Source organism: Bufo bufo, chromosome 6, assembly GCF_905171765.1.
Source record: "Bufo bufo chromosome 6, aBufBuf1.1, whole genome shotgun sequence".
In the NCBI taxonomy this organism is placed as follows: domain Eukaryota; kingdom Metazoa; phylum Chordata; class Amphibia; order Anura; family Bufonidae; genus Bufo; species Bufo bufo.
The window spans coordinates 118,144,807-118,433,164 of NC_053394.1; the positions used below are offsets into that span (position 1 = coordinate 118,144,807).

Sequence of the window (288,358 nt, forward strand, 5' to 3'; positions counted from 1 at the left end):
ATCTGATATTGATGGCCTATCCTGAGGACAGGCAATCAATAAAAGTATTATATAAAGATTTTTAGGGCATTTGGGACATTTTTAAATGAAAATGCATCAAAGTTTAGTTATTCTAAGGATTTTTTTTTCTTAGGGTGGATTGCGTCGCTCATGTCAATTACATATTGCTTACTCCAGATTTTGTTCATTATGTAGGAAAAGCTAACAATTTTACAAAGGGAGGATGACCATTAGACACAGATTTAGTTTATAGTGGGTTGGTATTAACTATTATGATTAAACATAAAAAAGGGGAGATAAAACAAATGAACACAATTCCAAAAGCAGTGGTGACAGGCACCTACAAAAACTGTGTGAGCATAAAGCAGCGTATCAAATCTGTCACCCTGAAGGTTATGTGGTCCAGAAGGCCCTCAACTAAGGGCTGTAGTCAGAGAACCGAGGATCTTCCAGATGGATTTTTGAAGAACAAACCTTATCCTTCCCCAGACATAGGCGGTACCAGGGGCTGATTGTAATTATCCAGGAGGAGAATAATGACCTCAATAAGCTGTGAAAGAAAAAACAAAAAACAAACCTAGACCTTTACATTTTTACACCTTTTCTCCTTCCAAAAAAAATAAATTAAAAAAAAATGTGACCACATTGCTGAGAAAAATGAAGTTTTAATATATGTAAATGAGGCCCTAGGAGCAACAGGGGAGTTGCCATTACACCAAAAGGCTCTGCTTTCTCTGCAACTGCTGCGCCCTCTGCGCTTTGACAGGACCAGGCAGTGATCACACCTGGTCCTGTCAATCATGGTGCACAGAGCGCAGCAGTTGGAGAAAGCAGAGCCTTATCTAAGGTGTCTGTCACTAATACTGATCATGCCGACAAATCAAGGTCAGACAAGACAAACCCACTGTGTTCAATGGAGGCAGCCTGACCGCTCCAAGAAGAAAGGAGGAGCATCTCCAACCCAAAAAGTGTGCAAATACCTTCAATCAGGACGACGGCCATCTTTCTAGCCAGTCTATGACTGCGGACAGGAGACTTGCAGTAACAGAAGCAGCTCCTCCTGTCGTCACATGTAAACCCTTTAGGCTAGCTCAGGGATGCTCAACCTGCGGCCCTCCAGTGGTTGTAAAACTCCAACTCCAACAATGCCCTGCTGTAGGCTGTCCGAAAATGCTGGGAGTTGTAGTTTTGCAACAGCTAGAGAGCCGCAGGTTGAGCATGCCTGGGCTAGCTATTAGATTGGTGATCTTTCTCCCTCCTTCAAGGGTAATCAGGCTGTCCCCATACGCACTAGACTGGTGCCCGACCTTGACCATTATCATTGTGGTACTTTAGGGTTCCACAATACACCAAACCTTGTGCTTTTGAGACTAAATAATAGTAGCCGTGTATGTAAACCGCTTTCAAGACCCTAATCTGAAGTATGGCGGTGGAGTAGCCAATAACATCCTGCAATGTATTTAAAAGGATAAAAGCACTAGTAGTTATTTGTAGCAAAATTTGGTTTATGTAGAAACAAGCCAGGTTTTTGCACTTGGATAGATGTGTAAATGAGATCAAGCTAAAAGCACGATGAAGCCAAAGTGGGTCAAATCATGAAGACCTGCTTTAAAAGTGGTTAAATTTGCAACATTTGTACAATTTTTTGTAATTTTTTTTTTTTTTTACTCAACAGCTTTTTGCTTTTTTCTGTAAACCAGGAAGAAAAATAAAATAAAAAATACTAGTACTACAGATAAATTTGCCCCATGTTGAGCGAACGTAGGAAGGTAAACAAGGAGAGGGGGGCAAAGGTGACATTGCTATACAGAGTCATTTGACATACTTACATCTTAGCTCATTGTACAGGGCACAGCCAAAATCAAGGCACAAAGCTCTTCTACAAGTTATTTTTTTTTTTTCAATAAAGTTGTACAAAATAATACATTTTACATTCTGTACAAAGAATAATCCAGCAGTAAAAGAAAAAAAGAAAAAAAAAAAAAAGAAAGTGAGGGGGTGTTGTACAGAAGGAAAGGGAGTGATCATGTTTGTGAGGACAGAGGTCTAACATTCTGCTCAGGATTGAAGATATAAAGATCACACAAGGTTGTTTAAAGGACAAAGTGGGAAGAGAGGGAAAAAAAAATAATAAAGCGTGGCTAACACAAATGTCCAGGATTATTTTTTTTTGGGAAATAAATACATTGATATGTTGAAATTCATATCCAAGTATTTATTGTTTTGTTTTTTTCTAAAAAAGAAAAAAAAAGAAAAAAAGAAAAAATGGCACCCTTGTTAAAGGCATAAAATCTCTTGCCACTGCCCTCCCAGTGATGGCAGGGAGCCTCCCAGCTCCGTAATATCAAGACACAATATTACAGTCAAGAGTCGAGTGTCCTTCTTCAGTCGGCGGTCAGCAATGCAGTGAAGGAATACAAAGTTGATATAATGGGTGACTTGTCAAGGAGGAAAGAATTAGGCCCCGCATTGAGGGATGGAAATAATCAGTACAGTCTCCAGCCCACTGCACAGACCTCTTCCAGACACACGTGTACACATTATATGAAGTCAAAATCCTCCACACGCACTGCATTTAACATTGGCATTTTAAAAAGGGGTGGGGCAATCAGGTGAAGGATGAGAGTCCATAAGTGAAGGGTACATTTGGCGCCAGCCCGTGCTGTCTCAGGGCAGAGGGGGAATGAGGGGGCAAGCAAGCTAACAGTTCCACAAATTTCCCGACAGCAAGGAAACAGGAGCAAAAAAAAAAAAAAAAGGAAAACCAAAAACAAAAAATAGGTGCAAGCTGGAGAGGGAGATTGCACACAGTTTTTCCATCCCTTCGTGGGTGGATTGTTTCCCCATCCCCTTTGTTTTTACGCTTGTGTGGGGATCTTTGTGGTTTCATTTTTTTTATTGAATTAAGAGTCCAGGGAATAATAAAAAAAAAAAAAAAAAAAAAAAAAGGGGGGGGGCGGATTTTTTTTCTTTTAGAATTTCTCCATCACAACAGTTCGTATTGACGGAGGTGCATCCTTTGGATAATGTCCCGACAATCATTAAAAACCCTTCGAATATTTTCTGTATCAACTGCACACGTGAAGTGAGGGTAACAGTAGTGCCGCCCATCCCCGCTTGCTGTACTGATTCTCTGTAAAAAAAAAAAAATATATATATAAATTACATTTTTTATATGATATAATCAATATAAATACAATTCATGTCTTCATGTTTAAAAGGTATTCTGTCACCAGGTTTATAGTGCCCTATATGAGGGTAGAAGAAACTGGGGACAGAGAGCCCAGCGACCATGGGTCAATTACTTTTCTTGGCCAGTCATTTTCTTAATCCCCCCCATTGAGCAGCTCCACCAAGGGTGCACGGGTCCGCTCAATACATATATATGAGCTCCTGGTTGCCCAGCTGATTGACAACTCTCTGCCTATATGGTTTAAAGTAAGGCTGCGCTCATATCTGCGGTAAAGGTATCCAGCAGTCTGTTCAGGCCTAGTCAGATACTTCCATTCATGGCCGGACCCCACTGACTATGCAGCTGTTTTTCTCTGGCAAAACCCAGCATGTCGCTGGAAAAAAGGCAGGAATGTGGTCCAGCGGTGAACATCAATATCCAGCTAGGCTAATCTGGTGAACCCTGGCAGGGTTTCTCTGCCGGAAAAGACTGCTGGATATGTTTTTTTCAAAAATTTGAATGTAACCTAAGAACACTGTCAATCATCCAGGGCAGGTGCAGCACTCTAGTGCTTGGGTCCAACTGGAGACTGCCACCAGTATAGAAAAAAAAAAAAAAAAAAAAAAATAAAATACACAGCTGAATTCTTATCAAACTGACTGGCTAAAGTAGTGTTTACGAGCAGTCATGAGTTCAGACATAAGGGCTACACAATGAGTGACTGAGTCACTATAATACAGGAAGAAATGGTCTGCAATTACACTGCAGGTGAAGGCTGTAGAACAAAAACAGCTTAAATATTTTTTAGAGACCAACTGAAAAATAAATAATGTGATTAAGATTCAAAAATAAATCCCAATAAGCTGTCCCCAGCCTTTAATTCTAGGGGGTTTTACAATACGATTGCCTGATTATGTATTGCTTAATATTTTACTCAAATATGCCAAAGCATTATTGTCTGGCAGTAATAAAAGGACAACCTACCTAAAAGGGCATACTGCCATGGCATGCCTAGGGGCTTTGTTAGGCCCCAAGCTATCATAGCCCCCCCTGTCTAACCATATGGATGAAGTGGTTGCTACTGACTGCAGCATCTTAGTGGTTTAAAAGGGGTTTTCCCATCTCGGGGTGCACCCTTTGGCACTTTGTGGGCTCCGTTCCAATTATATGGGTCCCTGAGGTAGGACCTGCACCTATCCTAGTGATATGCCCCCAATGTCTGAGTTGGGAATACCCCTTTAACTCTATTCAGTAGGAGCAAGGATGTCGGTCACCAATGGGTTCCTGCAGTAATCAGCATCAGTGCCAATGCCATCACCATGTGGTACTCTTACATCGTTCTGTGCTTAGGGATTGTGATATTGTACTCAGTTTTTTTTTTATTACGTAGGGTTGATAAAATATTCTATAGCAGAGCATGGATCTACCTGAAATTAAGAAGTAAAACACTTACAAGAAATTCATCTCTAATAAAATACTTGGCCCTTGTGACTCTCGGGTCCTCCCCGGGTTCTGGAATTGCTGAAATGACAGAACACAAACAATCTGATTACCAAAGTGCATTCAGTAAGTGATGGGGTAACACCTGGGCAGTGCCAGGTACTGAAATGTTGATGCCAATTAAAAATTTATTAGAAGAAAACCCCATTACCATCATCTGGGGTTGTGTAACGACCAAAATCTGGAAAGTAGTCCTCAATTTTCGATTTGCCAGCCAAAACCTTCTCTGCAAGTAAGTCTTGTTTATTCAAGAAGAGAATGACTGAAATGGTCCGTAGCCACCTGTTGAGAGGAGGAAATAAAGGGTGACATCAGTGTTGGATCTACAAATCATGTCCAGCTTTGTACAAGTGATAAGGACGTACAACGTGCCGTTTGTAACAATTAAAGGAGTTGACCCAGAAAGACAACAGCACACGGCTAATTCTCTCCATCAGTCCAATAAAGCTTGACCCAAGCATCTGCACACATGCTCGACCACCACTCCATTAAAATGGCCGACTGAGTAATGCATGGATCGACTGGATCCACCGGCTCTGCTCTTTATTAGTGCCTCCCAACTCTAAGCTAATGGAACAGGGTCAGGGAGGACCTCCTGTCTGAAGATACGTATATGGAATATATCATGGGCGGACTGGGAACTTAAATTGGCCCAGGAGAGAAAAATAAAAAATTGGCTTCACATTGTAAGGGGATCCAAATTGACAGGAGGGGCAAAACAAGTAGGCGGTGTCAGCAAAACCATAACGCAAAATACAGTCCCAGCAAAATATTGCCCCAAAAGCTGTCCCTCTGGGATTGCCCATTAATAGCTGACATTTTCGGTCCTTCTCCAATTGCATCTGATTAAGATATGGAGCAAAGGGCTTATGAGGCAAGTTTCTCAGAGAGTTAATTACCACTGAGAGCTCATTATGTACCCAGTCCGTGGCAGAGAGGAGGGCTTGGGTAACCCCCTGGGCCTTGGCCCACCGGGAAATTACCCTCTAAAGGTGTATGGCCAATCCACCCCTGGAATATAGGGCTAAATTATATTCCACTATATAGAAATTGGCCGTCTTACTTGAGACATGTACACCTAGATGACATCTAGAAAGCGACTTCCATCTAATTCACACAGTACCTATTGTTCCAGATGCTCTTAAAGAGGTTTAGCGCTTCCTGGAGTCTGTTGGTCTGATTGTCCTCCCGGATCACCATATTATAGCTGCTGCTGGCAACCACAAATATAATCGCAGTCACATCTGAAACAAGACAACGGGTTTGTTAGCACAGGGACCAACGTCAGAGGCCAACACATTCGGAAGACTCCGCTAGTGCCCTCTCAAGCTGCCTCGTTCCTCCTCGGATGACTGTCAATTCTGCCTTGTCCACAGTAATCCGAGATTGACTAAGTGAACTCTGATCATTCTCCACCTCGCTAGAGGCTTCACCGAAAAGTTTTATTCCTTGAATAAAGTTGCATCATGCTGAACTGTACAAGCATTTTTTTATTTTTTTTAAGTCCATTTCAAATCTTACCATTAAAGCACTGGATCCATTTTCTGCGTTCATCGCGTTGGCCGCCGACATCAAACATGCTAAGAGAGACATACAAATTATTCGCAGAAAACGGTGCTCGACAAAACGACACTATTTAGGAATCTAGTTACTGATCTTAAAAGGGTTTGTCCCATTAAAAAAAATCTATTTCAAATCAGCACCTGGATCTGAACACTTTTCACACAATTCCATGTAATTAAAAGTTTTATAGTCGCTGTGTAATTCAATAAAAGGTATCTGTATAGCGCCACCTGCTGTTTGTCCTTTCTTATTTCTCTGTCCACCTTGCTGAAGTGGGCACACATGCTCAGTTCCATCCTTCAACTGCCTCCTGAGCTGTGATAGCAAGAGCGCTCCAGCAGAATTGGACACGCCCCCTGAGCTGTGATAGGGAGAGCGCTCCAGCAGAATTGGACACGCCCCCTGAGCTGTGATAGGGAGAGCGCTCCAGGAGAATTGGACACGCCCCCTGAGCTGTGAGAACGCTCCAGCAGAAAGGACACTCCCCTGTGATAGAGAGCTGCAGCAGAAAAGCTGCCAGCTTTATATAACTTACAGAGAAATTAATGGGGAGATCACTGGATCCATGTGAGGTACACAGCTGGTTCTAGCTTTGATGTGTACTATATGATGTAAGATTCTCATTTTTTACATTAATAATGACAGATCCGAATTTACTAATCCTAAAGATGATATACTTAGACGGGCTCTCAAAATCTTCGCCAGATCTAACACAGGGGCTGAGGCTGGATGATACATCTGGTGTAGGGACAGACACTTTCCTCTGACTCTATACCAGCTATTAGTTGGCTTACTTTGTGACAGATTTTACAGGAAACTTTGCACCATTTTGCGCCAATCTTAGACCCCCCCCCCTTCCACATGAAGCTCCACCTCTTTTCAAGCATGATGAAAAAAAAACACTATAGATACCCTGAATGCGCCAAACCACTACTCTAGACAGATTTTTGGCACAGACACATTAGTAAATCTGGGCCATGGTGGATACTGCCTCAATTGTCTCATATGGAGCCATAAGTCTGTTGTTCTGTATGGACAGAATGCAGATGTCGGGGCCTGTGGACCTTGCACATTCTTCCTCCGCACATCACAATTGCTGCACATGCAGTCACAGTGGTCCCAAAAAAATTAAAATTCTACATTTTTCAAACCAGCACCTTTAGCTGAGTACTTTTATAAGTACATCCAATTAAAAATTGACTACAGCCACTGAGCTATTCCATAAAATGTATGTGTATAGTGCCACCTGCTTTTACTTCTTTTGCCTATTTCTTGTCTCTCTCACTTAGGTGGTTGCACATTCTCAGTTTAAATATTCAACTGTCACCAGCCATATCTACGGTTAAAAGCTGTTAGAGGAGGAGAGCTGCAGCAGAAGTGACACACCCCCTGACAAAGGACACGCCCCCTGAGCTGCCAACCTGAAATAAATCTAGTACACCAGTTGGAGAAATTAATGGGAGATCTCTGGATTCATGTGAGATATAAGGCTGGTTTTAGGTTTGACATAGAGAGCTTGCCCATATGAGGAGTTAGAATCTGATTTTCGTTTTTTACATCAATCATGACATGACCCCTTTAAAAGTCCTGTACTTACTGAAAGTTCACTTTGTCAACCTGAAACTTGGTTTCAAATATTCCTGATGTCAGAACTCTGCATCGTAGTAAATCCTAGGGGGAAGCACAAGGTACAGATTACGGATTTGTAGTAGTGAGAGCCAACAGAACCGCCACCAATAAAGGGGATTCTCCAAAAGAATTAAAAGTCTCAGACACGCACCCCGCAGCAGTGGCGCACAGGTATATGGCACATTACAGCTGCAGCGGTATACTGCCGAGGACGGCACTTAAAGGGAACCTGTCACTGGGATTTTGTGTCTAGAGCTGAGGACATGGGTGGCTAGATGGCCACTAGCTCATCTGCAATACCCAGTCCCCATAGCTCTGTGTGCTTTTATTGTGTCAAAAAAACAAACAAAAAACGATTTGATACATATGCAAATTATCCTGAGAGGAGTCCTGTACGTGAGATGAGTCCGGGACAGGACTTCTCAGGTTAATTAGCATATGTATCAAATTTTTTTTTTTTTTTACACAATAAAAGCACACAGAGCTATGGGGACTGGATATTGCGGATGCGCTAGCGGCCATCTAGCAACCCATGTCCTCAGCTCTATACACAAAATCCCGGTGACAAGTCCCTTTTAAACAGGACAGGTGACACCTGCATCCATAAGAAATCATTCTGGAACAGTTTCCTACATGTGTATCCTGTGCAGTTTCTCCATTATTCCTACTATAAATGTATGAATAAATTGCCAACAGGGTATTAACATTTCCCTTCTTGAAAGGGTATGCTCCGGCATTGTATGCCTGCCAGCACTGAATGGACAGTGTGGGTGTGCTGGAAACGCCAGTCTCAGGACACCACCCTCCTTGTAGTCAGTTTATGGTGAAACCCCTTTAGAAGCAGAGGTTCAGCTCTGTACACACGGAGCAGTTTCAGGCTAGATCTAATCTTCATAGAAAGTTGAGTAACCGGCAAACAGACCGGATGACGCCGAGCATCGCAGCTCATTCTCATATACAGCTGCACGGCTTAAAGGGGGCCTCTCCGTCCCTGACTGTTACAGCATATTGCCAGGATATCCCATAGTATTAAGATCGGTGGGGGTCCGAACCTACAAATTTTACCCAGCACTGAGTAAGGCTGGTGATGCACAGCAACACTAGACTGCAAGTCGTGCAGCGAAATCCAAACCCGATCGATTTCTGATTGCGCCTTGAAGTGACTTTCCCACCACCCAGGACAATGGTGGTCACAAGACATGCCAGCTTTTGAGTGTAGCGGGTGTGGCAAATGCAGAATAGAGCTCAAGACCAAACTGCAACTTCAATGCAATAGTAAGTGGCGGTCAAACTCCACACTTTTGGGGGAAGCAGGGTCATGTGTTGCGCCAGTTTTGCAACTTTTTCTGACACCCTTCCAAAAAGAAAACAGGGTATGGGCAGGGGGCAGCTCATTTACCAACGTGTGGGCCAGAAAACGGGAGCATATCATTAGAAAATACCTCCCGCTCCAGGTGCACAGACAAGCTGAAGATGCTACAAATTTATTAGGAAACGCACACCTCATTAAACCGGTCAGATCTTCCGCCAGTGGGGACTGAAATGCCAGTCCTTAGTAAATGACCCCTGTTGTTGCCATTTAGCCCTAGCCTAAATTTCACAGAATTTCCTGTGTCCATGAGCATCTACAGAAAGCTCGTCTCGCTGATTACACCCACTAGACTCTGCATGGAGAGCAAAGTTTATGGTTTTAAGTTCAGCTAAAAATATTACTTTTGTGCTTGATGACAATAACAAGCAGCAGAATAGTGAGTGCAGCTCTGGTGGTATGCAACTCTGGGTCAGTAGAAGCAATATAGGCACACCGTGAGTGCAGCTCTGGAGTATAATAAAGGCTGTAACTCCGGGTCAGTACAGGATATGTAACGTATGTATACAATGACTACCAGCAGAACAGTAAATGCAGCTCTGGGGTATAATAAATGATGTAATTCACAATCAGAATAAGTTAAGTAATGTAGATAGTGACCTCTCCAGTAGAATAGTGCGTGCAGCTGAAAAGTGTAACCGGATTCAACTGAGGACCAGCATAAGTAATGTACGCATGTATGCAGTGACTACTAGCAGAACTGTGAGTGCACCTCTGGAGTATAATAAAGGCTGTAACCCAGGATAAGTAACGTATGAATGTATACATCAGCAGAATGGTGAGTGCAGCTCTAGAGAATAAAAGTAATTTATGTACCATTCCCAATGGTGTATTAAAAGGAGATATAAATAAGAGGTACATCAATAAAAACCCTGCCACGGGACTTGAGCATCTTTCAACCTGAATGGCACAAGGGACAATAAAGATGGCGTTCTCATGGAGGCATGTGCTCTGCAGTATTGTATGTGGTCATACTGGTTCCATTACATGTAATGATCTATTAAGAGTCACATAAACTTCTGCCCCAGTCAACAGCAATCCCAGCATAATGTTGGCGCGCTCGTATCACAGACACTTACCTGATCAGTTGGTGTATAGTCATTCTGTTGCACAATGTCAATTTTGTCTAGAAAACTGAAAGGGAAGAAAAAAAAAAAAAAAAAAAAAAACCAAACATGTAATTTAGGAGGCACATCTGAAAGGGATTGCCACAGACTAAATAACAAATCTGATGGGCGCTGCGTTTTCATATATTCTGGATCAGACGTCATAGTAAGGCCTCATGCACACAACCGTTCCGTTTTTTTGCGGTCCGCAAAAACGGAAGCCATCCGTGAGCCTTCCGCAATTTGCAGAATGGAACTGGCAGCCCATTGTAGAAATGCCTATTCTTGTCTGCAAAACTGACAAGAATAGAACATGTTCTATTTTTTTTTGCGGGGCCACGGAACGGAGCAATGGATGCGGACAGCACACGGAGTGCTGTCCGCATCTTTTGCGGCCCCATTGAAGTGAATGGGTCCGCATCGGAGCCGCAAAAACGGCGGCTCGGATGCGGACCCAAACAGCGGCCGTGTGCATGAGGTCTAAAGCATATACCCCCAAGTGCAAAATAAGTTATAACCAGTTGGTGCTCAGAGCGGATATGTTCTCTGCTCCCGGTCTTGGGAATTTCCACATTATATATCCATTCTATTCCGCATTATCAGACCTAGTAGATTGGTGCATACCAAATAAACAGCATTTTATTGTATTAGTATATATATAGCCAAAGTGTTTTTTTTTCTTTTTTTCTCCCTCTCTCCCCTTAAGATTTAGGGGGGGTGGGTGCTAAGGAGGTACAGCTGAACAAGGTATATGCCCACTTTGAAGGGAAAATAACCTACTGTTAAAATCAAGGTTTGATGTTAAATATATTTATAATGAATTTTTGGTGATTAAAATTTTCCATGTCACTAATTTTTTTTTGCAGTTTTCACACAGGCCACTAATCCTAATAGACACCACTACTTGGCCTGTACAGATCTCTGTAATGATGAGCAGAAAACTGCATTAAAGAGATCACCTATAGAGATAACACAGGATCTACCATATCACAGGTCATCTCCCTCCTGACCTCTGCACACGTCACAGGCCTATAAAACACTCCTATAGAAGTCAATGAGTTCCCTCCAGTTTATCGTGTCTATGGCACATGACGACTGCTGTAACGCATCTCTTTAAATGCTGCTAACAGCTCAGCCGCCCTGATAATCATGTTCATGAAATAGAAGTAAAAAATAAAAATAAAAAAAATTCTACAATCAGAATAAAATAAAAAAATAAAAATAATAATGATGATGTTACTACCAGGTTTTAACCATCAAAAAAAAAATGATAGGAGACACATTCCCTTTAAGGATCAGTTTACATCTGTGTTGGGGCTTCAATAGTAAAGACTAAAACTGCAACGCGGTGCTGGATCCGTTGCACACGTATACAAATGGCGCCTGATGTGTGCCACTGACCAACAGGGGAACAAGTCAATCTTCTTTAAGTACCATAGCTTTTTCTTTTTTTGGGCACAATGCACTTTACAATAACTTGCAGGGGTCTGTTCTTCTGGCCAAGGGGGCCCTGTGGGCATGTTACCATCTAGGGTGGAGTTCTGCATAATCTCCAACTTTGTTAAGCAGCTTTGGGTGGAAGTTTCCTTTATCTAATGATCACTATTGACAGTTGATAATTGCGTGGTTAATAGCTTCCCACCCCGGCTACACAAACATGACTGTTCTGAATGGCAGGCTTCCTGCGGCCAGACACGAGAGAGGCAATCAACCAGGACAACACTTTTCAGGCGTGCCAAGCTTCATGGGGTGCCCCACAACGAGATTAGATGTCTCTGTTCAATCAGGCAAAAGGTAAAAAGAACCATTAAAAACACTCCTGTGTCTAGAGATATCGCCGTGACCCACTTGTTATGGCGCCCCCTGCTGATCTTTTCCCCCTCAGAACATCCACTGCCAAGGAGATGATGCTTATAGCGCCCCAATTTGCAGCTGGCCTGTACAGCAGCGGGGGGAGAAAAATAAAATAAAATCACTCTGGGAGAGGACAGCGAGCTAAAAGTCTGACCATCTGCACTAGGTGGACATTCTGAGTGAGAATCTAGAGAACAGCAGAGGGCGCCATAACAATTATGTAGCAGCAATACTTATTTCTTTATATAAAATTCCAGTTGAAAACTTGCGCCATTTGATCTGATACACCAATATATGTGGGACAACCCTATTAACAGGAGAAATACACCATAAATCTCACTGCAGAGCCCAGCATGACCCCCAAATCTACTATCAATGCACATCTAAAGTCTACCGCATGTTCCAATCACTGACATATAGCAATATGCAGTATATAGGACAAGCACCATGTTTGGTGGGAAGCATATTCCTAAGGGCCCATTCACACGACCTTATGAATGGGGTCACATCCGTTCCGCAATTTTGCAGAACAGGTGCGGGCCCATTTATTTTAATGGGGCCGCAAAAGATGCGGACAGCACACTGTATGCTGGCCGCATCCATAGTTCCGTTTCGTGGCCCCGGAAAAATATAAAGCATGTCCGATTCTGGTCTGCCATGGCATTTTCTATATAGTGAAACGTATAGAAAAATGAGGGGGCACACACACCAGGGAACACTGGGTGAATGAATAAATGGTGTTTATTATTCTAAAAACAAACCCCTAAAATATACATAAAACGTACATCAAGTACATATATGGTGTAACAGCCTGTTGATTCACTTACACATTATAGATATATATATATATATATATATATATATATATATATAGATAATCCCAATACTGATGGCAATATCAATTGTGCGCTGGCCTGCACACTACTATAGGTATAGTGTGGTCACACAAAGTTCATACAGACAATGTCCCAATTTAGGTTGTAATGAATGTGACAACCTATATAATCCTGTGTACGGGATGTGGCCACACAAAGTGTCCCAATGGTGGTAGTGGTATTGGATATCCGGAAAATAGCACCAATGAATGAACTGTGTCCAAATGTGATGGAACACTAATGGTGACTGAAAGCCAATGTCCAATGTTCAGAGATGCGTACAAGTAAAGCACATTTGGATTAGCTTCCAAGTACTTACAATGTCCAGCCGCTTGTGCTCACCCGGTCTCTCCCCTCCTTGCTGTCTGGCCGCAGCGCTGGTTTCCCAGGTGGCCGAACACGACCGACTGTGGCGTCCCACGTGACCTGGTGATCTGGGGTTCCGCTTGAATGACGTCACTGCTGTGCGGCAGTAATGTCAAATTTAGAAGTAGCTCTTTTGCGCTTACAGCTTGATATCCTGTTTCTTTAGTCTTTTCTTGAATCCACGCTCACTCTGTAATGCCAGACGCGTTTCAGGGTCACGTGGGACGCCACAGTCGGTCGTGTTCGGCCACCTGGGAAACCAGCGCTGCGGCCAGGCAGCAAGGAGGGGAGAGACCGGGTGAGCACAAGCGGCTGGATATTGTAAGTACTTGGAAGCTAATTCAAATGTGCTTTACTTGTACGCATCTCTGGACATTGGACATTGGCTTTCAGTCACCATTAGTGTTCCATCACATTTGGACACAGTTCATTCATTGGTGCTATTTTCCGGATATCCAATACCACTACCACCATTGGGACACTGTGTGGCCACATCCCGTACACAGGATTATATAGGTTGTCACATTCATTACAACCTAAATTGGGACATTGTCTGTATGAACTTTGTGTGACCACACTATACCTATAGTAGTGTGCAGGCCAGCGCACAATTGATATTGCCATCAGTATTGGGATAATCTATATATATATATGTGTAAGTGAATCAACAGGCTGTTACACCATATATGTACTTGATGTACGTTTTATGTATATTTTAGGGGTTTGTTTTTAGAATATTAAACACCATTTATTCATTCACCCAGTGTTCCCTGGTGTGTGTGCCCCCTCATTTTTTTATACGTTTCACAATCTTTCTAGGTCCTGAGGGTAGGACCGGAGGGTGAGCACCTATCCATACGTGATAGGGGTGAGCCGCTGTATTCTATTTACGATTTTCTATATAGTGCCAGCCCTGTGCGGTCCTCAAAATATTTTAATCATGTTTTGCGGATGGCAAAGCACTTATGGTCGTGTGAATGGACCCCAACTTGTAACGTTAGTTAGTTCCACACTTGCGGCAGGGAACTCCGGCAGGCTGTTTCAGTAGAGATCAGCCTCCTGGAGTTCACCAGATCTGGTGCTGCCAGATACTACACTATAATGGGGTGCGGCAGAGAGCCTGCCCCATCCTAGAATGTCCGATCGATCCCTGGCACTGTTTGCTGGACCTGCCCACAGGAACACCGGATGCAGGTGCAAAAGAAGCCCAAGTCTAGGCACTTAAAAATACATAGGGCCAGATTTATCATTAGCTCAAGTCAGAATAATGGAGTGAAAAAGTCGGGAAAAAAATGAGCAAACGCTAAAACTGCGCACAAATTTGCGACTTTTTTCTGCTCTGCACTATGCTCGCCAGTTTTCTGAAAGTGGGCGTGTTTTCTTATGTAAATGAATCTCTAGACAGATTTACTATTGGGACTATTTAAAAAGTCACAGAAAGTCGCAAAAAAAATGCGCAATTTCACTCCAGTGAGGACTATGCTTATCTTTTGAGACTTTTTAATAGAACATGCGACTTTTTCGTAAAGCTGCTTACCGACGAATAAATTGCTACCGTCAAACCACATTTATTACAGTCTTAAAGGGCCGATCAGAAATCTGACTTGGCTAAAACTGACTTTAGCCATATGTGAAAGTGGAGTGAGCGTCAGAGGAATGATAAATCTGGCCCATAGGGTCTACATAATATTCCGCACCGCATTACAGACAAGCAAACGTGGGGAGAATATACAGACTCCATGCAGATGGTGTCCTTGGTGGGATTTGAACCTAGGACCCCAGAGCCGCTGTGCTGCCCACTTGAAAAGCTATACGTTTGCACCTTAGGGTTATCTCCCATTTACCAGGACGGCCTTTACTCTGATATTACCGGGCTGTAGCCTAAGCGTTCAGATGACTAGAGTTCTGCACGCAGAAGACTGGCTGCAGCGCACATTCCTCCCACACTGAGGCAGAGGGGCAAAGCCATTTGTGGCCTGAGGCGCCGCAGCACCTAGCCGGGGGACACCCAACTGTGTGTGCATCACCTGCCCGAGCCGGAACTTCCAAAAAGTTCCTACTCAAGCTGCTAAAGGCACACGGTGAAGGGGAGAGGGATTTGTGTGAAGTTGGACTAGTTTGAGGGGATAATCTAACTTTCCCAGTGCTACATTACAAATGGTCCAGAAATAGCTGCCCGCGCCCTGGCCTCCAGCTCTGTTGTCATGACAATGGGGCCAGATTACTATAAATAGCTCGTCAGCACGAAACCTTGTGAGAGATCTCTGGAGCGGGGCCAGGCGGCAGAACAAAGACACTCCATTGAACTGCTCGCCCCCCTCACCAAAACCCACAATTCACTCTTTATACTGTGGAAACGCTGGCAGCAGCTTCCACATCGGCCATTAATGGGACAGGACCCCTCAACGAGGTTTCTGTGCACTCAGCAATTCTAAAGTGATATGACTCAACTTTTCACTTCGTTCAGATAAAGCCCCCACCACGACTACAGCCGGGTGCCTATAGCAGTCACTGCCAGGCACTGGTCACAACGTCACCAGACCCATTAGGACGTCCAGTTTTCTCACAAATTTCATAAAAACATTTTTTTATATGTGCAGGTAAATAGTCTATGAAACGATGCCTTGTAGGTTTGCAATAAGGTGAGGTCTGAGGCCTACTCAGGAGAGGGACCAGCGAGGGCGAAATCTGTACAGTGTCGTAGCACAAGTGAAACTGAACTGCATAGGCCTCACATGAGCCATACAAAACTCATCTGGTTTCCGGGAAAAATTGACGTTTTCCCTCAAATCTTTAAGGCAGAGTTCACACTTCAGTTATTTCCATCAGTTATTTTAAGCCCCCACAGAGAGGAGGTATAGTGGAAAGATTCCCTCCCGTTCTAGGTTTTTGGCGCCCCATAGAAATGAATGGAGGATGGCCGCACATGCCCGGTGCGCCCTCCGTGACTTTCAAGGCTCCGTTTAGGAGATAGGTGCGGGTCCCGGAGATGGGACCAGCACCTATCTGACATTGGTAATATATCCTAGCAATGGCGTTAAAAATTGAAACAGTTTCTTCTAGCAAACCACCAGTTAAATGGGTTGTCCGGGTTCAGAACAGAACCCGGACATACCCAGAATTTCACCCAGGCAGCCCACCTGATGTTCGCATTGGAGCATTTCATGCTCCGATGCTCTTCCTTGCCCTGCGTGATCCTGCAAGGGCAGTTCCCACACTGCTGGGCGGTCACCGGATCTCCCGAAAATGCTTTTGCCCTGTGCGGTTCAGTGCAGGGAAAAGAAGAGCTTCGGAGCATGAAATGCTCATCTTAGTGGGGCTGCCTGGGGATAAATATGGGTATGTCTGGGCTCAGCTCTGAACCCAGACAACCCCTTTAAACTTCAGTGTGGCTCAGTTTTTTTTCACTGACCCACTGTCTTAAAAAAAAGACCAGTCTTGCGCGAAAAATGGATGAATTCAGGACACGGTGCGATTTTTCCTGAACGGATAGATGGGCAGTTAATAATGCTCATGGGCACATACCCATAGAAATGAATGGGTCGGGTTTCAGTCCAAGTGCTGTCTGTTGTAAAAAGGTCTGCATCTGGACAGAAACATCACCCAAACAGACGCAAGAGGAACAGATTTCAGACTAGAATCAGTGTTTACTTCCAAAGGCCTCACACACGACTGGTCAATATAGGGCATATGATGGAGCAGCGCGGTGGACGGCTCCGCACACCACACTGACCTCTCTTCTACATACTATGGGCAAAGGTGGAAAAGGTAAAAATATTCCATCTAAGGCTACTTTCACACTGGAGTTCTGGCTTTCCATTTGAGAGATCCGTCATGGGCTCTCAGAAGCGGTCCAAAACGGATCAGTTTTGCCCTTAATGCATGCGGAATGGAAAAGGATCCGCTCAGAAAGCGTCAGTTTGCCTCCGATCAGTCTCCATTTCGCTTTGGAGGCGAACACCAAAATCCTGCTTGCAACGTTTTGGTGTCCGTCTGACGAAACTGAGCCAATAGTCCTGACACACAATGTAAGTCAATGTGGACGGATCAGTTTTCACTGACAATAGAAAACGGATTCGTCCCCCATTGACCTTCAATGGTGTTCAAGACTGAATCCGTTTTTGGCCATGTTAAAGATAATACAAACTGATCCGCTCTGAACAGATGCATGCGGTTGTATTTGAACAGATCCGTCTGTGCAGATCCATGACGGATCCGCACCAAACGCAAGTTAGAAGGTAGGCTTACTCCGCACTTCGACACTGCCATAGGGTCTGCACTAGGTAAGAGACGCTACAGCCTACAAACCCAGTGCCAGTTTCCATGGGGGAGAATTAGTCTAGCTTTACCATGTCAGATCCAGTGCATTCCTCGGAGAGGCCCCGCGTCCTTGCAGGCACATTCAGTAAACAGTTGTACGACTCCCGTGTACTATTAAACACTTGCACGCGGCTGAGAAACAGTGGTCAGACTCTGCAGCCCGTGATAACAGAGAGCAATAGACTGCGTACAGCCGTAGGACGTACTCTGTGCAAGTGGGGCAGGGAACGCAGGAGAGCAGCAGGCACACAGGAGGACGTTCTGCACAAGATTCAATGGCATGAAAGTCATTTTGCTGCCATTTCCCTTTTGCAGCACGTCCGTCAGACGAGGATCCACTCTTCCATGTGGCCTCCTCCCAGACCCGGCCTCCACCACTCCCCCCCCCACCGCTGCAGCCCGGCTATAAATAGCTCTGCTGCTCCTAGTTTACACAAGCAGTTTGGAAGGAGGGGCCCCCGTCTCAGCGGATGGGAAGCTCAGATTTGCCAGTCTCACAATCTATGAACCCGTGCTCGGCATGTCCCATAAACCCCACCGCTGCCCCCCACACCACTCCACATGCATCTGGAGGGCTGGGCTGCTGAGAAGGAGTGGGGGGTGCTCTGTAGTCAATGAAGTCTGGGGACCCCTGCTCTGCAGCTAGCAGGACAAAAGCACAAAACACACACAACCTGTAGTAAATCCCAACACCTAACAGTAAACTGAAATGCAATAAAAAGGAAAGGGACCGCACTATGAACAAGGCCTGAGAGAGGGCAGAACGGTCATCACTGGGCGACTATACAAAGTGTGGACACAGGACAAGGAGAAAACCAAGGCTGTATTCTTCCAAAAACAGCTCCACATCTGTCCACAGGTTGTGTGTGGTATTACAGCTCAACTCCACTCCCTTCAATAGAGTAGCACTGCAATACCAGTCACGACCAGCAGACTGATGTGGCGCTGTTTTTAGAAGCACGCAGCCATGTTTCATGCACACAAACCTATGTACATTAGGAATGACATCTGTATGGATAACGGATACAGCTGCAGGCGTCCACAGAACGCCATGATTTCAGCACCATACAGTCACCTCAATCAGGCCTCGTTCCCACAACTTAGTGCTAATTTGGACGCTGACTACAGAGGCCCCATTCACACTTGCTGTTCCAGCGGTTTATCACATGCAGGCAGAGGCGTTGAAATACAATGCAGTAGACAGTGCCCTCCGAGTGAGGGGCGCTCATCACACCGCACACCAGCTTCATGTAGATGTTTAATACAAGCGGGCACAGGGGATGAAGTCAGCACATCTCCCGCACACATCATAAAGTGCACAGTCTGCAGGGGTAGGAAGCCTCCCTAGCTGGGGCCCTGCTACAAGGAGGAAGCAAAGCAGAGACGTCCGAGGCCAATCGCTTTCCCCGACCGTGATCAGCTGTCATGACATCATGTGGGCCAGTCCAGCAAGAGATCCACCCGAATACCAACTGCAGCACTCCTTATACACAGATACACTGGATCCTGCACATAGCACAAGCCATGCTGCAGTACACCGAGACACTGGCATGGTCCCACACCCAAGGGCACCGCAGTGTCATTTCAGGGACATCACACATTGTGCTCGCTTCCTCCATACGTATAGCCCTCCAGGTTCCCAATAGTTAGAGTTTAGCTTAGGCACCTGGGGTCTCCTGAGTTATGCCTTGAGCTTATATTAGACACAGATAATTGTGCATTCATGTGAACGCTCATTACCGATGATCTGGCAGTGTAATACTGCCGCCGATTACCCGACTGTTGATTGGCATCTTTCAGCAGGTTTATCATAGTTTGCCGACAGCAGATATCGGTGTCTAATCAAAATCTGCTGCCGGCAAACAAAGATTCAGTATGGGGACGAGTGATGGCATAGCGATAGCTTCTCCCCATACTGTGGAGGAGATTGCCGGGAAGCAAAGGCTTCTCTCCCGTCAATCGCCTGTGTGATCTGCCCGTCTAATATAAACCTTATTCACACAGTACGTGATATTTACCTCATTACTAATGGAGCAATTCTAACCAAAACTCCCTGGCACCTAACTTAGGAGGCCATTACCTCTACTATATGGATGCCAATCTGGTCTCAGGCCGATAACATACCCTCATGATCGGGACAGGCAATGCTCAGCCACAATAAAAGACATCCCATGCATCTCCAGGGAGTCATGGAGAGGTGTGGAGGAGGTAACATGGCTCTCTTCATGGGACCCTTTAACCGCTCAAACGTTCCCCTGCCATTCGCACCTAATGATAGTGAATGCAGTGGTGTAGAAACCCATCAGATTTGCATTTCTGCAGTGGCATCAGGGCATTTACTATTAGGTGAGATGCAGTAGTGCGACATTGCATACTTAGGTGGCATCACTACAAGTCAAAGCCTTAGCCACTGTGACAGGCCATCAGTGTCAACCGAGTGGTTCCATTATAAAGGGTACGATGGCTGACCGTGGTACCTGACATTTCCCAACACATTGGAGACCTGAATACGACCACCTCAAATCCTTTGAAATAAGGACCCTCCCAAGGATGCCAATGACTTATCAAGGCAACATCATCTACCAAGACAGGTTACACAGCACAAAGCAGCAGGGTCCTGAGGGTCCTAGACTCAAACATGAAGCAGCACAAGTTCTAGATGTCAGAACATTTCAGTTCTGGATCGTGCTGGGTTACAGGGCAGTCACAGAGGGAGACAAGACGCGGCTGTTGTGACAAGTGGGACTGCTGGAATGTGTCAGCTATTTGCGGAGGCAGGAGGACTGCATTTGCAAGAAGACCAGGATCTCGAAACAATATGCACTATTGTGTTCTTAGTACTTGAGTTACCTCCCACCACAGCCCCCAACTTCATCTCGGCTGCCACGTTCTCAAAGAGTCACTTGTGTGCCATCCCAGGAAACCATGCAGCATAAAAAAGTTTTGCATTCATGTAAAATGGGAGTTAAGATGGCGACCCGTAATGCAGATTTATCCCTTACCTTTAGGCCTCATGCGCACAACCAATGTTTGGTGGTCCGCAAAACAGATACCAGCCTCGTGCACGCCACATTGTGGTGCTGAGCCATTGAGTTCAGTGGGTCTGTATGTTGCAGCGAAGTACATGACATGTCCTATCTTTTTGGGGCGCGGCCTCACAGATGCAGAAGCACATAGGATGTGGAAGCACATCCGAGTATGTGCCGCAAAAGTCACACAGTCGTGTGCATGAGGCCTCATGCAGGTATACCATGACGTAAGCTTGCCATCAGCCGGCTGAACCTTTGATTCGCTATAGCTTTATAATATGTACTAGCTGAAGGATGATTTGATTTAATGTTTGTGTGTGTCGTTAAAAGATATCAACACTATCCACTATAACAGTGACATCTACAGCCTCCTGCCCCCTTAAGTGACCTGCACAGCCCCCCACCCCTTAACACTGCCCCCCCCCCCACACACACACACACAGTGCCCCGTCCCTTAAAATTGGACCTCCACAGCAGTCCACCCCCTTAACTGTGGCCTTTACAGCAATCTGCCCCTTAACACTGACCTGCATAGCGGACCATCCCCTTAACTGTGACCTCCACAGCAGTCTGCCCCTAGGGTGGCCAGAGGTCCAGTTTTAGGCCGGACAGTCTGGCTTTCAGACTCCCTGTCCTCCGTCTGGCGCAGGGCCTGGACGGACACAAGGATGTCCTTTTGAACAGCTCACTCTCAGACAGCAGCACTGTGCTGTCTGAGCGTGAGCTGCAGGGAGAAAGTCACCGTCCCTCCCACCCCTGCAGCTGACAGAAATTGATTTTTAACTTTATTTTTTCAATCCCTGTCAGCTGAGTGGAAGCGGCATGGTTTAACCAGATCAGGGGTGTGGCTTAGTGATACCTGGGGGCAGGGTTTTAAGTTAGTCTTTTGAGGGTGGACACATTGTGGCAGGGGGCGTGCCTGGGCTCCTTCCTGCAAGAGTGACGCCCCTCTGGGCACCTTACTGGATCATTTGCATACCAAATAAACTGGATTTTCAGAGGATAAAAAAATCTATTGCTGGAACAAAGGCACATCTTGAAATAAGGTACTAAGTGCTATTAGGCCATGGCTTTCAAAAGCAATTATCCTTGTGACAGATTTCCTTTAAAGCTCTCCTACAGCAGTAAAGAAAAATGGCTGGGTTGTTATGGAAACCTGGAGTAAAACTGTATGTGGAGGCTAATAGCTTGCAAGCTTCTATTGGCTGATAAGGGTCATGTGACCAAGCTTCTATTGGCCAATGTATTTTTTGGAAATATATTAGGAACGGTAGGTCCTAGAGAGCTGAGATCCGGTCTAAAACCTTCCCTGACACCTGATGTTCCCGTGTGTCTCCTAAATTTCGTGATTGTAAATGCGACGGTGCGGATTCCTTTAGCGGACATACATACACACACACAGCTTTATATTTTACATGAGCGTACCAGCCGCCATGCAGTTCTGTCCAATTCATACCATGACCCTGGGGATCTGGAAACAGCAGTCAACGAGGCGGGGAAGGGAGAAAATGCTGGAGACTTAAAGGGCTGATATAGTTTTGAAAAACTCAACTTAGAAATTTTCACTGGTGGGGGTATGGCCATTGTGGAGGTCTCCACACCCCACAGACACAAACTCCTGACATGTTTGCAGAACTTGCGGTAACTGTCCACCTTAAGGTGACCGCCCCAATTCAGGGGATACTATATCTCCAGATGGAGAGCTCCTAAACTGTGTGAGGAGTCTTCTAGGCCAGGCAACGCTCCTCTGGCTTTCTGGTAAGATGGTATGCAAATTAGCTTGCTTAGAGCTCATTTGCATATAACTGTCACATTCATCTGAACAGGGTGGACGAAATCCACGTGCCTGCTGGAAAAACAGCCCCATTCAAATAGCTGGTACTAGCGTCAACATTTCTGCAACTTATCTGTCTAGTGTGAATATACCGTCGAAACTCAGCTTCTGACCTGGTCCATTAGGTACCACAACGACACAAATAGATGTATGAAGTGCTGGGGAGGGGGGAACACTTACTACTGCGCACAGTCGATTAGCTGATATTCATTCGATCTTTCGTAGCAGGCTTTCACCCCTTCGTCTTGCCAGAGAGCTTTTGTATGTTCATAGAATTCCTGCAATACAATTAGAAGACAATCAGGTACTACAACCTCACATCACAAAAAAGAAAGATCTGGACAATCTGGTTGGATGTACGTGGTCTCAAAGGGGGTTTTCTGGGCGTTTAATATTGAGGACCTACCCTCAGGCTGCAGCCTCCCCAAAACAGACGATTGTCAGGGGTGCACTGCGGCCTCCTCGCAGCTTACCAAGCACAGCGCCATCCACTGGTTTGAATGGGAATGCGCTGCGCCTAGGCCATGCGACTGATGAATTTGACCACACTGGCCTCAGACGAGGCCGCAGCACTTACTGAAGCACCACGGCCTCTTCAAACAGCTAACCGGCGGAGGTGCCAGGAGTCAGACCCCTGCTAATTTCATATTGATAACCTATCCGGAAGATAGGCCATCAATACCCGAATCTCGGACAACCCCTTTAAGCGTTCGTCTGACTTGTAAATTAAAGCTGGCGCAGTGATCAGGGGATATGGCTGTTTATTTTCCCTGCGGAGGCAATGCAGTATTACTTGCACGATATTTCGCTAACCATGTAAAGTATGGACAGATCAGTTCTCCTGACTCATAAGGGGAAAGGGGACTGTAGCAAGTGAGGGACTACTTTCTACGAGCGCCATATATCCCAACAGGACAGAAGCAAAAATTAAAACTCCATATAATGCAGATTAAAGAATAGCAAATTCTAAACATTCCCTTAATTACTCATGGGTGCAATATTACTACTCGGGCTGGTTCTGTACATAGACATTTCCTATATTCTGTACCATAATCCAGACTAAAGTGACCACAGATCCTTCAATTCATCTCAAGAGGACGATCGGATTATGGAACAAGGAAGATAGGAAACATTCACTAACATTTTCCTTCTCTTTTGTGCAGAGATCCCACTATTTAAAAGATGTACAAAATCAAGTCCTTAATAGGACAGACTCCTCTAAAAAAAGGCTCTTTACTTTAACTGAAGCAAAACTAAAATCACTTCTGCTCAATATTAATGGTAAAAAGCCCAATAAACATAATAACACTTAATAAAACCTGCAAAATATTCTGGGCCCTTAACCAACGGCAGGCAGCCTTCTGATACCAAGATAAGAATGTACTGTGTACTACAATGTAAAAGCCTCCCCTACCCAATCAGGGGTGACTGGAAGCACGTCTATGGTACCAAGGGTTGGCAGTCTGTTCGGGGGGGCGTTTATAGATCACACAGGGGTGTGCACAGACTTGGCACATGCCAACGGTAAAAGGTACTCTGCTGCACAGATTAGGATCGTAACCAATAAACTAGGAAGGCTGGAGCAGACTGCACTGTTCTAACACTACTGTAAAGTTCACAAGAGTGGGGAGAGGGGGAGGGGAGAGCGTGCCTATGATTAACGTGCAGGACAGTCCAGTCCACTCCAGATTAAAGCAAGAAAAAAAACCTGTGTGACGGGAGGGGAGAGAGGCTTCAGTAAAAGAATGCTTTCTTCAAAATGGTTCCCAGTTTGGCACCTTGCAGCACTGGTTAGACTGGTATGAGTGTTCTGAAAACGCGTAGGTGGAAAGCTTGCTCTCAACATTTCTATGTGAAGTTCTGCTTAGGAATGTAAGCGTGTGCTGAAGTAACAGCTTTCTGACAGGGTCATTCTTTAACACAGCCGTGTGCTACAGGTAGAGTCACACGGGGATGACCAGCCGTGGTGTCTTCTCTGGAGGCTTCAAGGCTCAAATCCCCAGAAATAACCATGTACGTAATCCCAATACATTAAACCATTACTTGCCCATTCCTCTAGAGCCTCTTCTGTTCTAAATGCTGCACTTCCACTTGCTGAACCTAAAAGTAAAGAAGGCCGCCAACATAACGAGCCATTGCTGGAAGATACTAATGGTCAACGTCAAGAGCCTAGGCTATGGCATTACAGGCCATTGGTAATGCACTGGAAGATGAAATTATAGGGTAGTATTAAAGACAGCCTGGCATTCTATTTCAGGCCGTTTCTGTAAAATCATACGTCAAGTTTCCGATGGAGTTGATCCTCTGTACAAATAGAAGATGTTTTCACAATGCTCTTCCCTTCCACCTCCATAAGACTGGCTGCTTGGAAGTACCAAAGGGTAGGTCTTCTCTGTGGAATGGAGGTGATATGCCGACACCAGATAACGCTTCTATCCTTGAATTCAAGGTGGCCACACACCTTCAATAGCCGTCAGCCAAATGAGACTTCATCCCGCCGCTCTCTCCAGACTTCTTCCCAAAGGGAGTCTGTGTGTTTTCAATCGAAAGAGAGGGGAGAAAACGGCTACCAGACACCTACGGTGGTGGCCTATTTTCACAGAGAATAGGATTGGGTGGTGAGACTGCAATTCATGAGATCCTTCTCTCCTCCCTGTCATAATCAGGGCAGAGTCAGGAAGATAGAGGGTCAAAGGGGACCATTTGGCAAGTGTCAGCTTGCCAACGTGTCTCCCATGGGCAAGAGTGCATGTGATATCCAAGGATGGTGTATGTTCAAAACCAAAACGTCTGATCCTTCTTTCTACTAACAAACGCAACTTGAGGAAGAGTCTGGAAACAACGTTTGATGGTTGGTCCAGCAGAAATCTTGGCCGAAATTCATCTAGTTTAAGGGTCTTTGCTTTGGGAACTTTCACATATATAATCCCTATTTGCCTAAATAGTTATGGCTGGGCATTACATAGACATGAACAGAAAATAAAAAAAAATACGAGTCCTCATTACTGTAGGTTGGCAAAGACATAGATACTGCCTTCAGTATTCTGTCCATCTCTGGTTCTTTCGTGTTATGCAACTTAGTACAACAAGCAATGAACCAATATCTGTTAGTTAATCAGATATTATCCAGCCCGTGCAAAAAAAACATTGTGGCCATCAGCTGACAGTCACCCAATCTGAGAGGAAAGTATCAAAATGCGTCAAACTTTATCCACATCCATCTGTACGAACACAACGTCAAGCACTGAACTGGTACCAGAAGATGCATAATTTACGCAGAGAGGCCTAACATTTGGAGGAGATTAGACTGATGCTACATTTCTGCTTGCCTTTAAAAAATCAGCAATACCCACAACAAACAGCAGCATTGACTATTAACTGCATATTCAGAAGGGTTGAGAACAGAGCCTATGTCCCATAAAGGCTGGAAGGAGGAAGAATAAACAACAAAAATAGGAATTGGTCTTACCGGTGATTTGGATTCTGGAAAGTCTCTATGATAGTACACCTGAGATTGTCCCCGTACCTGATTGGGACAGGAAAAATACAGGTTACAATGTCCCTTCCCAGATGATCCTCTGATTTATATATAAAAAAAAAAATAAAAAAAAAAGGAGGGCCAAGACAAAACAATGCTCAATTATTACTTTACTGAATATTTCAATATGAAGGGATGTAGTAGGAGTCTTCCAGTAAACCAAATCACCAGTAAGAATAATTCTAACTTTCCCCGTAATCTCCATGCAAGAATACTTTGGAGCTAATGAACTACTACAATTCTCCTGCCTGAAGTACTTTCCAGACTAGATGTGTTGGGCAAAAGTAACATAACGTTTGGACACTTCAGGACCAAAACTTTCTCCATGCTTCCTTAGATGCAGACGTTTAGCTGCTAGAGAAGAGTGTGGGTAACATTATCCCATCAGCCCTTTTTCTCCAGCTATGCCTCCTAAGCTCCAGACAAAGGCCGTGGCTGAAATTTGGCACAACATAAACCACCGCTTTTCTAATAGAGCATGATTTCAGCAGGCTGTAGGTTAGACTATTTTGTTCAAATCCAAAACTCATCCAGGCTATCGAAGACCAAATGCTATTTCCAGGTAAAATATTAGAGTTTGACTGTTCCGCACCTAGATGACCTTTAGGTAATAACTGGTTTAGTTGTCCACCTTAAAATGGTCACCACTATTAAGATGTGTGGTGCTGATGACAACTAAATAGAAGACACACAAACTGGAGGTACTGAATGCTGGATCTAGTCTGAACGGAAAATCTGATGATGTTCTGGATATGTTGGCAGGTGGTAATATGCATCTGTCAGATTCACAGTCACCACTAAATGTCCTCTCTTTACCACTTTAATGGCTGCTGCAATGGCAACAATTTTCTGTACTGTAGAAATTTGCAGAGAAACTTTCCCAAAATTTCCCACAGGGTTTCTTAACATGGATCTGCAATAATGACTTTTTCCTATTTCTTGTAGAATACAACAGATTGATTTGGGACCACACAAACCTTTCTGGTGATGTGCACAGAGTGACTTTATAACGTGCTCCCACTTTTCTATAGTAAAATCTTACCTGTGCTTCCGGTTAGGGGTGGGCGATATGGCCTAAAATCTATATTGCGATATAATTTTAAGTATGAGCGATATATATCGCAATATATTGTTTTCTATATTGGGGGGGGGGGGGGGGGGGGTTAAACTTTTTTTTTTTTTTTTAACTTTTTAAGAACTATTAGCCTCCTTAAGGGCTAGAACCCTTGGCATATTCACCCTAATAGAGCTCTATTAGGGTGAATAGGACTTAACACTCTCCCTGCTGCCCTGTGCACACAACAGCAGGGAGCTGACCATGTCAGCCAGCCTCTGATCCGCCCCCCAGCCTTTCCCTCTTATCAGCCCCCTCTGGTAACTCAAACCCACCCCCCTCCCTCCCCAGTATTAATCATTGGTGGCAGTGGGCAGTTCCGATCGGAGTCCCAGGCATTCATTGGCGGCGCAGTGGCCACAGTCCCTCCCCTCCTACTCTGTTCTTATTGGTGGCCAGCGGCAGCCGCACACAGTGGGGAGGGAGGGACTCCCTCCTTCTCCACTGTGCCCGCTCAGGAGAACATGGTGCGCGCCGAGAGCGCGATCATTCACTACCGCTCCGTGGTCATATCGCGGTACGGCGATATAGGAGATATGCACAAAATCCATATCGTGGCACAAATTTATATTGCATATCGCCCACCCCTACTTCCGGTGTCATTGCTTCATGACAAATCGTGGTTAAAGCCAAACAAGCCTTTCCTCTTCGCCCTTCTCTTATCGATCCTGTTCTGAACTTGGGCCTTTAGTCATGAAGGGACAAGCTGGTCTCTTTGTAGGTCTATCCTTAGAAAACCACTTCTTGGCAGATGCACAAACCTGATGACAACCCCTTTCAGAGGTCATTCCAGATAAAAGCATCCACCACAATGATAAATTATTGGGGTGCAACTGCTGGAACACCTACCAAATCGCTAATACCAGGTACCCAGTCCCCGGCCGAAGCATCGCAACTAGAAGTTTGAAAGGAGTGGCAGGGCACGTGCTTGACCACTGGTGTCTATAGCAGAGACAAACAAGCTGAGTGCTCCTTTTGACCCAGTCGAGATTTCCTCAAGTTCTCCATTTTCAAGTACTTGTTAGTTCAGTGGATCATATAGATCAACTGAGAGAATTTATTTATTTATAATTATCTACCTGATCAGATCATCTCAAATCCAAAATCCTCTACAGGTCTTTGTCCACTTTCATGCCCAAGAAAGGAGCTCAGGACAAGGAAATCTGACCAACCATGAAAAACAAATACTATGTGGTACCTATTAATTTTTATTTAACATTGTGGCCAACTGGATGAGGTACTGTCGAAACACATCAAGAAATAAGCCCAAAGCACATGTCTGATCAAAGGATCAGACGTGATGCCTAGAGGTGGCCATACACCTTACAAAGCAGTTGGGCAAAGGATTACTCGGCCTATGAAGGCAGCTTATCCTCCCAGGAGAACAAAGTTTGCAGCTATGGTTTTGGTCATAAAAACTGCAACGTGTGAATGTCGAGTTCACATGTAGTGGCGGTGTGCCATGTGGCAAAACCAAAAGGAGTTTACGGTCAAAACTTTTGCTGCACCCTCAAAAAAATGTTCTGTGGTAATAGGTGGCAGTTCTGCCGTGTGGTCATTGGCCACATAGCACACTACCATTACCCTGTGAATCCAGCCAAGGGTGAATTCACACGACTTATTAGTCATGTAGAAAAATTTGAGTCAGGGTCAGAGGCTGACCCTCAGATTTCTGCTCTGGGTCTGAAGCTTGAACTGACGCGGGTCCCGCATGTGGTAAACTTGTAACTCGACAGTTCTGTGGCCATGCAGGCGGCCAGTAAAGTCAATGGGCACAGATTTGACACAAATGTCAGTGGAGGATATGTGCAGAAATCCATGTGAACATACCCTATGGGTGGAACGTCAGTGACAATACTCTGGAATCTCAACACCTACAGCAGCAGAGGGTTTACATTGCAGCGTCGAGAGAGTTGCACAGGGACGGTCCACACTAATAAACCTGAGGCATTTACTGGTATTTCAGTCACTAAACAATTAAAAGGAACAATTACACACTAAAGAACAGGGAAGGATTAAACATATAATTACGGCTGCCTAAAAGTATTCTTTTAGATGCAGCAGTGGCATGTTAAGTGCAGTTCTCCAGCAGGATCCCTGATGGCAGGACAACTCATCAATCAGCTATGTCCGAACTCTAAACTGGATTTCGACCATTTCTTGTCGACCGGCCTTGTAGGGCTACAGACATATGCTGCACCGCGACTACACACAAGCCTGTGGATAGGTTTGGTGAAGGAGGTCTGCCATAGAGAAGTCAAATGAAAACCTATCCAAGCTCCAGAAAGACCATGTTTTATTGGAAGTTGTCATAATGTCCGCAGGGTACATGTTGGTGCTGCATGTAGCCATGAATCTGGTTGCATTGTGATGAGTGTAAGGGCAATGTAATGTGCGCCAGTTACACCGCAGATGCGTTTTGGAACAGAACAAAGAAAGAACCTCATTGGCTCCATCATTTCTACAACCACAAGGAGACCTGGTGGTGTTTGTGGAAGGCCAAACAAATCCGGTCAAAATGGACAGGCACAGGCATGAAGACCTCACATTTCTAGAGCGCATTGGCTCTGTGGATCAATCTAATCCAGGCATGCTCAACCTGCGGCCCTCCAGCTGTAGGCTGTTCGGGCATGCTGGGAGTTGTAGTTTTTCAACAGCTGGAGGGCCGCAGGTTGAGCATGCCTGATCTAATCCTTTTGCTGTGGTCAGCAGAAATCTGACAACAATGTAGACAAACCCATGGATTTGAGCGCCCCTTTGCTTCAGCAGAAAGGTTCCAAGGGTACCAAAGAGCTTTGAGCGCCACATGGACTTTGTATTCTGGAAATCAGTGGTGGTCAAATATCAGGGTCTGCACCAACAAGACTTTCTTGCGCACATTTAACCGGATTTTCCCTTTAGGGTATGTTCACACAGGGCAGATACGCTGTGGATTTACCATCGCAGGACAACAGAGTAGACAGATTTTGTGGAATTTGAATCCAGAGCATGTCTATTTAGGATGCAGCTTTTTACTGCAGATTTAACCCTTTGCAGTGCACCCCAAAATTTGAATGTAAGGCCTCTTTCACACTTGCGTTGTCCGGATCCGTCGTGTACTCCATTTGCCGGAGGTGCCCGCCGGATCCGTAACAACGCAAGTGAACTGAAAGCATTTGAAGACTGATCCGTCTTCAAAATGCGTTCAGTGTTACTATGGCAACCAGGACGCTATTAAAGTCCTGGTTGCCGTAGTAGTAGTGGGGAGCGGGGGAGCAGTATACTTACAGTCCGTGCGGCTCCCGTTGCGCTCCAGAATGACAGAGCGCCCCATGCGCATGGATGACGTGATCCATGCGATCACGTCATCCATGCGCGTGGGGCGCCCTGACGTCACTCAAGCGCACCGGGAGCCGCACGGACGGTAAGTATACTGCTCCCCCGCTCCCCACTACACTTTACCATGGCAAACAGGACTTTAGCTTTTTCTGAATGGTTACCATGGCTGCCAGGACGCTAAACGTCGGATCCGGTAATGCGCCGAAATGACGTTTAGCTTAAGGCCGGATCCGGATTAATGCCTTTCAATGGGCATTAATTCCGGATCCGGCCTTGCGGCAAGTGTTCAGGATTTTTGGCCAGAGCAAAAAGCGCAGCATGCTGCGGTATTTTCTCCGGCCAAAAAACGTTCCGGTCCGGAACTGAAGGCATCCTGATCCTGAACGGATTTCTCTCCATTCAGAATGCATGGGGATAATCCTGATAAGGATTCTTCCGGCATAGAACCCCGACGACTGAACTCTATGCCGGAACAGAACAACGCAAGTGTGAAAGAGCCCTATCGCATGCACAGTTTGCCGTGGCGGTAAGTCATCCCAGTGTGACCATACCCTTAAACGTACAAATGCTGAGCTGCAGGATAGGACAGTCAGATCAATTCATCTGCCTACACATGGCCATACATTAGAGTACCTGAAGGCCACGGTGATCTCCATGTTAGCCGGTGTTCATACACACCACTGTCCCTTCTTTGCTCAGTTAGCTAAACAGATGCTAAATCTATATAGATCCCCCTTTAAATGGCCCAGAAGGCACGTCAAGGTTCCTGCACACCAGTTACAGCCTATGCCATAAACCTTACTTCCAAGTCATAGCCACACAACTAGGTTTTCATTTTAACTTCTTTCCTGAAGGCCTTCTACATAGGACAGCAGGCAGTGTGGCTACGAGGAAATGTCCACGAGGTGAGTGCCGTAGCGGTGGATGGTGCAGGCTGAATGTTTTAAGGACAAGGCCGGTCTGCTGCCAGTCAAGTGACAAGGTGCAGCTTCTAAGATTAGAAAGATTTACTCTGGAATGTGCGATCATGGTGCTGTTTGTACACACCACACAGGTCCGTGCAAACAGGACAGGGGTCAATGACCTATGGAGGTGGATGAGACTTAAAGACCAGGACAGTACACGAGAAAAACCGTCCCCTACATATCCGTTCTCCTCTATGGACACAAGCTGGCACTCGTAGTAGACTGTGGTGAGAAGGCTACCATCCCTGACATATTTACAGGGTAAAGGCTCTCCCACATCACACCTCGGAGCAGGAATTGCATAATCCTGGACTTTCCTGATCACAAGGGTTTCGTTACCTCATCCAGGGGCTAATGGAGATAATAAACGGTCCATTTATAGGAAGTGTAAAAAATTAGACCCGCCTTGTATGCAGCTAAGAGATTTCACAGGGACAGGCAGAGGGCTTCACTTTTTTTTGGTATTCACACAATCTACTGATGGGGAGAAGGAGTTCAGCAGTTTTAAAAATAAAAAGGTGTTCCGGGTTCCTGTTGAAGAATGAAGGCTGAAACGCACTCCTACACCAGAGGAGAAGCTGCTAAGCCTTCATGAAGAATCCAGAGATTTCCTAGAAGCTACTCCTCCTGACAAAGTGACAGCGAAACATTTCAGGACCAGACACATTAGAACCAAAAAAGAAAAATTAAAAACCACCACACAGCAAGAGTGGACCTCCTCGGCGAGGTGAATTGCTTGGACCACCATCCAGATCACAGAAGGAATACGTAATAGCTTCAGTACTGTGGATGGCAGATTTATTCAATATAGCGTCAAATACCTTTAAGGGTATTCAAAATGTCTGAACTCTGGGACCCGCACCATTGATGGGACCACAGCACTGGTGCGCTACATCCCCTTCACAGTTTGCCTCTCACCACCCGCTGTACATGGGACTGCAGCCGGCCCAACTTACATGAACGTGCTGCAGTTCCCCTGCACAGCTGGGTGAGCAACATCAGAGGGGACGCAGAGCTAAACCAGCTCTACTGCCTCTTCTGGGGGGGATGGGGCGCGGGCAAAAAAGTCAGACCCCGACTGATCATAAAGATGGCATCTCCTAGCAGAATTAGCTCTGGCATGACAAAGCTGAGGGCGGAACCAGATACTCACCGATGGGAAGTCAAAATCCTTGTGACTCGGTAAGTTTGTAATGTAATCAATTCGAAACTGGTTGTCAGGCTTTGCTAGCTCCACTGGAGGCGACAGGAAGCACATTGCCGTTACTATGGTCTACAAGGAGAAGAAATTATAGTCATTAAATTGGGGGGGGGGGGAAAGTTCCGAAATAATTTTCCTCTTATTCGGTGATTACTTACTTCGATGGCCTCTTTAATGTTATTCTTAATATCTTGAATTTTTATCTTCTTCTCCCTGAAAGAAAACATTCAGATATTACAAACCTGTCCGACTTCTGTTCGTCCTTTGCATTTTAAAAGGGCAAGCTCTTAGGCACAGGTTACCAACTCAGCTGAAGTGTACACAGATCCTTTAATCAGAGTAATCAGAGAAAAAACCAGCACGGTTAGGCCACGCTCACATCTGCGTTCTCTGGCAGAGGAACAGACCGCCGGAGTTCACTGCATCTGGCATAGCCGGACACCACAGTGCACCGCCGGATCCGCATTCACCATAATGGGACCCGGAGAGGATCCAGCCACTTTCCGGCATATATGCCGGATACAGGGACTGGAACAGAGTGCCAGAGTTCACAAAAAATAAAAATAGGCAGTGTAAACTGCCTGGCAGTGCACAGCATGGCAATTTATTAGTGCCGGGACCCCAAGAACCACACACTGCTGAGCCTACAGCCCGCTACAATCCTATAAAGACGACAAGCATTAGAAATGGCACAGATTTTGCATAGGGGCCCAGGAGCTTCAAATTACACGAGATCCCAATGCTACACAATACTGCTAAGAACAATCCGAGCGCGGGACACGGAGTGCCATCATGGGGCGGCAACAAGGAAATGCAAATCGGGTTTCTTCTACATATAATGCCGCATGTAAGACATTTTTCACCAGGTTCTATTATACTGCAGTTGCTCCCCACTAAAAAGATATAAAGGGGGGGGAGGGACACCCCCACCTTAGAACATTTGGCGAGTTCGTCATGGTGCGGCTTCCTCTACAGCGGGCCATACACATTAGATCTAGGTTAGCTCTCAGCTGACTAAGGCCAGGTTCCAATCATGGTTTTGCCATTTGTTTAATGTATACATTGGAGGAAAGCAAAAGCCCAAAAAGATACAAAAGTGTAGCACACCACGCTTTTCTATCCTGCAGAGTAGAGTAAAAAATAATTTTAAAGGAAATATATATTTTTTTTACTACGGAACTTTATGGTGAATGGATGCCACTCTAAGGCATTCATTTAAGGGCCCATTCACATGACCGTATGTTTCTGTCTGCATTTGCTCCACAATTTTGCGGATCGGATGCAGACCCATTTTAATGTCTGTATGTCAGTTCCGTGGCCCCACAAAAAAGATAGAACATGTCCTATTCTTGCTCATATTTCCAGACAAAAATAGGCATTTTTATCATGGATAAGGATGTTCCACAAAAACTGATGCGGTCATGTGAATGAGCCCTTAAAATTCTTGTTCTTTGAGAGATTAGCTGCCAGAAGTGTCTGACAGGGGCCTTATCCCCTCCCCCCATTCACTACATACATGGCCAAGCTGAGCATGCATATGGGTGGATTGAGAGCGCTGTCCGCAGTTCTTACGTGTATGATGAGCTTAAAGGGACACTGACAGGCCGTTAGAGCATATAAAGTGACATATATTCTTCTATTGGTCTTAATATGCTTAAACTATATTTTAAAAAGTGTTTTTATCAATATGCAAATCACCTTACTTTGTGCCCAAGGGGTTGTCCCTCATTCAGTTCTGTGCCCAGCCGCACCCTAACTGCCGTCTCCTAGTACCACCCAGCTCATTACTATTCACTGCACTGGGCGGCTTTTTTTTCTCCCAACGCGGCGAAATCCCGCGCATACCCAGTATCATCTTCTACTGGAGCTGGAGGGTGCCGGGGACCTCATCCGGCACAGGCACGGAGAGACCAGATGAAGCTGATGCCAGGAAGATCGTACTGGGCATGAGCGGGATTTCGCCGCGTCGGGAGAAAAAAAAAAAAAAAAAGCCGCCCAGTGCAGTGAATAGTAATGAGCTGGGTGGTACTAGGAGACGGCAGTTAGGGTGCGGCTGGGCACAGAACTGAATGAAGGACAGCCCCTTAGGCACAAAGTAAGGTAATTTGCATATTGATAAAAACACTTTTTCTAAGTAACGGAAAGGCAGCGAGGGGCGATAACGGTATAGTTTAATTAAGCATATTAAGACCAATAGAAGAATATATGTCACTTTATATGCTCTAACGGCCTGTCAGTGTACCTTTAAAGGGGTTGGCTGGATTCCTACATTGACGACCTATGGGTGGGGGTCTGACAACCGGACCGCCGCCGATATAATACTGATGACTTATCCTGATAGGTCATCAATACAGGAAATCGGACAATCCCTTTAAGTGTTTGATCTCTGGGGGTCTGACCTCCAGAACCCCCAGCGACAACTAGAACAGGGGGGAAGGGGGGGGGGGGTCTGAAAGTACAGGCAAACCCCCCCATGAGAACAGCGCGGCAGTGCCCATTAGGGACTGCCACCTACAGAGCTCCAGCCTGTGTTACTAGCGGAACAACCCCTTTAAGAGAACAGGGGGCACCTGCTGGCACACTGAAAAAAACAGCAGTGAAACTACCGCACAATTAATGGGGTCAGCCTTCATAAAAAAAATAAAAAAAATAATGGACACTAGATTAAAACCCCTCAAATGCCCTATTGCAGATTTCCTTCAAATTTGCAATGAAATCCACGCGCTGCAACGCGTTACATGATTTTAAGGCCACTGTGGCAACAGAGATTTTCCGCTAGGTGTGAACGTGGCCAGAAAATGGGACTTGGCTGCAGAGGCGCACACAATGGCTGTTCTGCTGCCACCATCCTCATTAACCTTCCAGCAGCATGGTTACCAACACATGGGAGTAATCCCTGAATGACAACTACCACAATCATCCTCAGACATCCCACTGCAGCTCTGCTAGATCATGTAGTATAGTGACAGCCCTGCATTTCCTGTACTCATCTGCTCAGCGCGGTGCACAAGGCCGGTAAGACGCAAGGGTCAGTCACGTGATCCGATGACCTAATAAGGCAGTCATTTCCCCTGCACACAGTAACGCGCAGGCAATTAGTATGGTCAGGTTTAGAGACTTGCTGGAACAGAGGAAGAAACACACTGTAAGTGGGAGGACGCAGCCGGCACTGACATACAGAAACTTCTATCTTGGCAAATCTACTGGCAAAACGGTATCAATCTGTGCACTGGGGGAAAAGAACACGGTCGCTGCCAACATATTAACCCTATCCGGCCGAGACAAAACTACAAAGTGACGGCGTTCATGTGCACTGGCGAAGTTCACTAGCTCAAGGGGGCCATCTTCATTTGGCTTTAACTGCAAAAAACATGTACACTACACCGGCTACGTGAACGCCCCCATTAATCTGAACTCCTGCTACCCCCATACAAACCTGGGCCACTGACCAGTCTGACCACCCTTCAGTAAGGATACACAGTCCCGTGGCGAGCCCAGACCAGCACAGAGGTAAAATGATAACAGAACAGCCGTCAAGTAAAAAGGATCAACGCAGTCAGGAAGTGCAGTTTTATCATGTGAAAGGGTTCGTGACAAGTTTTAATTGGGTTTTCCAAGATTATAATATTTTTTTTTTTTAGCTGATTACCTATCTTCGGGATAGGTCATTAGTATCTGATCAGTGGTGGTCCGCCACTTAGGACCCTGCCGATGAGCTGTTTAAGGCGGCCGCAATGCTCCCAAGGGCGCCCGGCCTTCTTGCAGAATACCAAGCACAGCGCCGTACATTGTATAGTGGCTGTGCTTGGTATCGCAGCTCGGCCCCATTCACTTGAACGGGACTAAGCTGCACCTAAGCCAAGTGACCGATGAACGTGACATCACTTGGCCTAGGAAAAGCAGAGAGAGGAGCTCGGGTGCCTTCTCAAACTGCTGATCGGCAGGTGTCAGACCACCACCAAGCAGATAGGTCATCAGGATTAACATATTGGAAAACCCCTTTAAGTCCAGTGGAGGACAGACTGCCAGGATCCCCACTTATCACTAAAATGGGGGGTTCCTGTGTCTACATGTGACTGGAGATGGTGGAGCACACGCACTGCCACTCCATTCATCTCTGAACTGCCAGAGAAATCTGCACAAGCAATACGCATGGACCTCGCCGAGTAGCGCAGCCTGCCTGTTTCCACAGTTCTGACAATCTCTGGCCGCCGAATCCAAGCGGGAAGGAGTCGGGGGGGGAGATTGTTCTAGAAAATGGTGCTGGCACCCGCCATTTATGACATATGCTGTAGCTATACCATTAATGTTTGAAATGGGAACAGGGCAGAGATTGGGAATGAACCGTTTGTTTCCAAGCGCTGTTAGTCCAGTTGTAAACACCTACAGCAATCATCCCCACTGTATGGGGATGAAAGATCGCCACTGTGATCACTTGTTCCGTACACCTTCACTGTTTGTGGGCAGCACATTACACAGGACGACCTGCTGCGAACAAACAATATTAGGAGCCGCGTGAAAGAAGTGATCACCCAACAAACGAGGGCTTCCTGGCGGGAACATTCTCACAGGTGTTCGTATGAATGTTCTTCCCCAATAAGGGTCTCAAATCCTCAGTCTGTGTAAAGGAGCTCAAGTCCAGTTCAGAACCTGAGGGGAAGGGGTCAGGAGGTTTGGGAGAAACTAATATCCCAGCACCAATGAACAAGAAAATATATCAGGTACAGTACCACCGCCCTCCGGAAAAAATAAATAAAACCTACCACAGTATCAGTTTCCAATGGACATGCATCGAGTCCATAGTAAAAAATCTGTGAATGAAACCCCATAAAAGGCGACTACCAGCACAGACGACGTGCGACTGACTACAGGGTGGGTTTCTGAGCTGCACAGATTACATGCAAGTGGAGCGACCACATTTCGAGCTTAGGGATGCACAAGAAGTTTTAGAATCCAAGCCAGCGGCACCAGTATTAACTATACAGGAATCCCATCCTACCCGGGCCCCAACAACTGCTAGAAGGGGATTCAGCACACTGCCGAGCCCACGGCCTGCTACCAATAAGGAACACAGAAAGCCACAGGGTAGGGGATATATATATCCACTGCTGGGAACCCCATTCATCACTAGGAACTGGGATGCCATAATGGCACACTACATGAAGGGGCAGTCGAGGCCGCACACCGCCATTCTGTTCAAAGATAGCCAAGTGCTGCTGTCTCCGGCCGTCCACAGACAGGACACGTTCTCACCGCCGCACTGTTCACAGTGAGCAGTTTCTATGTAAAAATGGGAGACAAAATGTGTGTGTGTAGGGGCTCTTAGTCCAGGAACCAACGAGCATGGCACTTCCCTCCAGCAGCAAACAAGAAGATAGGCCAGAGCAGAAACGATCATGAAGAAGGGGTCAGCAGCAGCATTTTATTGGCCCTCATGAAGACTCTACAACAATTTACATCTTATGAAGGGGTTGTGCAGCCATGGAGCCGACAACCCCTGGGGTCCTACCCTGAACATAACTAACCTCACCCACCTGTCCATGGTCCTGCCGCTGCTCCGCGCAGGACCAGGAAACGGCTGCTGCCGCCAATCACAGGTTTTCAATGCTAATGGTTGCGCGGCCATTACCAATGCAGACCGACCAAACCGTGCATTCTTCATTAGTTAATAAGCGCCCGCTGTGGCCCGAAACAGACAGGTTTTTCGAATGTTATTCCATTTCAAAGTGCAGGAGCATTTACAACTTGAACCAGTGACCCCACGGCATCACAAAGCGGCATGCTCTCGTCTTTCATTACACTATTGTAATGAGTGGAAAGTATTCCCGCAGATCTGCCTCAGTGAAGCCTCATTCACCTGCGAGCACTGGAGCAACACGGAAACCAGTCCACCCTTCTGGAGGCACCAAAACTACTATTCCATAAAACCTCCAGTTAGGATAGGCATCTTATACACTCCCGATGCGTAGTCCTTGCATGCACAGCAGGGAACGCCCCATGTACAGACTGCACTACTGATCACTTATCAGCCTAGAGAGCGCGGACAGAATTTCTTAGATTACAGTCATGTCAGAAAACAAAGTCCAAGAGAAAGGCGACATCCTGCGTGACATGACCAGAAACGTGTGCACAATCGGCACTTCCCTGCAGATCCAATCTCAGCAGCCGGTCTGTCACTGGACTGGGGGGGGGAACGTTCCCTCCTCCGGGACACCAAACTAGGCTTGTTGCATCCCTTCATTGCTTCTATCATCTACACGCCACCAATTTTATTTTGTCCTGTTTTGCCAAATTGGAGTGCAGATAAGTAGCTGTAATACGCTGCACTAGGTGATATATGCTTTAAAGGGGTCGTCCATCTGAAGCCCCTTTCCTACCACTAAAAGATTGGTTGCTGAAAAACTTGGGCAGCGCTCACAGCATGAGATCTAAGTGAATGGCTATGCTCACATCAACATATGCCAGGGAAATCAGCAGAGGCTGTTATGGACATCATGGTGGCATCTACCACAAAATAGCAGATACATTTTATGCCAATACAAGGGTGACGGATGCCACTGTTAGACATTGGACACTACTAGCATGTGTGCCTTCATGGTGTACTCTCTAAAACCAAGGAGGAACCCAGCCTAACACACAGCTGCATCAAGTCCTATGGAGCAGGAGGCTGCCTTTAGAAAAGAGGGTTTGTCCCACCATGACAATCATAACCCTGGAAGGGTGAACATGGTCATGTCCCTCAGCCAGAGATGTGCAAGACCGATACCTCTGACCGCAAAGCATCGCAGGGGTAGGCAACCTCCGCCACTGCAGCTGTTGTAAAACTACAATTCCCAGCATTCAATTCTAAGAGAGTTCTGAGAAGAGTAGACAAGAGCATGCTGGGAGTTGTAGTTTCACAACAGCTGGAGTGCCAGAGGTTGCCTACCCCTGCTCTATCTGGTCCATTTCAGATCAACATCCACACTTGAAGATGTACTTACTCCGCATTAAATCCATTCACATGGAGAATTCTCATCTGCTTCACAATTGTGCTTTTCCCCGACTCCCCGGCACCTGGAAAGATGAAACCGGTATATTAATACTCAAACAATGCAACGTAAGAGGCACAAAGTTATGTCCCTAGGTCAAAAGATCTGAAAGCCTATTCCATGAATGAAAGGTGCGCTTCCAGCTCTGACAACTTTCTTCATACTATGTAACAGAAACCAGGCCAGGGATAAGAGCAGTAGTCAGAAGTCCTCATGACTGGGGCTCGGCATATCTGACCGGCTATGAACATGCTCTACAAAAGCTGGCATAGATCTGTAGAAACCAACATGCCCGGGCCCTTGTTTCCTGGCAGGCATCAGAAAACTACCTAAAAGTGCATGGGAACCCATCTTGAGGGTGTAAAGGAAAACTGGCTTAGTTGTCACCTTTTAAGGGCTCCTTTCAAAAAATCTAATTGGTTTTTGTGGGCAACAAAGCTAGTTTTCCATTACACCAGTCTTGATAAATCTTTTAGCTTTATCTATCTTGAGTGAATGCTCAGCTTGGAGAACAAGTACAGGATTTTTAGGTGACTTTCCAGGATAAGGGTACTTTCACACTAGTGTTCTGGTATTTAGTTTCGTCCTAGGGGCTCAATACCGGGGGGAAAAAAAAAGCAGTTTTCTCCTAATGCATTCTGAATGGAAAGCAATCCGTTCAGTATGCATCAGGATGTCTTCCGTTCCTTTTACGGTATTTGGCCGGAGAAAATACCGCAGCATGCTGCAGTATTTTCTCCGGCCAAAATTCCGGAACACTTGATCTGGTATTAATTTCTATTCAAATGTATTAATGCTGGATCCGGTACCAAGTGATCAAGAAATTGCCGCATTGACTGAGACGGTTTTTCGGTCTGCGCATGCGCAGACCTTTAAAGATTGGAAAAAAAAATAATCTGATCTGTTTTTCCTGATGACACCGGAGAGACCGATCCAGAATGTCAATGCATTTATCAGACGGATCCGCATCCGGAAACAAATGATCTCCGTTTGCATGCGGATTTCCGGCAACAGAGCAGCGGTCATGTGGGTACATGAGGAATAGGACAATTTCTCCCCGCAAGCTCCATCTCTGATTCTCAGTTGTCTGAGCTGATTGAGGTCTCCCATACACTGCACATGAAGATTTTACTCCCTATTACAGAGAAGTACTGAGCAGTATTGATGTGAATAAAGCACTTGGGGCGAGTTAGAAAACTCACCCCAAGTGCCGTAATCTGAGCCTGCAATCACCTGACATTTCATCTTGGGAGACCAAGGCTGATTTCAGAGTGAGGGAACACTTTAGTGAGGAGGAGGGGGGAGGAGAGCCTGATAAGTGGAGAACGAAGCACTGCTCTAACACAATACATCAAGTTTCATATTCATCTGTATACACACACAAAATTAAAGATGCCCCGTCACCTCTAAATGCAGTGCGATCTGCAGGCAGCATACTATACTGCAGGAAGAGCTGAGCAGATTGATATTTAGTCTTCTAGGAAAAGATTCAGTAAAACTTGTAATTTATTCATTTAAACCTCTGCTCGCCATGTCGCTGGTCCTACTAATTTACGGGTAAGTCTATGAATAGAGACACGGCCACATGACTCCTCAGCATAAAATGAGTAGAGGTTTAGGCCGTCTACACAAGACCATGTGTGTTTTGCGGTCAGCAAATCAGATACCAGCCATGTGCATGCTCCAGTTTTCTTTTTCCCTAGAAATGTCCTATCCATGTCGGACAAGACCTTTGCAGGACTGCAGCAGGTACTTACGGATGCGGACAGCACATGGTGCGAGGTCCACATTTTAGTGGCCCCATTGAAATGAGTGCGAAAATGTGGATCGGATACGGAACAAAAATATGATCGTGTACATGAGGCCATAAATTACTAAAATACTAAACCAGGGTTCCTTCACATCTAGAGGCTCCGTTTGGGGCTTCTACAGCAGATTCGGTCAAAGAGATGGGGCAAAAAAGTACTGCAGGACACTTGTTCAATAAAATAAAAACATAGGATCCATTGTAATCCATTTGTCTCCGTTATGTGCCGGATCCAGGACTTCTGGTCCTTTTGATGTATGGCTCCTCTAACGGAAATCAAGAACGGTGGTGAGACCATAGAGGTTTTACGGAATCTACATCAGTCTGCTCAGCTCCTCCGGCTCTATAACATGCTGCACTACATTTTCACAGTGACAGGTTTCCTTTAAAGGGGTTCTGCAGCTTGTTTAGTTTAAACTGATGATCTATCCTCTGGGCGACTAGTATCACTGGCCTGGGCGGTGCTAAGCTCTGTTCACTTGAATGGAGCTTAGCCGCGCCCAGTCCAGTTGATACTAGTCGCGACGTCACTGGGCCAGCGGTAAACAGTGATCAGGCCACGGCGCTCCTGGAGCGCTGCTGCCTTCTCAAACAGCTGATCAGCGGGGGTCCTGGGCGTCGGACCCCCGCCGATCAGATGCTGATGATCTAGCCAAAGAATAGATCATCAGTTTAAACAAACTGCAGAACCCCTTAAAATGTATAATTTACATACATAGGTCGCGTGCATCAAGACCAATAAAACTACTGCTAAAGGGGTTGTCCAGGGTCAGAGCTGAACCCGGACATAACCTCATCTTCACTAATTTAGCCTGGAGCATTTCATTGCGCAGGGCAAGGTCTGTTTTTGGATACATCCTCACTACTGTAGCCTAGGATGGCGCTATAAGGCCGCCCATTTGTGGTGGTGACATCACCGGCCTCCCTGCTAGTAAGCCTCCACCTAGCGTACCTATGTCAAGACGGGTACATCACCGGTAGTAAAGAAAAAGCCCTTGCCCTGCGCGATGCAGCACAAGGCGAGGGGGAGAATCGGAGCAAGGAACGCCCCAATGCTCCAGTCATACAGGCTGTATGAACGAGTCCGCAGCTATTCCGCAATGGGTGCAGACCCATACATTTCTATGGTGCTGCAAAAGATGCGGACAGCTCACGGTATGCTGGTTCCGTAGAAAAGATAGAGCATGTACTATTCTTGTCCACAAGAATAGGCATTTTCTATTATGGTTGCGGCCATGTGCAGTCTGCAAATTGCAGAAAGCACCCTGCCGGTATCCGTAAAACACTATGGACATCTGAATGCGCCCTAAAAGAGGGAAGGCGAGGTTATGTCCGGGTTCAGCTCTGAATCTGGACAACCCCTTTAAATTATCTATCCACTCCATCTCTAGCAGGCTGGAAATTTTAATTCTAGCATATTTTCTACTCCACATAGAATTCAAAGTTACATAGTTAATACGGTTAAAAAAAAAAAAAAACACACATCCGTTTAGCCAAGAAAACCCATCAGATCTAAAGCCATTACCACACTCCTCAGAACCATAAGACAAAGACAGAACTTAGAGATGACCTCTCACCACTCCTGACATGTCCGTTCTAGGAACTACTCGCATCTATTCTTACGAGTCCATGCTGTACCATTCCTCTATGATTCCTGCTAGAAGTTGTGAATGAATAGCCAGCAGTCTGCAATGAAGGTTCAGCCGAATGTTACCAGTTGGGAAGAGGGGGGGTGTACCTGCACAATGACACTATCCAGTGATTGCTGCCAATGTCAGTGTGTGTAAGGAGACACCCCCGGCTGGTGACATTCAGCTGGACTTTTATGGCAGACGCTTGGCAATTCATTTATAAAACTTCTAGTAGGAATAACAGAGCAAGGGAGTCATAAGAAATGGCGATCCAGAATGGTTATTACACAGGGAATGCAAGTGGTTACTTAGACATGTCAGGGGAGGCGACAGGTCCTCTTTAAGCAGCAATGTAGTCAAGACAAGTAAGTCTACTTTCACACTGGCGTTTTGGCTTTCCGTTTGAGATCTGTCATGGGCTCCAAAACGGATCAGTTTTGCCCTAATGCATTCTGAATGGAAAAGGATCCGCTCCGAAAGCATCAGTTTGCCTCCGATCTGTCTCCATTCCGCTCTGGAGGCGGACACACTGCCTGCAGCGTTTTGTTGTCCATCTGACGAAACTGGGCCAAACTGATCCGTCCTGACACACAATGTAAGTCAATGGGGACGGATCCGTTTTCACTGACAATTGAAAAACGGACCCGTCCTCCATTGACTTTCAATGGTGCTCAAGACGGATGCGTCTTGGCTATGTTACAGATAATACAAATGGATCCGTTCTGAACGAATGCAGACGGTTGTATTATCTGAACGGATCCGTCTGTGCAGATCCATAACAGATCCGCACAAAACACGAGTGTGAAAGTAGCCTAAGGCCTATTGCACACGACCGTATGGCTTTTTCAGTGTTTTGCGATCCGTTTTTTGTTTCCGTTGTGTTTCCGTTCCGTTTTTCCGTATGGCATATACAGTAATTACATAGATAAAATTGGGATGGGCATAACATTTTCAATAGATGGTTCCGCAAAAAACGGAACGGAAAAGGAAGACATACAGATGCATTTCCGTATGTGTTCCGTTTTTTTGCGGACCCATTGACTTGAATGGAGCCACGGACTGTGATTTGCGGGCAATAATAGGACATGTTCTATGTTAAAACGGAACGGAAAAACGGAAATACGGAAACGGAATACATACGGAGTACATTCCTTTTTTTTGCGGACCCATTGAAATGAATGGTTCCGTATACGGAACGCAAAAAACGTCCAGTAAACGGGAAAAAAAAACGTCCGTGTGCAATAGGCCTAAGTCGGCTTGTGGTCGCCCCCGCCGTCAGTCCAACATCACTTCTGACTTTCTTCATCTCGTCTTCTCTGAAGTACAGGAGAGAAGTTGTCACCCTAGAAGGGGTCACTGTCTTTACGGGAGTCTTCTATTCAATGGGTTCCTAGTGTATTCCCTAAATGTTTAAGGCCTCTTTCACACGGGCGTGTGCACCCCGTGGTTGTGCTGCGGCCCGCAAAATGTGAGCCGCAATGCACGAGCAGAGTCCGTGGGGCAGCCGCAGCGGATCGCGGACCCATTCACTTTAATGGGTCTGCGATCCGGCCGTTCCGCAAAAAGATAGAACATGTTCTATCTTTTTGCGGAACGTTAGTACGGGACGAAACCCCACGGAAGCACTCCTTAGTGCTTCCGTTCTGCACCATTCCGCATCTCCGGATCTGCTGACCCATTGAAGTGAATGGGTCCGCATCCGTGATGCAGAATGCCCACGGAACAGCACCCGTGTATTGCGGTTCCGCAAATGCGGTCCACAATACGGCAACGGGGCGCACACGCCTGTGTGAAAGAGGCCCAAGTCACATGTTTCCTTTAGGGCACGTTTACATGGGATGGGACACTGCCGAATCTCACCCATGTGCTGCAGAGGGGGAACCAGACAAAACTTGTGGTGTGGACTTTAAATCGGCAACATGGCAATTTATGCTGCAGATTTCCCCAATGCAATACAGAGGGCACAGGGAAAACCCGGAGATGAGCGAATCTACTTTGGATAAAACATCCGAAGTCGATTCGCATAAAACTTTGTTCCAATACTGTACGGAGCAGGAGCTCTGTACAGTATTAGAATGTATTGGCTCCGATGATTTCGGTTCCAAGGTACCACTAGTAACCGAACCAGAGTTCGGGAAATGTTTTCTTACAGTTCAAATTAATTTATGAAGTTATTATGCGAAATCCCGCAAGACTTCGCGAAGCAATAACTTCGGCTCATCGGAGCCAATACATTCTAATACTTTTACGGAGCGCCTGCTCCATACAGTATTGGAAAGAAGTTTGATGCAAATTGACTTTGGATGTTTCATCTGAAGTCGATTCGCTCCTCCCTATTTATGAACTCTGCAGCAAAACCCACACCTTTGGCGTGCGGAGTGACCTGCCGCATGTGACCACACTCTTAGGCCTCGTGCACATGACTGTATATGGTTTCTGCATCTGATCCACATTTTTTGTGGATAAGGTGCAGACCCATTCCTTTCAACCGTGTACTGTCTCTGCATCCGTATGTCCATCCAAAAAACAGAGCATGTCCTATTCTTCTCTGTTTTGCGGCCAAGAATAGGACGTTTCTACAGGAGTTTAGAAATGAAATGGCGGTGGGCACTGGGCCGGGATCCGTGTTTTGTGGATCTGAGTCTTTAGTCTGCTCTTAGAAAAAAAAAAAAATGAAAACAGACAACCATCTAAAAGAAGAACAAGCCGACCAGAAGCCTTCCATGGCCTTTCCCAAAGAGATATTCCCCACAATACAAATTTGCCAGTAGAAATTTGAAAACTGCGCCAAACTGCAGTAAAACCACAAGTCTAAATGGTTTTTGCTGCTCGAGTTCATACCCTAAGGGTCCATTCACGCAAGGTCATCATAAAATAGGGGGTGTACTCCGCCACCGCCAGCAGTCCAATAGCGAGGGACTGGAGCGACACAAAGCATGTGAGACCAACCACTCCATTCAATTCAGGGTCCTGTTCCCAGAACGGTTGGGGTCCTAGCGGTCACACCCACTATCCTGTGCGTAGGGGGATCACTTCCTATAACTGGAACACCCATTTAAGTGTTACACCTACAAAAACCGCAAACGAATCAAAAATCACGGCAAAAATGGGCATGCTTTTTACCGCGCCGTGTGTATAACTCCCAAAGGCTACTTTCACACTCGCGTATTGGGCGGATCCGTCTGTATTATCTGTAACATAGCCAAGACGGATCCGTCATGAACTCCACTGAAAGCCAATAGAGGACGGATCCGTTTTCTAATGTGCCAGATTGTGTGAAAGAAAACGGATCCGTCCTCTATTGGCTTACATCGTGTGTCAGAACGGATCCATTTGGCTCAGTTTTGTCAGACGGACACCAGAACGCTGCAGGCAGAGTTCTGGTGTCCGCCTCCAAAACGGAAAGGAGACGGAACGGAGGCAAACTGATGCATTCTCAGCGGATCCTTTTCCATTCAGAATGCATTAGGGCAAAACTGATCCGTTTTAGACTGCTTGTGAGAGCCCCGAACGGAAAGCCAAAACGCCAGTGTGAAAGCAGCCTTACAGTGCCCGCAGGGTTTGTTGAACAGCAAATCCAAGTTCTTGGAGGACAAGTCTGTACTTTAAATACGGTCATTTCTGGTGTCCTAAAGGTACACTACCAAATACTGTGTCAGAATGGTGTTCTTCAGGGGCATGGGGCCAGTGGCAGGTTTTCCACCCCGGCTGCACTCCTCGCCGATCCCGTCACAAGCCTGGAGTCTGCGCCGTCTGCCAGAACCTCCATTCACACACAGCAGATTTGTTACAGAAATCTGTTCTATATATCTCAATGAAGTGTGCAGAAACCCACGCTACAGAAAGAATCCCATTCACATCTACAGAACACACTTGATCGCAGAAATTTCTGCAACAAATCTGCCATGTGTGAATACAGTCCAAAATCTGCCAAATTCTACAGAAAGATGAGCAAATGCTGTTTTTTCCTGTGTTTTCGGCCTTGGCATCTTTTTGCTGCGGTGTTCCGATTGTGGTCGTGATGTGGCTTTTGCCCACCCACTACCAGCAAATATCGCTTCACTGCAAGACTAATGGTGGGTTTACATTGCCTGATCGTTGGGCCGATTATTGGGAATGAACGTTCGCACGGACGCTCGTTTCTAAAAATTTACCCCATGTAAAGGTGCCACAGATCACCCCTGATCGGGCGGATATGATCTCTGGTGCGGACACCTCAATCATAATTTCAGGGCGGCTGTGTGAACAGTGATCTACCGCACTTCCCAGAAACAATTAACCTGTATGATGAGCGCCTGCAGCAGAAGTCGCTCCTCCCCATACAATGGAGGCGATCGCTGCCTGTAAATGCAGCTCTTCACCGCCACTGACGAGCAGGCAATTATCGGGAAGGAACGCTTCCTTACCGATAACTAGTAATGTATATGCACCTTACAGGAATTGTCTCATCAGACCATTATGGGACTAAGGGCTCACACACCCATTGGCACACAGATAACGGGTCTGTGTGTTCCACATTTATTTCCGGTATGTCCTGCCCTCTATAGAACAGTCCTATCCTTGACCGTAAAAAACAGACAAGATTAGGACAGGTTTTTTTGCAGACTGGTTTGCCGTCCACATCTTTTCCAGATCGGATGCGGACCAAAAATATATGTTTGTGTGCATGAGCCCTAAACCTTGACGACCAGCTGGCCAGGAAACAATACGGCAGGCCGGCGCTGTATTGTTTCCGTAGCTCCCATTGCCGTCCATGGGAGATACAGGAACAGCACCGCAAATTACGGTACCTCCAAGTTAATGAAAAGGCATAGCTCGCTGTTCTGTTTCTGTAACTCCCATGGACGGCAATGGGAGCTGCTGAAACAATATGGCGCCTGCCCACTGCGCAGTTTCCCGGCCAGCTGGTGGTCCAGGTTTAGTCTCACCTTCCCTTAGCAAGGGCGAGATGAGAACCTTTTCAAGCAATTTCTCAGGATTCTGGAAAAGCCGACAATCCCAGTGGGATCCGACAAGATGGTCACAAGGCCGGGGCTACACAACAACGCAAGAGTCGGCGACATTGCAACTAAAAAGACTGTCAGTGGCGCCACAATGTGACCCGAGAGTTGCCGAAAATTACTGCAGGGTGTAGATGAGATAGTAAAACTCATCTCCTTTAGGCAGTACTGTATTACGCTGTGCATGCACTTTTTGGGGCTATTGCCAAAAACACCAAACCCCTTTTGTAAATGGAGTGAAAAAAAAAAAACACAAGTCATCACTGAGCCGAAAAACACTGCAATAATGAGAAACTACAAAAAAATAAAAGTGCAGAGTTACTAATACTGTCTAAAGGAGTATTTAGACGGACCAAGAATCAGGCAGTAATTTCCGACAATCTGCCACTGAGCACCCTCGGTGCAGGCACATTGGTCCTCGTTCCTGGGCAGCAGATCGTGTGGTCTAAACCGCAATCTGCACGAGGATGAAGGATAGCATCCTCATACTGTGGAGGGGATCGCTGCATGTAAACACAGCTTTCTTCTTCACTGAACGAGCAGACCGACAATCAGCTGCACAGTCGACCTGTCTAAATCCACCTCAAGACAGTGTGCACTTGGATAAGATGCACCAAATTTAAGTTTTTACCACTTCACAGAATTTTGAGGCACAATTGTAATGCATATTTAAAGTACGTCTCCTTTCTGCTAAGAAATGCCCCCTAGCTTGTCAGACGGGGTGAAAAAATAAGTGTCCAAAAGACAAAAAATGTGGTGCCAGTTTTATGGAGTATTTTGATTATTCCCCCCCCCCCCTATTTTTCAAGTTTATTTCATATTTCCCTGTTGAGTTGAAGAAAATGTAACCCGGCGGCGCAGCTTTTTCCTGTGGGAATACGAGCGGTTTTCTGGATTTCAGCAAGTTTCGCTGCAGATTCTCCTCTGTGGATCCGCCACGTGGGGATGGACCCCTAAAGCGTTGCCCTACAACAAAGGGTCTATTTAAAAAATAATAAACTGCACCATCCACATGTATGGGACCGAATAAAAAAAACAGATGCAGTCCATGGTGTGGGGGCCTTCTGCCAGACCCTTCGCTTCTCCTGACGTGTTTTAGTAACTACCGGCATTTCACATGAAGTATCTATTCTTAAGCCAATGTTGTGCCCTTCCGCTATTATTCCTGCTAGAAGTTTATCAATAAAATGTACAACTGGATGTCACCAGTTGGGGGGGGGGGGGGGGATGTGCCCCGGCACAATCTCACACTGGCAGCACCGATGGGTGGGTCAGTGTCGGACTGCTCCCGGACACACCTGCAACAGGCAACACCCAGTAGTACCTTCATCCCTAAACTTATAGTGGGAAAAATAGAAGAATGACTCAATAGAATAGATGCTCCAGAATAGTAATTTCATGTGGAATGCAATTTACTAAAAACAGACATATCCAAGGTTTATGGCGGACAGCACTGAAGTGTTAGGTATACGGCAGGGCTGGACAAGTCACTGGAGACGCCCGGAGCCAGTTTAATTTAAAGAGGACCTTTCACCAGAATAAAGCAACTAAACTAAGTATACAGACATGTAGAGCGGCGCCCAGGGATCTCCCTGCACTTACTGTTATACCTGGGCGCCGCTCCGTTCTCCCGGTATAGCCTCCGGTATCTTCACATATTAGGCTCCACCCAGGGGAACCTGCCGGGGTCTCCTTCTCCCATGCTGTAGTGCTGGCCAATCGCAGCGCTCAGCTCATAGCCTGAGAGGAAAAAAAAAAACTCAGGCAATGAGCTGAGCGCTGTGATTGGCCAGCGCTACAGCCTGGGAGAAAGAGACCCCGGCAGGTTCCCCTGGGTGGAGCCTAACTATGAAGATACCGGGAGAACGGAGCGGCGCCCAGGTATAACAGTAAGTGCAGGGAGATCCCTGGGCGCCGCTCTACATGTCTGTATACTTCGTTTAGATGCTTTATTCTGGTGAAAGGTCCTCTTTAAAAACGTTTTATGCTATGTTCACACATGGCTGAAACACTGCAGATTTGCCTTAGCAGATTTAGGTTTGGCATTATACAGTACCAGCTAAGGGGGTGAGGATTATCAGAATTGTCACCTACACCCTGCGCACAAAAAAGTGCAGGGTAAATGGACCCGTGGTGCGGATCGTCAAGTTGCAATCTCTAATGAGGCCACTTCCATGGCAAAAAGCCCAATTTTGACATGATTTTTTGGCTGTGGAACCATAGCAAAGACTGCAGTCTGCGTTTCCACTGAATTCTCAGGCATTAGGACAAGAGGCGGATTTGAATGCAGAAAATCCACATGAAAGCGGCATCAAAAACCACACATCAAGCCAAACTATCACTTGTGGCTGTTTTTTGGGGTGCATTTTCTATTCACGAACCAAAGTGAAGTCTTGGGGACCACCACTAAGGTGCAGAATCAAACAATTGACATGCTGCAGATTTTAAAATCCTCATAGCAGGCGAATTTCCGCATGTTAATTTGGTAAATCTCATTCACTTTGCTGGGACTTCAGCACGAAAATCTGCTTGGAATAAACGCATGTAATCTGCATTGTGTGCAGGTGGCCTTGGGCTACTTTCACATATGCGATTTTCTTTCCGGTTTTGAGATCCGGCAGAGGACAACACTTCAGTTTCATCTAATTAACACCAACTGCATCCAGTCTGTTCGGATGCAGTTATATTAAATTGAGAGTGAACAAACTAAGGCACTAGCACTATTTGTAAGTCAACGGGCGCCGGATCTTTTTTTTTTTCTGTCCGAGAAAAAAACCCAGATCCCGCACCATTGACTTTACATTGCTTTTAGTGCCGGATCCAGCTAGTTCCATTCGGGTTTGTTGTATTCTGTGACCAAACACACAACTGCTGCAAACTGTGGTTTTGTGTCCGGTCACGGAATACATTCTGGTGCACTCCGTTCCGGTTTGGTCAGTTTTGTCCCCATTGACAATGAATTGTGACAAAAGCATTTTCCTCCAGTTGTGAGATCTGGCTCTCAAAACCAGAAAGAAAACTGCATATGTAAAAGTAGCCCAAGACCTGTTGTGCAACCATTCCGTGCATTGGGGACTGCAATTTTGCGTCCGTGCGGCGGCCGGGACGGATCAAGAGCCATTGAACTTCAATGGGCCCGTGATCCGTCCGCACCGCAAAACATAGAATATATATATTTTTTTTGCAGTGCAGAGGCACAGACAGAAACTTCGTGCCTCCATTCCCGCAACGCAGCTCCGGACTGCGGCCACGGCTGTGCGCATGAGGCCTCAGGGTGGCAATCATCTGACTGCAGCTTGCAGTAATCCTTGTGCTTGCTGCCCAAACAACCCCGGTTTGGCCTACGACCTCCTTAGACCCTCATTGGGAATCTTTATGCACTAGGGGTCTGCTGTCTGCAAGAGGATCCTAATGCCAGGGCAGCAGCCAAAGGCAAACCGTACGGTCCTGTCATTTTTTACTGTATACGACATTAATTCAGTGATTACATAAGGAAAAAGTTGGACTTTAGTCTTGATCATAGAAGTCTACATTTTTCCCCACCAACTCTTAGGGCACCTGATTAGAAGTGAGATTTTTCTGCGCGGATTTACATGAGCGTAATACAGTCCCAGCAAAACCTCAATCTGACCGTGTGAATGTTTTGTGCGATTCCACACCTTGGGGGGGGGGGGGGGGGGGGAGATTTATCAAAACTGCCGCTTTCTGCATTCGGCGCATCCTCCTAAAGTCCGTGCGCCTAAGCAGAAATCTATGACCGCTCCGAGCTGCCATAGGTTTCTGGCTTCATTTGCACCTGAAAACTGGCACAAATGAATATAAAATGTGTCGCTGTCTGGCCACACCCCCTTTATAGAAAAGTGGCGAGGACGCCGAAGAAGGGGAGATACGACAAGTCTCACCCTTTTCAGGCGTAAAGGAAATGAAATCTGCCCCCTTGTGTAGAGTTGTTTTCCGCATAGACTTCAATGGGGATGAAAACCTGCAATAAACCGTGCAGATCTATGCGCGGGTTTTATCACATACGGGATTTTCGGCATACAAACCCGCACTGCATGCAGGTGCCCTTAAATAAGAATGTGAACGAGGAGGAGGTGGTGGATCCAGCGAGTAAAATATTGTATATTCTTTATTGACAACAGTTCACATTAAGGCTACATTCACACGTCCGCAATGTGTTTTGCGGAGTCACGGATCTGCAAAACACGGAAAGCGGCAATGTGCGTTCCGCATTTTGCGGACCGCACATTGCCGACATAATAGAATATGCCTGTTCTTGTCCGCAATTGCAGACAAGAATAGGACATGTTCTATTTTTTTGCGGAAACGGAAGCACGGATGCGGAAGTGCGGATCCACAAATGTGGATGCGGACAGCACATTCCGTCCCCATAGAGAATGAATGGGTCCGCACCCTTTCCGCAAAATTGCGGAAAGGATGCGGACACATTTTGCGGACGTGTGAATGGAGCCTAAAAGTGCACATCATGATCTGGTCTGACACGTTTCAACCGTAAGTGGTCCAACTCAGACATTTTGGGGCTCATTTATCAAACTGGTGTAAAGTAGAACTGGCTTAGTTGCCCATAGCAGCCAGATTCCACCCCTCATTTTCCAAAGGAGCTGTCAAAAATAAAAGATGGCAACTGATTGGTTGCTATGGGCAACTAAGCCAGTTCTACTTTACACCAGTTTGATAAATGAGCCCCAAAATGTCTACACGTTAGACCGCTGTTGCGGTTGAAACACGTCAACCCAGGTCATTATGTGCTTCTCTTCATGTGAACAGTTGTCAATGAAGAAGCTATGATTTTACTCGCTGATCCACCTCCTCGTCTTCCACGTTTCTCCAGGGTGTGGACACGTCTTAGGATCCGAGCTTTGGGTCCACGCACTACTCTTGGGAGCTGGACATCCCTCATATGTGACCCTTATATAAAAAGCCTCAGACCACTGTGCATGTGTGAACAGGCCATAAACCGAAAACTCAGAGACCGTATCAAACCTCCAGACACACCGGCTCCCGAGATCTCTTCTCCTCAATGGTCCGAAACATATTAGTCTACTTTCACACTGGCGTTTTGGCTTTCCGTTTGCGAGATCCGTTCAGGGCTCTCACAAGCGGCCCAAAACGGATCAGTTTTGCCCTAATTGCCTCCGTTCCGTCTCCATTCCGCTCTGGAGGCGGACACCAAAACGCTACTTGCAGCGTTTTGGTGTCCGTCTGACAAAACTGAGCCAAACGGATCCGTCCTGGCACACAATGTAAGTCAATGGGGACAGTTCCATCTTCTCTAACACAATCTGGCACAATAGAAAACGGATTCGTCCTCCATTGACTTTTAATGGAGTTCATGACGGATCCGTCTTGGCTGTATAACACATAATACAACCGGATCCGTTCATGGCGGATGCATGCAGTTGTATTATTGTAAAGGATCCCTTTTTGCAGGGCCACGACAGATCCGTCCAAAACGAGAGTGTGAAAGTAGCCTTAGAAATGCTCAGGTTATGGAGGTTTTGGGGCTCTTTATGGGTGACAAGGCAGGACGATAATGGAAACGCACAGTAAGGCTAACCTTCTAGCTGAAGCACAGATGGCTAGGTTGCATGGGTGTTTAAGAAACTCCCTACGCTGCGGAAAACCTAGATCCACTGTGCCCTGTCCTATGCATTAAAGGGGCTATCTTGGAAAAGATAATGATGACCTATGCTCAGGACCGATCATTATTTTCACATGGATGGGGTCAGAGTACCTGCACCCCGCCAATCAGCTGATCCCAGGAGCCGTCGTGTTCACCGGAGCACAGCGCTGGCCCTCCTTTCCGTTAAGCTGCACCCCTTGACAAGCATTTCTGTAAAGCTGGATGCGCCAAATCACTCCAAAAATACACCAAATTGCACATTTCCCAAGCACTGATCAGCAAAAGTGAGCCAACGATGTATACTAATTTGTGTTCTGAAGTCTTCTATGTCCCATTATGTCAGAATTGGCAAGGCTAGGTTCACATCAGCGTTAGTGTACGGCTACAGGACACAGCCACGCTTCAGTTGAGGGCCGTACGGAGCACAGTGGGACTCCTAATTAAAGGATCATTATGGGATTTTAATTTTTTGTGATGACCTTGCTGGGACCCTCAGCGATCAGACGTTTGAGAAGGCACCGACCCTCGCAGTAGCCGTGGCCTTCTCCGTGCTCACCAAGCACAGCGCCGTACATTGTATAGTGGCTGTGCTTGGTATCGCTCTCAGCCCCATTCACTTCAATAGGGCTGAGCTGCTCCTAGGCCACGTGAAGGATGATCGTAAAGCTGCAAGAAGGCTGCGGTGCTACTGTGAGCACTGGTGCCTTCTCAGAGGAGATTGGCGCAGGTCGCGGGTGTCAGACCCCCAACCAATTACATATTGATGACCTATCCAAAACCAGAAGACCCTTTTAAACTAATGAGCTGATACGGTTTAGTCGGTCGGCAGTGTTAATGTGCAATACCGCGGGGCAATTAACAATGCACACCGACTAAACATTGCGGTCTCACAAGTTTAATTAGGGCCCGCTGCTGCCCATATGGCTGCACAGTTACACTGCAAGCGCAAAAACAACCACGATGTGTGGTCGTACCCTTAGGGTATTCTGCTGCAGCAGATGAGCAGACTGCTCGACTTCCATATCCAGACATTGACGGCCTCCTTGTCTGTTTTTGTGTATGAAATGGCCCGAATGTTGATGGCCTATCCTGAGGATATTGTGAATCTGGAAAATCCCTTTACACAGGACAGAGGATAGCAGAGGGTGGGTGGCCTGTTGCCCCATCCGAATAGCGTGGCAGGTCGAGCATGAATGATACTACCCCATTCATTCTCTGCGGCACTGCGGACGACTACAATGCTGGACCTGCTGCTTTATTCAGATGGGGGAGCAGGACCAGAGTTTTCGACATCAGCGAGGGTCCCAGTAGTCGGATCCCCAATGAGGAGATCGTTATCTCCTATCCGGTGGGGTCATAAAAGCTGTCCAATGATGGTCAGCTAGAAGACATCAGATGATAGATCTGTTAGGTTTTAAAGGTAATCAGGAGAGAGAAGGTCCAACGGGACGGATTCACCATGGCAAGACAGGAAAAACATCCAATTCCTCAGCAGCCCAACTTTGCGGCCACAACTGCACTTACAGGAAGATGTAGGGTTAAAGGGATTTTCTCTGGGGAAACCTTTAAATGATCTCTATACTTTCTCACAACTCTATAAATTAATAATACAGGTGAATATAAGAAACCACGTAACATATCTTATCAGAGAAGAACACCTTCTCCAGTTATCAGCTACCTCCACCCCCAAATTTTCTTAAGGCCACCTTCAACATCTGCAGCATCCTGTATCGGCAGGCAAGCAGAGGATCGTCCGGACACAAACTGCAGCATGCAGCGATTTCGGTCCGGCGGGTTCTCCGCTGGTCAGCCGGATGTTATTATACTTTAATGGGGCCGGCGGACATGCCGGATGCGGTTCATTCCAGAACAGCCTGCCTGAATGAAATATGCAGATGTGAAGGTAGCTTTAGCTAGCTTTCTCTCTGAAATTTGTGAGAAATAGGTCTTTGAGACCAAGACTGCTCACTGAATAATCAAGATTACATCATCCCATAGAAGTCTATGGAGAGGGGGAGGGGGAAGTGTGAGTTGCAGCGAGAGATGCAGAGAGACATACAAGACAGGCAGGAGCAGCTAATAGTAAATGTTTTGACTCACCAGAAGTGCTTTATTCACATCTATACTGCTCAGCACTTCTCTAAAAATGTCCCCTATGGTGCTCCTGAGTAAACAAGAGAGGGTTAGAAAGCAGAATCTCCCGTCTCCACGTGGAGTCTATGGACAGACCTGAACAGCTAGGCTAAACACACCAGACGCATCATACAAAGGAGAACCCTGCTCTTCATACAAGTCATATGGTCAGATATTGTGTCAACACACATGGCAGCTTTAAACTCTTAATACTGCCCCAATGTCCCTATTCCCGGCCCCTCTACAGGGCCCAAAATCTCTACTTCTGTCTTTGCATTCTATGTCAGTGATGTGCTGATGGGGGGGCTTGCTGACTGGCTCAGTCCAATAGCTATGGCAGCCCAATACTCCATTACAGCTGGTGCCAGGACTGCGAGAGAGGGGGTCCGGATTCAGGATATTGGGCTTTAGTGACAATTAAATACACTGGTAAAACGTAGTCAATTTCAATTGGCAGCAAAAATGTTACTAATGAAACTAACTTTATTAGACAGGTTTTATTTATTTTTTTAAACAAGAAGTGACCTAGTTACTCTAGTAGGCAAAGCAACTACTCCATAAGGCAAGAAAAAAAAAAAAAGAAAAGAGGCTCCAGCAGCACATGCCAAAACGGTTTTGCCTAGTTCCTCCTTAGATAGTTTGGGTGGTGATGCTGCTGCGAGGTGGCCCAAAAAAATATATAGCGTCAGCACACGGTGGCAGCCATACTGCCGTCCTACATGGCCCTACCCCTTCAGCACCAAGATATAAGTAAGTAGTTCTAGTCAGATAAGATGATGGCAGAGGGCTCGGATAGGACACTACTCTAGGGTCAGCACTGCTGCCCTGCAGTCTCTACCTGCACAGAGGCATATTGGTCAGAACTGCACCCGCCCCATTCAAGTAAATGGAAAAAACGGCAAAGTGGTTCCCGTGCTAAATCAGGGCTGCACCCCTTCATTCGGTGAGACCCCCACCCATTATACAGCATTGGCCATCACTCTGAGACAAGAGTACCCCCTTAAAGCAAACCTCAAACACAGATGCTTCTCCAAAGTCAACGCACCACTATGTGCTGCTATATGGTCACCCAAAATTAAAGGTGAAAACTACTTTCGATTTTAAAGTAGCCATTTTTTTTTGGAGGATGAGCAGTAAAAACTTTCATAGATCTAGGGCAGTGATAGGCAAACTGCGGCTCTCCACCTGTTGCAGAACTACAACTCCCAGCATGAAAAGACTGCCTACAGCTTTCAGCCTACAGCAGGGCATGGTGGGAGTTGTAGTTTTGCAACAGCTGGAGAGCTGCAGTTTGCCCATCACTGACCTAGGGGGGAAAAAAATTACATCTAAAAAAAGTGTCAGCAGCAAGTTTCTAAATGTGCTGGAGACCTGGTCCTTGGGCGCTTTCCAGAACCGTTCAAAACTCAAGAAACCCAGTAGTACAGGATCAGCAGCAGGCGGCACTTCAGCTGTTCAGAAACTACAACTCCCAGCATGCAAACTTTCGAGGCCGATCTTGGAACTCCCAAAGAGAAGTGAATGAAGCATGCTGGTGGTTGTAGTTTAGCAACAGCGGAAGTACAAGTCAGTAGTAGAAGGGATGAAACAAACGACAAGACCAGCATCCCATAGACACTGCGGGGGGGCCTGCTCATAAGGGTGACCCAATGTACACAGAGCAGACCAAGAAATGCTTGCTGCTGTATTTTTTCCAGCCAAAATCCCAGAACACTACCGCACTTGCCAGATCCAGCATTAATTTCCATTGAAATGTATTAAGGCCGGATCCGGTACCAAGCGTTCCGGAAATGGCTATTCCGGATTATACCGGATAGATGGATCCGGTATTTAAATGCATAAGTCTAAAGCAGGGATGCTCAACCTGCGGCTCTCTAGCTGTTGCAGAACTACAACTCCCAGCATGAACGGACAACCTACAGCTATCAGCCTACAGCAGAGCATGATGGGATTTGTAGTTTGACAACAGCTGGAGGGCCGCAGGTTGAGCATCCCTGGTCTAACGGATCGGGGGGGGGATATCAGTTTGCATAAGGATTGCCGGATTCTAACGCAAGTGTGACAGTACCCTTAGCCAGGTATACTTGTGGGTAAGTAGTGGAGCAAATCACTGCAGGCGGAAGCAACATTCGGCCTAGCAATGTACTGAGTAGTCAGCGTGACCCGACAACTCCGGGACAATGACATGCAGAAGGGACTGTTCATACCGTATGGAAGCGAAACCAACACCAAATGCAGATCTACAGTAGATGAAAATTGGTGAAGGTGCCCACAGCAATCAGGTCACTTCTTGTAGCCGCCAAGAGCTACTATGCGACTGGTTGCTAGGGGCGACCGCTCCTCTTTTGGTGTCAGACACACAGATCACCTACCCCTCATCTAACAATAAAGTAAAGCATTACGGCAACTCAGGGTCTAGACCAGTTTGCTAGAAATGTCCGATCACTGAGAACCCCACAGAATAAAGCCGCCATATACACTCAATCAGGGGCCTGCCACCTCCTCTGATCCCCCATACACAGGGGCATAAGTTGCTGCCAGACACCTGTACCTCATCTACCCGAGAACAGAAGGATTGCACATGTTGAAGTCCAACATGCCCAATCCTTCTCACCTGGGGAGGCCTCTATATACATTAGACGGTGGGCTGATCCCATAGCAAACGCCAGGTTCGGCCAGCCTTACAGGGGTCTATGGGAGGAATGGAAACCGCTTCCCCCCAATATCACCACCAGGAGCAAGTGATGGGCACCCCCGGCTCCCCGCTCCAGTACATATAGATAGATCTCAGACTTAGGCCTCATGGCCAAATAATTTTTTTTTTTGTGGATTGGACACGACCCATTGACTTCAATGGGGCTGCAAAAAAACCATGGACAGCACACCGTGTGCTATCCGCATGTCCGCCACACGAAAAAAAAAAAAAAAAGTCTTAGTCTTCTTAGTCTTGTCCGTTTGGCGGACAATAGGCATTTTGAAAACGGAGCCCTGCGGAAACTGCGGGACACACACGACCGTTACCTGTACTTGGCGGACCGGTCGTGTGCAACTCCATAGTAACAAACCAAATAGGGGAGGGGGGCTCAAGAACACGGCGCCACAGACAAGTTAGCGGAGCCGTTTATGGGGGTGCTCCGACCCTGGAGGTGGGGGAGAGAAGGATGGGCCAGGTGGGATTTCCACATGCCTGATCCTTCCTTCCCAGTCACAGGGAAGAGCAGCAGCCCCTGTGGCCCCCGGGGCCCCACCCTGCCTCTCACCCAGCAGCAGCAGCCTGTGCGTGGCCCGGTACACCTGCTTGTCCTTCTGCAGCTGCTTGTCGATCTTCTTGTTGGCCTCCCGCTGCGCCTTCTCCTCGTTGCGCTGGTCCTCCGTCTTGCTGTTCCCCAGGCAGCCCATCCTCCTCAGTCACTGACCGCGGGCCAGCCTACGCGCTCAGGAAAACCCGCTCCGGACGGAGGAGGCGAAACAAACAAGTAGGCCGCGGCCTCCCCTTCCTCACTCTGCGAGAGCGGCAGACGGTAAAATATAAAAAAAAGAAGGTTTCTTCCCCTCCCCCCGATAAAACACGGCGACAATCCCGAGCAGCAGCAGGAGCGGCCTCTGTCTCCCCCCCCGCCCCGGAGACTATAAAGCAGGCCGCTAATCAGCCCGGTAATTGTCACTCATCAATGACAGCTGTGCGGGGGTCACACGCCCCCAAATTAACCATTTGCAGCGGCGGGCCCCCTAATAGAGGCAGGAGGTGGGGTGTCAGGCTGCCTCCCCCACTCTCCAGCTTCTTCCTGTCTTAAAATGGTGGCCCGGTATCTCCTCCTCTCGGTGTCTGCCCGCACGGTGGGGAGCCCTGGCAAAAGGGGGGGCAGCACCCCGATATTGATCAGAGGAACAGGGAAGGGGGGAGGGGGCAGCCCGCAATGTCACCGGTAGGGGGCGCGGCCAGGTAACTAGAGCGTGGGGGTGGCCTGCTGGCGCTGAATGAGTTAATTCTCCTGAACAGGGACCCCCAGACCGAGGAGCCCCGGTAATACGTCTCCGGGCCCAGTGACCATGAGAGAGGAGGAAGAGGGTCAGGAGCGGGGGTTGTCCGGGTCACAGGGTGCACACAGCACCCCCCTCCTGAGATGAGGTCCTGTAGAATAATCCAAAGGGGGGGGGGGCGTTAGATGGTATAATCCTGATTGTTGGGGTGTCTCCGGGAATGATTTCCGATCTGGTGCAGGACCCCCCTTCTTCTTGCTGTGGATGGCCTTGTCCTCCGCCCCCCCGGCTGGTGTCCCTGGGGGCGGGGGGGATGTTGGGGTGCCCCGGTCCCTGGGTGGTGAAGGCAGGAAGGAGGGGTACCGCCGCCGCGGCTGCTGCTGCTGCTCCTTGCAGTATTTTGCTTATTTCTCACGGCTTGGAAATGAGGGCTGAGACACGGGGTGGGGCAAAGCTCACACTGCACTCTGGGAAACTGCTGCGATTCACATGATGAGGAGACGTCAGGGCCCGAGCTCCGGCAGGCGCCCTCTTCAAACCGAGCCCTGCGCTCCTACGTGTAGGGCCCGCCCCCATAGGGTCACCCCCTCCCCCCCACCTGCGCCCCTGCAGCCTGGGCTAGATTAGTGTGACTCCCATCATCTCCTGGTGACAGCAGGGCCACAGATGTCCTTACCAGGCGTGCCTAATACCAGTGGAGACATGAAGTGACCATGGCTGAGGGTGGCGTGACTGCTGCCCAGTGGTCAGTGCCCATGGAGATTGCTGTCAGTTGCTATGGAAACACTTCCTTGAACTAGAAGACTGAGGGACATTTATCAAAATTGGTGCTAAGAAGGACCAGCACATAGCAACCAATCAGATTCCAACTTTCATTTTTGAAAGCTCCTTTGGAACATGAATAGAAGAAGATTGGTTGCTAGTTTTGTTTAGCATCAGTTTTGATAAATGTCCCCTGTAGGGTTGTCCGACAGAATGTTCCCAGCGACCAGTCTGTCTCCGCTGGTTGGGATGGAGAACCCATGGCAAGACAAAGCTGTGTGCACAGGCCCTATGCTGCTGGCACCTTCACAAGGCTCTGTATGGTGGCACAGATACATAGACACTGGGTGCACCACTGCTGCTAGCACCTTCACAAGGCTCTGTATGGTGGCACAGATACATAGGCACTGGGTGCACCACTGCTGCTAGCACCTTCACAAGGCTCTGTATGGTGGCACAGATACATAGGCACTGGGTGCACCACTGCTGCTGGCACCTTCACAAGGCTCTGTATGGTGGCACAGATACATAGGCACTGTGTGCACCACTGCTGCTGGCACCTTCACAAGGCTCTGTATGGTGGCACAGATACATAGGCACTGTTTGCACCACTGCTGCTGGCACCTTCACAAGGCTCTGTATGGTGGCACAGATACATAGGCACTGGGTGCACCACTGCTGCTAGCACCTTCACAAGGCTCTGTATGGTGGCACAGATACATAGGCACTGGGTGCACCACTGCTGCTGGCACCTTCACAAGGCTCTGTATGGTGGCACAGATACATAGGCACTGTGTGCACCACTGCTGCTGGCACCTTCACAAGGCTCTGTATGGTGGCACAGATACATAGGCACTGGGTGCACCAATGCTGCTGGCACCTTCACAAGGCTCTGTATGGTGGCACAGATACATAGGCACTGTTTGCACCACTGCTGCTGGCACCTTCACAAGGCTCTCTATTCTGCCCTAGGGGCATCTACCCTGATAGATAATACACCCGCACTGAGTGAAGCCAGGTCGGTTACCATAAAACATATACTATGGCTGAATCCATTCAATGCCCAACAAGGCTTAATGGCTGCCGAGCAGCCCCAGGAGCTCACTGCAGGCTCATCCGAAGGAATCAATTAGCCAACAGAATAATGAGCCCCCTGGGGGCTGGCAGGTAAATAGGTTCAGTAGAGGAACGCTAAGTGAAATGAGGCAACCTCCAGGTGTATCATTCATGTCCCACAGGACAGAAGCCACTTACTGCCAAGGGATTTCCTCAGCAAAGCGGCATCACGGCCGCACACACATCAGCATCTATGGGATTGGTGTTCGAGGGCATTCGGGAGGAGACTGTGCCCAGGTCTGAAAACAATAACAGATCACATCTAGATGATCCCAGTGGATGGCGGCTGATATGACCGGGGAATCACATGTAGAACCTTCCAGGGACCTTCATAGCAGAGCAGGCGGCCATGGAGGAGAGGATATAATAAGTTAGGCCTCCTTCACACAAGCGTGACGGATTGGCTCCGGATGCGTTCAGTGAAACTCGCACCATTTTGCAAGCAAGTTCAGTCAGTTTTGTCTGCGATTGCGTTCAGTTTTTTCTGCGCGGGTGCAATGCGTTTTTCACACGGGCGAGAATCCCGCGTGGGTGCAATGCGTGAGGTGAACGCATTGCACCCGCACTGAATCCGGACCCATTCACTTCAATGGGGCTGTTCAGATGAGCTGTGATTTTCACACATCACTTGTGCGTTCCGTGAAAATCGCAGCATGTTCTATGTTTTTCATTTTTCACGCAACGCAGGCCCAATAGAAATGAATGGGCCTGCGTGAAAATCGCAAGCAAGTGCGGATGCAATGCGATTTTCACGCACGGTTGCTAGGAGATGATGTAAGTAAATTGATAAAAGTAAATTCACTGTATTATTTCCCCTTATAACATGGTTATAAGGGAAAATAATAGCATTCTTAATACAGAATGCTTACTAAAATGTCGACTGAGGGGTTAAAAAAAATAACTCATCCACTTGCTCGCGCAGCCGGCATTGTCTTCTTTCAGGACCTGCAAAAGGACCTTTGATGAAGTAATCGCGCTCACCACATGATCCTTCTATCTTCATTCAGCAGGACCTGCGCTTACATCATCAAAGGTCCTTTTGCAGGTCCTGAAAGAAGACGATGCCGGCTGCGCAATCAAGTGGATTAAGGTAAGTTAATTTTTTAAGCCCTCCATCCCTATTGTACTAAGCATTCTGTATTAAGAATGCGATTATTTTCCCTTATAACCATGTTATAAGGGAAAATAATAAAAATCTACTGAACACCGATCCCAAGCCCGAACTTCTGTGAAGAGGTTTGGGTCTGGGTACCACATTCAGTTTTTTATCACGCGCGTGCAAGACGCATTGCACGCGCGTGATAAAAACTGAACATCGGAACGCAATCGCAGTCAAAACTGACTACAATTGCGTGCCTACTCGTGCGGTTTTCCCGCAGTGCACACGCGACTCATCCGGAGCGCCCGTGTGAAAGAGGCCTAAGGGCTCTTTCACACTTGCAGCGATGGAACTGGCTGCCAGATCCAGCAATACGGACGCAAACTGATGGCATTTGTCAGACGGATCCGGATGTGGATCCGTCTTTCCGGTGTCATCCGGACAAAACGGATCCGGTATTAATTTTTTTTGCATTTTTAAAGGTCTGCGCATGTGCATATCGGAAAGCCGGATCCGTTTTTCCGGAACACTTAATGCCGGATCTACTAATACACTTCAATGTAAATGAATGCCGGATCCGGCATTCCGGCAAGTGATCAGTATTTTTGGCCGAGAGAAAACGGCAGCATGCTGCGGTATTTTCTCCGTCCAAAAAACGTAAGAGGGACTGAACTGATGCATCCTGAACGGATTGCTCTCCATTCAGAATGCATTAGGATAAAACTGATCAGTTTTTTTCCAGTATTGAGCCCATGTGACAGAACTCAATACCGGAAAATAAAAACGCTAGTGTAAAAGTACCCTTAGCAACCCTCAGTGAAAAACGCATTGCATCCACACTTGCTTGCGGATGCAATGCGTTTTTCACTGAAGCCCCATTCACTTCTATGGGGCCAGGGCTGCGTGAAAAACGCAGAATATAGAACATGCTGCGTTTTTCACGCAACGCAGAACTGATGCATAAAAAACCCGCTCATGTACACAGACCCATTGAAATATATGGGTCAGGATTCAGTGCAGGTGCTATGCGCTCACGTCACGCATTGCACCGGCGCAGAAAACTTGCTCGTGTGAAAGGGGCCATACTCTCTTCAAACAGTACTGCAGAACTTCCTACATAGATACCAATAGTGGGGTGTAATGCAGCGGATGTGGACCCACTGTATCACTGGACGGATTTGGCTTAGGTCTATTCCTAAGGGCCTATCTCAATGAACCCCTCCTTGTTTTTACCACCCTATACAGGGATCTGATCTTTGCTGCAGGGGATCCACCAGGCTGATACCTCGTGGAGTAGACAGCAGTGAGTAGTATCAAAGGGGACAGTCGGAATCATAGTCAGTGGACAAGCCGAAATCAGGACAGACAGTGTGTGGTAGAACAGGCCAAGGGTCAGGGCAGGCGTCACATTGTAAATACAATAAATAGGCAGAGATCGGGGGGGTGGAACAGGTTTAACTTGGTCAGCAGGCAGAGGTCAGGCATGGAAGATCAGAGAGCATTATACACCTTCAAAGGGACTAGGCAAGCTAGGAACGTTATTGCTCAAGCACATAGGGGAAGTTGCCTTAAACGGAGCCTGTCATCAACTTCATGCTGCCCATACTAACAGCAGCATAAAGTAGAGGCAGGTGAGTTGATTTCAGGCGTCTGTCATTTATAAGGTAAAAGTAAGTGGTTGCCGAGAACCAACATGACAATCATTGCAGACCGGGCCTGGAAAAGAGTCACGGCCACCTGAGAAGAGTCCTGGTTATTCAGGAATTCCTGCTCTCCCTCAGTCTTCTACCTAGTTTTCTCCCTTTCTCTCTAGGAGAGAACTGCCAATCATCAGCAGATGGGCGAGAGAGCAGGAGATTATAATAACCAGGACTCTTCTCAGGTAGATCTGACTCTTTTCAAGGCCTGGGCTGCAGTGATTATGATGCTGGTTCTCGGCAACCACTTACTTTTAGCTCATGACTGACACACCGCTGACATCAGTCTTTCTGCCACTATTTTATGCTGCCCTCAGTGAGGTCAGCATCAAATTGATGACAGGTTCCCTTATTAGAGTGTCTATCATCAGGGTCAACTCTATTCAACCAGGCATACTGCCTAGTAGGGTTGACCCTGCTGATTGAAATGATACATTATTTAGGCCTCATTTACACGAACGTAAGCCATCCGTGCGCACAGGAAATAGCAGTCCGCAATGCCCTGGCCATGTGAATCCCGTATTGCGACGTGGACCCTTTGACTTGAATGGATCCGCAACATACGGTAAAAGATAGGACATGTCCTATCTTTTGCAGTACGGAGGCACCTGAAAGCTCATGGAAGCGCTTCCATGGGCTTCTGATCTGTGCCTCTGCTAAGCTCTGTATCTTGCAGATTGCGGACTCATTCAAGTCAATGGGCCTGCATCGTGATACAGAATTCACACGGCCAGTGCCCATATATTACAGAACTGCCATTTGCAGTCCGCAATACGGGCACAGATGGCTTATGGTCATGTGAATGAGCCTTTATGTTGCAGCGTTTTCTCTTTCCCAAGAAAATTTACTTTTGCTTTATATGAAAATAAGGTTGTTGGAGCACCAAGGGGATGGCCCAAGCCCTCAGAGCACCAGTTCATCATTGATTGATGGGGCCAGACATCTTGCCTGACCATGTGTTTCTGCTCTTGTGCTGTTCCTCCGAGTATTAGCGCATGCGCAGAGTATATGCTGCTGGTTTCTAAGCAGAGCAGATATTTGCAGTGCATTCGTTGATGATGTCAATGTACACCCAGATAGGGAAGACAGAGGCTCTGCTAGAATCATCCTCCATTTGAAGGAGGTGCCTCCACTTCTGGGTGTATGCTGACGTCATTGACGCATGTGCAGTAGGCATCTGCACTGCTTAGGACACAGCGGCAGAGACTGCGTATGCGCCAGTACTTGGACCATTGACGTACTCACAGTGCTGGGTGAAATGTCTGACCCTGTCAATCAAGGAAAGGGGTGTCTGCAGCTGTGCGGCGGTGATGAACTGGTACACCCAGGACTCAGCACAGCCCCTCGGGACTCCAACAATTTTTTTTTTACATATCAAGAAAAAGTCGATTTTTTCAGGAATGCGAAAACACTGCAATAAATAAGGTATAATTTGAATCAACAGAGTCAACCATACCAGGCAGTATACCTGGTTTAATAGGGTTGACCCTGCTGACAAATACTCTTTAAATAACCTAGGGAAGGCCGTCATAGGCTGGAGCCTGATTAGGACACACATGCGCTGGCCTTTTAAGAACTGGAGAGGACAAGCAAATGTGACCTATGGGAATAGAGACTGCAGACAGGAAGTGAGAGGCCAGAAAAGGCCTAGTGTGGAGCAGGCAGTGCCTGCTGGGAAGGTGCCAGTGGGCACAGACTGCCAGCTTTACACGGGGCTTCACCTTCCAGGCATCCACTGCCACTACTTATATACACTCACCTAAAGAATTATTAGGAACACCATACTAATACGGTGTTGGACCCCCTTTTGCCTTCAGAACTGCCTTAATTCTACGTGGCATTGATTCAACAAGGTGCTGATAGCATTCTTTAGAAATGTTGGCCCATATTGATAGGATAGCATCTTGCAGTTGATGGAGATTTGAGGGATGCACATCCAGGGCACGAAGCTCCCGTTCCACCACATCCCAAAGATGCTCTATTGGGTTGAGATCTGGTGACTGTGGGGGCCATTTTAGTACAGTGAACTCATTGTCATGTTCAAGAAACCAATTTGAAATGATTCGAGCTTTGTGACATGGTGCATTATCCTGCTGGAAGTAGCCATCAGAGGATGGATACATGTTCTCATTCTGTTTACGCCAAATTCGGACTCTACCATTTGAATGTCTCAACAGAAATCGAGACTCATCAGACCAGGCAACATTTTTCCAGTCTTCAACAGTCCAATTTTGGTGAGCTCGTGCAAATTGTAGCCTCTTTTTCCTATTTGTAGTCGAGATGAGTGGCACTCGGTGGGGTCTTCTGCTGTTGTAGCCCATCCGCCTCAAGGTTGTGCGTGTTGTGGCTTCACAAATGCTTTGCTGCATACTTCGGTTGTAACGAGTGGTTATTTCAGTCAACGTTGCTCTTCTATCAGCTTGAATCAGTCGGCCCATTCTCCTCTGACCTCTAGCATCAACAAGGCATTTTTGCCCACAGGACTGCCGCATACTGGATGTTTTTCCCTTTTCACACCATTCTTTGTAAACCCTAGAAATGGTTGTGCGTGAAAATCCCAGTAACTGAGCAGATTGTGAAATACTCAGACCGGCCCGTCTGGCACCAACAACCATGCCACGCTCAAAATTGCTTAAATCACCTTTCTTTCCCATTCTGACATTCAGTTTGGAGTTCAGGAGATTGTCTTGACCAGGACCACCTCCCTAAATGCATTGAAGCAACTGCCATGTGATTGGTTGACTAGATAATTGCATTAATGAGAAATAGAACAGGTGTTCCTAATAATTCTTTAGGTGAGTGTATATATGAGTAAAGGTGGCCCTACATGTTATTCTAAAGTTCATCAAAACGGACGATTTCAACCAAAATGATTGTTGGTTGGTTAAAATTTAACGAGTGATCGCTTTGGCCGACTAATGATGCACTGGTCAGTTGAAAAGAAGTCGGCCATGTTTAATATTTTTGTCCAATGGTTGGATGAAAGGTCATTCTTCGAAAGAACGTTTCCTCAGAAAGATCTTTTGTCCATCGCCCGGTTTGATAGAACGTGTATGGCCAATATGGACTACAATGTGTATGGCTGCGTCTGCGAAATGAGCGTTCACCAGATGTTTGTTTAACCATCCACCAACTTCTATCTAATGTGTATGGCCACTTTTAGGGTACGACCACACGACACGACCGTGCTGTGTTTCAGTACCGAGGTGCCAAAAAGGCAACTAATGAGCCAGCACTGTTTAGTGGGTCCGTCAATATCTCAAGGCCATTAACAATACAGACTCACTGAACTGTATTCGTTTAATTAGAACAGTATTCGAACGCAGCACGGCGGCGTCACAAGAGCCACACGACCGCCCTGTGTGGTCCTACCCTAAGGCTAGATTCACACGACAGTAAAAAAAAAATGGCATGAAAAACAGACACACTGTCAGTTTTTCATGGCAATTTTTAAACTGCTTTTGCAGCTATTTTCTGTCCATTTTTATGGCCTTTTGCATCCGTTTTTAATGGCCATTAAAAATGAATTAATTAGGCTTTTTTTTCAATCCCAACCTCTGCAGTGCCCTGTGTATACATATTGCCCACCACAGTGCCCCCTGGACATCCCCCTATAGTGCCACCAGTATGATTAATACCCCATTAGTACCCTCTAGTATTATAATACCCTCATTAGTACCCACCAGTATTATGAACGCTCTTATTGGCTCCCACTGTTCCCCCCTTTAGCCCCCATCCTGCTTGTGTCAACAACAAAAAATAATTCTCACGTCAGCCAGCATGCGCCTTCACTGGATGCAGCAGGAAAGGACCTGCACTCCCGAAGTTGTGACGTCATCACGCTACTAAAGTCAGGTCCTGCTGCATCCAGTGAAGAGCAAGTGTTCCTGCCTAAGCAAGTGGATGGGCTGTGTATTATTATTATTATTATTTTTAATTTAACCCCTGGAAGACCACGTGTGCCCATTTTTAACAGCCGTTAGGCAGGTGTACTCCTGTCTAAACGGCCGTTAAAAACCATCCCATTGTTTTCAATGGGGTCTGCCTGGCCGTGAAAAAGGCCAAAAATGTCATGTCCTGTTTTTTGACAGCCGCTATTTACTGGCATTTAAAAAAAAAAACAATCGTCCATGTGAATAGCCTCATAGTCTTCAAATTGTTCTAAAAACGGTAGTTTGATGGCCGTTACAAAAACAACTGTCACATGGCTGTTTTTCAATGTCATGTGAATGCAGCCTTAAAGGGAACCTGTCACCAGTTTTATGGTGTCCTAACTAAGGGCAACATAAATAAGTGATTGATTCTCTTCGCACAATGCTGGGTCACTTTCTTTAATTGACCCAGTCAATCTGCCAACATCTTGTATTAAAAAGCTCCAGCTAATAATGATGAGTCCTGAATATTCATGAGCTCCTGACTCTCCCCGCCTACCTGCTGCTGATTGACAGTTATTTTCCATATGAATCAGCAGCAGGTGGGCAGGGGAGTGGCTATAGCTGTTAATTAAATAAACGCTGGACTCAATGACATCACGCTGGACTCAAATCAGCTCATTAGCATGCGGCATCTTTGTGTGTATATTATGAGATGACCATCTGTCACACCAGTAAGTGAATACATCTAAGGCACTTTTTAGTAGTTAATGATTGTATATAATTAGTTAGATTATAATCAAATATCCACATGACAGGTTCCCTTCAAGTCTCATTCATACATCAGTGTTTGGTCAGTGATTTCCATCAGTGATTTTGAGCCAAAACCAAGTGCGGCTCTAAACACAGAACAGGTGCAGATCTTTCCCTTATACCTTATCTCTGTGGAGGCTCCAATCCTGGTTTTGGCTCACAGTCACTGATAGAAATCACGGACCAAACACTGATGTGTGAATGAGGCTTAAGAGACCTGTTCCATGAGTGAATGCCTGGCCAACAATAATGAGCACTGATTGACGATATAGGAGTGAATGGGGGATGAATGATTTCTATTACGATTGTTCATCCCCATTCACTTTGCGTATTGTCTGCGTGGCATCCTGTTTACATAGAGTGGTGCGCGGTTACGATTTTAGATGCCACATGAAAGCATTTTGCACGTATGTCGGGTGCTCTGTGGCACCTTTATGTGGGCCACTTATCAAGAGTGAGCATTTGTCCAAATGTTAGTTCCTGATAATAGGCTTGATCTGCAGCCCATGCAAAAGGGTCCTTTTAGGTATCTCCCCGAGAACAAAAGGATTGGGCAGCTGAAATCCAACTGCTCAATCCTCATCTCCCCCTCATCTGCCATTGTGGGAGAATCAGGAGGCCCCCATACACACCGCCAGCGTAAAGACGACCTGTCACCATTCCTGACATGTCTGTTTTAGTAACTACTTGCATTTCCCATGTAATAACAATTCTGGAGCATCTATTCCTATGACTGTATGTCTTGCCATTCCTCTATTATTCCTGCTAGACGTTTGTGTATGAATTGCCAACAGTCTGAGATAAAGGTTCAACTGGGTGTTACCAGTGTCTGTGGGTGGGGGTCAGGGGGGAGGGGGGGGGGGCGTTGCCATTACACCTAGAGGCCATTACACCTCTCTCTGCAACTGCTGTGCCCTCTCCACTTTGAGTCACAGGGCCAGGCAGTGTTAACGGTGATCACTCCTTGCCCTGTCAATCAAAGTGCAGAGGGCGCGGCAGATGCAGAGAGAGCAGAGCTTCAAGGTGTAATGGCAACGCCCCCGTTGCTCCTAGAAGCTCATTTGCATATAATAAAACATTTTTCTCAGCAATGCAAGCACATATGAACATGGGACCAACACAGATGTCTTCAGCTGGCAACAGGTCAGCCATTGTCATAGGTACAAACCTGCTGACAGATGCCCTTTAATCTAATGTCTATGTCCTTACTCATTTCCTTCTGCCTCTACTGTCTTAGGTAAAAAAAGAAGAGGGGATAGAAAATGTGGAGCATTAGAGAGAGTTTGTTTTCACTCTGTAACCATGGAAACACAATGATTTGTGCAATAACTGTATATACCATATGATACTTTGTAATCAAGGCCAAAGATACCCTTTAAAGGGTTGAGCGACAGGATAGGGGTTAACTAACTGATCGGTGGAGGTCTGACACATGGGACCCCCGTTTCCAGGATTGGTGGGGTTTCCAGTGGTCCCTGTGGACAGGGGATAACTTTTATACTGTGGATAGGGGACAACTTTCATACTTGGCACAACCACTTTAAAAGGGTTGTTGGGGTTCAGAGCTCCGGGCTCTCAGCAGTGAGCCCGGTGACGTCACCGGCACTAATGGGCAGGCTTTAGCGCTGCCTTAGCCTGTACAACGCCTAGGGAAGTGCTAAAGCCCGCCCATCAGCGCTGGTGACATCACCGGGAATACAGCGCAGGGCAAGGCAGAGCATCGGAGGGGTGAAGATAGGGATATGTCCGGGTTCAGCACTGAATCCAGACAAGCCCTTTAAGCATCTTTATAGATATTTGGGTGTTTCCTAACCTTTGACTATATGGGCTGTGAACCCCAATGACATTTCACTTGCAGTGCATGACCCCCCCTGTGTGTTAGAGGTCTCTTTGGTCTAAGAGGCTGGAAGTATTTGGTCTGTGTTACTGTTGTTTTTAATCTCTATGCAGTGTTTAGACTGCCGGAGCCATTTATCTGCAGTGGACACCGAGCGCTATCAGGACGGAGCGAGGGAACAATTATTTATATGACAGTGTAGCCTTGAAGCCAGCACCTTCATACACACTGACTGAGGGTTATACATGCCGCCTATGAATAAGGGTTCACACATGCCATCCTTGGTGTATATGTGTAGTGAGGTATTTTATAGCAATGACCACATGTTTCTGTGTAGTGAACAGGATTTAAAGGGGTTTTTCCAGACTTATATACTGATGATCTGTCCTCTGATCGGTGGGGTCCCACACCCAGGACCCCCGCTGATCTGCTGTTTGAGAAGACACTAGTGCTCAGAGTAGCTCCACTGACTTCTCACCAAGCACAGCGCTGTACATTGTATAGTGGCTGTTCTTGTTATTGCAGCTCTGCCCCATTCACTTCTATGGGGTTGAGCTGCGCCTAGGCCACGTGACCGATGAACATGTCATCACTTGGCCTAGGGAAAGCAGGAGAAGGCTGCAGCTCTTCTGTGAGCGCCGCTGCCTTCTCAACCAGCTTATCAGCGGGGTCCCTTGTGTTGGAAAACCCCTTTAAAGAGAACCTGTCACCCTAAAATGCTATGCAATCTGCATGCTTCATGTTATAGAGCAGGAGGAACTGAGTAGATTGATATATAGTTTTGTAGGTAAAAGAGTCAGTAAAACTTGTAATTTATACATTTAATTTTCTGCTGTTTCTGACCTCATTTGTACACAGGGACGTCTTATCAGTGACTGACATTTATACAGAGAACCCTGCCAATCACTGATTATAGCTAAATGGGCCTCATTGAGCTCAGAAAGAGCAGAGATATAATGTACAAATTACAGATTTCACTGAATCTTTTCCCACAAAACTATATATCTATCTGCTCAGCTCCTCCTGCTCTATAACATGCCGCCTGCAGATTGCACTGCATTCCACGGTGACAGGTTCTCCTAAAAGAGATATAGTTAACACAATGGTTTGTATTACTGTGTGGTCATGTCCAGTGCTCGAGTCATGTTGGGGGTTGTAGTGTTCTATGTATCGTGTATAATAGAATTGCATTGTAAACATGTGCAGCGCCCGAGTCATGTGAGAGGTGTAATATTCTTTGATGAAATATATGTGGCTAAAACATGAAGATCATGTAATTATCCAGTATCCCATATTTGTTTAAAAAATATAGATAGATAGATTATATGAGATATGTGATAGATAGATAGATAGATAGATAGATAGATAGATAGATAGATAGATAGATAGATAGATAGATAGATAGATAGATAATATGAGATATGTGATTGATAGATAGATAGATAGATATTAGATAGATAGATAGATAGATATTAGATAGATATGAGATATTAGATAGATAGATATGAGATATTAGATAGATAAATAGATATTAGATATATATATAGATAGATTAGATAGATATGAGATATTAGCTAGCTAGCTAGATAGATGGATAGATAGATATGAGATATTAGATAGATAGATATGAGATATTAGATAGATAGATAGATAGATATGAGATATGTGATAGATAGATAGACACAATGAATGGCTACTTTATTAGAGATACCTGCCCTCAGCTTCAATGTGGACCCACGTTAGAAAGGGAAAATCAAGTGATCTGAGTGACTTCAGACATGGTTTTGTGCTAGACTAGTTGGGGCCAGAATTAGAAGAACTGCCAACTCTATGGGGTTTTCTTGTGCAAGAGCGTCAAGAGTATATCGAGAATGGTGTAATCGAGGAAAAACATCCAGTGAAAGGGGATCCTGTAGACGTAAACAACTTGTCAATGGAAGGGGCCAGAGGAGGATGTCAAAAATCGTTGGCAAACAGGGTGCAATGCTCGTGCTCCAACGAATGTGTCCCAACACAAGACCTGACATTCCTTAGCATGGATGGGCTGTAACAGCAGATGACCAGTTAGTGCCATTGCTGTCTAAGGAAAACAGAAAAGCAAGACTCCAGAGGGCAAAACAGCACAAACTCTGCATCACTGAGCAGTGGAGAAACATTGCCTGTTTGGATGGATCCAGTTCTGCTACACCATACTGATGGGAGAATCAAGTTTTGACACAAGCAGCATGAATCGATCCCTTCCTGTCAGGTGTCCGTGGTTCAGGCTGGTAGAGGTGACGTAATGATGTGGTGAATGTTTTCTTAGCACACCCTTGGTCTTCGGATACCTGTGGATGGACATTTGGACAGTAGGGCTTACCTAAGCATTGAGGCCAAACAAGTTCATCCTTTCATGGCAGCTGTTTATTTTAGCAAGTTTCCCTTCCTTCTGGAGCCTTCACAGTCCCCAGATCTTAATCCTGTAGAACATCTCTGGGAAGAGGGTGAATGCGTTGTTTGGAAAATATCAATGCCTCCATCTGGTTTGCAATAACCGTGAAAAGCTATCCTGTCTGCATGGGCCAATAGTCCTGCAGAATGATTTCAACACCTAGTGAAATCCATGCCACTATGAACTGCTGTGGTACGAGCACGGTACTATAATAGGATGCCACTGATGCAACATCAGTTTGCGAAATTTCCTACCGCTTAGTTATTCCAGGTGGAAGTGGAAGCATTTAGGAACCAGAACAATTCAGCCAAGAAGTGGCGAGCAAATAAAGTTATAGAGCGGGGTTGTTGAGTGCTGAGATGCTTAGTGCATAAAACTCACTAGCACTCTGCTACTGCAGAGCTCCAAACCTCCTCTGACATTAACATCACCATAATATTGGTGTGCCAGGAGCTTCAAGGCATGGGTTTCCATGGGTGAGTAGCTGTGTGCAAACCTTACATCACCAAGCACAATGCCAAGCCTCCAATGAAGTAGTATAAGACCATGTCGCCACTGGACTCTGGAGCAGTGGAAGCGTCTTCTGTGGAGTGAGGAATCATGCTTCTCTATCTGGCGGTCTGATGGACAAGTTTGGTTTTGGGGAATGCCAGGAGAATATTACCTGCCTGACTGCATAGTGCCAGCCGTAAAGTTTGGTGGAGGTGGGATAATGCTGTTAATAATAAGGTTGTTTTTCAGGGAGACCTTTAGTTTCAATGAAGGGTAATCTTAAAAGATTTTATAACTGATGATCTATCATTTGGATAGGTCATCAGTATCTGAACGGTGTAAGTCTGACACCTGGGACCCCCGCCGATCAGCTGTTTAAGAAGGCACTGCGGCCTTCTCCGTGCTCATCACGCACAGTGCCTTACATTGTATAGCGGCTGTGCTTGGTATCGCGCTCAGCCCCATTCTGCTTCTAACGTGTTGTCACTGACCTAGGAAAAGCTGTGAGAAGGTGGTGGCACTCACAGGAGCGCTGGTGCCTTCTCAAATAGCTGATTGGCAGGGGTCCCGGGTGTTGGATCCCCACAGATCAGATACTGATGGCCTCTCCAGAGGACTGGTCATCAGTTATAAAGTCTCAGAAAACCCCTTTAATGCTTCAGCATACCAATACATTTGGACAATTGTATGCTTCAAACTATGTGTGGAAAGAGTTTGGAGAAGGCTTTTTTCTCTTCCAACATGACTGTGCCCCATGCACAAAGCACGGTCCATAAAAGCATGGTTAGGTGAGTTTGTTGTGGAAGAACTTGACCTCAACCCATTGACCTCAACCCATTTGAACACTTTTGGGATGAATTAGAATGGAGATTGTGAGCCAGGCCCTCTCATCCAACATCAGTGTCTGACCTAAAAAATGTTCTTCTGGATGAATGGGCAAAAGTTCCCACAGACACACTCCAAAATCTTGTAGAAAGCCTTCCTAGAAAACTGGAAGCTGTTTTAGCTGCAAATGGAAGACCAAACCCACCAGCTCATGTAGGTGCCCCAATACTATTGTATAAAATATAGTATGATTATTATTTGTAATGATTGGACCGACTTTTCAGCATGGATATGGACAGACTAATCTACAGAGCATACAAGAATAAGGCCTCATTCACACATGGATGATCTATACGAGTGTATTACTCTACAGCGGCGGCAGCACGAACTGCAGGGCGTCGTAGCAACCAATGACGCCGTGCACTCAGTAGGACAGCAGGCCGGGTTTTCGCGGACCATGGTCCACGTGTGTGTGAATCAGGCCTAAGGAGTTAAGAATTTCTGCACAATGTGATTGCACTTGTCTCCATATGACAGGTCTTCACCGTTTTATGTTGGATATACACTCACCTAAAGAATTATTAGGAACACCATACTAATACGGTGTTGGACCCCCTTTTGCCTTCAGAACTGCCTTAATTCTACGTGGCATTGATTCAACAAGGTGCTGATAGCATTCTTTAGAAATGTTGGCCCATATTGATAGGATAACATCTTGCAGTTGATGGAGATTTGAGGGATGCACATCCAGGGCACAAAGCTCCCGTTCCACCACATCCCAAAGATGCTCTATTGGGTTGAGATCTGTTGACTGTGGGGGCCATTTTAGTACAGTGAACTCATTGTCCTGTTCAAGAAACCAATTTGAAATGATTCGAGCTTTGTGACATGGTTCATTATCCTGCTGGAAGTAGCCATCAGAGGATGGACACATGTTCTCATTCTGTTTACGCCAAATTCGGACTCTACCATTTGAATGTCTCAACAGAAATCGAGACTCATCAGACCAGGCAACATTTTTACCAGTCTTCAACAGTCCAATTTTGGTGAGCTCGTGCAAATTGTAGCCTCTTTTTCCTATTTGTAGTGGAGATGAGTGGTACCCGGTGGGGTCTTCTGCTGTTGTAGCCCATCCGCCTCAAGGTTGTGCGTGTTGTGGCTTCACAAATGCTTTGCTGCATACCTCGGTTGTAACGAGTGGTTATTTCAGTCAATGTTGCTCTTCTATCAGCTTAAATCAGTCGGCCCATTCTCCTCTGACCTCTAGCATCCACAAGGCATTTTTGCCCACAGGACTGCCACATACTGGATGTTTTTCCCTTTTCACACCATTCTTTGTAAACCCTAGAAATGGTTGTGCGTGAAAATCCCAGTAACTGAGCAGATTGTGAAATACTCAGACCGGCCCGTCTGGCACCAACAACCATGCCACGCTCAAAATTGCTTAAATCACCTTTCTTTCCCATTCTGACATTCAGTCTGGAGTTCAGGAGATTGTCTTGACCAGGACCACCCCCCTAAATGCATTGAAGCAACTTCCATGTGATTGGTTGACTAGATAATTGCATTAATGAGAAATAGAACAGGTGTTCCTAATAATTCTTTAGGTGAGTGTATATTCACTATGACAGTGCAGGTTGGTCCCGGCCACTCACTAATAAAACACAGGTAACATCGAGGGAAGCCAAATGCTATATATAGAATGTTCTATTAAATACCTAAACCACTCCCGCATTAACTGACCTACTTAAACAAACAGTGCTTCATTCCAAACTAGTGTTGTTATGGCTAAGCACAAATAAATACCATAATGCCATTGTTACCAAGCCGTCGCACGGAAAGCTGGAGCTGTAGGCAACATCAAGTTGGCATTCCAATCGAGTGATTAGTAGATACTCTTACCCTAAATTAGAAAATCCATCTCAAACTTGGCATCAAAGCCAGCAAATGTGAAATCTAGCTTATATGTAAAATACACCCTTGACCTCTTTTTATGCATTTTTTTTCTATTTGTTGCCCCTCCTGAAGCCATCAAAATGCTGGAGCTGAAAGATCTTGCTATACCTTCCTTCCGTACCTGATCAGTGGTATGTTTACATAGGGCAGGGGGTCACGCCAGCTGCGGTTAAACTACAACTCCTAGCATGCATGCTTACTAAGCTGTTCTTGTAACTCCCGCAGAAGTGAAAGGAGGATTCTGGGAGTTGTAGTTTCAGAACAGCTAGCGTTCCGGAGGTTGCTGATCCCTAACGTAGGGCAATGATCAGTAATTAACGCGGCTGTCCCATTTATCTGAAATCCATTTCAATGCTCCTGAAATACCCCAGGCAGGTAGAAAACAGTATCCTAAAGCTTTCCATATACTTTAGATAGCTATCGGATGAATGTTTGTTTGGCCAACTGCTATCCGTGCTGATCTAACAACCTTCCCCCCCCCCCCCCTTTAACGTTGTAACCAGACGAAAGAAAGCTGTAACCAGAAACCTCTGGTTGCTTATGTCCTCTGAGAACAAAAGGATCGGGCCTGTTCAAATTCATCAGCCCAATCCATCTTCTGAAAAACCCCACACACATTAAATGTCGTCTAGTCCTACGGAAAACAGTGGAGGACATTTATCAATGTCATTACGCCACAATAGTGGCGTGAAAAAAAAAAGTAGCAAATTATGGCACACGTCATATGCGCACCATCGTTTTTAAGCTTCTCTGCACTTTAACGAAGTGCTGTGGAAAAGGGGCGGAGCTTCGTGCGTCCCACTGGCGGAAGTTATAGCTGAAGTGTACGCCGGCCTGCAGCTGGCGCAGACTTCAGTTTCTAGCGCACCGCAGGGCAGAGATGCGTCTGATTTGTTAAGAGGCATCTCATACCAGGGCAGGGAGATCAAGACTGGCGTATGGCTACACAATGTCCCTCATTGTGTTTGGCCAATATTAAAGGGGTTTTCCGAGACTTCAATACTAATGACTTATTCTCTGGCTAGGTCAACAGTATCTGATTAGTGGGGGGTTCAACACCTGGGACCCCCACCGATCAGCTATTTTAGAAGGCACCACCGCAGCCTTCTCCAGCTTTTCCTAGGCCAGTGACGACCCATTCATCGGTCACGTGGCCTAGGCGCAGCTCAGCCCCAGTGAATGGGGCTGAGAGCGATACCAAGGACAGCCACTATACAATGTACGGTGCTGTGCTTGGTGAGCTGCAAGAAGGCTGTGGTGGTCATAGGAGTGCCTGTGTCTTCTCAAACAACTGATCGGTGGTGGTCCCTGTTGTTGGAACGTCACCAATCAGAGGATAGGTCATCAGTATAAAAATCCCAGAAAACCCTTTTAATGCATATGTTCACCAATAGCATGAGGACATTACCTTAAGCCTGATTCACATGACCACGCTCGATCCAGAAAAAAATGGCCCATGTATCTGCAGCATCTCCTGGACCGACCACGGCTCCCCTGACCTGAATTTACTGTATCATATTGATTTGTGAAGCAGTGAGTTCCTATCTAATTGCGGCTCTTTTGTACTGTACTCCCATCATCATGTGAGTACAGTACAAAAGACCTGCAATCAGATAGGAACTCACTGCCTCGTAAAGGTACTATGATGCCGTCAGTATCAGGGGAGTCCGGGAGATGCAGCTGAGGCATATGCCATGTTTCCAGGACCGAGCATGGTCGTGTGAATCAGGCCTTAGTCAGAAACATCTAGAAATGAGTAAAATGATCCATTACATATTTTGTATAATTACAGCAAGTACAGCGCCTGGCAATCTCCAGAAGACCCATAGAGACGTATGGAGCAGCAGCGCGCATGCTCAACTGTGGCTTCATTCATGCAAAGATACAAAGGACCCCCATGATCAATGGAGGTTTCAGCTGTTGGACTCCACCGATCAGATTCTTGGATGGGGCATACATTTAAGATTCGGCATGAACCCTTTAGCACATGGCTACAGGATCAAGCTACACCCACGGTTGGTTTGTCACTATGGAGACACATAGGCCGTAGACACATATTTGTATATGCAAAATAAATAATATTTTTATTCTGTTTGCAATATTGTTTTATTCTTGATGAATTGAAATATGAAAAAAAGTTTGCTAACGTGGACATACAGATCAATTGTGGGCTGGCAGCAACGTCTGCAAAATTTCAGTAATGTATTTTATGCGAACGAAAATGAAATGAAAAGGCCAGAAAATAAATTTGTGAGTTTTTTTTTTTTAACGAAGACCTTGCTGTTACTTATACTGCGCTGTTTATATCAATGGAGTTTTTACACTGTCGGATGACTCACTGTGAGCAGTATCATTCAGAGAGGCAGCACTGATCACTAGGCAAGACATACATTGTGCCTTCATCACTGATTCATCAGTGGGAAGCATCTGAAGCATGACAGTGACCTGCACTAACATGGATTATTACTAGAGTACCAATACTCCAACGCCTTACCCACTGCAACTTGTAGGTTAATATGTGTCCATAAAGAACAACGCTAATGTCTCACAACTGTTGAAACACGGCAGGTGTGGACCCGCTGTGCCACCCAACAGATCTGACTTGGGACTGCTCCTGAGGGCTTCATCAAGGTGGAGCCACAGTATTCACCCGAGTACAAAGATCTAGACTCCCACCATCAGGGTTGGCTCATACAGTCAGGAGGTCAGGGATTGTATTTAGGGATGCATAGGAGGTGACCTGCTTCCTTATCCTGGCTTCCAGGCCTAGTGGCATATCCCGCCAACCTACATTGTACTGTGTGGAGTTTCCCCCCCACTTCATCCCCCGTGACAGTATGTTCCACAAGGAGGCCATCATGGACAAGTGACACATTCAGAGAGGAGCAAAGCTCCTACTCATACAAAGGCAGACATACAAATAACCTCAGGCTCACAACTCCAGTATAAGAAGAGCCATGAGGCCACACCTAGCTCCACCTTGCACACTCCTTTAACCCTAAACAAACCAAAATAGGAAGGAACACCAGCCTTAAAGGGGAAGTGTAAAATCATGCTAACAACACGTTGCCACCAGCAACAAGCATGCACTGCAAAAGTGTCATGGTCCACTACCACCAGACCATGACACAGCACTTTCCATAGGGGAAGATACCATATACTGCATACCCCTGGGAACTCTGTCCTAGGCTGGGGACAGATTAGCCCGTGCATTAAGAGCCTGGAAGTGTGCACGCCCCTATGGGGGCATGCATCAGCCAAGGCAGGGGGAAATGGGTGGGATAGCTGTGAGCATTATGGTGCTGCAAGAGTATGTACTTTGATGGCCATGCCGCCAGGAAAAGGGAGATACCAGAGGACATGGACCGCTGGCATTACAACTGTATTGCAACACCATAAAAGTTTTGCACCATAAAGAGTCATCATACAGCGGTGCACATAACATCATAATATGGTACCTGTAAAGAACACCATACAGTATGGTACTGAAATTAAGTGGATGGAACCCATATGGTGGCCAAAGTAACACAGAACTCAGAAGGTACCTAATAAGTAATGGAAAACGTGTATGTACATGGAACTAACAGACCCATACAGAGCGCCATCTGGTCCAAAATATGGTACCATACAGAAATACACTTTGTACATCCTTACAGAGAGATGACTGCTACTGATTGTTAACACAGACATGTAGATGGGACCTAAAGGAGCATTGTAGAGTGTAGATTTTCTAGGGCATAGGCTGCACGCAAGTCTCATGGGCGCAGAAAAGATAACAGGACTAATGAACTAGAAGTGGGACCAAGGTCATGGGCAATGCACGGGGTGTTTGAGGTCATATTTATAGGAGAGCTACAACACTTTACTACTTGTTATATAGCTTGGCAGCTGCAGGAACCAAGTGTATTAAAACAATCATAGAAGGATAATGGTTTCATAGAAAAAAAATCATTACAAGAAATTGTGATCTCTAGTAAGTATGAATTATGACTAAAATATACAAAGCAAAGGCTTGAAGCATACTTCCTATTACACAGAAGTGTTGTAACAATCTCTGCTCCAGAAGCCAGGCAAAGAGGTAGGAGAAAGTGTAGCCTGAGAGTTGTGACAAGCTCGCCTGTTGTAGCTCCTGACATGGAAGCAATCAGTGGGATCTGCTCTGAGATTGTATTTGCATACTGTCAGTTATTGTATTTTCATCCTAGTTCCTGTGTGTGCTAGATAACTCTGAGTATTATTGTGTTTTTGACTGTCCTTGTTTACCTGACTACTCTTTGCCTTTTCCTTTCCTTACTATATTTCCCCTTGGGCTGTTTAGTGACCATTCCCCTACCTTTGTGTCTCTTTACCTTTGTCTCTCTTGGTTTTGACTCATCGGGGGAGATTTATCATCTCCCTTGTGCCTAAGAAGGGGCGTTAAAAAGTCGCAAACTATGGGGAAAATGTATCAAACTGGTGTAAAGTAGAACTGGCTTAGTTGCCCATAGCAACCAATCAGATTCCACCTTTCATTTTTCACAGCTCCTTAGGAAAATGAAAGGTGGAATCTGATTGGTTGCTATGGGCAACTAAGCCAGTTCCACTTTACACCAGTTTAATAAATCTCCCCCTTATGTGTTTAAGACTTTTTAACTGCGACTTTCTTTTCCCAAATTGTCGCATCTCTAGGATCGTACACCGCCCTCGCAACTTCCCTTAGTGGGGGGGTGGCATGGGCGGGAAGGGTCGTGACCAGTCACAGCGACAAATTTGTCTTCATTTATGCCATCTTTGTGGCTTAATGAAGCCAGAAATCTATGGCAGCTCTGAGCTGTCGTAGATTTCTGTTTAGGTGCATACTGCAGGAGGATGTATGATGATGCGTCCACCTCGTCATAAATTAAGTTCATCCTTCGGTGGCGCAGAGGATATCGAGACTGACGCAGACATCTTCCCCATCATGTCTGTCATTGCTGTTAGATACTGTTTCAGCTTTGACATTTCACCGCTCTGTTTTTTGGCCCTAGCTTCTAAGACTACTCTACCTATCTGCTCCACCTGCTAGCAGCTACCCAATGAACGCAAGATAGGACTCAGGATAGGATACCCTCAGGGACCACTCATGGTTAACCAGTTAGGTCTGCCAGTGGGAGCGCAGTTGCTGGACAGTCTACCTGCATCCCGTCAGTTCCATCACAGCTTTACCCAGGTTATCACTATTCACATCAGTCCCTGGCTTTAAAGGGGGTCTCCAGGATTTACATCTTGCCGGGACCACCTCCAATCAGCTGTATGAAGGGACCGCAGTGCTTCGTGAGTGCTTAGGCGTTTCCTAATCCATGTGACATCACATTCATCGGTCACTTGGCCTAGGCACAGTGCTTGGTGAGCTGCGAGGAGTTGCCGTGGCTTCCTCATACAGTTGATCGGCAGAAGTGCTGTGGGTTGGCCCTTCACCAATTTCCTATTGATGACCTATCCTGAGTTTTACACTAGCACTTAGAATCCGGCAGTTTGTACCGGCAGCACGCAGCAGTTTTCTGCCAGGCAGTTCTCAGCATATTTGCCAGGTTGCGGTCATATCTCCGCCGGTCCCCATTATAGTTAATGGGACCGGAAAGTGACGTTTACGCTTCCGGCAAAGCCGGAATGCAGAGGGATCCGGCAGGCTGTTCCCTGACGAATCCTAAGCACTAGTGTGAAACTAGCCTAAGAATGTTGCTTCACACAACAGGCTGAATTCACATTGCCATCTAGCTTTCCGTTCTTCTGATCTGTCAGAAGAAAATTAAAATTATTTTCAGCATCCATTATGCTCAGTTAGCATCAGTTTACACTAAAAATAACTGATCTGTCTTTTTTTGAGCATTAGTTATGATCAGTTTTTGATGCAAACTGATCATACCTGATGCTCAAAATAACAGATGCATTTTTTTTTATTTCTGTTCTTCTGACGAATCAGAAGAACGGAAAGCTAAATGGTGATGTGAACTCAGCCTTAATGAAAAGTTGTTTGGATTAAGATATGCCAAATTTATTAGGAGGTGCATCATCTGGTAGTCCATGCAAAAAAAAAAATCTATGGCAGATATGAGCCTTGCACATTGAGTGAGAGCCCAATATTAAAGTGTCCTTAGGCATATATTCAACGGACCCAAGACAGTGTCCTTTTGGCATTAGTACATCGGTACAGTATACCGATGTATACCAGCCCAGCAGAGACCAAAAGTACAGTCTTTGGACATCATCAGATGAATAGGGGCTTGTAAATTTGTTTGATGTATGTGCCGGGAACTTTCCTCATATCTATCTGTCTACCTATCTATCTACCTTATGTCTATCTATCTCTACAATATCTACAGTATACAGTGAGGAACAGAAGTATTTGAACACCCTGCGATTTTGCAGGTTCTCCCACTTAGAAATCATGGAGGGGTCTGAAATTCATATTGTAGGTGCATTCCCACTCTGAGAGACAGAATAAATAAAAAACAATCAGGAAATCACATTGTATGATTTTTAAAGAATTTATTTGTCTTGCACTGCTGAACATAAGTATTTGAACACCTAAGAAACAGCAAGAATTTTGGCTCTCAAAGACCTGTTACTGTGCCTTTAAAAAGTCCACCTCTACTCCACTCATTAATCTAACTTAGTAGCACCTGTCTGAGCTCTTTAAAGACACCTGTCCACCCCACAGTCAGTCAGACGCCAACTACTACCATGGGCAAGACCAAAGAGCTGTCAAAAGACACCAGAGACAAAATTGTGGACCTCCACAAGGCTGGAAAGGGCTACGGGGCAATTGCCAAGCAGCTTGGTGAAAATAGATCAACTGTTGGAGCAATTGTTAGAAAATGGAAGAGGCTAAAGACGACTGTCAGTCTTCCTCGGACTGGGGCTCCATGCAAGATCTCACCTCGTGGGGTATCACTGATGATAAGAAAGGTGAGGAATCAGCCCAGAACTACAAGGGAGGAGCTGGTCAATGACATGAGGAGAGCTGGGACCACAGTTTCAAAGGTCACTGTCGGTAGAACACTACGCCGTCATGGTTCCAAATCATGCATTGCACAGTAGGTTCCCCAGCTCAAGTCATCACATGTCCAGGCCCGTCTGAAGTTTGCCAATGACCATCTGGATGATCCAGAGGAGGCATGGGAGAAAGTCATGTGGTCAGATGAGACCAAAGTAGAACTTTTTGGTCTAAACTTCACTCGTCGTGTTTGGAGGAAAAAGAAGGATGAGTTGCATCCCAAGAACACCATCCGTACTGTGAAGCATGGGGTGGTAACATCATGCTTTGGGGGTGCTTTTCTGTGAAGGGGACAGGACGACTGCACTGTATTAAGGAAAGGATGAAAAGGGCCATTTATTGTGAGATATTGAGCAACAATCTCCTTCCCTCAGTCAGAGCATTGAAGATGGGTTGTGGCTGGGTCTTTCAACATGACAACGACCCGAAGCACACAGCCAGGATAACCAAGGAGTGGCTCCGTAAGAAGCATATCAAGGTTCTGAAGTGGCCTAGCCAGTCTCCAGACCTAAATCAAATAGAACATCTTTAGAGGGAGCTAAAACTCTGTGTTGCTCAGCCCCGAAACCTGACAGATATAGAGGAGATCTGTGTGGAGGAGTGGGCCACAATCCCTGTTGCAGTGTGTGCAAACCTGGTTAAGAACTACAGGAAACGTTTGACCTCTGTAATTGCAAAGAAAGGCTTCTGTACCAAGTATTAACACTGATTTTCTCAGGTGTTCAAATACTTATGTTCAGCAGTGCAAGACAAATACATTCTTTAAAAACCATACAATGTGATTTCCTGTTTTTTTTTATATTTTATTCTATCTTTCAGAGTGGGAATGCACCTACAATGTGAATTTCAGACCCCTCCATGATTTCTAAGTGGGAGAACTTGCAAAATCGCAGGGTGTTCAAATACTACGGTTCCTCACTGTATCTCTCTCCATCTGTATCTACATATCTAATCTATCTTATCTATCTCATGCACATGCTGTGTGGTTCTGTCTATCTATCTATCTATCTATCTATCTATCTATCACATTCTAGAAATGTGGATTATCATTTTGTGAAAACATATTAATCTAATACTACCACAACTGAACATTAGTATAAGGCCGAATGCACACTGCCGTGTTCCGCGGCCGGCCTGGATTCCTGTTCAGAGCAGGAGCGCACGGCGTCATTGGTTGCTATGACGCGGTGCGCTTCATGCCGCCGCTGCTGTACAGTAATACACTCGTATAGATCATACCAGTGTATTACTGTAGTGCAGCGGCGGCATGAAGCGAACGGCGTCATAGCAACCAATGACGCCGTGCGCTTCTGCTCTGAACAGGAATCCAGCCCGGCATACCACGGACCGTTCTCGGCCGCGGAACACGGCTGTGTGCATTCAGCCTAATAAAGAGAAATGCTCCCCACTTCTCCACAGATGTATGTCTACTTTAAACCATACATTCGAGTTTTCTCTGAAAAACACTTTTATGAGCAGCCTGTGTTGTTCTCTCCTGCTGCTTCTTTGGTTTCTCTGAATGGGTATGTGTCCACAGGTAATAGTCAGTTTTCCCGTAAGTGATTCACAAGCTTGGAGAGCTTACGGCTTAATAAAGACAGGGTCTTGTGAGTGCAGTGAGTCACACTTTGAATCGCATGCCAGACTGTACAGCAGTATACCACGGAGGGTGGCCATCACAGAGAACAAGCCATCTCCTCTACAAGCATCACAATGAAGTTAGACTGACCCGTCTGAGACACCTCACCTTCTAACTACTATAACGTGATTTCTATAGATGCAGCACAAGAAAAGTTCTAGATGCACAGAAGCATTTCTACACTATATAATCCCCTTCTGGATCAAAGGGATGTATACTTTAGCCCTGATTTATCATACCTTCACTTTAGAATTCTGGCGTCAAAAAGTCGAAAATATAGAGCTTACAGTGAATGGGTCCGCACCTGAGCCGCAAAAACTGCGGCTCGAGTGCGGACCACAACAACCGTCGTGTGCATGAGGCCTAAGGAGAAGAAAATTGTGGCATAAAGTACTCCAACGCAGACTCAAGACTCAAACAAAACTGACTTCAAATTTTCCCCTCATGATAAATTCCCCCCTTTGTCTTAATTTGCTTTGGACTCAAAGCTCATGGAAGGTGAAGTAGAGTGAAATTAAAGAAAAATCATTGCTTTAAATACATTACAAAATGTGGCAGAAAATATTTTGCAGCGAGGATGCTGTGACCACCAACACATGTCCACTGCAGCCAGATACTGACAACTGATACGGCTTTAGCAGTCACATGTGGGTGTTTTTTTCTGATACAAAGCTCCAAATTCCCTGTCTTTATCTTGAGGGAAAAATTTGGCAGTTTTGCGTGAGTCTTGAGTCTGCGCTGGAGTACTTAAAGCCACATTTATCAAATGTCTCATGTTACTTGATGAATTTGTCTTATCCTTAGACCCAACACTTGTGTCTAGAAAAGCTGCTGCAGTTTTTCTACTCCACCCTCCTCCTGGACTGAGATTGCGACTTTTTTTGCGACTTTTTTTTTTAAAGTCTCAATGATAAATCTGGAGTGAAACTCATTAACATAGCTCACCAAGCCCATTTTCCTACCCACATTACAAAATTTTACACAATCGCTTAAATTTTGCTTAATTGAGTACAAAAAGCAACCTTTTGATGCTAGAATTCTGGAGTGAAGGTATGATAAATCAGGGCCATAGTTAAAGGGTTTGGTCCAAGAATGAAATTTATCACCTGCCTACAGGGGTCTGAGGGCTGGGACCCCCAGTGATCACGAGCATGGGGGTTTATGAATCATGCATGCCAGCACTCCATTTAACACAATGTCAGAGATAGCCAAGCACTGTCTTAGTAACATAGTAACATAGTTTATAAAGCGGAAAGAAGTAATCTGTCCATCCAGTTCAGCCTGTTATCCTGCAAGTTGATCCAGAGGTAGAAGCCAATTGTCCACATTTTAGAGGAAACAATTCCTTTCCAATTGCAATCAGAGAAATCAGAATAACTCCCTGGATCAACGACCCCTCTCTAGTAGCTATAGCCTGTAATATTATTACGCTCCAGAAACACATCCAGGCCCCTCTTGAATTCCTTTATTGTACTCACCATCACCACCTCCTTAGGCAGAGAGTTCCATAGTCTCACTGCTCTTACCATAAAGAATCCTTTTCTATGTTTGTGTACAAACCTTCTTTCCTCCAGACGCAGAGGATGTCCCTTCGTCACAGTCACAGTCCTGTGGATAAATAGATGATGGGATAGATCTCTGTACTGACCCCTAATATATTTATACATAGTAATTAGATCTCCCCTCAGTCGTCTTTTTTCTAAAGAGAATAACCCTAATTTTGATAATCTTTCAGGGTTCTGTAGTTGCCCATTCCAGTTATTACTTTAGTTGCCCTCCTCTGGATCTTCTCCAGCTCTGCTATGTCTGCCTTGTTCACTGGAGCCCAGAACTGTACACAGTACTCCATGTGTGGTCTGATTAGCAATTTGTAAAGTCAATGGGGAACGGATCAGTTTTGTATTGTGTCAAAGAAAACAGATCCATTGACTTACATTGTGTGTCAGGACGGATCCATCTTGCTCCTCACCACATCGCGGACAGAAATTATTCTGTCCGCGATAGGAGCACAAACAAACGTAATGCATTTTGGTGCATTCCATTTCGTTCAGTTCAGTTTTGTCCCCATTGACAATGAATACGGACAAAACTGAAGCGTTTTCTTCCGCTAAGGAGCTATTGACAGATTTCAATAGCAGAATTGAAACCGCTAGTGTGAAAGTAGCCTAAGGCCTTATGCACACGACCATTGTTCTGGTCCGCATCCGAGCTGCGGTTTTTGCGGCTCGTGTGCGGACGCATTCACTTCAATGGGGCCGCAAAAGATGCGGACTGCACTCCGTGTGCTGTCCGCATCCGTTGCTCCGTTCCGTGACCCCGCAAAAAAATATAACATGTCCTATTCTTGTCCGTTTTGTGGACAAGAATAGGCATTTCTACAATGGGCCCCCTGTTCCGTTCCGCAAATTGCGGAAGGCACACGGGCGGCTTCCGTGTTTCGCGGATCTGCAATTTGCGGACCCCAAAAACGGAACAGTCGTGTGCATGAGGCCTTACCCAGTGTTTTACCATTTAGTATGTACTGGTGACATGTTTTATTTCCTTCCCATGTGCATAACCTTACATTTGTCAGTGTTAAACCACATCTGCCACTTATCTGCCCAAGCCTCCAATCTTTTCAGATCCCTCTGTAGCAGTATACTGTCCTCTGTAGTATATATGTACAGTATACTGTCCTCTGTAGTATATATGTACAGTATACTGTCCTCTGTAGGATATATGTACAGTATACTGTCCTCTGTAGTATATATGTACAGTATACTGTCCTCTGTAGGATATATGTCCCGTATACTGTCCTCTGTAGGATATATGTACAGTATACTGTCCTCTGTAGGATATATGTACAGTATACTGTCCTCTGTAGTATATATGTACAGTATACTGTCCTCTGTAGGATATATGTCCCGTATACTGTCCTCTGTAGGATATATGTACAGTATAATGTCCTCTTCTGTGTTAATTACTTTACACAGTTTAGTGTCATCTGCAAAAAATTGATGGTCTACTGTGCAAGCCTTCTACAAGATCTTAACCACTTCACATCCATTTGCCCCCTTCCTGACAGAGCCTAATTTTGCAAATCTGACATGTGTCACTTTATGTGGTAATAACTTTGGAACGCTTTTACTTATCCAAGGCATTCTGAGATTGTACTTCATGACAGTGGTAAATTTGAGTCAATATATTTCACCTTTATTTATAAAATAATCCAAAATGTACCAAAAATTTAGAAAAATTTGCAATTTTCTAAATTTTTATTTATCTGCATTTAAAATAGAAAGTGATACCTCATAAAATATTTATTACTTAACATTCCCCATATGTCTTCTTTATGTTGGCATCATTTTGTAAATGTCATTTTATTTTTTTAGGACATTAGTAAGCTTAGAATTTTAGAAGCAATTCTAAAAAAATTTAAGAAAATTTCCAAAACTCACTTTTTAAGGACCTTTTGAAGTCACTTTGGGGCTTACATAGTGGAAACCCCCCTGAAATGACCCCATTGTAGAAACTACACCCCTCAAGTTACTCAAAACTGATTTTGCAAACTTTGTTAACCCTTTAGGTGTTCCACAAGAATTAAAGGAAAATGGAGATGACATTTCTAAATTTCACTTTTTTGGCAGATTTTCCGTTTTAATCCTTTTCTTTAACACATCGAGGGTTAACAGCCAAACAAAACTCAATATTTATTACCCTGATTCTGCGGTTTATGGAAACACCCCACATGTAGTCGTAAACTGATGTAAAGGCACACGGCAGGGCGCAGAAGAAAAGGAGCGCTGTATGGTTTTTGGAAGGAAGATTTTGCTGAACTGGTTTTTAGATGCCATGTCCCATTTGAAGCCCCCCTGATGCACCCTTATAGTAGAAACTCCCCAAAAGTGACCCCATTTTGGAAACTGGGGGATAAGGTGCCAGTTTTATTGGTGCTATTTTGGGGTACATATGATTTTTAATTGCTCTATATTATGTTTTTTGTGAGGCAAGGTAACAAAAAAAATTGCTGTTTTGGCACTGTTTTATTTTTAATTTTTTTACAACATTCATCTGACAAGTTAGATCATGTGCTATTTTTCTAGAGCAGGTTGTTATGGACACGATAATACCAAATATGTCTACTTTCTTTGTTTTTTGCTTCAGTTTTACATAATAAAGCATTTTTGAAAAAACATTATGTTTTTGTGTCCATTTTCTTAACACCATGTTTTTTCTATTTTTATGCCAATCGTCTTGTGCAGGGGCACGTTTTTTGCAGGAAGAGTTGACGTTTTTATTAGTACCATTTTTGGGTACATATGATTTTTTGATCATTCATTGTTACACTTTATGGGGCAAGGTGACCAAAAAATTGGTTGTTTTAGTACAGTTTTTATTTATTTATTTTTACAGCGTTCACCTGAGGGGTTAGTTCATGTGATATTTTTATAGAGCAGATATGGACGTGGCAATACCGAATATGTATACTTTTTATTTATTTAAGTTTTACACAATAATAGCATTTTTGAAACAAAAAAAATGATATTTTAGTGTCTCCATAGTCTGAGAACCATAGCTTTTTTTTATTTTTTTGACTGATTGTCTTAGTTAGGATCTCATTTTTTGCAGGATGAAGTGATGGTTTGATTGGTACCATTTTGGGGGGCATACACCTTTTTGATCGCTTGGTGTTGCACTTCATGTGATGTTAGGTGACAAAAAATGGCTTTTTGGGCACTGTTTTTATTTTTATTTTTTTACCTGAGGGGTTAGGTCATGTAATATTTTTATAGAGCTGGTTGTTACGAATGCGGTGATATCTACCGTAATATGTCTATTTATATATTTTTTTAATTTCACTTTAACACAAAAATAGCAGTTTTGAAGCAATAAAAAACATATTTTAGGGTCTCCATTGTCTGAGAGTCATATTTTTTTTATATTTTTTGACCGATTGTCTTAGGTAGGATCTCATTTTTTGCGGGATGAGGTGATGGTTTGACTGGTACTATTTTGGGGGGCATACGCCTTTTTGATCGCTTGGTCTTGCAATTTCTGTGATGTAAGGTGACAAAAAATAGCTTTTTTTGGCACTGTTTTTATTTTTTACGCTGTTCACCTGAGGGGTTAGGTCATGTGATATTTTTATAGAGCTGGTTGTTACGGACGCGGCAATACCTAATATGTACCGTATTTTTCGCCCCATAAGACGCACTTTTCCCCCCCCAAAAGTGGGAAGAAAATGCCCCTGCGTCTTATGGGGCGAATGCTTCCATTTTACATCGCAGTCTGCGACGCTGCAGCATCGCGGACTGTGATGTATGAGCGGAGAGAGAGGAGGGGCTGTAGTCCGGAACTAGGGGCGGGGCCCGGTGCAGTCACTGTACTCTTACACCGGCCCCGCCGCTCACCGCAGTATTTATAAACATGAATCCTCATCCTGTAACTAACGCTGCGCTCTCCCATGTTCCCATGTCCCCTGTATCCCCACAGCACTTACGAACAAGCTCCCATAGCAGGCAGAGCGGCTGGCAGCGTTACGTCACTCACTGACGTTAAGCGTCTGCTCCGCCCACTTTATGAATGAAGCAGGCGGAGCAGGCGCGCGACGTCAGTGAGTGACGTAACGCTGCCAGCCGCTCTGCCTGCTATGGGAGCTTGTTCGTAAGTGCTGTGGGGATACAGGGGACATGGGAACATGGGAGAGCGCAGCGTTAGTTACAGGATGAGGATTCATGTTTATAAATACTGCGGTGAGCGGAGGGCCGGTGTATTTTGGGGTACACTGTTAGGAGGGGGATCTGAGGATGACATATAGCAGTGTCATCCACAGATCCCCCCATAACAGTTCCATCCACAGATCCCCCACCCCATTCAATGCCATCCACAGATCCCCCACCCCATAACAATGCCATCCACAGATCCCCCACCCCATAACAATGCCATCCACAGATCCCCCACCCCATAACAATGCCATCCACAGATCCCCCACCCCATTCAATGCCATCCACAGATCCCCCACCCCATAACAATGCCATCCACAGATCCCCCACTCCATAACAATGCCATCCACAGATCCCCCACCCCATAACAATGCCATCCACAGATCCCCCACCCCATAACAATGCCATCCACAGATCCCCCGCCCCATAACAATGCCATCCACAGATCTCCCACCCCATAGCAGTACCATCCACAGATCCCCCATAACAGCGCCATCCACAGATCCCCATAACAGTGCCATCCAGAGATCCCCCATAACAGTGCCATCCACAGGTCCTCCATAACAGTGCCATCCACAGATCCCCCACATGACAGTACGTCATCCACAGATCCCCCATAATAGTGTCATGCACAGACCACCATTAATTCAAAACCCACCAAAAGCACACCTTTTGGTTAAAAATATTTTTTTTCTTATTTTTGTCCTCAAAAACCTAGGTGCGTCTTATAGGGCGAAAAATACGGTATACTTTTTTAAATTTATTTCACGTTAACACAATAATAGCATTTTTGAAAATGATGTTTTAATGTCTTCATGTTCTGAGTGCTATAGTTTTTCTTATTTTTTGAGCAATTTTCTTATGTAGGGGCTCATTTTTGGCGTGATGAGGTGACGGTTTTATTGGTACCATTTTGTGGGACATACGCCTTTTTGATTATTTGGAGTTGCACTTTTTGTGATGTAAGGTGACAAAAATGGCTTTTTTTGACACAGTTTTTATTTTTTATGGTGTTTATTGGACGGGTGGATCATGCAGGGCCGCTGATAGAAATCATGGGGCCCCGTACAGCATACATGACGGGGCCCCCTTCAGCTCCACCCCCTGATCCCTCCTTCAGCCACACCCCTGGCCCCGCCCTTGGCCCCTCCCCAGACGCCGCCTTGAAACAACATGCAGATTTGTCTACAAGTGATATTTATGGCGCTGGGGGGTCGTCTGTGAATGGCGCTGTTATGGAGGGGATCTGTGAATGGCACTGTTATGGAGGGGATCTGTGAATGGCACTTTTATGGAGGGGATCTGTGGATGGCACTGTTATGGAGGGGATCTGTGGATGGCACTGTTATGGAGGGGATCTGTGGATGGCACTGTTATGGAGGGGATCTGTGGATGGCACTGTTATGGAGGGGATCTGTGGATGGCACTGTTATGGAGGGGATCTGTGGATGGCACTGTTATGGAGAGGATCTGTGGATGGCACTGTTATGGAGGGGATCTGTGGATGGCACTGTTATGGGGGATCTGTGGATGGCACTGTTATGGGGGGATCTGTGGATGGCACTGTTATAGAGGGGGATCTGTGGATGACACATACCGTATATAGCATCTTATGCTATGTGTCATCCACAGATACCCCTCCATAACAGTGCCATTCACAGATACCCTCCATAACAGTGCCATCCACAGATCCCCCCCATAACAGTCATCCACAGATCCCCCCATAACAGTGTCATCCACAGATCCCCCCCATAACAGTGTCATCCACAGATCCCCCTCCATAATGGTGCCATCCACAGATCCCCCCCATAAGTGTCATCCACAGACCCCCCGGCCCCCCCCCATAAGTGTCATCCACATGACAGACCCCCCCCCCCCCCATAACAGTGCCATCCACGGATCCCCCGCCCTCCCTATAACAGTGCCGTCATGACGTCATCCATATAGATCCCCCCCCGCCACTCACAGTAGTATACATTAATAAATCGGTGCAGCCGTGCAGGCTGCAGACAGTAACTTTAATTTTAGCACAGGCACAGCGCTCATCTCTTTACTAAAATACTACCTTACATTCAGCTCCTGCCTCCTCCCTCCACCCTCCAGCCTCCAGTAACAAGTGCGGGCGGCAGCGCTCACTCACTGACGTCACGCGCCTGCGCCGCCTAGTGGGAGGAGCAGGCGTGTGACGTCAGTGAGTGAGCGCCGCCCCCACACTGCCTGCTGTTACTGGAGCCAGCCCACTGACAGCAAAAAAATTAAAATGGCTCGGGAGTCGGCAGCCCGGGCCCCCCTGCCAGCCGGGCCCGGTACAACTGGGCCAGCTGTACTGGCCTATCAGCGGCCCTGGGATCATGTGATATATTTATAGAGCCGGTCGTTACGTACGCGGCAATACCAAATATGTCTATTTTATTTATTTATTTTCTATTTTGAATTTTTCTTTTTTTTTATTACTGTACGTAATTGGGGAATTCTTTTTAAACACAATTTTATTTTATTTTTTTACACTTTATGTCCCCCATAAGGCCATACAAGACCTCTGGGGGACATTTAACTTCACTTTTATTTTTTTTTACTATTGATTTCTCCTGTAACTGGGGCTGACATAGTAGTTCCAGTTACAGGGGAAATACAGCCCCCAGAGAGGCTGTGCAGCATAATACAGCGCTGTACAGCCTCAGTGCAGGGCTGATAGAGGTCTATGAAAGACCCGTCAGCTCCTGCACTCCCCCGTCCCCGGCAGTCACATGATCACTCACTGAGCTCTGTGTATACAGCAGTCTAGAAGGCAGGGACACCTGGGAACTGTCCCTGCCTTCTCTCTGGGTTGCCCTGCTGTCACTGACAGCGGGCCCTCCGCTCGGCAGCTGCACGATTAGCGTACAGCTGCCATCTCTGAATGGACGTTTCAGAACGTCCATTCAGAGATAAACCTCCACCCATAGGACGTTTATATCCTATGGGCTGATGTGAGGTGGTTAATATAAAAAATATCAACTATTCGTCTATCCTAATGTTCCTCGCTGCTGTCTATAGGGGTATGGAAGTGAACTGCCCTGGGTTATTATCCACTCACTTTTGAGTGTAGTTATTTCCATTATACATTATATTAGAATATTGCTAAATGAAATACAGGGCAATACACAAATGTACAGTATATAATAATGAAACATCCTTAGATATGAAATGGTTAAGGACCAAATAGCCACAATAAAAGTTCACTTTTCATTTTTGAGAAAATGGTTCCTCCTATGATGAATGTGCAGCTGGAAGTGAGTCATCCATATAAATATCCTGCCACCTTCTATATTTGGAAAAAAAAGTCTGTAATCCGAGTAAATATTTCATTCCTGCATTGAAATATGTAGTAATAAATAAGTAAACAAGGCTTTACTGTCTGCGCCATGGGGGCAGTTCCTTCTTGGACACATATCTGATGTTGAAACCCTTTCTTATAAGTAAGGTCTTCCAAGATATGTGGAGTGCCGTTCACAAGACGCTCTTCACAGGTGCACGGTCAAAAACTCTTCCCGCGACAAAAACTGTTCCCTTGATCCACATTTTTACCGATAACTAGCAAAAGGGTCATAATACACTGGTCAAATTCAGCCCAGAGTAATCGTTGTTTGGGTTGAGCGAACCCGAACTGTAAAGTTCGGGTTCGTACCGAACTTTAGGATTTTTGGACCCCGGACCCGAACATTTCAGTGAAAGTTCGGGTTCGGTGTTCGGCGCTTTTTGAAAGGCTGCAGAGCAGCCAATCAACAAGCGGTTAACTAATGGCATGGCTGTGATTGGCCAGTGCAGCATGTGACCCAGCCTCTATATAAGCTGGAGTCACGTAGTGCTGCACGTCACTCTGCTGTGCTTAGTGTAGGGAGAGGATGCTGCTGGTGATTTCAGGGAGAGAATAGGAGAGACTCTTTGCTCAAAATCAGAATCTAACTCAGCGATCTACATACATCGGGCCAGATTTATCATTACTATGACAGCTCACTCCACTTTCACATATGGCTAAAGTCAGTTTTAGCCAAGTCAGATTTATGATCGGCCATTTAAGACTGTAATAAATGTGGTTTGACGGTAGCAGTTTATCAGTCAGTAAGCGGCTTTACAAAAGTCGCACATCTTTAAGAAAAAGTCGCACGTCTTTACGAAAAAGTCGCATGTTCTATTAAAAAGTCTCATAAGATAAGCACGGTCCTCACTGGAGTGAAATTGCGCATTTTTCTGCGACTTTTTAAATAGTCGCAATAGTAAATCTGTCTAGAGATTCATTTACATAGGAAAACACGCCCACTTTCAGAAAACTGGCGAGCATAGTGCAGAGCAGAAAAATGACGCAAATTTTTGCGCAGTTTTAGTGAAAATTTGCGACTTTTTCACTCCATTATTCTGACTTGAGTTAATGCTAAATCTGGCAGATTGTGTTTTGTGGGTGCAGGGCACAATTTTTTTTATCCTGCCCTGAGCCCAGTGACCGAAAAAATAACTTTAATAAGTCAGTTAGGTGGGCGGCGGCGGCCATTTTATGCAAGCTCAGTGCACCAGTACGGCATCTGAGCTTTTGGGACATTGAAAATCAATTTTTTTTTGGCAATATACAACATCTGGATTGTGTGCAATTTAAGCTAGAAATACACCCATCATTTTCTGGGGCTTTAAAAACACACTTTTTTTTGCCAAAAAACTGTATTTTCCTGATCTGCAAGTGTTAAATTCCAGTTTAATATATACAGCTTTCATATTCTGTTACAAAAAAAAACATTTTTTTGCCAAAAACCACTATTTTGAGGCCTTGCAGCATCAGCACTTGTGAAATTACAGGCTTATATACTGCTGTCAAATTCAGTTGTTAAACAAACACTCGTTTGGGCAAAAAAATTTTAGCTGGCAGCCTTTGATGCATATGTCATTGTGAGATACACCCTTAATACATTTGGGTTAGATTCAGAGATTTGAAATACCGCCATTTGGTGCACCAATATTTAATTCAGGCCTACACTGGTTCAGGCCGTGTGAGATACACCCTTTACATACAGGGGTTTGATTCAGGCATTTGAAATACAGCCATTTTGGGCAAAGAAATCTTTATTTCAGGCCTACAGTGGGTCAGGCCGTGTGAGATACAACCTGTATATACAGGGCTTATATTCTTTCATTAATAAAACACCCTTTTTGGGGCAAAATACACAATATTTCAGGCCTTGCAGCATAAGCACGTTTGAAATTCCTGGGTTATATACTGCTGCCATATTGAGTTATTAAACAAAAACATGTTTGGCCAAAAATTTTTTATTTGGCAGCCTTTGCTGCATATGTCATTGTAAGATACACCCTTAATATATTTGGGTTAGATTCAGAGATTTGAAATACCGCCATTTGGTGCACTAATATTTAATTCAGGCCTACAGTGGTTCAGGCCGTGTGAGATACACCCTTTACATACAGGTGTTTGATTCAGGCATTTGAAATACAGCCATTTTAGGCAAAGAAATCTTTAATTCAGGCCTACACTGGTTCAGGCGGTGTGAGCAGGGGCGTAGCTAAAGGCTCATGGGCCCTGGTGCAAGAGTTAGGCTTGGGCCCCCCTTCCCTCAGTGCTTTGTGTGTCTTCTTATGCAGCACAAGGGTCTTTGGGCCCCCTCAGGTTCCTGGGCCCGGTAGCAACTGCTACCTCTGCATCCCCTATAGCTACGCCCCTGCGTGTGAGATACACCCTTTACATACAGGGGTTTGATTCAGGCATTTGAAATACAGCCATTTTGGGTAAAGAAATCTTTAATTGAGGCCTAGTCTGGTTCAGGCCATGTGAGATACACCCTTTACATACTGTCGTTCTAGTCTACTATTAATTAAACACCCATTTAGGGCAAGATCCTAAATTCGAGAAATATGAGGAGAGCGTCAAATAAGGGACGTGGCCCAGGTCGTGGTGCTGCTGGTGGAGCTCCTGTTGCAGGGACAGGACGTGGTCTTTGGTATTTGGTCGGGCCTAATGCGGCTCTACGAATGGTGAGGCCTGAACAAGTACAGGCAATAGTAGATTGGGTTGCTGACAGTGGATCCAGTTCCTTCACATTGTCTCCCACCCAGTCTCCTGCTGAAAGACCACAGTTGGCACCTGCAGCCGATGTCCATCAGTCTTTCACCTCACCCCCTTGCAAATCAGCCAAGCAGTCTGAGCCCCAAGTCATGCAGCAGTCTCTTCTGCTTTTTGATGACTCTGTTAGCAGGGTTTCCCAGGGCCATCCACCTAGCCCTGCCCCAGAAGTGGAAGAGATTGAGTGCACCGATGCCCAACCACTTATCTTTCAAGATGAGTACATGGGAGGACCATCGCAGCACGTCTCGGATGATGACAAAACACAGGTGTCAACTGCTGGGGCTTCTCGGATGATGACGAAACACAGGTGCCAACTGCTGGGGCTTTCGAAAGTGTGCAGACCGACAAGGAAGGCAGGGGTGAAGACTGGGTGGAAGATGATGTGGAGGACGATGAGGTCCTCGACCCCACATGGAATCAAGGTCATGTGAGTGACCTATGTAGTTCGGAGGAAGAGGCGGTGGTCGCACAGAGCCACCAGTCCCACAGTACGTCGTTCCCAGCCGCCACTACTTTTCAAGGTGAGCCATCCCTTCCCTTCACAACCAAGTAGGGGACAAAATCAGGTGTGCACTGCGCAACGCCATCTGTGGCAAGGTGCACCTGACTACGGATACGTGGACCAGTAAGCATGGTCAGGGCCGTTATATCTCCATAACAGCACACTGGATAAATGCAGTGGCGGCTGGGCCTGAGGCGGATAGCAGTTTGGCGCATATCCTTTCACCACCGACGATTGCAGGGCGCTTCAGTTTGCCTCCTGTTGCTTCCTCCTCCTACTCTGCTTCCTCATCCTCTACAAGCTCCTCATCCGGTCAGCGTAACACCTTCACCATCAACTTCAGCACAGCCAGGGGTAAACGACAGCAGGCAGTTTTAAAACTTATCTGTTTGGGGGACAAACCCCACACCGCGCAGGAGCTGTGGACGGGCCTTGAACAACAGACCGATGAGTGGTTTGTGCCAGTCAGCCTCAAGCCCGGCCTGGTGGTGTGCGATAATGGGCGAAATCTCGTAGCAGCTCTGGGACTAGCCGGTTTGACGCACATCCCTTGCCTGGCGCATGTGCTGAATTTGGTGGTGCAGAGATTCCTTAAAAATGACCCCGATATGTCAGAGCTACTGCATAAAGTGCGGGCCGTCTGTGCGCGCTTTCGGCGTTCTCACCCTACTGCTGCTCGCCTGTCTGGGCTGCAGCGTAACTTCGGCCTTCCCGCTCACTGCCTCATATGCGACGTGCCCACAAGGTGGAACTCCACCTTGCACATGCTGGCCAGACTGTGCGAGCAGCAGCAGGCGATAGTGGAGTTTCAACTGCAGCACGCACGGGTGAGTCGCTCGGTGGAACAGCACCACTTCACCACCAATGACTGGGCCTCCATGCGAGACCTGTGTTCCTTGTTGCGCTGTTTCGAGTACTCCACCAACATGGCCAGTGCCGATAACGCCCTTCTCAGAGTTACTATCCCACTTCTATGCCTCCTTGAAAAAACGCTCCTGGCGATGATGGAAGAGGATGTGGCACAGGAGGAGGAGGAAGAGGGATCATTTTGTAGGGTTTCCGGACAGTCATTCCCAAGTGGCTCCGAGGGTGGGTTCCTGCACCCACAAACCCAAGGTACACAATTGTCCAGCCAGGGCACAGTTCTGGAGGATGACGAGGTGGAGGATGAGGAGGAGGAGATGGAGGAGGAGGAACCATGTTCACAGCAGGGTGGCACCCAGACCAGCTCATGGCCATCACTGGTGCGTGGATGGGGGGATACAGAGGACACAGACGATACACCTCCCACAGAGGACAGCTTTTCGTTGCCTCTGGGCAGCCTGGCACACATGAGCGATTACATGCTGCAGTGTCTCCGCAACGCCAATGTGGACAAGCTCACGTTCATTAAAATGAACCAGGCATGGATCCCGTACCTTGTGCAGACTTGTCCGTACCTTGTGCAGAATAGACATGTATACCTGCACTAACCAGCCATTATTATACTGCAGCTCAATTGCTCATTCTTGTATTTTGGATATTTCACACTCTTTTAGAGTGTACCCTAATTTAAAAAATATATATTTTAAAACCAAAAACCTGTGTTGGCTACCTCATCCTCCTCCACCGCCACTTCCACCTACACCGCTACGTCCACCGCCTCCTCAAACTCCTACTCCATATGGAACTCCACCTCATAAATCAATATATACCTAGCTATACCTAGTAGGCCAGTTAAAAAAAAATATATAATTGGCATTTACATTTTCGGGTGAAATTAACCAATTTTTGGGTGTATAGTACCACTGCTATACCTAGTAGACCGGTAAAAAAAAATAATAATAATTTTGGTTACATTTTCTGGTGAAATTAACAAATTTTTGGGTGTATAGTAGCACTGCTATACCTAGTAGACAGGTTAACTCCTTAAGGACACAGCCTTATTTCACCTTAAGGACCAGGCCATTTTTTGCAAATCTGACCAGTGTCACTTTAAGTGGTGATAACTTTAAAACGCTTTGACTTATTCAGGCCATTCTGAGATTCTTTTTTCGTCACATATTGTACTTCATGACACTGGTAAAATGAAGTAAAAAAAATTCATTTTTATTTATAAAAAAATACCAAATTTAGCAAAAAATTTTAAAAAATTGCAAATGTCCAAGTTTCAATTTCTCTACTTCTAGAATACATAGTAATACCTCCAAAAATAGTTATTACTTTACATTCCCTATATGTCTACTTCATGTTTGGATCATTTTGGGAATAATATTTTAGTTTTTGGGGATGTTACAAGGCTTAGAAGTTTAGAAGCAAATCTTAAAATTTTTCAGAAAGTTTCAAAAACCCAATTTTTAGGGACCAGTTCAGGTCTGAAGTCACTTTGTGAGGCTTACATAATAGAAACCATCCAAAAATGACCCCATTATAGAAACTACACCCCTCAAGGTATTCAAAACTGATTTTACAAACTTTGTTAACCCTTTAGGTGTTCCACAAGAATTAATGGAAAATAGAGATGCAATTTCAAAATTTCACTTTTTTGGCAGATTTTCCATTTTTATATATTTTTTTAATTTTACAAAGCAAGGGTTAACAGCCAAACAAAACTCAATATTTATGGCCCTGATTCTGTAGTTTACAGAAACACCCCATATGTGGTCGTAAACTGCTGTACGGGCACACGGCAGGGCGCAGAACGAAAGGAATGCCATACGGTTTTTGGAAGGCAGATTTTGCTGGACTGTTTTTTTTTACACCATGTCCCATTTGAAGCTCCCCTGATGCAACCCTAGAGTAGAAAGTCCATAAATGTACCCCATCTAAGAAACTACACCCCTCAAGGTATTCAAAACTGATTTTACAAACGTCGTTAACCCTTTAGGTATTCCACAAGAGTTATTGGCAAATGGGGATGAAATTTTAGAATTGAAATGTTTTGTTAAATTTTCCATTTTTATAAATTTTTTCCAGTAACAAAACAAGGATTAACAGCCAAACAAAACGCAATATTTATGGCCCTGATTCTGTAGTTTACAGAAACACCCCATATGTGGTCGTAAACTGCTGTACGGGCACACGGCAGGGGGCAGAAGGAAAGGAATACCATACGGTTTTTGGAAGGCAGATTTTGCTGGACTGTTTTTTTTTTTACACCATATCCCATTTGAAGCCCCCCTGATGCACCCCTAGAGTAGAAACTCCATAAAAGTGACCCCATTTTAGAAACTACGGGATAGGGTGGAAGTTTAGTTGGTACTAGTTTAAGGTACATATGATTTTTGGTTGCTCTATATTACACTTTTTGTGAGGCAAGATAACAAGAATTAGCTGTTTTGGCACCATTTTTATTTTTTGTTATTTACAACATTCCTCTGACAGTTTTTGGGCGATTACCTTGGTTAGGGTATGATTTTTGTGGGATGAGATGACGGTTTTATTGGCACTATTTTGGGGTGCGTGTGACTTTTGATCGCTTGCTATTACACTTTTTGTGATGTAAGGTGACAAAAAAATGGTTTATTTAGCAAAAAATTATTTTTTTATTTATGTAAGTTTTTTACAGTGTTCATCTGAGGGGTTAAGTCATGTGATATTTTTATAGAGCCGGTCAATACGGACGCAGCGATTCCTAATATGTATACTTTTTTTTTATTTATGTAAATTTTACACGATTTCATTTTTGAAGCAAAAAAAAACATGTTTTAGTGTTTCCATAGTCTGAGAGCCATAATTTTTTCAGTTTTTGGGCGATTACCTTGGGTAGGGTATGATTTTTGCGGGATGAGATGACGGTTTTATTGGCACTATTTTGGGGTGCGTGTGACTTTTTGATCGCTTGCCATTACACTTTTTGTGATGTAAGGTGACAAAAAAATGGTTTATTTAGCAAAAACATTTTTTACACAATAACAGCTTTTTTCAAACAAAAAAAATGATGTTTTAGTGTCTCCATATTCTGAGCCATAGTTTTTTTATTTTGTGGGCGATTGTCTCAGGTAGGGGCTCATTTTTTGCGGGATGAGGGGACGGTTAGATTGGTACTTTTTTGGTGGGCAAATTGATCGCTTGCTGTTGTACTTTTTGTGATGTAAGGTGACAAAAAAAAGGTTTATTTAGCACAGTTTTTATTTTTTATTTTTTACGGTGTTCATCTGAGGGGTTAGGTCATGTGATATGTTTATAGAGCCGTTCGATACCTAATATGTATGCTTTTTTTTTTTCTCATATTTTTTACCAATTTTTTTTAACATTATTTGGAGAAAATGACGTTTTTGTTTATTTTTACTTGAAACTTTAAATTTTTTGGGGGGAAAACTTTATTTTTTCAACTATTTTTTTCACTTAATTTTTTTGTCCCACTTTGGGACTTGAACTTTTGGGGGTCTAATCCTTTACAATGCATTCCAATACTTCTGTATTCGAATGCATTGGCTGTATGAGTAATACTGTGTGTATTACTCATACAGCTTCCGGCCTGTGAGATCTAGGGGGCTGGATCTCACAGGCTCGTCACCGGAAGGCAGTGCGATGCCTTCCTTAGACATCGCGCTGCCTTCCATGCCATCGGGTACCCCCTACAGCCGCATGGGGACCCGATGGCAATAGTAAAAGCCGCAAACTGCAGGTCTGAATTGACCTGCGGTTTGCGGCGATCGCCGACATGGGGGGGTCACGGGACCCCCCTGGGCATTTAGCCGAGGTGCCTGCGGTGATCAGAAATACACAGGGCGTACAGGACATAAGGGCGTACCTGTACGCCCTGTGTCCTGAAGAGGTTAAACAAAACAAAAATTGTCAGTTATATATTCTGGTGAAATTCACCAATTTTTGGGTGTGATGTACCACTCCTATACCTAGTAGTCCGAAAAAAAATAAAAATTGGCAGTTACATTTTCTGGTGAAATTCACAAATTTTTGGGTGTAATATACCCCTCCTCTACCTAGTTGACAGCTTAATAAATTTCAATAATTTTTCTGTTACATTCTTGGGTTGACATTATACAATTTTAGACGTGAATAAACACCTGCTATGCATAGGTGACAGGGAATAAAATTTTATAAATTATTCAGTAATTAATACGCGCCACATCCTTTTATTCAATGCTTAAACTTTGAAAAGTTGTCACACTTTTATGATTTAATAATTTCTTCCATATTTTAACTCTATAATTTTAAATTTGAAAAAATGAATCCTCCCTTGGATGTAGTCTCTCTTTCTCACGCTCCCTCTCAGGCCTGGAACCCGGATTCCCCGCCACCCGTGATCACCATGGTAGGCGCATAAAAGAACATCGAAAGTTGATAGAGCAGATATCAAATTGGATCGTGAACATCACGGGGACGTGCGACATGGTGGGGCAGTAAGTGTGCACACGCCTACACGAACTGACTGACAGGGGTCAGCCCCTGCAACTTCTGGGTCTCCAAATTGGGCACATGGCCTGAGCTTGCCCTTTACCCCTTGGAGGTGCTGCCTGCCCTACAGCCAGTGTATTGTCTGAAAGTGTGTTTAGCATGACTGGAGGGGGTTATCGCAGGTTATATTTCCCAATGTTTTGGGGTGTACCCTAATTTTAAATAAATAAAATTTAAAACCAAAAAGCAATGTAGGCTACCTCCTCCTCCACCGCCGCTTCCACCTACACCGCCACAGCCACCGCCTCCTCAACCACCTACTCCATATGAACCTCGTCCTCCTAGATCAAGATTTTTTTTTTTTTTTTTAACCTATTTTTATGTTATTTAAAGTCATTTTCCTATCCACATTTGTTTGCAGAGCACTTGCCATGCTCTTAACCACATTTTGATGCCATTTGCAGCCCTCTAGCCCTTCCCATGACATTTTTACAGCCATTTTAGTGCTCAAAAGTTCGGGTCCCCATCGACTTCAATGGGGTTCGAGTTCGGGGTCAAGTTCGGGTCCTGAACTCGAACTTTTTTCTCAAGTTCGGCTGAACCCGTCGAACCCGAACATCCAGGTGTCCGCTCAACTCTAATCGTTGTCCATTTTTTATATTGATGTCCTATCCTCAGGTTTGTTTACCTGCTCACTGTCGCAGGTGTGAATTCAACTACGCCGTCCAATTCACTTCAGTTCGACTACTACTTGTTATGTTGCGGCCTTATGCAACAATAAAAAAAATTAAGTCCCCCCCATCATTCTGCACTCAATACAGTTCATCCTAATGAGAAAGTGAATACATAATGTTAGAAATCTATGCTAATTTATTGAAAATGATAAACTAATATCTTGCATTGAATCTTGTTTCTCACAGTCTGAGTACTTTAGGTTCTTTTTTGCAAACTATATGGGGGTCATTCTGGCGTACTCGGCGCACATTGTGGCCCAACATTTATTTCCGCAGCAATCTGCTACTTTTCCCCACTCACTCCAGGTCTAAAAAAGGTGACGTGGGTGGAGAAGGGGACGGGCCAGCATCATTTTTCACGCCTGTTTTAGGCATAGAAAATGGCTTACATTTAGACCGGCGCTGGATGTGCCGAAGTTATGTGGAGGCCGGTGCCTCTACATAACTTCAGCAGATCCAGCGCAGGGTCTTATAAAGACTGGCATCTAGAATGCAGGTCTTAATAAATGACCCCCTATGTGTCTTTTCCTGAGTAGAGTCTTTCTTCCTGGCCACTCTGCCATAAAGCCCAGATTTTTGGAATAGTGCAGTGATGGTTGACCTTTTTGGAGGTCAGCCAGAGTGGCCATTGGGTTCTTGGTCACCTCTCTTACCAAGGCCCTTGTTTTCCGTTTATTAGTTTGGTGGAGTGGCCAGCTGTAAGGAGAGTCCTGTTTGTTTATGAATTATGGAGGCCACTGTGCTCTTGGGAACTTTCAGTGCAGCAGATTTTTCGTAGCCTTCTCCAGATCTGTGCCTCCACATCATCCTTTATCTGAGCTATACAGGAGGTTCTTTCCTCTTCATGGATTGGTTTTTGCTCTGATAAGCATTGTCATCTGTAAAACCTTATATAGGCAGGACTGTGCCTTTCCAAGTAATGTCCAATTACCAGAATTTTCCACAGGTGGACTCCATTCAAAGTGTAGTAACATCTCAAAGATGATCAAGTGAAATGGGAAGCCGCCAGAGCTAAATTTCAAGTGTCATAGCCAAGGGTCTGAATACTTATATCCATGCAAATTTTTAGTTTTTCCTTTTCAATAAACTCAAAAATATTTCTAAAATTCTGTTTTCACTTTCTAATTATGGTGTGTTGAATGAAGAAGGATGGGTGAAAACTTGAAATTTTCTTAATTTTAGCGCAAGACCATAATGATATTTTATCATAAAGTTATTTTATTAATGCAAATTAAAAGTGTGGTTGCAAATAGGCTCTTTCAAGTAAAACTGAAACATTGCCAAATATTAATAAATCAAATATCAGAGTGATAGCCTAAATATATAAATTATTCTCATTAATGTTGAAAACTTGTGTTTGTGCATTGATTAATCTATCTCATTGTGCTATGCCTAACACAGAACCTGGAGGAACTGAGCATGACTTCTGTCTTTACGTTCATTTGAATCTCTGTGTTGTGTACCACCCTCTCAGGCCCTGAACTAGGAATACACGGCGTATCTGGTGCACTTGGATTGTTCCCTTACAGAGGTTGTCCCATTATGACAACTTATCTCTTATCTACAGGTCCGGCTGATTGGTCCCTCACCAATCACAAGGACGGAGGCTCGTGCTCCCAATTTGAATGGATTAAAAATCTCTGGGAATATTATACTCGCCCCTTTCACCAGCGCTGTTTTCCTGCCACCTCTTATTTACGAACTGCAGCGGTGATGTGCTGATATACGTATGACATGTGACCATTGCGGCCAATCAATATCCTCAGTGGTAAAAGTGAAAAAAAAAAAAAACATAATGAAAAAAAAGGGAAAAAGTATTATCCATGATTCTAAAGCTAAAAAACTAAAAATCTGTGTGTTAATGTATGACAAAACACAGACACTATGTAAAAAAGTGGCCACTGCCTTTAAAGAGGACCTGTCACCTCCCCTGACATGTCTGTTTGGTAATTACTAGGGATGAGCGAATCAACTTCGAATGAAACATCCAAAGTTGCTTCGCATAATACTTTGTTTAAATACTGCTCCGTACAGTATTAGAATGTATTGGCTGCTATGAGCCGAAGTTATTACTTTGCGAAGTCTCGCGGAACTTCGCATAATAACTTCATAAATCAATTTCTACTGTAAAAACCATTTCCCGAACTTGGGTTCGGTTCCAACCCAATTAATTATTTTCATTCCCCATGTAATAACAATTCTGGAGCATCTATTCTCATGACTCTGTGTTGTGCCATTCCTTTATTATTCCTTCTAGAAGTTATGAATAAATTGCTAGTAGCTTACAATGAAGTGCAGATCAGTGGTGTCAGTTGGGGGAGTGTCCCTGACTCCCTGCACAGTCTGACACTGGCAGCACTCATTGGATAATGTCCGACTGTGGAGTCCATATGAAAACGAGCAGGTCAGTGCACCAAGGGCTGGGCCAAAACACTCTGTGCACCCTTGCTCCTCTTGTTTACTTTGCCAGTCCCTCCAATTCCACTGCATCACACAAAAAATGCTCTGAAGTCCCCAGAAGATGGCACTATATGACAATATTTTTTTTTCCTTCCTAATATTCAGATTTCACTTAAGCTTCTGACAATTCACTAGAACCTTCGTCCAACAGGAAGCTTTATTAACCATTTTTGGCTTTGTCATTGCCATGTCCAGCCATTCTAGTTTTGGACAGTCCTGAATGTTTTTCTTAAGCATTGCAAGGGCTTCATGCAGGTCACGTTGTGTCCCAAATAAAATCGCAGACCAGAGGTGGACACAGACAGTCAAAGGTCCCAGTGCAAAAAACAGCACACGGGCCCCCACAGCAACACGAATGATAAATGTGTACACTGTATAAAACTTGATGCTGTTCGGTGGAAATGTCTCGTGACTACTTGATTTTTTCTGCAGCATGTTAGTATTACATGGCTCACAGTACAACATGCTACATTAGCCAAATATCCTGGGGGTCATTTACTATGATTCCTGCACCTGACCATTTCATAAGGGCAAACTTTTTAATGTCATTGCGCCTAAATTTAGGAGCAAATTATGTTTCTGTGCCACCCTTACTACTTACCGAAAATAGGGCATGACGGGGTGTAGGGGCCTTTGGAACATTTATCATAATTTATTCCAGTTTTCTGGGGTAAATGATGACTGAAATCTATGGTTGCTATGAGCTGGAGTAGATTTGATTCTAGGCACATGGACTGTAGGGTGATGTGCTTAATTTATGCTTAAAGGGGTTCTCCGGGAATTAAGAAAATGAAAATACTTAAATATTACTTCATTATAAATATATTCCCAAATACTGTTCATTAGTTATAATGGCTCGTTTGTCTGGGGAGCAATAATTAGGAGAAACAAACTGGCCGCCATCCTATTAGTACACACAAAACCTGTCCTAATCACACATGAGGACAAGTTACTTCACAACACTGAGATAAACTCTATTCCTACAGGGATTCAGCTAAATATCATATTAAACTGTATTCAGGATCATAATCCCTGACAAGTAGGAGAGGAGGATGAGGCAGCTCCTTACCTCAGTGTTGTGAAGTAACTTGTACTGCTGTGTAATTAGGACAGGATTTGTGTGTACCAATAGGACAGCGGCCATTTTGTTTCTCCTAATGATTGCTCCCTAGACAAAACGATCCATTATAACTAATGAAAGGTATTTGGGAATATATTTATAATAAAGTAATATTTACATTTTTTTTTTTTCTTAATTCCCGGAGAACCCCTTTAAGCTATGTCAAAGCGTGAGCCTTGTCATAATATAGGCATATCCTCCTGCAGCGCAGGGGATATCAAAACCAGCGTGAGAAATGCCAGACATTGAGAAATGACCCTCACTGTATTATTAGTGTAGGTTTGACAAGTTTGCTTCACTGTATTGGGTTTTTGAACACATTGCCTACTATCCTATTATGTAGTGGAAAAATATAAATTAAATAATGTAAGACATATCCATTCCTCTTTGGACATATAGATATAGTTAGAGATGAGCGAATTTCTAAAAAATTTGATTCGGTTGGTTCGCCGAATTTTACGAAAAGATTTGATTCAAATTTATTAATGGCGAATTGTGTTAAAAAACAGCTATTTCATGGCTGCAGAGAGCCTGTATAGTTGTGTAGAACACTGTGCCTTGCAGTAACAGGCATAGAGAGTCTGCTGTGGTAGTGAAACAATACTGTGGTTCAGTATGACACGCAGATGACAGGAGTCGCTCTTAGAATCACTGCACACTTCACTTATTTTGGCAGTTATGGGGTCAAAACTGACCAAATAACTCAAGTGTGAACTGAGCCTTAGGCCTCTTTCACACGGGCGTCGCGGGAAAATACACAATTTTTCAGCGTGAATGCAAAACATTTTAATGCGTTTTGCACGTGCGTGACAAAAATCGGCATGTTTGGTACCCAAACCCGAGCCTGGACTTCACAAAAGTTCGGGTTTGGGTTAGGTGTTGTGTAGATTTAATTATTTTCCCTTATTACATGGTTATAAGGGAAAATAATAGTAATCTTAATACAGAATGCTAAGTAAAATAGTGATGGAGGGGTTAAAAAAATAAATAAAATAAAACTCACCTTAATCCACTTGCTCGCGCAGCTCGGCTTCCCTTCTGTCTTCTACTTTGAGGAAAAGGACCTGTGGTGACGTCACTGCGCTCATCACATGGTCCGTCACATGATCCAGCACCATGGTGATAGATCGTGTGATGAGCGCAGTGACGTCACCACAGGTCCTTTTTCCTAATAGAAGAAGACAGAAGAGAAGCCGGGCTGCGCGAACAAGTGGATTAAGGTGAGTTTAATTTATTTAATTTTTTTAACCCCTCCATCACTATTTTAATTAGCATTCTGTATTAAGAATGCTATTATTTTCCCTTATAACCATGTTATAAGGGAAAATAATAAAGATCGGGTCCCCATTCCGATCGACTCCTAGCAACCGTGCGTGAAAAACGCACAAAATAGAGCATGCTGTGATTTTCATGCAACGCACAAGTGATGCGTGAAAATCACCGCTCATGTGCACAGCCCCATAGAAATGAATGGGTCCAGATTCAGTGCGGGTGCAATGCGTTCACCTCACACATTGCACCCGCGTGGAAATCTCGCCCGTGTGAAAGAGGCCTTATAGGTCGATATTAGCGTCAAGAAGCAGCGCACTCCTTTTACACCGTCGTCAGCTGATTCCACATAGATGTCTACAGAACCTGTTCTATTAAACACTTATGCAAGTAGAGCCCCCCAACAGAATGGAGAGGGTGTCAGCAGTAAGTTTGTGTTGATGTCACTGATTATTTTGCCCATCCTCTAATCCATTAGAACAATAACCCCCCAAAAATGGATCCTGTCTGTTAAGCATCCACCTTCACTCAGTCAGCATTTTGTCAGTAATCCATCAGTATTACTAAAGCCCAATAAAACAGAAGTGGATCCAAAACAGAGATGACACGTGAATAGAAAATTTGCATGTCTTCTGTGTTTTGTACCCACTCCTGCTTTTGGCTACCAAATCATAAGCCAGTTCTGATGGGACCATACATGCCTTACAGCTGCTACATAGACAGGATCCATTGTGCATCTAATTTTTCCTTCCTTCTGACAGATCAGAAGGGTCAGCCAGGCCAAAGAGGCAAAATAGTGGCCCAGTCATTAGGTGTAGAGGGTGGGAATAGCATGGGAAGTCCACAGAGTAGCCCAATGGCATAGTGGTAATGTGGCAGCAGCATGAGGATACCACAGATTGGTGAAGTAGCGGCAGCATGAGAAGACCACAGAGTGTCTTAGAGACATAGTGTTGAGGTGGCAGCAGCATGAGCAGACCACAGAGTAGTGATGTGGCAGCAGCATGAGGAGATCACAAAGTGGTGAAGTGGCAGCAGCATGAGGAGACCACAAAGTGGTGAAGTGGCAGCAGCATGAGGAGACCACAGAGTAGTGATGTGGCAGCAGAATGAGGAGACCACAAAGTGGTGAAGTGGCAGAAGCATGAGGAGACCACAGAGTGGCTCAGAGATATATTGTTGAGGTGGCAGCAGCAGGAGGAGACCACAGAGTGGTGAAGTGGCAGCAACATGAGAAGACCAGAGAGTGGTGAAGTGGCAGCAGCATGAGGAGACCACAGAGTGACCCAGTGACATAGTGGTGAGGTGGCAGCAGCATGAGCAGACCACAGAGTAGTGATGTGGCAGCTGGCAGCAGCATGAGGAGATCACAAAGTGGTGAAGTGGCAGCAGCATGAGGAGACCACAAAGTGGTGAAGTGGCAGCAGCATGAGGAGACCACGGAGTAGTGATGTGGCAGCAGAATGAGGAGACCACAAAGTGGTGAAGTGGCAGAAGCATGAGGAGACCACAGAGTGGCTCAGAGATATATTGTTGAGGTGGCAGCAGCAGGAGGAGACCACAGAGTGGTGAAGTGGCAGCAACATGAGAAGACCAGAGAGTGGTGAAGTGGCAGCAGCATGAGGAGACCACAGAGTGACCCAGTGACATAGTGGTGAGGTGGCAGCAGCATGAGCAGACCACAGAGTAGTGATGTGGCAGCTGGCAGCAGCATGAGGAGATCACAAGTGGTGAAGTGGCAGCAGCATGAGGAGACCACAAAGTGGTGAAGTGGCAGCAGCATGAGGAGACCACGGAGTAGTGATGTGGCAGCAGAATGAGGAGACCACAAAGTGGTGAAGTGGCAGAAGCATGAGGAGACCACAGAGGGGTTCAGAGATATATTGTTGAGGTGGCAGCAGCATGAGGAGACCACAGTGTGGTAAAGTGGCAGCAGCATGAGGAGACCACAGAGTGGCCCAGCAACATGAGCAGACCACAGAGTGGTGAAGTGGCAGCAGCATAAGGAGACCACAGAGTGGCCTAGTGACATAGTGGTGATGTGACAGCTGCATGAGGAGACCACAGAGCAGCCCAGAGACATAGTGTTGAGGTGGAAGCAGCATGAGGATACCACAGAGTGGTGAAGTGGCAGCAGCATGAGGAGACCACAGAGTTGCCCAGTGACATAGTGGCGATGTGGCAGCAGCATGAGGAGACCACAGAGTGGTAAAGTAGCAGCAGCATGAGGAGACCACTGAATGGCCCATTGACATAGTGGTGAGGTGGCAGCAGCATGAGGAGACCCCAGAGTGGCCCAGAGACAGTGTTGAGGTGGTAGCAGCATGAGGAGACCCCAGAGTGGCCCATAGACAGTGTTGAGGTGGCAGCAGCATGAGGAGACCACAGAGTGGTGAGGTGGCAGCAACATGAGGAGACCACAGAGTGGTGAGGTGTCATGGTCTTACCTTCTTACTGTTCTCCTTCGTTTGACATGTGCTGGCGGCCATCTTGGTTTTTGGGTTTCTTGTAGCCTTCCACTCTGCGGCTCCTCCTTCCCACTGGGAGGAGCTGGATGCCTAGCTCATATATATAGGAGGTCTGTGGCTTCAGTTCCTTGCTTGGTCCTCCTGTGTTCACATGCTTCTAAGACTGCTGCTGCTTCTGGTTCCTGATCCTGGCTTCGTCTGACTACCCTGCTGGTTCCTGATCCTGGCTTCGTCTGACTACCCTGCTGGTTCCTGATCCTGGCTTCGTCTGACTACCCTTCTGGTTCCTGATCTCTGGCCTCTCAAAGACTCTGCTTCGGTTTCACCATTCGTTTGGACTTTTGCTTTACAGCTTTATTTTCAATAAAGCCTTCTTATTTTCACTTATCTCTTGTTGTACGTCTGGTTCATGGTTCCGTGACATTAGGACCAAGCCATGAGTTCTGACGGTACAGGGCCATCCTCGCTACCCATGCTGGTTGCCAGACTTGATCAGCAGGATCACCTGTTGGGTCGGTTTGCTGTGGCGTTGCAAACCCTGCTTGAACGCACGGCTCATTTCGCTCCCGTTGCCGATGGGTCGGTTGTCGCTCCTACTGCCGCTCCGGTTGTTGCGCCAGAGTCTACCCCGACACCTGTTGTTGCGCCTGCGGTGTTTCGGGGTATGACCGGTTCTGCCCCTCTTCCACAGCGCTTTGGGGGAGAGCCAACTCAGTGCCGAGGTTTCCTTAACCAGGTGGGCATTTATTTCGAGTTGCTGCCACATGCCTTTCCTACTGAGAGATCAAAGGTGGGCTTCTTGATCTCGCTGCTCTCGGACAAGGCCTTGGCCTGGGCCAGCCCTTTATGGGAGAACAACAATCCGGTGGTTGCCGAGTTTTCCGGTTTTGTTGCTTCTCTTCGGAAGGTATTCGATGTGCCGGCTCGTGCTGCCTCTGCCGCGAAGCTCCTTATGTCCATCAGACAGGGTTCACGATCCGTAGCTGAATACGCCATTGAGTTTCGTACCCTGGCAGCAGAGGTGGGCTGGAATAATGAGGCTCTGGTCGCTGCTTTCTCTCATGGTCTCTCGGATGCCTTGAAGGATGAGGTTGCAGCTAAGGACCTACCAGTGGAGCTCGAGTCTCTTATTTCTTTCCTGATTTTGATTGACACCAGACTCAGGGAGAGACCTTCCTTTAAGGAGAGCCTGCGGAGGTCTTCTAACAGATTGGCGCCTACGTTTGCTGTCCCACCCGTGCCTCCCTCTCCTCCCACGCCTCCTGGGGATGACTTGTCTGGGGGTGAACCCATGCAGCTGGGGTTTGCTCGCCTGTCCGAGGGGGAGAGGGTACTCCGGAGACGCGAGGGTCGATGCATGTACTGTGGTCTCGGTGGGCATTTTCGGTTGGCATGTCCGAACCGTCCGGGAAACGCTCGTACCTGAGATCCTGTCGGGGGCAGATCTTGGGTGGAGTCTCCTCGTCCCCGGTTTCCCGTGTTGACAAACCACTGATCACTGTTGTCCTCTCCTGGGTCGGGGGCTCGGTGACGACCCAGGCGTTGGTGGACTCTGGTGCTGGTGGTTTGTTCATTGATAGTGTGTTCGCTGCCGCCAATTCCATTCCTCTGCAGGCTCGAGGTTCCCCACTGGCTCTTGAGGCGATAGACGGCAGACCCCTTCTGTCGTCACACGTGACTCATGAGACCCTTCCAGTGGGGATAGCCATTGGTGCCATTCACAGAGAGTCGGTCTGCCTCCAGGTTATTTCGTCTCCACCCTACTCGGTGGTCTTGGGGTACCCCTGGCTCCAGAAGCATAATCCGACTTTCGATTGGAGATCGGCCGAGATCCTCTCGTGGTCACCGCAGTGTGGGGCTAGTTGCATCCATGGGTCTGTCAAGTTGCTGTGTACTTCCTCGGACTCTCTGTTGCCTCCTGAATATGAGGAGTACCGGGATGTATTCGATAAGGTGCGCGCGGTTGCCCTACCTCCGCACCGCCCATACGATTGTGCCATAGAGTTACAACCTGGTGCCGTTCCTCCTCGTGGCAAAGTCTATCCACTGTCGGTAGCGGAGAATGAGGCCATGGAGGAGTACGTGAGGGAGGCGCTTTCACGCGGACACATTCGCAAATCCTCGTCCCCGGCAGGGGCTGGATTTTTCTTTGTGAAAAAGAAGGGCAGTGAGTTGAGGCCTTGCATCGATTACAGGGGTCTCAATCGCATCACGATCAAGAACGCTTACCCAATACCCTTGATTTCCGAGCTGTTCGATCGCCTTAAAGGGGCCACGGTCTTTACCAAACTCGATCTGAGGGCGGCATATAACCTGGTAAGGATCAAGGCGGGCGATGAGTGGAAGACCGCGTTTAACACCAGGACCGGTCATTATGAATCCTTGGTTATGCCCTTTGGGTTGTGCAATGCGCCCGCAGTCTTTCAGGAATTCATCAACAATGTTTTCCGTGACCTGTTGCAGCAGTGTGTGGTGGTCTATTTGGATGACATCTTGGTATATTCTGAATCCATGGAGGCCCACATTCTGGATGTCAGACGAGTGTTGCAACGGTTACGAGAGAACAAGCTGTTCGGTAAGCTTGAGAAATGCGAATTTCACCGATCCCAGGTAACCTTCTTAGGTTACATCATTTCCGCTGAGGGGTTCTCCATGGATCCTGAGAAGGTTTCGGCTGTCTTACAGTGGCCCCAGCCCAGTGGTCTTCGTTCCCTGCAGCGCTTTTTGGGCTTCGCCAATTATTATCGGAAGTTCATCAGGGACTTTTCCATGCTGGCCAAGCCTCTCACGGATCTGACCAGGAAGGGCAGTAATTCCCAGGTCTGGCCGCTCGAGGCCATCCGAGCTTTTGAGGCCCTAAAGTCCGCTTTTGTGTCGGCTCCGATTCTGTCGCATCCCAACCCTGGGTTGCCCTTTGTCCTCGAGGTGGACGCGTCTGAGACGGGAGTAGGCGCCCTTCTGTCTCAGCGTAGAACACCAGAGGGTCCTCTGCTTCCTTGTGGGTTTTACTCCCGGAAACTGTCTTCCGCGGAGTGCAACTATCAGATTGGTGACAGGGAGTTATTGGCCATCGTGCAGGCCCTTAAAGAATGGAGGCACTTGCTCGAGGGTTCGGTGGTTCCGGTTCTCATCCTGACGGACCATAAGAATCTGACCTACCTTTCTGAGGCCAAGAGATTGACACCACGTCAGGCCAGATGGGCTCTGTTCTTGTCACGTTTTAATTACGTGGTCTCCTACCTACCCGGTTCCAAGAACATCAGGGCGGATGCCCTATCACAGCAGTACTCCGAGCTGTCCAGGGAGGAGTCGATTCCGACTTCGGTCATACCTCCGAATCAGATCCTGGCCGCCATTCGCACCAGCCTGACCTCTCCCCTGGGTGAGCAGATTTTGGCGGCTCAATCTGGTGCTCCCTCTGGGAGACCCAACGGCAGATGTTTTGTGCCTGAGGAGTTGCGCACTCGGTTGTTGCGAACCTACCATAACTCCAAGACCGCGGGGCATCCTGGAAAGAATCAGCTGTCCTGGGCTGTTTCACGTCTGTTCTGGTGGCCTTCCCTACGTTCCGACATCGCCGCATATGTAGCGGCATGCTCCGTTTGTGCCCAGAGTAAGTCCCCTCGGCACCTTCCGTTGGGCCTTCTGCAACCCATAGCCACCGGGGAGCGCCCATGGTCACACCTGGGGATGGATTTCATTGTGGACCTCCCTGCATCCCGAGGCCATACGGTCATTCTCATGATTGTGGATCGGTTTTCCAAAATGTGCCACTGTGTTCCTCTCAAGAAGTTACCCTCTGCACAAGAGTTGGCCACGATTTTTGCCAGGGAGGTCTTCCGGTTGCACGGTTTGCCCAAGGAGATTGTGTCGGATCGGGGGAGTCAGTTTGTGTCCAGGTTCTGGCGCGCCTTTTGCTCCCAGTTGGGGATTCATCTCTCCTTCTCCTCGGCCTACCACCCTCAGTCCAATGGGGCCGCAGAACGATCCAATCAGGCCTTGGAGCAATTCCTTCGTTGCTATGTCTCCGATCACCAAGACAATTGGGTTGACCTTCTGCCTTGGGGTGAGTTTGCCAGGAACACGGCGGTGAACTCTTCCTCTGGGACGTCTCCCTTCATGGCCAATTATGGGTTCCAACCTGCCGTGTTACCGGAGGTATTCTCTCCCCAGGATATTCCGGCTGTGGAGGATCACCTTTCCGTCCTACGTGCTTCTTGGGTACAGATCCAGAAGTCCCTTGAGGCCTCTGCGCAGCGCCAGAGACTCCAGGCTGATCGCAGACGAGCGCCTGCTCCTTCATACCAGGTCGGAGACCGTGTATGGTTGTCCACCCGCAACCTCAACCTTCGAGTGCCCACTCCCAAGCTGGCGCCTCGCTTTGTTGGTCCCTTCCGAGTGCTTCGCAGGGTAAACCCGGTAGCCTATGCCCTTGCGCTTCCTCCTGGCATGCGGATCTCTAACGTGTTTCATGTCTCCCTGTTGAAGCCACTGGTGTGTAATCGTTTCACTTCCTCGGTTCCTCGTCCGGTCCGAGTGGGCAATCATGAGGAGTATGAGGTGAGCAATATCCTGGACTCACGCCTGGTCCGCGGTCGGGTGCAGTTTTTTGTCCATTGGCGTGGTTATGGTCCAGAGGAGCGTTCCTGGGTTTCCTCCGCAGATGTCCATGCTCCTGCCTTGCTCCGAGCCTTCCACGCACGCTTCCCTCAGAAACCGTTTTTTGCTCCGCGGAGGAGGGGCCTTTGAGGGGGAGGTACTGTCATGGTCTTACCTTCTTACTGTTCTCCTTCGTTTGACATGTGCTGGCGGCCATCTTGGTTTCTGGGTTTCTTGTAGCCTTCCACTCTGCGGCTCCTCCTTCCCACTGGGAGGAGCTGGATGCCTAGCTCATATATATAGGAGGTCTCTGGCTTCAGTTCCTTGCTTGGTCCTCCTGTGTTCACATGCTTCTAAGACTGCTGCTGCTTCTGGTTCCTGATCCTGGCTTCGTCTGACTACCCTGCTGGTTCCTGATCCTGGCTTCGTCTGACTACCCTGCTGGTTCCTGATCCTGGCTTCGTCTGACTACCCTTCTGGTTCCTGATCTCTGGCCTCTCAAAGACTCTGCTTCGGTTTCACCATTTCACCGTTTGGACTTTTGCTTTACAGCTTTATTTTCAATAAAGCCTTCTTTATTTTCTTATTTTCACTTATCTCTTGTTGTACGTCTGGTTCATGGTTCCGTGACATGAGGTGGCAGCAGCATGAGGAGACCACAGAGTGGCCCAGTGATAGGTGCGGGGCAATACCATTACCAGCTGAAGATGGTGGCTGATAGTAGGAGCACCTGGCAGCAGGTGTGGCTTCAGGCAGGTGGCAGCATCAGAATAGTAGGTCTCTTTTGTCAAAGTGTTGGTGTGGCACCATGGATGATCTAGTCTGATGCATCAGGCATTGGTGTTTGAAAATCCTGGCTCATCCATGCCTGATTCATTTTCACAAAGGTCAGTTTCTCTATATTTTGGGTGGACAGGCGAGTTCTCCTTGGGGTAACTATGGCCCCTGCCGCACTAAACTCCCGCTCTGATGCCACACTGCTGGCAGGGCAGGAAAGCCTGTCTAGGGCAAACTCGGACAGTTGCTGCCACAAATCAAGTTTGGCTGCCCAGTAGTTCAGGGTATCTTCGATGTGGGATGGCAGGGTGCACTCCAAGTATGCCACAACCTGCTGGTTCTGGTTCTGCTTTATGTCTAGCTTCTGCTGCTGGTGAGTAGTTTCTTCACTAGGCGGGTGAAGAAAGCTGCTCATCAGCGACTCTAGACTCAAGTTGCTGCTGATGGAGCTGGAACAGCTCTACAACCCTCCCCACCACCCCACCACCTTACCAGAGCAGTTATGGCAAAGGAATGTAAGCGCAGAGGGCCGCCCGGTAAGACCAGCGTGAGGATGGGCGATGGCGCACATAGGCAGCAGCCAACTGACTACATAGGATGTCTCGAGTAGTTCAGTTTGTCTTCCCTCTCAGGGTGTGTGAAAAAGGCCCCCCATTTTGGACCGGCAGCGAGGGTCTAATATGGTGGCGTGCCAGTAGTCATCCCTCTGGCGAATGGTGACAATTCGGCTGTCACTACGCAAGCAAGTGAGCATGCATCGGGCCATTTACACAAGTGACTCGATGGGACTACCTGCTTCCATCTCCACTGCATACTGTCACGGTGTGTGGGGGTCCTCTGCCTCGTCTTCCTCATCACCATGTAGCTCCTCTGGTTGCTCCTGCTCTGCCTCTCCAGTCACCTGTGTAGAAAAACCACCCATTTCTCTACGCATTGCTTGTGCTCGAATGTCCTCCTCCTCCTCCTCCTCTAGTTCAGCCCCCACAGGGCTCATGTAGTCATGAGATGTAGTCGCCATGTCTCCTGTCCTCTGGCCAACCAGATTTAGCAGCATCTGTTCCAGGACATGAATCAGTGGAATGATGTTGTTCATACCGTAGTCCTGGCGACTGACAAATAAAGTGACCTACTCAAAGGGTCCGAGCAAACGTCAGGTGTCACACATGTGCTGCCACTGGCTAACATCGAAGTTACACAGGGGAGTACCTCTGTTCATATAGTCGGTCCAACATATGGAGGGTGGAATTCCAACGGGTGGAAATGTCGCATATCAGCTTACAGTGCCTTGTAAAAGTATTCACCCCCCTTGATTTCTTTTGTATTTTGTTACATTACAGCCTTAAGTTCAATGTTTTTTTAATCTGAATTTTATGTGATGGATCAGAACACAATAGTCTAAGTTGGTGAAGTGAAATAAGAAAAATATATAAATAAAACTATTGTTTAGAAATAGAAAACAGAAAGCTGGCATGTGTGTATGTATTCACCCCCTTTGTTAGGAAGACAATAAAAAGCTCTGGTGCAACCAATTACCTTCAGAAGTCACATAATTAGTGAAATGATGTCCACCTATGTGCAATCTAAGTGTCACATGATCTGTCATTACATATACACACACCTTTTTTGAAAGGCCCCAAAGGCTGCAACACCTAAGCAAGAGGCATCACTAACAAAACACTGCCATGAATACCAAGGAACTCTCCAAACAAGTAAGGGACAATGTTGTTGAGAAGTATTAGTCAGGGTTAGGTTATAAAAAAAATATTAAAATCTTTGATGATGCCCAGAAGCACCATCAAATCTATCATAACCAAATGGAAAGAACATGGCAACCGCAAACCTGCCAAGAGATGGCCTCCCACCAAAACTCACAGACTGCGCAAGGAGGGCATTAATCAGAGAGGCAGCACAAAGATCTAAGGTAATCCTGGAGGAGCTGCAGTTCCACAGCAGAGACTGGAGTATCTGTACATAGGATGACAATAAGGCGTATGCTCCATAGAGTTGGGCTTTATGGCAGAGTGGCCATAAGAAAGCCATTACTTTCAGCTAAAAACAAAAAGGCACGTTGTGAGTTTGCGAAAGGCATGTGGAGAGACTCCAAAAATGTATGGAGTAAGGTTCTCTGGTCTGAAAATTGAACTTTTCAGCCATCAATGTTAATTCCAGGTTGTGAGGCACCAAAATATGAAAAAAGTCAAGGGGTGTGAATACTTTTGCAAGGCACCGTATGTTAGGGGATGCCGTTCTGCTGCTGCAGCTCAAGGAGGATGTGCTTTGCGGTGTACGAGTGGCTGAAGTGCATGTAAAGTTTCCTGGCCATTCTCAGGATATATTGCAGATAGGCAGAAGACTTCAGGAACCGCTTTGCAACCAGATTGAACACTTGCGCCATACAGGGCACATGGCTCAGTCCCCCTTGATGCAGGGCCGACACCATGTTCTTCCTGTTGAAGGTCACCATAGTTCCGATTTTGAGATGTCGAGGAGAAAGGCAGGATTCGATTTCTTGATGAAGGAAGCGGAGCAGTTCCTCCCCTGTGTGACTCCGTTCGCCCAGGCAAACTAGGTGCAGAACAGCGTGACACCACTGCGCCCTGCACATGTGGCATGCTGGCGGGGCAATGTGAATTGTCCCTGCAGTGGAGGCTGAGGAGGCAGAGGTGGACATTGTCGCAGGACCAATGGCGTGAGAACATGAAAGCAGAAGCGGCGTAACCTGGCCAAGTTGCCAGTGTGGCTGGGCAGGAACCACATTTACCCAGTGGGCCGTAAAGGACATATATTGTCCTTGACCGTAGCTACAGCTCCACATGTCGGCGCTGCCGTGCACTTTGGCAGACACGACAGGCTCAAGGACTGAACCACCTTGTGTTTATTATATGTGTGCAGGGCTGGTACTGCCTTTTTGGCAAAAAAGAGACGGCTTGGGACTCTCCACCTCAGCTCGGCACAAGCCATCAGTTCTCTGAAAGGTGCAGAGTCCACCACTTAGAAAGGGAGGGACTGCAGCACAGGCAACTTGGCCAGGAGCACGTTCAGCCAGGTGCACGCATACTGTTGTCTCTTGGCAATCGCTTCGGTGATTGATTGCTGACGGAATGACTGACGAGGAGTAGGAGGAGCAGGATTATCAGGACCAGCAGATGATCGGAAGGACAGACAGCTCCCTTTGGCTGAGGTGGTGGAGTCTTGACTGCATGAAATTGGGTGCCTGCCACTGGGTGATGCAGCAGTTGCTGCGGCAGGCTAGACCCCCACATCGGAGCCACAGTTCTCCCAGGCCACTTTATGGTGACGCTGCATGTGTTGACGCAGGGCCGTGGTGCCAACATTGGCACCCTGGCCACGCTTCACCTTCTGTCCACAAATCCGGCAAATGGCCATGTTCACCTCCTCCGATGGCCTAACAAAAAATTGTCACACAGTCGAGTATGGCATTTTCCCACCAACACTCCGTGCTGACTGCCTGCTACCGCTGCCTCCGCGAACCCCCGCACTGCTACTTTCCGGGCCGGTAGGCTCCTGCGAAGCGGTTGGTTTACCCCGGGCATGTTTAGCTCCCGACCTCCCACGCTGCCACCCTGCTGGCCCAGCCGCTGCCTCACGTGCAAGTTGCCACCCTCTTCTCCTGATGAAGCCCCTTCTTCACCCAACTCCCAAGTTCGATCGGCTACATCATCATCATCTGCTACTGTCTGCACGTTACTGAAGTCCCCCTCAACAGTCTCAGGGCCAGGAGCCTGACCGATCGCAACACCTGCTCCCACGCATCTCTCCTCATCATTACTTGCCTGCCTACCAGAGGAAGCAACGGATGTCTCCTCCAGATCTTGGCTGGGCAGTAGCTGCTGACTATCCTCTAGTAGCTCGTCCTCACTGAAAAGTGGAGCCCAGCCTACGGCATATAATACTTCTCGCGCTGAGGGAACTGAAAATAACAGAGGAAGGTTCAGGACAAATGGGGGCACAGGGCCTGCTCCCGGGCCATGCCAACTGAATGTTGTGTCAGAGGAACCCACAGACTCTTGGCTGGGGGTATCTGATGTCAATTGCTACGAACGCGAAGACCGAGTCAACCATTCAAGCACCGCTGGGTTGCTGGTCAAGACATGACTGCTAGATGACACCGGGAGCTCAGGCCTCTCACTGCGACTCCTGCTGCCACCCCCCCCCCTGATTCTGCCTGCGATAGAAACATTTTGGTCACTGCCTGTTCCCTTTGAAGGGCCTGTCACCTGTCTGTTCGACATACTGTATGGTAAAATAATTAAATTAAAATTAAAATAAAACCCCCCTAAAAAAGGCTGTAGTACAATGTTACTTCACCGCTGAATGGCAATTAAGACATATATGTAACGGTCACGTCCACACACACACAGGGGGAAGGATAGTGACCACTGCGCTCCACCCTCACCCCTGGCTCTGCCTACTTGCCTCACGAGTCCTGATGACAGGGGACAACTGGACGACAGTCCCTTACTTAGGATATGTGCAGGGAAGACAGACAAGACAAAATACGGAAAGTGAACGGACCGGGTCAGAACCAAGAGAGCTATGCAGTACAAAGGGTTAAGCAAAGAATGGTCAGGAGAAGCCGGGGTCAAATACCAGGAGAGTAGAGAAGTACCAGAGGAGTCCGCAAAGAGTAGTCAGGTGGGAGCCGAGGTCACAATACCAGGAGGGATGCGCAGTACAGGACGAGCAGGCAAAGGATCGTCAGGGAACAGGATCAGGTGAGTATTCAGTAGTCCAACAAATAGCCAGGAACCTAGAATTAACAGGCAACCTGTGGCCAGCAGGCTGCCTGTATTTATACAGTCACATGACCGACAGACAGACAAGTCGAGCACCGAGTGATCAGCTCGGCGCTCAAGGCAGAGCTAGGAGCAGGGAGCCTCCCAGCTAGCAAAGCTGCCCTGGGAATGAGGCCAAAAACAGATCCTCGCTCCCGAAGCTAAGCAGCAGGTCTGCGGCTGATGGGAGACCGAGTGCGCCTTTGGCGCCCCGTGACATATATATATAATTATATATAAAAACACAATTCACCACAGAATGGCAATTAAAACATATTCTTTTTCCTATTTCTACACCCCAAAAAAAGATTTCAACAATCACAGTTCACCGCAGAACGGCTAATGGGACGTACATATCTTTCCTATTAATACACTACGTAAATGGCTGTAGTAAAATGCAAGTTCACCGCTAAATGCCAATTATGACATATATTTTCTTCTTTTTTTTCCTATTTCTACACCCCAAAAAATAAATATAACAATCACAATTCACCGCAGAACGGGTGATGGGACGTACGTATATAGATTTTTTTCTACACCACGTAAATGGCTGTAGTACAATGTAACTTCACCGCCGAATGGCACTTAGGATATATATATATATATATATATATATATAAAAACGAAGAAAGGACAGCACTCCAAGTAAAAAAGTAGTGGTCTTCAATCACCCATGCAGATGGCAACGTTTCAGCTCAAACAAGAGCCTTTTTTCAATTTCAAAAAAGGGGGTACCCTACCCAATTATTGGATTCCCATATCAACAAGGTCCGTGATTTGGATAGAATCAGTCTTCTCAAAAGGAAGACATCTGAAGGGTCATTGACCTGGATTCCTTTTATTTCCAAATTCACGGAACAGAGTGAAGAGATCAACCGTATTATTAAGCGACATTGGGGTATTTTGGGAGGTTGCCATAGTGAGATCCAGGAATTTAGATCTCCCCCCTTATTTTCATATTGTAGGTCTAGAAATCTACGGGATCAACTTGTCAGAGCAGACATTGGCCCTAGATCTAGGTCAATACAAACCGCTCTAATCTCACATGGCAAGGGTAGTTTTCCCTGCCTATGCTGCACTGACTGCAAATACATGGGCAAAGGCAGTGCTTTTATTCACCCTACCACTGGAGTTTCATATCCTATTCATTTTCACCTTACATGTAATTCCTGTTACGTGATTTATGTTTTGATCTGTCCATGTAAGTTATTATATGTGGGTGAAACGTCAACCGATCTTAAGACGCGGCTCAATAATCACCGTTTATCCATACGTAAAAAAAGAAAGGACCTCCCTGTTGCCAAACATTTTACAGAATTTAAACATTCCGAAAAAGATCTCAAATGTTGGGCCATTGATCATGTACCCATGCCTAGGCGTGGGGGGAACAGGGTGCGGATCCTTAAAAAGAGAGAGCTTCTTTGGATTTACACTCTCAACAGTTTGAGACCCAATGGGTTTAATGTGGATTACAATCCGGGGATTTATATTTAGATGAGTGACTTGCCCTCTATGGTTCTATATGTGATGTGCGCCTCTTTTCTTGTGTTGCATAGTGTATTTTGAACACTATTAAGCAATTTTTTCTGATTTCTCTCTTCTTTTCTCTTTTTATTCACAGACAAGAATGATGCTGCTGAATCGAGAAGTGTGACGTACCCGGTGCATATACATTGTGTCTACATGTCTCTACTTTTCTATATGAGTGTCTTTATTTGACCTATATCATTTTGGTTCGGTTAGCTTTTTATGGCATTTATTCATTACTCTGTGTCAGTCCACACTGCAGTACATTGACTCATGATTGATTTATGGGGGACCTATGGGTGATGTGTGTGAGGATCGCGACATAACCTGGTGCGGTCTCCACTGTGCGCCCATAAATGGTGGGTTCTGTATCCATTTTGAGCTACAGTATCTCGCCTTGCCCCCATAAACACATGTTATACAACACGGCTAATGTTTCCGTGTTGCACTGTCCTGTCTATCTTTACATGGACATGCGCATACACAGTGTTGGGACACGATGACCTTTTGTAAAATGGCCGACCAAGACTCCTGGCAGTAGTGCGCATGTCCGTGCGCATGTCTCCGCAACTACTGGTGGTGACGTCATGCCGTGACCGGACGCTTTCTGGCGTCTGCGCATTGCCTGTTTCTGAACGCCGGATCTAGCGGTATGCGACATGTTTGATACGATGAACGGCGCTGGGTATGTCAACACTTTCCCTCTTCTTTTGCAGCATTATTATTCTTGTTCCTCCCACCTTTGTGTACACCTGTCCCTAATCACTAATTACCTCTCTGTAGGTTATAATATGTACACCATGTATTATATTTTTGATAAATCACTATAGCGATTTTTTCGCCGATGGTTATTACACATGTATATCTGTATTTGGATATTGTATATGCACTTTTGCACTTTAATTCTTAACTTTATTGTTGATTGATTGTATTATGATGTAATGGGGGTTGGACTATATATACCCCAGCATACACTGTGTTCATTGCTTGAAAAAGGCTCTTGTTTGAGCTGAAACGTTGCCATCTGCATGGGTGATTGAAGACCACTACTTTTTTACTTGGAGTGCTGTCCTTTCTTCGTTTTTTTTCATCTGGGGTAAGCAGCGATATCCCTGGACGTAGCACCCATACTGTTTGTCTCCAGTGCCGCCATTATTTTCCTTTTTTTATATATATATATATATATATATATATATATATATATATATAGAAAATAGAAAACGATGGCGGCACTGGACAAATTGGAGTAAGTGGGTGCTAAGTCCAGGGGTATCACTGCTTACCCGTAATGATAGTGAAGAAAATTGGACAGCACTCCAAGTAATAAAACAAATGGTGTTTATTCACCCATGTGGAAGGCAACGTTTCTGCTCATACAAAGAGCCTTTTTCAAGCAATGAACACAAGTGCATCATGGGGTATAAATAGTCCAACCCCTATCATATAATAGTGAACATCAATTAACATAATAAACAAAAAATACAGTGCAGAGAATGTTATTAAAAAAAAACATTGAAAAAGGCTTTGTATGAGCTGAAACGTTGCCTTCCACATGGGTGAATAAACACCATGTGTTTTTTTACTTGGAGTGCTGTCCGATTTTCTTCACTATATATATATATATATATATATATATATACACACAGTTGCAAGAAAAAGTATGTGAACCCTTTGGAATTATATGGATTTCTGCACAAATTGATCATAAAATGTGATCTGATCTTCATCTAAGTTACAACAATAGACAATCACAGTCTGCTTAAACTAATAACACACAAAGAATTAAATGTTACCATGTTTTTATTAAACACACCATGTAAACATTCACAGTGCAGGTGGGAAAAGTATGTGAATCCCTAGACTAATGACATCTCCAAGAGCTAATTGGAGTGAGGTGTCAGCCAACTGGAGTCCAATCAATGAGATGAGATTGGAGGTGTTGGCTACAGCTGCCCTGCCCTATAAAAAACACAAACCAGTTCTGGGTTTGCTTTTCACAAGAAGCATTGCCTGATGTGAATGATGCCTCGCACAAAAGAGCTCTCAGGAGACCTACGATTAAGAATTGTTGATTTGCATAAAGCTGGAAAGGGTTATAAAAGTATCTCCAAAAGCCTTGCTGTTCATCAGTCCAAGGTTAGACAAACTGTCTATAAATGGAGAAAGTTCAGCACTGCTGCTACTCTCCCTAGGAGTGGCCGTCCTGTAAAGATGACTGCAAGAGCACAGCGCAGACTGCACAATGAGGTGAAGAAGAATCCTAGAGTGTCAGCTAAAGACTTACAAAAGTCTCTGGCATATGCTAACATCCCTGTTAGCGAATCTACGATACATAAAACACTAAACAAGAATGGATTTCATGGGAGGATACCACAGAGGACGCCACTGCTGTCCAAAAAACATTGCTGCACTTTTACAGTTTGCACAAGAGCACCTGGATGTTCCACAGCAGTACTGGCAAAATATTCTGTGGACAGATGAAACCAAAGTTGAGTTGTTTGGAAGAAACACACAACACTATGTGTGGAGAAAAAGAGGCACAGCGCACCAACATCAAAACCTCATTCCAACTGTGAAGTATGGTGGTGGGGGCATCATGGTTTGGGGCTGCTTTGCTGCGTCAGGGCCTGGACGGATTGCTATCATCGAAGGAAAAATGAATTCCCAAGTTTCTCAAGACATTTTGCAGGAGAACTTAAGGCCATCTGTCCACCAGCTGAAGCTCAACAGAAGATGGGTGTTGCTACAGGACAACGACCCAAAGAATAGAAGTAAATCAACAACAGAATAGCTTAAACAGAAGAAAATACGCCTTCTGGAGTGGCCCAGTCAGAGTCCTGACCTCAACCCGATTGAGATGCTGTGGCATGACCTCAAGAAAGCGTTTCACACCAGACATCCCAAGAATATTGCTGAACTGAAACAGTTCTGTAAAGAGGAATGGTCAAGAATTACTCCTGACCGTTGTGCACGTCTGATCTGCAACTACAGGAAACGTTTGGTTGAAGTTATTGCTGCCAAAGAAGGTTCAACCAGTTATTAAATCCAAGGGTTCACATACTTTTTCCACCTGCACTGTGAATATTTACATGGTGTGTTCAATAAAAACATGGTAACACTTAATTCTTTGGGTTTTATTAGTTTAAGCAGACTGTGATTGTCTATTGTTGTGACTTAGATGAAGATCAGATCACATTTTATGACCAATTTGTGCAGAATTCCATATCATTCCAAAGGGTTCACATACTTTTTCCTGGGGATTCGCTCTGGTAGGCAGGGTGAGCGGACGCAGTACAGAGGCAAAAACAAGGATGTAAATCAAAGTTCAGTGTTTTATTCACACAATAGGAAAAACAAGAAAAAAGTAACGGTGTTCAGTTTTGGTGCTTGTTCACACCATACAAAGTCCACAGTGCACAAAACCTTCACCTGGTCAGTAGATTTCCACCCACAGTCCACAGCAGGCTTTAGAAGCCTGTTTCCCCCAGCATACAGCTCTCACAGCTTCACAGGTTATCTGTCATGGAGGATAATTTCCCAGCTGAATGTGCTGGCTGGGTTTTTATATCCCAGCCAAAACCTGGCCTGGAACCGTGGGGAACAGCCACCCACCCTGCTCTTTGGCTGCTCCCAATAAGAACCGGCCCGGATTTGCTTTACAGCCACACTAACAGCTGAAATGTCAGACTGCACTACAGAACTGACACTTCAGGAAAAAAATCCGGTTCTTACCTCACCGAGGCCAGGAACCTCGGTAACACGTATCTTCCGTCAATGACGGCTCCTTGTTCCTTCTTACAATATCTAACTTTAGTAAACGAGGGCAGCACTCCAGTTCAAGGTGAACAAAAGGGTTTATTGGCCCATGTGACAGCAACGTTTCAGCTCACTCCTTGGAGCCTCTGTCAAGCTAAAATGACATGCGCATGGTGTAGCAACTTATACAAGTCTCAATCAAAGTGACATAATTACATCATCGATCAATTAATTTCCAAAATTCATAAAAAGTCAATAAAAAACAGGACGCAGTGCCTTCTGTGGGAGGCCCCCTGGGATGACATCGTGCCCCCTGAACAATTCTTCCCCCCACCCCCCAAAATAGGGGGGGGGGTCTTCCAAAATGAACATCTGTTTGACGGATCCTCCCCATGGTATTTCATATGATCCCCAGTTGGAGGTTTTATTACCTGTAGGCCTCATGCACACAAACCGTTCCGTTTTCCGTGATTTTCTGCGGACTCATTGACTTTCAATGGGTCCGTTGAAAACTCGGAAAATGCACCGTTTGTCATCCGCGGCCGTGATCCGTGTATCCTGTCCGTCAAAAAAATATGACCTGTCCTATTTTTTTGACGGACAACGGTTCACGGACCCATTCAAGTCAATGGGTCCGTGAAAAAACACGGATGCACACAAGATTTGCATCCGTGTCCGTGATCCGTGTCCGTAGGCTACTTTCATACAGACGGATCCGAAGATCCGTCTGCATAAAAGCTTTTTCAGAGCTGAGTTTTCACTTCGTGAAAACTGAGATCCGACAGTATATTCTAACACAGAGGCGTTCCCATAGTGATGGGGACGCTTCTAGTTAGAATATACTACGAACTGTGTACATGACTGCCCCCTACTGCCTGGCAGCACCCGATCTCTTACAGGGGGCTGTGATCCGCACAATTAACCCCTCAGGTGCCGCACCTGAAGGGGTTAATTGTGCGTATCATAGCCCCCTGTAAGAGATCAGGGGCTGCCAGGCAGCAGGGAGCAGACCCCCCTCCCTCCCCAGTTTTAATTTCATTGGTGGCCAGTGCGGCCCCCCCGGCCCCCCCTCCCTCCCTCTATTGTATTATCATTGGTAGCCAGTGTGCGGCCCCCCCTCCCTCCCTCTATTGTATTATCATTGGTGGCCAGTGTGCGCCCCCCCCCCGGCCCCCCCTCTATTGTATTAATATCATTGGTGGCCAGTGTGCAGCCTCCCCCCCCCCATCATTGGTGGCAGCGGAGAGTTCCGATCGGAGTCCCAGTTTAATCGCTGGGGCTCCAATCGGTAACCATGGCAACCAGGATGCTACTGCAGTCCTGGTTGCCATGGTTACTTAGCAATATAAGAAGCATCATACTTACCTGCTGCGCTGTCTGTGACCGGCCGGGAGCTCCTCCTACTGGTAAGTGACAGATCATTAAGCAATGCGCCGCACAGACCTGTCACTTACCAGTAGGAGGAGCTCCCGGCCGGTCACAGACAGCGCAGCAGGTAAGTAGGATGCTTCTAATATTGCTAAGTAACCATGGCAACTAGGACTGCAGTAGCGTCCTGGTTGCCATGGTTACCAATCGGAGCCCCAGCAATTAAACTGGGACTCCGATCGGAACTCTCCGCTGCCACCAATGATCGGGGGAAGGGGGAGGCTGCACACTGGCCACCAATGATTTTCAAACTGGGGAGGGAGGGGGGTGTGCCCCCTGCTGCCTGGCAGCCCCTGATCTCTTACAGGGGGCTATGATACGCACAATTAACCCTCAATGCGCCTGCGCCGATGACGTCACATCTACACCCGGCGCAGGCGCATTGAGGATGAAGCGGCCGAGTGAGTGGCCGCCTCTCAGTGCGCCTGCGCCGATTGAAGATAGGTACGGCCGCGGCGCAGGCGCCAGATATTGAATGAAAACAGGCAGGGCCAGCGGAGAAAGATCCCGTCCGCTGGCCCTGTCAATCAACAAGCAGAGGGGGCGTCATTACCATCGGAGGATGCGGCTGCTACCAGCAAGTAGCCGCCCTACTTGCTGGTAGCAAGGTAATTTACATATTATAAAAATAGGGTTTTAGCAAATTCTACTGAACCAAAATTCTTATTTTACTTATGTATGGATAAATCGCAGTGTAGGGGTTATTATTAAGCAAAAAAAAAAAAACGGTTTAGTGGGCTGACAGAAGCCCTTTAACTCCTGACTTTACATTAAAAGTCAATGGGGGACGGATCCGTTTGCAATTGCACCATATTGTGTCAACGTCAAACGGATCCGTCCACATTGACTTGCATTGTAAGTCAGGACGGATCCGTTTGGCTCCGCACGGCCAGGCGGACACCAAAACGACTTTTTTTTCATGTCCGTGGATCCTCCAAAAATCAAGGAAGACCCACGGACGAAAAAACGGTCACGGATCACGGACCAACGGAACCCCGTTTTGCGGACCGAGAAAAAATACTGTCGTGTGCATGAGGCCTTAATGTGGACCTGCATAAATACTGCGGCGTGTACGCAGTTGTTTGCACAGGTTGCCATGGTATTATCTAAGTACAAGTTGGCTCCTCGCGAGAGAATGAGGGAGTATCTCCCGTTCTCGCTTATCACGAGATTAGGAGCAACAGACCTGTGGGCAAGTGCAGGCGCTGTGGTAAAATTGAAGCCGCAGCCATCTTTGAAGTGGTTCCCTATGTGATTTATAATGGTCTCGTCGTAGGCGAGATAAGTAACCGATGACGCATGCGCAGTGCGTACTTCCGGATGCTGATTTGGCCCTGCATGTCCCTGGCTACAAGTGAGATTGTTCAATCATGTATTCTGATTTTATTCCACTTCACCTGATTTCTTCATTGGATATAATTATGTTATGCACTATTAATTATATTATAATCATGGACTATACGAATGTTTTTTTACTGGATGGACTTATTGATCATCGTGTCACTTAATCACAGTATGGACACTAGTAAATCAAGCACTACCATCATGTTTTTTATTGACTTTTTATGAATTTTGGAAATTAATTGATCAATTATGTAATTATGTCACTTTGATTGCGACTTGTATAAGTTGCTACACCATGCACATGTCACTTAAGCTTGACAAAGGCTCCAAGGAGGGAGCTGAAACGTTGCTGTCACATGGGCCAATAAACCCTTTTGGTCACTTTGAATTGAAATGCTGCCTTCGTTTACTAAGGTTGTATTAAGTGGACCTGAGTCTCTGGTTCTTGGAAGGGATTGCACCTGTTTATAGTGTGCTGCTTTTCGCTTTTTTGATTTGTATATATAAATATATATATATATATATATATATATATATACAGTACAGACCAAAAGTTTGGACACACCTTCTCATTCAAAGAGTTTTCTTTATTTTCATGACTATGAAGGCATCAAAACTATGAATTAACACATGTGGAATTATATACATAACAAACAAGTGTGAAACAACTGAAAATATGTCATATTCTAGGTTCTTCAAAGTAGCCACCTTTTGCTTTGATTACTGCTTTGCACACTCTTGGCATTCTCTTGATGAGCTTCAAGAGGTAGTCCACTGAAATGGTCTTCCAACAGTCTTGAAGGAGTTCCCAGAGATGCTTAGCACTTGTTGGCCCTTTTGCCTTCACTCTGCGGTCCAGCTCACCCCAAACCATCTCAATTGGGTTCAGGTCCGGTGACTGTGGAGGCCAGGTCATCTGGCACAGCACCCCATCACTCTCCTTCATGGTCAAATAGCCCTTACTTTTAAAGTTTTCACAATTTTTTCGGCTGACTGACTGACCTTCATTTCTTAAAGTAATGATGGCCCCTCGTTTTTCTTTACTTAGCTGCTTTTTTCTTGCCATAATACAAATTCTAACAGTCTATTCAGTAGGACTATCAGCTGTGTATCCACCTGACTTCTCCTCAACGCCACTGATGGTCCCAACTCCATTTATAAGGCAAGAAATCCCACTTATTAAACCTGACAGGGCACACCTGTGAAGTGAAAACCATTTCAGGGGACTACCTCTTGAAGCTCATCAAGAGAATGCCAAGAGTGTGCAAAGCAGTAATCAAATCAAAAGGTGGCTACTTTGAAGAACCTAGAATATGACATATTTTCAGTTGTTTCACACTTGTTTGTTATGTATATAATTCCACATGTGTTAATTCATAGTTTTGATGCCTTCAGTGTGAATCTACAATTTTCATAGTCATGAAAATAAAGAAAACTCTTTGAATGAGAAGGTGTGTCCAAACTTTTGGTCTGTACTGTACGTATCTATCCTATTAATACACCCCGTAAGTGGCTGTAGAACAATATAACTTCACCGCTGAACAGCAATTATGAGTAGGGATGAGCGAATTTCATATTTTGAAATTAGAGTTTGGATATAATGTGAATTGCGTTATGGATTCCGTTACCACGGACCATAACGCAGTTCCATGACGGAATGCATAACGGAATGCCTTTAGAGGCATTCCGTTATTCATTCCATCATAATAGAAGTCTATGGCCTGCATAACGGATCCGTCTGGTTTCCATAATGCTGGAGTCCTCTCCTGCATAACGGAAACCGGACAGATGCGTTATGCAGGCCATAAACTTTTATTATGACAGAATGAATAACGGAATGCCTCTAAAGGTATTCCGTTATGCATTCCGTCATGGAATTGCGTTATGGTCCGTGGTAACGGAATCCATAACGCAATTCACATTATACCCGAACTCGAATTTCAAAATATGAAATTCGCTCATCCCTAATTATGACATATATTTTTCCCTTTTTTTCCCCCTAATAATAAACCTCGCCCCCCAAAAAAAGTTGAACAATGGAAAATCAATGCATAAAGGCTAATAGGACGTATGTAAATGACTGTATCACAGAACTTGCACCTGGAATTAGTGATGTATCATATAGTGCAAACAACCTAAAAGCAATTTGGATCCCCAATTAGAGCAGCAAGATGTAATAGAATCGCTCCTATTACCCAGGCTGTAAACTCTCCTATTGCACCCTGTTCTCCTTTTATAGTGTAGATGATGCCTTTCTATCCTTTCCTTACACTTTGAATAATCTTTCCCTGAACTTGTAAATCGATTTTTCAGCACAATGAAGTCTTTCCTAGCACTTTCCGTAGCGCCTGCAGATGTCTCTCCCTGCACTAAGTACACTGGAAAATGGCTGAATCCAAGATGGCTGAGGCTATTTATAGGGCTGTGACATCACAGGGCTGGCTGGCTGCTGATTGGCTGCATGGATGGCATTGTGGGTGATCCCTAGTTCCCAGAGTTCTTTGCTCCATGTCCTAACACGTGCAGCAGCCATTTTAGAAAAAAAATACCGATTCGTTAATGTGACGCATGAGGAAATTCGGTGTGAATCGAATTTTTCCTGAAATTCAGATCGAATTCCACTTCATCAACTTCGATTCGCTCATCTCTAATCATAGTCAGGAAAGGGGGGGGGGGGCACTCTTTCAGTCAGATCAAATAGCACTGCTTATAGTATTTGCATAAAGATTGATGTGTGAAGCTGGTGTACTACTGATCCCAGCATAAACAGGTAAGAGTACATTTTGCTGTATGCCACCTTCTTGCTCTGGGACTACATGTCAGAACCAACTTAGTTTTCATCTTTCTTGGGCATGCTGGCATTAATACATGTCTCCCTTCCGTCCCAGATCTGGCAGAACAGTCCCAGATTTTGGCCTGTGTCCCATGGTCCCGGGAGGACTGCAGCTTGTCCCAATTTAATTGTATCTGTGTCCTTGGGGTGAAATGGGCTACGTGAATGTTACTTTTTCATTTTAGCAAAACTACAGGGGCATCCCCATTGTGTGGGGATCAATAAGGGGGCAACACTATTGTGAGGAGGGCATTAAGGGGGCATTACTACTGTGTGGGGACACTGAGGGGACATTCTACAGTGTTGGGGCACTGGGGCATTCTTACTGCGAGGGAGCGCTAAGAAGGCATACCTACTGCATGGGAAAACTAAGGGTCATAACTACTGTGTTGCGGCACAAAAGGGCATTCTTACGATCAATGGGCACTAAGAAAGCATTCTGCTATGTTGGGGCACTATGTCGTTATCTTTACTCTGATGAGGCACTAAGGAGGCATTGTGTGGGGAGTATTACTGCTTGTCGCACAATTAGGGCATACTCGTCAACGGTCCCGAGTTTGCACGGACTGCCCTTAATTTTCAGAGACAGTCTCAGCAAATTTGGGGAATCCTGGGCAAAAAATAGGTGGGTATATATAAGCCCCACCCATAATGGGTCATGTTATGGGTTTAGGTTTTCCTGGGGGCGTCACTTACTTGTCCTGAAGTATGAGAGGGTACTGTGAAAGTGTATAGGGGACAAAGGGGCACTATTACTGTGCAGGAACACAAATGAGACTGAGCATCTATGGAAATAGGTTGGACCCATTGTGTAGTGAAAATCAGAACCATTTTTATATACAAATCAAATGATTCAGCTATGTAGAAAACTTTACATTCAGATACAGTAGCTGAAGCCATCAATGAGAGCCAAGAAGAAAACTTACTGAAGAGCTCCCCCTACAGGTTCCTGCATACATGTCATCTGCTGCAGACAAAGGTAATCCTAAAAGGACACTCTTCCCCACAGCAGGGCCCTCTCTCTTTCTCAGGGCCTCTGTGTACCTGCACAAGCCATATGTCCACCCCTGTTACAGACACAATTCAAGTGCAGCACAAACAGTCCAACTTACGTTACAGCAATGACAATACAGAAGATCAGCAATTGATAGTACAAGCCATACAGAATACACATCTCATCTACTATTGTGATTGGTGCAAAATGTTGCATCACGTTTTAGACATTAATAAAGCAAATGTGCCAAAAAGCATTCCTCTCAGTCTCAACCGTTCTGGATCTAGCTGTAACAGACCCTAACTTTGGCCTCAGTCCCACGCAGGGGCGTACATAGAAATCATTGGGCCCCATAGCAAGAATCTGAATTGGGCCCCCTAACCCCGCCCCCTATCCTGGCCCATCCCACCTTCTGCCATGGCTCCTCCCCTGCCACACCCTCATTTGTAAATAAAGAAATGTATACATGACCTACCAAAAATGTTAGGGACACTGGCGTAATTAGAAATGACTGGGCCCCACAGGAAATTTTTGAACGGGCGCCACAGGAAATTTTTGAACGGGCCCCCCCAGTTGTCCAGCACCTCTGACTGGCAGAGACCCTTGACTTCTTTCCTAATACAGTCCAATTATCGTCCAATAGACAAGTGAAGGAAATATATGTATACTGTAGTATGATATTTTGACACTGTCTATTGGACGATAATTGGACTGTATTAGGAAAGAAGTCAAGGGTCTCTGCCGGTCAGAGGTGCTGGACAACTGGGGGGGCCCATTCAAAAATTTCCTGTGGCGCCCGTTCAAAAGTTTCCTGTGGGGTCCAGTTATTTTATAATTACGCCAGTGCCAGTAAGAGAGACTGTTATTAGTAAAGGAATTTTTTGTTTAATGATCTGGGTTGGGGTTGAAAAGATAGTGACTGGGGGCTGGGGCAGTCTTACTGTGTGGGCGGGCTGGCAGTGGCACAGGTCCGGACTGGCTGAGGGATGACGGTTTGGCTGGCGACACTGGCGAGGCGGGCGTGCAGCACAAGTCACTTTCAACTTCTTCCACGCTGGGTGCGCCAGGGTTCATGTACACGAGCCGAGGGAGCGCGCAGCCAGGCTGGGTCCTAGGGAGCGCGCTGAGTCCATGAGAGTTCGGGGAGGGGGGCCTTCAAGCTGAGCCTGCAGTGAGCGCAGTTGCAGGGGGCGGGGCCTTCCGTGCGCTCCGGGCCCCCTTGTGCCGCGGGCCCCATAGCAGTGGCGTACTCTGCCTATATTGGCGGTACGCCACTGGTCCCACGGTCCCAAGCTACATGGCCCTACTTCAACTGTATCTGCATCCCAAGGACGCAAATTCAGTTTAATATGATGGTGACACATGGAGCCATTAGCTCCCTTCTCTACCATTCCCATGCTGCTGGTGGTTTGGCACAGGCAGGTGCGATGCAGTAACGTCATCTCACCTGCTACACAAATCCAGGGACAGCACAGATGGGAGAGCAGAGCAGACCAGTTGTGGAAACGTGGGGAGGTGAGTATTCAATTTGTACTAAGGAGGCATCACTCTGTATAGGGGGCATTACTCTGTGTGTGGGGCACTTATGGGGCACCACACTCTGTGGGGCCTTTACTATGTAGGGGCCACTTAAGGGGGCATCATACTGTAGTGTCCCACTAGGTAAAGGTGGGCACTACACAAGGGTCAATTGGGCCACGTCGTACTCCACCTCCTGTGGAAGAGTGGCAGTGTATTTCACAGTACATTTTAATGTGTATTTAATGTGTATTTTTCCCTGTGAGATGTGCAGCAGGCCTATTAGGGTGTAGTTAGGCATCCTAGACGCTAGAGGGAGCCAGTGAACACTTAGTATATATATCTAGACCCAGACAGGGAGGAGTTGGTCTGTAGTCAGGAGTCTGTGGAGACAGAAGTGAGAGGGCACCAGCCAGAGATATGCTGAGGGCCTCCTCCTGACATGGAGCTGGATAGTCCAGGCCGCTAGTTGCTACCAGGAGGCTAGTGAAGGATCATAGCCTGCCTGAAGTTCCCTGAGCCTCTGTTAGCTCAGAAGATTCACCCCAAGGGAAGAGTTTGCCTCCTGGGAGAAAACCTGCAGTTCCTACCAAGCCAAGCAGAGCCAGTGTTTCCAGCTAGTACAAGTAAGCTGAAGGGCAGAAGGATTATAAATGTAAAGCAAGGATGAATACGGGAGAAAGATTGTTACCAAGGATAAAAGCCAGCATTGGGGCATCCGGGCCTTGGGATAAAACCAGACAGGAGTTGTAAGGAACAGTGTACACTATTTCTGAGGAGAAGGTACAGCCTGATTCTGAGTGTGTTGTTGTTTACCCTCTGAGTATCTTGCAAGGAACAGTATACCTGCCATAATTGGGAAAGCCTGCTTGTGAAGTGTATCTGATATGTGGAACTGAATTGACATCCAACTGTATAAAGTTGAACTGATTCCAGTAAAGCAAAGTTTGGTTCACCATACCATCTGTGTACCTCACTTATTAATACTACCAATCGGTGTGCCACCGTTACAGGCACTGGCGTCACGAACCTTAAAGGGACCTTGCCCCAGGCACATAAAACACCTGCAACATCCAGGGCACCTCATCCACCACCAGGCCTGGTCCCTAAATACAGAGTGTGCCCCAGAGGACTCCTGTGCCAGCCTCTCCTTCACTGCTGTACGCCTGCCCAGGGTTTCCCTACAGAACTGTGAGTAACCCTCGCTTGCCATTAACCGTGACCTCACAAATCGCAATACCCTGCAGGTCTGGCGTGCTGCATAAATTGGTGTCCCCGAACAGGATTTACGGATTATTCCTGCGCCATTGCGGAATTTAAAACTGTGTGCCATTGTATGCCCAAAAAGTGATTTGCAAAACGACAGCATCGCAACAGACTCTGAAAGAACGGATCGCCAGGCTAGAAGTTTACCTTGATGCCCTGCGGAGAGGAAAAAGTTCGGATCCGACGCCGGAACCTGTGGCGACCGCACCAGAGAGTTCGGATCCCTTACCTGAACATGCAGCAGCGGAGCCGGGGACCGTCAGCGGAGCAGCGCCTGAGAGACTGGAGGACCAGATAGCAAGGTTAGAGGTCCAACTCCTTGGTCTGCGCCAGCTAGCTGCATCACAAGCGGCGCCAACATCCCTGGTTGACGGAAATCCCCCTATGTACACTGATGTCTCCGAGCCTGCAGTTCGAGTCCCTGTGCCGGCCCCTTTTGCTATGTCCGCCGCTGCGGCACCAGAAAGGCTCTGCTACACCGGGAGTCGGGTCCGTCACATGAATCCAGTGACACCCAGACCCGTGGGGCCTCCAGCCGGGTTAACTCCGTCAACAGCGTTAACCCCCAGGCCTTTTGGGCCTATGCCAGTGAGAGGCCCATTCCTCATCCAATTGACACTATCTTGTGGGCCCAGCCTTATGTGGACCCTCGTGTCCGGCCCAGTTTGCAAGCAGAACCGGGATGTGCCACTGATGTACCAAGTGGAACTGATACACACCTGTGAGTAGGCCTGCCAGGCCATTATTCTGCTGATTTCTCTTGCTAGGGGACCCATACATGTGGATTTAACCCTTTCAGGACAGGAGTCCTTTGTTTTTTGGCCCTATGTTACTGCTGCCAGCTACCCACGGCTCAGTGGTGGTGGTAGGCCACTGAAATTACCAATTGCTACAAGGCCATACTGTTTACAGGACCTCCTGCCTGCTTCAAAGAACTTAAAGCCAAGTTATGCCTGTTTTATTTTGCACCTTAACCCTTTTAACTCCCTTTTCAGGTTGATTAAGGGACATTGCAGCACTATTTTATACACCATTTTTAATAATGTGGACTTTTATTGTCCTGTGACTTTTATATGCAACTCATACTTCAAGAAAAAATGTGCCCAGAGATGACTCTAATTTATGTGGGCCTCTGAGATGCTGTTTTATTAAGGGACTAATATCTTTTAATATGGACAATTGCACTTCAATTTTATTATGGACTATCCTGGTATCCCGTATAAGCTGCACCAGGTCAGCGCCCCCTGTTCCCTTATACTATCCTGAGAGAAGAGAACGACGCCCTTTTTCACCGGACTTGTTTCTTAGCCAGCGGAGCTGCCTGATATATACACTCACCTAAAGAATTATTAGGAACACCATACTAATACGGTGTTGGACCCCCTTTTGCCTTCAGAACTGCCTTAATTCTACGTGGCATTGATTCAACAAGGTGCTGATAGCATTCTTTAGAAATGTTGGCCCATATTGATAGGATAGCATCTTGCAGTTGATGGAGATTTGAGGGATGCACATCCAGGGAATGAAGCTCCCGTTCCACCACATCCCAAAGATGCTCTATTGGGTTGAGATCTGGTGACTGTGGGGGCCATTTTAGTACAGTGAACTCATTGTCATGTTCAAGAAACCAATTTGAAATAATTCGAGCTTTGTGACATGGTGCATTATCCTGCTGGAAGTAGCCATCAGAGGATGGGTACATGGTGGTCATGAAGGGATGGACATGGTCAGAAACAATGCTCATGTAGCCCGTGGCATTTAAACGATGCCCAATTGGCACTAAGGGGCCTAAAGTGTGCCCAGAAAACATCCCCCACACCATTACACCACCACCACCAGCTTGCACAGTGGTAACAAGGCATGATGGATACATGTTCTCATTCTGTTTACGCCAAATTCGGACTCTACCATTTGAATGTCTCAAAAGAAATCGAGACTCATCAGACCAGGCAACATTTTTCCAGTCTTCAACAGTCCAATTTTGGTGAGCTCGTGCAAATTGTAGCCTCTTTTTCCCATTTGTAGTGGAGATGAGTGGTACCCGGTGGGGTCTTCTGCTGTTGTAGCCCATCCGCCTCAAGGTTGTGCGTGTTGTGGCTTCACAAATGCTTTGCTGCATACCTCGGTTGTAACGAGTGGTTATTTCAGTCAACGTTGCTATTTTATCAGCTTGAATCAACCGGCCCATTCTCCTCTGACCTCTAGCATCCACAAGGCATTTTCGCCCACAGGACTGCCGCATACTGGATGTTTTTCCCTTTTCACACCATTCTTTGTAAACCCTAGAAATGGTTGTGCGTGAAAATCCCAGTAACTGAGCAGATTGTGAAATACTCAGACCGGCCGGTCTGGCACCAACAACAATGCCACGCTCAAAATTGCTTAAATCACCTTTCTTTCCCATTCTGACATTCAGTTTGGAGTTCAGAAGATTGTCTTGACCAGGACCACACCCCTAAATGCATTGAAGCAAATGCCATGTGATTGGTTGACTAGATAATTGCATTAATGAGAAATAGAACAGGTGTTCCTAATAATTCTTTAGGTGAGTGTATATATGTGAATTTGCAAATGTAGATGTGTGTTCCTGCTTTGCATTATTTTTGTCTTTCAGGTGCAGTTTCCCAGCTGGGCAAGGCCCCTTGTGTTGCGCCGAGGACGGGCAACGTTACAGCAACGGGGTATGTAGTTTCCCACTAGGTAAAGGTGGGCACTACACAAGGGTCAATTGGGCCACGTCGTACTCCACCTCCTGTGGAACAGTGGCAGTGTATTTCACAGTACATTTTAATGTGTATTTAATGTGTATTTTTCCCTGTGAGATGTGCAGCAGGCCTATTACGGTGTAGCTAGGCATCCTAGACGCTAGAGGGAGCCAGTGAACACTTAGTATATATATCTAGACCCAGACAGGGAGGAGTTGGTCTGTAGTCAGGAGTCTGTGGAGACAGAAGTGAGAGGGCACCAGCCAGAGATATGCTGAGGGCCTCCTCCTGACATGCAGCTATATAGTCCAGGCTTCTAGTTGCTACCAGGAGGCTAGTGAAGGATCATAGCCTGCCTGAAGTTCCCTGAGCCTATGTTAGCTCAGAAGATTCACCCCAAGGGAAGAGTTTGCCTCCTGGGAGAAAACCTGCAGTTCCTACCAAGCCAAGCAGAGCCAGTGTTTCCAGCTAGTACAAGTAAGCTGAAGGGCAGAAGGAGTAGTAATGTAAAGCAAGGATAAATACCTGAGGAAGATTGTTACCAAGGATAAAAGCCAGCATTGAGATATCCGGGCCTTGGGATAAAAACCAGACAGGAGTTCTAAGGAACAGTGTACACTATTTCTGAGGAGAAGGTACAGCCTGATTCTGAGTGTGTTGTTGTTTACCCTCTGAGTGTCTTGCAAGGAAACAGTATACCTGCCATAATTGTGAAAGCCTGCTTGTGAAGTGTATCTGATATGTGGAACTGAATTGACATCCAACTGTATAAAGTTGAACTGATTCCAGTAAAGCAAAGTTTGGTTCACCATACCATCTGTGTACCTCACTTATTAATACTACCAATCGGTGTGCCACCGTTACAGGCACTGGCGTCACGAACCTTAAAGGGACCTTGCCCCAGGCACATAAAACACCTGCAACATCCAGGGCACCTCATCCACCACCAGGCCTGGTCCCTAAATATAGAGTGTGCCCCAGAGGACTCCTGTGCCAGCCTCTCCTTCACTGCTGTACGCCTGCCCAGGGTTTCCCTACAGAACTGTGAGTAACCCTCGCTTGCCATTAACCGTGACCTCACAATCGCAATACCCTGCAGGTCTGGCGTGCTGCAATACTGTGTAAGGGCCATCATACTGTGTTGGGGGCAATAAAGGAGCATCATACTGTGGGGAGGCACAAAAGGGGCATTATACTGTGTGGGGCTCTGTTGGGGCATTATATTGTATGAAGGGCTTTAAGGGGTCATCAGTACTGTCTTGGGAGCACCTTTGTGGTGTAGAGGGCACTAGGGGGCATCACTATTGTATTATGCCACTAAATAGACATCACTATTGTGTGGGCAGCTCTAAGTGCTCATCCTTACTGTGTGATGGGCACTAAGGCTCACTATTACTTTGTAGGGGCATGTTTGCTGCCGGAAGTCCGCCCGGCCCTATTCACGTGTGCAAACTGTAGTAGATAAACGTTAGTGTGAAACTGGCCGAAGGGTCCATTCACACATCCGCAACTGTTTCGCGGTCTGAAAATTGCGGATCTGCAAAACATGGACACCGGCGATGTGCGTTCCGCATTTTGCGGACCGCACATGGCCGGCACTATGACATGGCCGCGGAATGGAAGTGCGGATGCGGACAGCGCACAGTGTGCTGGCCGCATCTTTTGTAGCCCCATTGAAAATGGATGCTTACTCATTTTGCGGACGTGCGAATGGACCCTTAGAGGCACGGCACTGCTAGAGGTGCACGGGAGGCCGCACCTCAGGGCCCTCTATATAACGCGCCCCCCTAGGTGTAGGAAATGCTGAGTGGTATAGTGCGGCCTAAAATGTCTCTTTATGTCTCTATTTGTGTGTCACGGTGCTCCTACCTGGATACCACTGGACCCCAGGCTTTGGCTCCAAGCAATAAATAGGGGGAATAATTGAGGGATAAAACAATAACTTGAGTCCAGACCTTGAGATGAAGTTCAATGGCAGCTTAACTTTGCATAAATGTTCTTCCAAGTGGTTTACAGGCTTTGTCTTGATTCCAGCAGGCTTTAGCATGAAACAGGCACTCCTGCCTCTTGTAGGCCAAACTCGCTGCCATGGTGGTGCTCCGCTGACCTCTAGTGGAGGACCTCCGACTATAGGGGCTGTGGCAAAGGAATCTCCAACGCTGGTGATGGAGCCCGGGGACCTCCTGTTGTAGCGGACGCTATTTTCCAGGGCAGAAGGTAGTTAACCACCGTCGGATTAAAGGAGAAAGCGGTAGTTGTCAGGCATTCCAGCTGGAGAGTTGGAGGCGTTGGTAGACCCCGGATCAGAATGTCCGGCTGGGGCTGTGCCTTTTCTTGGAAGCAGAGGAATCCCTACGCGGTCTCCTGGAGGCAGCAAACACGGCCTGCGGCGGCTGGATCCTCCTGCCAGCACTCAGCTACTGGCAACGGGACAAGGGGTTTGGACAGGAGTGTCACCCCGGTGGTAAATGGTCCCTTGAGGGAGTCCATAGGGGTGTACTCCATGTGGTCCCCCGCATATAAGCTATGACAGACCTGGGGCAGGTAGGGGCATTTCACCGACCCGCGTCCTACGAAGAGTTCTTTGATGCTCTCGTCATCCACCAGGAAACTGGAGCCGTGTTCCAAGGAGAACCACAAGACGTTCCCTAGGCGCCGCTCCAGCCTTGGATCCCCCGGCCGTGTGTGGTCCAAGACGTTGATCACCCAGTCCTCAATGCTTTTTTTGTAGTCCCACATAGTCTGGGCGTGGGCTGTAACTTCCTGCAGGACTATCTGGTTCAACTGGGAGAACGAACCGCTATTCCTGGGAGATGGAGTGGACACTCCAGCCACCTCCACCGAAACGGCGGACACCTCGGACCTTCTCTCCGGATTCAGCTATACTTACGAGAGTCTCACTTCTTGCAGGGCAGCCTGCACTTCGGGCTCGCGGCCCCACACCATTTCACCCCAGTTGGGCCGCAGAGGACGTGCCATTTTTTCTTCCTCTGTCTCTCCGGCACGCACTGGTAAAAAGGGTGTACTCTTGGAGCTGAAGTCTTCACTTCCTACACTTGCATTGGGCAGTTCCCGGTGGGCAGGGCTGCCGCTTTCCGCTTTTGGGCTGGGCGGTTCCCTGTTTTCCCACTCTTGAGGTACAAGAAGAACATACGCCATCACTGGCAAACCCCTCAGTAGCTGGCGAGCACTTTCCTCAGTAGCTGTCGCTCCGCAATAAACGTAGTAAAGTCATTTTTAGGGGGTTCTCTGACAATTCTGTAGGCCTTGTAGTATAAAGACACAAAGGTAAATTCTGTTTGTGACACCAAAATTGCAACAGGAGGCCGGACCCCAGGGCCCTCTATATAACGCGTCCCAGGTGTAGGAAATGCAGCGTGGTATAGTGCGGTATAAAAAGTCTCTTTATGTGTGTCACGGTGCTCCTACCTAGATACCGCTGGACCCCAGGCTTTGGCTCCGAAGCAGCAAATAGGGGGAATAATTGAGGGATAAAAGCATATCTTGAGTCAAGACTTTGAGATGAAGTTCAATGGCAGCTTTACTTGAATAAACGGTCTTCCAAACAGTTTACAGGCTTTGTCTTGGTTCCAGCAGGCTTTAGCATGAAACTGGCAGGCAAACTCCACCCTGCTATATCTGTTTCTCTCTGACTCTGCTGTACTGACAGGCTGGCAGTATAAACTCAGCTCCTTCTGTATGCTGCACTTCACTTTGTAGTCTGACTCTAGGTTATGCCTGGGAACTTTCCTCCTGGCTCCTGAGGCTTCAAGCTTTGGGCTCCATGGCCAGCAGAGCTTAAGGTGCTCTGGCTGGCGTGGGCACGTCCAGCAGAGACGTGCCCCTGCACACCCTTCCCCTAGCTGGGAGTAAACTAGACTGACTAGAACTTATGCCCCACCCTTCCTGCAGGAAGTAAGACTCGCCTACTTCTCCCCAGAGGGGGGTTAGAATGGAATGGTAAGTTCCATTCTATCTACATACAGCTCTGCCCTGTTTGCCACCTGCCGGTGAACCAGGCACATTACATGCGAACATAACAGTGGCATAACAAAATAGGAATGCACATTGTGGAGGACCTGGAATAAATACACAAGATGACATGAGGTTAAACCAAAAAAAGACAGTAGCAAGGTGCAGAAGTGGTAACTCCTCTCTAGGGTGTTAAAGAGGCATAACATGAAGATCCTGGCCCCCAGTGCAAAATATGTTACACAGCACCCCCACCTACCTGTGCTTTCAATAATGCTAGTATTTTCTTAGCTATGCCCCTGCACACCATTGTGGTCGTCCCTCTTTACATTTTTTTAATAGTTGGGAAGTATGCAAATAGAATAATTTCCTGTTCTTAGTGAGAAAAGAGGTGTGAACTAAGATGCATCAAGTTGCTCCAACATTGTGACAAATTTTTGGCACAAAATTATTTTGCAAAGTAAGCCAACGAATGATGGTATAAAGTTAGACAAAAGTTTCCATCCACCTTGAGCCACTGTGATGAATCTGGTGCAGATCTAGAAGACCTGGCTGAAGTTTACAGTAGTCTAAATCTAGACAGGATTAGTAGATCTGCCCCATTGGTCTCTGAAGAGAGGTATAGTCCTTCAATGTTAAACTAGGGTGCATGTCCTAACTGACAGAGGGTAGTGGTGGCGCTCTTCTGACAGTCTCTGGATCTTCCCTGATATATTTTATACTTTCTGCGCGGCTTCTCCTCAGGTCTGTACCTCTCTTGGCTCTGGGTCCTCACACAGCAATTCCACCCACTTATCAGCCTCTTGCAGTCTCTCTCTTCTCCTGCAGAGAGACTGTTCAAGTAGAGGAGCATGAACAGTTGCTGCTCCAGAAGAGGAAGCAGACTATCTAAGCTTGCGCTACTACTCAGAGCAGCGTCGCAGGCATGAGATTGTCAGGGACTGGCTACATCTCTAGCCTTGTCAATCAAGCACATGGGCAAACGTCTTCAGCAGCAGGGACAACCCCTTACAGGTGAAGAACACTTGTTGACAAGACGGGTTGATTTTCAGGAATTGATTCACCCATCTTTAAGGACCATTTGGGGTGGAGTCCTGGCAATGCAAACCACCAATGGCTTCTGTTACACTGCATGATCTAGCTTATACAGGAGCACTCCACATTTCCCGCACCCATCACTTCTCCCAGAGTTGGCTCCTTTAGAGTCTAGTTCGCTCAGGATAGGCCATCAATATCAGATGGGTGGGGGTCTTACTCTTAGAAGGTAACACAGAGTAGTTCCCCTTTAAAGAAGACAATGGCAGAGCAGATGTGTAAACAATTTAACTCTACTAATCACTGCAATAAGAATCTTTGCAGGCGTTGTCACTTGAAGAACGCTCAGATTCATAAAGGATATAGTCACACGAGGTGCCGCTATAGCTAAAACATCCAAAATGTAAAGTATTACAAAGAGCAGGGTTTATTTTCTAAAACTCACCTCGTGTTGCTTCACAGGCTTTTCTCCAAGAAGACTGTGCTTCATCACACAGGCCTAACCAGCCTAACTTCCTAATTTCAATACACCCTAAACTAGGTCCTGACTCTCCAAGGCACTACCTGCTAAATCCAAGTGAGCTCCGTAGTAAAAGTCCCATGCTGAACAAATACATTCACTCACTGTTCTGCCGTACAGCTGAATGAGTTAAGTTGACAATGCACATGAGATTGCCGAAACCCTAGTTCGGCTGACAGCAGTCTCTCCCGATCTTCCCAAATACAGGGGAGAAAGTAGCAGCTTATTGCAGACATCAAGCAGTATAAAGGTGTTAGAAACCAGGGCCTAGATGCAGAGGCCCATCTTTACATACAGGAAAGAATTGCAGCACTCCAGGGGTAGATCTTAAGAAAAGCTCTGATGATAGAGCTGAAACGTTGCATTGACATGGATTACGGTAATAAACACAACTTAAAGGGTTGTCCAGGTTCAGAGCTAAACCCAGACATATGCCCATCTTCATCCCTCTGGTTACCTGATTTCATGCTCCTATGCTCTCCCTTGCCCTGCACTGTATGCCGTAGGGCAAGGACTTTTTTTTTACAATGGCACACTGCTAGTCGGCGGCTTCTGCCCAGCAGTGTTCCTGGTGACATCACTGGCTGTGATGGGCGGGCTTTAGCGCTGCCCTAGCCTCTAAAATGGCTAGGGCAGCTTTAAAGCCCGCCCATTAGTGCCGGTGACATCACCGAGCTCACTGCTGAGTGGAAGCCTCCACCTAGCAGTCCCTATGGAAAGCCCAGTACATCACCGAATCTCCCAAAAATGCCTTTGCCCTGCACGATTTATCCCAGGGCAAAGGAGAGCATCGGAGCATGAAATGCTCCTATGCTAATATCAGGGAGGGCCGGAAGGGTGAAGATGGGGATATGTCTGGGTTCAGCTCTGAACCCAGACAACCCCTTTAGGAGTCCATTCACATGACCGTATCTGTTTCGCGGCCCACAAATTGCTGATTCACTATACGTAGATGGCCATGTGCGTACGGCTTTTTAAAATCCCTCACATTCCACTCTATGTTTGACATGCCTATTGTTGTCCTTAAAATGGACAAGAATAGGACATGTTCTATCTTTTTTGCGGGGCTGCGGAACAGAACTACAGATGCAGACAGCACACGGGGGACTGTTCATATCTTTTGCAGCCCCATGGAAATTAATGGGTCCACATTTGATCCGCAAAAAATGTGGATAGATGCTTACCAAAAATACGATGATGTGAATGGACCCTTAATTGGATTCTACCCCTGGTGTGCTGAGATTATTTCCTCTCTCTCTGTAAAATTATATGTAAATGTATGTGCCTCATTAAAGGGGTTTTCCAGGCACCACAGCCAATGACTGGCTAAGGGCCAGTGGCGTACCTCCAATAGAGGCAGACCACGCAGCTGCTATGGGGGCCCGCAGTGGAGTATAGGCCCTGCCTACTAAATACAGTTGTATAGCTACCTGTGAAAAGAGAATATAAGAAGTGGTGAAGGACCTTTGGTGATGTGATCAACCATGTGACCAGTGTAGGAAGCCAAGGAATAGCAGAGCAAAAGCAAATGAGGCTCAAAATTATAAGGGCCTCACTAATATTCCAAGGTTCAACACCAAATTGCGCGGCGCTTCCCTGTGACGTCAGACGGCGGAGCCGACGATCGCAGGGCGGTCCCTTTAGGAAAGGCGCACTTGGGTACTATTTAAATCCCACATATGTATGTATCATTGCGGCTGGTAGAGTGTTATTGTATCCCCCCAAACTATAGGGACACTACCTAATTGAGGATTATCATACCCTCATATACCGAACAGCAAAGGAATATAATTTCCTTTGCAGAACTGCATCCCAATACCATGGGGTGATAGCATATAAGATTTTCTTCACTTGTAAGAGCTATTGCTGCAGGTTTTTTTACCTGCGGTTTCGTGTTTTGTTTTTCCTCTGTGTACCACCTTCCCCTGAAGAGTCGACACGACAGAAACGTGCCACGTCAGGAGGTTTGAAGGAATTCTAATTGCCAATTTTATTATGTTTCAGCACTAGGGATCAGGTCCTAGATAGGGACAGGTATCTGGACGGGGTCGCCCTTTTTGGGGCGGGTGCTCTGTGTAGACAGGCAGAATGGAAACAGTCCCCTTCCCCTTCTTATAGGGTCAGGTAGGGCACAGCTCCAAATCGCCTCTACAGACACTACGCCCCCACGGGACGTCCTCCTATCCGACATCACCCAATTCAAGTGGATAACTCCTCCGTGTTGATCCTAGTCGTCTGTTTGGTCTGGTAAGACTGCTTGCACCCTCACAGGTGGAGCAGATTTTCTTTATTTCACTACCAGCATTGGGGTACCAGGCTTGGACCCACCCACGTCTATGTTTGTCATGTCGATGCATCTTTGTGGTGTATTTTAACTGCATATTCAATTAAAAGTTGATGTCATCATCATGTGACCAGTGCAGAACACTGGTGAAAGCCCTGTGTGGATGTTGCTGTGAGGGGGCGGAGCTTCTGTATGGTGCCTGCTGGAGGAGAGGTTAGTGGTGTCCAGGGATAACCCATATAACATCCTATAAAAGCTGGGAGTTGTAGTTATGTCCTGTCCATGTCCTAGTACAGTCTGGTAATGCTGGAAGTTGTACAGTCGTGGCCAAAAGTTTTGAGAATTACATAAATATTGGAAATTGGAAAAGTTGCTGCTTAAGTTTTTATAATAGCAATTTGCATATACTCCAGAATGTTATGAAGAGTGATCAGATGAATTGCATAGTCCTTCTTTGCCATGAAAATTAACTTAATCCCAAAAAAAACTTTCCACTGCATTTCATTGCTGTCATTAAAGGACCTGCTAAAATCATTTCAGTAATCGTCTTGTTAACTCAGGTGAGAATGTTGACGAGCACAAGGCTGGAGATCATTATGTCAGGCTGATTGGGTTAAAATGACAGACTTGACATGTTAAAAGGAGGGTGATGCTTGAAATCATTGTTCTTCCATTGTTAACCATGGTGACCTGCAAAGAAACGCATGCAGCCATCATTGCGTTGCATAAAAATGGCTTCACAGGCAAGGATATTGTGGCTACTAAGATTGCACCTCAATCAACAATTTATAGAATCATCAAGAACTTCAAGAAAAGAGGTTCAATTCTTGTTAAGAAGGCTTCAGGGCGTCCAAGAAAGTCCAGCAAGCGCCAGGATCGTCTCCTAAAGAGGATTCAGCTGCGGGATCGGAGTGCCACCAGTGCAGAGCTTGCTCAGGAATGGCAGCAGGCAGGTGTGAGCGCATCTGCACGCACAGTGAGGCGAAGACTTTTGGAAGATGGCCTGGTGTCAAGAAGGGCAGCAAAGAAGCAACTTCTCTCCAAAAAAAAACATCAGGGACAGATTGATCTTCTGCAGAAAGTTTGGTGAATGGACTGCTGAGGACTGGGGCAAAGTCATATTCTCCGATGAAGCCTCTTTCCGATTGTTTGGGGCATCTGGAAAAAGGCTTGTCCGGAGAAGAAAAGGTGAGCGCTACCATCAGTCCTGTGTCATGCCAACAGTAAAGCATCCTGAGACCATTCATGTGTGGGGTTGCTTCTCATCCACGGGAGTGGGCTCACTCACAATTTTTCCCAAAAACACAGCCATGAATAAAGAATGGTACCAAAACACCCTCCAACAGCAACTTCTTCCAACAATCCAACAACAGTTTGGTGAAGAACAATGCATTTTCCAGCACGATGGAGCACCGTGCCATAAGGCAAAAGTGATAACTAAGTGGCTCGGGGACCAAAACGTTGACATTTTGGGTCCATGCCCTGGAAACTCCTCAGATCTTAATACCATTGAGAACTTGTGGTCAATCCTCAAGAGGTGGGTGGACAAACAAAAACCCACTAATTCTGACAAACTCCAAGAAGTGATTATGAAAGAATGGGTTGCTATCACTCAGGAATTGGCCCAGAAGTTGATTGAGACCATGCCCAGTCGAATTGCAGAGGTCCTGAAAAGAAGGGCCAACACTGCAAATACTGACTCTTTGCATAAATAGATGTAATTGTCGATAAAAGCCTTTGAAACATATGAAGTGCGTGTAATTATATTTCACTACATCACAGAAACAACTGAAACAAAGATCTAAAAGCAGTTTAGCAGCAAACTTTGTGAAAACTAATATTTGTGTCATTCTCAAAACTTTTGGCCACGACTGTAGTTCACTCATACTTCCTCTCTGTAATGTATACTGATGCCCCATAATAAGTCTGGCCATACTGCAGATTATAGTTATTTCCTTTTAAAGCTCTCACCTAGTACAACTGGATGATGTCCTATAATAATCTGGACATGCTGGGAGTTGTAGTTCTCTTTTCTTTTCTTAGGCTGGGTTCACATCACCGTTTAGTTTTCCATTTTGCATGCAGGACTTTTTCCCATCTAAAATAACGGATCTTAGACAGAAATGCAGGATCTGTTTTTTTCTTTATTTTTCTGTTCTTCTGACGGATCAGAAGAACGGGAGACTAAACAGTGATGTGAACCTGGCCTAATACTCTCTCTGTGTAATACCCACTTGTATCCAATAATAACAGCCTGGGCATGCTGGGAGTTGTAGTTCTCTCCACTTTTACCTCTCTCTCTCTGTGTTGCCCCCTAATTTCCAATAATAACAATCTGGTGATGATGAGACTTGTAGTTCCCTTGTCACTATTATAATGTTCTGCAGCTTCTGAGGTGTGTATTAGGCTTTGTTCACATCTGTTCTTTTGATGTTCACTTTTCTACCTGTCATAGGAGCACAACAACTAAAATCAGACACTTCATGGACGACAACACCTGATGGATCCCGCTGACTATGATGAGATTGTCACAGTCATTACCGCTGGCTGTGACCTTCTGTCTATGCTCTCGCTGCAGCTCCGTTCCTCTGTATTATTTGTGGTTCTGTATGGGTTAACTCCCCTGTATTCCTATTAGGAGTTAATCCTCTGTCTGCTCCATGGGTGTGGTCTCTCTGCTGCACCCATGGAACCTGTATATAAGCCTGAGGTTTCCTCAGTTCTGGGTCAGCTCTCCTGGTGTGTGTTGTCTTGTCCTGCTCCGCACTCTTTCTCCTATGCTGCTGACCCATGGGATCCGTGTCTGTCTGTCTGTCTGTCTGTGCTCTGTGGGTTTCCCTACTTGTTCATTAACGTCGTCTGTCTGTTATCTGTTCTGCCTGTTATGTTTTAGTTACTTTGTGTTTATTCTGATGTCTGTGTTCAGCAAGCCTTTGCAGCAGAGTGGCATGACAAGGCCATGCAGTTTACTACTGGTGGAGCAAGTCCTTCTCTGCTCATTGCCACTCCTGCTCCCTTGCGTGAACTCCTGTTTGTATTATTAGTTGCCCTGTTTTGTATTCATATGTCTGTGTTCAGCAAGCCTTTGCAGCAGAGTGGCATGACAAGGCCATGCAGTTTACTACTGGTGGAGCAAGTCCTTCTCTGCTCATTGCCACTCCTGCTCCCTTGCATGAACTCCTGCTTGTGTTATTATTTGCTCTGTTTTGTATTTACCTGTCTGTTATGTTTGCCTATGTGCTGTCGGTACCTTCTGGTACCTGTTGTCCATTCGCTCCTGCTGTCACTGTCTAGGTCACGCTCCAGAGTGGACCCTGGCAACTTCCTGCGGCTAAGTCTAACCCTACCATCTAGGGCTCTAGTGAAAACCAGGAGTTGCTTAGTTATGCCCCTCTGGAGTATTACTAGACAGTGGCGCAGTGGGGGTTTTCTCCCACTGTGCTGACGGTACATAGAGCTCATGTTTTATCTGTGCTGCTTTCCATGTTTCTGTTTGTGCAATAAACTCTTATGTGTCTGTACCTGATTTCCGTTTATTGCTTGACGACGCGGTGGTCTCTCCTGGGACCTCCATCTCGTGACAGAGATCTGACGGGTTTCCATCTGCCAGGCTATAAAATTGTGTCCAGCATTTATGATCTGATCTGTGAATGAGGCCCCAACACAGATGTGATCAAAGCCTTATACACTCACCTAAAGAATTATTAGGAACACCATACTAATACGGTGTTGGACCCCCTTTTGCCTTCAGAACTGCCTTAATTCTACGTGGCATTGATTCCACAAGGTGCTGATAGCATTCCTTAGAAATGTTGGCCCATTTTGATAGGATAGCATCTTCCAGTTGATGGAGATTTGAGGGATGCACATCCAGGGCACGAAGCTCCCGTTCCACCACATCCCAAAGATGCTCTATTGGGTTGAGATCTGGTGACTGTGGGGGCCATTTTAGTACAGTGAACTCATTGTCATGTTTAAGAAACCAATTTGAAATGATTGGAGCTTTGTGACATGGTGCATTATCCTGCTAGAAGTAGCCATCAGAGGATGAATACATGTTCTCATTCTGTTTACGCCAAATTCGGACTCTACCATTTGAATGTCTCAACATAAATCGAGACTCATCAGACCAGGCAACATTTTTCCAGTCTTCAACAGTCCAATTTTGGTGAGCTCGTGCAAATTGTAGCCTCTTTTCCCTATTTGTAGTGGAGATGAGTGGTACCCGGTGGGGTCTTCTGCTGTTGTAGCCCATCCGCCTCAAGGTTGTGCGTGTTGTGGCTTCACAAATGCTTTGCTGCATACCTCGGTTGTAAAGAGAGGTTATTTCAGTCAAAGTTGCTCTTCTATCAGCTTGAATCAGTCGGCCCATTCTCCTCTGACCTCTAGCATCCAAAAGGCATTTTTGCCCACAGGACTGCCGCATACTGGATGTTTTTCCCTTTTCACACCATTCTTTGTAAACCCTAGAAATGGTTGTGCGTGAAAATCCCAGTAACTGAGCAGATTGTGAAATACTCAGACCGGCCCGTCTGGCACCAACAACCATGCCACGCTCAAAATTGCTTAAATCACCTTTCTTTCCCATTCTGACATTCAGTTTGGAGTTCAGGAGATTGTCTTGACCAGGACCACCCCCCTAAATGCATTGAAGCAACTGCCATGTGATTGGTTGACTAGATAATTGCATTAATGAGAAATAGAACAGGTGTTCCTAATAATTCTTTAGGTGAGTGTATGTTCTCTAGCATAATTATGATGTTCTGCAGTAGCTTAGGTGTGTGTTATGATGTTCTGCAGCAGCTGATGTGTGTATTATGAAGTTATGCAGCAGCTGACGTGTGTATTAGGAGGTTCTGCAGCAGCTGAGGTGTGAATTAGGAGTTCTACAGCAGCTATGGTGTGTATGATGTTCTGCAGCAGCTGAGGTGTGTATTATGAAGTTCTGCAGCAGCTGAGGTGTGTATTAGGAGGTTCTGCAGCAGCTGTTGTGTGTATTATGAAGTTCTGCAGTAGCTGATGTGTGTATTAGGAGGTTCTGCAGCAGCTATAGTGTGTATTATGATGTTCTGCAGCAGCTGAGGTGTGTATTAGGAGGTTCTGCAGCAGCTGTTGTGTGTATTATGAAGTTCTGCAGCAGTAGAAGTGTGTATTATGAAGTTCTGCAGCAGCTGATGTGTGTATTAGGAAGTTCTGGAGCAGCTGAGGTGTGTATTATGAAGTTCTAAAGCAGCTGAGGTGTGCATTATGAAGTTGTGCAGCAGCTAAGGTGTGTATTAGGAGGTTCTGCAGTAGTCAGAGAAACACAAGTTGTGACTGGATTGAATCCTTTAGTTTTATGTGTCTGCACTTTGTAAAATGTCCCTGTCCTATTCCTCTGCTAGCACGTGTCGTACTGTGACCTGACTGACCAGTCCGGACCTGACCTGATCCAGCACCAGTCCAGACTCCAGTCCAGCTCGGTGAAGATCTGCCCCCGGCCCTGACTGCGCTCTGCCAGCATCACAAACAGTAAGTCAGCATTGGGGAGGAGGTGAAGCAGGAGCAGCCACAGTCCATGGGGGAAAGATGGCACAATATATAAAAAGTAGCAGCAGCGGGCACAGTCCATGGGGGAAGGATTGCACACTATATAAGAAGTAGCAGCAGCAGGCACAGTTCATCGGGTAAGGCTAGGTAATCACTTCTGTTCCAGCATAACAGCAGAATTGCAGAATCGCCAGATCCAGCATATGCCAAACACTGCTGGCACAATCATGGGGTCATTCGACATCCGGCATGCAGTGGTGTTTTGCCCTTTGTTTTTGCCAGAATCTGCAACAGAGGCTTCTGCTGGAACCTCTGCAGCAGATGTGCACATACTCTAAGGGGTGCTATGGGTCACTCACAAGGGGGCCCAATTCAGATTCTTGCCATGGGGCCCAGTGGTTCCTATGTACGCCCCTGCTAAGGGCTCTTTCACACGAACGGATGCCATTCGGGTAATCTGCTGCGTGAAAGAGAGCCAAGCCCCGTTCCGGACAGCAGAGACACGGAACATTACCATAATTAATAATGCTCCATGCCTCTCTGTGATCTTTTTACTACAAAATCACAGTGAAATAAAGTTGCCACTGTGATTTTGTAGTAAAAAAGGTCACAAAGAGGCAAAGAGCATTATCAATCATGTTAATGCTCCGTGTCTCTGCTGTCCGGAACGGGGCTTGGCTCTCTTTCACGCAGTGGATTCCACGTACGGGATTCCCTCGTGTGAAAGAGCCCTAAGGCCCCTTTTAGTCCAAGCCGTTTCCTGTCCATCAAGCCCTGGACCAGGAACGTCAGCACTAGGGGGAGCAGTGAGGTGAGTATTTCTATATTTATTTATTTTTCTTTATTTCTGACCCATTTCACCTCTTTTTTTTTTAACCCCTTTAACTTCAGTCCAATTAAAGGCACAGTACTGCACAATTTAGGCTGCATAGTTCACCCTTCTTACATTCCCTAAGCAATCAAAATATGTATCACACAACCTGTGGTTAGGTGCTAAACGTTTATGGAACATCTCCTTCAAGACTTTAGCTGCCAAACGTCACAGTATTGGGATGCTACATTGCAATATAATGAAAATGAAGGTGGTCACATTGAACATGCAAGTTGCCTTGACCAGGATTTACAAGTCGCCAGCAATCCAAACCTGAAGGATTTCTGGCAACTTGTTGGTTGCTGGCATGGCTACCACATTCACTTTCATGGTGTGATCTAGAGATACTGTGATTAGTGTTGAGCGAAGCGAGCTTCGGATGCTTCATCTGAAGTCGCTTTGTTCAAGACTTCGGAATAAGACTGTATGGAGACTCATCTCCATACAGTATTAGAATGTATGGGCTCCGATGAGACGAAGTAAGTTATTCACGAAGTCGCGCGTGACTTCGTTGAATAACTTCGGTAGTTTATTTTTAAACTTAACTTTTTAAAACGTAACTTTTTTTTTAAAACTTAACTTTAAAACTTGAAACAGACTAGTACCTTGGAACCGAAGCAGAGTTCGGTTTTAGGTTTTAACCACCTCAGCCCCCAGTGCTTAAACACCCTGAAAGACCAGGCCACTTTTTACACTTCTGACCTACACTACTTTCACCGTTTATTGCTCGGTCATGCAACTTACCACCCAAATGAATTTTACCTCTTTTTCTTCTCACTAATAGAGCTTTCATTTGGTGGTATTTCATTGCTGCTGACATTTTGACTTTTTTGTTAATCGAAATTTAACGATTTTTTTGCAAAAAAATGACATTTTTCACTTTCAGTTGTAAAATTTTGCAAAAAAAACAACATCCATATATAAATTTTGCTCTAAATTTATTGTTCTACATGTCTTTGATAAAAAAAAAATGTTTGGGTAAAAAAAATGGTTTGGGTAAAAGTTATAGCGTTTACAAACTATGGTACAAAAATGTGAATTTCCGCTTTTTGAAGCAGCTCTGACTTTCTGAGCACCTGTCATGTTTCCTGAGGTTCTACAATGCCCAGACAGTACAAACACCCCACAAATGACCCCATTTCGGAAAGTAGACACCCTAAGCTATTCGCTGATGGATGGGCATAGTGAGTTCTTCGAACTTTTTATTTTTTGTCACAAGTTAGTGGAAAATGATATATTTTTTTTTTTCTTACAAAGTCTCATATTCCACTAACTTGTGACAAAAAATAAAAAGTTCTTTGAACTCACTATGCCCATCAGTGAATACCTTGGGGTGTCTTCTTTCCAAAATGGGGTCACTTGTGGGGTAGTTATACTGCCCTGGCATTCTAGGGGCCCAAATCTGTGGTAAGGAGTTTGAAATCAAATTCTGTAAAAAATGACTGGTGAAATCCGAAAGGTGCTCTTTGGAATGTGGGCCCCTTTGCCCACCTAGGCTGCAAAAAAGTGTCACACATCTGGTATCGCCGTACTCAGGAGAAGTTGGGAAATGTGTTTTGGGGTGTCATTTTACATATACCCATGCTGGGTGAGATAAATATTTTGGTCAAATGCCAACTTTGTATAAAAAAATGGCATGTCGAGTTTGATTTTTTTTTCTCACAAAGTCTCCCTTTCCGCTAACTTGGGACAAAAATTTCAATCTTTCATGGACTCAATATGCCCCTCAGCGAATACCTTGGGGTGTCTTCTTTCCAAAATGGTGTTATTTGTGGGGTGTTTGTACTGCCCTGGCATTTGAGGGTCTCCGCAATCATTACATGTATGCCCAGCATTAGGAGTTTCTGCTATTCTCCTTATATTGAGCATACGGGTAATGAGATTTTTTTTTTCCGTTCAGCCTCTGGGCTGAAAGAAAAAAATGAACGGCACAGATTTCTTCATTCGCATCGATCAATGTGGATGAAAAAATCTCTGCCAAAAAAAGAAAAAGGAGGGGAAAGGCGTCTGCCAGGACATAGGAGCTCCGCCCAACATCCATACCCACTTAGCTCGTATGCCCTGGCAAACCAGATTTCTCCATTCACATCAATCGATGTGGATGAATAAATCCTTGCCGGGATTATTTTTTTTTTATATACAAAGTGTTTGCCAAAGCATAGGAACACCGCCACCTCCTCAGCTCATATGCCTCGGCAAACATATCTTTTACTGCAGAGGAGAAATCTCGTCTTGCAGCGCCGCATACACCGACTTGCGTGTAATCTGACAGCAGCGCAATGCTTCTGTCCGAATGCACATCAGTGCTGCAGCTAGTCGATCGGTTGGTCCACCTGGAAGGTAGAAAAAAAAAAAAAAAAACAGGCCGCAACACAATAATTTTATTAACTTTGGAAGAGAACATCTAAACTTTAACTTTTTGAACTAAACATTAACCTTTTTGCTTACTGGTGTTTTTTTTTTTTTTGTTTGTTTTTTTACCTTTATAGAACAAACCTCTCCTTCCCCATGGGATAATGTGCAAAGTGCAAATCGCCCAAAGATGTGGCGAAGTACGTTATGCACTTTATCCCAGGTGAAAGGAGAGGTTTGCAGCAGCTGTGAGAGAAATTCCACCCCTGCTACAGACACGACATTTTTTTCGGGGTGGCGGTTGGGTTGAGGTACCAGCAACGACACTGGGGAAATGTCGCTCGTGTAGACGGCTAACTACACTGGTGGATGGGGCCACGGAACCTCCTGGATAAAGGAGGTTTTCGATGATCTCTTCTTGGAATTTGAGGAAGGATCGTGTTCTCCCAGCCTTACTGTAGAGAACAAAACTATTATACAGCGCCAATTGAATTAAATATACAGACACCTTCTTATACCAGCGTCTGGTTCTGCGGGAAACTAAATAGGGAGACAACATCTGGTCATTGAAGTCAACCCCTCCCGTGAGCGCATTATAGTCGTGGACACAGAGGGGCTTTTCAATGACACGGGTTGCCCTTTCAATTTGGATTGTCGTGTCTGCGTGAATGGAGGAGAGCATGTAAACGTCACGCTTGTCTCTCCATTTCACCGCGAGCAGTTCTTCGTTACACAAGGCAGCCCCCCCCCCCCCTTGCAAGACGGGTGGTTACAAGCCGTTGGGGGAAGCCCACGCGACTAGTTTGCGCGGTGCCACAGGCGCAAATCCGTTCTATAAACAAATGCCTAAAGAGGGCCACACTTGTGTAAAAATTGTCCACATAAAGATGGTACCCCTTGCCGAATAAGGGTGACACCAAGTCCCAGACTGTCTTCCCACTGCTCCCCAGGTAGTCAGGGCAACCGACCGGCTCCAGGGTCTGATCTTTTCCCTCATAGATCCGAGATTTGTGGGTATAGCCTGTGGCCCTTTCACAGAGCTTATACAATTTGACCCCATACCGGGCACGCTTGCTTGGGATGTATTGTTTGAAGCCAAAGCGCCTGGTAAAATGTATTAGGGACTCGTCTACGCAGATGTTTTGCTCAGGGGTATACAAATCTGCAAATTTCTGGTTGAAATGGTCTATGAGGGGCCGAATTTTGTGGAGCCGGTCAAAAGCTGGGTGGCCTCTGGGACGGGAGGTGGTGTTGTCGCTAAAGTGCAGGAAACGCAGGATGGTCTCAAAACGTGCCCTGGACATAGCAGCAGAGAACATGGGCATGTGATGAATCGGGTTCGTGGACCAATATGACCGCAATTCATGCTTTTTGGTTAGACCCATGTTGAGGAGAAGGCCCAGAAAAATTTTAAGTTCGGAAACTTGGACTGGTTTCCACCGGAAAGGCTGGGCATAATAGCTTCCCGGGTTTGCGGTTATAAATTGTGTGGCATACCGGTTTGTCTTTGCCACGACTAAGTCCAAGAGCTCCGCAGTCAAGAACAGCTCAAAAAATCCCAGGGCCGAACCGATTTGAGCCGTCTCAACCCGAACTCCAGACTGGGCGGTGAAAGGGGGAACTAATGGTGCGGCTGAAGTAGGTGACTGCCAATCAGGGTTTGCCAGCACCTCAGGGATTCTAGGGGCTCTACGGGCCTGTCTGTGCGGTGGCTGCGACGGGGTAACTACTGCACGTGCCACCGTACCAGCTTCAACTGCCCTTCTGGTGCTCGCTACTTCACCATGTTGTACGGCAGTGCTGGTACTAGGTCCAGGGAGGGCTGCGCTGCTGGTGTATACCTCACCACGTGATCCGGCAGCGACAGCCCCACTCTGCTGCTCTTGAAGCGGATCCTGCGTAACCTGTGGTCTAGCGACACGGGGCCGGGTACGCCTGGTGCTGCCAGGGACCTCAACCTCCTCGTCCGAACTTTGGGTCAGAGAGCCACTGCTTTCTACAGGTTCATATTCTGACCCGCTAGATTCGTCAGATGAGGGTTCCCATTCCGCATCCGACTGGGTCAGAATCCTGTAGGCCTCTTCAGAAGAATACCCCCTGTTTGACATTTTGGACTACTAAATTTAGGGGTATTCCCTGAGACTACCCAAGAAAAAAAGCAAACCTGTCTTACAAAGGGGAGGCTAGCGAAGTACCGGAGGCCGCTGCGGTTGATAAAAAATATCAAAACTGATTTTTTTATCGCCGCAGAGCGTGTAAAGTGAATGTGCAGTGATCAAAAAATATATATTTTTTGTCACTGCGGTGGGGCGGGCGTGGGTGAACGCACGTGTGGGCGACCGATCAGGCCTGATCGGGCAAACACTGCGTTTTGGGTGGAGGGCGAGCTAAGGTGACACTAATACTATTATAGATCTGATCGTGATCAGTTTTGATCACTTACAGATACTATAAAAGTACAAATGCTGATTAGCGATACGCTAATCAGCGAATCAGTGACTGCGGTGCGGTGGGCTGGGCGCTAACTGATCCCTAAACTACCTAACCAAGGGGCCTAAACTAATCCTAAAACCTAACAGCCAATACTAGTGAAAAAAGAAAAAAGTGTCAGTTTACACTGATCACTTTTTGTCTTTCACTAAGTGATTGACAGGGGGCGATCAAGGGGTTAATTTGGATGATGGGGGTGATGGAAGGTGATCAGGGGCTAAGGGTAGTGTTTGGTGTGTACTCACAGTGATGTCTGCTCCTCTGCTGGATCCAACCGACGAAAAGGACCAGCAGAGGAGCAGAGAAGCCATATAACAGATCATATTTACTAATATGATCTGTTATCTGGCTTCTCATTTGATTTTTTGAAAATCGCCAGCCTGCCAGCCAATGATCGTGGCTGGCAGGCTGGTGACGAAATACTTCTTTAACTTTTGCCGGCCCGCGATGCGCATGCGCGTGCCGGCAATGCACGAAATCTCGCGTCTCGCGAGAGGACGCGCCGGCGCGTCCAGGTGGAATAAAACAACCACCTCCAGGACGCGTCTGTGCGTACAGCGGTCCGGAGATGGTTAAAGTGGTTTTCCACTTGAATAACTTTGTTAGTTGATTTTTAAACGAAGTCACGCACGACTTCGTGAATAACTTACTTCGGCTCATCGGAGCCCATACATTCTAAGGCTACTTTCACACCTGCGTTCGGGGCTCCGCTTGTGAGCTCCGTTTGAAGGCTCTCACAAGCGGCCCCGAACGGATCCGTACTGCCCTAATGCATTCTGAGTGGATGCGGATCCGCTCAGAATGCATCAGTCTGGCAGCGTTCAGCCTCCGCTCCGCTCAGCAGGCGGACACCTGAACGCAGCTTGCAGCGTTCGGGTGTCCGCCTGGCCGTGCGGAGGCAAACGGATCCGTCCAGACTTACAATGTAAGTCAATGGGGACGGATCCGTTTGAAGATGACACAGTATGGCTCAATTTTCAAACGGATCCGTCCCCATTGACTTTCAATGTAAAGTCAAAACGGATCCGTTTGCATTATCATGAACATTATCATGGTTATGCAAACGGATCCGTTCTGAACGGATGCAAGCGTTTGCATTATAGGAGCGGATCCGTCTGTGCAGACACCAGACGGATCCGCTCCTAACGCAAGTGTGAAAGTAGCCTAATACTGTACGGAGACGGATCTCTGTTTGCAGTGAGCTGTTGCATTGAACTGTTGCATTGCTTGTTTTGTTTAACAGTCTTGTTCTCAGCCATAGCAACGTGCCCCTGCGCTTTGGGATGTGCTGACTGACCCCCTTTTTTTTCTCTGTACAGTATTATTCCGAAGTTTTAAATGAAGCGACTTCGGATTAAGAATCCGAAGCTCGCTTCGCTCAATTCTAAAGCCTCATTCACACGTCCGTGCTCAAATCCGTGAGCAGGTGGTCAGTGATGATCCGTGAAGCAGTCTGAGGAAGGCAGCCACTGAGGAAGGGAAAAGCAGTCCCCGAAACGCGTCTGGCGTGATTCACCCCTGCACCTATTCATCCATTGGAACATCGAGTCACATCTTTTTATGGACTGACTACAAAAAAACGGAGCGCTCCGAAGTTTTGTCTCCAGTATCCTCTACTTTTAAATTGGAGACGGCAGCAGAAAGTCTCTTCTCGCGATTCTTGCCCCGGACCACGTGACAGCCAGTGACAAGCGAGGACGCCGGTGAGCAGTCGCGGAGACGAACATTGCGGTGAGCAGCAGCACTGCCTGATGTGGTACCTAGTGTTTTATGTCATTTTATTTGTATTTTATTCTTATTATCATTTTTATTGTTATATATCCTACGGATTATATGTATTTAAAAAACAGTTACTGTTCCATATGGTACACATAGATGAGTGCCCGTCTTATTTACATTTTTGCTATTTTGTTTCTTTCTGAAAGGGTGATCAGTATAGACTAGAGCACCTATCCCACGCTGAGAAAGCAGTGAGCTATTCACACTAATAACATTTAGGCCTATTGCACACGACCGTATGGCTTTTTCAGTGTTTTGCGATCCGTTTTTCACGGATCCGTTGTTCCGTTTTTTGTTTCCGTTGTGTTTCCGTTTCTGTTCCGTTTTTCCGTTCCGTTTTTCCATATGGCATATACAGTAATTACATAGATAAAATTGGGCTGGGCATAACATTTTCAATAGATGGTTCAGCAAAAAACGGAACGGAAACGGAAGACATACGGATGCATTTCCGTATGTGTTCCGTTTTTTTGCGGACCCATTAGACTTGAATGGAGCCACGGACTGTGATTTGCGGGCAATAATAGGACATGTTCTATGTTAAAACGGAACGGAAAAACGGAAATACGGAAACGGAATGCATACGGAGTACATTCCGTTTTTTTTGCGGACCCATTGAAATGAATAGTTCCGTATACGGACCGTATACGGAACGCAAAAAACGTCCAGTAAACGGGAAAAAAAAACGTCCGTGTGCAATAGGCCTTAGGCCTCTTTCACACTACAGTATTTTGCATTCAGTATACTGGACGTTTTTTGAGTTCAGTATACGGAACAGATACTGAACCATTCATTTCAATGGTTCAGCAAAAAATACTGAAGTGTCTCCGTGTGCATTCCGTTTCAGTATTTCAGTATTTCCGTGCCGTGGAAAGATAGAACATGTCCTATGTTTGTCCGCAAATCACGGTCCGTGGCTCCATTAAAGTCAATGGGTCCGCAAAAAAACGGAATGCATACGGAAGGCATCCGTATGTCATCCGTATGTCATCCGTTTTTTGCGGATCCGTCATTAACAAATGCTAGGCCCAGCCCACTGTGGCCATGTGTTTCTTGTTGCCAAACTTTGGCTGAGCACAAATACAGGTGGCTTCCGTTTTTGATCCGTGAAAAACGGACCGTATACGGGAACCATACGGAAACCATACTGAAAGGTTTTTGCGGACATACTGAACGGAAACGGAGACACAACGGAACCCAAAAACGGGACAACGGATCCTTTAAAAACGGAACGCAAAACACTGAAATGGACATACTGTAGTGTGAAAGAGGCCTTAACTGTATTCTAAAGCGGCCTGGCTTCAAAGGATCCCCGGGCGTCATACGCAGCTCCACTGATTTATAGCTGCCTGTTTATCACACCAAACCAATTTGGACTATTAAGGGTGGGTAAGGAATTCAGTGCATACAAGACGTCTTGTCAGTGTAACGCTGTGTTCTTAGGTGCCTGGAATTGATGCATTATGAAGAAGAACACACAGCATTAGATTTGATAGAAATATGTTTGCACCACTTTTGATAAATCTCCCTCTATGTACAAGCAAGCCTTTTTTCAAAGGAAAACTGACTTAGTTGCCCATAGCAACTAATCAGATTCCACCTTTTATTTTTCAGAGTTCCTTTGAAAAATGAAAGGATTAATCTGATTGGTTGTTATGGGCGACTAAGCCAGTTCTCCTTTGCACCAGTTTGATCAATCCCTCCATAATGTTTTCATGCCCTAACAGAAAAATATATATAAAATAAGTAAGAAACCGCTATACTTTCTGTACACCTCAGATGGTCACAGCTGGAGGGGCCCAGTGCCGTGCAGCTGGATCTACACCAATCAAAACGTCTGCCCTGTCACTATGACATACTATACATACCTGCCATAGAGACCCGGCGACTGCTCTGGGACCCGAGAGGAAAGAGGGTCCCACCTTGAACTGCTTCTCCAGATTCACTGTCATTTCTGGTAGCCACCAGGGTGAACTCATTGCAAAGAGATTATTTACAGCGTCCATTACATGTAATGGTAACTGTATAAATTCCTATGCAGAGAGCTCCTCCTAGTGGTGGCTCCAGGCAGACAGTTTTATCATTTACTATGTGAATGGAAGCAGATTTCTCAATCTATTTCTGCCATGTGTCTAGTGTAAAGAATAAGCGCCATGTTAATGAAACACTTGTTCCACTTTTTCCAGCATAGAAGTTGGACGCATTGAATAAGAGTGACCTTTCTTTTTATTAACCCCTTCCCGACATGTGACGTACTAGTACGTCACATGTCCGTCTTTAAAAATAGCGCCCGCAACCAGTTTCCTGCTGTTTCATACAGCAGACACCCGCTGTTAATGTCCGCAACCAGCAGTAATGCCGAACGCTGACTTTTAACCCTTCAGATGCCGTGGTCAAATGTGACTACGGCATCTGGACGTGCTAAAACCTGATTGCTTGTTATAGTTCCCTATGGGAGCTATAAAAAAAGTGTAAAAAAAAAAAGAAAGTTTTTAAAATAAAAAATCTATAAAAAAAATAAAAAAATTACCCCCTTTTCCCCAAAATTTAAATATTAAAAATATACACATCTTATGAGCATGGCCGCATGTGTAAACGACCCTACTATTAAAATAGAAAAACCAGCGAGACGGGAAAAAAAGTCATCGCTTCTCCTCTCATGAAAAATTAAATAAAAATTGATACACACCCCAAAAGGGTATCAATGAAAAGTATAGATTGCTATGCAAAAATGAGCCCTCAAAAAGCTCCATATAAATAACTACATTTTACCGTATAGGGAAGGCCGTAAAAACAAAACCTATATAACTGTTGCAGAATTGCGTTTTTTTTTTTTTTCCAATTTCACCCCATTTGGAATTTTTCTCCAGCTCCCCACTATATCGTATGCAATTGTAAATGCTGGAATTAGAAACTGCAACTTGTCCCGTGGCTTATTTCCAGGGAGAACAAATGATTGAATGAATTTATTCACCTCACTCGATCTTTCTCTCCTCCACATGTAACGCCCCCGAGTGGCATTACCACTCCTATGCCCTGCTTCTATCTGTGTATGCTGGTACGGTGTCATTCTATGTATTTTGTCCAGGTCCTCCACATTGTGCATTTCCTATGTTTGAAACTGTCATGTTCATGTAATGTACCTGGTTCACCAGCAGATGGCGGCACCTATGGTAGAGCTGTGTTAGCTAGAATGGAACCCTTCTTCCATTCTAGCCCCCTCTCTAGAGAGGGAAGAGTTCAGCTAGTTAGAGCTAGTTTAGTCTACCCCCTGTAAGGGGAAGGGTGTGCAAGCCAACAGAGCACTCCTTCAGCTCTGGATAAAGATAAAGACAGAGTCAGACTACATAAAGCTAAGTACAGCAGAAAGAAAAGTTTCTATTTAATCTGATAGCACAGCAGAGCTAAAGGAAAGTGACAGATGTAGCAGGGCCGAATGTGTTTGCCTGCCAAAACTTGTGCCAAAGCTTGCAGGTGACCAAGATAAAGTTGGAAGACTGTTCTCTGATGCAAGTTTATTCAAGTAAAGCTGTTTTCAACGTTAATACAAAGTCTGGACTCAATCATTTCTACAAATCCCTCAACTATTCCCCCTGTTTGCACTGCTTCGGACGACAACGCCTGGGGTTCCAGGATATCAAGGTAGGAGCACCGTGACACGTGCACAGACACAACACCTAAAGGGACATTATAGACTACCCTTGCCCCACTCTGGCATTCCTACACCTGGGTACCATCTATCACCAACACCATCTACTTAAGGGGACTCCATTACCTGTTGCTGAAATACATCTGGCGTCACGATAAAACTCTTTCACTTTAAAGGGAATCTGTCACCTAATCTGAGCCTTTTAGACCGCTCAGATCAGGTTATAAACTCCTGTGCCCTCATTACAATGGTACCTTTATTTGTGCTGTCCCTCGCTGAAATCGTCCAAAACTTATGCTAATGAGGTTCGGCAAGTGTCCAGGGGCGGCGTTACTGCAGCAAGTGCCCAGGCCCCTCGGTGATGTGCCCAGAAAACCACACCTATTTCACCCCTCTGGCCTGCCCTCCTTTCCTATTATTACCTCCTCCTCTCCCTCACAAATCTCGCTACTGCACCGCTCCACACTTGTCCTGCACCTGCGCACTGCTGTGCCCATTATGGGCAGAGGAACAGCGAGTTGGACTGCGCATGTGCCGGTCCGTAGCTCGAAATGCAGCAGGAGGAAGTAACCAGCCGCTGCAGACGACTGCAATGGAAAGAAGGGGCGGGTCGGCGCAGCAGCGTCTTTCCTCTAGCAGGAGCGAGATTTGTGAGGGAGAGGAGGAGGTAATAATAGGAAAGGAGGGCGGGCCAGAGGGGTGAAATAGGTGTGGTTTTCTGGGCACATCGCTGAGGGGCCTGGGCACTTGCTGCAGTAACACCGCCCCTGGGTGCTTGCCGAACCTCATTAGCATATGTAAAAGTCTTTTTTGGAAGATCTCGGCAAGGGACAGCACAAATAAAGGTACCATTGTAATGTGGGCACCGGAGTCTATACCTGATCTGAGCGGTCTAAAAGGCTCAGATTAGGTGACAGATTCCCTTTAACCACCTCCAGACCGCTGTACGCACAGACGCGTCCTGGAGGTGGTTGATTCATTCCTCCTGGACGCGCCGGCGCGTCCTCTCGCGAGACGCAAGATTTCCTGTGAACGCGCGCACACAGGCGTGCGCGCTCACAGGAACGGAAGGTAAGAGAGTTGATCTCCCGCCTGCCAGCGGCGATCATTCGCTGGCAGGCTGGAGATGTGTTTTTTTTAACCCCTAACAGGTATATTAGACGCTGTTTTGATAACAGCATCTAATATACCTGCTACCTGGTCCTCTGGTGGTCCCCTTTGTTTGGATCGACCACCAGAGGACACAGGTAGCTCAGTAAAGTAGCACCAAGCACCACTACACTACACCACACCCCCCCCCCCCCCCCGTCACTTATTAACCCCTAATTAGCCCCTGATCACCCCTGATCACTCCATATAGACTCCCTGATCACCCCCCTGTCATTGATCACCCCCCTGTCATTGATCACCCCCCTGTCATTGATCACCCCCCTGTAAAGCTCCATTCAGACGTCCGCATGATTTTTACGGATCCACTGATAGATGGATCGGATCCGCAAAACGCATCCGGACGTCTGAATGAAGCCTTACAAGGGCGTGATCAATGACTGTGGTGATCACCCCATATAGACTCCCTGATCACCCCCCTGTCATTGATTACCCCCCTGTCATTGATCACCCCCCTGTAAAGCTCCATTCAGACGTCCGCATGATTTTTACGGATCCACTGATAGATGGATCGGATCCGCAAAACGCATCCGGACGTCTGAAGCCTTACAGGGGCATGATCAATGACTGTGGTGATCACCCCATATAGACTCCCTGATCACCCCCCTGTAAAGCTCCATTCAGATGTCCGCATGATTTTTACGGATGCACTGATAGATGGATCGGATCCGCAAAACGCATCCGGACGTCTGAATGAAGCCTTACAGGGGCATGATCAATGACTGTGGTGATCACCCCATATAGACTCCCTGATCACCCCCCTGTCATTGATCAACCCCCTGTAAAGCTCCATTCAGATGTCCGCATGATTTTTACGGATGCACTGATAGATGGATCGGATCCGCAAAACGCATCCGGACGTCTGAATGAAGCCTTACAGGGGCGTGATCAATGACTGTGGTGATCACCCCATATAGACTCCCTGATCACCCCCCTGTCATTGATCACCCCCCCTGTAAAGCTCCATTCAGATGTCTGCATGATTTTTACGGATGCACTGATAGATGGATCGGATCCGCAAAACGCATACGGACGTCTGAATGAAGCCTTACAGGGGCATGATCAATGACTGTGGTTATCACCCCATATAGACTCCCTGATCACCCCCCTGTCATTGATTACACCCCTGTCATTGATCAACCCCCTGTAAAGCTCCATTCAGATGTCCGCATGATTTTTACGGATGCACTGATAGATGGATCGGATCCGCAAAACGCATCTGGACGTCTGAATGAAGCCTTACAGGGGCGTGATCAATGACTGTGGTAATCACCCCATATAGACTCCCTGATCACCCCCCTGTCATTGATTACCCCCCTGTAAAGCTCCATTCAGACGTCCGCATGATTTTTACGGATCCACTGATAGATGGATCGGATCCGCAAAACGCATCCGGACGTCTGAATGAAGCCTTACAAGGGCGTGATCAATGACTGTGGTGATCACCCCATATAGACTCCCTGATCACCCCCCTGTCATTGATTACCCCCCTGTCATTGATCACCCCCCTGTAAAGCTCCATTCAGACGTCCGCATGATTTTTACGGATCCACTGATAGATGGATCGGATCCGCAAAACGCATCCGGACGTCTGAAGCCTTACAGGGGCATGATCAATGACTGTGGTGATCACCCCATATAGACTCCCTGATCACCCCCCTGTAAAGCTCCATTCAGATGTCCGCATGATTTTTACGGATGCACTGATAGATGGATCGGATCCGCAAAACGCATCCGGACGTCTGAATGAAGCCTTACAGGGGCATGATCAATGACTGTGGTGATCACCCCATATAGACTCCCTGATCACCCCCCTGTCATTGATCAACCCCCTGTAAAGCTCCATTCAGATGTCCGCATGATTTTTACGGATGCACTGATAGATGGATCGGATCCGCAAAACGCATCCGGACGTCTGAATGAAGCCTTACAGGGGCGTGATCAATGACTGTGGTGATCACCCCATATAGACTCCCTGATCACCCCCCTGTCATTGATCACCCCCCCTGTAAAGCTCCATTCAGATGTCTGCATGATTTTTACGGATGCACTGATAGATGGATCGGATCCGCAAAACGCATCCGGACGTCTGAATGAAGCCTTACACGGGCGTGATCAATGACTGTGGTTATCACCCCATATAGACTCCCTGATCACCCCACTGTCATTGATCACCCCCCCTGTCATTGATCACCCCCCCCCTGTCATTGATCACCCCCCCTGTCATTGATCACCCCTCTGTAAGGCTCCATTCAGACATTTTTTTGGCCCAAGTTAGCGGAATTTTTTTTTTTTTTTCTTACAAAGTCTCATATTCCACTAACTTGTGTCAAAAAATAAAATCTCACATGAACTCACCATACCCCTCACGGAATCCAAATGCGTAAAATTTTTTAGACATTTATATTCCAGACTTCTTCTCACGCTTTAGGGCCCCTAGAATGCCAGGGCAGTATAAATACCCCACATGTGACCCCATTTCGGAAAGAAGACACCCCCAGGTATTCCGTGAGGGGCATATTGAGTCCATGAAAGATTGAAATTTTTGTCCCAAGTTAGCGGAACGGGAGACTTTGTGAGAAAAAAATAAAAAATATCAATTTCCGCTAACTTGTGCCCAAAAAAAAAAATTTCTATGAACTCGCCATGCCCCTCATTGAATACCTTGGGGTGTCTTCTTTCCAAAATGGGGTCACATGTGGGGTATTTATACTGCCCTGGCATTCTAGGGGCCCTAAAGCGTGAGAAGAAGTCTGGTATCCAAATGTCTAAAAATGCCCTCCTAAAAGGAATTTGGGCACCTTTGCGCATCTAGGCTGCAAAAAAGTGTCACACATCTGGTATCGCCGTACTCAGGAGAAGTTGGGGAATGTGTTTTGGGGTGTCATTTTACATATACCCATGCTGGGTGAGAGAAATATCTTGGTCAAATGCCAACTTTGTATAAAAAAATGGGAAAAGTTGTCTTTTGTCAAGATATTTCTCTCACCCAGCAAGGGTATATGTAAAATGACACCCCAAAACACATTCCCCAACTTCTCCTGAATACGGCGATACCACATGTGTGACACTTTTTTGCAGCCTAGGTGGGCAAAGGGGCCCATATTCCAAAGAGCACCTTTAGGATTTCACAGGTCATTTACCTACTTACCACACATTAGGGCCCCTGGAAAATGCCAGGGCAGTATAACTACCCCACAAGTGACCCCATTTTGGAAAGAAGACACCCCAAGGTATTCCGTGAGGGGCATGGCGAGTTCCTAGAATTTTTTATTTTTTGTCACAAGTTAGTGGAAAATGCTGTTTGTATTGAAAAAACAGCATTTTCCACTAACTTGTGACAAAAAATAAAAACTTCCATGAACTCACTATGCCCATCACGAAATACCTTGGGGTCTCTTCTTTCCAAAATGGGGTCACTTGTGGGGTGGTTATACTGCCCTGGCATTCTAGGGGCCCAAATGTGTGGTAAGGAGTTTGAAATCAAATTCTGTAAAAAATGACCTGTGAAATCCGAAAGGTGCTCTTTGGAATATGGGCCCCTTTGCCCACCTAGGCTGCAAAAAAGTGTCACACATCTGGTATCTCCGTACTCAGGAGAAGTTGGGGAATGTGTTTTGGGGTGTCATTTTACATATACCCATGCTGGGTGAGAGAAATATCTTGGCAAAAGACAACTTTTCCCATTTTTTTATACAAAGTTGGCATTTGACCAAGATATTTCTCTCACCCAGCATGGGTATATATAAAATGACACCCCAAAACACATTCCCCACCTTCTCTTGAGTACGGAGATACCAGATGTGTGACACTTTTTTGCAGCCTAGGTGGGCAAAGGGGCCCATATTCCAAAGAGCACCTTTCGGATTTCACAGGTCATTTTTTACAGAATTTGATTTCAAACTCCTTACCACACATTTGGGCCCCTAGAATGCCAGGGCAGTATAACCACCCCACAAGTGACCCCATTTTGGAAAGAAGAGACCCCAAGGTATTTCGTGATGGGCATAGTGAGTTCATAGAAGTTTTTATTTTTTGTCACAAGTTAGTGGAATATGAGACTTTGTAAGAAAAGAAAAAAAAAAGAAAAAATCATAATTTTCCACTAACTTGTGACAAAAAATAAAAAGTTCTATGAACTCACTATGCCCATCAGCGAATACCTTAGGGTGTGTACTTTCCGAAATGGGGTCATTTGTGGGGTGTTTGTACTGTCTGGCCATTGTAGAACCTCAGGAAACATGACAGGTGCTCAGAAAGTCAGATCTGCTTCAAAAAGCGGAAATTCACATTTTTGTACCATAGTTTGTAAACGCTATAACTTTTACCCAAACATTTTTTTTTTATCAAAGACATGTAGAACAATAAATTTAGAGCAAAATTTATATATGGATCTCGTTTTTTTTGCAAAATTTTACAACTGAAAGTGAAAAATGTCATTTTTTTTGCAAAAAAATCGTTAAATTTCGATTAATAACAAAAAAAGTAAAAATGTCAGCAGCAATGAAATACCACCAAATGAAAGCTCTATTAGTGAGAAGAAAAGGAGGTAAAATTCATTTGGGTGGTAAGTTGCATGACCGAGCAATAAACGGTGAAAGTAGGGTAGGTCAGAAGTGTAAAAAGTGGCCTGGTCTTTCAGGGTGTTTAAGCACTGGGGGCTGAGGTGGTTAAGGGACCCCTGGTAGTACCTCGTCCGGTGCACACACACATTAGACTGTCAACCAAACCCGTCATTCTTGGTTTGGTTAATGTTTGTGAGGGCCTTTAGTGATGGCCAATCCTCAGGGCTGATTGGTGAATCCGTTACTCCACATCCCCGACAATCAGTTGTTCGGGTGTAGATTTGCTGGAACTACACAGTGGGAGCAGTGTTATAGTAATGAGCTCCCTCCTCTAAGTTGCCGCAGTATGGTTTAGTTCCGGTGCTGACGCTACACCTAAACAGCTGATCAGCAGGGGTGCGGTATGACGGACCTACCGATCAGCTAGTGATGGCCTAGCCTCAGGGTAGGCCATCAATAGCTGATCAGTAAGTCCGTCACTCCTCATCCCCACCAATCCGCTGTTCGGGTGTAGATTCGCTGGAACTACACAGTGGGAGCAGTGTTATAGTATACAGTACCGGGCTGACGCTACACCCAAACAGCTGATCAGCAGGGCTGCGGTATGACGACTGATCAGCTAGGAAAGGCTGGAAAACCCCTTTAATGCTTAAAGGGGTTTTTCCAGCCTTTCCTCAGGATAGGCCATCACTAGCTGATCAGTCCATCATACCGCAGCCCTGCTGATCAGCTGTTTGGGTGTAGCGTCAGCCCGGTACTGTATACTATAACACTGCTCCCACTGTAGTTCCAAGATCATGCTGATCTTGGTGGTAAGTGCATTCATCATAGTTTTGCCCCATATATTCTGCTGCCCTAGGCACCTGCCCACTGGTGCTTAGTCCTGCACATGGTAAGTGGGGATAATGTTACAGATTTTGCATTGGAGCTCAGGAACTTCAAGTTACGTCTCTGGGTAAAATTGCCCATAATTCCCTGGGGAAGGGAAGAGCATTATGTAGGTGGTTGTAGGTAGTTGAGAAAAGCCACTTGATGGAACTGGTCAAAAATAAAATGTCACATTTATTAAAAGTAAGTACTACCAAGGTCATCCAATGGTTTCTTTAAAATATGTTCTAGATTTCCTTCTAAAGCAGAAAATATAAACTTTGTCTGAAAATAGAAAGTCATCATAGAATAAGCTGAAGCACGCGGCTATAAACAGTTTATTTTCTGCCTGAAAACAAGTTATTAATAATGTCAGCATAGTGGAGTTTATACATAATAAATCATTCCTATTTACAATTGCTACTAATAATAGAAATGCCTGATACATTTATAACCATAAGGGGGTGCGGGGTCGCATTGCCTTACACCCGAAATGATCAGCTCTCTACGGACTACAGAGACCAACATGGCGCAGATCATTTTCTTACAAGCTTAAAGTGGCACTGCACTTTCAGTAACCTGTCACACAGACATATCAACATTCAGATCGGTGGAGGTCTGAGCGCTGAGACCCCCATCGATCTCTAGAAGAAGGGGAGAGAAGAGCTTTCTTAGCGCTTTCTTACTCCTCGCTGCAGGATAGCAAGCGAGGCGGACTCAATAGAAAGTCTACGGGTCCGTCTCACTCCTGTCTCGTGCAGCGAGGAGAGACAGCTCGCTAATCATGCGCATCTCTCCTCTCCCCTCAATCTAGAAAGCGGCGAGGGTCTCAGCGCTCAGATCCCACCAATCAAAACTTTTAATATGCCCCAAACCATATAAAAAATTTACTGAAGGTACAGGGCCACTTAAAAATTGGTTTGTAACAGGATGGAGATACACACATTGTATATCACAGGGCACACCGGCTCAGTTTATGGCAGCCTGTATTCTGTGAAAGGCCTGCAGAGAAAGGCTGTTTGCAGGAAGCACTTGTTTATAAGAGGCTGTTTCTACAGGTCATAGATGGAACCTGTAAAAGTAACAAGTATGGGGGGGCACACTCAAAAGGGAACCACAAAGCGGTATTAGTGATAATGCACTTTATTATATTAAAATATTAAGAACGCAGCGAGTCAAGATGAGAGTTCAGCAGCAGCAGCAGCGGCAGCAGATGAATCCACGCTCACTCTAAAACCGCCAGACGCGGCAATATAAAGAGTGAAGCAAATAAAGCAGCTCGTACCGATTGGAAAGCAGTCGCTCAACATCTACGTCATACGAGCGCATATCCGGTCCCCTAGGCAACCAGGTCACGTGGGACGCCACGTACAGGCCGAGCACACCACGTGAGACGCTGTTGGTGTGCGGCCGCCTGGATCTACGCTGCGGATGAGGCAGTGAAGACGGGTAAGACCGGGCTCAATCTTGAGCACTGCTAATTTTGGGAAAGAAAGTGAGATTTATCCCACCATTGTGGGCGATACACCACAAGTGTGTCGGACAGTGAACTGGGCCTTCACTATACTATACAGTGCACTGAACAGTGAAGTGGGCTATTGGAATATCACATCAAAGCATCACATCACTGCTGGCTAATCGGTCTATCGACAGTGTATCACAGGACTGGCGATAGAATCCCATTACAACAATATTTCCCTGAGTGGGACTTTTGCTGCTACGCGATTATTTGGTGTTCGCTGCAGAGACTGAGCATCAGTCATACGCTTATTTGTACACGTGGTATATGTATTTTATGTAGATATTTTAGGGGTATGTTCTTAATATTTTAATATAATAAAGTGTATTATCACTAATACCGCTTTGTGGTTCCCTTTTGAGTGTGCCCCCCCCATACTTGTTACTTTTACTTATTCCTTACCGGTCCTGAGGTTGGGACCTGGGGGTGAGCACCTTTTCCATATAGAGAGAGGGTGAGCCGCTGTAATTTTTCCAATTTCCATAGATGGAACCTACAAAAAGGTATTCTGCTGTCTGTAAAATACGGAATTGACTCCCCTCTCAGCCCCTTTTATTAGTAATAGTACACTGAAAGAGGTGGGCGTTGGCCAGCACTGCTCACATGAGAAATGCTGACCAATCCAAAGGCAGGGCTTTACAAGCAGGAATTGTCTTGGACCACCAAATATGACAGAAGAGGAGCCCAGGATTATGTGTATCTGCAGCTGAAAAGATGAAAAGGAATGCATCAGGCAGGCAAGTGCTTTATTCGATCCCTAGTTAATGTGATTTTTTTTTCCCTTGAACTGGAGTATCATTGAAAGCTGCGTCTGTGTAATACAATAATGCCAACATCCTTGACAGCCAAAGATGCTGCTCTGGCTAATAAATGCAAGTTCCAGCCCCTCTCACTTAAACTCCTTGAGGAAGATTTCTCAAAACTGGCGGAAAGGAAGATTGGCTTAGTTGCCCATAGCAACCAATCAGATTCCGCCTTTTTCACAGCTCCTTTGGAAAATGAAAGGCGGAATCTTATTGCCATACGTCCTAACTTTAGAAAACCGCAAAGAGGGACAATATGTGCAGCAATTATATCATATTATGCCACGCCTCTAACTCCGCCCAAAACATAACTATACACACCCAGTCCCCTTAATGCCTCCACATAGTAATTATTCCCCCTTTGTGCGAGCACACAGTAGTAATGTCCACACTGTGCCTCCTTCACAGTAGTTATGCCCAGATATGTGCCCCCCTCACAGTAGCTATGCCCAGATGTGCCCCATCATAATAGTTATTAGTGTTGAGCGAGCATGCCTGGCCGAACACCAGTTCGGCTTGAGCATCGCTATGCTCGACACATCGCAGAGTTCGGCCGAACACCACGTGTGCTTGAGCGCGAAGTTCTCGAGTTAGTGTATTTAAATCTAATTTAGCCCCTATTTCTATGCAGAAGATTGCTGTACAGTGAGGGAATACCTCAGTGTGAATCCGCAGCTTAGAAGTCCCTGCCCTGACTCCATATATAGCTATATCCATATATGGAGTCAGTGCTTGGGGACACCCCAGTGTATTTAAGTCTATGTATTTCAGAAAAGTTTCTCCCGGGATTCAAACTCACAACCTTTTACATTAGAGGCAAGGCACTTAACCACTAAGCTATAATAGCTGCATAGCCAGTTACATCATAATAATATTTTTTTTTTTTAATGACTGGCTGTGCAGCTGTTAGTTCAAATCCCGTCATATATATTATGGCTAAAAACATACATATATATATATATATATATATATATATATATAAATATATATATAAAAAAAAGGAAAATAATGGCGGCACCGGAAGAATAACACAAGGAGGGTGCTATGTCCAGGGATGAAGCAGCTTACCCCGTCAATGGAAGATGAGAAAACGGACAGCACTCCAGGTAAAAGTAAGTGGTGTTTTATTCACCCATGTGGATGGCAACGTTTCAGCTCATACAAGAGCCTTTGTCAAGCCTTTGTTATCTTCTATAAATATATATATATATATTGTGAAAAAGGGGCAGCACTCCAATAGATAAAAATGAAAAATAACTTTATTTACCCCATAAGGCTGTTGCGATGTTTCGGCTCTTACACAGGAGCCTTCCCTCAAGCAGGAGCTCTTACACAGGAGCCTTCCTCTTACACAGGAGCCTTCCTCACAATTCGTATTCAATTGAATTGGCTTATATCCACATTGGGCTTTTGCACCCTTCATCCATTTTTTTCAACTGTGACGGTACTGCCATTTTTTTCCTTTTTATATATATATATATGCTTAAATTAAGTTTAGCCTCTATTTCAAACTTTTTCAGAAATAGAGGTTAAATTAGATTTATAAATTTTATATTTTTTTAGTAATTGTAAAAAATTTATGGCACAAAATAAATGTGTAATAAAAAAAAAAATAATAAAAAAACAACAAAACAATATATATATATATATATATATATATATATATATATATATATTAGTCCAGAAAATGAACGGCACTCCAATGGATTATGGACAAATAACTCCTTTATTCACCCGTGCGGTGCAACATTTCGGCTCAATACTAGAGCCTTTTTCAAGCAAAGAACATATACATGTGATAGGTATATATAAATAAAAAAAACTCACATCAAAACTCACTGTGGTCCTTTAAAGGGTTTCTACCACCTCATTTGGACCTAATTAGCTGTCAGACATTAGCGATCTACTAGTGTATGCTCTACCTAACCATGCTATTCTAAGACCTTTGTGTGCAGCCGTTACACTAAAAAACCAACTTTTATTGCTATGCAAATGAGCCTCTAGGTGCTATGGGGGTATCTTTTCAGCACCTAGAGGCTCCGTCTACTCACCCTGTATTCCGCCCCACTCGTCCGTCAAGCCCGCCCATCTCTAGATTGCCAGCCTCCATCTCATCCATCGGCCGAATTCTCGCGCTTGCGCCGTGTGCATCTGTATTCGGCGCAGGCGCAGTGACTGTCTGACCGGCCGGGCGTCGTCTGTTCCTCTGAGCACTCTGACGTAATCGGCGCAGACGCAGTGGAGATGCCGGCGCAGGGAGCGGTCAGTGTATTTAAATCTAATTTAGCCTCTATTTCTATGCAGAAGATTGCTGTACAGTGAGGGAATACCTCAGTGTGAATCCGCAGCTTAGGAGTCCCTGCCCTGACTCCATATATAGCTATACCCATATATGGAGTCAGTGCTTGGGGACACCCCAGTGTATTTAAGTCTATGTATTTCAGAAAAGCTTCTCCCGGGATTTGAACTCACAACTTTTTACATTAGAGGCAAGGCACTTAACCACTAAGCTATAATAGCTGCATAGCCAGTTACATCATCATAATAATAATAATAATAATAATAATAATAATAATAATAATACAAATAATAAAATAAATAAATAAATAAAAATATATGAGACTTCTACTGTACTGTACTTCTACTGAGACCTATACAGTAGAAGTCTCTTTTTTTTTTATGACTGGCTATGCAGCAGTGAGTTCAAATCCCAAACTTTTTCAGAAATAAAGACTAAATTAAATTTATATATATATTTTTTTTTTTTTGTAATTGTAAAAAATGGTCTGCACAAAATAAATGTGTACTTACTAAATATATATATATATATATATATATATTTAGTAATTACACATTTATTTTGTGCCATACATTTTTTACAATTACTAAAAAAATATAAAATATATAAATCTAATTTAACCTCTATTTCTGAAAAAGTTTGAAATAGAGGCTAAACTTAATTTATGCATATATATATATATATATATATGTTTTTAGCCATAATATATTTACACATACTATAATATATTGAGAATATATAATATATTATAATATACACTGCTCAAAAAAATAAAGGGAACACAAAAATAACACATCATAGATCTGAATTAATTAAATACTCTTCTGAAATACTTTGTTCTTTACATAGTTGAATGTGCTGACAACAAAATCACACAAAAATTAAAAATGGAAATCAAATATAAATACACTGCTCAAAAAAATAAAGGGAACACTTAAACAACACAATGTAACTCCAAGTCAATCACACTTCTGTGAAATCAAACTGTCCACTTAGGAAGCAACACTGAGTGACAATCAATTCCACATGCTGTTGTGCAAATGGGATAGACAACAGGTGGAAATTATAGGCAATTAGCAAGACACCCCCAATAAAGGAGTGGTTCTGCAGGTGGTGACCACAGACCACTTCTCAGTTCCTATGCTTCCTGGCTGATGTTTTGGTCACTTTTGAATGCTGGCGGTGCTTTCACTCTAGTGGTAGCATGAGACGGAGTCTACAACCCACACAAGTGGCTCAGGTAGTGCAGCTTATCCAGGATGGCACATCAATGCGAGCTGTGGCAAGAAGGTTTGCTACCAGGAGACAGGCCAGTACATCAGGAGACGTGGAGGAGGCCGTAGGAGGGCAACAACCCAGCAGCAGGACCGCTACCTCCGCCTTTGTGCAAGGAGGAACAGGAGGAGCACTGCCAGAGCCCTGCAAAATGACCTCCAGCAGGCCACAAATGTGCATGTGTCTGCTCAAACTGTCAGAAACAGACTCCATGAGGGTGATATGAGGGCCCGACGTCCACAGGTGGGGGTTTGCTTACAGCCCAACACCGTGCAGGACGTTTGGCATTTGCCAGAGAACACCAAGATTGGCAAATTCGCCACTGGCGCCCTGTGCTCTCCACAGATGAAAGCAGGTTCACACTGAGCACATGTGACAGACGTGACAGAGTCTTGAGACGCCGTGGAGAACGTTCTGCTGCCTGCAACATCCTCCAGCATGACCGGTTTGGCATTGGGTCAGTAATGGTGTGGGGTGGCATTTCTTTGGAGGGCCGCACAGCCCTCCATGTGCTCGCCAGAGGTAGACTGACTGCCATTAGGTACCGAGATGAGATCCTCAGACCCCTTGTGAGACCATATGCTGGTGCGGTTGGCCCTGGGTTCCTCCTAATGCAAGACAATGCTAGACCTCATGTGGCTGAAGTGTGTCAGCAGTTCCTGCAAGACGAAGGCATTGATGCTATGGACTGGCCCGCCCATTCCCCAGACCTGAATCCAATTGAGCACATCTGGGACATCATGTCTCGCTCTATCCACCAACGTCACGTTGCACCACAGCCTGTCCAGGAGTTGGCAGATGCTTTAGTCCAGGTCTGGGAGGAGATCACTCAGAAGACCATCCGCCACCTCATCAGGAGCATGCACAGGCGTTGTAGGGAGGTCATACAGGCAAGTGGAGGCCACACACACTACTGAGCCTCATTTTGACTTGTTTTAAGGACATTCCATCAAAGTTGGATCAGCCTGTAGTGTGTTTTTCCACTTTAATTTTGAGTGCGACTCCAAATCCAGACCTCCATGGGTTGAAAAATTTGATTTCCATTTTAAATTTTTGTGTGATTTTGTTGTCAGCACATTCAACTATGTAAAGAACACAGTATTTCAGAAGAGTATTTAATTAATTCAGATCTATGATGTGTTATTTTTGTGTTCCCTTTCTTTTTTTGAGCAGTGTATATATATATATAGTCCAGAAAATGAAAGGCACTCCAATGGATTATGGACAAATAACTCCTTCATTCACCTGTGTGGTGCAGCATTTCGGCTCAATACTAGAGCCTTTTTCAAGCAAAGAACATATACTGACTGACTGACCTTCATTTCTTAAAGTAATGATGGCCACTCGTTTTTCTTTACTTAGCTGCTTTTTTCTTGCCATAATACAAATTCTAACAGTCTATTCAGTAGGATTATCAGCTGTGTATCCACCTGACTTCTCCTCAACGCAACTGATGGTCCCAACCCCATTTGTAAGGCAAGAAATCCCACTTATTAAACCTGACAGGGCACACCTGTGAAGTGAAAACCATTTCAGGGGACTACCTCTTGAAGCTCATCAAGAGAATGCCAAGAGTGTGCAAAGCAGTAATCAAAGCAAAAGGTGGCTACTTTAAAGAACCTAGAATATAACATATTTTCAGTTGTTTCACACTTGTTTGTTATGTATATAATTCCACATGTGTTAATTCATAGTTTTGATGCCTTCAGTGTGAATCTACAATTTTAATAGTCATGAAAATAAAGAAAACTCTTTGAATGAGAAGGTGTGTCCAAACTTTTGGTCTGTACTGTATATATATATATATATATATATATATATATGTTCAAATTAAGTTTAGCCTCTATTTCTGAAAATGTTTGTGACAAGATTTGAACTCACAGCTTCTACATCACAGCCCAGAACTTTAACCCCAACTCTATATAGCTGCATAGCCAGTCACTTAAAAAAAAAAAGAGACTTCTACTGTATAGGTCTCAACAGAAGTACAGTACAGTAGAAGTCTCTTTTTTTTTTTTTTTTTTAAGCAACTGGCTATGCAGCTATTATAGCTGTGTGGTTGGGTGCCTTGCCTCTAATACAGAAGGTTGTGAGTTCGAATCCTGGCAGAAACTTTTCTGAAATACAGGCTAAATTAGATTTAAATACACTGGGGGTGTCCCCAAGCACTGACTCCATATATGAACATAGATATATATGGAGTCAGAGCAGGAACTCCTAAGTTGAACTAGAGTCCCGACACCCTCCCCTCTTCAGAGCAGGGGGTGCCTGGGGTTCTCCCACTGACTTGCATTGTGCTCGGCACCTGAGCATCGGGAACTGAGCACTTTGGTGCTCGATCAACACTAGTAGTTATCTCAAGATATGTGCCCCCTTCACAGTAGTTATGCCCAGATATGTGCTCCCCTCACAATAATTATGCCAAGATATGTACCCCATTCACAGTAGTTATGCCCAGATATGTGCCTCCTCACAGGAAGCCCAAAAAAAATAAACAACAGTAAATACTTAGGCTACTTTCACACTAGCGTTCGGGTGTCCGCTCGTGCGCTCCGTTTGAAGGGGCTCACGAGGAGCGGCCCCGAACGCATCCGTCTGGCCCTAATGCATTCTCAGTGGAGGCGGATCCACTGAGAATGCATCCGCCTGCCAGCGCTCAGCCTCCGCTCCGCTCAGTGAGCGGACACCTGAACGCTGCTTGCAGCGTTCGGGTGTCCGCCTGGCCGTGCGGAGGCGAGCGGATCCGTCCAGACTTATAATAGAAGTCAATGGGGACGGATCCGCTTGAAGATGACACTATATGGCTCAATCTTCAAGCGGATCCGTTCCCCATTGACTTTCAATGTAAAGTCTGAACGGATCCGCTCAGGCTACTTTTAGACTTAGAAAATTTTCTAAGTAATAATGCAGACAGATCCGTTCTGAACGGATGCAAACGTCTGCATTATCGGAGCGGATCCGTCTGATGAAACATCAGACGGATCCGCTCCGAACGCTAGAGTGAAAGTAGCCTTACCTGGTTCCTTTGATGCTCAGAGCTCAGCAGCAGGGGCTCCCCAACAATAGCAGGCAGAATATTGTCACAAAAGCAAAAAACAAGCAAATAACAAGGTAAATACAACAGTGCCATACTCACTATAGAAAATATAAAATGCTAATGCTGCATTATAAATGTGAGATTCTTGGCAAATACATTTTCTACAAAATTACTTGTGCCAGTCTGCCGGCGTCAAGGTGATCTCTTTAAGACGGGAACCTAACACTAAATACCACATTTACTGATGCCATACTGGCCTCCATTAAATTCTGGGAATGCAGGCTCCACATGCATGCTGAACCCACACTATAATGTACCTCTTTGGTGCCTGTCACACATCGTGCTGCTGTGTCAAAGGATGAGCAGAGGCTGATTCCTGGTCTATATCTCTCCTTCTGTACAGACCAGCAGTGGGATGTGTGACAGATATTGTGCTGCTACTGGGGAGTGCCGGCAGCTGAGCTGGATGGTGAAGCGGGGAGTAGATGGCTCCCTGCTTCACCATTACAATCAGCTGACAGTGAGACATACCTGAGCCGTTCTGGGACCGTGGGACAGCCACCGAAATCTGGGACTGTGCCGCCGGATCCTGGATGGTTGGGAGGTATGCTGATTGCTTTCTTTGGGCAACTTAGTAAGTATTCATTTCCACTAGATTGTATAAGTCTGCCCCGCCTTCCGTATGCCATCCGTTTTTTTTGCGGATCCATTGTAACAATGCCTAAAACGGACAAGAATAGGACATGTTCTATTTTTTTTGCGGGGCTACGGAACGAACATACTGATGCGGACAGCACACGGTGTGCTGTCTGCATTTTTTGCGGACCCATTGAAATGACGCAAAAAAACGGAACGGACACGGAAACAAACGTGTTCTATCATTTTTGCAGGGCTGTGGTGAGCCTTTTTTGCCGCCCTATTGAGATGAATGGGTCCGCATCCGATTCACTTTTTTTGTGGACCAAAAATATGGTCCCTCTCTAAATACAATGATTTTTAATAATAATAAAAAAAATTTATTAGAAGTGATCCACAAATCTGAACGCGTGCAGAAAGAGAAGACAACCAGACAGTTACTGCAGTACATTATATCTGGTGATCGGCCCAAACAACCAGACTGGCGTGTGTGTATCATGCCATCATTGTAAAAATGGAAACTCTGTGCTCCATTCAGGAAATATGGCTCTAGCGCGGACTTCACCTTTACAATGTTTATGTAATGCAGACAAGCGAATTACACTACAGTAAATGATCTAAGCTTATTTTTAGCAAAGCAAAACAGATGCCAAAGCACAAAGAATTAGTTGCAGATGCCAAGTTAACTTTCTGCCGACATGAGGAGCATAAGTAAGTTAGGAGCCTCCATGGCAGACACTGTCCATTTTTTATGGGAATAATAGCGCTCATGACATACTATTTTGCCCATGAAAGCAACATACATCTCAGAGGAACCCAACAAACCCCATTACAAGTCAATGGTTACTGTCGGGTGCTGCTAGTGTCCGTCTTATGACGAATATGGCACTCTGGAGAGGTTTCGCTTTATAGCAACACATATGGGGAAAAAAGTCTTAGGGCTCATGCACAAGACCGTATGTATTTTGCGGTGCGCAAAAAATACGGATGACGTCCGTGTGCATTCTGTATTTTGTGGAACGGAACAGCTGGCCCCTAATAGAACAGTACTATCCATGTCTGTAATGCAGACAATAATAGGACATGTTCTATTTTTTTGTGGAACGGAAATACAGACATACGGAAACGGAGTGCACACGGAGTAACTTCCGTTTTCTTTGCAGACCCCTTGAAATGAATGGTTCCGCATACAGGCCACAAAAAAAAAACGGACACGGAAAGAAAATACGTTTGTGTGCATGAGCCCTTGGGCTGAGTTCACACCTGACTGATTAGCTGCAGATTTTCTACAGCAGAAAATTTGCAGCATTTCTGCCTCTAATCTGCAGCAGAAAAAAATGCAGCAAAGGGTGCACACACACACGCTGCAGATTTGATGCAGAAAACGACATATTAGGCCTCATGCACACGACAGTTTTTTGCGGTCTTCAAACCGCGGATCTGCAAAAAACGGAAGCCGCCTGTGTTGCCTTCCGCAATTTACGGAACGGGCGCCGGCAATATAAATGCCTATTTTTGTCCGCAAAGCGCGGACAAGAATAGGACATGTTATATTTTTTGGCGGGGCCACGGAACGGAGCCACGGATGCGGACAGCACACGGAGTGCTGTCCGCATCTTTTGCGGCCTCATTGAAGTAAAAGGGTCTGCATCCGAGCCGCCAAAACGGCGGCTCGGATGCGGACCCAAACAACGGTCGTGTGCATGAGGCCTTAGTTGCAGTGTCCTTCTTTGCATTGAAATCCACAATGAAATCTGCAGGATAAGGGCTCTTTCACACGAGCGTGTCCCTTGCGGGAATCGCGCTCTGTGTGAGAGAGAGATCGTACGGTCTGGACTTGCAGGAGCGCACGGCGTTAACGTGATTGATAATACTGTGTGCTTCTGTGTGACCTTTCTGTTACGGAATCATACTGACAGCTTTATGTCAGTATGTTTTGGTGCAAAATAGTTAAAAAATGTGTCCCAGATAAGTCACAGTTTTGGAACAAAATGGGCTTTAAAAATAGGCCCAAATACATTCATATATGGGGCCCAAAGTCCAAGCCAATTTCATTTTTAAAGGGCAATTTCCATTTATTCACAACTGAATTGCAAAAAAAGAACTTCCCCTTGTCTGGAAGACATTGTAAGGCTCCATTCACACGTCCGTGGTGTGTTGCGGACCCCTAAATTGCGGATCCGCAACACACCCGCCCGGCACCCCTAAAGAAATGCCTATTCTTGTCCTCAAGCTGCGGACAAGAATAGGACATGTTCTATCTTTTGCGGACCTGAAGATCGGGGCCGCGCTCCACAAATGCGGATGCTGACAGCACACTGTGCGCTGTCCGCATCCATTCCGTCCCCATAGTCCCCAAAATTGCGGAACGAATGCGGACCCATTTGCGGACGTGTGAATGGAGCCTAAATGCTTTCCAGTATGGGTTCTGTTTAGGTCTGTGTACCGCAGTGCCACCTACTGGCAAATCCAATCCAAATGTATCCTTTTCATCAATTTGAGCAATCTTTCTAAAAAGCATAAGGCTGGAATCACACGTGTTTTTGTGACAGTTTATGATACGTTTTTCTTTAGGCAAACACAGGAGGGGATACAAAAAAGAGAAGTGTCAATGTTTCCAGCCTTACTGAAATATGCAGTAAATATGCACATCACGTCATAGTTACAGATGTTAGGCTGTGTTAACATCACATTTTTGTCCAAGGTTTAACATATATGTTGGGGAAAAAAGGATGGAAAAGCATAGTATACTACACATTTCTATCCTGCAGAGTTTGGCTATATATGTCCGGGCAATTGGCATTTATCTTTGCATGGACATTTCTAAATATTTAGCATGCAACTGTGGGAGCAGGGTGCTTGCTGTCAGTGACAGCATGGCTCTCCGTAGAGAAGGTGGAGATGTTCCTTCCTTACCCATCGCTGCATACATCTCACTCAATGAACACAGTGCATAGAGATTAAGAAGCTACAATGCTGCTTCTCGCTCCAGTCCTGGCAATCATGTGATCGCTGGGAGCCAGGTACCTGCACAAGCTGCTGGGACTCAGCAGACCCAGATCACCTCTGAAATGAGGTAGTAGAGCCCTGTACAACTTTTCTGGGGGCAGTTTCCCCCCTAAATTCAGCAATAATTTTTTTTTACATTAAGGGTCCATTCACACGTCTGTTGTTTCTTTCCTGATCTGTTCCGTTTTTTGCTGAACAGATCTGGACCAGATCTGGACTCATTCATTTTCAATGGGTCCTGAAAAAAATCAGACATTGAGCTGTCCGTTTTTTTCCAGGACCCATTGAAAATGAATGGGTCCAGATCGGGTCCAGATCTGTTCAGCAAAAAATGGAACAGATCAGGAAAGAAAAAACGGACGTGTGAATAAGGCCTAATAAATGTTCCCCAAAGTATTGTATGACCTTGTGCACAAAGTGCAAAAACAAAACAGCTTCTAACCCCATTTCTGACAACCATAACCCTTATATCCCATATATAAAAATTATTGTTATGGACAGGGGGCATAACATATTTTTTTGTCCTATAACCAGCACTTAGGTTTTAGAGGAGCACCTAGGTTTTAGAGTACAATAACAAAAAAATGTTTTTTGATCAGACCTCAGATCAGACCCCAATGTTAATCAGACCTCAGATCAGACCCCCAGTGTTAATCAGACCCCCAAACAGACCTGAGATCAGACCTCCAATATTAGTTAGACCCTAGCTCTGACCCCCAATCAGACCTAAGATCAGCCCCCAATGTTAATCAGACCTTCAAACAGACCTCAGATCAGACCTCCAATGTCAGTTAGACCCTATCTCTGACCCCTAATCAGACCTCAGATCAGAATCCCAATGTTAATCAGACAAAAAAAAAATCATTGCTCCCCAGTCCTACTGTACTAATGAAGTACAATGAAGCGATCATTGGTATTTTCCCTCTAACACGCACTGACATTTTTCACCCACTTTTGAGGAAAAAAGTGAGTTTTATATCTCACATTTTCTGGGTACAAAAAAAAAACAAAAAAAAATGAAATGTAAAATGGCATAAAAATGTAGCCCCATGTAACACCAAAATGGCATAAAAACAAAATGGAAAAAAAAGTCATGGCTTTCCAAGACACATGTACTTCACAAAAGTTAAAAACCTGGTCCAGAATGGGGATAAATGGCCCACTGTTAAAGTGGTTAAACAATGAAACCCTATGGTTACTGACAAAACTGTATGGCATCTGTCGGAGGCATCTGTTTAATGTACACTCACCTAAAGAATTATTAGGAACACCATACTAATACAGTGTTGGACCCCCTTTTGCCTTCAGAACTGCCTAATTCTACGTGGCATTGATTCAACAAGGTGCTGATAGCATTCTTTAGAAATGTTGGCCCATTTTGATAGGATAGCATCTTGCAGTTGATGGAGATTTGAGGGATGCACATCCAGGGCAAAAAGCTCCTGTTCCACCACATTCCAAAGATGCTCTATTGGGTTGAGATCTGGTGACTGTGGGGGCCATTTTAGTACAGTGAACTCATTGTCATGTTCAAGAAACCAATTTGAAATGATTCGAGCTTTGTGACATGGTGCATTATCCTACTGGAAGTAGCCATCAGAGGATGGGTACATGGTGGTCATGAAGGGATGGACATGGTCAGAAACAATGCTCAGGTAGCCCGTGGCATTTAAACGATGCCCAATTGGCACTAAGGGGCCTAAAGTGTGCCCAGAAAACATCCCCCACACCATTACACCACCACCACCAGCTTGCACAGTGGTAACAAGGCATGATGGATACATGTTCTCATTCTGTTTACGCCAAATTCGGACTCTACCATTTGAATGTCTCAACAGAAATCGAGACTCATCAGACCAGGCAACATTTTTCCAGTCTTCAACAGTCCAATTTTGGTGAGCTCGTGCAAATTGTAGCCTCTTTTTCTTTTTTGTAGTGGAGATGAGTGGTACCTGGTGGGGTCTTCTGCTGTTGTAGCCCATCCGCCTCAAGGTTGTGCGTGTTGTGGCTTCACAAATGCTTTGCTGCATACCTCGGTTGCAACGAGTGGTTATTTCAGTCAACGTTGCTCTTCTATCAGCTTGAATCAGTCGGCCCATTCTCCTCTGACCTCTAGCATCAACAAGGCATTTTTGCCCACAGGACTGCCGCATACTGGATGTTTTTCCCTTTTTCGCACCATTCTTTGTAAACCCTAGAAATGGTTGTGCGTGAAAATCCCAGTAACTGAGCAGATTGTGAAATACTCAGACTGGCCCGTCTGGCACCAACAACCATGCCACGCTCAAAATTGCTTAAATCACCTTTCTTTCCCATTCTGACATTCAGTTTGGAGTTCAGGAGATTGTCTTGACCAGAACCACACCCCTAAATGCATTGAAGCAACTGCCATGTGATTGGTTGACTAGATAATTGCATTAATGAGAAAAAGAACAGGTGTTCCTAATAATTCTTTAGGTGAGTGTATATGTCGTGCATACTAAAAACGTGGGACCAAATGTGAACACAGTCAAAGGGCTCATGCACACTACTGTATATTTTTTCCACATCCGATCCTCATTTTTTGCAGACAAGGATTTTACAGACAAGGATAGGACTGTTCTATAGAGGGCAGGACATTCCGCTTCTCAAAATGCAGAACGCACACGGCTGGTATCTGTGTTTTGCAGATCCGCAATTTCCCGACCGCAAAACAAGCTACGGCTGTGTGCATGAGAACTATGTCAAATGTAGATCACTAACTTTAGAGTTTAGCAATTTTTATAAGACAGTCTCTACATTATACTGGTTACAGTTTGTGTTGTTTGTGCTATTTTGCTGCTGGTAACATTATCAATCTTTGATGTTAGTCTTGCTGAATTTCCTGCAACTAACAGAATGTCCATATGATCTGCTGTAAATTAAAGAGGACCTATCACCAAGGGAGCATTTTTTTAAACTGACAAATGATTAGTGTTCACAAAGAAAATAATTCTGTAAATATACTGTACGTGATCAAAAATGTAAAATAAAATGATAACAATCTTCATACACCACACAATTATTCCCAGTTGCAATATAGAAATCTCAGACTATGGTATAAGTGACCAAATGATAATGGGACTAGGAATTATAGTAAAGAAAACTTTAAAAAACAGTTAAAAAAATATTTTAAAAAAAGCACAAAAATTTTAAAAACCCCAATTACACCACCCGTCCCAATTTTACACATAAAAAACAATAATAAAAAAATAAACATGCTGTAATTGGTATCAAACTATTAACACGTAGAAATATTTATCATGTGCTGTGAATGATGGAAGAGGAATAAAATTAAAAACGGAATTTTTTTGGGCCATCTACATTTTTGGGCCATCTCATTTTTTTTCAAAAGGTTTGATTTTTTTTTCAAAAATTTAAAGAATTGTTTTCTTTTTTTCAGTTTTACCCCACAAAGGATTTTCCCCCATTTGTCATAAGCTAGGATATGGTAAATTAAAGGGGGTACTATTAAAAAAAAAAAAATCCCAGAAAAAGTCTAAAGAAAATATTTAAAAAATGATGGCTCTTGGGAATGAAAAAAATAAATATGAAAAGACGAAAAATAAAATTGTCCAGGTCTTTTAGGCAGTGTTGTATTTGGGTTCCTTGGGCCTACTACAGGAAATTATCAAACTAATCTACCAATAAAGGTTTTGAAAAAAAGAAATAGATCATATCGGCAAGTGATTGGTTCCAAAGGTAGTCCAATATTTTTTTTTCTCCTAGACCTTTGGGTGGCACTATAGCAGGCATGGCCAACCTGCGGCTCTCCATCTGTTGTAAAACTACAACTCCCACCATGCCCTGCTGTAGGCTGCTAGCTGTAGGCAGTCTGGGCATGCTGGGGGTTGTAGTTTTGCAACAGCTGGAGAACCTCAGGTTGGCCATCCCTGCACTATAGCATTAGCATTTGGACCATTGGATCTGGTTCTAAGGTGGGGCAGTCCAATCCTGCCTTAAGAGCTCATACCTTGGCGGTATAGTTGTCACGAAATATCACAACTGCCCTAATTTTATGCTCATTTTAGTATCAGGTGGGAAAACGTTCAGAAAAGATCATAGAGCTTTCTGACATGGATTTTCAAAGTAAGTACACCAGCCTCATCAGGTTTAAGTGATCTGTTTAACAATGTATGCAGTTTGAATTGTGGTGACAGATCCTCTTTAACCCATGTGACTGATACTCCTGAACAATCAAAAAAGATGAGCAACTCCTCGGACCTCAACCCCCACAAGAGAAATATACGCACTACATGGTACTCGCTGAAATCGATTAACTGAATCTGTAATGCATGTACATGCTAAGTCTTTAAATGGCAGAGGCACTCTTTGTAGCCACACTCCATTCCACTCCACTGTGGCTTAGGGTGGTTATAAATTATGGACTAGAGTTGAGCGGACACCTGGATGTTTGGGTTCGACGGGTTCGGTCGAACTTCACAAAACAGTTCTGGACCCGAACTTGACGCCGAACCCCATTAAAGTCAATGGGGACCTGAACTTTTGAGCACTAAAATGGCTGTAAAAAGTCATGGAATGGGCTAGAGGGCTGCAAATGGCAGCAAAATGTGGTTAAGAGCATGGCAAGTGTTCTGCAAACAAATGTGGATAGGGAAATGACTTAAAGTAACATAAAATACGTAAAAATAAAAAATAATAATCTTGATCTAGGAGGGGGAGGTCCATACGGAGTAGGAGGTTGAGGAGGCAGTGGATGTGGCGGTGTAGGTGGAAACTGCGATGGAGGAGGAGGAGGTAGCCAACACTGGTTTTTTGTTTCATTTTTTAATTTAATTTTTTTATAATTTTTTTTGTTTAAATGTTAAAACTTGTGATAACCCCCTCCAGCCGTGCTAAACAAACGTTCAGACAATACACTGGCTGCAGGGCAGGCCAGCACCTCCAAGGCGTAAAGGGCAAGCTCAGGCCATGTGCCCCAATTTGGAGACCCAGAAGTTGAAGGGGGCAGACCCATCAGTCAGTACGTGTAGGCGTGTGCACACATACTGCTCCACCATGTCGCACGTCCCCGTGACGTCCACGATCCAATTGGATATCTTCTCTATCAACTTTCGATGTTCTTTTCTGCGCCTACCATGGTGATCACGGGTAGCGGGGAATCAGGGTTCCAGGCCGTAGGGGGAGCCTGAGAAAGGGATACCACATCCAAGGGAGGTCAATGGATGAAATTAAATGTGATCGAGCGGAAACGTGGGACAAATTATTGAAGCCGAAGCTTCCAAGTAAAAGGAGGGGGTGACGATAAATAACAATACAGGACTCTTAAAGGGCTTCTGTCACCCCATTAAACCGTTTTTTTTTTTTTTCTTTACTAATAATCCCTACACTGCGATCTCAGCATACATAAGCTAATTAATGATTTTCGTTCAGTAGAATTTGCTAAAAATCGATTTTTGAAATATGCAAATTACCTTGCTACCAGCAAGTAGGGCAGCTACTTGCTGGTAGCAGCCGCATCCTCCGATCCTAATGACGCCCCCTCCGCTTGTTGATTGACAGGGCCAGGGAACGGAATCGTTCTCTGCTGGCCCTGCCTGTTTTCATTCAATATCTGGCGCCTGCGCCGCGGCCGTACCTATCTTCAATCTGCGCAGGCGCACTGAGAGGCGGCCACTCACTCGGCCGCTCCATCCTCAATGCGCCTGCGCCGATGACGTCACATCTACACCCGGCGCAGGCGCATTGAGGACCGAGCGCCGAGTGAGTGGCCGCCTCTCACTGCACAAGCACAGCATATGTGCATTTGTGACAGTCAAATACAAGGTTTAAATACTGCAGTTATATTCAGGGTTTAAAAAAACACCAATTTTTTGCAAGATAATACATTTTGGGTCCTTTGCTGAATTTGTGACAGTCAAATACAAACTTTAAATACTGCAGTTATATTCTGGGTTTAAAAAAACACCAATTTAAACCTGGGATGACGTCACTCTGGTCATCACATGGTACGTCACATGATCTTTTACCATGGTGATTCACCATGGTAAAAGATCATGTGACGTACCATGTGATGACCAGAGTGACGTCATCCCAGGTCCTTAAACTATAGTTAATGCTCTCCACAGGTCCTATACAGTAAAAGAGTCAGACGGAGATGCCCAGCATCGCGAGCAAGTGGATTAAGGTGAGTTAAATGATTTTTTATTTTTTTTAACCCCCTCCAGCCCTGTTTTACTTAGCATTCTGTATTCAGAATGCTATTATTTTCCCTTATAACCATGTTATAAGGGAAAATAATACTATTTACAGAACACCGATCCCAAGCCCGAACTTCTGTGAAGAAGTTCGGGTTTGGGTACCAAACACGCGCGATTTTTCTCACGCGAGTGCAAAACGCATTACAATGTTTTGCACTCGCGCGGAAAAATCGCGGGTGTTCCCGCAACGCACCCGCACATTTTTCCGCAACGCCCATGTGAAAGAGGCCTAAGGCTGGGTTCAGACCTGAGCGTCTTTGATATGCGCGTTTAACGCGCGTTTTTTGCAATAGTAAACGCGCGTTTGACGCGCGTTTGTGTGATTGACTGCAATGTCCTATGGCCACAAGCGCCCGTCAAAATGCCCCAAAGAAGCTCAAGTACTTGTTTGAGCGTAGGGCGTTTTACAGCGCGTTTTTCAGCGCTGTAAAACGCTCAAGTGAGAACCAGGGCCATAGGGAAGCATTGGTTTTCATGTGTTGAGCGTTTTACAGCGCGTTTGAACGCGCTGTAAAACGCTCAAGTGTGAACCCAGCCTAATGGTTGCTCTTTCCTATGATTAGACTGTGGGGAAGGAATAACTTAGAATGGTTGATAAAATAATTTCCTAAAAAACAAGCAACGGTATATTTCCCTGTAGTATATTATACATGAGACCTTTTTGTGACGACCACATAGAAATGATCTTCTGGAGTGGCTTTCTATATAAAGTATTGGACTGTATGAACTGCCAGCAGGTAATACCAAGTAATCCTTCACTGTGTGCCATATACATAGTTAACTATTAATTCTAATGACTGATGTAGAGCGCTATGTGAGTAACACGATCCCAGGAATGTCGCAATGTAAAGAAAAATGACTTCAACGTCATTCTTAGCAAAAGGGCCATATACTCAGTCTGGCGGAGATTAACTACTTCATTTCTCTGTCCGTTCTTTCCAAGAATTCCTGTTGTGGAACAAAACTCTATCTGCCCCAGTTTCATTAAGTAGTAACCCAGTATTGCTTTAATAAGCTACCATTTATGGATTGCGAAAGACAATGGACTCAACAAATGTAACTTCTGAATCAATATTTTTGCAACCTTCCAAGTGTCTAGACTAGAGATATTACTAATGTAATGGTGGCCTTAATGACAAATATAGCATAAAAAAGATGCAATTTGTCTAAAAATTCATGAAACAAAATTCATTTTTGGTGCCATGCTCGCCAAAAGTCGCCAAAAATTAGGTGTGGTTTACTGGGGGGTGGCATGGCCTAAAGCTTTTAGACGGATTGGCACAAATTTTAGTGCCAATGTACACCTGATCATACTAGATTTAGATTTCATATTCTGACTTTAGGACAGAGCAAAATTTGCCAAATTTATTAATAGGAGCGCGTGTTTTAATAAATTTGGCCCAACTGACGCCATCTATTTTTTTTTAGGCTGGAGTATGAAATTCCAGTCTTAATAAACCTGCCCCTATGGGTTCATGCACACGGCCGTAAGTGCTTTGCGGTCAACAAATCGCGCATACGCAAAACACGGATCCCAGAAGAGTGCATGCCACCATTTATTTTCTAACTTCATTAGAAATGTTCTAACCTTGTCTGCAAAATGGGGCCATGGAACGGATGTGCGGATGCATCTTTTGTGGCCCCATTGAAATGAATGGATTCGCGGGCAGAAACTATGGCCGTGTGCACAAGCCCTAAATGTATGATAAAGCTCCAGTGTTTTTATAATGTTGAAGGGTTTTCTGGAGTTTAATATTGATAACCTCTCCTCAGAATAGGTCATCAATATCAGATCAGCACCCCCATCAATCAGCTGCCTCCTCACAGCTTTCCAAGCACGGCGCCATCCACTGCATAATGGCTGTGCTTGGTATTGCATCTCAGCCCCATTCACTTGAAATTAAATTGGCTGCTTTTTGAATCACCTGTATTTAGGGTGCTGCTTTAACTAAAAGTTAAGTGTCCTGAATGTAGTATCCCCCACTATTAAAGGTGTTTTCCAGGACTTTATCAGATCAGTGGGGGACCAACTCCATAGTTGCCAACAGTCTTAAATTTGCAGGGATTGCCCCTAATTTATAAAGACAGTCCCTGCAAATTTTGCTGTGTTCCGGGCGGAAAATGGGCAGTGGCAGGGCCTATATAATCACCATTCATAAATAGGTGGTACTGCCCAGTTTGGGGGCATTCTCAGGGTGGGGTCTATTTGTCCCTAATTTTCTACCTGCAATCTGGGTAAGTATGCAACTCCCAGCACCCACAGGATCAGCAGGTTGAAGTGGCGCCAACCCGTGGACGTTCTTCATTGTTTACCAGGCACAGTGCTGGACATTTTTTTTTTTTTAGCAGCTACACATGATGGCGCAGTTACATGTACTTTCACGCCACAGCCCCTTCAAACAGCTGATCGGTGGGTGCCAAACTCCTAGAACCCCCACAATCAACTGGTCTAGAGATAGACTATCAGTCCTGGAAAACCCCTTTAAGTCAGAATTCCCTAACAGGAAATCTTACAGTGGGTTTTCTAAATCTCTTTTGTATCCACTGAAAAGCACAGACATTAAACAGATAAAGAGCGGGAGTTCCATCTAATCTGCCACCGATTTATCTGTGGCAAGAAGAACACTGTGTCAATGTTTGTCCTGAGTGATTCTTAGAAAAGGCCCATGTTTATCCCAAACGTTCTCACATTCCTGTGACTTTACATACTATTTATATGTACATGATACTTTATCTCATTTCTGAAAAGCTAATTTGTGGCCATTTACCGTATATAATTACTGGCCCAGGCAGTTTATTATTTGATGATTGACTACTATTGTCTACTCTTCACAATGCTGTGCGCTGCCTATGTGCAGGTTGTCCTGTGCCTTTTGTGTGCCCCCATCCTGGGCATCAGTGTAATGATAGCTGCCACCAGCAGCCATCCAGCGCCAATCTACATGGTAATGCCAGGGGTTGAAGTCACATCATTTAATCCAGGTGATAGGTCACAGGTGATATTAGATATGGAGTCCCGATGATCTGTGTAAGATGATAGGAATAAAGTCACCTGTGCCAGATGATAGTAAGCATGGGCAGGGCCGTATTTTGCCGTAGGCCGCGGGCCGCATGGACATACATAGAAATAAAACAATTAAACGCAAGTTACTCAGTAAGAGGGTCCTGGTGCATAAAATCCTGTGCTACATGACTGAGACCCCAAAATAATGGAAGAGAATGTTTATAGAGGGGTCTGATTTGGGATCTGGTTTGTGGTCTGAATTAATATAGGCAGTCTGGTCTGGGGTCTGAATTAATTTAGGGGTGTAACAATACAGGCAAGTTGTTCTTTTATGTGGCTAGAGAAAAACAGCTTGTGCCATGGCACTCCATTTATTCTCTAATGGTCTGCTGGAGATAGCCAAGTACAGCTCTAGGCTGTTTCCAGCAGTCTAATTAGTTTTGGACAAATCTAATAAAAATGGCGCCCAGCACCATTTCACTGAGAGAGTTGGTGGAGAAAACAGAAAGGGAGGAAGAAGATGAAATGAGGGGAGGAGGGCTTGCCTTGATTGGCTCTGAGGCTGACAGCCTGATCAGCCAATCAGGGGGCAGTGTGCAGGCAAGTCTTTTTGCTCAGAAGGAAGAAATGCTAGTCTGTTCCTAGCTAAGCTTATGAAAGGATGTCTTGTGGCAGTGTCTGCCACAAAACAATTGCAGATGCAAATCAATATTCTAGTTGTACTAGAGACACTACAGAGATATTATAGAGGGGCTATAGAAATAAAATAGTGAGATATAATTGAGTAGATCTTAGGGTTTTTTTGTCAGGGAAAGCTTAGCATAGGGAGTGAGGGACTGGTCACTGTCCCAATTGTTGTATACATCTAGCTGGCAAGTTTTGCATTACAGTATCTTGAAAGAAACTCATATTATGCTGTATGAACAACCAGCCAGCTTTTTTTTTTATACAAAAAAGTCTGTACAGTTCATAGGCTTATTACCAGTACCCCTATAACATGCATTCTGTGGCAAACACTGAGTAACAAACCACTTTTTCCCTAAAAAACTAAGAATCAATCATTTCCACACTCTTCATATTGGAGTTAAAGGCGTTGTCTATTTTAATTAGAATCCTCACCAGGAGAAAGATTATTACAATTACAGTGTGTTCTTCTCACGGTACCACAAACAATTAGCAGTAATCTAGAAGAATACAACAGAAATTGTTCAGTTCCTCTGCAGTGCCTCCACAGGTGAACTGTGGCATTACACAGTTCTCCTATAACATCCTATGGTTAATTTATGGGACTCTATATATGCAACATGTAACATAAAGACATAAAGATGACAAAACAGGAATACATTTGTAGGCCAGTGTCTCTGTGTACAGTAATTAAAGGACAATTTTTTGAAGGTTTTATTAGAGTATCTTTCTATAAAGTTGAAGGATATTTAATTTGTTACTGTTTTCTAGTGCATGCTGTGTAAAGAACATATACTTTCTTCCCTGCAGCTACCTCTTTGCTACCCCTCAGCCGATATTGTGTAAGACTTTGAGGGAGATTTATCAAAACCGTTATCCTCAGCGCTGCCGAAAGATGTGCCTGATTTATGCGTCTTTTTTTCTAAAATTGCATTTTAAAAGTCGCAAGCACGCACTTTGTGACTTTTTAATGCCACTTTTCCGAAGCAAACTACATAATAAATCTCCTTCTTAATTCACAAATAGCAGAGACACGCCAGTAGAGTTCACACTAAATAAATTAAAACTTGGATTGCTGGGGTGCATCTTTAGATTGTTATTCCTATCTTGCTGTTTGGGACCCGCCATTGTGCTCTGGCGGACTTAAAGGGGTTGTCTGGGAATACCTAACTTTTAACTGTTCCCCACTGCTCCGGTCCTGCACACTGGCTCATACAGGTCCATCTTTTAGTCTGTGTCTTTTTTCAGAAAACCTACAGTGTTTACAGTCAGCTGAGTGACCAGCAAATTACAGCTTTTACAGACCCTGCTGCAGGTGAGAGACTACACCGCAGACTCCCATCACCTAGGTGACATCCAGGCCAGAACAACTCAAAGCCTGAATTACACAGCAGACTCCCATATCCAAAAGTACCAGCTTCCAGTTGTTAGCCAGAAGTTCAAGGGAAAAATATCAGCAACACAGCACACCTGAATTGCCGTTATCTGCCACTTTGCCAGCCACATCTGGGAAGAGAAATTGCACTTTGTACAAACTACTGCTGGATGTACTACAAGTTATCTTTTGCATTGAGTAAAGAGAGACTTTTATTCTTTTACTTCTGGCCGGAGTCTTTAAACCACTTTTCCACTGCACCGATCTCCAGAGAGTACACCATGACACAACTTCTCATCAGGGCCACTACCACTCCTATTCTCTGCACTGACTCCTCAGGGGCTCGCTGCAACTATGTGTCCAATCCTAGACTGTGAATTAACCCCTTCCTGCCCTGACTGTAAACAATAAAAAGTGAAATAAGAAAAATAAAAAAAATACAAAGTTATAGCCATAGTTACTAGTTTTAGTAATAGTATAACAGACTACATACACACACATACACACATTTTCCTCCCTTTTCTGTTCATAACAATTTAAATAAAAAACTATATTTATTAGTTTTAACAACAGTATAGAGGACTTTGTGTTTGTGTGTAAAATATACAAACGTACATTTTTTCTTTTTTTTTTTACAGTTTTTCTTTAAATATATATTTTTTAATATTATATCTGTCATCTAATGGCACAACAGAAAAGTCTAAGATGTCTTGTGAATAATAATATCAAATACTTATAGGTTCGCTAAAAAATTACCGTAGTTAGTTATTTGCAGATAGATAGATAGATAGATAGATAGATAAAACAGCGCCCATCATTCACAATAGGTGATTTTCAAAGCTTACCTACAAAATAAGTTGGTGAGGTCCCCTCTGGTCCACTGTGTCTATGGCCCATGTGGCTGCCACAAAACTATTATTTTGATGATTTCTAAATGCTGTTAAGAACAGCTAATACAAAATGGCCACCTCCATAATCATGTTCATGAAATAGAATAAATAAAATTATAATAAAAAAATAAAAACTGATTATAAAAAAAGCATATGTTTCGCTATCTGCTATCTGCGAAACATATGCTTTTTTTTATAATCATTTTTTATTTTTTGATTATAATTTTATTTATTCTATTTCATGAACATGATTATGGAGGTGGCCATTTTGTATTAGCTGTTCTTAACAGCATTTAGAAATCATCAAAATAATAGTTTTGTGGCAGCCACATGGGCCATAGACACAGTGGACCAGAGGGGACCTCACCAACTTATTTTGTAGGTAATCTTTGAAAATCACCTATTGTGAATGATGGACGCTGTTTTATCTATCTATCTATCTATCTATCTATCTATCTATCTGCAAATAACTAACTACGGTAATTTTTTAGCGAACCTATAAGTATTTGATATTATTATTCACAAGACATCTTAGACTTTTCTGTTGTGCCATTAGATGACCGATATAATATAAAAAAATATATATTTAAAGAAAAACTGTAAAAGAAAAAAGAAAAAAAGTTTTAACTGGCGGAATTTTGGTGACACACTCCCTTTAAATGGACACATTTTGCCTGCTGCAACCTGCTGGCTGCACTGACTGCTGAGGTTAGGCTACTTTCACACTTTCGGCAGTGTGATCCGGCAAGCAGTTCAGTCGTCGGAACTGCCGGATCCGCCGATCTGGATGTGACTGAAAGCATTTGTGAGACGCATCCGGATGCGGATCCGTCTCACAAATGCATTGCAAGAACGGATCCGTCTCTCCGCTTGTCATGCAGACAGACGGATCCGTCTTGTATCTTTTTTAACATTTTTACCGGTCTGCGCAGATCCGGCACTAATACATTCCTATGGGGAAAAATTCAGGCAAGTCTTCAGTTTTTTTCGCCGGAGATAAAACCGTAGCATGCTACGGTTTTCTCTTTTGCCTGATCAGTCAAAAAGACTGAACTGAAGACATCCTGATGCATCCTGAACGGATTACTCTCCATTCAGAATGCATGGGGATATGCCTGATCAGTTCTTTTCCGGTATTGAGCCCCTGTGAGGGAACTCTATGCCGGAAAAGAAAGACGCTAGTGTGAAAGTAGCCTTAGAGAAGCTGGATCCACAGGAGTTATCCAGACAGGACAGGCCCATTCACTGTTTCTGTAGATAAATAATGATCAGAGACTTTTCCAGCGCATCCTCTACATTCCTAAAGGGCAGACCGATTAAATAACATATCTTGCTATATATAGAATAGGAGATGTAATAAACACAAAGCTGAAAAAGCCAAATATTCCCTTTGCTGAAGAACATGAGCTTGGATAAAACAAGCCACATTTGTTAGCATTTTATAGTGCAAGAAACGGTTGACGGTCATAAGACATAACTGCATAAGCAGTAGTATGATAATAATCCCTATAGTCCTACCAGTCACATTAAAGGGCATCTGTCAGCAGATTTGTACCTATGACACTGGCTGACCTGTTACATGTGCACTTGGCAGCTGAAGGCATCTGTGTTGGTCCCATATTCATATGTGCCGCATTACTGAGAAAAATCATGTTTTAATATATGCAAATGAGCCTCTAGGAGCAACGAGGGCATTGCCATTAAACCTAGAGGCTCAGCTCTCTCTGCAACTGCGGTGCCCTCTTTACTCTGATTGACAGGGCAAGGCATGATTACGTTTACACTGCCTGGCCCTGTCAATCAAAGTGCAGAGGGAGCAGCAGTTACAGAGAGAGCAGAGCCTCCAGGTGTAACGGTAACGCCCCTGTTGCTCCTAGAGGCTCATTTTCATATATTAAAACATCATTTTCTCAACAATATGGGCACATATGAAGATGGGGCCGACACAGATGTCATCAGCTGCCAAGAGCACAAGCAACACTTCAGCCAGTTTGATAGGTACAAATCTGCCTTTTAATGTCATATAACTGCCATAGAGTATAATGGGGGGAAAAATGCATACAGTTGTTCCTCTTAGCATCCAGCTGGGATGCAGTGTCGGACCGGGTTTCACATGGACGTCCATTACTTCTTTGACATATGGAGAGATATTTTGCTAGGATGAAAACAAATTGAAGGGGTCACTGAACTTTCCACAGACTTTTGATATGTCATAGCGCAATATATAAAAAGATTTGATCAGTGGGCCTCTGAGTGCTGAGACCTCACGGACTGCTAGAACAAGGAGGGAGAAGAACATGCATCGCGCACTCCCTCTCTTCGCTGCAGGACACAGAACTGAGATAGACCCATAGAGTTCTTTTGAACCCATCTCCTGCAGCGAGGAGAGAGAGCGCTATAGAAGTCATCGCTATGACATATCAAAAGTTTGTGGAAAGCTCAGGGACCCATTGACTGTCAATAATTGGTTACCAGTGTTGTTCAGTTTGTACCTCTCTCCTTCACAGGGTGGTGATACCGCAGCACTATACACAGATTCAGCGATTTACAGCCTTCCCTGTGTGTGCATACAGAGATCTGTCAATCACTGAGTAGGACCGCCCACTGGACTCCTCAGTATAGAAAGAGCAATGATTTAAATGTATAACTTACAAGTTCTACTGAATCTTCCCACAAAACGACATATCAATCTGCTCAGCTCCTCCTGTTCTATGACATGGTTGGATTACATTTTACAACGTGTCAGGTTCACTTTAAATATTTTTCTTCTTTAAAGCAACAATCTTGTTGTAGTTTGTATTTCAAGGCAATATGAAAATGCTGCTCCTGCTCTCCCAAGTTAAATGTTACTGGGTCAGGGTCCTATAAATATATTTCAGTCCTGGGAAACAGGCATGGGGAGAACTCCCGGCAGTTACACACTGAAGAGTCATGTCATCAAACACAAAAACATCTCCACTATGAACCAGTAAAGTAACCTACGGCCTTACACTCCATCAAGTGGAATCTAGTTCCAGAGGTTTGTTCCTTGCAGCCCTATTGAGATACTTCCAGCTTAATAAGGGGGTTCCCTGACCGTGAAGGGTCCGCTGAAAGAAGTAAACACCCAAACCAGCAGTGCTACTTTTTCTCAGCATTTTTTAATGCAATTGGACAATGGGAATTTTGAAATGCAGAACATATAAAGCATATGGCTTCTGTTCATAAAAGAGATGTATAATGGAGTACAGGGGCGTAGCCATAGGTGAAGCAGGGGAAGCAGCTGCTTTGGGGCCCTGACCCCGAAGGGGCCCATCCAGGAGGAGGAGGACTAAAAGATTTGGTCAGGGCCCCCTCAACAGTATTACACAATAAAATTATATACAGTGACAGTATGGACAGTGTATAAAACTGATGGAACAGCAGCCGGCCCTCGTCTGAGAGAGCGATCTTTACTAGCCACAGGAATGGGGGCAGCATGAAAGAAAGGGGTCGCGAAAAAATTACTGGGGGAGGGGGGCCCTATTCAAAAATTTGCTGTGGGGCCGTCATTTCTAGCTACGCCACTGACGGGGTCTGTCAGTTTTACGGTATTTTTGGCGGCCAGTATAATGGTACAAAACGCACTATGCTTGCAGTCCTACAAAATACAATTCTGGATAGAAACGCTCTATGCAATGTGTCATCAGAAAATCATCTATTGTTTTAATCCCGTTTTTTATGTTTAACATGTTTTTAAAGAATTTTTGGTGATGTTATTTTAAATTTTCCATAATAAACGCCACTTCTTGGTCTGTGCAGATCACTTTACCACAGTTATCTGCCTATCAAATAAGAAGGGCAGATAGCATCTCTATCTGCAGATAACACAGGATCCATCATTCACAATAGTTGATTGTCAAAGCTTATTTACCACCTCCTGATCTCTGCACAGGTCACAGGGCTTGCCTAGAAAACTCTCCCATAGAAGTCAATGAGGTCCCCTCTTGACCATTGTGTTTGTGGACTATGGGGCTGCCGTAAAGCAATTTTCTAAAATGCTTTCTAAATACTGTTAAGAACAGCTCAGAAAAGATGGACGCCCCCATAATCATGTTCAGAAAATAGAGTAAAAAAAAATCTGCACTCAGAAAATAAAAACTGATTAGAAAACAAGGAATATGTGTCGTCATCTAGTCTTAACTAGAAAAAAATTTCGGGGACACTTTCCCTTTAAACATAATCTGTCATTGACACACAGGTAGGCCAGTTTTACATGAGTTTGGGAAACACACTCCACGTCATGGCCGTATTTTCTGAATTGAACATTGCTCCTCTGACCTGAACTCACAGCATCATCATGACCTATGATACTGTGAGTTCCTGCCTAACTGTGGATCTGCTGTACTGTATTCACAGCATTATGTGAGTATAGTACAGTAAACCTGCACTATATTATTTTCTCCAGCAAATATGATGGAATCTGTGCCAGGAGGAGGGCCGTGATCATTGGGTGAGAATGTTCTCATCACACTGTGAGAACCGGGTGATAATGGTTATTCATGACGTCATTATGACACTCTAGCTACATTTTTTACACTTTGGCAATACATTCATTTGTTATGTTTAGCTATGGCTGACGTCAGGGCTGAACAAATCACACAAGGCAGGTAAGTCAGTGCTGACAATATCGCTATTGTTTCCAGGTCTGGTTTTTTTTTTGGGTCTAACTTCTGGCTAAGAACCTAACAATTTCCCAAATATAAAGTGAGCACACAGACATGAGATGTAGAAACAGGCCTGACAGCAGGGCAACCTCTCTCCATAATCTGGTTATACACATGAATTGCACACTTATGATGAAATACCCATTCACTGTAATCTTGGAGAGCAGCTCGGTGGCTGGGTGCAGTTGACGCCCGTGCCGTCATCATCCTCTCATGACATTATCTGATTTACAAGCTAATAGTAGGGCTGGGCGATTATGGCAACAAAACCAATATTGATTATGTCAACTTTATAGACGATTATCGATTATACAGGTGAAACTCGAAAAATTTGAATATCGTGCAAAAGTCCATTTATTTCAGTAATGCAACTTAAATGCCATAATGCAGCTTACAATTAGAATATTGTGAAAAGGTTCAATATTCTAGGCTCAAAGTGTCACATTCTAGTCCGCTAATTAATCCATACCCCATAGCAAAGGGGACCCGAGATTGTGACTTTGGGGTTTCATAAGCTGTAAGCCATAATCATCCAAATTATAACAAATAAAGGCTTTAAATATCGCGCTTTGCATGTAATGAGTCTATCTCATATGTTAGTTTCACCTTTTAAGTTGCATTACTGAAATAAATGAACTTTGCACGATATTCTAATTTTTCGAGTTTTACTTGTAATCTCGATATTTTTTTTTTCCTGGTAATAACTTTTATTTTTCTGTTGAGGGTGCATAGTATAAAGAGGCGGTGTGTCGTGTATATGAGGGGTGCACATATACATTAGAAGAGGACTGGAGGAGGGTATATAATGTATATAGAGGGAGGAGTGGATGAGGGTATATAATGCGTGTAGAAGGAGGACTGGAGGAGGGTATATAATGTATATAGATAGAGGACTGGAGGGTATATAATGTATATAGATAGAGAACTGGAGGGTATATAATGCGTATAGGAGGAGGACTGGAAGAGGGTATATATTGTATATAGATAGAGGACTGGAGGGTATATAATGTATATAGATAGAGGACTGGAGGGTATATAATGCGTATAGGAGGAGGGTATATATTGTATATACAGGGAGGACTGGAGGAAGGATTTATAATGTATATAGAGGGATGATCAGAGGGAAGTATATAACCTATGTAGATAGAGGACTGGAGGAGAGTATATAATGTATATAGATTGAGGACTGGAGGGTATATAGTATATATAGAGGAAGGACTGGAGGAGGGTATATAATGTATATAGAGGAAGGACTGAAGGAGGGTATATAATGTATATAGATGGAGGACTGGAGGAGGGTATATAATGTATATAGAGGGAGGACTGGAGGAGGGTATATAATGTATTTAGAGGAAGGACTGGAGGAGGGTATATAGTGTACACAGAGGGAGGACTGGAGGAGGGTATATAGTGTATATAGAGGGAGGACTGGAGGAGGGTATATAATGTATATAGGGGAGGACTGGAGGAGGGTATATATTGTATATAGAGGGAGGACTGGAGGAGGGTATATATTGTATATAGAGGGAGGACTGGAGGAGGGTATATAATGTATTTAGAGGAAGGACTGGAGGAGGGTATATAGTGTACACAGAGGGAGGACTGGAGGAGGGTATATAGTGTATATAGAGGGAGGACTGGAGGAGGGTATATAATGTATATAGGGGAGGACTGGAGGAGGGTATATATTGTATATAGAGGGAGGACTGGAGGAGGGTATATAATGTATATAGAGGAAGGACTGGAGGAGGGTATATAGTGTATATAGAGGAAGGACTGGAGGAGGATATATAGTGTATATAGAGGAAGGACTGGAGGAGGATATATAGTGTATATAGAGGGAGGACTGGAGGAGGATATATATTGTATATAGAGGAAGGACTAGAGGAGGGTATATAATGTATATAGAGGAAGGACTGGAGGAGGATATATAATGTATATAGAGGAAGGACTGGAGGAGGATATATAGTGTATATAGAGGAAGGACTAGAGGAGGGTATATAATGTATATAGAGGGAGGACTGGAGGAGGGTATATAATGTATATAGAGGAAGGACTGGAGGAGGGTATATAGTGTATATAGAGGAAGGACTGGAGGAGGATCTATAGTGTATATAGAGGGAGGACTGGAGGAGGGTATATAATGTATATAGAGGAAGGACTGGAGGAGGATATATAGTGTATATAGAGGGAGGACTGGAGCCTAACAGTAAACCTTTTAAAGGGGTTCTACGGGCTTTTAATATTGATGACCTATCATCAGGATAGGTCATCAATATCAGATCGGAGGGGGTCCAACACCCCCGACGATCATCAGTAGGAAGGGAAGGCGCGGGCAGTGTGCACGTACCGTCTTCCTTCTCTCTTCCTGCTCGCTGCTGCAGAGAAGGAAGATGGCACATGCCTTCATACAGCTGATTGTCAGGGGTGCCGGGTGTCGGACCTGAGGATAGGACATCAATATTAACAGAACCCCTTTAAAGTAATAAACCTGATTATTAACCCTTTAGCAGTGATCCAGTAGGTCACTGCAATAATGTCTACACTCAGAGCGAAGAGGTTGGGGGTCGGGCATGGCCAGCACAGAAATTGAATGGAGCTTGGGGTGCAGGCAATGCTCTCATTACACTAAAGATGGGACAAACAGCATTGCAGTCTGCTGACAAGTGCACATCTACACAGGCAGAAGGTTTTATTTTCAGGTATGTGGTGACAGATACAGTTTAAGCAGAAAAGTTGTCTGATGTAGCAGAGTAGAATCGATGTAGCAGTAGTGCGCGGTGTGCAGGGAAATTGGTGACAAACTTGAATAGCCATTCCTAAGCCAGGTTGATGACATCATCAGGACAAGAAACTGAGCTGGCCAGAGAAGGGGAGCGAGACAGTGCCCAGGTCAGGATCCAGAACACGGGAGTAAGGCTGGGTTCACATCACGGTTCTTCTGATCCAGTATAAGAGCAGAAAAAAATGAATAAACGGATCCTGTATTTTAGGCATCCATTATGTACATTTTGCATCCGTTTTAGCCATTTCTTTCTGAAATCCATTATTTTAGACAGGAATTTTTTTTCCGTCTAAAAAAAACGTATCTCCAAGATGACACTGGAGGATGAACAAGAAAGAAGGAAAAGAGCATGCTGTGCTACTTTGCGCCAATGTTCCAGTCTGCCTGCACAGAAATCCATGGGGTCAGGGAACAGGGTATGCGCCAGAGACTGGCCCGATTGTAGGTAGACCTGAACCTGCATGTTGAGGCAGGAGATGACTAGCCTCAGCCTGGCGTGGCCCATGAAAAAACTGCTCCATTATGTTGAGAAGACTGAACTGGCTGCTGCTTCTGATGAGTGTAGCGGCGGGAAGGGAGTGACTCTGCGAGGGGTGCAGGGGGGCCTCTCTTTTAGACACGCTGCTGTCATTGCCATTAGGTATCACTGAAACTAATGTAAGTCTATGACAGGTGGGAGTTGTAACATTGTATTTATTGTGCTGAGTTTCTCCACTCCACCCCTCCTACTAGAAGGTTTTAGTTTAGCTAGAAATGGTATATAAGGAGAGCAGTCAGAGCCCCTAGTGTCCTGCAGTTAGGGAACAGTTCTTAGAAGAGGACACTCTGCCAGACTACTTGAGTGACCAGAAGAAAACTCTGAGACAGGGATACTCTGCGACAGACCCTGGACTTCCAACCTTTGGCCAGGGTACCAGCTTTCTGAAGAGAGAGGGACAGCTAGCTCAGGCCTCTCCTCAGTATCATACCCTTCTTCTGCCAGGGAGTCAGGACGCTAAATTTTCTTTATTACTCTCAGGTAAATTGTTGCACTAAGCTATGTATTATTGTACTGATCATCTATATGCTGGTTTAATTAAATATGTCCCCCCCAAATTTTTTTATTTCAAGTGTGGAGATACAATAAATGGAATGATTTGAGTCTGACTCCTAATTTCATGTTATGACTCACAGGTAAATTGTTGCACTACCCCATGTATTGATCACCTACATGCTATTTTAATTAAATTGAACCCTTCCCCCAATAAATAAAATAAAATTACAACCATGTGGAATCTGGATATAGAATAAATGGAGACGGATGATTAAGTGCCAGGCCTGATGCTTATTATCACATTATCACTCACAGATAATGTGGTGCACTACCCTGCTTATTGGTGTACTGATCACCTATATACTGGTTTAATTAAATTCAATAACCCCCCCTACAAAAAAAATTGTAACTGTGTGTGTGTGTGGACATAATAGATAAATTTAGCTATAAAAAATTCCTTGGGTAGTGTAGTTTCCAAAATGTGGTCACTTTTTGGGGGTTTCCACTGTTTCTTCGGTGCAGGCACAGGCGCAGTGAGGAAGCCAGCAGCATGAGCGCGTCTTCACTCACTGCGCCTGTGCTGAATACCAAACTGGATGGCGCAGGCGCGGGATTTACAGGACACTGAGGAGAACTCGAAAGTCAATCAACTGGACCTGGGCGTGCCAAAGGGTGCGTAGACCGAGTGTCACGGATGGTGTACAGGAAACAAGACAATACCATATAAACAATGTCTCTCTGGATCCACAACTAAGGAACAAAGGGAGACCCCTGCAATAGACCTGCCGCTCTCCCTCACTGCTCAGCCTATGCGAACACCCCAAAGGTGGATGGCCGCATATCCACGTTCCTCGGCTATCTATTACCTGAAGACCCTACAATAGTGAAGGGACACGACCACCGGCTCCCTACACTGACACGGAGGGAGTCAGGGTCACCTGGATCCAGAAAAGACAAAATCATAAATACATAAACAGCACTTATCTTGCAAACGAATGACGACTGACGACTGGGAACAGGGAACTGGGAACTGGGAACAGCATGCACACACACTCCAGGAAGTTGTATCAGCCGCACACTACTGCATCATGGGGAGGAACTTAAAGGGTAGCGATCAGTCTAACTGCATGACAGCTGAGATAGACTAACGAGATGAGAAACTAAACCAAAACAAAGAAATTCAAGGAGGAGGATCTGAGAAGCTCCTGTGAGCGCTTCTCAGCTGTCTGGCTGTGACAGTACCCCTCCCTCTAGGAGTGGACTCCGGACACTCAGGGCCCACCTTCTCAGGATGGGACCTACGGAAAGCCCTGATGAGACGAGAGGCCTTAATGTCCGTCACTGGGACCCACATCCTCTCCTCAGGACCATAACCCTCCCAATGAACGAGGTACTGGAGGGAACCGCGGACAAGACGAGAATCCACAATCCTAGAGACCTGAAATTCAAGATTTCCATCAACCATAATCGGAGGAGGAGGCAAAGGCGAGGGTACAATAGGTTGAACATAAGGTTTCAATAAGGATTCATGAAAAACATTATGGATCTTCCAAGTCTGAGGAAGATCAAGACGGTAGGCAACAGGATTGATGACAGACAGGATCTTGTAAGGCCCAATAAACCTAGGACCCAACTTCCAGGAGGGAACCTTCAATTTGATATTCTTGGTAGACAACCACACCAGATCACCAACATTCAGGTCCGGACCAGGCACACGTCTCTTATCCGCCACACGCTTATATCTCTCACTCATGCTCTTTAGATTATCCTGAATCTTTTGCCAAATAGATGACAAAGACGAGGAGAATCTGTCCTCATCAGGCAAACCAGAAGAGCCCTCTCCCGAGAAAGTCCCAAACTGCGGATGGAACCCATATGCACCAAAAAATGGTGACTTATCAGAGGACTCCTGACGACGGTTATTTAAAGCAAACTCAGCAAGGGACAAAAAAGAACACCAATCCTCCTGATTCTCCGCCACAAAACAGTGCAGATATGTCTCCAGATTCTGATTGATGCGCTCTGTCTGGCCATTCGACTGCGGATGGAAAGCAGAAGAGAATGACAACCGAACCCCCAAGCGAGAACAGAAGGCCTTCCAGAATCTGGAAACAAACTGCGTGCCCCTATCAGAGACTATGTCGGAAGGAATCCCATGCAATTTGACAATGTGGTCAATAAATGCCTGCGCCAGCGTCTTAGCATTGGGCAAACCAGGAAAAGGGATAAAATGCACCATTTTGCTAAAACGGTCCACCACCACCAGAATCACAGACTTCCCTGAGGAACGAGGCAAGTCCGTTATGAAGTCCATGGACAGATGTGTCCAAGGACGGGAAGGAATGGGCAAAGGAAGGAGAGGACCTGATGGCCGTGAATGAGGGACCTTGGCACGAGCGCAAGTCTCGCAAGCTGCCACAAAACCCTCAACCGACTTACGAAGCGCAGGCCACCAGAATCTCCGAGCGATGAGATCCAGTGTGGCTCTTGCCCCCGGGTGCCCAGCAAGGACCGTGTCGTGGTGTTCTTTAAAAATCTTGTGTCTCAAAGCGAGAGGCACAAACAACCTCCCAGGAGGACAAAGATCAGGAGCTTCTGACTGGGCTGCTTGCACCTCTGCCTCCAATTCAGGAAAAAGAGCAGAGACCACCACAACTTCAGCCAAAATGGGACCCGGGTCTTCAAAATTCCCACCTCCCGGAAAACAACGTGAGAGGGCATCTGCCTTCACATTCTTAACCCCAGGGCGGAACGTAACAACAAAATTAAACCTTGAAAAGAACAAAGACCATCTGGCCTGTCTCGGGTTCAGACGCTTGGCTGACTCCAAGTAGGCCAGATTTTTATGGTCAGTAAGCACGGTAATAGGGTGTCTGGCTCCCTCAAGCCAATGGCGCCATTCCTCAAAAGCCAACTTGATGGCCAACAATTCCCTATCTCCCACATCATAATTTCTCTCTGCGGAGGAGAGTTTCTTTGAGAAAAAGGCACACGGTTGCCATTTGGCAGGAGAGGAACCCTGAGACAAGACCGCACCCACCCCTACCTCAGAAGCATCAACCTCAACTATGAAGGGTAACGAAATATCAGGTTGTACTAGGATGGGAGCGGAAGCAAAACTCTCCTTGATATTAGAAAAGGCCTTACGCGCCTCTACCGACCAGGAAGAAAAATCTACCCCCTTTCTGGTCATATCAGTGAGTGGTTTAACAACAGAGGAATAATTCAAAATAAATTTCCTGTAATAATTGGCAAAGCCCAAAAAACGCATCAGCGCCTTCTGATTCTCAGGAAGCTCCCACTCAAGCACAGCGCGGACCTTCTCGGGGTCCATGCGAAAACCAGAAGCGGAGACAAGAAACCCCAGAAATTGGATTTCTGGAACCGCAAACACACATTTTTCCAGTTTCGCGTATAATTTATTCTCCCGCAGGATGAGCAAGACCTGACGTAAGTGTTCCTTATGAGTCTTGAAATCAGGAGAAAAAATCAAAATGTCATCCAAATACACTAATACTAATTTTCCCATTAAATGATAAAAAATGCTGTTGACAAAATGCTGAAAAACGGCTGGGACATTCATCAAACCAAAAGGCATAACCAAATTCTCAAAATGGCCCTCAGGGGTATTGAAAGCCGTCTTCCATTCGTCTCCTTCTCTGACCCTAACCAGGTTGTATGCCCCTCTTAGGTCTAATTTGGAAAAGACTTTAGCCCCAACATCCTGGTTAAACAGGTCCGGGATCAGAGGAAGCGGATAAGGATCACGAATAGTGATACTGTTCAGCTCCCTGAAATCCAGACAAGGTCTTAAAGAACCATCTTTTTTCTTAACAAAGAAAAAACCAGCGGCAACAGGTGACTTCGAGGGTCGTATGTGTCCTTTTCTCAGACTCTCAGAGATATAAGCCCGCATAGCGACCCTCTCAGGTTGGGAGAGATTGTATAAACGAGATTTAGGCAGCTTGGCGCCTGGGATGAGATTAATAGGGCAATCATACTCCCTGTGCGGAGGCAAACCCTGAACTCCACTCTCAGAGAAGACATCCAAAAATTCAGAGAGGAAAGGTGGTACAGTCTTAGTAGAAACCTCAGAAACAGATGTTATGAGGCAATTCTCTCTGCAAAAGTTACTCCAACCATTTATTTGCCTCGCTTGCCAATCAATGGTGGGGTTATGTTTAGTAAGCCAGGGTAGCCCCAACACTAGAGGAGTAGGCAAACCGCTAAGGACGAAACATGACACATCCTCAACATGAGCATCACTCACAATTAAACGGATATTGTGAACTATGCCCTTTAATGATTTCTGAGAAAGTGGAGCTGAATCAATAGCAAAAACAGGAATATCCTTTCCCAAAGTGCATACCTGGAAACCATGAGTTATTGCAAATTGATTATCAATGAGGTTGACAGCTGCTCCACTATCCACAAAAATCTCACAAAAAATGCTCTTGCTCTCTAGCGCCACCCTAGCAGGCAGGACAAAACGGGAACTACAAGCAAACGGAAAACCTTCAATTTCCGCCTCAACCCTGCAAATAGTAACAGACGGAACATTTTTAAAAGATTTTTTCCTTTTTGTCTCTTTATTACTCCCAGAAAACTGCCTGAATCTCCTAGAGGGACAAACATTTGCCAGATGATTTATACCTCCACAACAAAAACAAACCCTCCCCTGCGGGCTGAATCTTCTATTGTCAGAGGCAATCAACCCCAGCTGCATGGACTCCTGCTCAGAAGGGGCTGACAGCGACTGAGACCCCTGTGCACAGAATGAGACCGCTGCACTGTCCCAGGACTGAGTATGACAGGAAGGAGAGATCTCTCCTCTCTCTCTAAGACGCCTGTCAATACGAACAGCCTGAGACATAGCAGAATCCAAGGAGGTAGGTCTTTCATGAAAGGCAAATGCATCTTTCAATCCCTCTGAAAGACCATAGCAAAATTGACTTCGGAGTGCAGCATCATTCCAACCCGTATCTGCTGCCCATCTCCGAAATTCTGAACAGTATATCTCTGCGGATTGTTTACCCTGGCATAACAGACGTAGTATAGACTCAGCCAGAGCAATACGATCCGGATCATCATATATCTGACCCAGGGCTAAAAAGAATTCATCCACTGAACGAAGGGGCCGTGCCCCCTCCGGCAGCGAAAAGGCCCAGGACTGAGCGTTACCCCTGAGCAGCGATATAATGATCCCCGCCCTCCGTTCTTCATCACCAGAAGAATGGGGAAGAAGGCGAAAATGGAGTTTGCAAGCCTCTCTAAAACGCACAAAATTCTCACTACCCCCGGAGAACGTATCCGGGAGCGAGATCTTAGGCTCAGCACAAACTCCATGAACGCAAGCTGAACCGGTCACTTGAAACTGAGAAAAAGTCTTACGGAGATCAGCTACCTCCAAAGAAAGACCCTGAAAGCGTTCAGCCAAAAGTGAAACCGGATCCATGCTTGAGACGGTTTTGGCGGCTGATAATGTCACGGATGGTGTACAGGAAACAAGACAATACCATATAAACAATGTCTCTCTGGATCCACAACTAAGGAACAAAGGGAGACCCCTGCAATAGACCTGCCGCTCTCCCTCACTGCTCAGCCTATGCGAACACCCCAAAGGTGGATGGCCGCATATCCACGTTCCTCGGCTATCTATTACCTGAAGACCCTACAATAGTGAAGGGACACGACCACCGGCTCCCTACACTGACACGGAGGGAGTCAGGGTCACCTGGATCCAGAAAAGACAAAATCATAAATACATAAACAGCACTTATCTTGCAAACGAATGACGACTGACGACTGGGAACAGGGAACTGGGAACTGGGAACTGGGAACTGGGAACAGCATGCACACACACTCCAGGAAGTTGTATCAGCCGCACACTACTGCATCATGGGGAGGAACTTAAAGGGTAGCGATCAGTCTAACTGCATGACAGCTGAGATAGACTAACGAGATGAGAAACTAAACCAAAACAAAGAAATTCAAGGAGGAGGATCTGAGAAGCTCCTGTGAGCGCTTCTCAGCTGTCTGGCTGTGACACCGAGCCTGTAGGTGCTGAAGCAAAGCCCTAATAGCACCTAGAGGCTCATTAGCATATTTTATAAGTCTTTATTTTAAGAGAACGGCGGCAGGCAGGGAGTTATAAAGCATACTGTTATGTACTGCTGACATTAGCATATCCCTAATGTCAGTCAGCTACATAACGTTATTTCTTATGACAGAAACCCTTTAAAAAGGGTTGTGCCAAGTTTTTAAGTGATCCCTTATTCATGGGATAAGGGATAACTAGCTGATTGCTGGGTGTTTGACCGCTGGGACCCCACCGATGACATTCTTGCCCTCACCCCAGTGCCTCCACAGTGAAAATAAAGCATTGCATGGTATCTACTGAAATCAATGTAATGTACAGACGTGCTCCTCCGGGGTGTGAGACACTCTTTGAAGCTTTTCTCCCCTCTGGCTGATAGATGAGGATGGGTCCTGTCCTGATATGAACTCATAATTCTCTGATAGATATCTGATAGTTATTTCAAAATGGGCTTTAAAGAGGCATTTCTGCTTTAGGCATTTATGGCATATCTACAGTTTGACACATTTAGGTCTCAACTATCTCCAGGATAAGAGACTCCCAACTCCCTGCCCCATAGTAGTGAATAGAGAGAACCACTTGCATGTGTGGTTACCACTCCATTTATACACCACCGACGTGCAATGGCTAGCAACCGCCTCACCAGAAGGGATAGGGTTTGGAGGACACCCATTCCGGAGGGAGGTGCAGGTCTCAGAGGTGGGACTTGTATCTATCATACAGTTATCTTCAAGCAATGACATAAATATTACTAAGGGCTCTTTCACACCAGCGTTCTTGTCTTCCGGCATAGAGTTCCGTCGTCGGGGCTCTATGCTGGAAGAATCCTGATCAGGATTATCCCAATGCATTCTGAATGGAGTGAAATCCGTTCAGGATGCATCAGGATGTCTTCAGTTCCGGAATGGAACGTTTTTTGGCCGGAGAAAATACCGCAGCATGCTGCGCTTTTTGCTCCGGCCAAAAATCCGGAACACTTGCCGCAAGGCCGGATCCAGAATTAATGCCCATTGAAAGGCATTGATCCGGATCCGGCCTTAAGCTAAACGTTGTTTCGGCGCATTGCCGGACCCGACATTTAGCTTTTTCTGAATAGTTACCATGGCTGCCGGGACGCTAAAGTCCTGGCAGCCATGGTAAAGTGTAGTGGGGAGCGGGGGAGCAGTATACTTACCGTCCGTGCGGCTCCCGGGGCGCTCCAGAGTGACGTCAGGGCGCCCCAAGCGCATGGATCATGTGATCGCATTGGACACGTCATCCATGCGCATGGGGCGCTCTGACGTCACTCTGGAGCGCCCCGGGAGCCGCACGGACTGTAAGTATACCGCTCCCCCGCTCCCCGCTCCTACTATGGCAACCAGGACTTTAATAGCGTCCTGGGTGCCATAGTAACACTGAAAGCATTTTGAAGACGGTTCCATCTTCAAATGCTTTCAGTACACTTGCGTTTTTCCGGATCCGGAGTGTAATTCCGGCAAGTGGAGTGCACGCCGGATCCGGACAACGCAAGTGTGAAAGAGGCCTAAGATGAGAATAACCCTAAATTATCCTTTTGCTGGTGGGTTTGGCCGACACTCTAATGTGTGTGGGGAGCTCCCGACTCGCCTCTGACAGATGATGTCGGGGAAGGCAAGGATCGGGCAACATGAATATTTTTGCCCAATCGTTTTGTTCTCTGGGGCGATATGCCGGCACAGGCCTTGTCATAAATTAATATGGTTATCCCATGAGTAAAGTAAAAAATTAAAATCAGACATCATGTAGTACATGACGGTCTCTTTCTAACAAACTAAGAACAAGTCCTGTACCTTACATGGGTCCAGGGATCTCCCCATTTATTGCAGCAATTGCTCTGATAGATTTATTTCAAGCTAGAAGCTCAGACGGCGTGCTCTTTCTCAGCGGGCATGTCCATTCTGCTGTAGCTGGTGGCAGTTGAAGGATGTAACTGAGCATGTACAGTATGTCGTCAACTTCAGTGAGGTGGACAGAAAATTTACAAAAAGGCCAAACAGCAGGTGGCACTATACAGATAGATTTCAGTGAATTAGTCAGTGGCTATACTACATTTTTACAATTACAAAAGTATTCAGATCTAGGAGCTGGTTTGAAAAATGTAGAATATTTTTCGTGGGACAACCCCATTAAGCGCTTACTCCGGCAGTCTGTGCGCTAAAATGAAATCTACAGAAGCTCTGAGCTCAGTAGATTTCTGTCTTCATTTGACCCTGAAAACAGGTGCAAATCAAGATAAATGTAGCGAAAAAATTTGTCACAAGTGGCCTTTAAAATAATTTTTATGCCAAAATTATGCACTGTGGGGGTCATTTATCATTTATGGTTTTTGTGTAAGTTTTAAGTCCCGCTTTGCATTGTCTGCCTCTACCAAAGTTTGAAATGTTGCACCTTAATAATACAGTATATGTAGTGTGAGTGTAAAAGTGCACCAGGGGATCGCCTGACGTGGGTTGCAACTTTTTTGCGACTTTTGCAAATGTTATGCATAGTAAATAAGCCATAATCCAGGTTTAATCTCACTTTTAGCTCTTAAACATAGACCACTGTGAAAAGTGGCGAGGTCACGAAATGTCGCTAAAATCTGGCACAAAAATGTTGCAGTTGCCATGACTTGCAACGTTTTTAGGCTGGGTTCACACGGGCGTTGCGAGTGACGTGCGGGAAAAGATGCGGGTGCGTTGCGGGAAAATACGTGATTTTTCCCCGAGAGTGCAAAGCGTTTTAATGTGTTTTGCACGTGCGTGAGAAAAATCGGCATGTTTGGTACCCAGACCCAAACCGGGACTTCTTCACAGAAGTTCGGGTTTGGGTTAGGTGTTGTGTAGATTTTATTATTTTCCCTTATAACATGGTTATAAGGGAAAAGAATAGCATTCTTAATACAGAATGCATAGTAAAATGTCCATTGAGGGGTTAAAAATAATAAACAAATTTAACTCACCCCATCCACTTGGTCACGTAGCGGATCTCCTCTTCTTTCTTTAGGACGTGGGTAAAGGACCTTTGATGACATCACTGCGCTCATCGCATGGTCCATCACCATGGTGATGGACCATGTGATGGATCATGTGATGGACCATGTGATGAGCGCAGTGACGTCATCAAAGGTCCTTTACCCACGTCCTAAAGAAAGAAGAAAGAAGAGAAGCCAGGCTGCGCGACCAAGTGGATGGGGTGAGTTAAATTTGTTTATTATTTTTTAACCCCTCCATCCCTAATTTACTTAGCATTCTGAATTAAGAATGCTATTATTTTCCCTTATAACCATGTTCTAAGTGAAAATAATAAAGATTGGGTCCCCATCCCGATCATCACCTAGCAACCATGCGTGAAAATCGCACCGCATCCGCACTTGCTTGCGGATGCTTGCGATTTTCACACAGCCCTATTCACTTCTATGGGGCCAGCGTTGCGTGAAAAACGCACAATATAGAGCATGTGCACAGCCCCATAGAAACAAATTGTTCCCGGATTCAGTGCGGGTGCAATTCGTTCACCTCACGCATTGAACCCGCGCGGAAATCTAGCTCGTGTGAAGGAGGCCTTACACCACATAACTGACATATCTGATTTTATGCCAATCTGAACTTTATGGATTTTATCAATTTTGGTGAACTTTACCACATTTAAGCCATGCTTGTGGTACTTGAAAACCAAAATGGGCAAGCTAGGCACAGCTGAGTATTTTTTTGGTTCATATGGCTTATAAATAGGTCTGAAAGTCCATGCTACATTATACATAACAAAAACACCACCAAATTTTGGCACCATTTATGACAGTCTAGGAGCAATCACGTTAGCAAATATGGACCATTGAGTGAAACTGAAAAAAATTCAGTAATGGAGAATGTATTTGCCCCAGGATATACAGAGGTAACTCGTGGTTCCCTGGCTGCTATGGAACATGAAGTTCTGGGAAGTAATCCAACTTGAATTTTTACTTCCGCAGAAGTTCAAGGGCCATACTTTGTAAGTGCCTGTTGTCTTTCTATTGTTAAAGTTTCACTTTACATAAACTATCTATTTATATATCTGCGCCTGGATTAGAAAAATTCTTCAAAGACATCCTGGCATGCTGTCATGATTGTAGTCCATTTTCCAAGCTACATAGTATGAGCACACAGGGAATGCCGAGATATAGGCTTCAAATGATGAAATACGTGAGAGATGAAAGTGTTCCTCAAGTTTCCAAACCCTTTACAAGATAATCAGAATGGTAACACTGCAGTCCTCCATTTCTTCAGTACAGAACACAAATAATCTAGTCGGACTCCACTTTTAGGACCTTATGACATCTGCATGTGGTTGCAGCTTGAATTCACTTTTTAATTGACCCCAGTTTAGGGCAAAGGGACAATATAAAGAGTAAACATGGATGGTGACCCCCTTGTAGAGAAAGAAGGTGTCTGAAGTAAGGTTCTGTTCACATCTGAATTGTGGTTCCATTTATAATTGGGAACTCAGAATGCTTTGTCCGATACATCACACGCTCCATGTGATGGCCGCACTTCCTGGACCGATCGCTTCTCCCAAACTGACAGCATTATCATGACTTATGATGTTGGGAGCTGACCGCGGGTCTCCTGTACTGTACTAAAATAATGTTATTAGTACCATACAGTGCAGTAGACACACCGGCAAGAACTCTCAGCATCATAAGTCACGCTGGGAGTTTGGGTCTGAGGAGCAGTGTTCAGTCTGGGGAATGCAGCCATCACACAAAGAGTGTTTCTCAGACTGAACATAGCCTTAGAATGTTTTTTTTTTGTTAAGATGCAGTGTCATTTTTATCTGAAATACGGTGCTACATTAAGTACTGTATGATACATATATATATATACACTGCTCAAAAAAATAAAGGGAACACTTAAACAACACAATGTAACTCCAAGTCAATCACACTTCTGTGAAATCAAACTGTCCACTTAGGAAGCAACACTGAGTGACAATCAATTTCACATGCTGTTGTGCAAATGGGATAGACAACAGGTGGAAATTATAGGCAATTAGCAAGACACCCCCAATAAAGGAGTGGTTCTGCAGGTGGTGACCACAGACCACTTCTCAGTTCCTATGCTTCCTGGCTGATGTTTTGGTCACTTTTGAATGCTGGCGGTGCTTTCACTCTAGTGGTAGCATGAGACAGAGTCTACAACCCACACAAGTGGCTCAGGTAGTGCAGCTTATCCAGGATGGCACATCAATGCGAGCTGTGGCAAGAAGGTTTGCTGTGTCTGTCAGCGTAGTGTCCAGAGCATGGAGGCGCTACCAGGAGACAGGCCAGTACATCAGGAGACGTGGAGGAGGCGGTAGGAGGGCAACAACCCAGCAGCAGGACCGCTACCTCCGCCTTTGTGCAAGGAGGAACAGGAGAAGCACTGCCAGAGCCCTGCAAAATGACCTCCAGCAGGCCACAAATGTGCATGTGTCTGCTCAAACGGTCAGAAACAGACTCCATGAGGGTGATATGAGGGCTCGACGTCCACAAGTGGGGTTGTGCTTACAGCCCAACACCGTGCAGGACGTTTGGCTTTTGCCAGAGAACACCAAGATTGGCAAATTCGCAACTGGCGCCCTGTGCTCTTCACAGATGAAAGCAGGTTCACACTGAGCACATGTGACAGATGTGACAGAGTCTGGAGACGCCGTGGAGAACGTTCTGCTGCCTGCAACATCCTCCAGCATGACCGATTTGGCATTGGGTCAGTAATGGTGTGGGGTGGCATTTCTTTGGAGGGCCGCACAGCCCTCCATGGGCTCGCCAGAGGTAGCCTGACTGCCATTAGGTACCGAGATGAGATCCTCAGACCCCTTGTGAGACCATATGCTGGTGCGGTTGGCCCTGGGTTCCTCCTAATGCAAGACAATGCTAGACCTCATGTGGGTGGAGTGTGTCAGCAGTTCCTGCAAGACGAAGGCATTGATGCTATGGACTGGTCCGCCCGTTCCCCAGACCTGAATCCAATTGAGCACATCTGGGACATCATGTCTCGCTCTATCCACCAACGTCACGTTGCACCACAGACAGTCCAGGAGTTGGCAGATGCTTTAGTCCAGGTCTGGGAGGAGATCCCTCAGGAGACCGTCTGCCACCTCATCAGGAGCATGCACAGGCGTTGTAGGGAGGTCATACAGGCACGTGGAGGCCACACACACTACTGAGCCTCATTTTTACTTGTTTCAAGGACATTACATCAAAGTTGGATCAGCCTGTATTGTGTTTTTCCACTTTAAATTTTGAGTGTGACTCCAAATCCAGACCTCCATGGGTTGAAAAATTTGATTTCCATTTTTTGTGTGATTTTGTTGTCAGCACATTCAACTATGTAAAGAACAAAGTATTTCAGAAGAATATTTAATTAACTCAGATCTAGGATGTGTTATTTTTGTGTTCCCTTTATTTTTTTGAGCAGTGTATATATATACATATATATATATATATATATATACAGTTGTGTTCAAAAATATTCAACCTCCAATGCTGTAAAGGGTTTTAGGGAATTTAGTGTACATTTGTAATTGTGTTCAGAATGAAATCTTACAAGGACTTTTTAACCACCTCAGCCCCCAGTGCTTAAACACCCTGAAAGACCAGGCCACTTTTTACACTTCTGACCTACACTACTTTCACCGTTTATTGCTCAGTCATGCAACTTACCACCCAAATTAATTTTACCTCCTTTTCTTCTCACTAATAGAGCTTTCATTTGGTGGTATTTCATTGCTGCTGACATTTTTACTTTTTTTGTTATTAATCGAAATTTAACGATTTTTTTGCAAAAAAATGAAATTTTTCACTTTCAGTTGTAAAATTTTGCAAAAAAAACGAGATCCATATATAAATTTTGCTCTAACTTTATTGTTCTACATGTCTTTGATAAAAAAAAAATGTTTGGGTAAAAAAAAAAAATGGTTTGGGTAAAAGTTATAGCGTTTACAAACTATGGTACAAAAATGTGAATTTCCGCTTTTTGAAGCAGCTCTGACTTTCTGAGCACCTGTCATGTTTCCTGAGGTTCTACAATGCCCAGACAGTACAAACACCCCACAAATGACCCCATTTCGGAAAGTACACACCCTAAGGTATTCGCTGATGGGCATAGTGAGTTCATAGAACTTTTTATTTTTTGTCACAAGTTAGCGGAAAATGATGATTTTTTTTTATTTTTTTTTCATACAAAGTCTCATATTCCACTAACTTGTGACAAAAAATAAAAAGTTCTATGAACTCACTATGCCCATCACGAAATACCTTGGGGTGTCTTCTTTACAAAATGGGGTCACTTGTGGGGTAGTTATACTGCCCTGGCATTCTAGGGGCCCAAATGTGTGGTAAGGAGTTTGAAATCAAATTCTGTAAAAAATGACCTGTGAAATCCGAAAGGTGCTCTTTGGAATATGGGCCCCTTTGCCCACCTAGGCTGCACACATCTGGTATCTCTGTACTCAGGAGAAGTTGGGGAATGTGTTTTGGGGTGTCATTTTACATATACCCATGCTGGGTGAGAGAAATATCTTGGCAAAAGACAACTTTTCCCATTTTTTTTATACAAAGTTGGCATTTGACCAAGATATTTATCTCACCCAGCATGGGTATATGTAAAATGACACCCCAAAACACATTTCCCAACTTCTCCTGAATACGGCGATACCACATGTGTGACACTTTTTTGCAGCCTAGGTGGGCAAAGGGGCCCATATTCCAAAGAGCACCTTTAGGATTTCACAGGTCATTTACCTACTTACCACACATTAGGGCCCCTGGAAAATGCCAGGGCAGTATAACTACCCCACAAGTGACCCCATTTTGGAAAGAAGACACCCCAAGGTATTCCGTGAGGGGCATGGCGAGTTCCTAGAATTTTTTATTTTTTGTCACAAGTTAGTGGAAAATGATGATTTTTTTTTTTTTTTTTTTTCATACAAAGTCTCATATTCCACTAACTTGTGACAAAAAATAAAAAAGTTCTATGAACTCCCTATGCCCATCAGCAAATACCTTGGGGTCTCTTCTTTCCAAAATGGGGTCACTTGTGGGGTAGTTATACTGCCCTGGCATTCTAGGGGCCCAAATGTGTGGTAAGGAGTTTGAAATTAAATTCTGTAAAAACTGACCTGTGAAATCCGAAAGGTGCTCTTTGGAATATGGGCCCCTTTGCCCACCTAGGCTGCAAAAAAGTGTCACACATCTGGTATCTCCGTATTCAGGAGAAGTTGAGGAATGTGTTTTGGGGTGTCTTTTTACATATACCCATGCTGGGTGAGATAAATATCTTGGTCAAATGCCAACTTTGTATAAAAAAATGGGAAAAGTTGTCTTTTGCCAAGATATTTCTCTCACCCAGCATGGGTATATGTAAAATGACACCACAAAACACATTCCCCAACTTCTTCTGAGTACGGAGATACCAGATGTGTGACACTTTTTTGCAGCCTAGGTGGGCAAAGGGGCCCATATTCCAAAGAGCACCTTTCGGATTTCACTGGTCATTTTTTACAGAATTTGATTTCAAACTCCTTACCACACATTTGGGCCCCTAGAATGCCAGGGCAGTATAACTACCCCACAAGTGACCCTATTTTGGAAAGAAGAGACCCCAAGGTATTCGCTGATGGGCATAGTGAGTTCATGGAAGTTTTTATTTTTTGTCACAAGTTAGTGGAATATGAGACTTTGTATGAAAAAAAAAAAAATAAAAAATCATCATTTTCCACTAACTTGTGACAAAAAATAAAAAATTCTAGGAACTCGCCATGCCCCTCACGGAATACCTTGGGGTGTCTTCTTTCCAAAATGGGGTCACTTGTGGGGTAGTTATACTGCCCTGGCATTTTCCAGGGGCCCTAATGTGTGGTAAGTAGGTAAATGACCTGTGAAATCCTAAAGGTGCTCTTTGGAATATGGGCCCCTTTGCCCACCTAGGCTGCAAAAAAGTGTCACACATGTGGTATCGCCGTATTCAGGAGAAGTTGGGGAATGTGTTTTGGGGTGTCATTTTTAAATATCTTGGCAAAAGACAACGTTTCCCATTTTTTTATACAAAGTTGGCATTTGACCAAGATATTTCTCTCACCCAGCATGGGTATATGTAAAATGACACCCCAAAACACATTCCCCAACTTCTCCTGAGTACGGCGATACCAGATGTGTGACACTTTTTTGCAGCCTAGATGCGCAAAGGTGCCCAAATTCCTTTTAGGAGGGCATTTTTAGACATTTGGATACCAGACTTCTTCTCACGCTTTGGGGCCCCTAGAATGCCAGGGCAGTATATATACCCCACATGTGACCCCATTTTGGAAAGAAGACACCCCAAGGTATTCAATGAGGGGCATGGCGAGTTCATCAAAATTATTTTTTTTTGGCACAAGTTAGCGGAAATTGATATTTTTTATTTTTTTCTCACAAAGTCTCCCGTTCCGCTAACTTGGGACAAAAATTTCAATCTTTCATGGACTCAATATGCCCCTCACGGAATACCTGGGGGTGTCTTCTTTCCGAAATGGGGTCACATGTGGGGTATTTATACTGCCCTGGCATTCTAGGGGCCCTAAAGCGTGAGAAGAAGTCTGGAATATAAATGTCTAAAAAATTTTACGCATTTGGATTCCGTGAGGGGTATGGTGAGTTCATGTGAGATTTTATTTTTTGACACAAGTTAGTGGAATATGAGACTTTGTAAGAAAAAATAATAATAATTCCGCTAACTTGGGCCAAAAAAATGTCTGAATGGAGCCTTACAGAGGGTGATCAATGACAGGGGGGTGATCAATGACAGGGGGAGTGATCAATGACAGGGATGGTGATCAATGACAGGGGGGTGATCAGGGAGTCTATATGGGGTGATAACCACAGTCATTGATCACGCCCCTGTAAGGCTTCATTCAGACGTCCGTATGCGTTTTGCGGATCCGATCCATCTATCAGTGGATCCGTAAAAATCATGCGGACATCTGAATGGAGCTTTACAGGGGGTTGATCAATGACAGGGGTGTAATCAATGACAGGGGGGTGATCAGGGAGTCTATATGGGGTGATCACCACAGTCATTGATCACGCCCCTGTAAGGCTTCATTCAGACGTCCGTATACGTTTTTGCGGATCCGATCCATCTATCAGTGGATCCGTAAAAATCATGCGGACATCTGAATGGAGCTTTACAGGGGGTTGATCAATGACAGGGGTGTAATCAATGACAGGGGGGTGATCAGGAAGTCTATATGGGGTGATCAGGGGCTAATAAGGGGTTAATAAGTGACGGGGGGGGGGGTGTAGTGTAGTGTAGTGGTGCTTGGTGCTACTTTACTGAGCTACCTGTGTCCTCTGGTGGTCGATCCAAACAAAGGGGACCACCAGAGGACCAGGTAGCAGGTATATTAGACGCTGTTATCAAAACAGCGTCTAATATACCTGTTAGGGGTTAAAAAAAACACATCTCCAGCCTGCCAGCGAACGATCGCCGCTGGCAGGCTGGAGTTCAACTCTCTTACCTTCCGTTCCTGTGAGCGCGCGCGCCTGTGTGCGCGCGTTCACAGGAAGTCTCGGCTCGCGCGAGATGACGCGTATATGCGTGACTCTGCGCAGGGCTGCCACCTCCGGAACGCGAATCTGCGTTAGGCGGTCCGGAGGTAGTTAAAGAACCAAATGCAACTAAAATGACATCAATTGTTTTTGTAATACAGTATTAAATGTTTTTTTGTGATTTCTTCATTGACACAATTATTCAACCCCTTAAAGACTACCACTCTTAAGAACAGAGGTTCATTCAAGTGTTTTCGATCAGGTATTGAAAACACCTGTGGATGTCAAGGAGCAGCAATCAAGCATAATAAGCACCAATTAGGCAGATTTAAAAGGACTGTGATACTCAGCTCCTTTCTAGACATTTACTGGTGTGTTTACAAACATGGTGAAGTCAAGAGAATGGTCCAGAAAGACAAGAGAAGAGGTGATTTCTCTTCACAGGAAGGGCAATGGCTATAAGAAGATTGCAAAGATGTTAAACATACCAAGAGACACCATAGGAAGCATCATTTGCAAATTCAAGGCAAAGGGCACTGTTGAAACGCTACCTGGTCGTGGCAGAAAGAAGATGCTGACTTCGACTGCTGTGCGCTACCTGAAGCGCAAAGTGGAGAAAAGTCCCCATGTGACTGCTGAGGAACTGAAAAAAGATTTGTCAGATGTGGGTACTGAAGTTTCAGCTCAGACAATAAGGCGCACACTGCGTAATGAAGGCCTCCATGCCAGAACTCCCAGGCGCACCCCCTTGCTGTCTCCAAAGAATAAGAAGAGTCGACTGCAGTATGCCAAAAGTCATGTGGACAAACCACAAAAGTTTTGGGATAGTGTTCTGTGGACTGATGAAACAAAATTAGAACTGTTTGGGCCCATGGATCAACGCTATGTTTGGAGGAGGAAGAACAAGGCCTATGAAGAAAAGAACACCTTGCCTACTGTGAAGCATGGCGGGGGGTCAATCATGCTTTGGGGCTGTTTTGCTTCTACAGGTACAGGGAAGCTTCAGCGTGTGCAAGGTACCATGAATTCTCTTCAGTACCAGGAGATATTGGATGAAAATGTGATGCAGTCCGTCACAAACCTGAGGCTTGGGAGACGTTGGACCTTTCAACAGGACAATGATCCCAAGCATACCTCCAAGTCCACTAGAGCATGGTTGCAGATTAAAGGCTGGAACATTTTGAAGTGGCCATCGCAGTCACCAGACTTAAATCCGATTGAGAACCTCTGGTGGGACTTAAAGAAAGCAGTTGCAGCGGGCAAGGCTAAGAATGTGACTGAACTGGAGGCTTTTGCCCATGAAGAATGGGCGAAGATACCCGTAGATCGCTGCAAGACACTTGTGTCAAGCTATACTTCACGTTTAAAAGCTGTTATAACTGGAAAAGGATGTTGTACTAAGTACTAAGATTGAATGTCACTTGGGGGTTGAATAAAACTGATAATGATGTGAGCACAGAAAAGACATTTGTGGTTATTTCATTATAAATGTTATGTTATATTTGTCTGACTTACAAGTGCCTCTTTGATTTAATTGTAAACAAGATGACTGAAATGATCAAAATCAATGTCAAACTGGCCAAAACACTCAATTTCAGTGGGGGTTGAATAATTTTGAACACAACTATATATATATATATATATATATATATATATATATATATATATATATATATATGCTGAAGTGAGACAACCCCTTTTAGCAACCTTTTCCATCCCTCCTGGGAGAGTCTAGTTCAGTCTATGGAGAGAGTTTGGTGGAGAGGGAAGAGTGAGGTCCTAGCCTGATAATGGAGGAGAGTAGGGAAGCGGCTCACAAAACACCCACTCTGAGGGACAACTTCTGAGAGAATTGAAGTAAGGACTTAAGTACAGTCTTGGGACCTGCTGTAAGGTGAGGGACCATGGCTAATGACACCCTTATATCAAACAACCACCTCCTCAGCCTGTGCCAGAATTGCAGTAAAGCCTGCTGATACTATATGTATTTCAAGTTCTGCATTGCACTTAGTAAAAAAGACTTTGTTACGTTCAACTTTGACCAAATTTTTCAGTGCTACAAGTTTAACTGCAATGAACGTCAGGGAGCGACGGCCTGGGGTAGGTATGGTAGGAACTGTGATTTGGCTGTGGAATTATGCCAGGTCTCAGGCGAGTCAAGTGTCTGGTGCAACATCCATTACGGTCAATGGAGGAAAAGTCATGTGAGACTTGCGACGTGTGACACAAAATCTAACATGTCTGGATTTTTTGCCACTGTCACGCTGTAGTCACATGTAAGACTGCGACACTATTGACAGACAATACATCAAATGATGCCCTAGGTCCCACTAAGGTACTGAAACCTATGATTCCCTGATTGCCCATATAATACACCGCAATACTACTGTTACAGTAAATCCAATAGTCATCTGCACATGGCAGGACTCTGGGCCATTCTTAGGTCCCTGGCTGCCATGGCATCAAAGGAAGATGGAAGCAAAGAGATAAGAGTGGAAAGCCCCTCCCTATGCCATGCCTACCTTAAGCGCACCTACTAAAGGGTTAAATGACCAGGATCAGAGTTATTTCTGTTCCCGGGCATTGGATTGGGTGCCTGCTGTGCAGCACAGCCAGCACCCGTAAATGGTGGTCCAGGCACAGCTCTTGATCGCACGCCATCACTTCACTGTGATACTACATCAGCGAGCATTAACTACTGTATGTTCTGCTATGACGTATGACTATAGCGCAGAGCGGGAAGGGGTTAAAGAGAGATTGGTCACATTATCTTTATTTTAACAAATTTCACCAAAGGACAGCTGTCACAGATGTTTTTTTTTTCCGGCACACTGCCCCTCCCCCTCCCCCCAAACACATACACACACATACCCAAGACTTTATTCACAATCCCTATTGTTCTGTTAGATTACAAGTTAGATTGATTACTAGAAGTTTTCTTGCTGCATTTTATTGACTCTGATCAAAGGATCCAAGAAAATACTGCGAAGCACATTTATGTGTAAGGGCACAAAAAATCCATGCTCCAGGGGCGGACATAGGCAGTGGAGGGCCCCTGTGCAAAATAGTATGTGGGCCCCTTACTGTGTAACAATTAATTTATCAAGAGTGAGGGGTCATCATACTGCTCCTTGTCCCTTTCCATGACCCTGTAGTCAATTATTTATCTAATGGATACAAATCTATCAGTACTTTTGAGCCAAAAGCATCTTGGTGGCCTTTTTTTTTATAGTGGTATGGGTACCTTGCCTATAGGGCTGTAAGGGCTCCACGAATGGTATGTCTGCCACTGTTATACTCATCTAAAATGTCACAGAAACATACGATCATTTGATGCAAGTACCAGATATTGCCGTACATGTAGATACTGGACATAGGGCATTGGAGCAAAGGGCAGCAGTAACAATTAAAGCTACAACATAAATTTCAAAGCAAGTTCAGTATGACGGGTGTATTTCCTGCTAGCGAAAAATACACTGAGCATGACTAATCATCGCTTTAATGCCAATTTTGCAAATTATGGTGCACAGTTTTCTAAAGTGGTGAGAAAACGGTTGGGTTTAGCTGGAGGGTCGGAGTCTCAGTTATTTATGCCAAAAACTGGGGCAAGTTATTGCTCCCCCTAGCTAGAATAGATTTGAGTTTAACCCCTTAGGGACCGGGCTCACCTTAAGGACTTTATGTGGTGATAACTTTAAAACGCTTTGACTTATCCAGACCATTCTGAGATAGTTTTTTCGTCACATATTGTACTTCATAAAACTGGTAAAATGGAGTCAAAAAAATTCATTTTTATTTATAAAAAAATATGCCAAATTTTCAAGTTTCAATTTCTCTACTTCTATAATACATAGTAATACCTACAAAAATAGTTATTACTTTACATTCCCGATATGTCTACTTCATGTTAGGATCATTTTGGGAATTACATTTTATTTTTGGGGGACGTTATAAGGCTTAGAAGTTTAGAAGCAAATCTTGAAATTTCTCAGAAACTTTCAAAAACCCACTTTTTAAGGACCAGTTCAGGTCTGAAGTCACTTTGTGAGGCTTACATAATAGTAACCACCCAAAAATAACCCCATTCTAGAAACTACACCCCTCAAGGTATTCAAAACTGATTTTACAAACTTTGTTATCCCTTTAGGTTTTCCACAAGAGTTAATGGAAAATAGAGATACAATTTCAAAATGTCACTTTTTTGGCAGATTTTCCATTTTAATAATTTTTTTCCAGTTACAAAGCAAGGGTTAACAGCCAAACAAAACTAAATATTTATGGCTCTGATTCTGTAGTTTACAGAAACACCCCATATGTGGTTATAAACCGCTGTACGGGCACACGGCAGGGCGCAGAAGAAAAGGAATGCCATACGGTTTTTGGAAGGCAGATTTTGCTGGACTGGTTTTTTGACACCATGTCCCATTTGAAGCCCCCCTGATGCACCCCTAGAGTAGAAACTCCAAAAAAGTGACCCCATTTTAGAAACTACGGGATAGGGTGGCAGTTTTGTTGGTACTAGTTTAGGGTACATTTGATGTTTGGTTGCTCTATATTACACTTTTTGTGAGGCAAGGTAACAGGAAATAGCTGTTTTGGCACCGTTTTTATTTTTTGTTATTTACAACATTCATCTGACAGGTTAGATCATGTGGTATTTTTATAGACCAGGTTGTCATGGACGCGGCGATACTTAATATGTATAATTTTTTTTTTATTTATGTAAGTTTTACACAATGATTTCATTTTTGAAACAAAAAAAATCATGTTTTAGTGTCTCCATAGTCTGAGAGCCATAGTTTTTTCAGTTTTTGGGCGATTATCTTGGGTAGGGTATGATTGTTGCGGGATGAGATGACGGTTTGATTGGCACTATTTTGGGGTGCATTTTTATTTTTACGGTGTTCACCTGAGGGGTTAGGTCATGTGATAATTTTATAGAGCAGTTTATTATGGACGCGGCGATACCTAATATGTATACTTTTTTTTTATTTATGTAAGTTTTACACAATAACAGCTTTTTTAAAACCCCAAAAATGATGTTTTAGTGTCTCCATATTCTGAGCCATAGTTTTTTTTGTTTTTTGGGCGATTGTCTTAGGTAGGGGCTCATTTTTTGTGGGATGAGGTGACGGTTAGATTGGTAATATTTTGGTGGGCATACGCCTTTTTGATCACTTGCTGTTGTACTTTTTGTGATGTAAGGTGACAATAAAATGGTTTATTTAGCACAGTTTTTTTTTTTTTTTTACGGTGTTCATCTGAGGGGTTAGGCCATGTGATATGTTTATAGAGCCGGTCGATACGGACGCAGCGATACCTAATAAGTCAACTTTTTTATTTTTTCCCTAATTTTTACCAATTTATTTTTAACTTTATTTGGGGAAAATTACGTTTTTGTTTATTTTTACTTGAAACTTAAAATTTTTTGGGGGGAAAACTTTTTTTTCCAACTTTTTTTTTTGTCCCACTTTGGGACTTCAACTTTTGGGGGTCTAATCCCCTTTACAATGCATTGCAATACTTCTGTATTGGAATGCATTAGCTGTATGAGTAATACTGTGTGTATTACTCATTCCAGCTTCCAGGGGGCTGGATCTCATAGGCTCATCACCGGAAGGCAACGTCGATGCCTAAGGAAGGCATCGCGCTGCCTTCCATGCCCTCGGGTTCCCCCTACAGCCGCACGGGGGCCCGATGGCACCGCCGCCGCCACAACATGTAAAAGCCGCAAACCGCAGGTCTGAATTGACCCCCCCGCGCATTGTCCCCGGGTGCCTGCTCAATGATTTGAGCAGGCACCTTGTTCCGATCACCGCCCGCTGGGCGGCGGTGATCGAAACTACACATGACGTACCGGTACGTCATGTGTCCTTAAGTATCGGGACAATATGCCGTACCGGTACGTCAAATGTCCGGAACAGGTTAAAGGGTCAGAGATCTGCCTAATTTATCATATTGATGACCTATCGGTGGAGGTCTGACTCCTGGCACCCCAGCTGATCACATATTTGAAGGGGTTAAAGATCTCTAACAAGCCCTGTGTCCTCCTTAATACTTACCCGCATGTTGTCACCTTTTGTAGCTGCAATGGAGTTTAATTACAATTGCTACAAAGGAGACAACGTGCTGGTAAACCTAGAGGACACAGGGCTCGCTAGAGCTCAACAACCTCAACAATCAGGAGGCAGAACACCGCTGATCTGATATTGATGACCTGTCCTGAGGATGGTACACAACCCCTTTAAGAAATTATCTACATCTCACTGTGGAGCACAGGATCCCATATACCAGTCTTGATTAAAGGGGTTATCCAAAGTCTAAAACATACCCCCCAATGCCCGGGCCCCTCATAGAGATTATACTAACCATGCTCCCAGGTGATGCGGGTGATGCTTGGGAGGAGATGCAGAGGCTGCTTTGCGGGGCTCTGGGGCAAACCGCGCGTTCCGGGGAGCGGGGTATAATCTATATGAGGGGGCCAGGCATTGGGGGGCATGTTTTAGACTTTGGATAGCCCCTTTAATCTCCATCACTGAGTTTAATTACATGGCACATAATAACTGATATTTTGCCTCTTACAATACCCAGTATATATCATTCAAACCATAAGGAAAAAAAAATTTTTTGCTGGGTCTGATTTTTCTTTAGCAGCCCAGTTTATGAAGCAAAAATAAATAAATAATTGCATTTGCCCTTAAACCTTAAATCTGACCACAATAATATACAAATGCAAACATGCCATTCTCTCCTTAATACTGCTTGCTTCCATCTTTTTATGCAATTTTTGAGTTGACATTTTGGATCCATACATTTTACAAGGAGAAGACCTGCACATGACGGCTGCAGCTCCAAGGCTCTTCATTTTGCTGTCCGCTTGACTAAACTGAGCCAAACGGCACACAATGTAAGTCATTGGGGACGGATCCGTTTTATCTGGCACAATAGAAAACGGATCCGTCTCCCTTTGACTTTCAATGGAGTTCATGACGGATCCGTCTTGGCCATGTTACAGATAATACAAATGGATCTGTTCATGCCTGCGGTTGTATTATTGTAACGGATCCGTTTTTGCAGATCCATGACAGATCCGCCCCAAAACGCGAGTGTGAACACCTCTGCTATAACCTGCCACTGATACAGAAAAAAGGAAGTGATATAGTGTAGTCATAAGAACTTCCTCATATACAGAAGGGGTATTGAACTTGTGGGATAGTTTTCTAGCTCAGGACTAATTTACTTACAGCTTCTACTGTCAAGTAGGAAAAGTGAAAACTAGGTGTGCCAGCCAGCTCTTGCCTCCTATGGGTAACACAGTAAAGAACAATAAATCAATATAAGTATTGTTCCGAATACTAAAGATAGGATGAGCCCAGCTCAGACAACCCAAAGGTTAGACATTACCATATAATCTTTCTTCTTTGAGGATGATGGTAAAGACAATAAAAACCTGGGTGAAGGAACTCTCAGCTATTTGTGACCTTGGAAAAGTCACTTTTCTCCAGTCAACGAAGTGCAAGCTCGACGGAGCAGGTATATATTAGGATGATTATGGTCAGTAATGATAACCTGTGGTTCTAGCCGATATCATCAGAGAACATTAACTGACATTCCTTGGTCATGAAGCTTGCAATTTACAAGATTACATCACGGTACAGAATGACTCAAGCTGACTAATGACTAGATCCTAGGCTGACATGTCCATAACACTGTATCCTGCAAGGTGTTTTCTTCTCAGCTTTTGTGAAAGACAAGACTGATTGGTTTTCAGGGACTTGTAGTGCATTGTCTGGAAAGAGCCACAGATTGCCTTACCAATTTGACAGCACACAGAACAGATGGTCCGCTGCTGCACACAGCTGAAACCTGACCCCTATGGTCGTCAAAGGGTGCATCATTTTGCAGGAAAATCTGAGGTCAAAATCATGCGGCCAGTAGTCCCCGCACATGGGAACATTTGCCCTAACCCTTTCAGTACAAATGTTTACAGGGGTGCAGTACAACTGGCAGATGTAGACAATCACATTCACAACTATTTCTAGTCTATGAAGCTTACAAACGACACCTGCCCCTATATATTGTGTTTAGTTTTCTGGGACTTGCAGTGCAATGTCTGGAAAGAGCCACGCGTTGCCTTGTCTGCCCTTAAAACATCAGACACAAATTCATACTGGGGAAGAACAGATGGTCCATGGCTGAAACATGGCCATATCTGGTGTCCAATGGGCTCATCATTTTGGAGGTAAAACTGATGTCAGAATCGTTCGTCCACTGGTCATGGGACCGTTTGTCCTTACCTTTTCAGTCCATAGGTTTAGGGTACGGCCACGCGGTCAGGTTTCTGCATGCAGTTTTGGAAGCCAAAACTGGGAGCGAATTTAAAAAAAGAGGAGATGTCGTATCTGTCTTTTATACTTTCTCTTCTTTTATGATCCACTCCTGATTTTGGCTTCCAAAACTGCACTAAAAAACCTGACCGTGTGGTCGTACCCTAACAAGGATGCGGTCCAACTGACATGTGGATTATCACATCCACCACAATTCCTAGTCTACAAAAAACTTACAAAAGACACCTGCCCTATACAGGTGAAACTCGAAAAATTTGAATATTGTGCAAAATTAATTTATTTCAGTAATGCAACTTAAAAGGTGAAACTAACATATGAGATGGACTCATTACATGCAAAGCGAGATATTTCAAGCCTTTATTTGTTATAATTTGGATGATTATGGCTTATAGCTTATGAAACCCCAAAGTCACAATCTCAGGTACCCTTTGCTCAGGGGGTATGGGTTAATTAGCTGACTAGAGTGTGACACTTTGAGCCTAGAATATTGAACCTTTTCACAAAATTCTAATTTTAAGCTGCATTAATGCAATTCCTTTTTACTTGCATTACTGAAATAAATGGACTTTTGCACGATATTCAAATTTTTCGAGTTTCACCTGTATACCCTAGTACCAATGAACAATGCTTCGTTTCTGTCATTCCAGGTGCACGGCACCATGCGTTTTACATATGTCAGTGTGGACTCACCCAGGAGTAGCAGTCGGTGTATCTGTTTGTACGCTCTTTTCTCTGCCTTTAGCATATTGTCGATACTTCTGCTCCTTTTCTTATCCGCCTTCTGTTGGGTACGCAGTCTGGAAGAATCTGTGTCCGTATTACATCCATCATCGATACCTCCAGACCCAGATTCACTAGTACAGGATAGCGCATGGTCTCCTAACCACCTGGGCCTGAGGCTGGAGCACATCCCCATAGTGATGCAGTGGAGGGACAGAGTTCTGTAGAAAGAAAAGTTTTAATACCCAGTAGGCCACATCATCCAGATCCCAGAGGGTGCACCCCTGAGGCGGCTGGACACGGTTCCCAGTATAAAGGGTGCACTCTTTTGCCGTACTCCAGCGATTTCCTCCTCTCAGCCTCCCAGACTGACTGTCCCTCTCCCTCCCTCCCTGTTTCTCTCTCACACTGTTAATTTGTTTGAGAAGCAAAGGAGAAACATACTCTTTATTACCACGTGACTGGAGAGCACCCTGTTTACCGTAATGTTCAGAAAGTCAGGCCGCAGCAAGGGAATCCAGGTGCCAGCTGATCTAACATACACAACCAAGTGGAAATTTTCTGCTTCACCCTCTCTGTTCCCACAACATGTACCGTAAGGCCAGATTACGTCCGGTAAACTGCCCTCAAAGAATGATTGCACCCCTACAGCACTGCGGCTTTTACTTTATCTGATTTCACTGCCACTTGGCAGAAGGGGTTAAAGCCGTCTACCCGGGGCAAACATTGCATTGCCCGTACTTGCAGCAGCCAGGGTGGACAAATTATATAGCTCTCTGCAGCTTGTCAGCTACTGTAGATTAATGAGATTGGCTGTGAGATATGTGACATTTTAGGCTGGGTTCAGACCTGAGCGTCTTTGATATGCGCGTTTAACGTGCGTTTTTGACGCGCGTTTTTGACGAGAGTTTTTTGCAATAGTAAACGCGCGTTTGACGCGCGTTTGACGCGCGTTTGTGTGATTGACTGCAATGTCCTATGGCCACAAACGCGCGTCAAAACGCCCCAAAGAAGCTCAAGTACTTGTTTGAGCGTAGGGCATTTTACAGCGCGTTTTTCAGCGCTGTAAAACGCTCAAGTGAGAACCAGGGCCATAGGGAAGCATTGGTTTTCATGTGTTGAGCGTTTTACAGCGCGTTTGAACGCGCTGTAAAACGCTCAAGTGTGAACCCAGCCTTAGAATATCGCCCCAGAACTGCAGAAATCTGCCCAATATGCCCCTAAGATTGTGGGGAAAATGTGGGCGCTCTCACGCCATGTTTTTAATTTCTAGCAGGGGATCCGTTCCCAAAACGTATGCAAAATCATTTTTAAAAAAATCTATTTTAAAGACACATCAAATCTTTTTTTTTCTTTTTCATTTTACCTGGAAACAAGGCAAAAAAAGTGGAGTGTGAGGGGAAGATTTATCAAACTGGTGTAAAGTAGAACTGGCTTAGTTGCCCATGGCAACCAATCAGATTTCAACTTTCATTTTCCAAAGGAGCTGTGAAAAATGAAAGGTGGAATCTGATTGGTTGCTATGGGCAACTAAGCCAGTTCTACTTTACACCAGTTTGATAGATGACCCCCAGAATCTGTTAAATGGATAGAAAAAAAGCATGTACAATTGTATGCAATATGTTTAACGGATTCTCCCGTTACTTTTGAGATTTTTTTTGAGATTTTTTTTTGTCCCCCCCCAAAAACTGTCATTATAACAAATAATCAATTCTCTCTCTATATATATATTTATAGCAGGTAATTACATAAAGACAGCAAAAATAAACAAATAAATTCATAAATCGCCTTGGGATAGTATAAAGTCAGCCTCAATGGCAGTTTCCATGTGACAAAATGAACAAAGCTAATTGAATAGGCAACAACAGTGAAACAGTAAAGTGACAGTGACATATGATACCAACCACAGAGAATGTCTCCAGGACAATGAATAAGCTGCAACCCGGACTTTTGCATAGGATATTACATCAGCCAGACATTCATTGAAGAACTGGGGAAAGGGCGATGCACCAACTAGTGGTTATGCATGGTATTACAATTGTTATATCATGAAAATGTTGGGATCCTAGGGGCATGTCCTCTTCCCATTTATGGTAGATTAACCCCTTAATAACCAGACCTGTTTGGGCCTTAGTAGCCATTATTTTTTTCATTTTTTTCATCCTCGCATTCTGAGAGCCATAACCCTTCATCTTCTACATTGACACCTCTGGGACGCCTATCTCAAGAACAGGGCGCTGCCATGACCGGAGAGCACAGCTCGCATGCACTGCCACCCTTTTATTCACTGCTATCAGACTTCTGAAGAAAAAAAAGCCGAGGGGAGATGGCTCAGCTGTTTTCAGAGGTCAAATGGCAGGGAACGGAGGGTGGTGGCACATGCATAGCTTGCTCTCCAATCATTTTGGGGCCGTGTTCTTGAGATAGATGGGGACCAACACCCGGGGCGGATTGGCCATAGACCCTACAGGGAAATTTCCTGGTGGGCCAATGCCCAGAGGGCCACCCAACCCCTCCTCTCTGCCACTGACCAGGTACATAAAGAGCCCTCAGTGGTAATTAACTCAACTGCTGTGGCCCGCACCTCACCTCCTAAGCCCCCTGCTCCATAGACAACTGGTTGAGGAGGATATTGATGGCTACCACAGAGGGGCAGCTTTTGGGGCAGTATATTGTGCTACACTGTGTTATTTGGTTCTGCTGGCATGGTATTTTTAACAATGGTATTGTTGACCCTGCCTACTTGTGTCGCCTCACCTTAATTAAGTTAATTAGTTAATTTGGACCCTCCCTACAACATGGGGCCACTTTTAGTTTCGTTTTAGTTCCCTATCTCTGTCCCTACACATTAGCAAAAAAAATATATATATAAAAATTGCAGTTATGACTAGGGATGAGCAAATTAAACGTCGTTTTAATTCTGCACGGAGATCCATCTCCGTACAGCACTAACATTTTTGGGCTCTGGCAAGGCAAATTCGTTATCACTGAAGTCTTACGGGACTTTGGTGAATAACTTTGAAATTAGATTTTTGAACTTGTAAACCATTTTAAAACTTGGTTTGAAGTTGGCTTTGGTACCGAGGTACCAATCAGTACCGAAGCTGACTTTAGATACCTGTTTTAAAATGGTTTTCAAGTTTAACAACATTTAAACGAAGTTTGGAGCAAAGCGACTTCGGATCTTGGATCCGAAGCTCACTTTGCTTATCTCCAGTCATGACAGTTACACTTTAAATAATCAGCTGCACTATTTGTTATTACGCTGTTGGGAGGCATTACAGTAACTGGGATAACTGGTTCGGCGGTGACACTGAATTACTCTCAGCCTCTTAGTTTTTCACAGTGGTTGCCTGGTCTTTAGTGTAAACATCCTGCAGTTAGTTGGCATGATAATATCCTTAGGCTACATTCACATAGCCGTATCCTTTTTGCATTCAGCAAACCTCAAATTCTTTTTGCGTTCTGCAAATCTCAGATCCGCAAAATGTAGATACCAGCCGTGTGCATCCAGCACTTTTCGCAGGCCCCATTGGCAAAATGCCTATTCTTCTACACGAAATGGACATGAAAAGAACGTGTTCTATAATTTGCGTGGATGCACACAGATGATTGGGTCCACATGCGGTCAAAAAAAAATGTGGATTGGATCTGGGAGAGCGAGCTTGACTAGCCACAGGAGTGGGGATTGCACGGGTGATGGGGGTTGCGAAGAAGTTGCTGGGGAGGGGCCCTTTTTAAAAATTTGCTGTGGGACCCACTCATTTCTAGTTATGCCACTGAGAAAAGGGGTCTGGAGTCGTAATCTGACCAAAGGAAACAGCTTTGTGGAGTTTTTAAGTTTTTCTCGTATTTGCTTCGGTTTCCTCCACTGTAAGAACATAGGTTAATTTGTAATTTAGATTGTGAGCCCCAGTGGGGACAGGGGACTAATGCAATTGATGGCAATTTCTCTCCAGTGTTGCGCAATATGCTGGTGCCATATACATAAAGTCAATTTGGATTTAGCACACGTTGATGGCAGGAAGACTATGAAATGATGCCAGATGTAGTATTCTCCAAAATTTGGTATGACAATTGAAGATCACCGACACATTGATCTTTATGCATGTTTTGTACCCATATAGCAGGCTACACATACACATGCACACTATAAAATAATATTGGATGAGCATACAGTGCAAAGTATTATTTTTACAACCTTTTAAGGAACTTTTTATATGTGTCTGGCAAAACTCCTTTAATTCAGAGTCCAGACATTCTGATAATTGAAATAAGGCGATGAATCCAGCATCAAAGTTAGAAAATGTTGTGGGTTCCTTTATTCAGTATAGTGCAGATCCATACAGTGACAGCATCACCTCAGTGTTCCAAATGAACGTCTACGCGTTTCGTGACTGATCAGAAATCCAATTGGCCATGTCTATATAGGCTAGTCGCAACCTCTCCTCGCGACTAGCCTATATAGACATGGCCAATTGGATTTCTGATCGGTCACGACTAAGAACATGTTTGTATTCATTTGGAACACTGAGGTGATGCTGTCACTGTATGGATCTGCACTATACTGAATAAAGGAACCCACAACATTTTCTAACTTTGATGCTGGATTCATCGCCTTATTTCTGCTATTTCACGGTCTTACCAAGGTCTCCGTGCATCAAGGAAGTTGATACAAGGGATAGAGGCAGCAGGTGAGCTGGACATTGTTTACAATACGAATCATTCTGATACTTGCTTAGAAGTGTAAGTCAATTTGGAATCAGACCAGACTGAAATAGGTCACTGGACAGGAACAACTACAGCCGGGTTTACATCGCTGTTTAGTTTTCCATTTTTCCGATCCGTCAGAAGAAGAGAAAAAAATATGTCATCCGTTGTGCTTATTTTGCATCCGTTTTTGTTAGTTCTATCTGAGGTCCGTTTTTTTTTTTTCCGCAGAGAAAAAGTCCTGTAAAGGACTGGTGGAACTGACAAAAACAGATGCAAAATGAGCACAACGGATGCTCAAAATAAAGAATCTGCTAAAAAAAATGCTTCTGTTCTTCTGACCAGTAAGAAAAATGGAAAACAGGGACCTCAGCCTAAGGAAAACTAAAGTCATTGTAGAATATTGCTATCAAACCTATTATATTGAGCTTCATTCCTGAAAGCGAATGACACTTATGATTCAGATGATAGAGGGTCACTCTCATATTGATATTTAAAGGGGTTATTCAGGCTTTTAATATTGATGAGCTATCCTTTTAGCAAAACCGCTGCCCCACAAGTGATTATAGTAGGATGGTTGGCCAGAGCAGACACTAGCAGATCGCTAGTGTCTGACAACTAATTATGTCATACGAAGTGATAGAAACCCTTTAACAAAGAAAAAGCCAGCGGCAACAGGTGACTTCGAGGGTCGTATGTGTCCTTTTCTCAGACTCTCAGAGATATAAGCACGCATAGCGACCCTCTCAGGTTGGGAGAAAATTGTATAAACGAGATTTAGGCAGCTTGGCGCCTGGGATGAGATTAATAGGGCAATCATACTCCCTGTGCGGAGGTAAACCCTGAACTCCACTCTCAGAGAAGACATCCAAAAATTCAGAGAGGAAAGGTGGTACAGTCTTAGTAGAAACCTCAGAAACAGATGTTATGAGGCAATTCTCTCTGCAAAAGTTACTCCAACCATTTATTTGCCTCGCTTGCCAATCAATGGTGGGGTTATGTTTAGTGAGCCAGGGTAGCCCCAACACTAGAGGAGTAGGCAAACCGCTAAGGACGAAACATGACACATCCTCAACATGAGCATCACTCACAATTAAACGGATATTGTGAACTATGCCCTTTAATGATTTCTGAGAAAGTGGAGCTGAATCAATAGCAAAAACAGGAATATCCTTTCCCAAAGTGCATACCTGGAAACCATGAGTTATTGCAAATTGATTATCAATGAGGTTGACAGCTGCTCCACTATCCACAAAAATCTCACAAAAAATGCTCTTGCTCTCTAGCGCCACCCTAGCAGGCAGGACAAAACGGGAACTACAAGCAAACAGAAAACCTTCAATTTCCGCCTCAACCCTGCCAATAGTAACAGACGGAACATTTTTAAAAGATTTTTTCCTTTTTGTCTCTTTATTACTCCCAGAAAACTGCCTGAATCTCCTAGAGGGACAAACATTTGCCAGATGATTTATACCTCCACAACAAAAACAAACCCTCCCCTGCGGGCTGAATATTCTATTGTCAGCGGCAATCAACTCCAGCTGCATGGACTCCTGCTCAGAAGGGGCTGACAGCGACTGAGACCCCTGTGCACAGAATGAGACCGCTGCACTGTCCCGGGACTGAGTATGACAGGAAGGAGAGATCTCTCCTCTCTCTCTAAGACGCCTGTCAATACGAACAGCCTGAGACATAGCAGAATCCAAGGAGGTAGGTCTTTCATGAAAGGCAAATGCATCTTTCAATCCCTCTGAAAGACCATAGCAAAATTGACTTCGGAGTGCAGCATCATTCCAACCCGTATCTGCTGCCCATCTCCGAAATTCTGAACAGTATATCTCTGCGGATTGTTTACCCTGGCATAACAGACGTAGTCTAGACTCAGCCAGAGCAATACGATCCGGATCATCATATATCTGACCCAGGGCTAAAAAGAATTCATCCACTGAACGAAGGGGCCGTGCCCCCTCCGGCAGCGAAAAGGCCCAGGACTGAGCGTTACCCCTGAGCAGCGATATAATGATCCCCACCCTCCGTTCTTCATCACCAGAAGAATGGGGAAGAAGGCGAAAATGGAGTTTGCAAGCCTCTCTAAAACGCACAAAATTCTCACTACCCCCGGAGAACGTATCCGGGAGCGAGATCTTAGGCTCAGCACAAACTCCATGAACGCAAGCTGAACCGGTCACTTGAAACTAAGAAAAAGTCTTACGGAGATCAGCTACCTCCAAAGAAAGACCCTGAAAGCGTTCAGCCAAAAGTTAAACCGGATCCATGCTTGAGACGGTTTTGGCGGCTGATAATGTCACGGATGGTGTACAGGAAACAAGACAATACCATATAAACAATGTCTCTCTGGATCCACAACTAAGGAACAAAGGGAGACCCCTGCAATAGACCTGCCGCTCTCCCTCACTGCTCAGCCTATGCGAACACCCCAAAGGTGGATGGCCGCATATCCACGTTCCTCGGCTATCTATTACCTGAAGACCCTACAATAGTGAAGGGACACGACCACCGGCTCCCTACACTGACACGGAGGGAGTCAGGGTCACCTGGATCCAGAAAAGACAAAATCATAAATACATAAACAGCACTTATCTTGCAGACAACCGACGACTGAGGACTGGGAACTGTCTGGCTGTGACACTATGTTATACCCCAGGCCCACAGTCACCGTCCCTGTCTGAGGGACAGGCCTAGCCCGATGGCGCACACAGCAGAGCCTGCAAGTCGTGCCATGCCACTAAAGAGGACACACCTAGCCGGTGGCGGACGCAGCAGAGCCTGCAAGTCAAATACTGAGCCGCGGTCCAGTACAGTAAGGCCTAGCAAAACATATAACCCTAACTATCTAACTACTATAAGGCCTAGGCAGTGGCGACTCTAGGAACAATATATAGGGGGGCACAAAGATACCACAGTAAAAAATGGGGGGCAAAAACAAAATTAGTATATATAAATAAGATTACAAAATACGAGAGAATTGCGGTATGCAGGGATACATTTATAATAAAAAATTTACTTACAAAAGAAGCTATTCAGTCGTCTGCTGTGCCGTCCTATGCTTGCTTCCACGGATTCTTTCCCCTTCTTCCTGTCTCTCGTCAGTGCGTAGGCGTACTGTTATGGTGGATCTGTGAAGACACTGTTATGGGGGCATCTGTGGATGACACTTATTATGCCTCTCATTAGCCCCCATATGCCTCTCATCATTAGCCCCCATATGCTGCCTCTCATCATTAGCCCCCATATGCTGCCTCTCATCATTAGCCCCCATATGCTGCCTCTCATCATTAGCCCCCATATGCTGCCTCTCATCATTAGCCCCTATATGCTGCCTCTCATCATTAGCCCCTATATGCTGCCTCTCATCATTAGCCCCCATATGCCTCTCATCATTAGCCCCCATATGCCTCTCATCATTAGCCCCCATATGCCTCTCATCATTAGCCCCCATATGCCTCTCATCATTAGCCCCCATATGCCTCTCATCATTAGCCCCCATATGCCTCTCATCATTAGCCCCCATATGCCTCTCATCATTAGCCCCCATATGCCTCTCATCATTAGCCCCATATGCCTCTCATCATTAGCCCCTATATGCCTCTCATCATTAGCCCCATATGCCTCTCATCATTAGCCCCCATATGCCTCTCATCATTAGCCCCCATATGCCTCTCATCATTAGCCCCCTTATGCCTCTCATCATTACCCCCCTTATGCCCCCAGCAGCCACATGTTTTATAAAATAAAAAAACACTTACCTCTCCTGCTCCTGGACGCCGCCTGCCTCTCCTCAGTCGACTGTGCTCTGAACTGGCACGCACAGCGTGAGGTCACAGAGCGCCTTCACGCTGTGCGCAGCCCTGCACAGCCGACAGCCGAGGACCAGGAAGTGGTAAGTACAGAGCGTTCACCACTTCCTGGTCCCTCGGTTCTAATGAGCGCTTCCATAATGGAAGCGCTCATTAGTATTCACCTGGGGGAATCAGCGGGGGGGGGGGGGAAGAACAACATAGGGGGGGGCGATTGCCCCCCCCCTCGCCCCCCCCCTAGCGACGCCACTAGGCCTAGGCTAGTCTCTGTGACTTCAGGCGCCACACAGTAGAATACAATCAGTAACCAGGTGTACTGACCTGTGTCCGTTCTGGGCCCGAGGATGCCCCTTAACCGGGATGGCCACCAACCTCTCAGCAACCGTGCGGCCTTGCTTGATAATAAGACTTCTGCCCACACGCTGTACACTGTCTTCCTAGAGCAATCTCTCTTTCAAAGAGCCGGATCCAGTAAGGGGACAACAGCTAATCTCCTTCCTCTGTGTGTCCATTCACTCCCGGACATCCGCAAGCCAGGATGGAATCAGATTTAGTCTCTCAAAGAACATTGCTTCTACCATGTCAGATCAGCACTTTCTGGTTTTCAGAAGCAGCTAGCATGAGTCATCATCTGCTTTGCATATGCAGATCCCAGAGTGTGCTGACTGTGCTGCAAAACAGTGGCCTCTAGTGCCGGGAATGCCAAATGACAGCTCCAATACAATTTAAACATAAACATACAGGCAGGGTTTATCCACAATCTCACATGCCACCCCACTTGTCCTCGGCAACTCTCCCCATACAAACTCTTCCTGAGCATAGCGCTGTGGAGGCACACCAGCATTGGGCCTCGCTGACCTTCTCAGATTGAAAGTTTCAGAAGTAATGGGGACATCAGGCATATTTGACAAGAGAGGAGCTGTTGACTGTTCAGCATTGCACCTGGGTGGCAAACCTGTCACAGCTGGAACCTCGGTGGACACCTCGGCAGGGACAACCCACCATTCCTCCTCTTCCTCATCTGAGGGACTTTCTCCTATACTCGGAGCGTGAGGAGGCACCCCCACCACGCACACCGGCTCATCAAAATTGCAACATCTCAACATATTACATAGTAACATAGTACATAAGGCCGAAAAAAGACATTTGTCCATCCAGTTCGGCCTGTCATCCTGCAAGTTGATTATGGTGTAAGTTCCGTGAGGGTCCCCCTGTCCCTACTGGCTCTACCTCATAAACCGGAATAGCGGGGTCTACCCTTCTCTTCACCGTGTATGGAACTGCCTCCCACCGTCCATCCAACTTCCCAGATGGCCGTTTGGCTTTGACCATCACCCAATCACCCGGGACATACCCATCTTTCTGCACTGGTCTTGGGTTTGGTGACATGGTTTATTTATGCAATTTCTTGCACTTCAGACGTGGTTTTTCCATTCTGTTTCTTCTGCCTCCTGATCACGTGTCCTCTTAAAACCCCTTCTTTTTCCTACTTTGGTTTTTCTTCCTCCCACTCTTTCTTACTCCATTTTGGAGCAAATCACTTACTTCTTTCTCCCACATGGCACGCACTTTGTCATAATTTGACTGGTTTCACATGTATCATCACCCAACTTGGGTTCTAATTTTCATTCACTTTTATTGATTTAGTGCTGTGGGGAACCTTTTTTTTTTCTTATTTTGGGTTGCTTGTTTGCCTTACTTTTCAACCCTCTTCACTCTAGTTATGGGGTATATTATTTACCCCCTTCCTCACATCGCATGCATTCTGCTTAATTGGACTGGTTCCAAACGCACCCTCACTGTTTTTGTCTTGCATTCTAAATCAATTATATTTGTTTTCTGGGTTTTGTGGCACGTTTTTGGGTTTCACTGTGCTTTCTTCCTAAAAATGTTTTTTTTTTTTTTTCAATTGGGCTAACATCCAATTGATGTATGTCATAGAGCATAAGATGTGTGGGCTATTACTGCACATTCATTTTATTTGTTGGTTCCTAATTATGCTCTAATCATTACTTTTTCAATCATAGGTTTTAATTATGGTTATCTCCCTGGTTCACTTTTTTCCAATCAAGTGACTTATTTTTGCTTTTCACATTCTCCTAATCTATTCAGTTGTTCCATTATAATGCATTCACGGGCAACTATGATTATTTTTGTATTACCTCCTTACATCACCTATTACTTTTGATTCCTTGATTTTTTGTCTTTATTTATTATTTTTTTATTATTATTTTTAATGTATATATTAGTAGACTCATGTAATTCGTCATGTGTTCGATTAATCATATATATATATATATATTACTTTTACAATCATGTCATTTCTAATGAGTTTTACTGAATTAATCATAAGGTTTGGCTATGAGCTAAAGTGATTTGGCCGTATATGTATATCGTCGCCCAGCTGGCCTCCTGCCAGTCCAGCTGTGTTTCCTCTCACAGTTGGTCCAGTTGCCCTCACTTAAAAGGGCTGCCACGGTGCGCCTGTTCTACTGCGCATGCGCCACTGTGTTATGTCACATCCTCCGCTCCGTGATGGGCACACTCATGGTGGCGCTCTCGCAGGGATACATGCGCCATATTATGAGCGGCACCAATTAATAGTCTATCCACAGGTGAGAGGGGAATGCGCATAGGTGGGGATTGATGATTAACTCTCCACCTGTCTTATGCGTCCACCCATTGTGTTTAGAAGTTTAGGCAAATCCAGGCACATCTTTGCCCTTTGCCCTTTACAACTCGTTACCTATATATGCCCAGTATCAACACCATTGAAGCCACTTCCCTTGAGAAAGCAGTATGCAAAACGCGCGTCGGGGAGTAGACTGGTGGTGCCTGGTTTGAGGTCTGGATTGTGGTCAGTATATATCGCAATATTGCCTTTATTGGTCCCCCTTCTCTGTATATGTCACTGATTACTGGTGATTCATAGCAGTCTCATGTAGCTTCTTGTTTCTCTCATATTGCACTATCATATGCATTCTGTGTGCCACATAGTGGCGCCAGTGGTATACACTGTTTTGGTATATATACCTTCCTTCTTTTTCCTACATAGATTAAATCGGTGACTACATTATTGTTAATGAATATATGGATTTTTCTATAAAGAATTTTCTTTTCTTCTGATCGCACTTTGCACTTGCACTTTACTCTTTGACCCGCCAATCATGCGCCATGATTTAATTGTGCTTTTAACCTTCTGTCTTGTCAATCGTGTGAATTTATGTGATTATAATAAAATTGTGTATGGTTTCATTACATTTTGCGTTGGTATATTATTTCATATTGTTTAGTGGGTATCCATATATCCCTTTTGGTTGACCATGCTGGGATGCCTGCAGAAAAGGTCCCCAGGGGTTGAACAATCCCTTTAAAGAGCATCTGTCAGCAGATTTGTACCTATGAAACTGGCTGACCTGATACATGTACATACCTCCCAACTTTTGAAAATAACAAAGAGAGACAATATGTACGGCGCGCATCACAGACATTTATTTGATAGTAGGCCACACCTCTAACTCCGCCCAAAGCATAATTACATACTCCATCACAACGGCAGCAGCTGGGGATCGGTTAGGTGAGTGTAAGTTCCTTTATTTTTTTACAGCATGTGGAGCCCCTGGGACAATTTTATTTCTTGCACTTCAATATTGCACTTCATCTAAATATTAGCACATAAATCATCACATTATAGATATTTTAAGGTCCAAATTGCACAAAATAATAATGTTATAGTCTAATATACAGGTAGAAACCATACAGACACTTTAGTAAGGAGCAATTTAGTAAATTTATTAACATTGCACATTTATGTATTAATTCCCCAGGTCAAAAAGAGGGACATTTAAGGATCAAAGAGGGACAGAGGGACTTAGGTCAAAAATAGGGACACTTGGGAGGCATGCATGTGCGCTTGGCAGCTGAAGGCATCTGTATTGGTCGCATGCTCATACAGTCCTGATCAAAAGTTTAAGACCACTTGAAAAATGGCAAAAAATCATATTTAGCATGGCTGGATCTTAACAAGGTTCCAAGTAGAGCTTCAACATGCAACAAGAAGAAATGGGAGTGAGACAAAACATTTTTTGAGCATTCAATTTAATGAAAATAACGAATAAACTGAAACAGGCTGTTTTCAGCTGATCAAAAGTTTAGGACCACATGCCTTTAAAAGGCCAAATCTGTGCAAAGATGTGGATTCATTGTCATCCTCTGTCAGGTAGTCACACGTTGTGATGGCAAAGGCAAAAAAAACTCTCCCTTTTTGAACGTGGTCGGGTTGTTGAACTGCATAAGCAGGGTCTCTCACAGCGCGCCATCGCTGCTGAGGTGGGACGCAGTAAGACAGTCATTTGAAATTTCTTAAATGATCCTGAGGGTTATGGAACAAAAAAGTCAAATGGAAGACCCAAATTTTTTTTATCAGCACTGAGCCGGAGGATCCAATTGGCAGTGATTGATGGCACTGTGACCTGGTCTGCACAAACTCCCACTGCTGCAGCCAGGTAGATGACGTCAGTGGTGCAGGATAGGAGCGTGACACTCGATGCAGCAAGGGAGAAAGGGCGTGAGTATGATACTTTTTGTTATTTTATGGTGTTTACTGCTTTTGCCCCAGTTTTTATCTTGGACAACCCATTTAGGTAGGACAATACTGTACATTTAGTTCATATGCAGTTCCTTATCTAAAGCCTGTATTACACCTGACGATTTTTCAGCAGATGATCGCTAACAAGTGTCGTATGAACGCTCGTTAGCGATCATCTTGCAGTGTAATACTGCCGCCGAATGCCCAATGACGCAAATGCTCGTTCATCAGGCAATCCAAATCTTTTGACATGTTAAAAAATTATCGTTTGCAGGCAGCAGATCATGCTGTCTAATAATGATCTGCCGCCGGAAAACCATTATATAGCATGGGGGCAAGCTATGGCATAGTGATCGCTCCTCCCCATGCTGCGGAGGAGATTGCTTCCTTTCTGACAATCGTCTGCCACATAGGGTTGTCTAAGGCTACTGTCACACTGGCGTTTTGAATTCCGTTTGTGAGATCCTTTTCAGGGATCTCACAAACGGTTCAAAACGGATCAGTTCAGCCCCAATGCATTCTGAATGGATAAGGATCCGTTCAGAATGCATCAGTTTGGCTCCTTTCAGCCTCCATTCCGCTCTGGATGCGGACACTAAAACGTAGCTTGCAGCGTTTTGATGTCCGCCTGGCGATGCGGAGCCAAACGGATCCGTCCTGACTTACAATGTAAGTCAATGGGGACGGATCCGTTTTCACTGACAGAATATGGTGCATTTGAAAACGGATCCGTCCCCCATTGACTTTCAATGTAAGTCAGGGCGGATCCGTTTTGACTTAGACTTTTTAAAAAAAGAATAATGCAAACGGATCCGTTCTGAACAGATACAAGCGTTTGCATTATAGGTGCGGATCCGTCTGTGCAGATACCAGACGGATCTGCACCTAACGCAGGTGTGAAAGTAGCCTAATGCAGCTACTCTTAACTGAGGTAGGCCTCATGCACACGACCGTGCCGTTTTTTGCGGTCTGAAAACCACGGATCCGCAAAAAACGGAAGGCGCCCGTGTTGCATACCGTAATTTGCGGAACGGAACGGGCAATATAAATGCCTATTCTTGTCCGCAAAGCGCGGACAAGAATAGGACATGTTATATTTTTTTAGCGGGGCCACGGAACGGAGCCACGGATGCGGACAGCACACGGAGTGCTGTCCGCATCTTTTGCGGCCCCATTGAATTTAATGGGTCTGCATCTGTCCTGCCAAAACGGCGGCTCAGATGCAGACCCAAACAACGGTCGTGTGCATGAGGTCGTAGAGTAAACCTACTGCAACCGTCAGCTCTAAAGTTCCACTCACTTCCTTATAGCTCGCAGGCAAATACGATTTGCATTAATAAATTGTAATACTTTTGATCCCGGTGATAATGTTGTAGTCTAAAATTAGTCTGTCAATATGGTCTTTAAATAGCTGCTTAAAAAACTTCCCCTTTGTCAATGTAAAATAAAGCTTTTCATCTAGAAAGGGTTGCTCTGTGTCAGATTGGAGTCTCAAGATGAGCAGCTAACACCCAGTCATAAATGAATTGCTATATGGAGGAGTGACGTGCTGCTTTTTGATCCATGGAGAATTGATTCATTAACTCTCTTAAATGCCCCATAAGCAAATATCATAACAAAATAATAAATCAAGAAACTTTTCAAAAGATCTGGAACAAATATTCTACTGTTTTATGTACAGAAAAAACAAACCATGTGTAGCTTGACTTTGTAGTCATTTTCCCTCTGGCCGGCTCAGTCCGCAGTTCTTAGGCCCCTTTCACACGGGCGAGTATTCCGCGAGGGTGCAATGCGGGAGGTGAACGCATTGCACCCGCACTGAATACCGACCCATTCATTTCTATGGGGCTGTTCACATGAGCGGTGATTTTCACGCATCACTTGTGCGTTGCGTGAAAATCGCAGCATGCTCCTCTTTGTGCGTTTTTCACGTAATGCAGGCCCCATAGAAATGAATGGGGTTGCGTGAAAATCGCAAGCATCCGCAAGCAAGTGCGGATGCGGTGCGATTTTCACGCACGGTTGCTAGGTGGCCATCGGGATGGGGACCCGATCATTATTATTTTCCCTTATAACATGGTTATAAGGGAAAATAATAGCATTCTGAATACAGAATGCATAGTAAAATAGCGCTGGAGGGGTTAAAAAAAAAAAAATTTAACTCACCTTAATCAACTTGTTCGTGCAGCCCGTCATCCCTTCTTCTGTCTTCATCTGTGCTGTGAGCAATAGGACCTTTGATGACATCACTGCGTTCATCACATGGTCCATCACATGATCCATCACCATGGTGATGGATCATGTGATGAGCGTAGTGACGTCATCAAAGGTCCTATTGCTCACAGCACAGATGAAGACAGAAGAAGGGATGCCGGGCTGCGCGAGCAAGTGGATTAAGGTGAGTTAAATGATTTTTTCTTTTTTTTAACCCCTCCAGCGCTATTTTACTATGCATTCTGTATTCAGAATGCTATTATTTTCCCTTATAACCATGTTATAAGGGAAATAATACAATCTACAGAACACCGATCCCAAGCGCGATTTTTCTCACGCGAGTGCAAAACGCATTACAATGTTTTGCACTCGCGCGGAAAAATCGTGCATTTTCCCGCAACGCACCCGCCTCTTATCCGGGCCAAAAATATGACGCCCGTGTGAAAGAGGCCTTACTATCCCTCTGGCCGGCTCAGTCAGCAGTTCTTACTATCCCTCTGGCCGGCTTGGTGTGACCATGTGTTTAGAGTTTTTTTTTGGGGGGGGGGGGGGGGGGGGGAGTTAAATATTGATTGCCTTTACTAAGGAGAGGTCATTAATATCTAAAGGGTCCGAACTCTCGGCACCCCTCGTTGTTTGAGGAGGCCATGTGAGCATTGCGGCCTCTTCCTAGGTCAGTGATATCAGGATAGGTCATCAATATTTTCTTCCCAGAAAACACTTTTAATTTGAATGCCCACAATGTATTAGTACATGTCCCCCTTGTGTGGCTGTCTGAAGTGCCCCCTAGTGATAGCAGCAGCTCATACATATGTTTCAGTGGCCTGGTGTACAACTTGCAGCTTGAAAAGCCATTCAACTTGGCCAAGGCAGGTAGAAGAGATAATTGTGCACCACAAACTGCATTTTTTCCCATATCGAAAAAAACCTTTATTATGATTTTCATTAATTTACATAGCACCAACATATTCTACAGCGCTGTAGAGAGATTAATTTCTCTCACTCTCTAAAATCCAAATGGAGGAACTGAAGCACCCAAAGAAAGCCCACGCAAACAACATACAAATTCCATGCAAATGTTGCCCTTGGTTGGATTCGAACCCAGGACCTTACCACTGAACCAACATGCTGCCCAGTTCAGGAGAAGCCAGGGACACAGGTATACATATTTTCCATTATTTGAATCACAAATGAAGGGACATTTATAAGCCCGTTCCTGGAAACTCCATAAAAAATGCCCATATACCCCTTTGTGGCAAAATCTGCATAAGCCTGGGTCTGTTTCTACGAGAGTTGGCAAGAAATGGGACGGTTGGCAAGTAATCACTAAGTCGTTATGTGGCAGACCCAGAGTGCCAAGCGAAATAAAACTTTATAATGATATTTATGATGAATAAAGAACCTGAGAAGATAGTGCTAAAAGGAGTCCACATTCTAGGAATCATCTGCTCTTATCAGTCTCGTTGGCCTTTGATGTCTTCTGCTGGGTTATTGAATGAAATCCCAATGTCTCCCTGTTTATATGACAAGCACATGACTATTTGTGTCAGAGGGAATATAAAGCTAGAACTGCAGGCACTTATAAAACAGCTAAGTCCTGCTTCTGATACCACTTGACATCTTAGGCTACTTTCACACCTGCGTTTAGGTGCGGATCCGTCTGGTGTCTGCACAGACGGATCCGCACCTATAATGCAAACGCTGGTATCCGTTCAGAACGGATCCGTTTGCATTACTCTGTAAAAACGGATCCGTCCTGACTTACATTGAAAGTCAAAGGGGGACGGATCCGTTTACAATTGCACCATATTGTGTCAGTGAAAACGGATCTGTCCCCATTGACTTACATTGTAAGTCCGGACGGATCTGTTTTGCTCCGCATCGCCAGGCGGACACCAAAACGCTGCAAGCGGCGTTTTGGTGTCCGCCTCCAGAGCGGAATGGAGGCGGAACGGAGCCAAACTGATGCATTCGGAACGGATCCTTATCCATTCAGAATGCATTGGGGATAAACTGATCCGTTTTGGGCCGCTTGTGAGAGCCTTGAAACGGATCTCACAGGCGGACCCAGAAACGCCAGTGTGAAAGTAGCCTAATGTTACAAGCACAATATACAGTTCATTACCCTTTCCTGCCAAGTGAAAGCAAAATAAAGGGAGTCTGTCGGCAGGAAATTCACTGGTAAACCAGGCACAATGTGGGGCTAGCTTGGAGGAGCTGGCTCTGCAGGAACCTGGTTCTGTCAATCAAAAAGGAAAGAAAGGAGTAAGGGTGCCCAGAGTGGATTTGAAGCATGCCATAGGGATGTGCGTGAGTGGGTGGCCAGATGGTAGTAGTAGTACTCAAGGTTCTGATGCTCCCTGGGGCAGTCTCTTGTTTTGGGGCTCACCTGCCTTATAATGGTTCAGGTGCCCGTGCTTTTGAGGTGCAAGGCAGGGTTTGTGGAGCCAACACTTTGCAGTGTAGTAGTGCAGGAAGCAATGATGAGGCACTTGTGCAGCAGAACAGTTCTTTACTGAATTACAACAGTTTGCATATGTGCCTCCCACTTGTTAAGGGACCAAAAGTAATGGGACGATTGGCTTCTCAGCTGTTCCATGGCCAGATGTGTGTTATTACCTCATTATCCTAATTACAATGAGCAGATAAAAGGTCCAGAGTTCATTTCAAGTCTGCTATTTGCATTTGGAATCTGTTGCTGTTAACTCTCAAGATGAGATCCAAAGAGCTGTCACTATCAGTGAAGCAAGCCATCATTAGGCTGAAAAAACAAAACAAACCCATCAGAGAAATAGCAAAAACATTAGGCGTGGCCAAAACAACTGTTTGGAACATTCTTAAAAAGAAGGAACGCACCGGTGAGCTCAGCAACACCAAAAGACCCGGAAGACCACGGAAAACAACTAGGGTGGATGACCGAAGAATTCTTTCCCTGGTGAAGAAAACACCCTTCACAACAGTTGGCCAGAACAAGAACACTCTCCAGGAGGTAGGTGTATGTGTGTCAAAGTCAGCAATTAAGAGAAGACTTCACCAGAGTGAATACAGAGGGTTCACCACAAGATGTAAACCATTAGTGAGCCTCAAAAACAGGAAGGCCAGATTAGAGTTTGCTAAACGACATCTAAAAAAGCCTTCACAGTTCTGGAACAACATCCTATGGACAGATGAGACCAAGATCAACTTGTACCAGAGTGATGGGAAGAGAAGCGTATGGAGAAGGAAAGGAGCTGCTCATGATCCTAAGCACACCACTTCATCAGTGAAGCATGGTGGTGGTAGTGTCATGGCGTCGGCATGTATGGCTGCCAATGGAACTGGTTCTCTTGTATTTATTGATGATGTGACTGCTGACAAAAGCAGCAGGATGAATTCTGAAGTGTTTCGGGCAATATTATCTGCTTATATTCAGCCAAATGCTTCAGAACTCATTGGACGGCGCTTCACTGCAGATGGACAATGACCCAAAGCATACTGCAAAAGCAACCAAAGAGTTTTTTAAGGGAAAGAAGTGGAATGTTATGCAATGGCCAAGTCAATCACCTGACCTGAATCTGATTCAGCATGCATTTCACTTGCTGAAGACAAAACTGAAGGGAAAATGCCCCAAGAACAAGCAGGAACTGAAGACAGTTGCAGTAGAGGCCTGGCAGAGCATCACCAGGGATAAAACCCAGCGTCTGGTGATGTCTATGCGTTCCAGACTTCAGTCTGTAATTGACTGCAAAGGATTTGCAACCAAGTATTAAAAAGTGAAAGTTTGATTTATGATTATTATTTTGTGCCATTACTTTTGGTTCCTTAACAAGTGGGAGGCACATATGTAAACTATTGTAATTCCTACACCGTTCACCTGATTTGGATGTAAATACCCTCAAATTAAAGCTGACAGTCTGCAGTTAAAGCACATCTTGTTCGTTTCATTTCAAATCCATTGTGGTGGTGTATAGAGCCAAAAATGTTAGAATTGTGTCGATGTCCCAATATTTATGGACCTGACTGTAAATGTGCCCCATAATCTCTTTCAGATCTCCAGGTTTTTGGTCTTTTTTCACTCTCAAGCATCCTTTGTAAGCTAATACTTCCAATGTTCCAGGAGAGCAGGGTATTGTGCGTGCTAATGTCTGGCCATACAATGAGATTGTGTTATCTAGGCAGTAAGCAGTTAGTGGCCCCATATTGAATCTGAAACATGAAACGAACTGATAAAACTTGCACAGATTAACCAAGACTTAATTCACAAAGCAAACATGTATAATCATTCACACTCTGAATTCCTCTGTTATCCTGCAGCACAGTTTCCATGCTGTAACATTAAAGGGAAATGGATATTCAAATTGGCCTTTTTGTACTTTAGGTTATTTACTTGAGTTTGCTAAACACTTTAGTGGGGGAGATTTATCAAACTGGTGTAAAGTAGAACTGGCTTAGTTGCCCATAGCAACCAATCAGATTCCAGCTTTCATTTTCCAAAAGAGGATGTCAAAAATGAAAGGTGGAATCTGATTGGTTGCTATGGGCAACTGAGCCAGTTTTCCTTTACACCAGTTTGATAAATCTCCCCCTTTATGTTGCTTTTGCCACAAACTCCAGAGGAGCGGAGCATGGAAGAAGTGGTGGCTCTGGCTGCAATAGAAATTCACAGTGGCAATCCAAGCACCAATGCCCCCTAGGGCCAGGATAGTGATAGGAGGGCGCACTCTTTCTTCCCTTCGGGCACGCCCTGATGTTGGGCCTCCTGCCTGATGGTAGTTCAGGTGCCCTTGGTGTTATATGTGTTGTATGGGTACAAGGCATAAGATGTGGCTGCTGTGGCCGGCGAATGGTGCTGGAGTCAGTTGTAGAAAATACATAATTCTCTCCCTACTAAAGTGCAGAATGGGAGTTGTAGTACATCCAACAGTATCAAACAGTTCCAAACAAATTCACAATGCAAATTTTCCATGGTAGCGATGTATGGAAATAAGCAAGGATTGGGGTTGTAGTACTTCTTTCCCCTATCTCTCCAAAGTCTCTCTCTGCAGAATCAGAGAACCTGAACCTGTTTCATACTTGCGTTTTGGTTTCCGGTTTCGAGTTAACACATCCAGATGCTTCCATTTCGTTAGGAAGCGGTTGTGTTACATCGAAACGGAACAAACTGGATCTGGCACTAACATCATTGTAAGTCAAGGGGTGACGGATCAGTTTTTTTTTGGATCTGAAAAAATTGATCCGGCATCATGGACTTACCTTGATTTTGCTACCGGATCCAGTTTCTTCCATTTCGCGGACCAGACACAAAACCACAGCTTTCAGTGGTTTTGTGTCCAGTCAAAAAAAACACAACAAAACGGAACGGAATGCATCTTGATCGGTTTTGTCCCCATTGACAACGAATGGGGACAAAACAGAACATTTTTGGCCCGGTTTTGAGATCCTCTGCCGGATCTCAAAACCGGAATGCCACAACGCAAGTGTGAAACAGCCCTTAAACAGTGAATACCTTACTGAATGACTCCAGTGCTGAGCCAAGCAGATTATGGACCTTCTAGGTTCTTTCTTTTTATCTGGAGTACTGAAAAGTAGAGACGGCTTTCTTGATGCAAATATCCCGGTGATTTTCTGGGACTGAGGCCTAGTTCTGAGAGGAGGTAGCACATGTAGGTCTCTCACTTCTTCAGTTAATAAACATTACAAGATTGTTAACCCCGACTGATCCATACAGAGCTATACTGGGTTATACAATACATCAGAACATTCTACAACAAGAAACAATTTGCAAGTACCGTATTCTGGGGCACTGCACTTTACCATTAATTTCACCAGCAGAATTATAAAGCACAGTGTTTATGTGAAAATGCTGACCAGTAGAGGTAAGAACAAAGTACAGTGGGTCTTTGAGACTCCTTAATGTGTCATCAGCAACTGACCTATTATTGTGGGGGTCCGACTCCCGGTCAGCTTTTAGAAGAGACCTAAGTGCATTGGTGAGTGCTGTGGCCTCTTCCTGGGGCCAGTGACGTCATGTTACTCAGACACATGAACGAGCACGCAAGGAGTGTGATGTCAGAAAGAGTCGTGGCAGGGCTTCACTCAAACTGCCTCAGCCGGACAAGCCTTAGGGTCCATTCACACGTCCGCAAAATGGGTCCGCATCCGTTCTGCAATTTTTGCAGAACAGGTGCGGACCCATTCATTTTCAATGGGGCCAGAATGTGCTGTCTGCATCCGCATTTGCGGATCCCCACTTCCGGATCCACACTTCCGTTCCACAAAAAAATAGAACATGTCCTATTCTTGTCCGCAATTGCAAGCAAGAAAAAAAATTTTCTATGAGAGTGCCGGCGATGTGCGGTCCGCAAAATGCCAGTGTCCGTGTTTTGCGGATAGCGCAAAACACAAACGGACGTGTGAATGGACCCTTAGAAGCATGAATCCAGGAAGTGAACAGCACAGCTGGCTGCAGGTAAGGACGAATTGGCAAGATGGGAAAACCCCTTTAACATATTTATGACCTAGTGGCCAGTGTGAAACTTGCAGGATTATATACCATTTTTTTTATATAGATAGTGACATGGAAAATATGAAAAAAATCTTAAAAAATTATTTAACATAAAAACATGATTTCAACAAAGGGTCATTTTCTAATGACAGATTCCCTTAAACTTGCTGGCCCATTAAAAAACAAAAAAAACATCTTAGTTTGTTGCACTTGTGTCCGCCTGATTACTTCCACAATTTTCGAATGAGGAGCTACCTATACCACTTAGGGCCATAAAGATTCTGTGTGTCCTTACACACAGGGTGACTACTAATGATGCCAGTCGGGCATTGGCACATCAAACCAGTAAGGCTCTAAGTGCATGCCTGTGTGACGCCATTTAGGCTGCCTGGTAGTGCCGTACTTTCAGGTCACTGAATCAGTTCATCTACTCATCACAGTTTGAGCAACTCTGACAGGACCAGTTCGTAATGGCTAGATGACTGGGACAGAGCATATCCAAGACAGCAGGTCTCGTGGAGGGTGTAGCAAGTATGAAGTGGTTAGTACTTACCAAAAGTGATCCAAAGAAGGTGACCTAGTGACCTAGTGAACCAGCAAGTGAGTGATGGGCACCCATAGCTCACTGTGCATAATAAAGAGAAAGAACTAGCCTATCTGGACTGATAGCACAGAAGAGCTACTGTAGTATAAATTGCCCAAAAAGAGATTTTATGGGACCTCCAAAAACATGTCTGAAGGCCGAAAATAATTAAAATTAAAATTATAAGTCTTACTAACCTTTCTCAGTTACCTGATGTTCCAGGGCTGTCGTGCCAGTGGTCTTGGGGGTCGTTGTTTCTTACACTTCAGTGATGACATCACCACGTACACCACATGGTTCCTTCAGCCAATCACTGGCCTCAGTGGTTGCATGTAGTAGTTAATTACATCATTGCAGAAGTGCAACCCAGCAGGTGAGTAAGGTTTGTTATTTTGTTTTACAGCACTGACAAAAATTCTGGAAAACTCCTTTAATGGTATCAACAATAGAAATGTGACAGCCTGTCAGATATGGGGCTATGTAATGCCAAGCACATGCTGACTCCTGTTCACCAGCGAAAGTGCCTACAATGGGGACAATGGGCAGAGCAGTCCCTTCCTTTATGGTGTCCTTTCATTAACCCCTTAAGGACTTAGGACGTACCGGTACGCCATGTTTGCCGAGTCCTCAAGGACCCAGGGCGTACCGGTACCTCCTAACTTTAAAATTACATTGCGGCGCGGCGGGGGTTAATCGGAACAGGATGTCCGCTGAAATCATTCAGCGGGCATCCTGTCACAACCCCGGGGGGGTTCATATGACCCCCCCTCATCAGCGATCGCCGCAAACCGCAGGTCAATTCAGACCTGCGGTTTTACCTTATCCGGCGGGCGGCGGTGCCATCGGGTCCCCTTGCGGCTGTAGGGGGGACCCGATGGCATGAAAGGCAGCGCAATGCCTTCCTTAGGCATCTGCGCTGCCTTCCGGTGATGAGCCTGTGAGATCCAGCCCCCTGGATCTCACAGGCCGGAAGCTGTATGAGTAATACACACAGTATTACTCATACAGCCAATGCATTCCAATACAGAAGTATTGGAATTCATTGTAAAAGGGATTAGACCCCCAAAAGTCCCAAAGTGGGACAAAAAATAAAGAAAAAAAAAAGTTGAAAAAATAAAGTCCCCCCCCCAAAAAATTTAAAGTTTCAAGTAAAAATAAACAAAAACGTCATTTTCCCCAAATAAAGTTAAAAAAAAATTGGTAAAAAATAGGGGGAAAAAAAGTTGACATATTAGGTATCGCCGCGTCCGTATCGACCGGCTCTATAAACATATCACATGACCTAACCCCTCAGAGGAACACCGTAAAAAATAAAAAATAAAAACTCTGCTAAATAAACAATTTTTTTGTCACCTTACATCACAAAAAGTACAACAGCAAGCGATCAAAAAGGCGTTTGCCCACCAAAATAGTACCAATCTAACCGTCACCTCATCCCGCAAAAAATGAGCCCCTACATGAGCCAATCGCCCAAAAAAAATAAAAAATATGGCACAGAATATGGAGACACTAAAACATGATTTTTTTTGTTTTAAAAAAGCTGTTATTGGGTAAAACTTACATAAATAAAAAAAGGTATACATATTAGGTATTGCCGTGTCCGTATCGACCGGCTCTATAAAAATATCACATGACCTGACCCCTCAGATAAACACCGTAAAAAATTTAAAATAAAAACTGTGCTAAATAAACCATTTTTTGTCACATTACATCACAAAAAGTGTAATAGCTAGCGAAAAAAAAAAGTCATACACACCCCAAAATAGTGCCAATCAAACCGTAATCTCATCCCGCAAAAAATGAGACCCTACCTAAGATAATCGCCCAAAAACTGAAAAAACTATGGCTCTCAGAATATGGAGACACTAAAACATGATTTTTTTTTTGTTTCAAAAATGATATTATTGTGTAAAACTTACATAAATAAAAAAAAAGTATACATATTAGGTATCGCCGCGTCCGTATCAACCGGCTCTATAAAAATATCACATGACCTAACCCCTCAGATGAACACCGTAAAAAATAAAAAATTCTGCTAAATAAACCATTTTTTTGTCACCTTACATCACAAAAAGTACAACAGCAAGCGATCAAAAAGTCACATGCACCCCAAAATAGTGCCAATGAAACCGTTATTTCATCCCGCAAAAATCATACCCTACCCAAGGTAATCGCCCAAAAACTGAAAAAATTATGGCTCTCAGACTATGGAAACACTAAAACATGATTTTTTTTGTTTAAAAAATAAATCATTGTGTAAAACTTACATAAATAAAAAAAAAGTATACATATTAGGTATCACCGCAATGCTGTAAATAACAAAAAATAAAAACGGTGCCAAAACAGCTATTTCTTGTTACCTTGCCTCACAAAAAGTGTAATATAGAGCAACCAAAAATCATATGTACCCTAAACTAGTACCAACAATACTGCCACCCTATCCCGTAGTTTCTAAAATGGGGTCACTTTTTTGGAGTTACTACTCTAGGGGCGCATCAGGGGGGCTTCAAATGGGACATGGTGTAAAAAAAAAAAGTCCAGCAAAATCTGCCTTCCAAAAACCATATGGCATTCCTTTCCTTCTGTGCCCTGCCGTGTGCCTGTACAGCAGTTTACGACCACATATGGGGTGTTTTTGTAAACTACAGAATCAGGGCCATAAATATTGAGTTTTGTTTGGCTGTTAACCCTTGCTTTGTTACTGGGAAAAATGGATTAAAATGGGAAATTTGCCAAAAAATTTAAATTCTGAAATTTCATCTCCATTTGCCAATAACTCTTGTGGAACACCTAAAGGGTTAAAGACGTTTGTAAAATCAGTTTTGAATACCTTGTGGGGTGTAGTTTCTTAGATGGGGTCACTTTTATGGAGTTTCTACTCTAGGGGTGCATCAGGGGGGCTTCAAATGGGACATGGTGGAAAAAAAAAACTGTCTAGCAAAACCTTCCTTCCAAAAACCGTATGGCATTCCTTTCCTTCTGCGCCCTGCCGTGTGCCCGTACAGCGGTTTACGACCACATATGGGGTGTTTCTGTAAACTACAGAATCAGGGCCATAAATATTGAGTTTGGTTTGGCTGTTAACCCTTGCTTTGTAACTGGAAAAAAAATTATTAAAATGGAAAATCTGCCAAAAAAGTGAAATTTAGAAATTGTATCTCTATTTTCCATTAATTCTTGTGGAACACCTAAAGGGTTAACAAAGTTTGTAAAATCAGTTTTGAATACCTTGAGGGGTGTAGTTTATAGAATGGGGTCATTTTTAGGTGGTTTCTATTATGTAAGCCTCGCAAAGTGACTTCAGACCTGAACTGGTCCCTAAAAATTGGGTTTTTGAAAATTTCTCAAAAATTTCAAGATGTGCTGCTAAACTTCTAAGCCTTGTAACGCCCCAAAAAAATAAAATATAATTCCCAAAATGATCCAAACATGAAGTAGACATATGGGGAATGTAAAGTAATAACTATTTTTGGAGGTATTACTATGTATTATAGAAGTAGAGAAATTGAAACTTGGAAATTTGCTATTTTTTTACATTTTTTAGTAAATTTGCTATTTTTTTATAAATGAAAATGAATTATAAAAAACTACAATATGTACAATATGTGACGAAAAAACTATCTCAGAATGGCCTGGATAAGTCAAAGCGTTTTAAAGTTATCAGCACTTAAAGTGACACTGGTCAGATTTGCAAAAAATGGCCAAGTCCTTAAGGTGAAATAGGGCTGAGTCCTTAAGGCCTCTTTCACACGGGCGTTGCGGGAAAATGTGCGGGTGCGTTACGGGAACACCCGCGATTTTTCCGCGCGACTGCAAAACATTGTAATGCGTTTTGCACTCGCGTGAGAAAAATCGCGCATGTTTGGTACCCAAACCCGAACTTCTTCACAGAAGTTCGGGCTTGGGTTAGGTGTTCTGTAGATTGTATTATTTCCCCTTATAACATAGTTATAAGGGAAAATAATAGCATTCTGAATAAGGAATGCTTAGTAAAACATCGCTGGAGGGGTTAAAAAAATAAATAAAATAATTTAACTCACCTTAGTCCACTTGATCGCGATGCCCGGCATCTCCTTCTGTCTCCTTTACTGAACAGGACCTGTGGTGAGCATTCATTACAGGTCAAGGACCTGTGGTGACGTCACTCCGGTCATCACATGATCCATCACCATGGTAAAAGATCATGTGATGGATCATGTGATGACCGGAGTGACGTCACCACAGGTCCTTGACCTATAATGAATGCTCACCACAGGTCCTGTTCAGTAAAGGAGACAGAAGGAGATGCCGGGCATCGCGATCAAGTGGACTAAGGTGAGTTAAATTATTTATAAAAAATTTTTAACCCCTCCAGCGCTATTTTACTTTGCATTCTGTATTCAGAATGCTATTATTTTCCCTTATAACCATGTTATAAGGGAAAATAATAATGATCGGGTCTCCATCCCGATCGTCTCCTAGCAACCGTGCATGAAAAAATCGCACTGCATCCGCACTTGCTTGCGGATGCTTGCGATTTTCACGCAACCCCATTTACTTCTATGGGGCCTGCGTTGCGTGAAAAACGCAGAATATAGAGCATGCTGCGATTTTCACGCAACGCACAAGTGATGCGTGACAATCACCGCTCATGTGAACAGCCCCATAGAAATGAATGGGTCGGTATTCAGTGCGGGTGCAATGCGTTCAACTCACGCATCTCTTCCGCCCGGAATACTCGCCCGTGTGAAAGGGGCCTAAGGGGTTAAGCTATGTTTGCGATTATTGATGGAACAATATATTCTAATATATATGAAAATATTTTACAGGAGAATTTAAGGGAAACATTACATGAGCTCTAGCTGTCATGCCATTGGATAATGCAAGACAATTGCCCAAAGCACACAAGTAAATTCAGTAAAGAATGGTTGCAAAAGAAGATTTGTTTTTTGGAATGGCCAAGTCCTGATGCTAACCCTATTGTCATCCTGTGGCATGACCAGAAGAGGACTGGGCATGCAAGGCATTCCAGAAATATTGATGAAATGAAACACATTTGCATGGAGGAATGCTCCAAAATTCCTCCTCAACATTGTAAAAATCTTTGTTAGGTCAATGATCTGTGCCCGCCGTTGCCCTCTTACTCACAAGGCTGCCCAGTGTCCTCTTCAAGCTGTGTCCTTTGCTTTAAGGTTTCCTGTTACCAACAAAGGTGCTTGGTAGACTTAGTGCTTCATGGGTTATCTTGCGATTTAGCTGTGTTATCTACCCTGTGTTCCTGCTGTGTTTCCATCCTGCCTCTGTACTACTGACCTCACAGTTCTGCCTTGAGTTCAGGTTCATATTTAGTTCTCCTAGTCCAGGGATCAGCAACCTGCGGCTCTCCAGCTGTTGTGAAACTACAATTCCCAGCATGCTCCATTTATTTCTATGGGAGTTCTGAGAAGAAAACAGCAAGTAGGCATTTTGGGAATTGTAGTTTCACAACATCTGGAGAGCCGCAGGTTGCTGATCCCTGTCCTAGTCGGTCTGTGCTTTAGTCTTGGTTCCTGCCTGCCTTGTTCCTGCAAACCAAGCAGAAGGCGTGGTCGAAATCTCATCACAACTACATCAAGTGCATGCATTAAATGATGTCCCATAAAAAAAAAGATGCTAGCCAAACTACAGACATACACTCTGAAAGGGGTCTCATGGTTTGAGCTGTGTTCAAAATGGATATTCTACCCCGCTTTTTGTACTTATTTCAAACTCTAACACTTTATGTGTCCCCCGGGTTCTTCAAAATCCTGCAACAAGTTTTTACCAAATACATGTGGGGTAATAGTAGGCTAGCTGTTTTTGCATATTTTTTGTACCAGTGTATTTTCTCTATTCTGGGGGCACATACTGTCCTATAAAATAATGCAAGTCATTCCAAAAAACGCCAGGTGCTGATGGTCAAAAACACTTCAATAATGCCTTAAAGCTGCTACAAAAAAAAAAAGACTACCAATTTATATGTTTTTGAGGAATTTATTTTGACCAAAAAAACAACAGCACAACACAATAACAACACTCCTGCTGATTTTGCTGCGCTCAGACTTGCTGCAGGCTCGTCCACTCAGGTCCTGACCAGATGTGTCTCTGAGTCTTGCTGTTCAGCTGCATACTGTAAATGTCTACCCTTTGCAGACATTTTTCTCCCAGCAGAACCTCTAAGTTTTGCTATGGGGACCTATGAGATCTGTGTGCTCCCCAGATCTTACACATGGATTTTGGTGTCATTTCATGTCTACAATCTGCTGCAGTATTTTTTTTATTTATTTTTTACATTAACCCCTTAAGGACGCAGGGCGTATCGGTACGTCCTAACTTGAAATCAGTATTCCGGCGCCCCAGGGGTTAATCAGAACGGGATTTCGGCTGAAATCCTTCAGCCGGCATCCTGTGACAACGCCAGGGGGGGTCATGTGACCCCCCCGTGTCGGCGATCGCAGCAAACCGCAGGTCAATTCAGACCTGCGGTTTGCTGCGCTTTTTGCCATTTCTGATCCCCGCGGTCCCTGACCGCGGCGATCAGAAACTTTTGAGTGCCTATAATCAATATTTTTCACCCCCCCCCCTGCACCCCTGCACGATTTGATGCCGGCGGGTGGTGCGGGGGGGGGTTGTCGCATGCGGTGGGGGCGTTGCGGGAGGCGGGCGGTGCGGCAGGCGGGATCGCGATCCCCCGCCCGCCTCCCCATGAATGATCGTTAGCTTCTAGTGGTTATACCAGGGTGCCAGCACATTGCTGGCACCCTGGTATAAACGGCTGACATCTGTGCAGATGTCAGCCGTTTAACCCTTTCCATACCGCGGTCCGTACGGACCGCTGTATGGAAAAAGTTAACTGTCATCGGTCAGGGAGCTCCCTCCCTCTCCATCGGCGGGCTGCTGTGCCTTTGCAGCCCCCCGATGGAGAGGGAGAGAGCCCCCAGAGAGCCCCCCTCAGCCCTGTGCTTACCCTTCCCCGTCTGCGAAGTTGTGGCAGACGGGGAAGGTTCCCATGGCAACAGGACGCCTGCTTAGGCGTCCTGCTGTCCATGGTGCTGAACAGATCTGTGCTAAAAGCATAGATCTGTTCAGTGTAAGTAAAATACAGTACAGAACAATATATATTGTACTGTACTGTATTGTACAGACATCAGACCCACTGGATCTTCCAGAACCAAGTGGGTCTGGGTAAAAAAAAAAGTTAAAAAAAGTGAAAAAAGTTAAGATAAAAAAAAAACATTCATCACTGAATAAAAATTAAAAAAATTAAATACACTACACATATTAGGTATCGCCACGTCCGTAGCGACCTGATCTATAAAACGGTCATGTTAATTTCCCCGCACGGTGAACACCATAAAAATAAAAAAATAAAAACTATGAGAAAATTGAAATTTTGCCCACCTTACTTCCCAAAAAAGGTAATAAAAGTGATCAAAAAAGTCACATGTACGCCAAAATAGTACCAATCAAACCGTCATCTCATCCCGCAAAAATCATACCCTACCCAAGATAATCGCCCAAAAACTGAAAAAACTATGGCTCTTAGACTAAAGAAACACTAAAACATGATTTTTTTTGTTTCAAAAATGAAATCATTGTGTAAAACTTACATAAATAAAAATAAAGTATACATATTAGGTATCGCCGCGTCCGTATCGACCGGCTCTATAAAGATATCACATGATCTAACCCCTCAGGTGACCACCGTAAAAAATAAAAAATAAAAACGGTGTAAAAAAAGCCATTTTTTGTCATCTTACGTCACAAAAAGTGTAATAACAAGCGATCAAAAAGTCATATGCACCCCAAAATAGTGCGAATCAAACCGTCATCTCATCCCGCAAAAAATGAGACCCTACTCAAGATAATCGCCCAAAAACTGAAAAAACTATGGCTCTTAGACTATAGAGACACTAAAACTTTTTTTGGTTTTAAAAATGAAGTTATTGTATAAAACTTACATAAATAAAAAAAATTGTATACATATTAGGTATCGCCGCGTCCGCGACAACCTGCTCTATAAAATTACCACATGATCTAACCTGTCAGATGAATGTTGTAAATAACAAAAAAAAAAAAAACGTGCCAAAAAAGCTATTTCTTGTTACCTTGCCGCACAAAAAGTGTAATATAGAGCAACCAAAAATCATATGTACCCTAAACTAGTACCAACAAAGCTGCCACCTTATTCCGTACTTTCTAAAATGGGGTCACTTTTTTGGAGTTTCTACTCTAGGGGTGCATCAGGGGGGCTTCAAATGGGACATGGTGTCAAAAAAAACAGTCCAGCAAAATCTGCCTTCCAAAAACCGTATGGCATTCCTTTCCTTCTGCGCCCTGCTGTGTGCCCGTACAGCGGTTTACGAACACATATGGGGTGTTTCTGTAAACTACAGAATCAGGGCCATAAATAATGAGTTTTGTTTGGCTGTTAACCCTTGCTTTGTAACTGGAAAAAAAATATTAAAATGGAAAATCTGCCAAAAAAGTGAAATTTTGAAATTGTATCTCTATTTTCCATTAAATCTTGTGCAACACCTAAAGGGTTAACAAAGTTTGTAAAATCAGTTTTGAATACCTTGAGGGGTGTAGTTTCTTAGATGGGGTCACTTTTATGGAGTTTCTACTCTAGGGGTGCATCAGGGGGGCTTCAAATGGGACATAGTGTCAAAAAAACAGTCCAGCAAAATCTGGCTTCCAAAAACCATACGGCGCACCTTTCCCTCTACGCCCCGCTGTGTGGCCGTACAGTAGTTTACGGCCACATATGGGGTGTTTCTGTAAACGGCAGAGTCAGGGCAATAAAGATACAGTCTTGTTTGGCTGTTAACCCTTGCTTTGTTAGTGGAAAAAATGGGTTAAAATGGAAAATTAGGCAAAAAAATGAAATTCTCAAATTTCATCCCCATTTGCCAATAACTCTTGTGCAACACCTAAAGGGTTAACAAAGTTTGTAAAATCAGTTTTGAATACCTTGAGGGGTGTAGTTTCTTAGATGGGGTCACTTTTATGGAGTTTCTACTCTAGGGGTGCATCAGGGGGCTTCAAATGGGACATGGTGTCAAAAAAACAGTCCAGCAAAATCAGCCCTCCAAAAACCAAACGGCGCACCTTTCACTCTACGCCCTACTGTGTGCCCGTACAGTAGTTTACGGCCACATATGGGGTGTTTCTGTAAACGGCAGAGTCAGGGCAATAAAGATACAGTCTTGTTTAGCTGTTAACCCTTGCTTTGTTAGTGGAAAAAATGGGTTAAAATGGAAAATTAGGGAAAAAAATGAAATTCTCTAATTTCATCCCCATTTGCCAATAACTCTTGTGCAATACCTAAAGGGTTAACGAAGCTTGTAAAATCAGTTTTGAATACCTTGAGGGGTGTAGTTTATAGAATGGGGTCATTTTTGGGCGGTTTCTATTATGTAAGCCTCGCAAAGTGACTTCAGACCTGTAGTGGTCCCTAAAAATTTGGTTTTTGTAAATTTCTGAAAAATTTCAAGATTTGCTTCTAAACTTCTAAGCCTTGTAACATCCCCAAAAAATAAAATATCAATCCCAAAATGCTACAAACATGAAGTAGACATATGGGGAATGTAAAGTCATCAAAATTTTTGGGGGTATTACTATGTATTACAGAAGTAGAGAAACTGAAACTTTGAAATTTGCAAATTTTTCAAAATTTTTGGTAAATATGGTATTTTTTTATGCAAAAAAATTAACTTTTTTGACCCAATTTTAGCAGTGTCATGAAGTACAATATGTGACGAAAAAACAGTCTCAGAACGGCCTGGATAAGTCAAAGCGTTTTAAAGTTATCAGCACTTAAAGTGACAATGGTCAGATTTGCAAAAAATGGCCAAGTCCTTAAGGTGAAATAGGGCTGAGTCCTTAAGGGGTTAAAAGTGATCAAGTTTCTTAAAATCTCATTCATGCACATCTCCTCTGTTGGGGGGAAAAACACCAGAAAAAAAAAAATTTGGTATGGAGAAAACAAAACAAAACTCTGGAATCAATGGCACCAGAAATGTTTCTCTATTGGTCAATATGTAACATCTGGCCATAGTTTTGCTTAACCCCCCCTCCCCTCCCCCTTTTTTTAAGGACCCAGCCTGAAAGGACATTGTTCCCTACAAGAGCTTGAGTAATGAGCTGTTCATTTTATTCACTCTTTTTCTGGGAAAGCTGGGTGATGGACAGTATGATCACCACTTATAGCAAAATCCAGAAAGAACTTCTTTAGGTACACGGCACATCCACTAGAGGGCACTTTGACACAATCTATTAACAGTCTGTTCATGAAGAAATGTAATCTCCTACAAACCCTTCTCAAAGGAAGATTTCCCCTGCAGTGACGCTGTAAGTCATTCATTGTTTAGGAGTGATCCTACCTTGTTATTATTCTAGAAAATACATTTATATTCCCATTCATCCAAGGCTACCCAGCAGACTTGGACTTCATATGGCACCTCACCTGCCACTTGCATAGTTGCAACAGTACTGAATTTTAAGGACTGTCCTTGATTTTCATAGACAGACTCTGCAAATTTAGGTTGCCCTAAGCAAAAAAAAAAAAAAAAAAGGGCGGTGTTACTGTTTACGTAAGCCCCTACCATACAGGTGCGTCTCAATATATTAGAATATCATTGAAAAGTTAAATTTATTTCAGTAATTCTATTCAAAAGGTGAAACATATAATTTGTAGATTCACTACACACAGAGATCTATTTCAAGCGTTTATTTCTTTTAATGTTGATAATTATGGCTTATAGGTAATGAAAACCCAAAATCCAGTATCTCAGAAAATTTTAATATTATATAAACAATTAAAACCAATTAACCGATTCAAAACAGTGATTTTTAATACAGAAATGTTAGCCTACTGAAAAGTATGTCCAGTATATGCACTCAATAATTGGCCAGGGCTCCTTTTGTATGAATTACTGCATCAATGTGGCGTCGCATGGAGGAGATCAGCCTGTGGCACTGCTGAGGTGTTATGGAAGCCGAGGTGGTTTTGATAGCAGCCTTCAGCTTGCCTGCATTGTTGAGTCTGGTGTTTCTCATCTTCTTCTTGAAATTACCCTATAGATTTTCTATGGGGTTTAGGTCAGGCGAGTTTGCGGGCCAATCAACCACAGTAATACCGTGGTTATTAAACTAAGTATTGGTACTTTTGGCAGTGTGGGCAGGTGTCAAATTCTTCTCCATCTTCAGCATCTTCAAAAAGCTTGTCAGCAGAGGGAAGCATGACATGCTCTAAAATTTCCTGGTAGACGGCTGAGCTTAGTTTGGACTTGATATAACACAGTGGACCAACACCAGCAGATGGCACGGCTCCCTAAACCATTACTGACTGTGAAAACATCACACTGGACCTCAAGCAACTTGGATTGTGTGCCTCTCCACTCTTTATGCAGACTCTGGGGGTATTTGCAATGTTTTATTGTTGTGTCATGTTTATGCCATGTTATGCACGTACTGTATTCTAGCAGAAAACATAATAGTAGTAATTGGCAGTGGTTGGCAGGAACAGGCCTAAACCACCTGTCCCTCCCCTCTTGGTAGGAGTAGGCTGGTTCTACTTCCTGCCAGGAGGGGAGGTTCTGTTCAGTTAGAGAGGGGAGAGGAAGCAGATGTCAGAGCTCCTGCTCCTAGGAACTGTACCCAGTTTCTCCTGTGAGACCAACACTCTGAGACCTTCAGAATCTAGAACACAGCTTCCAGAAACCATCATCGTGACAAGACAGCAGAGTCATCAGCTTGTAGACAGTGCTACAAGGTGAGGGCTTTAAGGGAACCTGTCATCAACTTTATGCTGCCCATACTAACTGCAGTATAAAGTAGAGACAGATGAGTTGATTTCAGAGGTCTGTCATTTATAAGTTAAAAGTAAGTTGTTGCCGAGAACCAACATCACAATCATTGCAGACCGGGCCTGGAAAAGAGTCATGGCCACCTGAGAACAGTCATGATTATTCATAAATTCCTGCTCTCCTGTTGATGACTGACAGTCTTTTACCTAGATTTCTCCCTTTCTCTCAAGGAGAGAACTGCCAATCATCAGCAGATGGACGAGAGAGCAGGAGATTATGAATAACTCTGACTCTTCTCAAGTAGATTTGACTCTTTTCAAGGCCTGGGCTGCAATGATTATGAGTCTGGTTCTCGGCAACCACTTACTTTTAGCTCATGAGTGACACACCGCTGAAATCAGCATTTCTGCCACTATTTATGCTGCCCAGAGTGAGGTCAGCATCAAGTTGATGACAGGTTCCCTGTAAGGCTCAGACAGCCATCACCCAAGCCACCTCCCGGCCGGCTTATCTACAAACCTGTATCAAACAGTGGACACCTATATTCACAAGTGCCTGCTAGTGCTAGAGTAAAGAGAGACTTTTATATATTTACTTGTCTACTGGCCTGATTCTTTAAACCACCTTTCCGCTGCACCGACCCCAATGACCTGAGGAAGTACACAGTGACACACCAAGGCCTCTGCATCAGCTCCTCAGGGGCTGGTGCAGAGGCACACATGAGGATTGCATGTTCTTAGGTACAATAGACAAAGCTAAGGTGTACAACTGCTTCATTTTTTACTTTAAGGCACCAGACAATGTGTATTTGGATGTGAGAATACTATACAGTGGCGTCGCCAGGATGGGGGGGGGGGGGCGCAGAGGGGGCCACGGCCCCCCTACATCACGCTGTGCCCCCCCAAATGATCGACTGCAGCCGGGCACAGGGAGATGAGCGCTTCCATTGCGCTCATCTCCATAGTCATCTGCCTGTGCTGCGCCGGGGCAGGGGAGGGAGAGGCGTGTCCCTTCCCCTTCCTCTGATAGGCTGCCGGCCTAGTGCCTGGACACAGGCCGGAAGAGGCCTGCATCGCATCGCTGACATAGAGGTAAAAGTGTTAGTAGAAGTGTTTTGTTTTTTTTACAAACCGGATTCCAAAAAAGTTGGGACACTAAACAAATTGTGAATAAAAACTGAATGCAATGATGTGGAGATGGCAAATGTCAATATTTTATTTGTAATAGAACGTAGATGACAGATCAAACGTTTAATCCGAGTAAATGTATAATTTTAAAGGAAAAATACGTTGATTCAAAATTTCACGGTGTCAACAAATCCCCAAAAAGTTGGGACAAGTAGCAATAAGAGGCTGGAAAAAGTAAATTTGAGCATAACGAAGAGCTGGAAGACCAATTAACACGAATTAGGTCAATTGGCAACATGATTGGGTATAAAAAGAGCTTCTCAGAGTGTCAGTGTCTGTCAGAAGCCAAGATGGGTAGAGGATCACCAATTCCCACAATGTTGCGCAGAAAGATAGTGGAGCAATATCAGAAAGATGTTACCCAGCGAAAAATTGCAAAGACTTTGCATCTATCATCATCAACTGTGCATAACATCATCCGAAGATTCAGAGAATCTGGAACAATCTCTGTGCGTAAGGGTCAAGGCCGTAAAACCATACTGGATGCCCGTGATCTCCGGGCCCTTAAACGACACTGCACCACAAACAGGAATGCTACTGTAAAGGAAATCACAGAATGGGCTCAGGAATACTTCCAGAAACCATTGTCAGTGAACACAATCCACCGTGCCATCCGCCGTTGCCAGCTGAAACTCTACAGTGCAAAGAAGAAGCCATTTCTAAGCAAGATCCACAAGCTCAGGCGTTTTCACTGGGCCAGGGATCATTTAAAATGGAGTATGGCAAAATGGAAGACTGTTCTGTGGTAAGACGAGTCACGATTCAAAGTTCTTTTTGGAAATCTGGGACGCCATGTCATCCGGACCAAAGAGGACAAGGACAACCCAAGTTGTTATCAACGCTCAGTTCAGAAGCTTGCATCTCTGATGGTATGGGGTTGCATGAGTGCGTGTGGCATGGGCAGCTTGCATGTCTGGAAAGGCACCATCAATGCAGAAAAATATATTCAGGTTCTAGAACAACATATGCTCCCATCCAGACGTCATCTCTTTCAGGGAAGACCCTGCATTTTTCAACAAGATAATGCCAGACCACATTCTGCATCAATCACAACATCATGGCTGCGTAGGAGAAGGATCCGGGTACTGAAATGGTTTGTCTGCAGTCCAGATCTTTCACCTATAGAGAACATTTGGCGCATCATAAAGAGGAAGGTGCAACAAAGAAGGCCCAAGACGATTGAACAGTTAGAGGCCTTGTCCCAACTGGTGAAAATGGCCTTGTCCCAACTTTTTGGGGATTTGTTGACACCATGAAATTCTGATTTAACATATTTTTCCCTTAAAATGGTACATTTTCTCAGTTTAAACTTTTGTTCCGTGATTTATGTTCTATTCTGAATAAAATATTAGAAGTTGGCACCTCCACATCATTGCATTCAGTTTTTATTCACGATTTGTATAGTGTCCCAACTTTTTTGGAATCCGGTTTGTACAATAGTTTTACAGGCACATTAGGGGGGCTCTTGTTACTGGCACATTGGGGGGGCTTATTACTGGAACATGATGGGGGGGTTTATTACTGGCACATGATGGGGGCTTATTACTGGCACATGATGGGGGGCTTATTACTGACACATGATGGGGGACTTATTACTGGCACATGATGGGGGGCTTATTACTGGCACATGATGGGGGGCTTATTACTGGCACATGATGGGGGCTTATTACTGGCACATGATGGGGGGCTTATTATAATCTGGCATATGATGGGGGGCTTATTACTGGCACATGATGGGGGGTTTATTACTGGCACATGATGGGGGGGCTTATTACTGGCACATGATGGGGGGGCTTATTACTGGCACATGATGGGGGGCTTATTACTGGCACATGATGGGGGCTTATTACTGGCACATTATGGGGGGGGGCTTATTACTGGCACATGATGGGGGCTTATTACTGGCACATGATGGAGGGCTTATTACAGGCACATGATGGGGGGCTTATTACTGGCACATGATGGGGGGCTTATTACTGGCACATGATGGGGGGCTTATTACTGGCACATGATGGGGGCACTTATTACTGGCACATAATTGGTGGGCACCATAGGGGCATCTACTGAGGCCACAAAGAAGGGGTATTTTATATGGGGGGCTCTGTACAGTAGCATTTTATACTGGGACACATTATGGTGGGCACTAGGAGAAAGGGGGGAGAGGAGCACTATGGGGGCATTTACTGGGGGCACTATATAGGGGTATTTTATACTGGCACATTATGGGGACATTAGCTCAACTGGAGGCATTACAAGGGGGTATTTTTTGCACTGTCACATTATAAGGAGAATTATTTATACTGCGGGGCATTATGGTGGGCTTTATTACTCCCCCATGGTATGAGCCCCCTAGTAGCAGCACCAGCCTCTCCCTGCTCTGCTATCCCTCTGCCCTTTCTCCAAATCCTTATTATTAAATCTTTCTCATTAGGATAAAACACATCAGCTCAGCCGAGCCCCCCACCCAAGTGTTGAAGTGGTGTCCGAGATCCCCAAGGGCCAAGCCAAGTAACTGTTTTCATGTGAAATATGTTTGTTATACACATATAGCATACACTGTGCCACACAATATACAGTATACCGCTATACTGTGCCACACAATGTACAGTATACCTGTACACTGTGCCACACAATGTACAGTATACCTGTACACTGTGCCCCACAATGTACAGTATACCTCTACACTGTGCCCCACAATATACAGTATACCTCTACACTGTGCCCCACAATATACAGTATACCTCTACACTGTGCCCCACAATATACAGTATACATCTACACTGTGGAGACTGTTCTATAAGCACCCTTGTTTTGTGGCGGCGGACAGAAAATAATCTGGAAGCGCCCCTCCCAAGACCAGGCTCTGGATCCACCACTGGACCGCTCACAGAAGTGTACATTTCTTCTAAACTGTAATCCGTATCCTCTAACCTGCAGAAATCAGCACTCGCTCGGTAACAACTAACAGGCAGTGCCTGTAGGCTGTAGCCTGGCCCTGGTACCGAAGCTAGCTGAGTGGTGTAAGGTTAAGGTACTAGTAGAAATGAGCGGCCGCTGAATCCTGATTTAAAGTTAAAGTTACTGCAGGATATGAATTACAGTTTAGAAATGTCAAATGTACACTCCTGTGAGAGGCAGGGAGGGGGATCTGTGGATGACACTGTTATAGGGAGGGGGATCTGTGGAAGACACTGTTATAGGGAGGGGGATCTGTGGATGACACTGTTACAGGGAGGGGGATCTGTGGATGACACTGTTATAGGGAGGGGGGATCTGTGGATGACACTGTTATAGGGAGGGGGATCTGTGGATGACACTGTTATAGGGAGGGGGATCTGTCGATGACACTGTTATGAAGGGGGAAATGGGGATGACACTGTCATGGGGTGGATCTGTGGATGACACATATAGCATAAGATGCTATATACGACACTGGGAGTGGCTAGGGAGGGTGCTGGACAAGTTTGGGGTGAGGGGCTCTTCAGGGAGTACCTTTCTCAGCTATACGCAACCCCTATGGCCAGGATAGGCAAGCAGGGCTTTCTCTCTGACCCTTTTAGCTTGCATAGGGGAACCAGGCAGGGTTGTCCCTTATCCCCCCTGCTGTTCGACCTGGCTGTGGAGCCACAGGTTCGACTTTTAAACTCTGGTGGGACTTTTGAGGGCATTAAAATAGGGAACACTGAACTGAAAGCTATTTTTTTTGCTGACGATATACTTTTATTTATGGAGAACCCTGTTTCAGAGCTACAGGAGGTACTGAATACCATAGCGGACTTTGGTCAGTTTTCAGGCTTCAAGATAAATACGTCCAAGTGTGCTCTTTTACAGTTAAGGAGGGAGGGGACAAGATCGAACCCGGGGAATGCTATAGGCGGAATACCAGTAGCTAAAGATTACATTACATATTTAGGGATCAAGTTGGGTCCTAGAGCAGAGTCCCTATATGGTTTGAATTATACCCCTCTCTTGAACAAGGTGACGCATGAGTTGCGCAAGTGGCAGAATCTACCCCTATCCCTACTAGGTAGAATTCATTTAGTCAAAATGATCTGTTTCTCCAGACTTCTTTATCCACTCCAAATGTTGCCCTTACTGATTAACCATGTGGACATCACTAGATTTCATAGCGAGGTCACATGCTTTATCTGGAAAGGTAAAAGACCAAGAATAAGTCTGAAGAGGCTTATGGCCTTTAAAATTAAGGGGGGAATGAATATGCCTGACATCAGACTATACAATCAAGCGTGTCTTCTCAGACATATTATTGATTGGTTACGCCATACCAATTTCCACTCTGACTATGCTTTGGAGAAGGAACTTTGTGCACCATGGGATCCTTGCACCTTGCTACACACGGCCTTGAGAGCCCTCCTCATGCATTTACGGAACTCGATTATATTCCGACACACTTGGGCAGCTTGGCGAACTATTAGGAAGAATTTACGACTTTGCCAGAGGGTGTCGAAATATATGCCTTTGTGGGGGCATCCGGAATTCGAGCAGGGTAGGAGTAATGCTCTGTTTAAGGAATGGAAACAGAAGGGAATACTAACAACCCAGCAATTGTTACATACAGCCGAGGATAGGTGGTTGTCGTATCAGGAGATAAGGGACACTTTCCAACTGAGTCCTTTTCAGATCCGGGGAGGGGGGTTATTAAAAATTAAAACTGAAAGTGGGGATCGAATTGTATGAATCTTTTACTTTCTAGCTGTTTGATGAAATAGTCATCATCATTCTATTTTCTTTCTCCATGTAAGCAATGTCTGTTTATGGGAATGATTTGTAACCGACAAGCTACGCTTGAACTTACTCTGTACATGTCTTTTCCTGAAAAATAAAAATTTTGTTTAAAAAAAGATGCTATATACGGTATGTGTCATCCACAGATCCCCCTCCCTATAAAAGTGTCATCCTCAGGCAACTAGGACATGTTGAAATCTGAGTGATTTTTTTTTTAAAACCACAGACAGCAGGACTTTTCTTCCCTGTTGCGGTTTTAGGTATTGGGTAAAGTATCGCAGCATTTCTAAGCATACTTGTGTAAATGTATCGTTGTTATAGCTGCCCCCCCTACTTTTGTCCTGGCCCCCAGTGTGCCCCCCCAAAATTTGAAAGCTAGAGACGCCACTGAGAATACATACTCTAGTATTCCTCTGGTTCTGTACTTTGCTTTAGTTGCTTATCCACTAATCAGCCCTTGCCATGACCAGGGGCATACATAGAAATCACTGGGCCCATAGCAAGAATCTAAATTGGGACCCCATGCCTCATTCATAGCCCGTCCCAATTCCCGTTCCTGGCCAGTAAATATAGCAGTGTACTGATATTTGAGGTATGAGGTATAAATTACAGCTCATACCTCATATATCAGTACACTGCTGTATATACTATATATTTGTACACACTGGGGGACATTTATCAAGCCCTATACGCCACAATTGTGGCATAAAAAAGTCGCACATTCAGGCGCACAGCATCTGTGCACCATTATGTGCGACTTTTTGAGCTTCTCGGCACTTTCCAGAAGTGCCAGGAAAGGGGGCGTGGCTTAGCAGAATTGGCGTGGCTTCGCGCCATCCGCCGCATTAAACATAACTTTCGCCAGAAATTGGCGGAAGTTATAGCTGAAGTCTACTCCAGCCTGTAGCTGGCATAGACTTCACTTTCTGTCGCACAGCCGGGCAGTGATGCGCCTGATTTATTAAGACGCCTCTGCCTCTTAACAAATCATGCACATCTCACGCCAGTGCAGGGAGATCCGGATGGATCCGCCAGTCTTAATATATCTCCCCCACTGTATTTATTATATCTCGAACCTCACATATCAGTACACTGCTGTATATACTATATATTTGTACACACTGTATCTATTATACCTCATACCACATACCTCACATATCAGTGCTCTGGGTATTCTACATATGTCCACTGTATTTATTATACTGTATAATAGATGCAGTGTGTACAGTATATAAATATATAGTGTACTAGTGTACTGATGTAAGAAGTACAAGGTATAATAGATGCAGTGTGTACAGTATATATATATATATATATATATATATATACGCTCACTTAAAGAATTATTAGGAACACCTGTTCTATTTCTCATTAATGCAATTATCTAGTCAACCAATCACATGGCAGTTGCTTCAATGCATTTAGGGGTGTTTTCCTGGTCAAAACAATCTCCTGAACTCCAAACTGAATGTCAGAATGGGAAAGAAAGGTGATTTAAGCAATTTTGAGCGTGGCATGGTTGTTGGTGCCAGATGGGCCGGTCTGAGTATTTCACAATCTGCTCAGTTACTGGGATTTTCACGCACAACCATTTCTAGGGTTTACAAAGAATGGTGTGAAAAGGGAAAAACATCCAGTATGCGGCAGTCCTGTGGGCAAAAATGCCTTGTGGATGCTAGAGGTCAGAGGAGAATGGGCCGACTGATTCAAGCTGATAGAAGAGCAACGTTGACTGAAATAACCACTCGTTACAACCGAGGTATGCAGCAAAGCATTTGTGAAGCCACAACACACACAACCTTGAGGCGAATGGGCTACAACAGCAGAAGACCCCACCGGGTACCACTCATCTCCACTACAAATAGGAAAAAGAGGCTACAATTTGCACGAGCTCACCAAAATTGGACTGTTGAAGACTGGAAAAATGTTGCATGGTCTGATGAGTCTCGATTTCTGTTGAGACATTCAAATGATAGAGTCCGAATTTGGCGTAAACAGAATGAGAACGGGTATCCATCCTCTGATGGCTACTTCCAGCAGGATAATGCACCATGTCACAAAGCTTGAATCATTTCAAATTAGTTTTTTGAACATGACAATGAGTTCACTGTACTAAAATGGCCCCCACAGTCACCAGATCTCAACCCAATAGAGCATCTTTGGGATGTGGTTGAATGGGAGCTTTGTGCCCTGGATGTGCATCCCTCAAATCTCCATCAACTGCAAGATGCTATCCTATCAATATGGGCCAACATTTCTAAAGAATGCTATCAGCACCTTGTTGAATCAATGCCACGTAGAATTAAGGCAATTCTGAAGGCAAAAGGGGGTCCAACACCGTATTAGTATGGTGTTCCTAATAATTCTTTAGGTGAGTGTATATAGTACAAGGTATAATAGATGCAGTGTGTACAGTTATATGTCAGTTATACATTATGGTCACTATGTGAGGTACATGAGGTAATAGTGGTTGTCACTGTTTGCAATACTATACAGTGGCGGAAATAATTATTTGACCCCTCACTGATTTTGTAAGTTTGTCCAATGACAAAGAAATGAAAAGTCTCAGAACAGTATCATTTCAATGGTAGGTTTATTGTAACAGTGGCAGATAGCACATCAAAAGGAAAATCGAAAAAATAACTTTAAATAAAAGATAGCAACTGATTTGCATTTCATTGAGTGAAATAAGTATTTGAACCCCTACCAACCATTAAGAGTTCTGGCTCCCACAGAGTGGTTAGACACTTCTACTCAATTAGTCACCCTCATTAAGGACACCTGTCTTAACTAGTCACCTGTATAAAAGACACCTGTCCACAGAATCAATCAATCAAGCAGACTCCAAACTCTCCAACATGGGAAAGACCAAAGTGCTGTCCAAGGATGTCAGAGACAAAATTGTAGACCTGCACAAGGCTGGAATGGGCTACAAAACCATTAGCAAGAAGCTGGGAGAGAAGGTGACAACTGTTGGTGCGATTGTTCGAAAATGGAAGGAGCACAAAATGAACCATCAATCGACCTCGCTCTGGGGCTCCACGCAAGATCTCACCTCGTGGGGTGTCAATGGTTCTGAGAAAGGTGAAAAAGCATCCTAGAACTACACGGGAGGAGTTAGTTAATGACCTCAAATTAGCAGGGACCACAGTCACCAAGAAAACCATTGGAAACACATTACACCGCAATGGATTAAAATCCTGCAGGGCTCGCAAGGTCCCCCTGCTCAGGAAGGCACATGTGCAGGCCCGTCTGAAGTTTGCCAATGAACACCTGAATGATTCAGAGAGTGACTGGTAGAAGCTGCTGTGGTCTGATGAGACCAAAATAGAGCTCTTTGGCATTAACTCAACTCGCTGTGTTTGGAGGAAGAAAAATGCTGCCTATGACCCCCAAAACACCGTCCCCACCGTCAAGCATGGGGGTGGAAACATTTTGCTTTGGGGGTGTTTTTCTGCTAAGGGCACAGGACAACTTATTCGCATAAACGGGAAAATGGACGGAGCCATGTATCGTGAAATCCTGAGCGACAACCTCCTTCCCTCTGCCAGGAAACTGAAAATGGGTCGTGGATGGGTGTTCCAGCACGACAATGACCCAAAACATACAGCAAAGGCAACAAAGGAGTGGCTCAAGAAGAAGCACATTAAGGTCATGGAGTGGCCTAGTCAGTCTCCGGACCTTAATCCAATCAAAAACCTATGGAGGGAGCTCAAGCTCAGAGTTGCACAGAGACAGCCTCGAAACCTTAGGGATTTAGAGATGATCTGCAAAGAGGAGTGGACCAACATTCCTCCTAAAATGTGCGCAAACTTGGTCATCAATTACAAGAAACGTTTGACCTCTGTGCTTGCAAACAAGGGTTTTTCCACCAAGTATTAAGTCTTTTTTTGTTAGAGGGTTCAAATACTTATTTCACTCAATGAAATGCAAATCAGTTGCTATCTTTTATTTAAAGTTATTTTTTCGATTTTCCTTTTGATGTGCTATCTGCCACTGTTACAATAAACCTACCATTGAAATGATACTGTTCTGAGACTTTTCATTTCTTTGTCATTGGACAAACTTACAAAATCAGTGAGGGGTCAAATAATTATTTCCGCCACTGTATATGAGTGACACATGAGTAAAAATAGGGAATGAGGTGTAAATGAAGAGACAGGAGAAGGTCCTCCTCTTATCATCCCATTCTAGTCTTAGGGGAGAGCTCACCCTTCAGTTCTTTTCCATGCTGTTGGAGTTGAAGGTGATGATGCTCATTGATGACTTTTTGGATCAGCTTCAGTAAAGTACTGGGAATTTGTTAAGAAAACGGGTCTCCTTATTTTGCGAACTTATCACCTACTTATCACCTACATTCTTGCGTCATGAACCTCAGGGACCCTGCCTTCCCTGCATCTTAGGCTACTTTCACACTGGCGTTTTGGTTTCCGCTTGTGAGATCCGTTTCAGGGCTCTCACAAGGGGTCCAAAACGGATCAGTTTTACCCTAATGCATTCTGAATGGATAAGGATCCGCTCAGAATGCATCAGTTTGCCTCCGTTCTGTCTCCATTGCTCTCAGCGTTTTGGTGTCCGCCTGACGATGCGGAGGCAAACGGATCCGTCCTGACACGCAATGTAAGTTAATGGGGACGGATCTGTTTTGCATTGTGTCAGCGAAAAAGGATCCGTCCCCTATTGACTTTCAATAGTGTTCAAGACGGATCAGTTTGGCCAATGTTAAAGAGAATACAAACAGATCAGTTTTGAACAGATGCATGCGGTTGTATTATCTGTGCGGATCCGTATGTGCAGATCCATGATGGATCCGCAACAAACGCGAGTGTGAAAGTAGCCTAAAACCCATACCACCAAGGGCACCTCAATCTACATCCAGCAGGAGATCACTCAACACCAGAGTGTGCCCCGTAGGAATCCAGTGCTATCCTTCCACTCACTGCACATCGGCCTAGTTTGCTGCAGAAACGTGAGTACCAACTAAACCCACCAGATCACCACACTCACACATTACCCCTGCGGTCCCGGTTGCTGCATTTTCGCATGTAAGATACTGTTCCCTGAAGTTTCTTTTCTGAACGTAGATTACATAATTGTAATGGCTTTCAAGTTTTAAATCCAGAAAAGGTGGCATCCTTTTGTAAATTTAATGTAAAAGAAAGATTATATTTATTGTCATTCAAATATGAGACAAAAGATGGCACGGCGGACACACCTCTCAACCACATAAATAGCAGATCATCAGTGTATCTGCCATACTATCTTCTGTGCTTCAAAAGAAAAGCAATGGAGCAGGGCGCAGCCGTAGCGAAATGTGGCTTGACTATGATGGAAGGTAGTGGCGTAGAGGGTTAATGTGGATTTGGAAGGAGGGAGACAGGGGAGGAGTGAGGGGTGGAGCGGCATTTTCGCGCCGGCGTTATAAGGCAATAGGGGGAGGAGCGAGGGGTGTAGTCAGTAGTGTGCTGTGAAGTTGGTTGAACATCAGGCTTCATTCAACATGTCTTCTTTAGAGCAGTTAATCGGGCGAGGAGATGTAGGCCCCTAGAGAGGCTTAGTCCAGAGGTGACCCCCCGAGTCAGGCAGCGCCTAAGGAGCCCCTTAAGGGACCCTCCGGTTCGTAGGCACGGCAGCAGTGCCAGCGCTGCCCTCAGCCACACTGGGAGGAATCCCGCACGGCAGCCAGGCTCTGCGGGAGGGGAACGGGTTAACCCCCGCTCCGGCTCCCTTTTCAGCGCAAGTGGAAGTGGCGGAGGATGCGACGGCCCCTCTGCTAGATGCCGGAGTCAGGGGGCGAGCTGGGAACGTACCTGCAGTCGGGGCAGCTGCTTCTGATCATCGGGAGGGCTCCAGGGGAAGCAAGTCGGAGGCGGCCGGTTCCAGAGAACAGAAGGACAAGCAGGCAGAAGACGTGGTCAGCGCGCAAAGGCCCTCTGCTGGGTGCCAGAGGCAATTGCAGCGCAGAGAGGAAGGGCAGGCAGAAGATGTTGGGCACGCGCCGAGGCCCCCTGGTGGAAGCCGGAGGCAATTACAGCACAGAGAGGACGGGCAGGCAGAGGATTTTGCACAAGCGCTGAGGACCTCTGCTGGGGGCTGGAGGCAATTGCGGCGCAGGGACAAGAGCTCAGCTGCTGCGGCTCCTCTCCCTAGAATGGCGGCGGAGGGGTTAGGGAGTCTCGCTATTACGGCATACATATTAGGACATCGTCAGACATCATCCACAACTCCATCCTCCGTCAGGCAAAACTCCCTCCTACCTCAGACTTTAGACAAAACTCTGTCCTCCCTCATCCAAAACTCTGTCCTCCCTCATCCAAAACTCCGTCCTCCCTCAGACATCAGCCAAAACTCCATCAGACCTCAGACATCAGCCAAAACTCCGTCCTCCCTCATCCAAAACTCGGTCAGACATCAGCTAAAACTCCGTCAGACATCAGCCAAAACTCCGTCAGACATCAGCCAAAACTCCGTCCTCCCTCAGACATCAGCCAAAACTCCGTCCTCCCTAACTCAAAATATGCCCTACTACTCACACTCTACACATGACGGAGCTGCTAGCTGCTGGAGAGGCAAAGGACCTGTGATGATGTCATGACCATGTGACGAGTCACGTGTGTGGGAGGGGTCAGATGTGCACAGCAGCTGGTAGAGTGTACAGAACTGTAGCCATCAAATAGAGCTCTGTACTAGAGATGTGTGTGTAACCTGCATGTAGCAGTGCTGTGTACTGTGTAGCAGAGTTGTATGTGTAACCTGCATGTAGCAGAGCGGTGTACTGTGTAGCAGAGCTGTATGTGTAACCTGCATGTAGCAGAGCTGTGTACTGTGTAGCAGAGCTGTATGTGTAACCTGCATGTAGCAGAGCTGTGTACTGTGTAGCAGAGCTCTATGTGTAACCTGCAGGTAGCAGTGCTGTGTACTGTGTAGCAGAGCTGTATGTGTAACCTGCAGGTAGCAGTGCTGTGTACTGTGTAGCAGAGCTGTATGTGTAACCTGCATGTAGCAGATCTGTGTACTGTGTAGCAGAGCTGTATGTGTAACCTGCATGTAGCAGTGCTGTGTACTGTGTATCAGAGCTGTATGTGTAACCTGCATGTAGCAGTGCTGTGTACTGTGTAGCAGAGCTGTATGTGTAACCTGCATGTAGCAGATCTGTGTACTGTGTAGCAGAGCTGTATGTGTAACCTGCATGTAGCAGAGCTGTGTACTGTGTAGCAGAGCTGTATGTGTAACCTGCATGTAGCAGAGCTGTATGTGTACCCTGCATGTAGCACAGCTGTGTACTGTGTAGCAGAGTTGTATGTGTAACCTGCATGTAGCAGAGCTGTGTACTGTGTAGCAGTGCTGTATGTGTAACCTGCATGTAGCAGTGCTGTGTACTGTGTAGCAGAGCTGTATGTGTAATGTGATGATGTCATGACCATGGGACGAGTCACGTGTGTAGGAGGGGTCAGATGTGCACAGCAGCTGGTAGGGTGTACAGAACTGTAGCCATAAAATAGAGCTCTGTACTAGAGATGTGTGTGTGACCTGCATGTAGCAGTGCTGTGTACTGTGTAGCAGAGCTCTATGTGTAACCTGCATGTAGCAGAGCGGTGTACTGTGTAGCAGAGCTGTATGTGTAACCTGCATGTAGCAGAGCTGTGTACTGTGTAGCAGAGCTGTATGTGTAACCTGCATGTAGCAATGCTGTGTACTGTGTAGCAGAGCTGTATGTGTAACCTGCATGTAGCAGTGCTGTGTACTGTGTAGCAGAGCTGTATGTGTAACCTGCATGTAGCAGATCTGTGTACTGTGTAGTAGAGCTGTATGTGTAACCTGCATGTAGCAGAGCTGTGTACTGTGTAGCAGAGCTGTATGTGTAACCTGCATGTAGCAGAGCTGTGTACTGTGTAGCAGAGCTGTATGTGTACCCTGCATGTAGCAGAGCTGTGTACTGTGTAGCAGAGCTGTATGTGTAACCTGCATGTAGCAGAGCTGTATGTGTAACCTGCATGTAGCAGAGCTGTGTACTGTGTAGCAGAGCTGTATGTGTACCCTGCATGTAGCAGAGCTGTGTACTGTGTAGCAGAGCTGTATGTGTACCCTGCATGTAGCAGAGCTGTGTACTGTGTAGCAGAGCTGTATGTGTAACCTGCATGTAGCAGAGCTGTATGTGTAACCTGCATGTAGCAGAGCTGTGTACTGTGTAGCAGAGCTGTATGTGTAACCTGCATGTAGCAGAGCTGTGTACTGTGTAGCAGAGCTGTATGTGTAAACTCCATGTAGAAGTGCTGTGTACTGTGTAGCAAAACTGTATGTGTAACCTGCATGTAGCAGAGCTGTATGTGTAACCTGCATGTAGCAGTGTTGTGTACTGTGTAGCAGAGCTGTATGTGTAACCTGCATGTAGCAGTGCTGTGTACTGTGTAGCAGAGCTGTATGTGTAACCTGCATGTAGCAGTGCTGTGTACTGTGTAGCAGAGCTGTATGTGTAACCTGCATGTAGCAGATCTGTGTACTGTGTAGCAGAGCTGTACGTGTAACCTGCATGTAGCAGAGCTGTGTACCATGTATCAGAGCTGTATGTGTAACCTGCATGTAGCAGAGCTGTATGTGTACCCTGCATGTGTCAGAGCTGTGTACTGTGTAGCAGAGCTGTATGTGTAACCTGCATGTAGCAGAGCTGTGTACTGTGTAGCAGAGCTGTATGTGTAACCTGCATGTAGCAGTGCTGTGTACTGTGTAGCAGAGATGTATGTGTAACCTGCATGTAGCAGAGCTGTGTACTGTGTAGCAGAGATGTATGTGTAACCTGCATGTAGCAGTGCTGTGTACTGTGTAGCAGAGATGTATGTGTAACCTGCATGTAGCAGAGCTGTGTACTGTGTAGCAGAGCTGTATGTGTAACCTGCATGTAGCAGAGCTGTGTACTGTGTAGCAGAGCTGTATGTGTAACCTGCATGTAGCAGAGCTGTGTACTGTGTAGCAGAGCTGTAAGTGTAACCTGCATTTAGCAGAGCTGTGTGCTGTGTTGCAGAGATGTATGTGTAACCTGCATGTAGCAGAGCTGTGTACTGTGTAGCAGACCTGTATGTGTAAACTGCATGTAGCAGAGCTGTGTACTGTGTAGCAGGGCTGTATGTGTAACCTGCATGTAGCAAAGCTGTATGTGTAACCTGCATGTAGCAGTGTTGTGTACTGTGTAGCAGAGCTGTATGTGTAACCTGCATGTAGCAGTGCTGTGTACTGTGTAGCAGAGCTGTATGTATAACCTGCATGTAGCAGTGCTGTGTACTGTGTAGCAGAGCTGTATGTGTAACCTGCATGTAGCAGAGCTGTGTACTGTGTAGCAGAGCTGTATGTGTAAACTCCATGTAGAAGTGCTGTGTACTGTGTAGCAAAACTGTATGTGTAACCTGCATGTAGCAGAGCTGTATGTGTAACCTGCATGTAGCAGTGTTGTGTACTGTGTAGCAGAGCTGTATGTGTAACCTGCATGTAGCAGTGCTGTGTACTGTGTAGCAGAGCTGTATGTGTAACCTGCATGTAGCAGTGCTGTGTACTGTGTAGCAGAGCTGTATGTGTAACCTGCATGTAGCAGATCTGTGTACTGTGTAGCAGAGCTGTATGTGTAACCTGCATGTATCAGAGCTGTGTACCATGTATCAGAGCTGTATGTGTAACCTGCATGTAGCAGAGCTGTATGTGTACCCTGCATGTGTCAGAGCTGTGTACTGTGTAGCAGAGCTGTATGTGTAACCTGCATGTAGCAGAGCTGTGTACTGTGTAGCAGAGCTGTATGTGTAACCTGCATGTAGCAGTGCTGTGTACTGTGTAGCAGAGATGTATGTGTAACCTGCATGTAGCAGAGCTGTGTACTGTGTAGCAGAGATGTATGTGTAACCTGCATGTAGCAGTGCTGTGTACTGTGTAGCAGAGATGTATGTGTAACCTGCATGTAGCAGAGCTGTGTACTGTGTAGCAGAGCTGTATGTGTAACCTGCATGTAGCAGAGCTGTGTACTGTGTAGCAGAGCTGTATGTGTAACCTGCATGTAGCAGAGCTGTGTACTGTGTAGCAGAGCTGTAAGTGTAACCTGCATTTAGCAGAGCTGTGTGCTGTGTTGCAGAGATGTATGTGTAACCTGCATGTAGCAGAGCTGTGTACTGTGTAGCAGACCTGTATGTGTAAACTGCATGTAGCAGAGCTGTGTACTGTGTAGCAGGGCTGTATGTGTAACCTGCATGTAGCAAAGCTGTATGTGTAACCTGCATGTAGCAGTGTTATGTACTGTGTAGCAGAGCTGTATGTGTAACCTGCATGTAGCAGTGCTGTGTACTGTGTAGCAGAGCTGTATGTATAACCTGCATGTAGCAGTGCTGTGTACTGTGTAGCAGTGCTGTGTGCTGTGTATCAGTGCTGTGTACTGTGTAGCAGAGCTGTATGTGTAACCCGCATGTAGCAGAGCTGTGTACTGTGTAGCAGAGCTGTATGTGTAACCTGCATGTAGCAGAGCTGTGTACTGTGTATATAGAGCAGTGTGTCTAACCGCATGTAACGGAGCTGTGTACTGTGTTACAGAGATGTGTGTGTAACCTGGGAACTATAAAAAAGTGTAAAAAAAAACACATAAAAATTCAGATCACCCCCCTTTTCCCAAAATGAAAATAAAAGAACTAAAAAAACACACATCATGGGTGTCGCAATGTGTAAAAACACCCATTGTATAAAAATATATTCCCCATACGGCAAACAGCAAAACAGAAAAAAAAAGAGTCCAAATGTCCGATTCGCCGTTTTTGGTCGCTTCATTTGCTACAAAAATTTAAATAAAAAGTTATCAAAAAGTCTTAAACACCCCAGAATGGTATCAGTGAAAAGTTCAGATTGCCCCGCAAAAAATGAGCCCCCACCCAGCTCCGTACACATAATTACAAAAAAGTTATAGGGCTCAAAATATGGCGACAAAAAAATAAATCAGATTTTTTTTTTTTATCACTATTAAAACTATACATATAAAGGTATCGCCGGATTCGATCTGACCTGTAGAATAACAGTAACCAGTCAGTTTTATCGCACATCGAATGTCGTAAATAAAAATCCCGTAAAACTGTGGTGGAATTGCTTTTTTTTTTTCAACAGGAAGAATGGGCAGTTTTACCATCTGAGAAAATAAAGTGCCTCATCCACAACTACCACAAAAGACTTCAAGCTGTCATTGATGTTAAAGGGGGCAATACATGGTATTAAGAACTGGGGTGTGTAAACTTCTGATCAGGGTCATTTGGGGAGTTTGTGTTGTGATTATGATTTATAAAGAGTAAACACAGTTGTTTGACATAAATGGCTTCAGCCGACCACTAACCATGAGCGAGAGAAAAGTGTCCGTGTTATCATTCATATTCTCTGATGGTTAAAGGTGTATTCTCATCTTAATGATCACTGTTAAATCTGTTAATGATTTGACAGTGATCATTTTTCTAAATACATTTTATCACCCAATTTTTACACTTTTTTATAGTTCCCAGGTTCCACACACATCTCTGTAACACACTACACAGGTCTGCTACATGCAGGTTACACACAGATCTCTGTAACACAGTACACATCTCTGCTACACAGTACACAGCACTGCTACCTGCAGGTTACACATGCAGCTCTGCTACACAGTACACAGCTCTGCTACATGCAGGTTACACATACAGCTCTGCTGCACAGTACACAGCACTGCTACATGCAGGTTACACATACAGCTCTGCTACATGCAGGTTACACATACAGCTCTGCTACACAGTACATAGCACTAGTACATGCAGGTTACACATACAGCTCTGCTACACAGTACATAGCTCTGCTACATGCAGGTTACACATACAGCTCTGCTACACAGTACACAGCACTGCTACATGCAGGTTACACACACATCTCTAGTACAGAGCTCTATTTGATGGCTACAGTTCTGTACACTCTACCAGCTGTTGTGCACATCTGACCCCTCCCACACATGTGACTCGTCACATGGTCATGACGTCATCACAGGTCCTTTGCCTCTCCAGCAGCTAGCAGCTCCGTCAGGTGAAGAGCGTGTGTAGTAGGGCATATTTTGAGTTAGGGAGGACGGAGTTTTGGCTGATGTCTGAGGGAGGACGGAGTTTTGGCTGATGTCTGAGGGAGGACGGAGTTTTGGCTGATGTCTGACGGAGGACGGAGTTTTGGCTGATGTCTGAGGGAGGACGGAGTTTTGGCTGATGTCTGAGGGAGGACGGAGTTTTGACTGATGTCTGAGGGAGGACGGAGTTTTGGCTGATGTCTGAGGGAGGACGGAGTTTTGGCTGATGTCTGAGGGAGGACAGAGTTTTGGCTGATGTCTGAGGGAGGACAGAGTTTTGGCTGATGTCTGACCGAGTTTTGATTGATGTCTGAGGGAGGATGGAGTTTTGGCTGATGTCTGAGGGAGGACGGAGTTTTGGCGGATGTCTGACAGAGTTTTGGCTGATGTCTGACTGAGTTTTGGATGAGGGACGACAGAGTTTTAGATGAGGGACGACGGAGTTTTGGATGAGGGACGACGGAGTTTTGGATGAGGGACGACGGAGTTTTGGATGAGGGACGACGAAGTTTTAGCTGATGTCTGAGGTCTGATGGAGTTTTGGCTGATGTCTGAGGGAGGACGGAGTTTTGGATGAGGGAGGACGGAGTTTTGGATGAGGCAGGACGGAGTTTTGTCTAAAGTCTGAGGTAGGAGGGAGTTTTGCCTGACACAGGATGGAGTTGTGGATGATGTCTGACGATGTCCTAATATGTATGCCGTACGCTATGACCACCAAGAGGAGTGTCCCTGCGGCTGAGACAGATGAAGGGGTTGACAACAATTTGCGGCCACCAGCCGCTGGGCCTGAGTGTATGCTGGACAAAGATGTTGGCCCTGCTCCTCACGGTCGTGGAGGCAGGTCGTCGCCGCCATGGTCGGAGGAGGAAGGCAAAGTTACTCAGGATTCTGAAGAAGGAGAAAATGGCCGTGAGGCATTCGCTGGGACTGCTGCTGAGCCGATCGCGGCGGCCACGGGTTCCAGGATTGCCCAGGAGCATGGGACGCGGAGAGCTATGGCTGCTGGGAGTCCTTCCCAGGGACAGCCAGGTGAAAGGGCACTGCTGGAGGGTGGGGGAGCAGGGGACAGGTTTGCTGAGGGAGCGTCATCGGTTAGTGGGGGTAATCAGGCGGTACAGGAGTTGTTGCAGGGGCTGGCGGTGTTGTTGGCGAGGGTCGGGGCTGGGGCAGCGGTTTCACCTGCGGCGGTTTGGTCCTTGACGGATCAGGCAGTAACGGGAACTAATGTGGCGGTGGATAGGTGAGGGGTTGCTGGGGGAGTGTCACGCTCCCTGGGGTCACGGTGCCTGAGGTGGTGACGCCATCGGCCGCACCTGTGGTTGAGGCGACGACTAGTTGGGTACTGTAGATATGGTCCGGTTGGCAGACACAGCTAAAGGGGAGGTATATATGTGTTTTGAAGCGCCATTTTGGGCCCACTTGAAGCCGGAAGTGAGGGAAAAGATTTACAGCGATGGATACGTGGAAATTTTTTCGTTGCTCCTGTTAGAAAAGTTTAATTTAGATAGGGTGAATCCGGACGAAAGTGAAAAAGAAGATGAGGAGAGGCGTCGATATCGTTTGATACCTCGCACATTTATGAATTGGTTTCAGGCTTTTGCGATACTGGCGAGCGTAGTTGGGGAAAAATACAGGGTATATGGCAGGGTAGCGTGGATGAGATATGATGAAAAGTTTCATCAGCGTAAGGCTATTCGGCCCAGTATAATGGTGGGACCTCAAGGATATCAGTTTGTGGGTGCGGCTTATGGCGGCCCCTAAAGTGGGGGCTCAGCCCTTTTGTGGGGCGTCAGGGGGTGCTTTGTCAGCAGAGTCACCCTCTGGCAGTAGAAAAGGTTGCTGCTGGCAGTTTAACGAAGGGTATTGTAAGTTCCTTTCCGACTGCCGATTTAAGCATGAATGCTCCGGGTGTGGGGGGTCTCATAGCTTCACCAGGTGTTTCAAGCGGGGAAAAGGAAAGGGACATGAGGCTGCGCAGAAGAGGTCTGACGCCGGTGAGGGTGGACGAGATGCTTCCCTTCCTAAATAGTTATCTGTAATGACCGGCGTCACGCACAGGGAGGGAAAAGGGAAAGCCCTGCCCAAGGGAGAGGGAAAGGTGGTGACCCCTGACTCCCCTTGCGGCTGGTACCTGACTGCCCTGACGTCCCTAGATGGGTTCCTCACCCGTGCGGCGATCACGTGCCTAAACCCTGGCTTTCCCTAGAATGAGCCCTAGATAGTGAACGGGCCGGTGGGATCGCTAGTCCGCACCACTGACACTAAGAGGAAAACACCAGGGAGAGGACAGACAATACAGACAAACACATACACCCAGGTGGGCGACCACAGCAGACCACAAAGGTCCAACAGGGATCCGGAGGGTAACGTTCTGGACCAACAACCAGAGAACGCAGCAACACAGCTCCAGAGGGTCAGTATAGAAGTCCAGGCAGGAAGCTCTATATCTGGCAACCAGAGAAGTGTGAGAGGGGAATAAGGAGGTTGGGAGTGCTGGACAAGGAACAGCTGAGGAGAAGGAGCTACGGATCCCTGAGTGAGCCAAAAAGGGTTGCAAAGCAAACCCAGAAAGCTACCATAAGGAAACAGCCCTATCTTACATAGAGCGCGCAGCCAACCGCTGTGACTTCCTGACTCCGGGTATAACGGAGTCAGGCGTGGGTCTTGACACCCTCGTGACAGTATCTGAATAGGGCGGCGGCCGAGTTGTTAGGTCGAGGTTTTGTTGAAGGTTTTTCGCATCCCGTTTACTTCAGTCCGTGTAGCCGGCAGCGCTTGGAATTTAGTGTCTGAACTTTCTAGGCCGGGGGTCGTCAAGGAGAAGATTGAGAAGGAAGTAATGGCGGGTCGTGTTGTGGGACCGTTTCTGGAAAAGCCGTTGCTAGGGTTGCGGTGTCTCCATTAGGTTTGGCAACAAGTTTCGGCTCATTCATCATTTGACATACCCGGCGGGAAGTTCAGTGAACGACGGTATAGATCGAGAGCTTTGTTCCGTGTCCTATACGTCTTTTGACGCGGCGGTCGCGTGGGTTCGTCGTTTAGGGCATGGTGCACTTTTGGCAAAAACCGATATAGAGGCAGCGTTCCGGTTGCTTCCTATACATCCGGATAGTTTTCACCTGTTAGGTTTCAGTTGGGATGGGGAGTTTTATGTAGATTGTTGTTTGCCTATGGGCTGTGCAATTGTTCAAAACTTTTAGTTCATTCTTGGAATGAGTGGTGAAGCAGGAGTCAGGATGAGAGTCCGTTCTCTATTACTTGGACGATTTTTTGTTTTTAGGGCCGGCTGGCTCTCGGGTTTGTTCGATTTTGCTACACACGATGGAGCGGGTGGCGGCTGCGTTTGGGGTTCTGTTAGCAGCGGAGAAGACAGAGGGTCCAGCTACTACAGTTACATTTTTAGGTATTATTATAGATACAGTAAACACGGAAAAAGTGGCGGACCTGGTTGCGGAAGTGGCAGGTTTGCGAAGGGTTCGGAAGGCACAATTGCGCAGGGTACAATCAGTATTGGGTAAACTTAATTCTGCCTGTCGGATTTTGCCTATTGGGAAGGTTTTTTGTCGGAGATTGGCCATCGCTACGGCGGGGACGGTCGTTCCTTGCCATTTCGTGCAGTTGTCAGCTGAAGTTTGGGCCGATTTGAAGGTTTGGGAGCGTTTTTTGTCCCAGTTTAATGGTAGATCAGTTTGGACGGAAGCGCAGATTTCTAACTTTGATTTGGAGCTTTTCACTGACGTGTCGGGATCTTGTGGGTATGGCGCGTTTTGTCAGGGACAATGGAGTGCAGGGGCGTGGCCTGAGGAGTGGCAGGGGGCTGGATTCCTTACGAACTTGGCGTTGTTGGAATTGTTTCCTATTGTGTTGGCTACGGAATTATGGGAGGATTTTTTGCGGAACAGACGAGTACGTTTTTGTTATAACATGGGTGTGGTTCAAGCTATTAATTCGCAATCGGCCAGTTCCCCGCTGGTGATCCGCCTGTTGCGGCACTTGGTGTTGCGGGGTCTTTTCTTGAATGCATTCTTTGTGGCTGTACATGTTCCGGGTGTGGAGAATTCCGTGGCTGATTTCGCAGACTGATTTCGCAGACTGGTGCCGGAGGCGGAAGAGCAGGGGCGTCCTTGTCCGCAGTGGCTTTGGAACGTGGTCTTGGGGTCTCCATAGCTTTGATTCGACAGTCTGTGAGTTCCGGTATGTGGTCTGCTTACGCTGCAGTGTGGTCTCAATGGGAACGATTGGTAGAGCAGATTTGGGGTTGTGGTTTGGCGGATGAGTTCCGGACACTGCTGATTTATTTTGTTGGGTTGTCATTTAGCACTGGGTTGTTATATTCAGTGGTGGCAAAAAGGGTGGCAGCTGTTGCCTTTTGGTTGTGCCTTCGGGGATTGACGGATGTGTCCAAATGTTTTTTAGTGCGGCAGGCATTGAAAGGTTATAGACAAAACACGCTTACCAGAGATAAGCATCGCCGGGTTTCATACGTTTGTGGACTCAGTTGAAACGTTTGTGGACTCAGTTGGGTGCGATTTTCGTGTCTGGATACGAGGTGTGCTTGTTTCATGCTGCTTTTTCAGGGCATTTAGAGTGTCTGAATTGGTCGCGAGGAGTAGAGCTGGGGGGGCGGTTTACAGCAGGAGGATGTATTACGGGGTTCAGAAGGGTTTCAATGGTTTGTGCATAGATCAAAAACAGAAGGTAGAGGCATGCCTTCTTGTATTGCGACCGCTAGCGGGGTTAGTTGTTTGTCCGGTTAGATGTGTGGAAGAGTTTTTGGTGATGCGGCCAGATATTGCCGGCCATTGTTAATGCATCAGAATGGGTTGGCTCTGTGTCGTTTTCAGTTCGTGGCAGTGTTTCGGAGATGTTTGACGGCAACAGGTTTGGTAGCTAGTGAGTTTCGGATAGGAGCTGCCACTGAAGCATCCAGATGGGGGTTGGGGGATGAGGTTATTCGGCGGATAGGTAGATGGGAGTCTGCTTCTTTTCGTTCCTATATACGTCCTCATTTGCTGTCGCATTGTGGGGATGTGGGGTAGCGGTTGGTTGTTGATTGTGTTTCTGTGTGCTGGACAGGTTCTTTAGGGTAAGACGTTCATTATTTGGTTTCCTTTCTGTTTTGCAGGGTCCGCCTCGTGTTTAGCCTGGATTTTTGGTCATTCCTATGTTTATTGGGGAGCCTTGAGAGCAGATGTTCGTAGGAATGGAAGGCAGTTGGGTTTCGATGTAGACGAATTGCAGGTTCGCTGGATTAGATTACGCGGTTTGTTGTGTAGGCGAATGCTTCCAGAGCTTCCTTAGATCGCTCTCCGGATATTGTTGTATTGCATGGAGGTGGTAACGACTTGGGCATTCGTTGCTCTAGGGACGTTATCAGGTATATTAAGTTGGATTTGTTGAGGTTGTGGGCGGAATTTCCGTCTTTGTTGGTGGTTTGGTCGGATATTGTTGCACGTTGGGTTTGACGGATGGCCAGTTCGGTGGACAAATTAAATAGAGTGCGTGCAAAAGTGAATAAGGAGGTAGGTCGCTTTGTGAGACGTCAGGGTGGTTTTGTGGTGCGGCATAAGAATTTAGAGGCCGCATCCACAATGTTTTTGAGGCGGGATGGGGTGCATTTGAATGAGGTGGGGATTGATCTGTGGACATTGGGCTTGCGGGATGGCTTGGAAATGGCCTTTGCTCGTCTGGTGGCAGGAAAACGCGGGGATCCTGGGAGGCAAAACTTGGAATAGGTGCACCTCTTTCAGCGTGCACCTACGAGGTTGGTGGGAATGGAAAGCTGGGGGATCCTGTTTGGGCTAATAGCCCGGCAGGGGTATAATTTCCAGGAGTTGGTGTCCTTGAGTCGGAGAGCGAGGCCGAGGGTAAAGCTGGATTAAAACCTGGATCATAAGTGGAGGTTCGCGAGTGGCGAATATGGTTTTCTTGGATTGCCTTCTAGGATCCCTTCGCGTCATAGTATTCTGAGACAGGAATTTAAGAAGAAGTTTTTTACATGTTGGTTTAATGTTACTATGGTTACAAGGTATTTTTGTACAATGTTTGGTAAATTATTGTTTGTTAATAAATTGCCGCTACAGCCTTTTACACCAAGTCAGGCTCATGAGTCGTTTTTGGGTTAAAGGGTTTTATGAGACTGGAGCCCGAGACTCTTCCATCCCAGGAAGTCAATGGGTTCTTAACTTTATAGATGACTCTTATACAGTGCTCCAGACTAAAAAAAATACCTAGTAGCCATTAGCTCCTGAACTGAAAAATTTAGGAGCCAAATCAAATTTTTAGTCGCCAAATCGAAACCGAATCAAAATTTTGGTATTGTGACAACGCTACGCCGATCAGATTGGCGTAGGGTTGTTTTGAAACCAAAATTTTGATTTGCTTTCGTCACCATAAAAAAGTATTGCGATACTCAATACCGCGCAAAAAAAAAACCACCAAAAAAAGCCGCGTGCATTTCGCATTTTATGAAACATTCGGCCCATAATAGAACAGTCCTATGCTATTTTTTGGGGTGACAAGGTGACTAAAAAATGGCGAATGCTCACCGCATAGGAGATATTTTTTAATAATTTAATAGTTTGGACAGCGCTATGTAATATGTTTATTTATTTATTGTTTATATATTTTATATATAAAATTGGGAAAGGGGGGATTTAAACTTAATATTTTAGAGTACTTTCATACTAGCGTTTTTCTTTTCCGGCATAGAGTTCCGTCACATGGGCTCTGTACCAGAAAAGAACTGATCAGGATTATCCCCATGCATTCTGAATGGAGAGTAATCCGTTCAGGATGCATCAGGATGTCTTCAGTTCAGTCATTTTGACTAATCAGGCAAAAGAGAAAACCGCAGCATGCTACGGTTTTATCTCCGGCGAAAAAAACTGAAGATTTGCCTGAATACCGGATCCAACATTTTTCCCCATAGGAATGTATTAGTGCCAGATCTGGCATTCAAAATACCGGAATGCACCCGCACTGAATCCTGACCCATTCATTTCTATAGGGCTGTGCACATGAGCGGTGATTTTCACACATCACTTGTGCGTTGCGTGAAAATCGCAGCATGCTCTATGTTGTGCGTTTTTCACGCAACGCAGGCCCCATAGAAGTTAATGGGGCTGCATGAAAATCGCAAGCAAGTGCGGATGCGCATGGTTGCTAGGATGAAAGTCTATTCACTGTATTATTTTCCCTTATAACATGGTTATAAGGGAAAATAATAGCATTCTTAATACAGAATGCTTAGTAGAAGGTCAATATAATAAACATTGGTGGCGCAGTGCGCCCC

The 288,358-nt window shown here is 45.1% G+C and overlaps 1 protein-coding gene across 4 annotated transcripts; it reads right to left on the minus strand.

The window, feature by feature from the left end:
- Positions 1-2,242: 2,242 nt before the first annotated feature.
- GNAS (GNAS complex locus) lies at positions 2,243-229,196 on the minus strand. Of its 4 annotated transcripts, none has more exons than XM_040436120.1 (13): positions 228,807-229,196; positions 39,737-39,809; positions 32,912-32,966; positions 32,706-32,825; positions 26,087-26,143; positions 22,798-22,895; positions 10,313-10,367; positions 7,833-7,906; positions 6,194-6,252; positions 5,796-5,916; positions 4,824-4,954; positions 4,626-4,693; positions 2,243-3,133 (listed from the first exon to the last, which is right to left on the minus strand). In XM_040436120.1, exons 1-13 carry the CDS (start codon positions 229,030-229,032, stop codon positions 2,987-2,989), a joined length of 1,284 nt encoding a protein of 427 aa, XP_040292054.1. In that variant the 5' UTR covers positions 229,033-229,196; the 3' UTR covers positions 2,243-2,986. The 4 variants fall into 4 exon arrangements, with proteins under 4 accessions (XP_040292054.1, XP_040292057.1, XP_040292056.1 ...); XM_040436123.1 differs by lacking the exon at positions 228,807-229,196 and adding an exon at positions 59,260-60,476; XM_040436122.1 differs by lacking the exon at positions 26,087-26,143.
- Positions 229,197-288,358: the final 59,162 nt, after the last annotated feature.

Excerpts from the sequence above, each read along its gene's own strand:
- GNAS (XM_040436120.1), bottom strand. The coding sequence starts at position 229,032 with ATGGGGATGTGCTCCAGCCTCAGGCCCAGGTGGTTAGGAGACCATGCG. Across the intron at positions 32,826-32,911 it reads ACATTAAAGAGGCCATCGAA|ACCATAGTAACGGCAATGTG; the intron begins GTAAGTAATCAC and ends TTCTCCTTGTAG. Across the intron at positions 4,694-4,823 it reads TTACACAACCCCAGATGATG|CAATTCCAGAACCCGGGGAG; the intron begins GTAATGGGGTTT and ends CTGTCATTTCAG.